The 220,856-nt window shown below is 40.6% G+C and overlaps 4 protein-coding genes across 17 annotated transcripts; 1 reads left to right on the forward strand and 3 right to left on the reverse strand.

Moving 5' to 3' along the window:
• Positions 1-5,115: 5,115 nt before the first annotated feature.
• On the reverse strand, positions 5,116-14,019 carry LOC138735827 (dynein light chain roadblock-type 2-like). 2 transcript variants are annotated; one of them, XM_069884309.1, is made up of 4 exons: positions 13,916-14,019; positions 11,604-11,679; positions 7,707-7,874; positions 5,116-5,863 (listed from the first exon to the last, which is right to left on the reverse strand). In XM_069884309.1, the coding sequence occupies exons 1-4, from the start codon at positions 13,916-13,918 to the stop codon at positions 5,820-5,822; spliced, it is 291 nt and encodes a 96-aa protein (XP_069740410.1). In that variant the 5' UTR covers positions 13,919-14,019; the 3' UTR covers positions 5,116-5,819. The 2 variants fall into 2 exon arrangements, with proteins under 2 accessions (XP_069740410.1, XP_069740408.1); XM_069884307.1 differs by lacking the exon at positions 13,916-14,019 and adding an exon at positions 13,478-13,501.
• Positions 14,020-24,055: 10,036 nt separating this feature from the next.
• Positions 24,056-134,145, reverse strand: LOC138735828 (E3 ubiquitin-protein ligase Itchy-like). 7 transcript variants are annotated; one of them, XM_069884311.1, is made up of 26 exons: positions 133,994-134,145; positions 132,613-132,786; positions 85,613-85,702; positions 84,131-84,272; positions 82,516-82,640; positions 75,988-76,122; positions 70,286-70,346; positions 69,454-69,611; positions 67,664-67,862; positions 66,748-66,843; positions 64,552-64,726; positions 62,180-62,240; positions 61,956-62,040; positions 59,526-59,654; positions 56,915-56,987; positions 55,914-55,985; positions 55,124-55,212; positions 53,799-53,958; positions 49,681-49,814; positions 47,219-47,359; positions 46,913-47,033; positions 45,244-45,348; positions 41,502-41,598; positions 34,540-34,612; positions 30,594-30,689; positions 24,056-28,343 (listed from the first exon to the last, which is right to left on the reverse strand). In XM_069884311.1, the coding sequence occupies exons 3-26, from the start codon at positions 85,680-85,682 to the stop codon at positions 28,313-28,315; spliced, it is 2,628 nt and encodes an 875-aa protein (XP_069740412.1). In that variant the 5' UTR covers positions 85,683-85,702; positions 132,613-132,786; positions 133,994-134,145; the 3' UTR covers positions 24,056-28,312. The 7 variants fall into 7 exon arrangements, 6 of the variants coding, with proteins under 6 accessions (XP_069740412.1, XP_069740413.1, XP_069740411.1 ...); XM_069884312.1 differs by lacking the exon at positions 132,613-132,786 and having other exon boundaries at positions 67,664-67,859; XM_069884310.1 differs by lacking the exon at positions 132,613-132,786.
• On the forward strand, positions 132,379-166,517 carry LOC138735831 (uncharacterized). 5 transcript variants are annotated; one of them, XM_069884320.1, is made up of 3 exons: positions 133,814-134,306; positions 138,843-138,992; positions 166,356-166,517. In XM_069884320.1, the coding sequence occupies exons 1-3, from the start codon at positions 134,002-134,004 to the stop codon at positions 166,507-166,509; spliced, it is 609 nt and encodes a 202-aa protein (XP_069740421.1). In that variant the 5' UTR covers positions 133,814-134,001; the 3' UTR covers positions 166,510-166,517. The 5 variants fall into 5 exon arrangements, 2 of the variants coding, with proteins under 2 accessions (XP_069740421.1, XP_069740422.1); XM_069884321.1 differs by lacking the exon at positions 166,356-166,517 and adding an exon at positions 164,604-164,671; XR_011339959.1 differs by lacking the exons at positions 133,814-134,306; positions 166,356-166,517 and adding an exon at positions 132,379-132,492 and having other exon boundaries at positions 138,843-139,092.
• gss (glutathione synthetase) lies at positions 140,836-200,358 on the reverse strand. Of its 3 annotated transcripts, none has more exons than XM_069884319.1 (14): positions 200,271-200,358; positions 194,107-194,241; positions 189,937-190,044; positions 186,768-186,913; positions 182,746-182,821; positions 180,430-180,569; positions 179,421-179,537; positions 177,347-177,427; positions 169,406-169,483; positions 164,105-164,174; positions 154,328-154,522; positions 149,458-149,539; positions 147,241-147,430; positions 140,836-143,525 (listed from the first exon to the last, which is right to left on the reverse strand). In XM_069884319.1, the coding sequence occupies exons 2-14, from the start codon at positions 194,137-194,139 to the stop codon at positions 143,402-143,404; spliced, it is 1,440 nt and encodes a 479-aa protein (XP_069740420.1). In that variant the 5' UTR covers positions 194,140-194,241; positions 200,271-200,358; the 3' UTR covers positions 140,836-143,401. The 3 variants fall into 3 exon arrangements, with proteins under 3 accessions (XP_069740420.1, XP_069740417.1, XP_069740418.1); XM_069884316.1 differs by lacking the exon at positions 200,271-200,358 and adding an exon at positions 196,731-196,856; XM_069884317.1 differs by lacking the exons at positions 189,937-190,044; positions 200,271-200,358 and adding an exon at positions 196,731-196,848.
• Positions 200,359-220,856: the final 20,498 nt, after the last annotated feature.

Below are 220,856 nucleotides of genomic sequence, written 5' to 3' on the forward strand. Positions count from 1 at the left end.
GTGGTCACAAAATTTGTTGTTTTGCAGCAGCAGGACTGTACAAAATTGCTATAAATTACATTTCCATAAATACTATATATTAAAAAATTTTGAGTGCAAAAGGAGAAAAAATGTGAGGTGGTGTCCATTCAGAAACCTGATGGCAGAAGAGAAGAAGCAGTTTTTGTGTCATTGGGTGTTCGTCTTCAGGCTCCTGTACCTCCTTTCTGATGGCACCAGTGAGAAAAGGGTATGGCCTGGGCAGTGAAGTTTCTTGAGGACAGAGGCTGCTTCCTTGAGATACCACCTCTTAAAGATGTCCTTAAAGGAATGGGAACAGAAAGATCTGGGAATACAGATACATAATTCCCTGAAAGTAGTGTCACTGGTGGATAAGGTTGTAAAGAGAGCTTTTGACACATTGGCCTTCATAAATGAAAACATTGAGTACAGGAGTTGGAATATTACGATGAAGTTGTACAAAACATTGGCAAGGTCAAATTTGGAGTATCGTGTGCAGTTTTGGTCACCAAACTAGAGGTATCAATAAGATTGAAAGAGTGCAGAGGGTGATGCCAGGACTTGAAGAACTGAGTTACGGGGAAAGATTAAACTTGATTTATTTGCTGGAGTGCAGAAGAATGAGGGCCGATTTGATAGACCCTACATGCAAGTAGGATTTTTCCACTGAGGTTAGATGAGATACAAACCAGAGGACAAGGGTTGAGGATAAAAGGGGAAAAGTTTATAGGGAACTTCTTCACACAGAGAGTGGTGGGAGTGTGGAATGAGCTGCCAGCTGAAATGGTAAATGACATTTATGACAAATTTGGACAAGTATGGATGGATGAGTATGGAGGGATATGGACTGAATGTGGGTTAGTGAGATTATGCAGAAAAAAATCATAAACAGGCCCTTCTGCCCTGTAGTTTTCTATGGTTCTATAAGGTTAGAAAGTATGCAAAATACATTCATAATTTGTTACTGAGACTGGAGGCCTCCAGTTGTTAGACTGGCAAGGCTTTGAATTTTTCCTTGGAGAGTCGGAGGCTGAGAGGTGATTTTGTAGAGGTATGCAAAATCATGAGGGGGTATAGATAGACCAGGTGAAAGGTCACAGTCTTGTGAAGGGAGGCACGGTTAGCATAGCGGTTCACACAAATCTATTACAGCGCCAGCAACCTGGGTTCGAATCCGCCACTGTCTGCAAGGAGTTTGCATGTTCTCCCCATGTAGGTTTCCACTGGGTGATCCAGTTTCCTCCCACCCTTCAAAAATGTTCAGGGTTTTTGAGCAGCATGGGCTCGTGAACCGGAAGGGCCTGACAGCTCGAAAATTAAAAGTAACATTTAAAAGATCTTTTCTCCGAGAGGTTTGAGTCTGAAACTGAAGGGCACAGAATTAAAGGCAGAGTTAAACATTTAAGAGACCTGATTTCCGCACAGAAGGTATGGAACAAGCTGTCAGAGAAAGTGGGAGAGATGGAGACATAATAGACATTCAGACAGGTACGTGGATAGGAAAGGTTTCGAGTAAAAACACAGAAGTGCTGCTGGAACTCATCAGGTCTTGCAGAATCCATAAGATGTAAAGATATACTGTAAAACCAACATTTCTGGCCTAAGTGATTTGGGCTAAATGCAGGAAAATGGGAATAGCTCAGTCATCTTGGCCAGCATGAATGAGTTGGGCAGAAGGCCCTGTGTCCATGCTGTAAAACACCACAAATAGAAGGGGCAGAGGGAGGACATGGAGAAGGCAGGCAGAGAAAGGATGAACTACCATCTAAATTCTAGATTTCTTCATTAATGTGTCTGTCCAGCACTAAAACCTCCAGTGTGGGGGGTGGGGGGGGGGGGGGAGTGAAGCACGGACAGACTGGACCATCAGGGGGTGGGGGGTAGATGAAGCCTTGCCTCTTACTGGTAACTGAAACCCTCCAGTCCTGGTAACATGATTACGCCGAGTCCATCTAGGACTGAAGCCACCGGTAATGGGAGGGAAGGGTGGGAGGACATCACTTTAGCTGGAAGTGTGGTTGATCCTGCCAGTTCTGCAATGCAGCCACTTTCAGCAAGTTGAAGGAGGGACCTCAAGACAACTCTCCCGACTTTACAGTAGGTTCCATGAGGACTGCCCTCATCTGACCCCCATTCCCACACCCCCCCCCCCCCCATGGGACCCTGAGTACTGCTTTAACACCTCCACTCACACAGAGACCCAAAGTACCGAAAATACCCGATAAAAAGATTCACTTCGTCACCGAAGACTCTTGAAAACTTGTACAGGTGTACCGTGGAGAGCTGGTTGCATCACTGTCTGGTGTTGAGATGCCAATGCTCTGGACAAGAATAAACTCCAGACAAAGTGTTTAATTGGGGAAGGGATAATTATGAAGGGATGAGGCAGTAACTAGCGAGAGTAAATTGGAAACGGATGGGGAAAGCACAGAACTAATGTGGAGGAAGTTTAGGGACCACTTGTGCTGGGTTCAGGATAGGTTTGTTCCACTGGGACAAGGAAAAGATGGTAGGAAAAGGGAACCATGGCTGAAAAACAGGTGAGGCAACTAGTCAAGAGGAAGAAGGAAGCAGACGTTAGATATAGGAAACAGGAAACAGGAAGGGCTCATGAGAAATATATGGTAGCCAGGAAGGAGCTTAAGAAAGGATTTAGAACTTGAAGGGGGCATTAGAAAGCTTTGACATGTAGGATTAAGGACAACCCCAAGGTGTTTTATGTGTATGTGAAGAACAGAAGGACAATGAGAATGAAGGTGGGGCAGCTAAAGGGTAAAGGAGGCAACATGTGCCTGGAGGCGGAAGAGGTTGGGGAAGTCATAAATGAATACTTTGCTTCAATATTCACAAGAGAAAAGAACCTTGATGAGGGTGAGGTCAGAATAGAACAGGCCTGTGTGCTGGAGATTAAGGAGGTGTTGAATCTTCTTAAAAACTTCAAGATTGATGTTTCCTGGGCCAGATGCAATATACCCCAGGTTGCTGTGGGAAGTGAAGGAAGAGATAGCTGGGACAGTACCTATGATTTTTTGAGTCCTCTTTGGCCACAGGCAAGGTGCCGGAGAATTGGAGAATGGCAAAAGTAGTCCCCTTGTTTAAAAAAGCTAACAAGGAGAATCCTGGGAATTATAGACTGGTGAGTCCTACATCAGTGATGTGTAAACTATTGGAGAGGATTCTTAAGAATAGGATCTATAATACAATCTACTCAAGGATAGTCAGCATGGCTTTGTGAAGGGAAGGTCATGCCTCAAGAACCTAATTGAGTTTTTCTGAGTAGGTAACAAAAATAATTGATGAGGGCAGGGTGGTAGATGCGGTCTACATGGAGTTTAGCAAGGCATTTGACAAGATGCTTCATGAGTGACTCGTTCAGAAAGTCATGAGCCATGGGATCAGTAGAACCTTGGCTGTGTGGAGAAAAAATTGGTTTGCAGGAAGAAAGCAGAGTGTAGTAGTGGAAGGAAGCTATTCTGTCTGGAGGTCAATGACTAGTGGAGTACTGTAAGGATCTGTTCTGAGACCCCTGCTCTTTGTGATTTTTATAAATGACCTGGATGAAGAGGCAGAAGAATGGGTCAATAAGTTTGCAAATGATACAAGGGTTGGAGGAGTTGTAGATGGAGCTGAAGGTTGTCGAAGGTTATAAGATATAGACAGGATGCAGAGTTGGGCAGAGAAGAGGCAGATGGAGTTCAATCCGGATAAGTGTGAGGCTATGCACTTGGAACAGCAAACCAGAAGGCTGAGTACAGGGATAATAGTTGGTTACTTAAGAGTGTGGATGAACAGAGGGACCTCGGGGTCCAAATTCATGCATCCCTCAAGGTCACCACACAAGTTGATAGGATAGTTAAGAAGGCCTGTGGGATGCTGCGCTTCATTAATAGTGGGAGGGGATTGAGTTCAAGAGAGGTCATGTTGCAACTCTACAAATCTCTGGTGAGACCACACTTAAGCCCCTTTTCTACTGGTGCCTTGTCCCATGAATTAACTGGGAAAGGGTCCAGTGGAAAAAAAAACTGTCAGCATGCCAACGCCAAATGATGTCATTTCATACCGGGGATTAACCACCTTGATCCCTATTCATATCCCTAGCTGATGGCAGCATGCTGATAAAACCAGTGGAAAAGGAACAGCAGAAAGTCACCTGTTTCCAGTTGAAGTATTGTGTTTAGTTCTGGTCACCTCATTACAGGAAGGATGTGGAAGCCACCACGGAAAGGGTGCAGAGGAGATTTACCAGATGTTTCCCGGATTGGAAAATAAGTCTTATGAGACAGGTTAGCAGAGCTGGGACTTTTTTCTTTTGCATGTAGAAGGATGAGAGGAGACTTAATAGAGGTCTACAAGATTATGAGAGGCATAGAGAGGGTGGATAGACAGCGCCTGTTTTTCAGGGCAGGTAAAGCAAACACCAAACGACACGAGTACAAAGTGAAGGGAGGGAAGTTTAGGGTAAATATCAGGGTTAAGTTATTTTGCACAGAGAGTTGTGGGAGCTTGGAATGCCTTGCTGGGGATTGGAGTGGAAGCTGAAACATTAGGGGCATTTAAGAGATTCTTAGGCAGACACATGGATGGAAGAAAAATTGGTTAGAGGTTAGGGTAGATTTAATACTCTGATTTTTAAAGAATACATCGGTTGGCACAATATTGAGAGCCAAAAAGCTTGTACTGTGCTGTAGTGTTCTATGATCTATGTTAACTCGGCCAGCGACATCATGGGCACCAGTCTTCACTCCATCGAGGACATCGACAAGAAAGCAACAGAGGACCCCCGCCACCCAGGCCATTCCCTCTTCACTCTGCTACTATTGGGAAAAAGGTACAGAAGCCTGACGACAAGCACCCAGCAGCACAAGGACAGCTTCTTCCCCTCTGGCATCAGATTCCCGAATGAACAATGAACCAAAGACACTGCTTCACTTTGTCCTTTTCTTTTCCCTGCACTATTTTAATTTATTTTGTAATGTGGTTCATATAAATGTTTGTACTGTGACGCTGCCACAAAGCAACAAATTTCGTGTCATGTTCATGACAATAAATTCTCATTCTGTCCATCACCAAACCCGGGTCAAGCAGAAAAGCTGAGAACAAAATACTCCATGATGCTTTTGTGGGGACAAGGTTTTATTTTAAAATAAAAACAAATTGATCTTTCATATTGATGTCCCTGTGTCTTCTTCACCTTTTCAAGCAGCTGACGTATTCAGTTAGCACTCTGCAACTGATCTAGTCCAGCCTATATGCGGTGAGTATCCTTTCTCCATTATTTGAGGAAGATTGAAGATGCAAACGGTTAGAGTAAATCCCCGGCACCACAGTTTACTCAAGTCAATTACGGGCTTTTGATAATTCAAAACTATCCCTGAATCGCACCTCTCTAATCTCCTTTCTGAATGTTGGTTGTGATATATCCCAACCCATGCAAGCATGAAATTAGCTATCCACATACAAAGTACTTTATTAAGATTGTTACTTGTTACATTTAAGCCAAGACTGCTTCCTAAGAGAATGCTGCTTTAATCTTTTTTCTTACATTACTATCTGGAAATGAAAATAGAGACAGACTTTCACTGAAGATCTAATTGGTTAATGGGTACCATTGATTGAATGGGTTACCAGGAGCAACTTGGAGGGGTTTATTCAGCTACCTGGGATAGACGTGAGTGCCATTCGAGAGTTTTTGGAGAGATGTCGCAAAAGCACAGGGGCCAGGCATCAATAGGTACAGTTGCGGTGGGAGCAGGCTGCCAAGTAAATGTCCGTCGGCTCAACACCGCTCGGGAGGTTTGCCAGAGATGATGACGTGGAGATCATTCACTGGGATTCTGGATGACAATCAATAAGTATTCTTTATCTGTTAGAGGGTTAGAAACGTACAGGTGTTAGCAAAAGACCAATGGACTCCAATAATTTAGCTTGCATTAATTGGTCTTACAGTGTAAGGAGATGCCTAATGGGCACATTTCAGGAGGGGGTCCCTAAAGCTTGGCACAGCTGCCATAAAGGGTTGGTGGGGAAGGAACACTGTCTGCCAGCACAGGACACTAAGGGGCTGGGTCCTCTGTAACAGCCTCTCAAACACCCCCACAGGTATATTGTTTTGAGGAGGAAGATGGCATTGTAGTAAAAACATCGAAATACTGAAGGAACTCAGCCGGCCTTGCAGCATCCATAGGAGATAAAGATTTTTACTGATGTTTCAGGCTTGAACCCCTCTTCAAGGTGTAAGCAAAAAGCAGGAGGTGTCTGAATAAAGACTGGGAGAGAAAGGGAGAAGAATGGGGAGGAGTTCGGACCAATATAGATGTTAATTAGATATGATAAGAGAATTGATTTTGACTCGTGAAAGGAGACAGAGGGAAAAGGGAAGGGGGGAGAACTAGAGGAAAGGGGTGGGGGGGGGGGGTTAATTAAATCCGGAGATGCTGATGTTAATGCTATCTGGTTGGAGGGTGCCCCATGGAAGACGAGGTGTTGTTCTTCCAATTTGCAGATGGTCTCAGTCTGGCAGTGCCTGAGACCATGGACAGACATGTCAGCAAGAAAACGGGATGGGGAATTGAAATGGGTGGCCACTATGAGATCCACGGTATTGCGGCGGACAGAGCTGAGGTGCTCAACAAAGGAACATGGCATTTACTTGTTTGGTGAATATAGGAAATTGATGGTACAATCAATGTATCCCATTGCATTTTCGATAATTTTAGAAACAAAACAACAAATTTCCTGATAGGTTCACGACAATAAATTCTGATTCCGATATATGTGTGTATAAAGTTCTTTTAAAAGACATTTAGCTTTCTGTTCCCAGTCTGTGGGGATAACCAGAGATCCTTCCCTTCCTTTGGGAGGCACTTATAAATTATTGGAACCATATTAAGAAATATCACCTCTACGCGGACCTAACTTCTCCATTTCTGTTGGCGGGATAGATGGCGAGAGGCTATCTGCTCCAGTTAGAGTCAAGAAACGGGGTCCATGTTCTGGATGAAGAGCAGGAGAAACATCTTCACTAGAGGGCTGCATGATTTTGGTCTTCTCTTCCCCACCCCAAAGGGGTGTTGAGGTTCAGCCAGTGAAAACCTAATGGGCAGATTTTTGGAAACCGAGGTTGAAGGGGATGGAATTCCTAGAATGGTGGTGTTCCATCCTTAGGCCAGGATGTCACATCAGTCCAAGGATTTCCTCCCCCCTCCAGATAATCTCAGATTTCAAGGACAAGAAAGGAATGGGGTTTATGGTAGAACTGAATTGAAATGCTGTCTGGCATAAACTATTGTGCAGGTGAGTCAACTTCTTAATTCTTAAGTACGCCAGGTTGTGTAGGGAAAAAAGGGCACACTGTAGCATTACAGAGTGAAGTCTGGTTAAAGCAAAGCAAGGGTCGTTGAAGTAGGGTTAATGAGATTGTGTTTTAGTAATGGCAAGTGCGTTCAGCAGTCTAACAACAGCAAGGAAAGAAACTGTCTTTGAATCTGGTGGTGCATCACTTTTTAAACACTTTTTCCCACTGGGAAGAAGTGGGGGGGTGGGGGGTGGTGGAGAGAGCAGGGAGAAGGGAGTGATTGGGCAGAGAAAGGCGGGGAGAGGGGCATGATGGGGTGGGGTGCTGTTGGCTTCTTTCCCATGGCAGTGTGGAGGCTCAGGAAGGACGCGCAAAATAAGCCTGGGAACAGATTGAAATAAAATGCATTTACCAGGTGCAACCATAATCTCGTTCTTCTTGGTCCGGATCCTGAGGAAGGTGAGGTCGTTCTGTGCATCGAGGTCCCGGATGGTACTCCTGGCCTTCACTGCCAACTGATGGATAAGACCTGCGTACTGAGTAGTGGTGGCATTGTCCATGGTTGATCGGATGGGAATACCTGGGTGGAGGGATACACATGCAAGGTTCAGATGGCAGGGTCATTATGACATACTATGCATGACATGGGTGAGACCATACTTGGGAGTATTGATGCAGCTCTTGTCACCCAGCTAAGGAAAATACATCACTAACATGAAAAGGGTGCACGGTGAGTGCAATGCTTTCACAGCGCCAGTGATTCAAGTTTGAATGCTGCTCTGTCTATGAGGAGGATTGCACATTCTAACCATGTCTTCATGCTCTGGTTTCCTCCGACCCTTCAAAAGATACGGGGTTGTTTTCTTTGGGTGTAATGATATTAAGTGGCTGCAATTGGCTTCCATGGTGCTGTAAATACCATTTACAATTTAAAAGATTCAAGATAAAGTTACCAGGATTGGCAGATTGAACTGCATGGAGAGACTCAACAGGCCATCTCCTTTCCTCCCCATTCCCTTCCCTTTCCATTAAGAGCTTCTCCCCTCACCCATTACTCCAGCTTTTCATTCTTCTGCCCTCTCACCTGTGACCTCTTGCTTGTGGCCCTGTGCTCCTCCCCCCCCCCCCCCCCCATTTTATTCAGGTGCCTGCCTGCTTTTGGCTCATACATTTTTGAAGAGCTCAGGCTCAGGCTTGAAGCATTGGTTTATGCATCTTTGGTTCCTATAGAGATTCTTCAACACTTTTGTGTATTGCGTATTGCACCACAATCACAGTGTCTGCAGACTTCCCTGTTTAACTCAAAAAAAAAACTTGGGCTGGGAATTTTCGTTATAATTATATCATCGTAGAGGTGGTGGGGTAAAGATAAGGTAAATCATCTTTTCACCATGCTCAAGGATTTATGGTGAGAGGATAATGATTTAAAAGAGACCTGAGGGCCACTCTTTTCACACAAAGGGTGGTAAGTGAGCAGAACAAGCTGCCAGAGGGAGTGGTAAAGACAGGCACCATTATGACCTTTAAAAGACATGTATGTGGATAGGAAAGGTTTCCTCTTCTTCTTTCTTTAGCTTGGCTTCGCGGATGAAGATTTATGGAGGGGTATGTCCACGTCTTCTGCAGGCTCGTTGGTGACTGACAAGTCCTGGAATAAATATTTTCAATACCGCTGGATGCTTTAGTATAAATTTATACCCTTTCTTCCATAAAATCGCCTTTGCTGTATTGAACTCCTTTCTCTTCTTCAGGAGTTCAAAACTTATATCTGGATAAATGAAGATTTTTTGCCCTTTGTACTCCAGTGGTTTATTGTCCTCTCTTACTTTTTCCATTGTTTTCTCCAGTACCTTTTCTCTTGTAGTATATCTTAGGAATTTTACTAAAACAAATCTTGGCTTTTGTTGTGATTGTGGTTTAAAGGCCAATGCCCTTTCTATTTCCATTTCTTGCTCTAGTTCTGGACATCCTAGGATCCTAGGGATCCAATCTTTTATAAACTCTCTCATATTCTTGCCTTCTTCATCTTCCTTAAGGCCCACTATCTTTATGTTATTTCTTCTGTTATAATTTTCCATTATATCTATTTTTTGAGCTAACAGTTCTTGTGTCTCTTTAACTTTTTTATTAGATTCCTCTAATTTCTTTTTTAAGTCCTCTACCTCCATTTCTACTGCTGCTTCTCGTTCTTGCACCTTGTCCATTCTTTTTCCCATTTCTGATAAGGTCATATCTATTTTATTCATTTTCTCTTCTGTATTGTTTATTCTTCTTCTTAAATCATTAAATTCTTGCGCTTGCCATTCTTTAAATGACTCCATGTATTCTTTAATAAGAGAAAGTATATCCTTTATCTTGCCTTTCCCTTCTTCTTCTATTTCACTGTACTCTTCCTCTTCCTCTTCTTCTTCCTCTGGGTTGGCCATCTGTTGTTTCTTTGTTGCCCTTTTCTTCTCTTCTTTCTTGGTGACTGACAAGTCCGATGCAGGACAGGCTGGCACGGTTGCAGTGGTTGCAAGGAAAAATTGGTTGGTTGGGGTTGGGTGTTGGGTTTTTCCTCCTTTGTCTTTTGTCAGTGAGGTGGGCTCTGCGGTCTTCTTCAAAGGAGGTTGCTGCCCACCGAACTGTGAGGCGCCAAGATGCACGGTTGGAGGCGATATCAGCCCACTGGCGGTGGTCAATGGGGCAGGCACCAAGAGATTTCTTTAAGCAGTCCTTGTACCTCTTCTTTGGTGCACCTCTGTCTTGGTGGCCAGTGGAGAGTTCGCCATAGAACACGATCTTGGGAAGGCGATGGTCCTCCATTCTGGAGACGTGACCCACCCAGCGCAGTTGGGTCTTCAGCAGCATGGATTCGATGCTTGCGGACTCTGCCAGCTCGAGTACTTCGATGTTGGTGATGAAGTCATTCCAATGAATGTTAAGGATGGAGCAGAGACAGTGCTGATGGAAGCGTTCTAGGAGCCATAGGTGATGCCGGTAGAGGACCCATGATTCGGAGACGAACAGGAGTGTGGGTATGACAACGGCTCTGTACACGCCGATCTTTGTGTGTTTCTTCAGGTGGTTGTTTTTCCAGACTCTTTTGTATAGTCTTCCAAAGGCACTATTTGCCTTGGCGAGTCTGTTGTCTATCTCTTTGTCGAACCTTGCATCAGATGAAATGGTATAGCCGAGGTAGGTAAACTGGTTTGGAGGCATAGTAAAACACACACAATGCTGGAGAAACTGAGCAGGTCAAACAGTGCCTTTTATGTACCTTGATGAAGGGCTCAAGCCCAAAATGTCGGTTATGTTTTTTTTACCTTTGCTATATAAAGGACACTGTTTGACCAGCTCAGTTTCTCCAGCACTGTGTGTTTTCACTTCAACCACAGTCTCTACAGATTTTTGTGTTTTACTTAAGGTTCAGAGGGATATGGGACAAGATTGAATAGACTATTTGGTTAGCAAAGGCAAGTTGGGCCAAAGGGGCTGTTTATGACTCCAAAATTACGATTCTTTGGCATGCCATTTTGATTTTGGGGAATACACCCCAAAACCTCTGTAAGATCACGCATTTCTACCTGGTCAAAAGTTTAAAGTTCAGATTTATTGCCAGAGTACATACATGATATCACATACAACCCTGAGATTCTTTTTCCTGGGGGTGAGACAGAATTTCTACTTATCTGTAGTGCAATAAATGGTACTCAAGATGCATATACAAAGGAGAGAAATTTAAACAAAAAAGTGCCAACAAAAAACTGTGTAATTCAGAAAATAAATATTCAATCATAAATAATGTGCGAAGAGTCCTTCAGTCCCTGATTGTTGTGGAGTCTGATGGTGGAGGGGTAGCAGCTGTTCCTGAACCTGGTGGTGTGAGTCTTGTGGCGCCTATACCTCTTTCCTGATGGCAGCAGCGAGAACAGGGCATGCACTGGGTGGTGTGGATTCTTGATAATTGGTGCTGCTCACTGAAGGCAGTGTTCCCTGCAGATGATCTCAATGATGGGGAGAGTTTTGCCTGTGATGTACTGGGCTGTGCCCACTACCTTTTTCAGGGCTTTCCGCTCAGGAGTATTGGTGTCCCCAAACCAGGCCGTGATGCAGCAAGTCAGCACACTATCGACGACACATCTGTAGAAATTTGCCATGGTTTTCAATGTCATACCAAACCTCAGCAAACTCCTCAGCAAGTCTTAATCAAACCACCTCATTACATTTTGGGACGGGATGCGAAGCCCAGCCTGATGTAATTTTTTTTGTAAAAGGAACTAGAACAATGATGAACCAGGAAAAATCTGAATCAAAATATATGGAATACCTTCTATGTTGACAATAACTATTCCCAGAACACCCTTCTGGTTCTGAATTCTCTTCAGAGTTTCTTCAACTTCAGCCTGAAAGGAGAGATATTAATTAACAAGGAAGAATGTATGTAGACGCTGTGATTGTAGTTTAATACACAAAACTGCTGGAGAAACTCAGCAGGTCCCACAGTGTTCTTTTTGGCAAAGATACATAACTATTGAACAGGCCCTCGACAAGATGTCATCGGTGGATTATGGGTGGGAAGGCAGAAGCGAAAAAAGCTGGGAAGTCATAGGGGGAAGGGGAATGGAAAAGAAATAGAGAGCTGGAGGAAAGGAGGCAGAGGGATGGAGAAAAAGAGGGAGACGGGAGAGGGGTTTAACAGAAACTGGAGAGGTTGAATGTTAATGTCATCCAGTTGGAAAGTGCCCAGACGGAATTTTAGACATTGTTCCTCCAGGTGGCCTTGGTTTGGTCATGCAAAAGGCCGTGGGCAGACATGTCGGCAAGGGAGTGGGGCACGGAATTGAAACAGTTCGCCACACTTAAATTTAATTCTGAAAGACTCAGGCAATGTCTTCAAATACTTCCTCAATGGCCCAGTCGATAAAGAGAATGGATACGTTACACTCAATCTTCAAATCTACCAAGGAAGTGGAAATGCAGGGAACGAAGGCAGAGTGTTCATGGGAGAGTTTCAAATTGAATTAGAATTTGTTTGTTATTTTTTGCATGGGTTAAGGGGAGCAGCAAAATATGAATGGCAGTAGGGAATTTGAGTTTGTGAGTGCCCAGAACTCTGGAATAGATGAGTAACTGATGCAAGTTTTAACAGGATCCGCAGGACAGGACGAAATGGGTAGAGTTGCCAAGACAGAATTAAGAGGTGCAGCTTGGTCGTGAGCTGTCTGTTCCATACCAGGGACGTGGCTGGCGAGGGGAGATAGGGAAAGAAGCAGACAGCCCACTGTTACAGATACTCTGAACGGAACCCCTTCTCCGGGGGGGTGGGGTGGAAGCTGGTTTTGACTCCTCACAAAGGCTTGGTATTCACACTTCCTGCAACTGACAGCACCCCTGCACCCACTCACCCCAATAGCAGAGCATTAAAATCAGCACTGGCATGCTGGGAAATAGCTGCTTACCACATGTTGCGGGCTTGATAAAGGATATCTGTAACCTTGGGTCTCTTATAAATGAAATAAGTAAACTATTCCAAAATATTTATGTATATTATATCTTTATATATACGTGATTATTATCTGCTGGCTGCTATATATGTGAAATGCTGGTTCGTCTGGTTGTATAAGTGGTAATACTGCCTAGCCCGCAAGAAAAAGAATCTTTGTGTATGTGATGTCACATATGTAATCTGACAATAAATAAAGCTGAAAATGTACAGTCAGACTTGAACTGAGAGGCACTTAAACAGGCAGGGAACAGAGGGATGTAGTCAGCAGAGAAATCGTGGGCCTTTTCCTGTGTTAACTGCAGAAAGACCATCACAAGCACCCAAAAACACCTCATCAACACTTTTGCAATGGAAAACAGGCACGCGCATTAAACATTGGCCTTGCAGAGATGCAGTCAAACTGCATTTGAATTTAAAAAAAATTCTGGGCTTTATCAATGGATATGAAGGGTGTACAAGCAGGGACGATACTACTGATCTGGCCTCCATAGAAGCATTGTGTTCAGTTCTAATCACAAGTAACAGGAACGATGGATAACTGGGAAGGGAAGAGAGGCTACATGGCTAGAGATTTGCACCTATTCTGTCAAATGAACAGTGTGGATAAAGGCTAACAGTTCCCTTAAACGGAAGGAGTGAGGAATAAAGAACACAGGCATAAAATCAACTGGCAATCAATCAGCAGACTAGATTACATTTAACATTTCTATTACTCCATTCCGTCATTAATATTCCTTTGCAATATGCTTGTGAAGCAGCCTGCTCGGTGTGGTTGTGCTCTGCTGCGCTGTCGAGGCCATGAAGGCTTTTAATTTTCCTGACATCCAAGGAGCTTCAAGCATCCTGAACCTCTGTTGTCTATCCTGATCCTCAGAGGAGCCTTTAAGCAGAATAAAGTCATTTAAACACATGCAGTGCTGCTCATCGATGCCATCATTTAGCCCCTGCATGCCTCTGGCCAGCTTCTGCTGATCTGATGGGTCTTTTGTGCATATTACAGCCCAAACAACGCAGCAGAAGGAAATGACCCGTTTCGGCTAATGCAATGTCTTGCTCTCCTCCCTCTGCACGGTGACTGCTGTCCCCAGCCAACCCCCGGACTCCGGCTGCCCCCCTGAACATTCAGGACTCACCATCTCCCCGGCCGCTTCTCCCCGGAGCGCCACTCCCGACCACTGCGCCTGCGCGCCGCTCCCCCGTCCCGAATTCCCGGGCCGACTGACAGCCCGACTGCACCAATCAGGAGAGGTCGTGACGTCACCCCGCCGCCCCTGTCTTTTGTGAATGGGCAGCGGCGACTGGGATTGATGTCCAGGGTCGGACTCGTGCAATAGCTTGTCATTGCTTTAATGCGGCGGAGGAACAAAATTACTGGAATAAAGTGCAGAAAAAGATGAGGACATTTTATACCACCTGATACCAAACCTTTTGTCCTCTTCTGCCCGACTTTTAAACAAGGGCTTAAACAGGAAAGTGCAGACGTTGTGATTGCAATAGACCAATGTACTGGAGAAACTCAGCAGGTCACGCAGCTCGACGCAGGACTCAGAACGAAGTGTTGGTGACCATTTGCTGCCTATAATCGGCCGAGTTTCTCCACCACTTTTGTGCATTGCAACTTAAATGGTTTTGGGTCTCTTGACCCAGCCCTTAAGGCAGGGGTTCCCAACCTTTTTGTTCCTCTGTACCCCTGGGGCATTTTTATAGGTTCCTTAAAAATTAAGGATTAAAAAACACGACATTGTGCAATCTGACTGCAGATTACAACACCAGTAGTGATTATTCTCTCAGACCCAATGTGCCCCCTGAAAAGTGCAAATGTACCACTGGGGGTACATGGACCCCAGGTTGGGAACCCCTGCCTTAAGGAATTGCCTTTGGCACAGTGGGCCCAGTTCCAACCTCGTTGCATGTTTTCCTCACTCCAGTTTCCTCCCACATTCCAATGAAGTGCAAGGTTGGTAACTGAACTGACCACTGTCAACACTTGCGGCGTGCATTTGAGGGGCAAGATCCGAGTGTGGCTGAGTATTTCCAGCATTTTGTTGTTTAACAGCAACCGTGGTACTGCACCTTGTTCAGGGTGCCAGACTTTCAAAAAGCACAATCAATCCATTGACAAAAAATTCCCAAGTGTAAGGAAGCTATTCCTGTTTCCAATCTAATCCCACTTTCCAACACAGGTCCCACGGCACTGTAGGTTACAGCTCAAGGTAAATTTCCAAACCCAATTTAAATGCAAGGATGATTTTCATCTCCACGTCTATCAGGTAGAAAATTGCTGACTTGTATGACACCCTCAAAGGAAAATGTTCCCTATTTTAGAGGGCAATTTGAGAAAAGATCACAATGGGAGTTGAAGTTCCACAAACTGCGATAAGACTGTACATTTCCATTCTTTACAGTTCAGATTTATTGTCAGAGTACATGCATGACATCACATACAACCCTGAGATTATTTTTCCTGTGGGCCAGGCAGTGCAAAAGAAAAGATACATAGACAAAAGAGAAATGTAAAGTGCAAACTGACTGTGCAATACAGAAATACAGCATTTAATTATGTGTAGAGTCCTTAAATGAGTCTCTGTGTGGTGGAACATAGTATTGCAGGCACGTTCCCCATTGAGTTGGCCTGTCTGCGGAACTGGTAGCTCCTCCCCTAAGTCTCCTAATAAAGGCCTCGCCCATACCTGCCCTTGTACTTGAGCCAGCAGCATGCTTAGGCATGATTGGATCTTTTGGTCAATAAAGCCTTTGGCCCTTACTTCCTTTCTGTGAGTGGTCATTGATCGTGCTGCACCCTGACTGAGATGGAGTCTTGTGGCACCTATACCTCTTCCCCAATGGTAGCAGCAAGAACAGAGGGTGTGCTGGGTGGTGAGGATCCTTGATGATTGCTGCTGCTCTCTGATGTCAGTGTTCCCTGTAGATGTTCTTGATGATGGGGAGTTTTGCCTGTGATGTAGGCCTTTCTGCTCAGTGGTATTGGTGCTATTCTTGAAATATTGCTGACACATATAAGATTGAGGGTCTATTTCAGAGGTGGAGCATTAGGTCAACTGCATAGTGGTGGTTCTGGAGTCACAAAGGCCTGAACAACACACAAGGTCACCAGGAATCCTTCTCCGAAAGTGCATTTGTGAAGCAGATGGGCTTTTAAAAACAACTGACAGTTTCATCAGTGATTGTAGTTTTTCCAGAAGTGCAGTTGTAGTGAATACTATCCATAAAAAAAAGCCACTCAGAGGTTAAGAGGGCTTTTTACTGTGACGCATTTGACCAAATTCATAACCAAGTCCAGGTGCGTTTTAAATTGTTTATTAGTGAACACAAAAGGACTCGTAATGTGGTAACATTCATGAACTTGGCAAGGATAACATCCTTGCTAATGAGACTAATGTCTGGGTAATGGTCAATCTCTTCGGTAATGGGCAGTAGAACATATCAAAGCCCTACTCACCCACTGTCTATCCTGTTATACCAGTCAACATGGGATAACAACTGCTCCAACTGCGCACACTCCCCCATGCATGCACCAACAGCCCAAGTCAATAGTGCATGCGCACTGGAAGATGCAGAACATGTGCAGCCTCCGGACCCTGGGACGTCACCGTGCCTGCAGCCAAACCAACAACGGTAAACAATGAGCCTTTGGCTCTTACACAGGCCCCTAATTATGTCTCAAATAATAATGACATGATTATAAATAAATCAATACAGTAAATTCCAATATTATCTAGACCTTCTTTCTTCATAAGACCAGAGGTTACCAGCACATAGCCTTAAAAAGTGATCTTTACCACGACTCTGTACCAAGTAGAGTCTGTCGTCTATGTAGTGGGCAAGGGACAAGGTCCAAAAAAGTCAGTTTTGGGCTTGTCAAAGCTTCGCCGTCTCCTGTAGAAGGCAGACTTTGTTGATGGATCTGTTCAGAAAGCTGGTCTTGGTCTTGATCAGAACGTGATGTACAAGTCCCTTTTTATCCAGAATGGACTCAACAATTTTTCCAGTTAGCCAGGAGTTTCAAGGTGCTGAATCAGCCATGATGATCATGAAGTCTCCTGGTTCTGCAGTTGGGGAATATACTCTTTAATCCATCCTTTCCAGAACAAGTCTAGCATATACTGAACTTGCCTCCATTTATGACAAGCATTTACGTTTTCCTTCTCATGCAATGGCTCAGTCTTAAGAAGCAGACAATGGTTTGGGGTAAGTGCTTCAAGCTCATTTGGATCAGTAGAGGTCTTGGTGATTGAGAATAGCAACAGCTTCATATAAAACTGCGTGAAGACCCACCTGTGTCAGGTGGAATTGAGAACATTTTGCACTGATCTAATTAGTCTTTGCCATCCACCTCCATGGTGTGAACCAGCAGGGGGATGGAAGATCTAATTAATTCCTTTCTGGAGCAGTGTATTATGAATTTGACCCTGATTCCAGCTTTCAATTGCCTCCCTCAACGCGCACAGAGCTCCCACAAAATTGGTAGATGGTAATTAGATGGTAGTTCCTTCACTTGACCACGTCTGGCTGTAAAATGTTGAAGGGCATTGAGAGTATGTGTCAAGTGATGATGCCATTTTGAAGTGAATTGCTCTTACAGCTAAATGTGAAAATAACACCATAGTACTTCACAACACTCCTTCCACGCTTCTTCAAAGAGTCCAAAATAATCAACACCAGCTTATGTGAAGGGAGGTTCACCAAGAGAGGCTCTATCCAGGGGCAAATCTGCCATCTGCTGTTGTCCAGGAGTAGCATTTATACGCCAACAAACAACACATTTTGACACAATTTTTTCTGATTGACAGTGGCACCAAGAATCCAGTATTTTTGGCGTAGTATGGATAACACATGGTTGCAACCACCTCTTCATGAACATGTCAAAAAATTAGATCAGAAATGTGAAAATCTTTGTCCAGCATGACAGGATGTTTAATTTCTCCTGGCATTGCTGCTCTGCTAAGTCACCACCAACTCTTAATACATCATTTTCCAGAATGGGGTTGAGTTTATGAATGTGACCAGTCCTCTTAACATTCATTCCCTTTCTCAGACTTGAGATTTAATCTGCAAATTTCTTCTTTTGGCAAAAAGCAGATAATCTCCATCTCAGCATTAGCCAGTTCTTCAACTGTGTGACCACTGTTTTCCAGAGTCTCAAGATTTATTTTTCTCCTTCCGTGGCAGATCTTTCTGATAGATGCTATTTGGATGAAGCTGAGCAAGGACACCACTTGCTTGTTTTCTCTTTTTGCTAGGATACAGAAGCAGTCCTTTAAGTTTGAATGTCCATGCTACTGGCCTTTTCAAATGAGACCAGGTTGAGAAGTAATAGATTAAGTGGGTTACTGGATCCTGATTTCAGTCCTTTGGTGAGATTTCTTCCAATCCATCAGGATTTTGAGGCCACTCTTCCTGAGGCCGAAGAAGAAACTGAGGCCTGGACGCCCATATTTCTTTCAGAAAGGCTTGGACTTGCAAACCTCATGAAGCCACGTCTGCTGGATTGTTAACTGTGTTAACGTATCTCCATTGTTGTGCATGTGAGACTGTCAATTTCAGCAACTCTGTTGGCCATGAAAGTTCGGAACCTTATTGTCTTTTTGTTGATGTATTTGACTACAGAGGGGCTATCAGTTCAAAATAAAGAGTCTGCTAGCTTCATCTACAGCTCTTTTCTCCACATTGTGTCTATTTTGCTCGCCATGTGGCAGCAGTCAACTCCTTTCAAGAGAGTGACTGGCTTTAATGGAGCCACTCTTGCTTTTCCCATTATAAACCCACAATGTACCTGACCATGGTTATTATGCAGTAGCAGGTAACTAACAGTTCTGTATCCGTCCTCACACGTATCAGCAAAATGATGCAGTTGAACAAATGTCACCGTCCCAAAGTTTGTGGGTTTGAAGCACATGTCAACCTTGAACTCTTCCAACTTTGAAGTCCAACACGTCCATTCATGTACAATGGAGTCTGGTATCATATCATCCCAACTAATCCTTTTCCTACACAAATCTTGCAGGATATTCTTGGCAGTCAGGACTACTGGTGCCATATTCCTAGATCATATATCGAACTGACTGTTGAAAGAATCCCACTTCTTGTGAGGGGTCAGTCTTTCAAGACGATTTTGAACAAAAATGTCAAACTATCAAAATGAACACACCATTGTACACCTAACATCCCCTCCTCAGGAAGGTTGTCATGGTCCAAGTCCAGATTCTTCACCTCTTTTGCTTTCTTTGTTTCAGGTATGGCAGCCAATTCATGGTGACTGTTACTTATCCACTTGATAAGTAGAAAGCCTTCCTTGAAACAAATCACTCTTAGCTCATGAGAAGGAGCTTCTGAAGCTGCTAAAGTGAGGGGGTCATCCACACAGAAGTTGTTCATGAAGTTGTACAGCTTGAGAGCGAAACGGTTTCATATTGTCCAAAAGGCAAAATTCGCACAAGTTGGAGATGAAGTTGCTCCAAATAGATGCCCTGTCATTCTGCATTCCACCACATTCTGACTGTAGTCTCCATCAAGCCACCAGAGGAACCATAATAAGTCACAGACTTTATAAGGTCAAAGGAGTTGTGTTGAGAGATTGGACTTGAGCCACAGCTCTGACTGTGGTTATTATTGGTGTTTGTGGATTGGTAACATCGTGCTTCAGGACGAATTTGTACATCTCTGGCAACTGTGGTTCAAAAGGAGCTGTCTTAACATTGTATTTTCATTTCCTGTTGTCCTTTCTCAAACTATAACTCCATACCATCAGACACTTCAGATAAGTTACTTCCAACACCGGATCCCTTTGAGGCTCCCAGTACCTTCACTTTGGTCCTACTAGCAGCAACGTTTGCTCCCAGCTCCCCTTCTTTACCTCTTTAGCCGCTCCTCCTTTCATATAACAAGAACAGCCACTTCAACTTTAGCTTTCACACGTGCAGACGTAGTTCTTGAGGCACTGGAAACTCTGGAGCCTGATCCTGAAGAACTTCATTTGCTTCCAACATTTGACACACTGTCAGCCATTTCCAAGTTGTTATCCTTAAATCCAGTTGATGTTTTCTGCAGTGGTTTTAATTGCGCCTCAGCGGTGAAGCTGACAGCAGTGGCAGCGGCAGTCATTTTGTGTCTCCATCCAACTGTCCGAGCTCAAGCACCAAGCCCAAAATCAACAATCCCCAATGAACAAGGGGCAGCACATCCAAACCGTGTCCAAACTAAAAAAGATAACACAGAAGGAATCCACAAATGCAATCCTACCACATCTGATGGCTGTGATGCGCTGCTGTCAACGAGCGAGATTCCACCACGACAACAGTCAATGATATTGCTGGGATTCTCAGCAAATGACTCTACCAGCATGTACATTGGACATTCTGCTCTGCCTGGACCCCTCTGTGGTCAATACTTAGACCAATAGAGACGGATTGCCGTCAGCGGCCTGCCCTCTAAATTTCCAACATGGCTGCCATGTTGCTTTCAGTATCACTCCAAACCAAAGTGGAAAACAGTCCAAATATTCCATCAATGTTCATTCAGTTGTATCGTAGATGTGGCTATTTTCTGTTGATTAAAATGTAGTGACTACTCTCCATTAAAAAAAAACTCGGAGGCTAAGAGGGCTCTTTTCTGTGATGAGTTTGAATAAATTCGTAACGAAGTCTAGATGCATTTTAAATTGTTTATTAGTGAACACAAAAGGACTCATAACGTGGTAACATCCATGAATTTGGTAACAATAATGTCAATCTCTTCAGTAACAGTCAATGGAAAATATCAGAGCCCCACTCACACACCATCTATCCAGTCAACATAGACTCCATGTGCAACCTCCCACACATGCCCCAACAACCCAAGTCAATCGTGCACGCACACAGGAAGATGTAGAACATGCACAGCCTCTGGACTCCGGGACATTGCCGACACCTGCAGCCAAACAGACAACGGTAAACAATGAGGCTTTGGCTCTTATGACAGAAGTGCATTTATTTCAATGCAAGGAGTATTATAGGAAAGGCAGATGAGCTTAGAGCATGGATTAGCATGTGGAATAATGACATTGTGGCCATTAGTGAAACTTGATTGCAGTTGAGGTAGGACTGGCAGCTCAACGTTCTGGGCCTCCGCTTTAGACGAATAGGGGGTGGGAGGTGGGGAGAATGAAAAGGGGAGGAGTGGCATTGCTCGCCAGAGAAATTGTCACAGCTGTGCTCAGGCGGGACAGGCCAGAGGGGGCACGTCTACTAAGGATATATGGGTGGAGCTGAGGAATGAGAAAGGTATGACCTCACTCATGGGGTTGTATTATACACCGCCCAATAGTCAATGTGAATTGGAAGAGCAAATCTGCAGAGCTGGAGGAAACACAAGGTTTTGATAGTAGGAGAATTTAATTTACACATATTGACCAAGCCATCCAGCCCTTTTACAGTATGGGAGTCCCTGCCAATAAGTGGAAAATTAAATTCTCCTACTATCAAAACCTCATGTTTCCTCCAGCTCCCTGCTATATCTCAGAGTTTGTGAAATGTGTTTAGGAAAGTTTTCTACATCAATATATAGAGGTACCGACTTGAGAGCGTACAATACTGGATCTCCATTTAGGGAATTTGACAGGACAGGTGCCAAAAGTATATGTTGGGGAACATTTTGGGACAAGTGATCAAAAAGCCACGAGAAGGATCAGTCTGGGCCTTGGGTTGAGATTCTAAATTGGAGCAAGGCTAATTTTGAGGAAATGAGAAAGGATCTAGAATGCGTGGATCGGGACAGGTTGTTTTCAGGCAAGGATGTGTGTGTTAACTGGAGGACCTTTAAAGGTGAATTTTTAAGTGTAAAGAGTTTGTATATTCCTGTCAGGATTAAAGGCAATGTTAGAAGGTACAGGGAACTTTGGTTTTCAAGGGATATTGTGGACCTTGTTCAGAAGAGGTGTGTAGCAGGTATAAGCAACATGGAGAAAACGAGATACTTAAGGAGTATAAAAAATGCAAGAAAAACCTTAAGAAAGAAATCAGCAAGGCAAAAAAAAAAGACAGTTGCTTTGGCAGACAATGTGAAGGAAAATCCTAAGAGTTTCTACAGGTATATTAAGAGCAAGAGGATAATAAGGGACAAAATTGATCCCCTTAAAGATCAGAGTGGTTGGCTTTGTATGAAGCCAAGGTAAGGAAGATCTTAAATGTTTCTCCCCTCCCTCCCCCCCCACCCCCCACCACATATCAGTATTCACTCAGGAAACAGGCACAGAGTTGTGGGAAGTAAGGAAAACAAGCAGTGAAATAATGGAACCTATACAGATTAGAGGATGTGGTCTTAAACCAAATAAGGGTGGATAAATCCCTACGGCCTGACAAGATATGACTTCAGATCTTGAGGGAGGCTAGTGTAGAAATGGCAGGGGCTCTGGCAGAAATATTTAAAATGTTCTTAGCCACAGGTGTGATGCCGGAGGATTGGGGCATAGCTCACATTGTTTGTTGTTTAAAAAAGGCTCCAAAAGTAACCTTAGAAATGATAGCCGGTGAGCATGACATCAGTAGTAGGTAAATTATTGGAAGGTGTTTCAAGAGATCAGATATACAATTAATTGTATAGCCATGAACTGAGTAGGGATAGTCAACATGGCTTTGCGTGCAGTAGGTCATGTTTAAAGAATCTTAAGTTTTTCAAGGAGGTTACCAGGAAAGTTGATGAAGGCTGTGAACGTTGTCTTGTGGACTTTAGGAAGGCCTTTGACAAGGTCCCGCATGGGAGATTTGTCAGGAAGGTCCAGATTGGAGGTATATATGAAGAAATAGTGAACTGGACTCAACAATATCTGAACGGGAGAAGTCAGAGAGCAGTGGCGGATGATTGTTTCTCAGACTGGAGGCCTGTGACTAGTGGTATGCCTCGAAATCAGTGCAGGGACCATTGTTGTTTGTCATCTATATCAATGATCTGGATGATAATGTGGTAAATTGGATCAACAGTTTGACACTAAGATTGGAGGTGTGGACAGTGAAGGTGGTTTTCAAAGCTTCCAGAGGGATCTGGACCAGCTGGAAAAATAAGCTGAAAAATGCCAGATGGAATTTAATGCAGACAAGTGGGAGGTATTGCATTTTGGAAGGACAAACCAAGAAAGAACATACATGATGAATGGTAGGGCACTGAGGAGTGAAAGTGACACAGACATACAGAAATCTTTTGGCATATTGGCCTTTATAAATGAAAGAATTGAGTATAGGAGCCAGGATGTTATGGTAAAGTTGTATAAGACATTGGTGAGGCCAAATTTGAAGTATTGTGTGCAGTTTTGGTCACCTCACTACAGAAAAGATATCAATAAGATAGAAAGAATGCAGAGGAGATTTTCTCAGATATTGCCTGGGCTTCAGGAACCGAGTTTCAGGGAAAGGTTAAACAGGTTAGGACTTTATTCCCTGGAGCGTAGAAGAATGAGGGAGACTTGATAGAGGTATTTAAAATTATGAGGGGGATAGACAGAGTAAACGTAGATAGGCTTTTTCCACTGAGGGTAGGTGAGATACAAACCAGAGGACAAGGGTTAAGAGTGAAAGGGGAAATTCTTTGCACAGAGTGGTGGGGGTGTGGAATGAATTGCCATCTGAGATGGTAAATGCAGGCTCAATGTTAACATTTAAGAAGAATTTTGGCAAGTACATGGATGGGAGGGGTATGGAGGGCTATGGACTAGGTACAGATCAGTGGGATAAGGAAAAAATGGCTCAGCGCAGACTAGAAGGGCCAAAAGGGCCTGTTTCTATGCTGTAAGTGTTCTATGGTTCCAAATCCAAAAATCTGGATTCCTGTAATCCGGACTACCTGAGAATCCTGACTTCTGGAAAACTCTCATTTAAAAAAATTCTTGTATGTGAGGTGCCACAGATGCACAGAAGTCATGGAAATTAACAAATAATTTTTTTTTGTACTTTGCATTTTATATGAAAAAATGTTTTGTTAATAAACTATCAAGAGTTACTTGTTCATCTCTTCATTATTCTCCTTAAATTTGAATTTTAAAAGTACTGCCTGAGAACCCGAACTTCTGGATCAACCCAATCCAATCCCTGAGCAGTCCGGATTTTAGGACTTTTATTATACCAGTAAGTACAATCCTATTATACGGAATTCAAGCAACCAGCCAAAACAAAAAGGGAAAATAAATAGTTAAAAATACAAAAGTTTAAAATTGGCAACCCCCCTCCCTTCCCCATCATCTCCAGTAAATCTAGCCAAACCCAAGAAGGAACACAAACAGCTGCATGTTATCTGTACAGTTGAGAAGATTTTAATCTTTTTTTTTTATACAATGTTAACTATTTTTACATGGGCAAACAGGAAAAGAAGCTTGTGCCAAGAGGTCAGAATTACCTTATTAGCCTTGACTTGTTTCTGGAACAATCAAATTCAACTTTACAAAAATGATTAAACACAGAAATATTAACATGATTTACAAACCTTGGATATCATACAGTGGAAATTAACACTATGTAGAATGCTCAAAGATCTGAATGACAATTCTCAGATTTCTTTAAATTATATTGCAGCTTCAGAAATAACATTCATTAAATTTCCTATAGAATTTACTTGTAAATACCTCTCAGCTAGTTACTTAAAAGAGCAGACACTGTATTTTAAATCAAATTAATCTGTGCTATTGATAGAACTGTGGGAAACTTACACTGAGGATATGAGGGAGAGACCATCACACAGTAATTATCCCATGGACATCAGAGTGGGTGATGTAAGGAAGGTTGAGCAGGTAAAATTCCAAAAAGAATTTGAATCCCTATGGACAGTGGTAAAGGAGATTTGAAATAGTTGCTGGGTAATAGTTTGCATGGTACTCAAATGTAGGGAGCTAACTGATTTGATTTCTGGCTTACAATGAGGAACTGGGGTCTCAGCAGATGAAGCAATGTGCAGGAAGACAAATACGAAGTCAATGAACTCTCCCTTGCCCCCCCCCCCCCCCCCCCACCCAAACCAACCCTGAATTGTTGACTGACCATTCCTCTCCTTGGATGTTGCCTGACCCACTGAGCTCCTCCAGGTTGTTATTTGCTAGAAATTCCAGCGCCAGCCGTTCTTGTGTTTCTCTGGTCTCTAGACTTAACTGGTCTCCCACACCAAACATATCTCATTTTGGGGGAGGGGGTGGGGTGGAATGCAGGGAGAAAAGCTGGTACTTGCCAATAAAAAGGGGGGCAGAAATAAGCCTCTCTTGTACCAACAGGAATCCTAAACAGTGAGACTGAAGGGGGAAAAACAGTGTAGGGAGAGCAAAATACAAACAGGGGAACAGGGGAAAGGCTGGGATGTGGTCCAGCTTTGAAAGGAGGTCAAACATCTAAAAAGAGCCCTGCCCAACTGTATTAATGCAAATTGTGTTTTTTTTAAAATTCCAACTTCAAAATCATTGCTCACACCATTAAAAAATTAAATAAAACATGTGCAACCGACATATATGCTGATTTGTTGTACATTTTGGATGGTGCATCAAAAGAAGCTGAGAAATTTTGATGGCAAGGAAGGGAACACATGCTAGAGAAAATGGACAAGTTTGGGGGAGGGAAGTGGGGGAGAAACTTCCAAGTTCCTTGACATGCCATTCTACATACACTTCCTGGTTTTAGCTAGCAGGTAGAGGAAGAGAGCTAGAAACAGACCTGTTGCCTTTTCCTCCTTTGCCATTCTGAATCAGGTAAACCAGTCACTTTAAATCTTTTTCTATTCACTCAAATGCCACCGTAAGTATTCCCAATGCGTAGGTGCTCTGTGATTAGTAAGGGAATACTTAAAGCGGTATGCAAGTGGAAAGAAAAAGTTTGAAAACCATTGTTTTAATCGCATCTCATTGACTCATTATGTGCACGGCTTCATAACTCCAAAGGAAATAGGCCAATTACAAATTTTATCAAGCAAAATATTTCAGTAACAACTGGGTCCAGAGCAGTGATTCTCAACCTTCCCACTCACATACCACCTTAAGTAATCCCTTACTAATCACAGAGCACCTATGACATAGGGATTTCTTAAGGTAGTATGTGAATGGAAAGAAAAAGTTTGAAAACCACCGAGATAAACAAATTAGGAGAGTGTGGAAGAAAAAAAGCTGCAATACACAAACACAAGTGAACATCCTAACACAATGGTTCTCAAACTTTTTCCACACTCACATAGCACCTTAAATAATGCATTGGATGCTATTGGTGCTCTGTGGTTACTAAGAGATTACTTAAGGTAGTAGACGAGTTGGGGGGGGAGGGAAGAGGGGGTTGAGGGGGAAAGAGGGGGTTGAGGGGGAAAGAGGGGGTTGAGAGCCACTATCCTAGCAGGAAGAAAGGCAAAGTGCTCCTTAAATGTTGAATTTTATCATATACACCTGCAGAGCAACTCATCAGAATGAGGAAATGATATATTCAGATGCCTAAGCCAAGGATAAGTTGTGATTTAATTAACTCAACTAGGATTTTATTTTTGCTGTGTGCCTGACGAAAGCACGAGTCTACAAGTCTGCCAGAAATCTGTATTCAATCTCCCCAGCACACACTGATGTCCACCGCCCACCACAGAATAAAACCATTTCCCCCGGAATATCCTTAGTCCCAGATGGTCTACAATGACCAGCAACATCACAGAAAAACTATTTATCTCTGTCTCCTGTAAAAATTAATTCACTGCCCTCATGGGCACATTTTAAATTTCTGCATTATTTTAATCTCTGTTTTGTTATTAAACACCATGCAGCGTGAATAGGTCAATGGATGCACTGCTTCCAATAATTAGGAATAAAACTTAAGCCAGTACAATTTAAACCTATCAATGAACAACATTTGCAAAATTTACTCTACTTCAAAACCAAGCAGAACTACAACAATGAATGGTAGCTTGCTTCATCTCCTGGTTAGGCCAAAGGAAAAAAAACCTTTCGATTTGTTAATTGGATCAGCCTTGTTTAACAGGTGGAGGAAATCCCTCACTGGGGTGGGGATTAAATCTTCCCCTGCAAGTCACTGTTTTTAAAGGTACGTGACACCACTGGAATTATCCACGACAACCAGGTGGCAACGTATGGAAGGATGGAGGAGGGGGGTCAGCAGAGGCTGGAGTGAAAGTGTTGTGTAGCACCCACAAGCAATCCAATGGTTCCAGCAATTTATTTACATGTAATGGGAGTCTACATTAGCTTGACGTGTTCTCAGCATCCTAGCTGTTGCAAAGTGTATCACACAAGAACAGAGAATGTTAAATTTTAATCAACATTATGGAGCAACAAAACTAGTCTGCAAGGAGGCAAAGTATCTAGTTGCCCCAAGAATTTACCCGTTAATATTCAATGCATTTGACTGGTAAACATCTAATCTATAATGCAGATCACTGGCATCTCAGAAGTAGACATACTGTTGAAGGAGTGTCAAAAGGAGACAAGAAACACAGCCAGAGTGTGTTCTAAGTTCAGATGGCAATCATTCACAGAAAACCCAAGATCAACAATGCCATAAAAACCAAAATAAGGAGATCCCCATTCGACAAAGGAGTATGCAGAACCCTAAAGCGAGCCATACACAAGTCATTAAAGTGTAGGCTAGCAAGAGACAGGACCCAAGAATGCTTGCTGTAAACCAACCTATCCATCTTGCACAGCTACAGACCAATAATAAACTATTTTACTTTGTTTCAACAGGGCATTAAGAGTTGGTATAGCTTAAAATGGTAACCCTAGGTGCTAACCAGCCAGGAATCAGGTCGATGAGGCTTCAGGTTTCTTAGCAGAGATTGATTATCATAAGGCAATAAACCAGGTATCAGCCAACGGAAAAGACTCCCTTATCCTGACCAGCAGGACCACAAAGTCCACACATGCACTGCACAGCCAAGGCTTGTATAAGCCAAATGCCAACAGAATCAACTTTTCCCTCTACAGCAGAGTCAGAGACCAACTAATGGACTTCAACATGGATCAATTCATATGGGGACTTTCTAATCACTGAACAAGCACTTATCAACAAGCTAATGTGCTGGTTTCAAGGTGGAGCCCCAAATACAAAATGCAAACTGAATTTAAGAACTCACTAAAGCTTTTGACAAAATACTTCTGATATTCTACATATAATTGATATACAATTTTAATAATATATTAAAAATACAAGTATAACCTAATTTAAGAATTGGTTTGTTAAAAATAAGACAAATGAATTTCTGTAACCCAGGGTTACTTTGTCCTTTCCTGAAAGCTCTGGCTGGCTCTTTTACCAAGGAATTACCATTACACGAGCTGATTTGGCCTAAACTATGGTACTCCACTGAAGTTTGGGCAACAGATGAAGAGACACCATTTTTAGTGCGGAATGCATCAAAGCCAAGTTCAGCCAGGTCTTCAAAAGATACATGGTGCATACATAGTCACAGATGAATCTCTCCTTACAGCCTCAATACAATTAGGCCAGTTGTTAGTTATAATGACTACATTCCCCTCACAAGAGTTATTGCACCCAGCAATACCTCATCGCTATTAATTGCTATCTTACCATTACACATAATCCTTGGAGGCTGGGTAAAGGAAAGGAAAAACAATGAATTGTAGAATATATCTTTTTTTTATATATACAGATCAATTATTAATTGAAACACAACCCTGAATGCAAAACAGATCCCTAATCCAAATCAGTGAAATTAATAACTGGTAGTAAACTTCTGTCAGACGCTATAGTTCCTAGTCTATTATTACCAGCTGCATGTTTTATTCAATTTCCCAATACTTTTATAAACTAGAAAACCCTTTCCAAATTAAACAACCGGAGCCTTAAACCATCACTGGTGCAAGTACTCCAATATGTGCTAAAGCCCTTGTAACGATCACTGAGATTTATTCAGCAGTAAAGGACTGATTACATGTGAACCTTCCTTCTCATTGATGCCATATGCATTTCAGCTCATTTCCATCTTTCCTTTAAACACCAATCTATATTAACTCAAGTTGTCAGCAATCCCCTTAGGCACCTTGACGAGCTGGTAAAGGATGTGCAAGCCTAATCAACAAGTCTTCAGGAGATTTAATGCAGGAAGGGATCATGTCTGAGCAGAAATCTGTCCTCACACTGAATTACAAACACATGTTAAAGTGGGACTGTACGAGATGGCAAATAAATGGTAACCTTGCTGTGGAAACTGCATACCATTATTGGCCTCAGTCAGTGATTTAACTCAATGCAGAGTAAAAAAGATAGGATTTTGATATTTAAAGAGCAAAGAGGTGATTTTGGGATAAATTTTATACCTATGAAGAAATGCTATTCTTTTACACTCTAAGACACTTTATGAAATCGCTCGAACGTTTTAGCCTGGGCACATGGGCAGACTGTACCTAGGGTGATTTTAATGTTTGCAATTAAGGAATGGAAAATTAAGGGTAATGTGGAGAATAAACTACTGGGACCACTAGAGACCTTCTTCTAAGGAATGAGGTAGAGCAGGCAGAGATGTTGTGACTCCAGAAAGTTCACAAAAAGCAAATGTTTCCAAACAAAAGTAAAAATGCAGTTTGTTTCAATTATTAAAATAACCCTTTGAGGACATGGTCTCTAAAAGGATAGCTTTGAATGCTACTGCAGAGAATATTTTCTTTCCACATCCCACCCTCCCTTCAGTTTAAACAGATTCCTCTTGTAAAGTGCTGTATGATGCCAAGAGCTTGAGTCTTCTAAAGGGGGAAAAAAGTAGAAAAGCTGCCTGATTTGATGCTACCTTGACTGGATTCACTAAAAAAACATTTTCAGTTACTTGCCCTTACATTGGCAAAATGTAAAAGAGTTAATGGGGGAATGGAGGAGGGAGAAGCTGAAGGGGAAGACAATGTTTTGCTCTGCAGACCTTGAATTAGAGAAGTCGGTGAACAAACATTCCTCATTCATGCTCTATAAAACTAGAGCTATATAACTCAACCATTTCTTTCCCCACATTGAATTTAAAATATATGGCTGAAACCTCTGCTTTCCAACTACCCTTCACAATGGAAATGGATTAGGTTCTGGAGAGAATCACGAGTGCAACTGGTGTAGGGTTCTGGACCAATTAATGACTTTTAAAAGAAAATAGAAGATACAAAATTACAGTAGACATCTGTTCATTGGCCAATACCCTGATTTCTAACCACCAATAACTACCAATTCATCACCAAGAGGGTAAATGTTTCAATGGGAATGCCTGAATTAGAATTGAGAACATTTCTTTCAACTTATTGATGAATAAATCATCCAATAAAGAGGGATTTTGGATGGGATACGGTGTGTAAAAAAAGGGGAAGGAATGACCCATTAATAGGCCATGTATTGAAATAAGAAAAAAGGGAAAGGGCGGACTTAATGCTTTGTTTCTCAATTCAGCCTGGCCAGTTTTCCTGCCCTGCTTCAGCGGGAAGCAATCAAATCCAGGAAAGTCTAACCAATCAGCTTACTAAATTACAAATAGTAGCCGATTATATTCCCGTTAGTACAGGGCCCGCCTAGTTGTTCCTTCATATACAGCACAAATGAGCCAACTGCAGCTTAAGCTGTTTGTCACAGAACATTAATTTCATTAATGTACAATTTCCTCATTATATCAAGTTTTGCGATAGAGAGAGAGACAAAGCTTTACAGCCATTTCCCATAGGGGTTCGGACACCAATAATCTGTCCTGACGTGTCTGGGTAGACAGATGACCACTGGAAAGAAAAACAATACATTCCTCATTTACAAAGCCCCTTAAAATTACAGACAGCATGTTAACTCTCTTCTGACAAGATCATTATATAGTAGTTACTCTTGTCCAAATCCTTCAGTTTCTTCTATTGCAAACAACAGCTTTTCTTTCAGTTGCTCAAAGCTCTTGTATGGTGGCAGATCCAAACGATTGAAACTAAGGGAAAAGATGCAACAGAAAATAAAAAATAAAATCAAGAGCCACAGTGACATACATCAAGGTGAAACTCAATGATACATCAAGATACAGATCTGTCAGTAACTCTAATCGGGTTTTGTAGTTTAATAAAGTGGTTGGCTTTGTTTTCTACAGTAGAGTTCTTTTCCCTTCTACCTTCATGGGTTTCCTGCCATGAGCATTACCAATATCCACTGCCCACCCCTCCAAACTTACCTGCAGACTTCTCTCTGCAAGAGAGGGGAGTATTTTCTGCTGTTCACTTAGCCTGAGTTACAGAGAACAATGGACAAGACAGGTGGCAAGTGTATGGACTCAAGAGGATTCCTCAAAATTCTTGGTCAGCACCCACACAACAATGCTGCACAGATGATCACCTTACGGAAGGTCAAGTAGCAGCCGCTGTTCTTTCCCTTAAATTTTCAGTTGTCGGTCTTTCAAGTTCATGTTTATTATCATCCGAATGCACAAGTACAACTCGAGTTGCACTTTCAATGAGGTAATAAAAATATAGAAAACAAATGATTTGGGAAGTTACTGGCCTCTGTGGTCCAACAGGGCACAACAATGTTGAACCAGAATTTCCACAATGCATACACTATAACTGAAGCAAAGATGTCCACACTATATGCCAAATGGTTTACAGCAGTGGTTCTCAACCTTCTCCTTTCCACTTTAAGTAATCCCTGCACCATGGGAGCTCTGTGATAAGCAAGGGATTGCTTAAGGTGGTATGTGAGTGGGAAGGGAAGGTTAAGAATCACTACTCGAGACCCAATTGCTACTGAAGCATTTTGCTTGAGAAAAATTGCTGTTGGCCCATTTCCTTTGGAGTTACAAAACTGTGCACATGACAAGTCAATGAGGTACGTTTAAAATAGTGGGTCTCAAACTTTTTCTTTCCACTCACATACCACCTTAAGCAATCCTTTACTAATCACAGAGCCCCTATGGAATAGGGATTACTTAAAGTGGGATGTGAGTGGAAAGAAGAAGTTTGAGACCCACTGACCTACAGGAAAAACAACCACTAACTCTAATGAATATCTGACATTTTCCTGATAGACTCTCTTCACAAGATATTGATCAAGTAAATGATACACATGCAACACCATTAGAGTGCCAGTGACCTGGGTTCAAACATGGCACTGTCTGTAAGTTTGTATGTTCTCCTAGTGCCTGTGTGGATTTCCTCTGGGTGCTCTGGTTTCCTTCCACCCTCCTAAATAGATTGAGGGTTGCAGGTTAATTAGGTGGCACGGGCTTGTGGGTCAGAAAGGCCCTGTTACTCTGTTGTATGTCAAAAAAAATTAATGTAAAACACTAAATATTGATGTTACAAGAATTAATAATCTTGACATCACTGAGATGGAAGATCAAACCAAACGGCTGAGTTTTAAATTTAGACATTCAGATATACCGCGTGGCAACAGGCCATTTCGGCCCACGAATCTGTGCCGCCCAATCTATGCCCCATTAAGCTATACTACCTGTATGTTTTGAACAGTGAGACAAAACCGGAGTCCCTGGGGAAAAAACCCACGCAGACACTGAGTTGTACACATCTCCAATTACTGCAAAAGACCAGAGTTGAGATGTTTAGTTAGCATGACTTGAATGAATAGAAGCCATGGGCTTACATTGGGAACCATCTAATTTAGATTTCTACAGATGAATCATTTTGCATTCCCTCCACTTACAAGAGACAAAACATCTACTAATTGTAAATGTTTCATTAGGAAACACTACATCTTTATTTAAGACCATAAGACATAGGAGCAGAAATAGACTACTCAGCCCACAAGTCTGCTCCACCATTTAATCATGAGCTGTACAATTTTCTCACTCAGCCCCAAATCCTAGCCTTCTTCCCATAACATTTGATACCTTAGCTAGTCACTTTGGTGCAAAGGACATCTGCCCTGTGAGTTACATACCTTGGAAGTAGGTGTCTGAGGGGCTGCACAATTTATAAAACAATGAACGGCATAGAGAAAGTCAATCCAAACCAAAATACCATGACAGGAAATGATAGACTCAGGGCAACTGTCCGCCACTTCTACCAGTGCAACATATTGGACACATGGATGGGAGTTCCTGAAAGAGTAGAGGAAGGAAAATCTCCTGGGGTCACCTAACATAGCTGGATGTTTCGGCAGTAGCTTCCTGAGAGGCATAAATTGCAATGAGTATCTTGGACTGGAAGGGATGAAAACTGAAACTCAGGGAGACTGAAGAGATACTGGTGTCAGAAGTGGAAGCGCTCACAGGTTTCTACTGAAATAGTTTGAGTGGATCCCAATATTGTAAGTAATTGCAGAGAAAGAAAGGAGGATTTTATTTTCCAACTCTGACCTCAAAAAAAGAGAGAAATGGTAAAGCATGAAAAAGAAATGTTCTCCTGGTTGAAGGAATTTGCAGCAAGCTCATCGTTAATCCCCATCTTTAAGCACACTTGAGAAAATGAACTGTTATTTTGATATAATGAATCCATTGCTAAGATAACACCACACTTTCTTCCCTTCAACCTTCCTCTGGCCATAATGAATCATTCCAGCCCAAAACAGAGTTATATGGCCAAGTCAGGATAGCATGACTTGGGCTGAAGCAGCGGGAGATTGCAAGTGACTAACATCCTTGTCCTTCTGGCTGGTGGTGCCATGAATTTAGGAAGTACGGAGCTTTTAGGTTGAGTTGTGTTAGGTCTGCTTTGTTCATGAATGAGTGAGACAAACACCAGGCTGAGTCGAAATCAGGGTTCTTTGTTCTTTATTACCGGATTGTAACACTTGCGACTAACAAAGTTAGTCGGAGAATGCATTCTGCCGTTATCAGCAAAATGGTGATTTTTTATACCCTTGGATATGTGCTTAGAACATCATCATATCATTACTTGTCCAATGACTAAAACTGTTGCTATCCTTTCCCTGCTAGCTTCCTGCCTCTCAATCCATCAATGTCTCTCTTATCTTGTAAGTACAAGGATGCATTCACATCTTGTTACTGCCCCGTACATTCCCTAACAGGAGTACAAGGACACCTCCCCTTCTTGTTACAGCCTTGTACAGGGTAACTCCCTACACATTCCCATCTCATGATGTTTTACCTTACAGTTGCTACGATATCGTTCAGAGATGGCACTCACTTGAAGCACTCATTCCTGGTGATGGTGGATAGTGAACAGGATGCCATTCAAGCAGACTGCTTTTTCTGGGAATGGCATGGACCTTCTTGAGGCAACTGCAGAGCCTTCTGCCGCACTGTAGAGAGTAGCACTGTAGAACCTTGCTAAAGAATCCCAGCTTCTGACCAGCTTTTTAGCCCTAGCATTTGCATGTCTGCTTCTGACAATGACCTTGTCAGTACAGACAGGGAGCAATCCAGCTCCAGTTAAACCACTGAATCTTAAGAGTTTAGATTTCTTCCCACAGGCAGTGAGAACGCTGAACAACCAAAGGAAATGCTCACTTTAACCATCCGAGTGTCTCCTACTTAAGAAACAATATTTATTTGTAAAGATGAAATACTTGTCCTGAATATGCATTGTGTGTCTGAATATGTGTAATGTCTGGTCGTGTGTTTTGCACTGAGGACTGGAGAACGCCGTTTCACTAGGTTGTACTTGTGCCATCAGATGACAATAAACTTGACTTACTTGGACTGCAAATGAGTGGAGTGAATATACTTGCCACATATTAGCAAGGGTCTGAATGTTGTTCAGGTATTAGTCAAGTCTCAAATTGCCTCAAAATTTGCAATGGAATTGAATGCTGCAAATCAGCAAATGCTCCCACTTCCAACATTAACCGAAAAAAAAATCTCAACTCACCAGGTGTGGCTTCGTGGTAACCAGTTTTCCTTCCCGACTTTTTCAATGCAGAATTTCTGAGGGCCGTTACTCCCTATATTAAAACACAGAAGGCAATTGCCAAAAGATACAGTAATTAAGTCATTAATATTCCATTAAATTTAGAATGATGGAGCACAAATTATTTTCACAGAAATAGGCCCTTTGGCTCAATGAGTTTGTGTCAACCGTCAAGTGTCAACTATTCACGTGGCTTGAAATCACTTCAGGGGATGCCTACCCTAAAGTTTCAAATTTATTGTCAGTGTACATACATGACATCACATACAATCCCTTTTCGTGTGGGCGAGGCAGAATTCTCCTTCTCTCTTCAAAGGGAGTTTTGTGAGAGTATCTCACTGCTCCCCATCTGCACTCACTGTTGCTCCCAAGCTCTATGACCATATTCTCACCCAGACTTGCTTCCTCAGCTATGTGTACATCGACTTCTCTGGTTCGTTAAACCTCTTCCCTACACCACCCCCCCCCCCCCCCCCCACCCGACCACTCTTTTCCCCAGCTAAAGGCATTTTCAAGCAGGGAAAACACCCATCTGTAAAGACAGAGGTTCTCTGCCCTTACAACTTACCTCTCAGAATGTGCCATGGCCAGCTCCAAGGCGCTGATTCCAACACTCCTTGGGGAAGGATAATCAGCGGAGCGCTGTGCTCCACCGCCTGACCTGAACGTACAGCCGCTGCAAGCAGTTGATTAGGGGCAGGCTGATGACGTTGTCAGCCCACAACCCATCTCTCCACTCACCCCTGCAGAGGCAGCAGGCGGTAGCCGTCAGGGCAGAGGGTGCTGGTGGGGGGGGGGCAGCCGGTGCAGGCTATGACAGCCTCACCAGGCTGCTTCAGGGCCAATCTCTGTGGCTCAAAATGCGGCAGAGCAATAGCTGTCTTCCCTACTCATAATCCCTCATGCAGCTGGAGCTTTTCTGGGAAATAAGAGTGATTCCAGCTGCTTGGGGGAATTATGGGTAGGGAAGACAGCCATTGCTCTGTCACGTTTTTATGATGGGTGGTGCTATAGCACCAGTCGGTCCAACTCCATTGGGACCGGAGGGCACTACAAGACGTCTCTCGATAAGACTGCGATGATGGAGCAGCCTTTTAGGGCTGCTGCCTGAAAGGTAAGTTTTAAGTTTTCATTTCTCTCTTGCAGCTGGCGTCAATGCGGAAGCCTGACGTGAAATGGCCTTCTGTCTTCTCTCCACCCACACCCCCCATCCCGTCTCCTTTCAGAGCCAAAAATCAATTCTCACTTCTCCTCTTATTAAATTTAGACATACAGCACGCATCTGTGCTGCCCAATTTACACCCAATTAACCTACACTCCGATACTTTTCAAATGGTGGGAAGAAACTGGAACACTCAGAGAAAACCCTCACTGACACACTGCGAACGTACAGACTCCTTACAGACAGCACAAGATTCAAACCCCGATCCTGATCGCTGGTGTTGTACAGTGTTGTGCTAACCGCTACGCTAAGCGTGCAGCCCAATCACATCCAATTGACACCTTTTTTGCGTCTGGACTCCTCCTCCTCCTCTCAGCACTGCCTTTATTCTGAGCATTCCTATTCTTTGCTAATTCCTTGAAGAAGGGCTCAGGCCCAAAACAATGGCTATATATCTTCATCTCCTATGGACGTTGCAAGTCCGGCTGAGTTTCTCCAGCATTTCTGCATGTTTTTACTTAAAGCCATCCTACATTAATCTTGTGTCATTTCCCCCCACATTCCCATCAAATGTCCCAGATTTCACCAGTCAAACACACACCAGTGGCAATCTAATCAGTTAACCAATTAGGTAAAGACGAAGCAACCAAGCTGCACATGTCTGGGATGTGGCAGGAAGCCAGAGCGCTCACAGGAAGGTGTGGAAACTCCAGACAGGCAGCACCAGGAGTCAGAACCGAATTCAGCTGTCTGGAAAGTGAGGCAGCAGCTCCATTGACAAAAAATGGCAAAAGAAATTCATGCCTTTAGAGGGAGGTCATGCAAGCTAGGTTGTCTGTGCCTTTTCCACTTTGCCCAGAGTTAAATTCCACTCAACTTCCATTCCACAAGATTTAGGAGCAGAATCAGGCCATTTGGCCTATCATGTCTGGTCTGCCATTCAAATCATGGCTGATCTATTTTTCCTCTCAACCCCATTTCCCTGCCTTCTCCCTGCAATATATCCAATGACTTGTCCTCCAGAACTGTCTCTGGGTGAAGAAACTCTTCTAAAGGGATGTCCTTTTATTCTGAAGCTGTGCCCTTGGGTCCGCGACTTCTCCCACTGCCGGAAACATCTTCTCTAATCCTTTCAATATTTGTTAGTTTTCAATGAGATTCCTCCCCCACCCATCCTTTTCTACTCTGGTAAATACAGGCCCTGAGCAATCAATGCTCCTCAAATCAAATCAACCCTCTCAACCCGGGATCATTGTTGTAAACATCCTCTGGACCCTCACCAACACAACTCTCCTCAGATACGGGGTCCAAAACTGCTCATAATACTCCAAATTATAAAACCTCACCATTACATCCTTGCTTTTATATTCTAGTTTTTTCGAAATGAATAGAAACATCGCATTCGCCTTCCTTACTACTGACTCAACCTTCAAGTTAACCCTTTGGACCTCCACTTTCTGAATTCTCTCCCATTTATAAAACAGTTTATGCCTTTATTCCTTCTACCAAAGCACATAACCAAACATTTTCCAATGCTGTATTCCATCTGCCACTGCTTTGTCCATTCTTCCAATCTAACCAAGACCTTCTGCACAGTCTCTGACTTCTCAACACTACCAGTCCCTCCACCTACTGTTTCTTCTGCAGATGGCCACAAAGCCACCAGTTCCGTCATCTAAATCATCCACAGACAGTGTGAAATGTACCGAACCCACAACCAATCAGAAAAGGCCTCCTTTATTCCTCCTCTTTGCCTTCTGCCAGTCAGCTAATCTTCAATCCACGCTGGTACCTTTCCTGTAATACTATGGCTCCCATCTTGTTTAACAGCCTCACAAATAGCACCCGTTATTCATCAAAAACCACCAAAGGAAACAATGCCACCAAAGTTTCCCTTCCTCTGTTTTTGGCTGGTCTGAGTAAGTGACAGACCAGCATATGAGTATTAATCCAGAGGCAGTTACAAAGTCATGAATAGACAGACATGCTAATGAGAAAGGGCATGAAGCCAGAACTTTATTTGTGTCTGTTTGGCACAATTTAAGAATAATTTGTGCTATTTAAAGAGCTAGCACGCTGTGAGTGAACATATTATTCTGCTGTGAGGCTCTTGAATGCTCTTCTCATGTGACAATTTTAATACTTTGTTCTCATGAGAGGAGGATGCAATATTGCCTCTACTCATGCTGGTAAAGGCCCTTCTTTGATAGAAATCTGTTCAAGTAGCAGAAATGGTTTAACATTAGTTACACACATCAATTTCAAAGCTCATAGACATTAATTTGCTTCTATTGCTCAATGATGCTCAATGATTCTTTGCCTAGGCTGATCAAAATGATAATGGCTGGAGAGTACCGATACAACCTAGATTTCGATTTATTGCCCGATAAATCACATAAAACCCTGAGATCCTTTTTCTTGCGCACGAGGCAGAATCACCACTTACTGGCAGTGCGCAAATAAAACCGACTCAACGTACACATGTAAGCAAATGAAGAAATTAAAACAAAATGTTAAAAAAATACCGAGAGAAAAAAAAAATCAATAAAATGCAAATGTAAGAGTCCTTCAGTGAGTTTCCAACTGAGTTGAGAAGTGTAATCGTGGCAGGTAGCAACTGTTCCTGAACCTGGTGGTGCGAGTCTTGTGGCAGCTATACCTCTTCCCTGATGCCAGCAGTGAGAACAGTGTGTGTGCTGGGTGGTGTGGAACCTACTCAATAGATGTTGATGACACCCTTTTCGTGTATATAAAAAAAAAGCCCTCAGTGGCCCTCCTGATCCACACAAATACCATAATTACAAATTGGGTTTCAAGATTCCTTTGCGTAGTAGTACATAATATTACACAAAATTGCCTACTATCTGCTGTAAGGCAGACTAAGAGTCACCATTAGTCGCCGATGCACCAGTAAGGGAAGCAAGAGATAATTCCAGAGTGTCCATGGATTCACCTCCAGCACTCCCTGCAGCATCTGAAGCCACACATCCATTGCCAACCTGAGCTCCAGATCCAAGCCTCTGACAAAATCAGGCCTTCATCACCTGAGGGTCTTCTTGTCCTTGAAACACTCTCGAATCCTGGTTCCGACACATGGTTCCCATGAGCCAGCCTCCAGAGCTTCTGTGGGTCCCCCGACTACCAGTTGTCCACAGCCTGCACGGGTCCTTCAGCCGCTGAGCCCCCCACCCCCTGACACTTGTTTCCTCTGCTTCTCCTTCTCAACTGGTGGGGGAGGAGGGATTCTCCCTGTTTTTGGTGCACTGCACCAGTCTGCTACTCACCATAATCTGCGACCCCTCATGGCTGCTGCTGAGCACAGATTGCACCATCTTGGGAACAGACCTCCGTGGCTCCTTTAATAAGTCGTTTAAAGTCTGTCCAGAGCCTTCAACATAAGGACTGGTCAGTTTAAGCCTTTGGAGTAGCAATGTGTTGCTGCTCCCTGCACACTCAGGTCTGCACCAGTGCTGCTGTTACAGCAAATAAAGCCACCATATGTTTTTTTTTTGTACTGGAGTGACAACTAGCAATTGATGCATTGCAATGAGTCACAATGAATATAAACAGTTTCATGGACTTGAATTCACAGTGAAGGGTACATAAAAAATTAAACTCTCGGATGACAAGTGTGGTGAACCTGAAGAGAAATAACATCGTGGTTTCCATCTCTCTCCCTACATCTCTCCTCCCTTTTTCTCTTGTCAGTCTTGAATATTTCCCATCTCTATCTTTCTCTTCCATTGTTGTTTAAATAGCTGCGCTACTGGATCTTGTCTGTATTCTAAACAAGCAATTTCAATATCTATTCCTGATTTGAAATCTATACAATCTCATGAGTTGTGTTGTCCTTGCTGTTTCCATACAATTCCACCAGGTGGCACTAGAGGGCAAGATGACTGTGGCTCTGCCAGTATTACCATTCTCTTTGTAGTATTTTGGCTTATCTCGACTTTCTCACTAGGAATTGTGGTTCCCCCAACATTTTATCCGGTTAACTACACACTTTATGCAGGAAGTATCAGAAAGTTCACTCAACTGTAAAAGTGGGGTGATGTTATGTTGTGATTTTTAATGTTCCATTTTTAAGCCATAACGTTTGTGTCCTGGCGTTTCTTTAATGACAGCAGTGTCCTGTTGCATTTCACAAAGTACTGTATATCCCAATTTTGCTAAATCACTGTATTCATAAAACAAAGCTTATGTTATACACGGAGTTCTACAAAGCCACATTTAAAAAAAATAACTTTTCATGCTCAAAATAACAGAGGTCAGTTTTTGGACAGACATGTATGGGACTGCACTGAGGAATGTGATTGGAACAGTTCAAGACAGCTGTTGTTAGCTTGTCTAGTGGACCTGCTTCTGCTTTACCCAAGCGCCATCAAGCTTCACACTCCAAAGGTGTGGCAGGGAGTGAGACAGGTGTGACATCAGAGCAGGGACAAGCACGTGGACAGAGAGAGACCTGGAACTGGGTCAGCTGTATAGACAGAGCGTGGACCAAAATTCAGGTGACATGCAATAGGAATGGGGCAATGTGTGCAGATGGTCCATGGCTGGGGTTGTTCCCTGGATTCTGTGGAAATCAGTCATTAATGCCTGACTGGGCCATAATGAAGAACGGGCCAGAATGGAATGACACACAAAGCAAAGTTGCGAAATAGGATTGGCCAATTTAAGTTTAAGAGGAAACAAATGCCTTTTTAGACTATAAGGAAAAGAAGTAGGCTATTCAGCCCATTGAGTCTGCCCCACCAGTCAATCATTAGTTGATCCATTTTACCACTCAGCCCCACTGCCCAGCCTTCTCATCATAACCTTTGATGCCCCGGCAAATCAGGAACAAATGAATGATTTTTGATGATTGGGATAATACGAAGCTAATAATCTCCCAACTAACATTTGATTGGATCAAAAATAAAGGTAACAATTTATGGAAGTGGTGCAATGTTTTTCAGGAGATGGATGGGGGAGATATTCAGATCTGGGAAAGGAAATTAATGTTGTGTCACTTGGCAGCACAGCTCCTGTTAAATGAGCCATTACAATAATGAAAACAATAGTCTCCTGATGTCACATTTAACTGTTTTGATGCTGTATTTTATTTTAGTCTTCACATCAAAGACCATATTCAGGTCTTACTGGCTACCAAACTCTCCATTTCTATTATGCAGTAATATTTTAAAAGCAGGCAGACGAACATCCTCTAAAATGGGCAGCTACAGACTAATAGAGAACCAGATCAAGCAGGTTTCAGTTATCCCTTCCTTCTTTAAGGTTTAAGATTCAGATTTATTGTCAGACTACATACATGGCATCGCACACAATCCTGAGATTTCTTGTTCCTGCAGGCCAGGCAGAATTACCACATATTGGTAGTGCAAAAGAAATGTACACAACATAAACATGCAAACTAATAAAGAACTGTTAGCAGATAACGAAAGTAAACAAACTGACTGTGCAATACAGAAAGAACAAAGATCAATAAAGGGCACAATGCTGCAGAAGGAAAGAGGTTAAAATTTGAGGTATAGTATAAGTTTTTTTTAATCTCTTTCAATTAGACATGTTGTAATTGTTTGTTACTTTTTTTCTGTTTGACTGTTATGATATTGGGTTTATTTTTCTTTTTCTTATATCACTGTTTTTTTCTGTATATTCCTTTTTATACATTACCTTTGATTAATGGCATTTACTTGTGTACTATTTCTGTAAAATCCAATAAAAATATTGAAAAAGAAAAAGTAACACGGCTTACCCATGAGATCAACAAAGCCTCCGACAGGTAAGCGACAGGTCCCAGTGACGAACTGCAGCAGACGCATTCGTTTCTCGTTGTCCATTTCTTTCACAACCTAAGGAAGGAGGGTGATATAAAAAATAAAGAATTTGGAATTGACTTGGAAGATGCACAAAAAAGATTTGTCAAGATAGCCCTAGCCGTAGCAAAAAAATGTATTATGTCAACCTGGAAATTGGAAGATAATTTGAAAATACAACAATGGTATATAGAAATGAATAAATGTATTCCATTAGAAAAAATAACATATAGTTTAAGAAATAATATTGAAATATTCGAACAAGTATGGGAGCCTTACATTAAATACAATAGCGAAAACCTACCGGGGACAAACATTACCTAAGTTGATGGAAGGAGAAGAAAAGAAAAGAATGGACTCAGTAGAATTTCTGGTGTATTTTTGTTGAATGACAACATTGTCTGACTGAATTAATGCAACCTAGATTGTATACCTAAAATGGATGAGAGGGGGGTGGGGGGGTGGCTTGGGAGGAGGGAGGGGGGAGGGAGAAAAAGTCACTGTAAATGTGTGGAAAAGAAAAAGTGTATATCATGGCTATTGTGATTTATGATGTGAAAAATAAAAAATTTAAAAAAAAAGGAAGGAGGGTGATGGAGTTGAGGCTGGTATTTACTTAATGGGAATACCTGCAGATCTGCCATGGTTAAATTCACTCAATCCTTCAAGTTTGTATTTTGCTGCTGCCATAAACAAGTGTGGCTCGGTGAGCGTAGTGGCCAGCGTAACGCTGTCACGGCCGCTTAGTGTTGCTGATGGCGTGACACTGTGGCTGCACTAGCAACCAGAGTTCAAATCCCGCGCTGAGAGGAGCTTGTACGTTCTCCCTGTACCTGTATGGGTTTCCTCCCACCTTCCAAAACGTACTGGGGTTGCAGGAGAATGGGGTGTAATTGTGGGCTGAAAGGGCCTGTTACTGTGCTTAATGTCTACATTTAAATTTAAAATGCACCAGGCTTTTTAGAATTTTATAGAAGTTGCTTTGATGACAATCATGTACAAATCAAAACCAAACTGTGAGGCAGGAAACCTGTTAAAGACACATTATTACTAAAGGACATATCTTAGATGGTCTAATCAGAAGGTGTTGATAAAGGTAGGCAATGAATATTGTATATCTGGCCTTCTAGAATTCATTTCATAATGCTGTTACTGCAGGCTTACTTGGAAAATAAAATCACATTGGATTAAAAGATGTTGGTTACTGAGGTACGCACATGACTTGGGGATAGGAAGCAGATTGGTTCTAACTGCTGAGAACTATGCAAAGGGTCAAGTTAAGACCCAAAGACTTACTGAATGAGCAAAGACAAAATAATATAGACATTTGGAGATTAAGCTTAGCAATCCAATTTAAAATAAGCAAAACTGCAGCAGAATTCAGGAGGACAAAGGTTGTTCATAAACAATTGCTAGACATACTGCAGTTGCAATTTACACAGCAGTGTGAAAAGAAGCATTTTGGGAAGACAGGATGATGAGACGGAATAACCATCTGGTGCAGTTTTGGAGGGTACACAGGGTGGACTAAGAGGCTCAGTGGCTGAAGGACCCACACAGGCAGTAGATGGTCATTAACTTGCAGTTGAAAAACTCATGGAATCAGGATTTGTGAGGGTGCTGAGGGCAAGAAGGGCCCTCCTGAAGGGCCTTGGGCATGATCTGGAGCTTGGGTTGCTGATGGATCAATCGCGGGTCTGTTGGTTGCAGAGGCAGCGGAAGTGCTGGTGGTGAATCTACGGATATTGTTTTTGAAGGGACTCTTGTTTATTACTCTTTCTCTCTGACCGTAAGAGGCATCAGACGATACTAATGGCAACTCTGTCTTACAGCAGGCAGAAGGAAATTTCTTGTAAAATTTTCTATATTATTACGTGACTTAAATCTTGAATAGAAGGACATAGGGGGTGTATATTTACAGGGTTACCTTAATAAGGAAAATGGTCCTGTGGAATACTGGCTTTGTGAACAAGGCAAAGAACAAAAGTGGGGAAGACATGCTAAACTACACTAGATCACTGGTTAGGCTGCAGTTCTGAGTTTGCACACATTTTTGCCACCACACCTTGGGATGGTTATTTAATTTCCAGAGAAGGTATTGAAAAATATGAGACCCTGCAGGTGCTGGAACCTTGAGCAAAAACTGCTGGAGGAACTTAGTGGGTTGAGTAGCTTCAGTGAGAGAAAAAAAAGGGGTCTTCGTTTCAGGATGGAACTTTTCATCGAGATCCTCCATCGACGTACAGAGAAAGTTTACCAGGATGAACAAGGCAAAAGGAAATTCAGTAAAGTGGAAATATTGGAGAAAGGATTGTTTTCTTGGAGCAGAACATAAAAGATATTCAAAATTATAAACACAGCAAGCTAGGAAAAAAATCTAATTTCAGATTTTGTCAGTAATTGGAGATCAAAAGTTTTACATAAAAGGGGAAAAAAGACAAAGTATTCCACCCCAAAGCTTGTGGGGGGGGGGGGGGGGGGAAGAGAATTGGAATACAGCAGGTAAATTCATTTTCATACAAGATATCAAAAGGCAAACAAACATATATAAGAAAGCTAACTTGAACATTGTGGCTGTGGGAATAATTTGTATTTTTCTTGAGTTCAGGCTTTTTGGCACTACCGTTAATTAGAAATTCTGCCTGGCAGGGAAAAGAATCTCAGGGTTGTACTTGATGTCATATATGAACTCTGACAGTAAATCTGAACTTTCAGAATCTTGTCAAGAGTGAGTGCAGGAAAAATGCCCCCCATCTTTTGAATTCCAGAACACTTATTGTGGCCTGAACAGGGTAACATTAGGGTTAGAAACTAACATCTAATCAGACAACACAGGTTGCATATGGTCCAAACCAGTAGTTTTGTAACAACTCTGTGAAAGGTGTCTCATGGGAAAAAAGCAATGATATCCTTTCTCTGCAGTAAGAGGGGCTAAGGGGAGACCTGATAGATGTTTATAAAATTAAGAGAGGCATTGATAGAGCAGAGAGTCAATCTTTTTCCCAGGGTAAAAAATGTCACATACCAGAAGACATGTATTTAAGGTGAGCAGGGCAAAATTTAAAGGAGATCTGAGAGACAAGTTTGTCCACAGAGAAGGTGGTGGGTATATGGAACAAGTTGCCAGAGGAAGTGGGGGCAAGTACATTTAAAAAAAAACATTTGGACATGAACACTTTATCGCAGGAAAACCTTGGTCAGCATGGACAAGCTGGGCTGAAGGGCGTACTGTATCTCCTTTGAAAATTTTTAATTTATCGATATAGCATGACAACAGGCCCTTCTGGCCCTCGAGCCCATGCCACCCAAATGTATCAATTAACCTATAAACCCCTTGATGTCATACATGTACACTGGTTAAGTATCTTTATCTTTGCCAAATAAAGAACTGTGTGCGACTTTGAGTATCTCCAGCATTTTTGTATAAACACAGTCATAGTGTTCGCAGATTTTTTTCTTTAACCTACGAGGCCTGTACACATTTGGAGAGTGGCAAGAAATCCATGCAGGTCATGGGGAGAGCGAACAAACTCCTTTCAGACAGCACCGGATTCGAACCCGTGTCACTGGCACCGTAATTATGTTACGCTAACTATGCCGTCTAATTATGAAGTAATCAGGAACTAGCAAGAGGTCACTATAATAAAAATGTTTTATTCAACATGGAGAATTCTTCCATACCTGCCAAAACCAGACAATTTGCTTGCTGTTTCTGTTATAATTCCGATAAATTGCATTTCTCTGCCAATCATTCAAGTCTATCTCTTGCATTCCACAAAGTAGTACCTGTAAAAATTCAGAGGGAATTAAGACCATAACTACATAGCAACAGATAAAGACTAAAGACCAGCTAAGTTCCTCCAACATTTTGGTTTACTACATTCACACTTCCTGCAGTCTTTCGTGTTTCACTCTATTCAGTCTGCCCCACCATTCAATCATGAGCTGATCCATTTTCCCACTCGGCCCCATTGCCCAACCTTCTCCCCATAACCTTTGATGCCTTGGCTAAACAAGAATCTATCAATCTCTGCCTTAAACACACCCAATGACTTGGCCTCCACAACAAATTCCACTGATTCACCACCCTCTGGCTAAAGAAATTCCTCACCATCTCTGATCAAAGCGGATGTCCTTTGATCCTGAAGTTGTATCCTCCTGTGCTAGTCTCTCCCACCATGAGAAACAAACTTTCTACATCTGCTCTGTCCATGCCTTGCAACATTTGAAATGTTTCAATGAGATCCCCCTTATTTTCCTAAATTCCCAGGAATACAGGCCAAGAATTAAACAATAAGTAATCTCAAGGCAAGACTGTCATAGAATACAAGCACCATCTAATTAGTCATTTCAGGGAAAAAAGGGGACCTAATTTGGGGGAAAATGACTAGAATATGAAATGCACTGCAAGAGGGAACAAAGACAAAAGTTCAATGAGGGTATTCAAAGGGCACCATAAAGGGAACACATTTGCAAGCTACAGGATAGGCACAAGATGATTGCTCTTGCATGGAACTAGCATAACCTCAAAGGGCCAAGGTATCTACTTCCATCCTGCAACTGTAATCCTGGCACCCAGCATTTCAGTATCCTGACATTGGTTTCTACATTGAGAAAAGGTTTTGAAAATGGTATGGAGAAAGGCAGTGAAGTTAAACTATGCAAGAGACTTTTAGCTGAGAATCACCAGTGGGCTAAAGAGCTTTCAGATGTGCTTTAAATGTCATTATCCAGGACACCACTTTGAGGTCCATCTCCTCTGAGCAAGAGCTAGAATTACTTTCTGGAGGCAAGGGACCGCGTTACCAAGCATGCAAAAAGAAAGCACCTCCTCGCACTTTCCCAGAAGTTTCTTTAAGCAATGACAGAAATAACTTAGCGATGACCCTCAAGGACCCTCAATGTCAACGTAAACCTTTTATCACCCCAAACAAAGCTGTGTCTAAACTGGCATCAAACTCAAAATTCAGAAACAAAGTCCAGATATATCTGGATCAGAGTGTTGGTCCAAACAAGTAGAGATAATTTTTGAATATAGATTTAATTCTTTGCTTGAAAAAGATGCTCAATGTGTTAAAATGTTGGAAAACAACAACAATGAGTTGGCTTCTTAACAAAAGGTAACACGTGTTCTTAACATGTGCAGTGGAATGAAAATGACATTGCCTATATAGTACATTGCCAGCCGAATACCCTCATTTATTTGAAGTTTTAACAAAGTGCTCCACTCCAAACCCAGAAGGGGGAAAATTATGGAATTAATTAAGCGGTACATCGCAACTATGCAATTAAACGGCATCATTCAGGAAGCATGCAAATTAAACTAAAAACACTTCACAAATTATAATACCTCCAATTCTTTGGCATCGAATGACTGAAGATAGTGTAAAGGAAGGACCTCATTAAAGCCCTCCAAGAACGCCTGTGTCTGCTCTTCAACGCCTCGTGATAGTCTCCACTCAGCTACAAGCCTATGTAGTTGAAACATCTCGTTTTAATGACCAGCAAATATACAACTCAGTGAGCACAAGGACATCATCCATTTAACCTACAATGTTAAATTGCTCCATGGAGCGTAACATGATAAAATTACTTAGGATATTAAATGCACAATCATAGCTGGTACACGAAATGGTATTCTTCCCCATCTCCTTACCCAATGTATTCCTCTTTGTTTTCCTCAGTCACCAGTATATTATTGCCATCAGGTTTCAGTTCATGAGTTTGTATTTCACCCAAAATTTCTTTGTCAACTGAGAAATACATTTCCAGACCACATTCTTCGAGGTTATTCTCCCTAGAAACAAAGCATTGTTTCCTCTATAAATCATTTCAAAACTAAATGCATGCCCAGTCCAATTTCAATATGAACAGCACAAAGTGAACCAGTCAAACATAGCAAGTCATCTATAGCAGCCATTCTCTTCGAGGGGCCCTGCAGACCCGCCCCCCGCCCCCGGGGGGCAGCACCACATTTAAGTAAAATCCTTGTTTTCTTTTCACCTCACATAACCTAAATGTTTTTAAATGGTTTTTTTATGTAGTCGGTAAAAGTATGGAAGAAACTATCTACACTTGACTGCTTCTAAGGGATGGGAGTCTATAAACTTTGAGCAGAGCCCTTAGGGAGTCATTAAAAAGTTGAGAATGGCTGAACTGGAAAAAGGTCAACACTGCTCATCTTAGTTCTGAGGGGGAAAATATTTTCATCAGATGAGGGATGAGAAAATACCTGGATAGAAACTTTGTGAAAATTAGGGATTTACAATGTAAACTTTCTGTTATTCTGCCAGGACTATTCAATTCTACTGCAATTAAAGTAGAAAATGTCAGAAGAACTCAACGGTCCGCCAACATCCGCAACAGAGAAACAGCTCATAACATTTCAGATTTCTCCATCATGCTCCATGGTCACTGGCTGACCTGCTGAGCAGTTCCCATCCTCATTTCAGATTTCTGCATCTGCCGTTTTGTTGATCAAATCATTTACTCTGCTATTTGTCTGCAGCCAAGTTAAAGCTAGTTGATTACTATATACAACAAGTAGTTAATTAGTGAGCTAAAGCACTGAAGATGGAGACCAGAAACAGAAAATGCTGGTAAAACAGCAAGTAAATAAGCATCCACACAGCAGGAAAAAAAGCAATGGCGAAATTAAATCAGTTGATGCAAGCTCACCCACCCACATTTTAATTCTGAATTTCTTTTCTTCGTTCAGGGTGTGTCGGTTCATGCAACAACCCAGGTTTGAATCCGGCTCGAAGGAGCTTGTACGCTCTCCCTGTCCCTGTGTGGGTTTCCTCCCACCATTCAAAAATGTATGGGGTAGGTTAAATTGGCGGCACAGAAGGGCCTGTTACTGTGCTCCATGTCTAAATTTTTTTAATTTAAATTATTCCTAGATGGTGTCTTATATGTTGAGCAATTCCTGACTTTATGCTTCTGTGGAAAATGAACGAGAATGAGCAAACATTGTGCACAGATTCCCTTTCATTTCCATGATAAAAAAGTTAATGACCATAAGCTTTATCTGTTGGTTTAAAAAGCTGCTCAATTGTCAGCAGTCAAGTACTAAAAAAACAGAAATGCTAAAAGGACCCAGCATCTATGGAAAGAGGAATCAGTCGATGTTTCAGGGCAGTGGCTCTTCCTTCCACAGATACTCGTCATGGACATGCAACACATTGAGAAATGTTTCATTATATTTTTAGACTGAAGCTTCAAACCAAAAGGTTTTTCAATAAGCAAACATCTTATTGACATTGCCTTTTGGAGTCCACAAGTAAAATCTAATACCTCGTCAGTGTTAGTCCTTGGATAACTTATGGGTCAGTGTCTGAGAAAAAGAAAACTAGAGCTTCCTCACATCTGAAATATTGAGGTTGGCAAAATTTATGCAGTTATTTATTCAAATAGGGAAAGGATAATGTTCTGTGCACAGTAATTGTGCCCAATTATCATGATCTTTTCTGCCTCAATAACTGTACAGGTCAAGTATCCCTTATCCAAAATGCATTGGACCAGAGGTTTTTTGGATTTTGGAACAATGGAACTAACCACCACATCAGTAGAATACCTGTATCAGCTGTTAAACAGCAACACAAACAAATGCAGGCTTTTTGAGAGCCAACATGATGCCACATGTGGAAAATTCACATGAAATAATGTTTAGTATTTACCAAAAAAAAAATTGATCTCTGCTTACAAAAGAAGACCACCACCACCAGTCCCCGACACCTCCCCACCACCGGTGCTGGACCCCAAATACAGTCCATGTTCCGGCCCAGGAGCCCAAGATGACTTCTTTGATGAGGACAGAACCACAGCCAGTGTTGAGCATGGAGTCACCGTTGTTGACTCTGGCTGAAGCCGATGCTGAAGTCTCAGAAGCATAAAGTCTTGGGCTCCATTTCTTTTTTAAGTCAGGTGTTGAATCTCCCCCCCCCCCCCCCCCACCCCCCACTTGTGACGTTATGTCGATGATAAAAAAAAAATTCAGTTTTTGGGTCTTTGGATAAGGGATATTTGACCTGCACTACATTGTTAAGGTATGTTTAGTTGGCTAGATAGACATAACCAAAGCAGCCAGTCAACACCATTGAAATATAAAGCACAAACCTTATCCAAATGAGGGAGTTGTAAAATTCTGGATCAATAGATTCCAAGTCTTTGGTTACTATTGGTTTGTTCAACATCCTTTTGTAAAATGGCAGTGAGAATCCAGTGTCAATGAACTTCCCATGAAACAATGCCTGCCATAAAAAAGCACAGAAACAAAACTTAGAATCAATTCCCAGAAATAATTGGACAGGAATTAGGCACTTTGCCAACGCAAAAACATGCAGGAACATTAATCAGCACGGTCAAGCCCTAGGGGAACTTACAATATGTGTTGACTTGGCAACAGTTAATATTCAAAAGATGACAAATCAAAGCAAGAACTGTTTATTCCAGCAAGAACCAAGAGCTTGCTTATCCTGACCGGTGCAAACCTGCAATGTGCTTAGCACCAAAATGACCAGGAAAATGATGTGCAAGTGCCTGACTACAACTGTACCAATTACTCAATTTTTGTCTTGCTCAAAAATAAATCTACAACATTGTACACATTTTAACTTTTGAAGATCATTTAGTATGATTTGATGAGTAAAGGGTATATCATATTTGACCATAGACCAAAGTAGATAATGGAAGTTCAATTATGTGTGCAACTGAAGGACATGACAGGTATAATTACAATTGAAACCAACAGACAACATCATTTGCATAGTTTACTGCTCTGAAATCATTTACAAATCTGAAAAATAAAATTGAAAACATAGGAAACTACACCAGTAAATTATAAAAAAAAATAGATGCAGGTTGATAGGATAGTTAAGGCGGCCTATGGGATGCTGGGTGGGCTTCATTAGTCGGGGATTGAGTTCGGGAGTCGTGAGGTAATGCTGCAGATCTATGAATCTCTGGTGAGACCAAGCTTAAAATATTGTGTTCAGTTCTACACGATTATGAGAGGCAGCCACCGCCTTTTCCCAGCGACAGGAGTAGCAAACACCAGAGGACATCTGAACAAAGTGAAGGGAGGAAAGTTTAGGGGAGACATCATGGATTTTTTTTTAAATAGAAAGTTGTGGATTCCTGGAATGCACTGCCAGAGGTGGTGGTGGAGGCTGGGATACATGGGGTGCTTAAGAAACTCTTAGACAGGCTCATGGATGAAAGAAAATAGAGGGTTATGAGGTAGGTAGCGTATAGTTTTTTTGGGGGTAATCATATATAGGTTGACACAACATCGTGGGCCAAAGGGCATGTACTGTGCTGTAATATTCTGTGTTCTATGCTCTAATATACAAAACTAAAACAATTAATTTGGCTCTGCTCTTCCACAGACGTCATCTCACAATCAAAATCTTTCATAACTTTTTACAAACAATAAAGCTACCTTAACTAAGAGAGAAAAAAATTCCCAGCATAATTCTTCTTCTTCTCAGAGTATAGCCGTACATTATATTTCCTGATGTATATCCTATGAATAGCCTATGTGTAATATAGTGTTCAGAATTCTATTTATATATTCATTGAATGTAGAAATCAACAGTACAGACCCTTTGGCCCACAGTATTGTATCAACTTAATAACTGACTCCAACAACAGCTTAGAATTTCCCTGTTGCATAACCCTCCATTTTTTTCAGATCAAGCTCACAGTTCAGATTTATTGTCAGAGTAGATATATATCACATGCTACCCTGAGAGTTTTTGGGTGCTTCATGTACCTATCCAAATAGGTATTAAAAGATCCTATTGTACCTGCTTCCACCCACCATTGTCAGCATTCATCCACCCACCTTTCTGTGTGTGGAAAAAACAGCTTTTTACCTCCACCCCCTACTTTGTCTCAAGCACCTTAAAGCACCTCAAGCCCCCTCGTGTCAGCCATTTCAGCCCTGGGAAAATGCCTCTGGCTATCCACACAGACAAATTTCACTCAGATTCTCCTGAAAGTATGCTCGCCATCCCAGGCAGCATCCGTGAATTCCTCCTTTGCATCCTCTCTAGCATCCACATCCTTCCATTAGTGAGGTGACTAGAACTGAACACAATATTCCGCATGGGCTCCAACTAAGGTCTGTTGTAGCTGCAACATTTTGTCCAAGGTTCTATATAGCCTTGACAAATAATTTTGTAATTACATTTATCTAGAAGTAAGTTCTGGTGGTTAATTTGTTTTATTAAAATATTTTCTTAAATTGTTTCACTATTTATAGTCTCCTACCCCTTTGCTCTACTACTCCTAACTTTCAGTGATTTGATTCTTATTTTTCTCACTAGAATGTAACACCATATGCTTGTGTTGATATTCATTTGCACATGCAGGCAGTCTATGCACACACCATAACTTGGTCAAAGTTGCCTGTCTACCATCTTTTCATTATCATGGTCAGCTGCAAACTTACATATTTGCGTTTTTGTTCCCCAGAGTCAACATCACCAAGACAGGATCTGGACAGTTACCAATTTTGAACATCTTTACTTTCTGTCTGGAAGACAACTAGTTGTGCATTCTGCGACTAATACTAACTCTGCATTGTTTGTTCTTTATAAGTAGAACATTGATTAAGGACTTGAAGAAACACTTCATTATTTTTGTCTACTCTTTATCACCTCAAATATTTCAAAGTTTGGTCAAGCAAAAATTTCCACACTGGGTATTCATTATAAACATTTATAACATTTTTAGATCTGTGATTTTTATTTGTATATTTACCATTTAGTGGTAATTCCAGTATGTTTTTTAAAAAATCACTAAATTAACTGGTCTGTTATTTGCTGGACATTTTCTGGGCACATTCTTAAAAGAACTATTTCGGCTATCACCTTGGCTCTTTTGACACTATTTCTCCTTAACAAATTCTTAAGTCTGTAACAGTGCTTCATCTATATGGTTGCCAGTCTCTTAAAATGTGCCGACACAACACATTTGCTCATAAAGTATTGAGCTTCCAGTTGGACGAATCTATTTTTTTTCCTCTCATCTTCACTGATTGATCCCAGATTGAGGTATAGATTCAACAGGTACTGGTATCACAAACAAACAACTTCATAATTGCTTAATACTGTATTAAAATACATTTGGCATAACTCTGCCCATACATTTAATTTCCACAATGCAGTCCAATGAAGTTAATAAAGGCAGAGAATCTAATGAGTACAAATTTTGCCTTCCATATTACCGTGAAATAGAATTGGTTACTCCCTTAAGCAGAGAAGAGGTGCAGGGGTTAAGAGGTAAAGGAGCAGGAGCTGGCTATCTGGCTCATTAAGTCCACATCGCCATTCAATAAAATACTGGCTGATCAGGCCATGGGGAATCAAGGAAAGTTATTTTCACCCAAAGGGTAGCTGAGTAGGTAGAGGAAGCAGGTTTTTTTTGTTATCTGGATCACTAATGCATGGAAAATTATGGACCAAATGTTAATTAATCAAGATGATCAAGATGGCGATGGTTCCAAGACCTGTCCTGGGGGGAAATGGTAATACCTATAAAACAACTAAAACTGAAAGATTACAATGCGAGTTCTATCGAGGTTGCACTTTATTTAATATCCTCCCATTCTGCTGCAGCCTATGGTGCTCAAGACTTCCAACTGATAAAGAGACCATTCTAAATATTGAGTCAGTATGAGCTCCACGTAACAACATTCTGGCTAGTCTCCATCCCTTGCCCTCGACCTTTGCTAAGCAAACACTTTCCTTCCAGATACTCATCAGTTCTCTATTGAATACTGCATTTAACCTGGCCGTCATTGATAGAACATTTCAGGATCTACTTGCTGGCTTTAAATAAAATAAAATCTCCCTCATATTGCTTTTGGTCCCTTTTTCCAATTCATTCTTGGTTCCCTAGTTCTTAGTGTCTCTGCTGATGGGAAGTTTCTCTTCAATTGGTCCTCCCCTTAAGATTGTCAGATCCCTTTGCAATTTCCATTGTTCTAAGGAGAATAACTCAGCTTTATTCTGTGCATCCCCAGAAACATTTTGGTAAATATCTTCCCAGCCTCCTTTCTGAAGCTTTTACATCTTAAAGTAAAATTATTACTTTTTCATGTGTCATGTTCTCACACATAAAAATAACAAGACACTTTCTAGCTAAATAGACAACAGTTTTAGTCCAATAAACAAAAGATTAGAATAAAAAGCAGAAGCATTTGGGTTTGAGTAACTCCTAGAACCTACCATGGCAATGAAACGACCTATGAACCGGAAGTACTTCAGATGATCTGGGTTGATGTAAGATGCTGGGTTTATTTGCAAGCAATAACTTTCCTTCCCAGCATACTCAAAGAGGCAATACATGGGGTTCAAAACTTCATGGGATAGTAGAAAGAACCATTCTCTATTTTAAAACAAAATGAATATTAGATACACTGTCAATAATTCTCAATGCACAAACTGCCTTGGTTTTTTTTTACAATCACTGTACATCAGATGTGGTGGACTAGTAGAATTCATGTATGATCAAGATAGATTCCTTCTGAAGTTCTTTAAAGGGACAACTATATAATCAGCAAACACTCAGCAAGTTCCCCCAAGCAATAATGGAAATTGAACATTGTTATCCTAACTTAAGATAACAATGTGGCAGAATGCTTCATCTTGAACTGGTGTCTGTTATCTATAAGCACATTGCATTTAAAAAAAATTGTGCCCAATTTTTGGTACAAAGTTCTCTTCATGCCTCACTAATCTTCCACTTTTACTTAAAAAATGGGAACATCATTCTGAGACGGGGCTTCATATTATGATATCCAGCAAAACTATTGCATCTGTGCAAAAATGAACAGCAAAAGTTGATAGGTATTTAGCTACCTCAATACCAATTTCTGTACAACACCATGTATCCAACATAGCTTGCTAAACAGCAAACGTGGGAAGACAAGCAGATTTCTTGGAAGGAGCTGCGAACAAAGAACAAACTAGACACTGAAGCTACAACTTATCTAGTCCAATTACTGATTACACAATTATCAATGAATCTGGCAATATAATATATTTTCATGCTTACTTGGGGCATTCCGGCCAGTGATTTACTAAAGGATATAAAGAATATGAGGCCTCAGACAAAGAATTTTGGATAATTGATGCTGACACTCAAAATTATGAGTGATTTTGACAGAGCGCAGAGAAACATTTTGCTGTGAAGAAAATTAGGTAGCCAAAGAGGGGTTTCTTTTAAAATATAATTGAGAGATGAACAGAAGATGAAAGATAAAAAGAAAAAAAGTCAGTGAGTTATGATGATCTGGATTGTTTTGGAAGTGAGGGTGGCAAAAGAAGATTGAACAGAAACTTCCTGGAGCAGATTAGGTAGACAGGTGAAGGGGAACTATCTGCAGGTATGCAGGAATAATTGCCCTCTTCTATTACAAACACATCAAAGACCGACTGACTTCTTCCTACCCTGCAAAATTCACCAGTGGTAGAGCTGGGAAATACTTCCTGCTCAAGAGCACCACGACTGTCACCTTGATACAGCTAGCTCCCACATTGTAGACACTTGCCTTGCCACACCTCCATAGTCCAAGCCTTCCTCTCCTGGAAAAATGATCCACAGTCTCCTTCGGAGATCTTGAGGGTTAAAGCTCATAATCTGAAACAAAGCAAGTTATCCTTAGAATATTATGAATTTTTTTTCATGGAAATCAGATAAGGGAGTTTAATAGTGTTGTCTATAAAGCTATCAACTTTTAAAATGAATAACTCGGGATTGCGCACCATGCATAAATGGTGAGCTTGGCCTTCTTAAACCACAGAAGCTCTTCTGCCATTGGTCTCAATGGATGGCTTTGGCAATGACCTCCTTTCTTGTCAAGAACAAGTGTTGGAAAGAAAAACATTCTGAACTAAATCCAAAATCTTCGTGCAGATGATTTGAAATAAAATGCTGGCGACATTCAGCAGGTCACGTGGGGAAAGGTCAACAACAAGAGACATTAGCTTTATTTCTCCCTCTCCACAGATGCTGTCTGATTTGGACCATTTCCACCAGCTTGCTTTTCTTAATCCTGAATTTCAATCTTAGAAGAGCATTTGAGAATCAGGATTCATCTTACCAAGTTTGACCTCCAGTCATTGCTTCATTTACTTCCAAATTGAAAATCTTGATTTTAACAATATTTATAATACCTCCCCTTCCCCCTCCTGTATTTAAAACTACCAAGTGTTCCAGAAAGGTAGCACAAATATGGTACTCGCATACCTTTGTAATGGGCTGCTTGAATCAGAAATACTTTCTGAGATCTAGTTTGTTCTCCACAGCCCACTCTTCACTCAAACTTAACTGAGAATTACCTGCTGAAATGAGTCCTCAAATAATGTTTTCCTGGTCACGGTGATTTTAATGTGCTGAGATGCTGCCAGTTGCTGGAACACAAAACAAATTTTACAAATTAGCTAAGACACTCATTCTAACCAAAATATTCTCCCATACTGCCGCTAGATCCAGGTAGGATTTGTCTATTTGAGTCCTCCTTGATGCAGGTGGGTGATGATATTAGTGAGCTGGGTCTCAAGATTACACATTATATCTCACCTCTTTGCACCAACTTTGAAGGTAATGTTCTTGAGTCTTAATTTACTTTGGGACTTCCATCCTCAAGTAACTGCAATCTGTTGAGACTGCTTAATGTTTATAAAGGTAAGTTTTAGTCGATAAGATTTTCAGAGATCCAAGTTGATGACCATGAGTCAGAAAGCAGGATGGAGATCAAGAATCTGGTTGTGTGGTGCCAGGACAACAATCTTGCTTTCAATTTCACTAAGATTCCACCTGCATTGAATTCGCCCATCGTTATTGAATGAAGATCTACCGGGACCAATGCCTGAAGAGGGCGCACAAAATCAGTGAACCGGTGCGGACTCGAAAGGCCAACATGGCCTGTTTCTGCTCCGTACATGATTATATGGTTAGAATTTCTGTCGGGTTTCCAAATCAGAACAGAATGGGATAAAGAGCTGGATGAACCATTCCTGCTACTTTCAGCTGGATATATGCTATTGTACTAGCTGAGTGACTGGCTCCGTTTGCTGGTGTGCCCTCCTTCCCTTATCTATCTCCTATCTGTGGGTCTGTGTTCCTCCTCCTGCCCTCCACATCCCCCTCCAAAGTTTGTTCAGGCCCTGAAGGGCTCAAACCTGAAATGTTAGTGATGTATGTTTACTATGTAAAGTACACTGTTTGACCTGCTGATGTTCTCTAACATTGTGCTTTTACTTTAAGCTACTGTATATAGGAGCTGTCTCTCAAAAACTCTTCGGCCTCTAGATTCAAATGAATGAAAAGCTGTTTTCACCTGACACCAGAACCTGAAATAGGAGACTTTGGATCTGAAATCACGGACATAAGCGATATTTGGACCATTTGATCTGAAAAACAAAAGAAAGAAGTACACTGAAGCTTATTTGTGTGTAAACGTCCATCCGCCAGTCCCTTCTGGCTATTCCACAATTGAACACACAAACAACACTGCTACTTGCAGAATTTCGACAATCCAGCCTAAAAGGAAACATCAATGCAAAAATATTTCAGTACATCTTTTGCAAAGTGAAGTGACATATTTGCCCGAGAAGCTTATTCTTGAAGTTACAATTAAATGAGTAAAGCAAGTGGTGCTAAATACAATTACAAAAGAAAGGGACACTGACTTTGTTCTGCACAAGAAAACTCAGAATTGTGGGCAACATGAGGATTTCAACTCAAAGTTACAGACTAGGTCCAGAATAGAAGTGGGACAAACCTTTAAAAAGTTTACTGTACATTAGATAAGAAATTAATTGCTCTATTGTCACGCGTTGTGAAATACAGTAAAAAGATTCATTCTGTGTACTATCCAACTTGCACAATAGAAAGCTGGATTCTTTCCAAATATGTGCCACTCTAATTTAAGAACACTTAACACAATATAGAAATGCTACAACTCCAAATACTAGTTATGAGACTACAACAGGCAAACACATCATCCAAGAGGAGAAAGAATGACATTCATTGCATTTAATTATATTGTCAGCAGTTGATGAGGGGCATTAAAGGGTTTAGAAAATACTTTGTGAAGGGAATGTGTGAAAAAAAAATGCCCAAAATTGAATCTTTACCACTTTTCATTCCATTAGCTAAAGGCAGGTGACAAGTCATGAGCTGTGAACTGCAATCAAGGCAAGAAATCAGAGTGAAGTCTCAGAACTGAAGGAAAGTAAAGGATTCAGTACCAAGAGAGCACAGTGCAACACCATTACTGCGACAGTGTCCTGGGTTTGAATCAGGTGCTGTCTGTAAGGAGTTTGTACGTTCTCCCCGTGTTTGTGCGGGTTTTTTCCCCAGGGGCTCTGGTTTCCTCCCATCATTCAAAATGTACAGTAGTGAGGGGTGTAGGTCAACTGGCTGAAAATTGGGTGTCATGGACTTGTAGGCCAAAATGGCCTGTTAGCATGCTGTATGTCTTAATAAAATAAATTAATATACATAGAAAATCTTTTCATTTTTGAAAAGGGAAAAATGATCATCTCTGAGCAAGGTCTACTCTCAGAAAAATACTAAATGGGTTTGATATGGGCCAAAACTCTGTCCATTCACATTCCGTATCACACTGCAGAGCTAGAAAATCTTTATAAAATACTCAACATGTCAAGCAACATCTGTTAAAGATGAGCTTTGCTAATTCTTTTGGGGTATTTTATTTGACTTTGCATTTCCTTTCAACTGCATTTTGAGGACATTTGTTCTGTGGGGTTCTGCGGACAGTAAAAGCATTGTATTCTGGCACTTCATCAAGTCAAGTATCCAGTCGGAGCCAACATCACTGATCTTGGGCTAACTGGTAGTATTAATGATTATCTCATGTATGCTGGATAAGAGAGCTTTTACAGCACTATGGAAAGCGTGTAAACAAACAAAATGTTTACCACAGGAGTAAAACACAAGTCTGCAGACACCATGATTGAAGTAAAAACATGATGATGGTGGAGAAACTCAGCAGGTCAAACAGCATAATTTAAAAGCAAAGGTGAAGATACCTTCATCAAGGTATGAGCAAATGGAGGCAGGCGCCTGAATGTTGTGGGTGGGGAGTAGCAGAGCCCTAATAGGTGGATAAGGGAGGAAGGCACTCCAGCAAGCAGGGGGAGGGGAATGGCTCTGTGAATGGAGAGGGAACGGGATGGAGATCTGGAGGAAAGGATACAGAGGGATGGGGAAAAGAGGGAGAATGGGGAGTGGGCTAGCAGAATCCAGAGAAGTCCATGTTAATGCCATCTGGTTGGAGAGGGCCCAGATGGAATATTAGGCATTGCTCCTCCAATTTACAGGTGGCCTTGTTTTGACAGTGCATGAGGCCATGGACAAACGTGTCAGTATGGGAGTGGGGCACAGAACTGAAATGGTTGGCTACTGGGAGATCCAGGTCACTGATGTGGGATCGCCCAGTCTGTGCCCATGGCGATAATTGGAAATAAAAAGATCCAGAGCAGGCAGCTGGCCAGGACGAGTTGTCCAAGAAGAGGAAGAAGGCTTAAAGTGGGAGGGGATGGTCTTTAAAACAATTTTTTTTTAATTGTTATTTTTATTTTAAAAAAACATTTACCACACTGAATTACCTTGCAGAAAACTCCTCTGGAGTTCAGTGGCCAATAGGTCTGGTTTTCTACATTAGCAGTAGATCAGCAAATGAAAGACCATTTATTTAGGATTATACCTGCTGCTCATCAGCCAGAGGTTTAGATTTTTAAATATTTATTTTTAAATATTACTATGGAGCCTTTAAGCATTCAATTAATGGTCAGCCAATGAGATCGCTGAAGATCCCATCTGAAATAGAACCATCCAGTGACCAGCTGCATTGGATTTAGCTTGATTATCCTACCTTGGCCCTCACTGTCAGTGAGTACGCACAAAATCTATTCACAACTTACAGTGCTGACTTTCCAGTGCGTGGATCAATGTACGTTGTTGTTCTCCTGTTATGGTCCACAAAATAAGGGACACCATCAACTGTAAAACGCATCTCCCATCCGTCTGGCAAGGGCTTTTCGTTGAGAATGCTGCAGGAACAAGCAAGTAGTAATGAACTAGATACTTTTGCACTGTGAACAGCATCAAAAGGCAGCCATTACGTGACGTGGTCCTTTCCTGCATCAAGGATTTGCTTTTTAACTGCCCGTGAGTTACACATAGCGATTCCACCCATCCCCACAAAACCAGATGTAACTCTAGTCAAGAACTCGTACAAGAAGACAGGTTAAAAAGTTCTCATTTGAAATTCTTGCTTTGGTTTTAATCAACTCTTGAATAACCACACACATATGGCTCAAATAGCAGATATAATGAGGATTTCAGGTTGTATCTTAAGCTCAGAAGTTTTTTTAATATAATATTAATTCATTATGGTTTAGTTCTGTATGTACGTTAATTCAATATCCCCAGCTTAAGTTACAACTTCATAGATGTGATACCTCTGATTTCAGTCCACAAAACAAAATTATCAGATTACTCTTCTCGAAAACCTCTGTGCTAGAAAGGTGTATGGAAATATGGGACTTGCAACTTTTTGCACACTCTAAGACCTCAAGACTTAAGTATAGAATTAGGCTATTCACCTCATTGAATCTGTTTCGTCATTCAAATCATGGCTGATGTATTTTCCCTTCAAGCCCATTCTCCTCATAACCTTTGACCCCTTAGTAATCAAGAACCTATTAACTGCTTTAAATATACTCAATGGCAGCCTCCACAGCCAGCTGTGCAACAAATTCACAACCTTCCAACTGAAAAAAACGTCATCTGTCCTATTATTCTGGGCCCAAACTCTCCCATTACTTGAAATGTCTTATCATCTCCTCTACCTAGCCCCTTCAAGACTTGATAGTGTTTCATGAGATCCCCCCTTCATCATTCGAAATGCCAGCAAGTACAGGCCCAGAGCCATTAAACGCTCCTTTTACATAACCATTTCATTCCTAAGATCATTCTCACAAACCTCCTTTGGACTGTCTCCAATCCCAACCCATCCTTCCTTAGATGTGGGGCACAAAACTGCTCGCAATACTCCAAAAGTGGTCTGACTAACACCTTATAAAGCCTCAACATTACATTTTTGCTTTTATATTTTAGACCTCTCGATGTGAATGCTAATGTTGCATTCGCCTTCTTGCTACTGACTCAATCTGGAAGTTAACCAATAGAGAATCCTGCACGAGGGCCTCTTGATGTGAATGCTAATATTGCATTCACCTTCTTGCTACCGACTCAACCTGGAAGTTAACCAATAGAGAATCCTGCACAAGGGCTCCCAAGTCCCTTTAGATCTCTGCTTTCTGAATTCTCTCCTCATTTACAAAATAGTCAACTTTTTTTATTCCTTCTACCAAAGAATATGCAAAAAAAACCTCAAATAATATTATTCCACATAAAGTACCCTGCAGCTGATAACACCCCATCTTTACCATGTCAAGACACCTAATTGTTAACATCCCAGGTGGAGACAGTATCAGCCCATAAACAGAGAAGACATGGCAAAGGTGTTTTCCATGGTAGGGGAGTCCAGGACAGAAGGCACAATTTCAGGATTGAAGGATATCCACTTAAAAGAGATAAAGGAATTTATTTACCCAGAGAGTGGTGAACATCTGTAATTTGCTGCTATGGGTGGCTGTGGAGGCCAGGTTCTTGGGTATATTTAAGGCAGAGATTGACAAGTATTTGAATAGCCAGGGTATCAAACATTATAGGGAGATGGCAGTGGAATGGGGCTGAGTGGGAGAATGGATCAGTTTATGATGGATTGGTGGAGCGGACTCGATGGCCCAAATAGCCAACTTCTGCTCCTGTTTCTTATGGTATAAACAAAATGTCTGAGTGGGAACAAACTATTAAAGAAGGCAAAGATACATTAACAGCCATCAAACCAAATGTTGACTCTTGCCATTTGCAATATTCTAATGAGGTTAAAGTAGCAAGATCCAAAGCCTTAGGTGATTGGCCTGAGATGCAAGTTTGGCACGGTTTCAGGTGAAGGAGGCATAATTATCAATTCCTAAACTGTTGTGTTCAAAATCAACATCAAAACACATTTTTTTTAAAGTAGCTCCATGGGAACCAAATTTCATCAACAGAATTCTTTAACTGTTGTGCCCAAGGAACAAGGGCAATTTTGCTCTGTTCATTTTAAATTTCAAGACAAAATAATAATAATTTCAATCAACTTTAGAAAACTGAAAATCGATAGCAAACTTCTCAAGTCATGAATGTATATAATGAGATGAGCTTTGCTGAAAGTTTTGGTATCCATCATCCTACACTTGCTTCAGAGCATGCAGCTATCTTATCATTCACACATTACTCACCCCTCTGTCCTTGGATCCTCCCATTGAGTGGTACGTGTTATATGATTCACAAAGTACATTCTGCCATTGCTGTCTGTTCTCTTTTCTAAAGAATGACAGAGTTTAATCAGTAACTTACATTTCATATGAACGTAAATCATCTGCAGTACAACTGAGTCGCAAGCACTACCAGAAATCATTAAAAAAAACTACGTATCATCTCCTAATTTTTTGATGTGACTTACCCCAACCAGTTGGCAATGGGCCAAGAGGATCAAATTGAGCAGGCACCACTGGCTCAGGATACTAGAAACAAATCAAAAATATATTTTTTAAAATAATGTTTCTAATATAGGCCAATAAACAAGTCAGAAACATGGAGTAACAATGAATAACAACCATGTCGGAACATATGCCTTCAAGGCCAATGGAAAGACTGAAGGAAGACCAGCCACACAAGACAATTTATGACACCTTTTCCATTTCAGTATAGTTAACTGATCAGTTACTCATTTAAGTAACCAGGACTTGAAGACAGTAAATTTAAGACTACAAACTTGAAAGGGATAGTGTATGCCTAGCCATCACAGATGACCTATCAGCAGATTATGTCTGATACACTGGCTGTTCAGCTTCTGATTGCATAATCTAAGTAGACCAGTCCAAATCCACATAAATACAGGCCTATTTTACCCACTAAAAAAAAGTTCAAAGAAAATCGTTGTGAGCTAACAATCGTGCAAAACAGCTAAAAATCAGCTATTTGTATTATAAATTTTATAAGAAACTAGACAATCAGAAAAAAATATACTTATTCAGGTGCCTCCAGAGCCTGTGGGGAAAATAACTGCAAGAAGTATCTGAAGTAGAATTAAATATTTTAAGTGGATGAAGCTGCTTTAAACTGTTTTAGATATGTTGTTGGTCGGATGAAGTGTATTTATTTTATTTATCATTTCCATTTAGTCTATTATTATGAATTAACAAGACGCTAAGTCAAGTAAACAAAATGTTATTTCACTTTATGGACTAAATTTAACACAATTTCCTAAGTTATATTTTAAACTTGAAAACCAAGGTCAATACATTAATTTCAACAGAGCCTGGTTGGAAGTTGGGAGAGAACAAGCACATTACATCTACCAAAAAGGCACTAATGATGCCTGGTATCTGAATCAAAGAAATTGGGAGCAAAAACTGGAAACAGAGGAACAAACTTGAAGGAGTTAAACAGGAAAGTCTGTAGATGCTGTGATTGTAGTGCAATGCACAAAAGTGCTAGAGAAATTCACCTGCTGAGTTCTCCAGCACTTTTGTAACCAACTTGAAGGAATTGAGGGCGGGGGGGGGGTGGGAGAATGAGCAATAGGTGGGAAAAAGTTAAAATTTTAAAAATACTTTAACTGAAGCATTAAAAAAACTGTAACAAGGTGCAAGTGTGTAGGTGCCTGCGTGTTGACCAGGTGTAGCTCAGCCTGTGAGAGCAGACAAGATGAGGAAGAGCTCAACCCGTAAAAGAAACAGGGCTATTAAAGAATCAGACATTCAATGAATTCTTGAGATTACAAGAGGTAAGATAGCACAATAAAGTTTGTTATCACAGACAAAAAGTGCACAACAGAATATGGTAATAGTGAGATCAAGGAAGAGATCCTGCAGTCAACAGGTCACTAGGAATAAAAGAGATCGTTCAAGTCACTTAGAGGGCAAACCAATTAGGTCAAGGAAGAGAATGTGACCACCGTCATCAAGTAATAATTCTTTGTTGTCTAATTATTAATTCTTTGTACTTATAATCAATAGATCTGTACTCAAGTGATTTTGCAAGTCCCTTCAACCGAATTACACATTTTTCACTAAATTAAAAGAAAGGTTCTGGGGCTGAGTGGGAGAATCGATCCACTCTTGATGGGATGGTGGAGCAGATGCAATGGGCCTACTTCTGCTCCTATATCTTATGGTCTAAAACATAGGATAACTGAAGTTCTAGACCTACTGTGTTGAATCATGCCAGATTCAACCTGTACCTCCACAGCACTGCCATTGTAACTCTTTTTTAAAGGCTCCCAACCACAGGGAGCTCTGGCAACTTGGCAAACAATCACTGCAAACCACTCATGAACGGTTCTGATAAAAGCTGTTGTCAGACAGGCTTTGAAATGTTTCCAAGGGTTTTATCAGCAACACTTTGGTTGTAAACAATAAACAAAAAATTAAAAATGCATCTACATGAACACAATTAACTGAAATTAATTCAAATGTTACATTTACATAAACAAAAATACCAATTTAATTATGAATGGTCTGAATGTGCCAGTTATTATCATAAAACCAAATCTAGCTCGCTGAAGCTCATGGAATGAATGGCAAGTCCAAGGACAGATGTGCTCAAGGAGTATGGAAAAGCAGCTCGACAGCACATTTTCATGAACTGTCAGCACGATCCACCTGCACATCTCTTGCGCACCCAAAATAAATGAAAATTATTCTGACTGGCTGGGAGGGCTTTGGAGCAAGGTAGACATACTTCTTTTCAGTAGATGCCAAAATCAGTGTTGATTTTCTGCAGATCACGGAATTATTTTCTACCTTTAAAGATTTCAGAACTGTAAATTACCGAATAAATAAATCTCTGGTTGAACTGCTGCATGGCTCCCTGAAGCTGATTTCTCTGCGATTGCCATTGCTCAAAGTTCCTGACAGACTCCACGGTGGGCCGCTGCCACGTGGTGGTCCTGGTAATATGGTCAACGTAGTAAATCCTGTGCCTCTCGTCGACCCTGCGCTCCCAGCTATCAAGCAAGAATCGCAGACGATATAGTTAATGACATTCATGCATTCCAGTTGCAGTTATGTGTTGATTTATAGATTTCATACTTCAAATTTCAATGGTTTTTGTGGTAATATTATAATTGCTAACAATGGTTTTATAAGGAGAAACACGGACATATGGGCAAGCAAGATTCGTTTACATTGGCACATCTTGTTTGTGCTGCATTATAGGAAATAGTTGTTAGTCTAGCAAAAGGCACCCATTTTCAAACAATCAGCAAAGATGGGAAAAGCCAAACTGGATTTAATTATAGATTATCGGTTTTTTTTTTAAAGTTCAGACTTAAGTCAGCCAATTAAAGTAAACATACAGAAAGATGGGTTTCACCTGAGGTTTCGTGGAAGGATGGTAAGCCTTGAAAGTTCAAAGCAATAAGGGAACATGCTTAGTACTTCCGCACTGCTTTTGCTTTGTTTAAAATAGAGTGACCTTGAAAGTTTGGACATCTAAGATGAGATTTATGCCAATATTGTTATAACTACTTCAATTTCTCCAGCAATTCAACAGCATCTCTTTAAAATACAATGGATATAAACCTGCTCTACTTGCCCTTTATTTTGTAATAAAATCAGTCAACAAATCAATGTTGTGTCGATCCATATATACCTACCAAAAAAACTCAACCCTTTCTACCTCTGAACCCTCTATTATGATAGGATTTTTAGTGTGATCACATATCTACCATAATATCTTCTACTTTTGGGTAGCAATTATGAAAAGCAGGAGACACAAGAGGATGCAAATACTGGAATCATTCAGGTCCGTATAACATGCGGGAGAAGAATGCCACATCATGAAGAAAGCCTCTACTTCCTCAGGAGTTTGCGGAGGAGCTAGTGGAGTTGTTCAAGTGAACCGGTACAGACTTGAAGGGCCGACATGGCCTGTTTCCGTGCTGTAAACTGTTATATGGTTAAAACAACCTGCTGGAGGAACTCAGTGAGTGAGTTGAGCAGTAAACTGAGCAGAGCCTTTGACTCGAAGAATTGACTGGAGTTCTTCTTCCACTATAGCTACTCAACCTGTTGATTCCTCCAGTGGATTGTTTTGTGAATTATGAAAAGCAACTTGTTGGTGAGATTTTGTTCATGAAAGCACATCTTTAAAATTAATACCAACAAAAATAATAATTCCAACTAGTCTAATGTCTCAGAAGACTTTGCTGTTAAGTAACACAGCCCAGAAATAAATAGATTTTTAGATGGTCAGGGAATTATGTGAGAATGGGTTAATGCAGAAGAGTAGGTAGATAAGTAAATATCAGCCATTATTCATTGAATAGAGTGTAATACAAAGGGTTGATTAATTTGTCCTACTTGCGTTTCTTATGTCCCAGGTTAAATTCCCAAATAAACACTCATCACCAGAGGTCACAACAATGACAAAGATTTTAATTGTGTCTGAGGTGGTTAAGAAAAACTTGCCAGGGGAGAAAAATAAACTCCAAATCACTATAGAGCAACCTCCTTTGTAGAATAGATTGACAGCAGTGACTGACATCAGCAGACAGCTTGCAGTTGCTCTCACCACCATTTAAGACATTATACTGGGATAGAGTTGAAACTATATCTTTTACAGCTGAGGGGCAGAAACGTGAAAAGCAGATGCATCTTTTTGAAAGAGCTTTCTGTGAAAGATTCTGCAAACCACTGACCAAAGTCTTAATAAAATTGACTTTGAAACGTCGAAAGTTTAGAATTCCTGACTAAATAATGATTTTAATTGGCACCATGCTTTGTTCAAAGTTCAGATTTATTGACAGAGTACATACATGACATCACATACAACCCTGAGATTCTTTTTCTTGGGCAAGGCAGAATTACCACTTATTGGTAGTGCAAAAAAAACTAACCTCAAGAAGATACATACATGTAAACAAATAAAGAACAAACTGACTGTTCAGAAGTAGTTTAGCAGTTGAAGAACATAAATGGATCTAATAGGTTAGACAACTCACTGATGAGCATTCGTTCTACTTACCCTGGAGGCAATGCTTGCGGTCTTTCCCATGTTGTTCGCTTCTCAATGTGATCTACAAAATACAATCTACCATGCTGATCCACCCTCTGCTCCCAGCTATAGAAAGAAAGTAAAAACCTGTTATGCTAACAGAGCCAAACTACGTATAAATAAATGTTAAATTTCTTTCCTTTTATACAGGATTATTCAGGAAATTATAGGCCAATGAGCATTACACAGTGGTAGGGAAATTATAGGAACATGTTCTTAGGAATAGAACTTGCATTTTGAAAAGCATGGACTTATTCTAGATAGTCGCATGGCTTTTTTTTTGCGGGGGGGGGGAAGGTTGTGTCTTTCAAATTAACATTTTTTCTGAGTATGTCATTATGAATGATGAACATAGGACAATGCATGCTGTCGACATGGGTTAAAGCATTTGACACGGTCCCTTGTAACAGGCTGGTCCAGAAAATTAAGTCACAGAGAATTTAAGGTGATTTGCTAAATTGGCTATTATAAAATTTCTACCCCCCCTCCCCCCCCGCCAGATCTAGAATTCAACCCACCCCTATTCCCACCACTTGATATGTTGAATTGTATTGTTAATGTGGTCCAGATCACAATCACTGTTTCCTCTTGTGATCTGGATTATTTTACACATCTCTATACAAATATGTGAATCAAATGATCAAGAACCTGTTCAAAGTCATCTTGATTTGTAACATTTCCAGTGTCTTGCTCCAGGGAATCTTAAGAATCATTTGCTACATTAAAACTCATTTGGCAGATTCAATAATCAAAATGTGCCAGGGAGACTATTTAAAATATAGTCTGGCTCCAATCAAAAGTAATTTCAATTGCAATGATTATACAATAAAAATAAGGAAATACTCTAATAAATGTAACTAAGTACTTCTTTCAAAAGTGATCTCACCCAGGTGGAAGTGGATCTTTGTTCACTGCGTTCAATGTACGATCACCAGGTGAAACAGATGCAGCCGGCGAAGCTATGTTGGGTGTTGGTTCTGATAAATTGGTTCCTACAGCTGAAGGCACGGTGTGGGTTGCGGTTGGGATGTTAGCAGAAGACGGTCCGTTCTCCACAGGAACGGAATAACCATTTTCACAGACTGCTGGATAACAGAGAATCAGAAAGATTTATATAAGTGACAAATACCTCAGGTCGCTCAGTATTAGTGCTTTATTTTATTGCTGGTCCTTTTAGAATTCCTGGCCATCATTCTTGAGCAACCTTCTATAACTTAATTGCCCAGTCAATGCCTTTGAACCCCCTCGGAACCTCTTCTTCTGTTCCAATACTAGTGCACCTTTCATTGATGCAAAATCCATTCGTGAATCTGAGCGTCTTCAAAATCTATTATTTTACATCAAACTTTCTATTGCAGTTCTGTATCTATTTCCTCTCTGTATTTACAAGCTGTTTAAATTTCATCAAATACCAGGAAAAAGTCAAATTTGGAATGAATTTGCAAAATTGGAAAGCAAACAAGTCAATCTGATCAAATGAATTTTAAAATGGGTGATTTTATAGGGTTTACACATCAATAATCCCAGGCAATATAAAAAGTATACGTTGGCTGCTAAATTTTATATAAATACAGCTCTCTTAATTGTTCAAGTTTATTTCTTTCAGGCACCTGAAGTTTATTTGTCCTCTAATTGTACCACTACAACCCAACTGCTCACCACCCCTCTTCAAAGTTTCTGCCTCAAACCTAACCTGTCCCAATAAAAAGTGAAATCAGAGCTAATATTTTGGACATATTTAGCCCCTTTTGTAAAATGCCATGGAATGGGTCCATGATTAAAAGCACAGCAGGAAAAAAAAATCAAAAGAGCATTATGGTAAATAAAGACCAGTTAATAATGCAATAAATTACTTTAATAGTGTGAAGACTGGTAAATGTGAACTTTGCAATGATGTATTACTTCAGTTCCTCTGCCAATCAATAACAAATAGCTAAACAATTAAAAAGCTGATTTTTTTTTTGACAAACTGATCAAGCTGAAATGCCAAGCTACATTGTTTGCTCCTGCACACAGATATAAATAAGCAGTTTACTCTGGCACAAGCTCAGTAACACAAAATCACATGCTATTACAGAAAAACAATGGCAGGAACTCAAATTGGAAAGAGTGACAGAAACTCAGCTCAGATTATTATGCTTGCCCAAAAAATAAGAAAACATTACAATTAGAGTAGCATTGTTTAATTGCTGATAACATTTGTTTAATTGCTAACAGTTAAAATCTGCACTTTAATGAAATTAACAGATTTCAAAGTAAACAATTATATGTATACTTTCAACAGTGAAAGTTCTCTCTGCTTGTCAAAGCAATGTTAGAATAAGAATCCTTGAGTTTATTAACACTCCAGTAAGTGAGAATATCTTTTTAAAGACAAATCCACGATATATTAAAAAGTCTTGGTTTGGAATGCTTTCTGGTTCCTCCTCCATTTCAACCCAATGGGAGGAGGATTACTGAATGAATTTCGGTGAAAGGCATCAGCCAGAAGCCAAAGTATCAAAACAATCTTATATATTAAATATTGCAACTACATCAGCCTTTGCCCCAGACCAAGGTGGCTCTGTCCGAGAAAGTTCTGCAAGCGTCAATCCAATTGGCAAGAATCAAAATTACATTGCAAATGAAAATGCACTTCAATGTACATCTGTGCTGTGATATTCTTCTGGAACTGACCTGGTATACTAACGGGTCTGGATGGAACTGGAGGTGGACGTCGCGAGGGTCTTGGAGGCCTTGCAGGCTTTGATTTTGGAGATGGTGATGGAGTACTCCTGCCATTCATATTATGTTCATCCACCGAACCTTCTTGTGAAATGGCATCACCATTTGCACTGGAAGAGATCACAGCCACTTGATCAAAACTCCTGGCACAAATGAACAGAAATCCAACTGACATCCCCAATGCCAAATCATCAACAATTAGATATTTTCAAAATGAACTGCAGTATAAGATACAATACCTCGAGATTCTCAGACAAAAATCAGCAGAGATTGTGAATGGATACATGTTTTATTGGGTGCATTAACATAGGAGAGCACTGACATTCAAAGATAATCACATCAGAAGTGCTGTTGGCTAAAATTCAAAAAGTGGTGATGGTAGGTTAATTAATTACAAATTAGCACAGATTTTAGATAGTTTTAGATCTTAATTGCAATTTGATCTGTACTGCAGATTCAAAATAAGCAGGGCAAGGGTGCTACCTTACGACTAAATGCCACATTAGAGTTTCAACCAGCACATGCCAATACGAAACTGGAGTCAAATCTATTGCAAGAAAACTGGATGCAATGGAACAAGGAAAATAACACTGCTTTCATTGGGGTAGAGTTCAAACCTTTATCAACTATCAGATTCCCTGGTAAGAAATGTTTTCTGCAGTTTGCTTCACTGGTCTACTGTGGAGGGGTATCACTGTGATCTGTATAACGGGAGGGATCTTTCTATTTGTTTTTGGAGTAGCTATGTTAGTTAAATAAGATCTCTAGTGCAGCTCACTCTTACCTTGAGGGATTTAGTATATATGCCTCACTCCCACATCGGGAACCTTCACTTGTCGAGGTGCCTGAAAGAAATCAAATAATCCAATATTTAGAGCTGGTTTGTTGTTCGAGTAATATCAGGTCAAAGGTAAATTTACTTCCCAAATAAAGGAAAACACCTTCCCCTTGAACACATAACAATGAATTCAAATTATATTCATTAAATTCAGGAACCGTCAGTTTTCTACCTGTGCGCCACATAATTACCGACAATCTACACAAAAATAATGTAAGTAGTAATCTGACCAATGTAAGGTAAAACATCATGAGATGGGAATGTGTAGGGAGTTACCCTGTACAGGGCAGTAACAAGAAGGGGAGGTGTCCTTGTACTCCTGTTAGGTAAAACATCATGAGATGGGAATGTACAGGGCTGTAACAAGATGTAAATGCATCCTTGTACTTACAAGATAAGAGAGACATTGATGGATTGAGAGGCAGGAAGCTAGCAGGGAAAGGATAGCAACAGTTTTAGTCATTGGACAAGTAATGATATGATGATGTTCTAAGCACATATCCAAGGGTATAAAAAATCACCATTTTGCTGATAACGGCAGAATGCATTCTCCGACTAACTTTGTTAGTCGCAAGTGTTACAATCCGGTAATAAAGAACAAATAACCCTGATTTCGACTCAGCCTGGTGTTTGTCTCACTCATTCATGAACAAAGCAGACCTAACAATTTGGTGACCCCGACGTGATGGGTGAGTGAACACTGGACGACGGTTTCTGTTTTTTCTGACAATCATCTCAGCCGGCTGATAAAAAGGTCCAGAGAAGCCTGTTTTAACAAAATTCTCTTTTTTTTTTTTAAATCTTTATGATTGTCAGTAAGAACTGGAGATCGGACAAATTAGACGACCACAATTGAAGGTCGCATGCCAGGATTGTAACACGTAAGTGATTACAGACAAGATAAAAGTCCTTAAGGTGTTTGAATGACATTTATTAAGTGCTTCGCAAGAAACTACTAGAGTTTAAAAGTCTTTATTGTGTCGTTGCAAAGTCCAATAGAGTGAGAAGGTGGTCTATAAACAATTGAGGACCTGAGTTTTCTGCCCTAAACTGGTTATTAAGAGGAGAAATCTCCCACGTGAAGGTTGGGCTTTGAAAGAAAACAAAGGTTCAGGCTTATTGGCCTCAATTGTATCTGAGAGACTGACTTATAAATGTCCGGTAGGTATGATAATGTCTGTACACTTGAGAAGTTAAGAATTTATTTCCCCAATTCGCCGTGGTTGAATACCACAGCAGACACTAGAGACCTTGAGACAACAAAAAAAGTACTCAGGGACGCCTGCCTGGTGAACAAGAACGACGACAGAAGGCTGCGACAGCTGTGTCCGGATCAGGTAGGAGATATTAATGAAAAAGTTGACAAACTCCTAAGAGACACCCAGTTTATTCGAAATACTTTTGATAAGTTAAATGAGGGTATTCCCAACATCACCAAGGAGATAAAGTTACGTAAATTCATAGATTGGTACAGGGAAACAGGACAAAAGTATAGCCCAAATATTTGGTTTTCTAGTTGTAATTTAACTTTCAGACCCCTTTGGGAAAACAGAGAGTGGAAAACGAGCAATCAGAGTATACAGGACAGTCTGAAGTCAATTGGAGGACAAGACTTAGAGACTGTTCTTTTAAAAGATATTAGTCATCCAGCTTGCAAGGAGACATTTTTTAAAAGCAATTTTCGTTGACATAGATCCCCTAAACGGACAAGAACCTAAATTAAAACAGGCATTAGAAAGCGGTCCCGCAGCTATGGCTGTACAGTTGCCTGCTAAGACTTTTGACCAAGTTATTAAGGAAATTAATCAGGAATTAGAGGAGCGAATTACCAGTAATGCGGCATTGGAAAAACAAAAAATGCTCCGAAAATGTGTAGACCGCTGGAGGAAGAGGGGTTGGTTACCCGGGGGCACTGAGATGTTCCTGACAGGTGAGAAAAAAAAAAATTTTTAAAACGTAGAGGCTTAGATAAGCTGGAAGAAACAAAACACAGAAGGGAAAGGAAAAGTGCCTGTTTCCAGTTTCCAGCCACGAAGTGTCCGGGTTTGCTCTCTCCCTCCCTCCTTTCACCCTCCCCTCTCTCTCTTCTCTCCCCCTCTCTCTCTTCTCCCCCCCCTCCTCTCTCACCCACTCCCCCTCCCAATCCCAATCTGTGGCGGTGCTGCCCTGAAATCCCCAGGTTGGGCAGGGCAGAGAAATACAATTTGGTTTTAATTTTGTGCCCACAATTCCAGCTCCGCATCAAATGGGATCCTGTTTTATCCTCTCTCCCTCCCTTTTTCCCGCACCCCCACCATTGCGGGATCAGGGCAGACATTGTGGGCTGACGTGTAGCTCACTCGAGGTGGGAGGGAAGGAAGGAGTGATAGTTCCCAGTGGTGGGAGACCCAATCTGATCCAGACCAGTGATCACAGGATGAGAACCTTTTAAAACCTTTGAAACGAAAGTGTTAATCTGAAGACTTTTCTCCCAGTGGGGCCAGTGCAAGGCATTTTCTCTCTCTATCTCTTGTGCTCTGTGTATCTGCCTCTCTATCTCTTTCTCTCGCTATGCTCTCTCTCTCTCTCTCTCTCTCTCATAGTCTCTGGATGAATGTGATGTCATGTATGTACTCTGACAATAAATCATTTATAAGTGAGTCTTATACAATTAAACAAAACGGGACACAGAAAACAAAATCTTTAATCGCGAGTCAGCAAAAAAGAGGGTGAGAGACAAGGAGATGCAGTACCGCGATGTCCTAGCTATATTCGAAGAATTTGGTCTCCCTGATAACCCACCTATTATGGCCCCTGTAGAAATAGCTTGTAGACCCCCGCCCTATGCATATGTGGAGTCACAAGGTGCCCCTGGCAACCCAGATGGGATACTGGAGTCACGTCCCTTATATCCAGATATTGAGACACTGGGGTGTGACAAGAACCACGGGAATAGGGATACATCAGACGAGGTACAGGCCCCTTTAATAAAAATAGAAGGGGGAGTAATAGATGTAGAGACCCCTCTGGAGTCCAAGAAAATAGAAAAGGAGTTAGAGATACAGAAATGGAACATGAAAAAGGTTCAGGATAACATTAAAAACTTAAACAGAGATATTAATGTGCTGGGGCAGATCAGTGAGGATCAAAAAGAATTAATGGTAGGTGTATTGAAGGAAGTGGAAAAGATAACTACAACACTGTAAGGAGAAATTAAAGCTGAAGGAATGGTAATAGGAGTAAAGGACGAAAAGTGTAGTACAGATGAGGAAACGAGATACGATCCACCATGGGAGGAAAGTAAAAGGAAAAGACTCGGGAGGGAGAAAAATAGACATGCCTACCTGGACATAGTTAGAACAAAAGAGAAAGATGTGAAACAACTAAACTATGGCCGAAAAGATTATCTTAGAGATGAACGTGACCAATATACCTTTGACCCTGAGACATTGGAAGCTGATAGGGACAGTGACAGTGACGAAGAAGAGTCAGAACAAGGTGGGATAAATAAATGCATGCCAAGAGTAAAGAAGGAGCAGAAATCCCCAAAATTGAGATATCAATGCCCATTACTGATCACGGGACGGGGAACTCAAAAATATGTACCCTGGTCACGAATGGACTTAGAGAGTTTAATGAAAAAACTACCTCCGTTGAGTAATGGGGCTAGTCCATGGATTTCTTGTTTTGAGCGAGAAACCTGCCAAGAACAATTAGCACTCGCAGATGTCAGAACTATCATGATAAAATTAAAGGCAGAAGGGGCCCTGAAGCAAATAGAGAGAATTGTAAGAAGCAGTAAATTGGGGGATGAAATAGAATTTAACCCACTTCAGAATAAATTTTGGGAAGCACTTAGAGAAACATTTCCTACACCCTATAGTTTGGATGCCTTGGTAACCCTTCAACTAAAGGAAGGAGAGACTGCACACGAGTATTTCACTCGAGCATGGGACTTATGGGAAACAGGGACTGGAGAAAGACCCGACCACAGCCCCTTAGGAAGGGCTCACTTTCGTAATGGGATAATAAACGGACTACCTGCTACGGTTCAAGCAAAATTAAGGGACATTGTGGGATTAGAGACAATGTCAGAGGATTTGTGGAAAAGACACCTGACACATGCAATCAAACGACATCGTCAATCAGAGCATGCTAAGTCAGAAAGTGCGTCCCAGAAGGAGGTGGACAAGACAACCGATAAATTGGTGAGAGCCATAGAACATATAGGGGTTAAATTAGCGGCCCAACAGATAGTCCCACAGGTCATGGGGCCAGTGATAAATCCGGGACCCCAAGTAAGAAATGGTTGGGAAAGACAGCTAGGTACAATGTATAGAGGGGAACATGCAGTATGCTGGTACTGCCAAAATCCTGGACACTACCAGCGGAACTGTCCGGAGGCTGGGAGAGCAAGGGGAAAAAGATTACCCTCTATTAGAGGCTATCGGGGAAGAGGAGGAAACTTAAGAGGACAAGCAAGGGGTAGGGGTGGACACATTGATGGGCCCCAGAGAATCAGGGGGTGGCAGAGTGATCAACAAGTCCAGGCACCTCAGTGTAATGACTATATTGAGGAAGGTGCTGAATTTGATTATTGAAGGTGCCCAGGAGAATCAAAAATCACGCCTCCCTGGGAGCCACCAAAAATTTGGGGGACGGTAAATGGAGAAAAAATTGAATTTATGGTTGACACAGGGGCAGCAGTTACGACAGTGATTAAAACACCCCCAGGGAGCACATTTTCGGGCAAAACATTATCTACAATAGGATTCTCCGGGATAAGGGAAACACAGCCCTATACAGATAACATCGACATGACATTTGGACGACAAAGGGTTAAAACGCCTGTCCTGGTTGTGCCAAGTTGCCCCATTAATTTATTAGCAAGGGACATTCTTACCAAACTAGGAATAACCATACAATGTTCTGAGAAGGGCCTTCGGTTAACATACCCAGGGGATACAATAAGAAGGGGAGGACAGTTTATAGTAATGACCCCATCTAACGCTTCAGAAGACTCTGTGGAGGTTAGTATTTTCTGGAGTCGGCTACTGTATGATGAACCAGGCCCAGGGCTGATTAAACAGTTTTTTGAGTGGAGGGCCAGTATTCCTCGGTATGGGGATGTAAATGCATCCTTGTACTTACAAGATAAGAGAGACATTGATGGATTGAGAGGCAGGAAGCTAGCAGGGAAAGGATAGCAACAGTTTTAGTCATTGGACAAGTAATGATATGATGATGTTCTAAGCACATATCCAAGGGTATAAAAAATCACCATTTTGCTGATAACGGCAGAATGCATTCTCCGACTAACTTTGTTAGTCGCAAGTGTTACAATCCGGTAATAAAGAACAAAGAACCCTGATTTCGACTCAGCCTGGTGTTTGTCTCACTCATTCATGAACAAAGCAGACCTAACACCAATGAGATGTAATAATTTATAGATGGCCTTTTCATGCAGACCGTTTGAAGAACGTCTTCTGCCTCGGCACCGAAGCGGAGTACGTTTACATCAGGATGACCGCAAGCACTTACCCAGCAACTTATCAAAGCTGCTCAATGTCTTACATTATATAGAGAAAATCATTTGAAAGATTCAACCTTTAATTGAGAACCTTTTCACAATACATGCTGGTAAAATGGGGTTTAATTTTATCACTCACCTGCAGCAGCTGCAGAGTGTCCATTGGTCAAGACTTCTGGGTCTACGGTTAACCCATCCAGGGACACAATTAGCTCACCCCCATCTATAACGTCGCGATCATTGCTGAGTGCTAACTTTATAACCACATTATCAACTGGGGAAAAATAAGAAATATCAAAAAACAATACAACTACTCCCAATGATTTATTACCTACAGAAAGGCTGGTTGATCAAAGCATGCCTGTTATACAAGGAAAACGATCAAAATAGTTCACACAATTAAATTTCTCACCATCAACAGCTATTGGTTTTACTTATCACCTACAGTTCAGATTAAAATAAGCCCCACAAAAAAATTAAACAAACTGATCATCAAAATGAAAGCTATATTTAAAAATATATAATAAAAATTAAAGTTTCAGTACAACCTGTCCATTTACTGAGACAATTCACAAGGGCAGAGTTTTTAAATGGGGAGACCCAGAATATTTCAGGGTTCATATCTTGGAATTTCTCAGGGCGTCATGTTGGGACATGACCCACAAGGAAGAACCTTTGGCTTCCTGTCAAATGGGGAGAATCTGAAACATATGACCAGGTAAAGGATGTGCCAAAGATACCTGGGAGAGACTACGCAGGTTTGGTAGCAGGAGTCAGCCAAACTATTTCTCAAAAACTTTCTTCCCTGGGTTCAAAAGTGGGGTTTCCTAGTCTGCCCCCCGGAAAAACAGAGCTTGCATATTTTCCCTGCCTTGGTTAGACCCTGCAAATAGGAAAACTGGAGTCATCTGGGCACCCGCAGAAATTTCCCTGAACCCAATCTCAAGTCCACACCAATGTAAAAAATTTCTTGTATTTCAGCTCACTGTTACCAAAATGGTTAAGCTTTAAAGCAATCTTGAAAGAGGAACAAAAGACTATTGAATCTCTACCTGTTGACCTCCACTTCCTTCTACTGTATAATTCTGTCATAGACAAAACCCAACATACCAGTGGCATGGACAGGAATGAACATTCCCAACCTAGCAACATGTCTGGATCTCAATTAAGAAATCTGTAGTTGAAGGTTGTTAACATGGAATCATGGAGTAAAATAAAGCCATGTTTCCTGTTGAAACTTAACCAATCTGGCAACAGTGAGCTGAAATACAAGAAATGTATTTTTATGTCAGTGTGAACTATAAGTGGGTTTGGATACAGAGAAAGTTCAAAATGTGTTTGAATGACTCCAGTTTTCCCATCATCAACATTATGCTGTGGCTGCATCGGTCAAATTCTGACAAATGACTCAAGCAGATTCAGTAAGAATTCTTTGCAAGTTAATTTCACCTCTAAAGTATTTGAGTCAAATGTTATTTTTTATATATATGATCCATTAATAGCAACTCTCAGAGTAAACAATACAGTCAATAAGTCTACACTGATATTGTCAAAATAAAACAAGCAAAAATAAACAGAGGTTATATTGAAACAAAATATTCAAGGCAATAAACATTTCTAGTCAGGCATCTGAGAACAGTAGTCTAGGGGCAATAAATCCAAGAATAATTGCAGTTGATTTGGCATCAAGACTCAAAAGGAGTCATGCTAACAGGCCCTTTGGACCAACTTGCCCACAACAGCCAAAATGTCCCAACTACCAGCATTTGGCCCATCTCTCTCTCTCACCCCCCCATCCTATCCACGTGTCTGTCCAATTATTTCTTAAATTTTCCAATAGCACTTGCCTCAGCTGCCTCCTCCTGCAGCCCATTTCATATATCCACCACCACTCAGGTCTCTGTTAAATCTCTGCTCATTCACCTTAAACTCATCTCCTCTGGTTACTGATTCCATTACACTGGCCAAAAGTCTTTCTGCATTCACCTGATCTATTCCTCTTTTAATTTTGTACATCTCTATGGGTACCAAACAAAAAAGCCTTAGCCTGCTCAACCTCTCCCTTTCGCTCAGGACCCCGATTCCTGGCCACATCCTCGGAAATCTTCTCTGAACCCTTCTCCAGCTTGACAACATCTTTCCGACAGCATGGTGACCAAACTGAGCACAATACTTCAAATGGGGCCTCACCAACATCTCATACAACTGCACTACCTCCCAGCATTTTTTTAAAAAACAACTTTTACATACAATTTCAGCCCACGAGTCCATGCTGCCCAATTACACCCTTGGTACATTTTGAACAGTGGGAGGAGCACCTGGGAAAAACCCACGCAGACATGGGGAGAACGTACCAACTCCTCACAGACAGCGCGGGATTCGAATCCAGGTCTCGATCGATGTAATACCATGCTCTGCTATGCTAACTGTACCACTGCCGATGAGTCAAACTGACATAACAATAATCTGAACTTATATTAGTCCTTTAATTTAGGAAAAATAAAATGTATTCAAGGATTATCTCTGGACTAGCATTTATTCCTTAACAAAGAGTATTTAGTCATGTCTACAGTATTGATTGAGAAGATTCACAAGCTTGAAAACACAAACATCCAGATTTAAAGTCTGTTTCTTTCATGCTGTGATCAGACTCTTAAATGGACAAGTCATTGTTAAAAGATGATGTCCTTGCACTGTTTTAATTGAACTTTTGGTTACAAGAACATAAGAACTAGGAGCAGGAGTCAGCCATTCGGCCCGTCGAGCCTGCTCCACCATTCAATACGATCATGGCTGATCTGATCATTGGTTCAACTCCGCCTCCCTGCCTTTTCCCCCATATCCCTTCATTCTTTTTTTTAAATGTAAAAATCTAACAACCTTAAATATGTTTAATGAAGTAGCCTCAACTGCTTCCCTGAGCAGAGAATTCCAGATTCACTACTCTCAAGAAAAAGTTTTTCCTCAACTCAGTCTTAAATCTACTACCCTAAATCTTGAGACTGTGTCATCTAGTTCTGGTCTCACCTAACAGTGAAAACAATTTTCCTGCCTCTATCTTATCTATCCCTTTCATAATTTTATGTTTCTATAAGACCTCCTCTCATTCTTCTGAATTCAACTGAGTACAACCCAGGGTGATTTAGTCTCTCCTTGTAGGTCAACCTCCTCATCTCCAGGATCAACCTGGTGAACTTGGACTGCCTCCTAGGCCAGTATATGCTTCCTCAAGTATGGAGAGCAGAACTGCACACAGTACTCCAGGTGCGGCCTCACCAGTACCTTGTACAGTTGAAGCATGACCTCCATGCTCTTGAATTCAATTCCTCTGGTAATGAAGGCCAACATTCCATTTGGTTTCTTAATAACCTGTTGTACCTGCAGCCCAATTTTTTGTGATTCATGCACAAGCACTCCCAAGTCCTTCTGCACTACAGCATGCTGCAATCTTTCACCATTTAAATAATAATATGCTCTACTATTTTTCCCACCAAGTGGATGACCTCACATTTACTAACGTTGTACTCCATCTGCCAGACCGTTGCCCACTCTCCTAACTTTACTATATCCTTCTGCAGCTTCACCACATCCTCTGTATAATTTGCTTTTCCACTCAATTTAGTATCATCTGCAAATTTGGCTACACGACACTCTGTCCCCTCTTCCAAATCATCAATGTTAATGGTGAAAAGCTGCGGGCCCAACACTGGCCCTTGCCACACCCCACTTACAACTCTCTGCCAATCAGAAAAATGCTCTTTTATCCTGATTCTGCCAGTTAACCAATCCTCAATCCATGTCAAATATACTTCCCTCCAACTCTATTCATCTGTATCTTTTTGATAAGTCCTTTGTGCGGCACCTTCTCAAACACCTTCTGGAAATGCAAATATACATCAACCTGTTCCCCTCTATCTACCGCACCCATTATATCCTCAAAGAACTCCAGCCAGTTTGTCAACAAGATCTACGCTTTCTGAATCCATGCTGTGTCTGCCTGATGGTACCCCTTTGTTCTAAATGCCTCGCAATTTCATCCTTAATTACAGCTTCAAAGCTAACTGGTCAATAGTTACTCGTCTTCTGCCTACATCGCTTTTTAAAAAGTGGTGACTGTCTTCCAATCTGCCAGGACCTGCTCAGAATCCAGAGAATTGTGGTAAATGATTACCAACTCATCGACTACAACTCCCACCATTTCCTTCAGTACCCTGGGATCCATTAGGACCAGGGGATTTGTCTGCCTTTAGTTTGCCCATCACTATCTCTTCTGTAACAATTATTATCGAGCCCCTCACTTCGCGTTCCTAACACAACTCTTTGGCATGCTGGACGTATCTTCCACCGTGGAGGCTGACACAAAATATCTGTTCAATGCCTCAGCCATTTCCTCATTACTCAATGTCAATTTTCCTTTCTCATCTTCCAAGGGACCTATGTTGACTCCAGCCACCCTCTTCCATTTTATATACAAAATTCGTTGCTACCTATTTTTAGACTTTGTGCTTTCCCTTCATAATCCTGCTTCCCTTTCCTTATTTCCTGTTTAGTTCTCCTTTGTTGCCTTTTAAAGTTTTTCCAATTCTTTAGTTTCCCACTACTCTTGGCCACTTTGTACTCATGAATTGTTAATTTTATACTTCCCTTTATTTCCTTAGTTAACCAAAGCTGGATCTTCCCTCTCTTACTTCCCATTATTCCCTCCACTCTGACATAATGCAACACTACACACTGCACTTTTGTTTTATTCTTGCACTAGCTGTTTAACGTGGGTGTTGCATGCAAGGCCTGTTGAGTTTATCCGCCACTTTTATGTACTTCTGAAGACTCCAGCATCTGTAGATTTTCTTGTTTACTTTACTTGTGTCGACTTGCTTGGATAGCATACAAAGCAAAGCTTTTCACTGTATGTTGCTATAAGCAACAAACAATTGAAGTTTGCTGCGTCTTTAATGGCTGCCACATATTCCTCATTACAACTTCAAAGTACTTCACATGCTGAAAAGCATTTTTGGGACCCTCTGAAAGGGATGTGAAAGGCACTATACAAGTGCAAATGCTTTCCCCCAGTAAAACTTTCAAGGCACTTGATAGGTGAATTGCGTCACAAAATTTGACACAATGGTATCAAATGAGAAATGTGGTCATGTGATCAAAATCTGGCTCAACCGGAGTTTTTTTTTAAAAAAGGAATATCTTAAGGACAAGAAAGGCAGCTTTTTAGAGAGGGAATTCTGGATCTTGGGCCTCAGGGACTTGAAGACAATTACCATCATTGGATGAAGGTACTACAACAGATCTCTCACGTGCCGGGGTGGGGTGAGACAACTAAAAATCTGAACACAAATCCTGGTCTGCAGCTTCTGCCAATGTACAAAAGTCAATGAGAGATTGACATATCTGCAGTACTACACAAATACATAAGTAGGTTGGTCACAACAGAAATTAACCAATACCTATCAGAAACTAGAAATCCATCAATTTATTTCAGGAAGGAATAACACAAAAAAAAACACGCAAAAATACTCCCAAGTTTAAGTTCGTGAGTAGAATATGATCATGCAATCAGTCCTCCACATGCTTAAATTTAAACCTACTTTAGAATTTGAGTTGGATTATTTCCAAGTGTGTGCAGTAACCCAGAAACTGCTGGAATAAAGTGAACTGTGTGAGAGCAAGCATGAAAATGACCAAAAATGGGGCAAGAAGAAACTATTCATTAAAATCACTTACATTTCAGAACAAACATGAATATTGCCATTTTAAGACAGTCTTTTAAAAGATACAATACATGCATGAATGTTCTCAGTTTCAAGAATAAAAGAGGTGAGACAAACTAATTTTCCACTCAAAAGATTGTGACTATATTCTTTTATTCTGGATGAAAGTACTTCTGTTAAGTATCTTGGGATATCTCAATGCTTTAAAAAAGTTATTGGCACTGAATTCAGTGCAAGGAGTGCCAATATTCTCTCTTTACAGAAAAAAAGTAAAAATACACCAAAATGCCAGAGGAACTCAGCCAGTCTTGCAGCATCCATAGGAGATAGATATATTACCGCCAGTTCGGGCCTGAGACCTTCAACAAGGAATAAGCAAAAATACAGGAAAGGTCAGAATAGAGACAGTGCTGGGTTGGGAAGGAGTCCAGACCAACAATATATTATACGAGAGGTGAGAATTATTTTGCCTGTGTGAAAGGAGAAAGAGGGAAAGGGAGAGAGACAGAGCCGGGTGAAGGCAATGTTTGGGGGGGGTGGGGGGGGGGTGCGGGGACAGCGGGGTAGTCTTGCTGCAAGACCGGCTGGGTTCCTCCAGCATTTTATTACAATCACTGCGTCTGCAGACTTGTGTGTTTCACACAGAAAAACAAAGTTTCAACTTTGGCTTCTGAAGAACTTGCATCTAATTTCCACTGTGGAAGTGTTTGAGAAATGTGTAACCCACTTGGGATTTGTTTCTTGGTGACACGCCTTGTCCAAAGTCCAAAAATTCCTCCCCATTGTTATATCATCACTGAATTGATGCTTCAGCCAGCAAAAGACTGGGCAAAGAGCAGCAGCCTGTGTCATGTTTATTGCTCATTGCATTAAATGACAAAGAAAGACAAGGAGCTATTCTCAACAGCTGGTCATGGCAACATGATCAAGAAAGAGAAGAAACTCACATTTCATGTTGTTCGATTTTAACGTCTCACAGACATCTAGAGTGGCACATCCTAGCAGGACATCCGATTTCAGCGTCTGATGGCTCCATACTCTAAAAGTGATCATGCTGAACGGTGTTACAATGCTGTGTAAATAAAAGACAACGAACAAGTTTTAAAATAAAACCCTTCCACCTTAAGTTTTATTTCCCCAATTCCTCAATTTAATGTGCGAATTCAACTCTTCACCGGCCTTTTCCAAAAGGCTCCCATCAGTAAGAATAACCCAACTGGTTAAGTAGCAATGGTTCCGATGGAACTGAATGCCGGTGAGATGCTAATATTTAACATATGGAAATTGAGGAAATTGGACAAAAAGAACAGCCATAATTTTTTTTTTTTTAAGAATCACAAAGCCTTCAGAGGTTTCCGAATGAACCCCAAATCACGAAGCGTCCCCCCATGTTTTGACAAGGCTTGCTTGAGAGTCACAACCTGGGAGGGATTAGACACAGATTGCTGGGCTCACTTTTGATCCTATGAACAACTACATAATACTAAAAGCATTGCAATAGTTTCCCTTCTGAGGCAGTCTCTTAGGATCAAGGACAATATTCTTCCTCACTGGATTTGTGGGTTCTAAGGTGGCTGATGAGGCCAATGTAGGAATGTCAAATTCTTCCAAAGATGGGCAGATGAGCAACTCTGTAATAGTGAGCTGCTATTTCACCATGGCAAATTTCCATGACTTGGTCATTTCTAGATTAGCACCAGCAAGAAATGAACTAGAACTGTGTTGCTGGGACTGGAAGGCTTGACTTTTAAGAAGAGGCTGGATAGGCTGAGACTTTTCTCCCTCCAACAAAGGAAATTGAGGATTTATCAAATCACAGGAGGCATAGATAAGGTCAACATGCATAGTCCTTTTCCCAGCATAAGGGAGTCCCAACTTGGACTCACAGGTTAAGGCGAGAGGGAAAGGATTTAGAAGGGAGCTAAGTGCCATCCTTTTCCACACTGGATAGAATGAGCTGCAAGAGGAATTGTTAGAGGTGGGTAAAATTGCAATGTTTACGTGCAAAGATGCTACAATTGTTTCTTTTTGACAGGTGCCAAGAAAGGGGAGCTTTAGGGGGACATGGGTCAAACAATGGGAACTGGAATTAGTTTACATGGACTACTTGAACAAATTAGGCTGAAGGACCTATTTCCACACAGTAACATTACAGCAGTAGTTCCTACTTGCATACCACCTTAAGTAATCCCTTACTAACCCCAGAGCACCTATGGCATCCTGAAACTGAACCAGTTTTCCAGCAACTTGCATCACAAATATACATAACAGCAAAATTATGTCTCATTTATTTAGTAAGAAGTATTTGTGAGGGAAAACTGATTCCAGCCACAAATACCATTTCAACAATCTTGCTAAATATGTCATATCAATGAAGTACGGCTGAGCTGGCAGTGGAAGGACCTACAGCATTTCTATTCAAATTGATGAATATTTTTGTGTTTTCTAAGAAGTAAAAACACCAATATTTTTGCCCTTACTTTCTGAACACCTGAGCAATAGCATGTGCAATACTAATAAAGTTTTATTTAAGGATAAAGGCATAAAAAATATCCAACATACACTGTGACATGCTGTTTCCATTTGGGGTTGTGCGTGTTGGTAATCTTCTCAGTTTTCTTTGACTGTCCATCAACTGACACTTCTACATAGGGACTGGGCCCAAACCAGTTCTTCTTATTTTCTTTAAGCTTTGCACAGATGACTGCAACAACGAATGGAGAAATTTTCTTGAACAAGGTGCAAAATTTCTCAACTTAAGTTTGACAACTGCAGGCATTGGTACAATTTATTGGTTCGGACTTGTTATTCTGCAGAAACACATGAAATCCTTCAAACTGCAGGTGAGAACAAGGTTAACCATCGAGCACCACCTGAATGTAGTGCCCTGGTCAGCATCGGCCATGGCAGCCAGCACTAGCAGAAAGAAAACATGGTAGAGAACATACACATGGGAGTGATGATAAAGTTACAGGTCTTGGGATGGAAGACTAGAATTCACATTGCATGTGAAGATGCCACTTTTACTGACAGAAGTATCCTCTCTCATACTCTGATTTATTTTCTCTATTCCAATTTTTAAGTAGACAGGTAGGGTGGGTGTGGTTAGTGTCAGCCACTGGAACCAGGGTTCGAATCCCGCGCTGAGTGCAAGGAGTTTGTACGTCCTCTCAGTGTCTGCATGGGTTTCCTCCCACCGTTCAAAACATACCAAGGGTTGTAGGTCAATTGGGTGGCAAGGGCTCATAGGCTGAAAGGGCCCATTACCATGCTGTATGTCTAAATTTTTTAAAATTTAAAATTACTTTTTGCTTGTCTAAGCAGAATGCTTTCCTGCCAACAAATTATCAACCTTGTTGCAATTGCTATGAGAGAGCAAGAAACTAAAATCCTCAGATTACAATTATCTCGAGGAACACATGATAAATGTGTTGTGACAAGATGGAAAAAAAAAGTATTTTCTTTTTTCAAAACGATTGTTGGGACAGATGACAGTCAACAGGTCAAAAAAAAGTTTTAAGAAATAGAGTTACTAAGTCACATTGGTAGATTACCCTTGGGGGGAGGGGGAAAAAAGGGGAGGTCTCTCCAGAGGATACCAACATTTAAAGAGAAGACAAAAGAAGAAAATTTCAGGCTCTTATGGCAAAGGGCACAGTAAAATGTGAAACGGCCAGAAAGAAGATACAATGCAATAAATTAAGAATGCCAGAAAGTCTCAATATAACTTCGAGAAAAAGGAAATATTTGTCTCCTATATAAAAGAATGGTGTAGGTTCCAGCCGAAACCAGGAGTGGCTGCGTGGATGGATTAAGTAACAAAGAATGGGTATATTGAAACTATGGCACCAATGTTCAAAACCTTCATTAGCTATGATCTTGATTTTTGGCCATGAGAAACTTCAACCAGCAATAGTTGGGAGGAAAAAAAAATTCAGACCCATGCACATCGCTACTAGCTGGCTGAGAGTGACACTGACACAGATGACCTTATCAGCTGCTGCATCCCCATTAGTGAACATATTAGTCCATCTCTGAACTCACCTTTTACTCCAAGTTGTGATTTTGTTGCATGGTTGCTTGTTGAAGCAGAATTTGTACCATTTGTGGCCATGGTTCAGACTATGTGTGAATCTGTAAAAGAAAATCAGTTAAATTATAAGGGGATTTTGATAAAGGGTACAATTATTGCACGAGTTTAGACTGAGCCTGTTTAATGTGATTAACAAGAGAACTGTTGGTGCCGCAAAACAGTGAAGCATCAAGACAAGCAGTGCAGAGGCAAAGATTCAAATTGCCTTTCTCAAAGGTGGGGGTACAAAACAATCAAATGGAGTGTTACAAAACTAGTAGCATTTAAAACAGGTGATTTACAATGTCCCAGCATCACTGATCACAAAGTGGTAAAAGTGTATACTTCATAAGGATGAAAATCAGCTCAGCAATTTTAAGTATTCAGTTATCATTAACCAGCTTTTCTGCTTCTTGCTTCCAACCCATTTCACCATATGGACTCAGTGATGCTTGTTCATCTTCTACAAAAGAGTCAATCAAGACCTTCCAGTTCCAAGCAGTGTTGCACCTTCAATTTGTCTATCGTTTAAACAGAACAATCTCATCGGCTACATGAAGCAGATCTACAATGCCCCTTCAGCAAATTCTGATGTTCAAATATCTGCTTTATGAACTAATTTCTAACTACATCTCAGGACAGACAAGGATCACAGTTGTCACAGTTTAATAAGCTCATCGTAAACTTCAAACAAGTGCATTAACATAAAGGAATGATAATCCCCTCTCATTATCATGTTTCTTCCTAAAGTTTCTGCAATTGATTATTGAACAGAAGCCGGATACAGACGTTTTAAAAATGTATCACCTAGCTGGCAAATACTGTTCCTAAAATTAGCAAAAAATCCAATAAAAAAAACTGTTTCCATGGAAGCAAAACAATCATTAATTGCTTTTGATCCGATCATTGGTCCATCCCATCAAAAACACATCATCTTTGGTCCACAACAAAATATAATTATCTTGATCAAGACAAAAACTTTTTTGAATTTGTAAAGTTATGCATTTTCCCCAGCGAACTGGGCAGCATAGTCTGCAAGATGCTATTACAGAGACATCGACCCCGGTTCGAATTTGGCACTGTCTGTAAGGTGTATGTACGTTCTCCCTGTGTCTTCGCTAGTTTCCTCTGGGTGCTATGCTTTCCTCTCACCCTCCAAAACATACAGATGTTATAGGTTAATTTGGGCAGTATATGTTTAAATCAGCTTCTACCACCTAGGAACACCAGGCACTGTAGGTTTCTGTGAGGGGTACTGGACAAAGAGGCAATTCTGTCTGCCCTATGGTAGACAAAAGTCAAAGAATTTCATGCATGTCATATTCTAAATGTAGTATTACGTGACAGTAATGGAACCTTTAATTTTTTTACCATATTGTAAATAAAAATAAATACCTTGTATTTCAGCGTACAAATTGACCGGTAGATAGGTCAACTTCCTCCTTTTTTAAGCCTCAGTTTAATGGTTTTATGATACATCCGGTGTATAAAAGTGGAACCCCATTTTTAAGTTGTCCGGGTCTCCCAGCAATAAGCCAAAAAAAATTTTAAACACCCCAAACATTAAGTAGCAAATCTGTAAACAGGAGCAGGAACTTCGGCTTATCGGGCAGGAATAACGAACTCATTCTCCCGTGTAGGAGCAGCAACATTATTCTCTCAATGGGAGCAGGAACCTCAGACCAACATGGCAGGAATGGCAACCTCATTCTCCAGAGTAGGAGTGGCAACCTCATTCTCCTGGCAGGAACAGCAACCTCGGCTCTATAAGTGTAGAATGTCTGGGTGGGTTATGGTGGCACCCGACAGTAAGGAGGTGTTGGGGAATTTTGGCTTCAGCGGTGGGGGGGGTCAACTAATACGCCCAATGGACGCTTCCAAGGTTGACTCATACACCAATCAGCGTGGATTGGATTTTGAGCTGAATTAAAGGTCTCAAAAGAATATCTGACATACAAGTCGACCCCCATTTTTTGAGTTATTTTTTTGAGGGTTTTACGACTTGACTTGTAGGCCAAAATAATCGTTAAATAAAAATCTGAATTTCCAGTTGTAGATTAACCCATTACATTGCACTGAAAGTTTGTCATGCCAAGACTCTGTTTTGTTTTAGACCATGGTTCTCAACCTTTTTCTTTCCACTCACATATCACTTTAAGCATTCTCTATGCTATCAATGCTTTGTGATTAGTAAGAGTTTGCTTACGGTGGTATGTGAGTGGGAAGGGAAGGTTGAAAAATCACTGCTCTAGACCCAATTGTTACCGAAATATTCTGCTTGAGAAAAATTGTCATTGGCCCATTTCCTTTGGAGTTATGAAACCGTGCATCTAACGAGTCAATGAACTACGATTAAAACAGTGGTTTTCAAACGTTTTCTTTCCACCCACATACCACCTTAAGCCATCCCGTATTAATCACAGAGCACCTATAGAATAGGGAACACTTAAAGTGGTATGTGAGTGGAAAGAAAAAGGTTGAGAACCACTGTTTTAGACATAGGTGAAAGAGGAATAGCACAAGTCCATTGACTGGAATTAATGATCTCACCTGGTCAAAACAAATTTTCCATTGAGATGCAGTAAACATCTTCCTTTGTGGCTTACAATAAACAGAGCTAAACTGCCTTTACTGGAAAAATACCAAGTAGCATTTTTGTACTAGGTTTATGCATATGCATAATGATAAATGACTTAATAAATGCTTAGTAACGACGAACCTAATTTTTCCAAAAGCAACAAATTAACATCCATTAAATTATACACAATTCAAGGTAGCATAACTATTCTAAATTATTCAAACTATTAATAAAACTAATTGTAATTACAATATAATTATGCACAAATTAATAAATGGTTCCCAGTGTGAAAGAATATGAAAAACAAGGGATTAATGAATTAGCTGAAAACATATTACTTTGTATTTTTACTTCTTTATGCTGTGTCATAGTGACCAAAACCACCAAGCATGATAACTTTAAGGGAAACACCCACAGTATGAACCCAAGAATAATGTATACCTAGCTTAAAAGTGAAGTGATTTACAGAGAAAAAGCATCCTGTGCTTGCCAACTCAGCACAAACGACTTTTTCCACAGATAAACAAATGGCTGTAATAACCAGTCTCAGAAGTTATGCAAAACTAGCAAAATTTTCTAGAAACATGCATGGATGGGTACAAAATGGGGTGAACACTTGTATGCTTTGAGAAAGCTCAATACAAGGAAAAAAATGACATGATCTACTCATTCTTTGTACCCCTTGATCCCAGTAGCGCAGGGGCCCCCAAACCTTTTAGTCCATCAACCCCTTCATGGAATCCTTGATCCCTCATCAACCCCACCCATGGCAACATACAAAGAACACACACCTCTTTCTTCTCTGCTCCATCCACCCTCCCTTGTCCTTCTGGCTGCTTGCTCTCTGCTTATGAAGAGGCTGAAGCCATGTACAACGTGGCAGCCACCAAGATTCGTTCTCGAGAGTTTGTCCACCCCTGCCATAAGTGCTATTTTTTGTTGAAACGCCCCCTTTTCCACCCCAAAAGGTCAATCAACCCCCCGCATTTATCAACCCCCTTTCGACACCCAGGCATTTATCGAGCCCTTGGATAGTCCCATCAATCCCCATGCTAGTGTAACGCAAAGAGTGATTGTATGTTCCTTGGTTCTGCTGCATAGTCGGCAGGATCTTGCTGGGACAATTGCCATGAAGTCAGAGACCACAAGGAAACTGGGACCTCATACACAGCTGAAGTGCACCTCAGGGACCCTTGAGCCCAACCTGCATAGCCTATTCCAGGGGACACTGACGTCCCTCATTTGACGCTGATCTGGCTCCCTGCCAAGATCCAGAAAAGAACCAGAGAGTGAAGAAAAGGTAAAAGGAAAAAAAAAATGAATTTCAGACTTGTTGTCACATAGCTCTGTTAGCCTAGGTAAAAGGTACTGTTACCAGAGTTGCAACTAATTCTAGGGAAATAGGGAAATAGAACAGACTATGGACAAAAGTGATTGGGTCCAACATGTGTTTAGAATAGAATTCTGCTTATTTTCGCATAGTTTGTTAGCCTGGTAAAATGTTTATTGTGAGAATCGTTTAGGAAAGGAAGCTAGGGAAATGGGATAAGCTATGGACAAAATCACGGTAAAGATTATCATTACTCGATGGCCATATTAACTAAGAGGTTAGGAAATGAAGCATGGGCCATAAGAGGGACAAGGAACATGAGCGCTACAGCAGAAATAGAGCAATTAATGTGGGGTAAAAGCTGCAGCTAAAAAGTGGAAAAGAGAATTAAGGAATGGAAAGAGGAGGCCCTCAAGAAGTGGGACAAAACAAAGAATAAGAGCTGGAGGGATTTAAAAAAAAAGCTGTGCAGGAGATGGTGGTTTGTACTTAGAATGGAAACCAAAAAACCTGGCAGTTATTTCAGTCAGAGTGCAACTGCCACAACAAACAAGAGAGAAAAGGGAACAGAAACAAAGGGAAAAACTTAGGATACAGAATGATGCAATCTCAGGGACAAATAAGTGTAGAAAAAGGATGCAACAAAGAAATGGAGAAAGCATTTACAAGAATAGCAAAAAAATGAAGCTGAAAATAAAATAAAATGCAAGTTGTAGAGGGATAGTGTTATGTACAAGGGGGGTGCACCCAAAGACTGGGAAGTCCTGCAGACTGTATGTGAAAGGGCTGACAATCAGGAGAAAAAGTGAAGAGAGAATGAGAACAGAGCAATTGCCAGATGGTTAACAAATAGAAGGTGATTTTTAAAAACCCCGGGGACCCGATGTCAGGCAGGGCGACCCTATTCTTGCAGAATGATGAGGAATCACAAGATTTCTTGAGAGCAAAACCACCCCCACATGTACCCCAGCAGCCACAGCCACCAATCCTGTGTCTCACTAGTTATGATAAAGGAGGCGGAGTAGCTAAATGAGGTTTCAGACTCTGCTTCGATGGAGAATTGTTGCTCATTTTGGAAAAAATTTGAAGTTTGTCTCCCACCTTCCAGGCTCCTCAAACACTTTTGATTGTGTCACAAGACACATGATGAGGAAGAAGTTTTTTTTTTAAAAACTGCATAATTGTCTCAGACTAATTTGAACTGGTCAGATAATACCAAAGAACAACCTAGAAGAGTGGTGGTGGCCTTCTGACCAAGTAACAAAGAGAGAGCTGAGGCACCACTTAAACCCAGAATGAAATATGAATTCCTCTTAAGCAGGGTTTCCCAACCAGGGGTGCGAGATAACATTTCAGTTTTGTTTTATAAATCCATACTCCTTCAATTTGGATAATATGTCAGATGAAGAGCTAAAGGAAGATCTTATTGAACTGCGCACAAATCGTGTTCTTGAAATGCAGTTTGAAAGCAAAACTTTGGAACCATATTGGTGTTCGGGAATGGACAGGTTTCCAAGACTTTGTGGAAAAAGCACTAACTGTGCTCATCCCATTAGCGACAACATACTTATGCGAGTCTGGATTTAGGGCCCTTTTGTCAATCAAGACAAAATCTCGAAATCGCTTAGGTGCACAGGCAGACGTGCAGGTTGGTATCAGCAACAAGATGCCACGTTTTGAAAAACTCAAGCAATAAACAGGAACAAAAGAGTCATTAAATTTAAATTGGCTTATGAACATTTGAACATTAGTTCTTTAATTTTTTTTAAAGAAATTTCATGCATGGATGAAAATTTAATTTTTTTGTTGGGTTTATGCAACTTTTAATTTGTTGTAATATTTTTTCTTTTCCATGTTTCATTTTTGTTTATATATTATTAAAAGTTGATTATACAAATTTGTTTTGGTCACCTTCACCTTCATTCTTAAATAAATTATTACTTTAAGGGGTGCGAGAACATATTAAAAATTTTTAGGGGTGCGGGGCATAAAAAAGGTTGCGAACCACTGTATTCAGAATAAAGATGGTGATAAAAGAGACAATTGGGTATATTTCAGCAAACCAACAATGATTCCTGTTTTGCGCTCTAACCCATCTCAGGAATGAGACAGATTCTAGACACCCTGCCCAGGCACCCAGAGTACACAAAAATTATCGTGGACCATCACCTCACTGACATGTCCATTTTAAGTGTGGTGGAGAAGGACATTGGTGCTGGGAGAGCCCCTCCTTTGGAGAGGACAAATGCCATCAGGCATCCTGTATTAAAAATCCCTTGTGTGAGTGATCCAATGAGGGGCTGGAAATTCTCACTGCCTCCCCTCTAGTAACACAAATAGAAAGTAAATTTCAATTTTCAAGGTATTCACTTTCTTGAAGTCACAAGATAAATCTTTTTTCTCTTTTTCTTTTGCAGTCAGTTTTGGAAAGAGTAGGACTCAAACAACATTGATTCATCAAATTTATCAACAGCCACTTTGACTTTCATTCTCTTTAGCTGTAATTTGATATTCAAATTTGCAAACTTCAATTCAGTCTCATTTCTTGATGATTTATCTTGAGGTTTTCTATCAGATTCTCTATCTGTATTTATCAACTGGGTCTTCAAGAATTAAATCCTTTACTTTTTTTTCTCTTTAACTGCCAGAGTTTGTTATGTATTCCTTTGAATGCAGCCTGTGTGGGACCAAAGTGTTTCTGTGTGGTTTCAATAAGACAGCCAGTTTCTAATTGTTCTTTATTCTTTATTCTGAGGAGATGTAGAGTCTACATTTTCGACCTGAAAACTCTATTGACCACATCAATCACCTTTTATGTATTAAGCATCATCTTTGTGTATCAAATTTGATAAGTAATAACCCTCATAAGGTATAATAAACTGTTGAAAAAAAATCGTCAATTTTGTCATTGATAATTTAAAAGAGTCCTAAAGAAATTCCAGAGTCTACAGGTGACAATAGTCACAACAACTTGGTCAATAGAATGTCTACTCATTCTTTTTACTCCTTGCTCCCTCTAGCGTAACACAATAAAGAAGAGATTGTATGTTCTTTGGTTCTGCTGTATTGTTTTATAACAGCTCGGGTCATCTTTAACATCAGATTCTTGTTTCCATCTCAAGACAAAAAAAAGCACTCAGCCCCTTAAGCATGCCCTGCTATTCCACAGCATTAGGACTGATCTGTCCTGGCCTTGTCTCCTCTTCCATGCCAGTCCTTTATTGCCCTCAACTCTGATATTTTACACAGATATCTGATTCCTCTTTAAATATTCCCAATAAGATAGCCTCCACTAACCTCCAAAGTAGAGAACTCCAGACCTATGCTGACATCGGAGATGTTCAAACACACCCGTTTAAATAACTTCCCACCTTCAATAGTCTGCTATCCCATTATTCAGAAATCCCAATGGTTTGGCACCCAGTTTATCATCCATAGCTGATGAAAGAAAGGAAAGAGGCAGATGGACAGGAGAACCCTTGATGGTCCATGATTCCTGGGGTCAGTTTGCCATACTTCCTATCTACTTGCTAGGGCATCAGTGTGGCTTCCCACACCCTCTTAAAATCAGCTGGTTCAGTTGGATGTGCTCCCTTGAAACTTAGCTGATTCTGTTTCCCATATTCCCTTTAAACTGTGAATATTTATCTTTTTTTTTTGACCTTGACATATTGTGGAAATTTTATGTTTACTATTGCAGCTGGTGTATCTTAATTACCTGCTTGGCTGCAACAAGTAATTTCCATGCATCTGGGCCCTATATTATGTATATGACAATAAACTCTCATTACTCAATAAACTTACTGGGGCATTGGTTCCCGCTCCCACACTTCCTTTGGGTGGACTGCAAAATTTATCGTGCAACATTTAAAGAGAAAAATAATTAAATACACAATGAAGCCTTTGTATCATATCCCATACCCCAAAAAATCTGCTTTTCTAATACCAAAAATCATGAATTGGATTAGAGATCTTCTCTCTTTTGAGAATCACCTACTGGTAGAAACAGTTCAACATCTATCCTTAGGGATTTGAAATACTTCATTAAGATAACTTCTTTTAAGATAACTCTGACAAATATAGATCCAATTTCTGAAACTGCTCGCGACAAGCCAACTCTCCCATCCAAATTATTATTTTGGCTGCCTCCAACGTCTGCATTTCCTTTCTTCAATGAGACCAAAACTGTGCAAAGTAGTCCTCCAGGGTTGGTGCATCAGTACAATTGCAATAATACTTGTCTATTTCTAAAACTTTTAAATTTGTGCAACAGAGGAACCTTGGGGTCCAAATCCATAGATCATTCCAGGATATCAAAGGTTAAGGGGAGAAGGTAAGAGAGGTGGGGCTGAGTGGGAGAATGGATCAGCTCATATTGTAATGGCCAGAGTGGACTCGATGGGCTGAATGGCCTACTTCTACTCCTAGATCTTATGGCTGCCTTGCAGGTTGATAGTTAAGAAGGCTTCATTAGTCGGGGACTGAGCTCAAGAGGCGAGAGGCAATACTGCAGCCCCTTCAAACTCTAGTTTGACCACACTTGGAATAGTGTTCAGTTCTGGATGCCTCATTACAGGAAGAATGTGGAAGCTTTGGAGTGGGTGCAGAGGAGATTTATCAGGATGCTGCCTGGATAGATCACGTCTTCTGAAGCAATGGTAACAGAGCTAGGGCTTTTCTCCCTAAAGCGAATAAGGATGAGATACAACTTAATAGAGAACAACAAGATTATGAGAGGCAATGGATAGGGTGTTCAGCCAGCACCTTTTTTCCAGGTCAACAGCAGCAAATACCAGTGGACATCTATTTAAGGTGAGCGGAGGAAGGTTTAGGGGAGATGCCAGGGGATGCTTCCCCTCCCCCCCCCCCCACCCCCCAGAGTGTAGTGGGTGCCTGAAATGCATTGCCAGGAGTGGTGGAGGAGGCTGAAAAAAAAAGAGACATTTATAACTCAGGCAGGCACAAGGATGCCAGAAAAAGAGCGTTATGGGTGTGAGGTAAGGAAGGTTTAGATCGTTGAGTATGTTTACATAGGTCGGCACAACATTGCACCGCTGCAATGTTTTATATTCTAAAATGTAATTTCTTTCTTTACCACTTGCTACATCTTCAAGCTGAATCTTCAATTCATTTTCTGAGTTTTAAAAAAAACACAATACCCAGATCACTTGTACTTCAGTAATCTCTCCCCTACTTTTGTGCAATGGGCTAACCCAAATACTTTATACTTTACTCTCAATTAGTTACTATGAACTGCAGGAGGGGGGCAGAGCTGAACCTTGAGACACTCCTCTAGTTACATCCTTCCAGCCTGAAGAATACCCATGCTGTCCCTTCAATATTTTGTTCACTATTTGATTTTAGAAATTAATCTTAAAATAACAAGCTTGCACATTTGTCTCCTGGTCCTATTCTTCAGCTTATCGCCCCACATTTTTAAATAAATGAATACCTCTCCAAACTTCTTAAAAAAAAAAAATCACTTTCTTCCCCCCCCCCCCCCCCCCCCCCCCCCAGTTCCTTCATAATTCACACAAGGGATGAGCTTCACTAGATTGGTTCCAGCTGTAATGCCTTGTTGTTTGAATGCACTGAACTGAGCAGAGTGCTTTAGGGAAACGCAAGCACCTGCAAATGTCAAAATATTAAGCAAATGGAGGGACTCAGTAGGTTCAACAGTGGGAAATGGAGAGTCAACATTTTCAGGTTCAGTCCCTTTATTTAAAATCTAGAACTTTTTCACAAATATGACGAGTATACCCAAGAAAGTTTGAACAAAATGTTACATAATAGAGAAAAAAACTTCTACAACTGCTAATGAGATTGCAGCTCTCACGAAGTAACATTCTGCACCCTTGTAGCTTCAGGGAGACTGGGCACAGACTGGGAGATTGTCTTGTTGAACATCTCAGCTCTATCTGCCACAAAAGTGTGGATCTCCCAGTGGCCACCTATTTCAATTCCTAGCTCCATTCCTTTGCTGCTATGCCTGTCCATGGTTCCATGAACTGCCAAACTGAGACCACCTGCAAAATGAAGGAACAACACCATCTTCTGTCTTGGCACCCTCCAACCTGATGGCATTAACAGAGACTGCTCCGGTTTCCATTACAAACTGCTTCCCCCCCCCCATTTCTTCCCATCTCCATTTCTCCAATTCTCTCTTCCCTTTTCCCACTGTCTCCTTTCAATCCTCACTTTCCTCATATCCTTTTGTCTGTTGGTCCGTACTCCTCTCCCTCCCATTTTTCCCCCTTTCTCTTCCCAGTCTTGAATTCAGACACCTACCTGCTTTTTGCTTGCACCTTGAAGAAGAGTTCAGGTATGAAACGTTAATAAGATATCTTTACCTGCTATGGCCAGCTGAGTTCCTTCAGCATTTCTACATTTTTATATCAATTACAGCATCTGCAGACTTTCAAAATGCTGCCGTGGTCCTTTCAGGAGAAATAAGCTGCAAACTCCAACTCGACCACAGATGGCAATCAGCACAAATGTGCCGATTAGCAAAACCTGAATACCAGTTTGGCCAACTATACTACTTTAATTAAAGTTGCCATTTATCAGGATTGCTTCTTCTATGATGTGATTTCTACAAATTTCTAATTTATAAAGGTATCTTCTATTTCAACATTATGTGCCAAATATGATCATGGAGTTTAGTCATAGACACTGTACAATATGATTTACAATGTATGTAAACAGAATCTTTTTAGTTTGAGTAACTGTCCATATCATCTTTGAATTGTACCTTTTTTGTACAAGTTTATTAAAATCAGTAATATTTCAAAAAGAAAATTCTGGCTTGCAACAGCTAAACAAGTACTTCATAAAAAACAGTATACATAAAATTAATTAAGAGACGATAAATACAAAAGACAGATTCACAATTATTGCATGGAAGAAAAAAAGAGTGACTTTGTAATAGTATCAAGAGTCCTTTTGTGGTGTTGGAGTCATACACAATTGTTGGAATTATAACTTTTACACATTGCATTTTAAAGTCCACGCTTGCTCTGCATTTCTTACAGAAGCGCAAGGGGCACAGTATCACATTGACTCGTCTGACTACTAAAGCTCAACATTTATGGACATTTGCTAAAGACATCCAAGTTATAAATCATGGACAAAATGTTTTAAAAAAAAAAGGCAACACATTTCTCAAATTTGTTTTCAGTGATTGCTCTTGGGATCTGGGTAACATCTGCAAAATAACACAGAGCATCCATTCTAGGAAGAATCAATGCTTCAGTATAGATTAGGAACCAATCTTGGGCCAAAATACGCACTTCCACTGTCATTTTTAATGATGTCAGCCAATTGCGTACAAATTTATTCAATTTGAACTTTCCAAAGTCCTCAAAATTACTGGTGCAGTAACTTTCTACATTACATTCTAGATAATGAATCACTTGAGTATAAATGACCAAATTTATTGAGACAGTAATTTTGTTACGTTTGAATGGTCATTGATGCTTTTTTTTTTAAATATTGAAAGAACCTGCAATTATATGACATTTTCCATATACTCAGTTCATTCATGACAGTAAATTATTTTGAGTCAAATGCTCTGGAAAATGTAGACCCACTGACAGCAATCTATTTTGGTTATGGAATAAGTGTTGGCCGGAAACAACACCCCCCCCCCCTTGCATATTTGTTTCAACAGAGATCTTTAACCTCCACAAGAACAGTTAAACTTCTTCACCTGAAATGGTATTTCATATTGATCTAAAACGCATGTTAAAGTCCCTGGCAAGCCAGTTACAGCAACAATTTGGCAATACATGGCACCAGCAGAGAACAAAATTTCTTCACCAAGAGCCATTAGATTTATAAATTACACCTTGAGAGAAAGAGGCAAGTTTGGTTTACAATTCATACCACAACTGTCAAGCCTTGTGGCTGACCATGTACACAAGGATGCAGAGTAGTATAGCACATTTTCAAAGGCATCTTTGTTTTAATTAATACAGGTTGTACCTCTCGGCATGCTTGAATCTACTGCCGTTAGTACAAATTCCTTACAGACAGTGGTGGACTCGAACCCCAGACCTGATCGCTGGCGCTGTAAAGGTATTGCGCTAACCGCTACGCTAATTGTGCCGCCCCACAGTGTTATTTCCTGTTTTAAGCTTTGTTCTACCTTTGAGATGTTTACATATGGGGTTCCCTTTGGAGTTAATTTCAGTTTTCTGTGGTCAGACAATGGCCAGGTCCCAATGTAGCCTGATTAAAAAGGTACAATCTGAAGTTATTTGCTTGAAAATGTACAGTGGTTTCCCTATTCCTTCCTTCTCAAAGTTGTAGTACATTTCTTCAAGGATTGGTAACCCTTATCTACCTACCCAAATTAGAAACAGATGAACAAGGCCACATAATGTCTGAAAGTTATTAAATTGTTTGGGCTGCAACAATTAAATTCATCCCCTCATCAACAGTTATTTCTATAGACGTTCTCTGCAATCTAGCAGGGGCATTTATCAATTTCGCTTGTGACCTTGAAGATTAAATTTGTTGTATTTGAAGGTTTTCCATTACTGCCTTTGGCAGGGTAAGAATCTGCTTCTTATTCATTTCCTTCCCCACCCCCCCCCCCGACTCCCTCAATTCAAAGAGAAAAACAATTCAAAGAAAGAAGCGTGTTTTACCTCACAGGATGGGCCATTTCACCAATTGGGTCCATGCCTGCTTTAAGGGCATTTCCATTCCTGCACTTATGACCTAGTAAACTATTTTCTCTCACACACACACTTCCTCCTGCCATCCATTTAAAGTAGGAACCATTTAGTGTCCCCAATTATCAGCACATTTTGGAAACTAGGAAGAACTCACACAGATCAGGAAAAATATGCAATCTCCACATTGACAGCCCCAAAGGTCAGTACGCAATCTATGAGAAAGTACCTCTACCTGCTGTCCCACTGTTGTCCTGAAAGAACTCTCAATTTCCAAAGTGACATTCAAAACTCATTGTAAAGCATACACAGACAAGGAGGCTTCTACAATCTGCTCTCATAATTGCAAAATAATTCAGTTATTCAGGAAGAAACTTCAACCAGTAAATCTTTAGAAATCTCTATCCATGACTACAAAGATGCAGTCACTCAATACATTGTATATTTAAGACAAAGACGTTGTTAGGGAATCAAGGATTACAGGGTTAATACAGAACTGTGGTACTGAGGTAAAAGTTAAACTGTGATTCTCCATGACTGAATGGTGGAAGAGGTATGAGGATTATTCTGTACACTCAGTACCATTAGTCCTGTGAATAGCAACTGCTCGAAGTATTTTGCTAGGTGTGTAATCCTCCAGGACTTTGAGAAATACAAAAATTGCTGTATATTTTCAGTTTCTCTTTCAAGATGAATCTTACGCTTTACAAATTAGCAGCAATATAAATATACACGAAATGCAAGGAACCAATTCTATCTAGCCAGGGTTATAACATTATCCCAGTCAAATAGAAGATAAATTTTATACCAAATATGAAGTACAATAATTCCTTTTGAAATTATATGCTCAGTCATGGTTGATATTTATTTAAATTTGCATGCAAATGAGTAGATGTTCACAAAAGATTATGATATTTCGAAGCTTGTCATTGCCTTGACAACTGGTAAATTCATGATCTTTCAATCTGATTCAAGTTCATAAATGTAGTCACGCATCATTGATCAATTGAAGAAGTTGGACTGCAATTAGTATATTGTTCATATCAAACTTAAACAGCCCCGTTACGCAAGAAGAATGCACAGTAAATATGACAATTGCAGATGTGCTGTTCTGTGTTGACGGACAATTGTTACAGCACCGAAGGCCAGTTAGCCCCTTGAATCTACTTGCAGAAGGATTGGATCCTATTCACCCAACTGTTACAAAAATATTTTGAAGATTTTTCTTGATCTTCCCTGATCCATTTGCAAACAAAGGTGGCACTACACAAGTGTTCAAGGTTAAAAAAAACTTCTTGTAATGATTTGAAGATCATTTAAAACTAGTTATCTTCTAAATAAAGTTACTTATCAACCACTATAATCCAATGCTACAGTAACCCCAAGGTGTACATAGCTTTCTCTGCCTTTTCTCTTTCTCTGCTGTGTCAGCACATCCTTGATACTGGTCAAAAATCAAGTACAAGGGGAGATTTCGATTTGCAGAGAAATTGCCCTTTTTATACCCTTCATAACCCCCAACAGCACTTTTTCATGATACCAGCTGTATCTTCTTATCCCTTGTTACCCTTATCCTATTCCTAATGCTGGTACCAGCTAGTACCTTATCTCGTAATCCTTGGCTTAAACACACATCTCAAAAACAGACATCTGTGCAGTAAAGAGTTGACCTTGAGGTTTTGTATATTCTCATAGCATTGACAGTCCAAGCTGACTGCATTTTGATCTGCAACCACCGTTTTATGTTAACATACAAGGAGGAATCAAATATGCCTATAGTAAAATTAATTTCTTTATTTATGCCATCTTTCTTTGCAATTTTGGATATTACTTTACTCAAGTGCCTCCCCAATTCTCTATTGTAAGCATAATTATTCCCACTTCCAAGTAGAAAGTTCTAATCAGCCATTCTCAACTTTTTTTTCACCCTGGCTGTGGCCTCCTAGGACTCTCCTCAAAGTTTACGGGTCCCCTTCCTTGTGAAGCAGTTAATTTTTGGCTTCTTCTGTAATTCTCTCATACCGAGGACATTAAAAAAATTTGTTAGACTGGTGAAAAGAAAGCAAGGCATTTACTGGAATTGTGCTGTGTGCCCCAGGGGAAAGCTGTAGGACCCCCGTTGACAGTGACTTTTTACTATTTTAAATGACAGCCTCATCACCACCATCTTCAGCTCTCCCAGACCTTGAGCTAATCGGAACAGCTTCTGTTTATCCTAATAAACCCATCATCACCTTTACACTGGTTTCCCAAAAAGTTCTCGGAACTATAATGAAGCAAAATGACTGATTCAATTATAGTGAACAAATGATGTTAGACTACCATCACAGGAATCAGGTGAAAGCACTGCAAAATAAGTTTTGACTTTGATTAATTGGAAGAGCTACTGTACGTGAGTCAAAATGTAAATGAACCCCCCCCCCCCCAACCCTGAGGCATATTAGTGCAGCAGTATTCAACTTCATCCAATAATGACATGATGGGGAGGGGGGGGGGGGGGGGAGTTCACATGGGCATTCCACCATTCATTAAATTTCCAATCTTGATTCTCATGTTCAGGCTTATTGCCATGAATAGCTCTGGTCTTGTAAGCCAGCAGTCACAATCTCATTCCTCGCTGGAGCCGCCTCATTTCTATGAGGGGCACTGGACAAAGTGGCGAGCAACTCTGGTCTTCCTTACAGTAGACAAAGTTAAAGAATTTCATGTATGTTACATTTAAATGTCGTGTTATGTGACAATAATGAAAATAACCTTTACCAAGATGCAGTGATAGAGTTTGCTTTAGCAGCAGATCAGTTAGAGGTCTCCTTCATCGTACAGAAGTGCAGAGTTACAGAGAGTACAGAAGGTATAGACCAGTGGTTTTCAGACTGCCCCCCCAAACTCACATTTCACCTTAAGCAATCTCTATGCCATCAGTGCTCTGTGATCGGTAAAGGTGGGAGGTGAATGGGAAGGGAAGGTTGAGAACCACTGCTCCAGACCCAATTGCTACTGAAATATTTTGCTTGAGAACAATTGTCACTGGCCCTTTTCCTTTGAGGTTATGAAACTGTGCACATAACGAGTCAATTCAGAACAATTAAAACAGTGGTTTTCAAACCTTTTCTTTCCCCTCACATACTACCTTAAGCAATCCCTTACTAATCACAGAGCACTGAGGGCAGAGGGATGCTTAAGGTGGAAGGTGAGTTCAGGGGGCAGTTTGAAAACCACAGGTTTTATTGCTATTATTAGGTTCATTCAAAACTAATAGAGGAGGAAAATTTGATTAGGCAGAATTCATTTCAAACAGAAACACTGCAAAGCAATTTAAATTGTCTTCTCTTGCACCAAGGATTACGTGAAACAGAGACACTGCTGTTGAACCGACAAAATCCTTCCAGTTTGTGAATGATGCATTTAAGTGAATTAAGGGCAATAATAAAGTGCTATCACAGTAAAAAAAAAGAAAACTTACACATGCAACTGTTCACAGCAATTTGTAAAATACTGGGTTTTTGCAGGCACAGAGCGCAATAAAAATTTGTCATCAAATTCTCCAAAAGATGTTACAACTACCCACTATGATCACTTGAACATCTTCCTGCATTTTAAACATTTATTTCAACCCTGCAATCCAGGTCCCTTGTCCTCAAATGCATCCACTGCTCTCAAGGGTGAAAAGCTTTTTTGAAAATTAATTAAAATAGTTAAGATTTGCACTAAATTTCAAAAACGTTGATAGTATGGACCACAAGCTATAGCATCTCCATTTTCTCAATTAACATGCTTAACAATTTTCACAAGGAACTTGACACTTTTAAAGGAATCACTTGCACAGGTTTTGGACGATTGCTCTGACTCCAAAAACATGTACAGTCACTAGCCAAGTTCTCTCTCTCTCAGACTTTCTTCCTCCAAAGTTTCATCCTCATTATAGAGATTAAATGAGACAGACTTGACCAAAACTGTAACTGTTTTGCCTATTTTTCTCCCAAGTCTCAGACACCTGATGACATCTCCATCAATTTCACCAAGGATCTCTAACTGCTAATCCTATGGAAGCTACAGATAAATTGTCCTAACTTTTTGTAGCATATTGCTGTCAAAACTCTCATCTTCACTTTAAAAGCTCAGATGCACCCTTTCCTTTTGACACTTTGACCCCGCTCTCTCTCTCTCATCCCTCTACACATCTCTTCATGTCCAACTCCAAGACTGCCTTTGATTTCTTTTCTGGCAGCAATACAGCATGCTGCACCTGGTGAACTCTTCATCCTTCCTGGTTTGTCTCCACTCAGTTGTTCCTTTTTATCCTATCACATTTACAATAATTTCCTCCTCCACCATTAGCATGCACAGGCTGCATAAACTCATTACCTCATTCCTCATGTGCTCATCCTGCACCCTGGTTTCCTCCCACATCCCAAACACACGAGTTTAAACACAAAAGTCTGCAAATGCTGTGAATGTAATTTAATACAAAAGTGCTGTGAGGAACTCGGCAGGTCATGCAGCATTCATGGGAGATAAAGATATAGAGCTAACATTTCGGGCCAGAGCCCTTCTTCAATCGATGGATTAGTTGGCCCTTTTTTGTAAGTGAGGAGGAGAACCTGGGTGGCTGGGAAGAGCTAATGGGAATGCAGATAATTTAAAGAATGGGATTAATGTAAATGGATGGTTGATGGTCAGTGCAAGATTGATGGGCTGAAGACCTCATCTCCATGCTGTACAATGACTGGGTTGGCAATTCCAACTGATTTTAAACCATCAGATCAATTATCTATCTGTTGCTTCCTTTCATTAATCATCTGATCCTTAGATATTTTTTGCACCACACAACAAATTCCTTTGCTTTAGAAAAGCATCTGCAAGCCTGTGGGTGTATGTTCAATTGAGCCAGATTTTACTACCAACTCACCTGGCAACAATCATAAACTAGATGTTCACTAGTCAAGATTGAATTTAACTCATCAAGTTTATTGCCATCTGATTGTAATAGTTCAACCAAATGAAACAGTATTCTCTGGTACTTGGTGCAAAGTATGCAGACACATACAGAAAAACAAACATATGCAGGACAAGTATTCCATCTATACAAATAATTTTGTTTCATAAATGCAAGAGTCATGGACGGTTAGTGTGAGCAGTTCCTTTGGTCATTCAGCACCATCATTGCTGTGGGAAGATGTCCTCATCTTGGTGGTGCTGGTTCTGATTCTCCTGTATCTCTTTCCTGATGGGAGCAGCTGAAAGATGCTGTGCGCAGGATGGAAGGGGTCCTCAATGATTTAACACATCCTCTTCAAACAATGATCCCTGTAGATCACATCAGTGGGGGAGGGGAGACTCCAGTGATCCTCTCTGACCTCTGATCCATTTCTCTGCAGCAACTGTACCACACTGAACTCACAAATAGTTGATCCAAAATCCTGGTACGGTTGTTTTATCCCATGATGATCATGATTAGAAACGAATGCCCTTCCTGTTTTAAGCTCTCCAATGCATATATTTTAAGAGCATTGCATAAAAATCTGCCTGCAGTCTCAATGCACAATCTTTTCCCTCAGCTCCAAAGAAAAAAAATCTTCAGCCACTATTTTTGCTCTTGTCACTTCTCCAGAACTAGTTCTACTTCCTTCCATTACTGCTCCCCAACCTTCTGTTGCAGTGGTCCACTCCACCTTCTCCTCTGCTGACATCTTTCATATTGCATAATTACAAATTAAAAGTAAAAAAATTTCAAAACCACTCAATTCTGCAACTTTTAAGTTATCACCACAAATATATAACAATGATTATCTCTGCAATCATGATCAAAATTTTTCTTTGGCATAAACAAAGAACTGGATGAAAATTCTAAGAGGCTCTATGATTCAACCTGAATCAAACTCGCCCACCAAACAGTTTTTATTTTCTACAATGGCCACACTACAACTAACTGAGCTTTATCTTATTTGCTAAGTGGAATTTTAGAATGTTCTGTGGTCAATCCACATTCTTAATTAGCAACAAACTGGGAAAAAGGAGAAAACATCCATGTTTAACCCATTTTTAAATATATAATGGAAATGTTAAAACGTGCAAATTATATATTTCACTACCTCAGGAAGTGCCAAGGAGCTCTACAGTAATGAAATACTTTTTGTGTCTATTCACTGTTGCAAAGTACCAATGATGTCAATTTGAATGCTTAAATCAAAAATATGTTAATGATCAGATAATCTGTTTAAATGGTTACTTGAGGGATAAATAATGGTCAAGGCCTTTTACCAAGGAATTACTTGTAGTTTTGAGGTAACGTGCATTCTTTGCGTTCCTTTCCCATTCCCACCAGTCCACACAAGATTTACCTCTTTTGTCCACTCTTCCCCCTTGAGTCGTCAATGGTCCTCCAGCTGGTTTCATTTTCCCATTTCCTTTACACCCTGGGTTTCCTTTCCCTTGGTTCACATTTCCCATCTCCTCCCATATCTGCCAATCATCCCTCCTTTATTTGATTGTGCCTATCAGCTGGTCTTACCCCTTTCTCTCAGTTCTATCTACTGGCTGGCTTCCCGCAACAATTTTCAGTCCTGATGCAGGGTCACGACCCAAAATGTCGCCCATCTTTTTGACTCCACGGATACTGCTTCATCTGCTGAGTTTGCTCAGCATTTGTTTTGCGTCAGGTTTCAGCATCTGCAATTTTGTGTCTCCAATTACTTCCAAGAGTCTGTTATTCAGCATTCTGAAAGTAATGTCATCAAAACAGATAATAAGACCGCTGTGTTTCATCTTCATGTCTCCAACAGGCATTCTCTGAAAGTGGCATCTCAGGTGGATAATGTGATGAAAAAGGTATCGAGCTTGCCTGCCTTCATTTGACAGGTTATTAACCACAAAGGTTGTGATCTCATGAGGCATTGGTGAGAGCGCACTTTAGATTTATTGCCAGAGTACATATATACAACCCTGAGATTCATTTTCCTGTGGGTGAAGCAGAATTACCACTTATTGGTCATGCAAAAAAAAAACTATGCAATGTACCATACAAACAAATAAAGAAATGTAGACAAATTAATTGCACGATACAGAGAGGAAAATCAATTAATTAATTAATTAAGTCTTTTCTGATTTTTAAAATTTTTTATTTTTCACACCATAAATCACATTAGCCATGATATACACTATTTCTTTTTCACACATATACAGTGACTTTTTCTCCCCCCCCCCTTTCCTCCCAAACCACTCCCCCACCCCCCCATCTCATCCATTTTAGGTATACAATCTAGGTTGCATTAAGCCAGTCAGACAATGTTGTCATTCAACAAAAATACACCAGAAATTCTACTGAGTCCATTCTTTTCTTTCCTTCTCCTTCCATCAACCTAGGTAATGTTTGTCCCCGGCAGGTTTTCGCTACTGTATTTAATGTAAGGCTCCCATACCTGTTCGAATATTTCAATATTATTTCTTAACCTATATGTTATTTTTTCTAATGGAATACATTTATTCATTTAAATTTAGTAGTTTCTTCCTTTTAATTTGGTTATGTATTCCATTAATATTTAAAGTCATATAGTTCAGCGTAGCCATTTTATATTTTGTTTATCTTCTCTTTCTGTTTTTCCATCATTACCTTTCCTCCTTTTCCATTTCTGTTTTCTTATTTTCAACTCTTTATAAGACAACATTCCTACCACATCCAACATTTTCCTTATTCTCCTATTTCTATCTTCTTTATCCCCAATCTCCCCTTCCCCTCCTGAGTTGTCCTTTATCCCTTGTCGGACAACCACATCTCCCCTCTCCATTTGGATTTGTGAATCCACTCGCAAGCGTCAACTGATTTTGCAGTGACTGCTATTTCCCCCCACACAGCCCCCCCCAGAAAATATTTCACTTTTCATATGTCACAAAGGTCACTCTTTTAATTCCCTCCTTATTCTCTCTATTCCATTACCTTCCCTTATTAATTCGTGTCTATACTATCTATATTTTCCTCTAAGTACAGATACATTCACGTATGTACATTGTCTCTATTCACTCTTATACCTCTTTACCCGCATACATATCAATCGTGATCATTTTTACTCTCATTACCCGTCTTCATCCCTCAGTCTATTTTTGTAATTGTTCTGCAAATTTTCGTGCTTCTTCTGGATCCAAGAATAGTCTGTTTTGTTGTCCTGGAATAAATATTTTCAATACCGCTGGATGCTTTAGTATAAATTTATACCCTTTCTTCCATAAAATCGCCTTTGCTGTATTGAACTCTTTTCTCTTCTTTAGGAGTTCAAAACTTATATCTGGATAAATGAAGATTTTTTGCCCTTTATACTCCAGTGATTTGTTGCCCTCTCTTACTTTTTCCATTGTCTTCTCCAGTACCTTTTCTCTTGTAGTATATCTTAGGAATTTTACTACATTAGATCTTGGTTTTTGTTGTGGTTGTGGTTTAGAGGCCAATACTCTATGTGCCCTTTCTATTTCCATTTCTTGCTGTAGTTCTGGACATCCTAGGGTCTTAGGGATCCACTCTTTTATAAACTCCCTCATATTCTTGCCTTCTTCATCTTCCTTAAGGCCCACTATCTTTATGTTATTTCTTCTGTATAATTTTCCATTGTATCTATTTTTTGAGCTAGTAGTTCTTGTGTCTCTTTAGTTTTTTTTATTAGATTCCTCCAATTTCTTTTTTAAGTCTTCTTCCTCCATTTCTGCTGCTACTGCCCGCTCTTCCATCTTGTCCATTTTCTTTCCCATTTCTGTTAAGGTCATCTCTATTTTATTCATTTTCTCTTCTGTGTTGTTTATTCTTTTTCTTAAATCATTAAATTCCTGTGTTTGCCATTCTTTAAATGACTCCATGTATCCCTTAATAAGAGAAAGTACCTCCTTTATCTTGCCTTTCTTTTCTTCTTCTATTTCACTTCCTCCTCTTCTTCCTCTGGGTTGGCCATCTGTTGTTTCTTTGTTGTCCTTTCCTTCTCTTCTTTCTTGTTTCTATTGTCTTCTGTGGTCTCTTCTTGCTGCAGGTGTTCTGTAGCTGTTGTTGCCGGCTGTGGAGATCGACTCCCCAGCTGGTCCCCCCTCCCGTCGGTGTGTTTTTTTGCATGCGCGGTTGCGCACTTTTACTCGGCTCAGCGAGCCATTTTTGTAGTCCATTATTTACCGACCTGAGGGAGCGGGTTTCTCTCTCCGCAGCGGGCCTCTTCGGACAGGTAAGGCCTTCACCTTTTTCCTCCGTTGTCTTCTCTTCCTCTCTTCTTACCGTTGATTTTGATTTTTCTTTTTTTGTCGCCATCTTCTTTCCACCTTTATACTCACTTTTCTGTAACTTTTATTTCTGTGCCTTTGTGTTTTCCTTTGTTTTTCCCGACTTTTCTGGAGAGGGCTGGAGTTCACTGTCCGGCCACTACTCCATCACGTGACTCCCCTCTGATTGTTTATTGTTGAGAAGTCTGATGGTGGAGGGGTAGCAGCTGTTCCTGAACCTGGTGGTGCGAGTCTTGTGGCACCTAGACCTCTTTCCTGATGGCAGCAGCGAGAACAGAGCATGCGCTAGGTGGTGTAGATCCTTGATGATTGTTACTGCTCTCGACAGCTGAGTTCTCCGTAGATGTTCTCAGTGGTATGGAGAGTTTCACCTGTGATGTCCTTGATTACGTCCACTACCTTTTGAAGGGCTTTACGCTCAGGGGTATTGGTGTCATAACAGACCATGATATAATTGGACAGTACGCTTTCCACCATGGATCTATAAAAATTTCCTCCAGGGTTTCCTATATCATGCTAAACCTCCACAAACTCCTGAGGAAGTCGAAGCACTGACGGTGCCATTCATGTGTTGAGTCCAGGAAAAATTCTCCGAGATGGTGACTCCCAAAAACTTAAATTTGCTCACCCTCTCCACCTCTGATCCCCAATGAACACTGGACTTGGAATACTGTATGGAATTCTTGATGCCTAGTTATGGGAAAGATATCAATAAATTTGAATGGATGCAGAGGAGATTCACCAGGATGTTTCTGGGACCAGAAGCCTCCTGTTAAAGGGAGAGGTTAGATAGGTTTGGACTTTATTTTCTAGGACATAGAAGGGTGAGGGGTGACCTTGTGCAGACTTATAAAATCATTAGGAACAAGGATGAAGTAAACAATCAGTCTTTTTCCCAGGGAAGAGTATTCAAACTAGCAGGCGTAGATTTAAAATGAGAGGGGAGAGGTTCAAGAGGGACCTGACAAGCAACTTTTTCACTCAGAGGGTGGTCGATATTTTAAATGTGCTGCCAAAGGATACTGCAGAAGGAGGCACACTTTTGATGTTCATAAGATAATTGGACACTTATGGATAGGATAGGATGGAATGAGAAGGGCAAAGACCAAATGCAGGATCTAGCCCAGAATGTCAATTTCTTTTGCACGGACAAGTTGCGCTGGTTCCTTATTCTAATTGATAGTCTTCTTGATTGGAGGATTTTGGCCTGCGTATAAAGACTATTCAGATACATCTTAGCTACGCTGACTTGCAGTTGGAATCAATTTTATCTTCATGTTTGAACTATTTATTTTCCAAAATATTTCCACAACAGCTGAACACTAAGATAAATTCCTTTGTAATCCAAAATCCAATGTTACACAAAACACCCGCCCTAACATCACCTTTGAAATCAAAGGGCAAGGTAACATTTTGTCAAGCTAACCATCTGAAGCATTTTAATAGGTTCCTATTTTCATTGCATATATTTGTATGCAGCACATCTCCGAATAGAAGACATTGCCTTTGTTTCTGGGGTTTTGGTGCCTGTACAAGTTTTCAGTGTGAAGATTCTGAGGTGTTACTACTGAACTTTGTCTACATGGTGACAATAAATCAGACAGAGCAATTCATTGTGTACTCTATGGAGCTAGCTACACTTTCACAATCTGTATTCTCTCTCAGCAATAAAGATCAAGATCATGTAGTCTACACAGTGAAGATAATTTACATGGAAAATTGCTTAAATATTTAATGAAAAGGAAATGGTGGACTTGGCAGTTTAAACAGAAGCGCGCACACAGGCAACACAAAGCTATATTGAAAGAGAATACAAGGAAACCCAGAAGTACGTAAACTCAACAGAAACAGAAAATAGTTGACGTTGAAAGTAAACTTCATTTGCAGGTACATTCTTGAACATATATTCTATGTATTTGGGTACAAATGCCAGAGAAAATATTTGTTATGGGTGTGGAAGAGGAAAGTAGGGGAGTGAAAAAATATTTTCCACATACAAAACTAAAGTTTCAGAGTTATACATCACAGAAACAGACCCTCTGGCCTATCATGCTCATGTAGGCTTTTGGTCCATCTGGACTATCCTACTTGCCAGCATTAGGTCTGTATCCTGCCAAGCCTTATTTATTTAACTGCCTGTCTAAATATTTCTCGAGATATTACTGCATTTAAATCAAGAGCTGTACCTATGTACCACCAGCAATCAGGACCAGAGTTCAAATCCCACGGTGTCTGCAAGGAGTTTGTACATTCTCCCCTTGTCTATGTGGATTTCATCTGGATGCTCTGGTTTCCTCCCACTGTTCCAAACGTACCTGGGGTTGTAGGTCAATTGTAATTGGGCTCATGAGCCAAGAGGGACTGTCACCATGCTGTCTATTTTTTTATACTGGTATGTCTTCAGGTTAACCCAAGTACCTATAAAATTGAGGAGTATTTCCATTTCTGTAATTGAACATGGCACAAATTCACACAGTGAAACCCCATGAGCAGTAATACAAATAATTGTTTAGAATGAAAAATAAATGCCCTGACACAAACTAATGTTAGAAATAGAAGTACCTTAACAGAAATTGCCCGAGACAAAAATTGAGAACAAAGAACATTTATTTTACAACAATGCAAAGTTGGGTGCTTCCCCTTACCCTGGGAATACACACATACACTGGGGCTCACCCAACTTTTATATAGTGAATTTCAGTATAGGAATACCCTCCCCCTTACTTTCTTCTGCCTCCTGGATGGGTTTGGCATTAGGCAATCCTTCCTGGGGAACTCCAGCCCTCTCCGGAAAAGTAAAAAAAAAGACAGTGAAAAAACAAAGGCACAAACACAAAAACCAAAATAAAGTGAAAGTAAAGGTGTGGAGAAAATGGCAGCGAAGAAAGAAAAGCCAAAAGCAACGGGAAGAAGAAGAAAAGACGTCAGAAGAAGAAGGTGAAGGCCTTACCTGTGCGAGGAGGCCCGCCGTGGAGAGAGAAGCCTGCTCCCTAAGGTCAGTCTAAGTCCCGAACTCGGGACTACAAAAATGGCTCACGGAGCCAAACAAAAGTGCGTAACCGTGCAAGACAAAAATAGCACTGACGGGAGGGGGGACCACCTGAGGAGTCGATCTCCACAGCTGAAATTGACAACCACAACAAAGCAGCAAGAGGAAAACATAGAAAATAATGAGAACAAGAAAGAGAGTAAAAAGAAATCAAAGAAACAACAGATGACCAACCCAGAGGAAGAAGACCAACATCAAGATACTTCTAGTAAAAATAAGAAGACCAAAAATATCCAACAAAATAAAACAAACAAACCAACAAGAAAATGAGAAGAGACAGAGGTAAAGGACACAGATCCTGGAGTGGACTCAGAAGAAGAGGAAGAACACAGAGAAATGGAAGATGAAGGGAAGGGCAAGTACATGGATATATTTTTTTTTAGTGAAAGAATGGCAATCACAAGAATTCAGTGAAAAAAAAAGAATAAAATGTACAGAAGAAAAAATGAATAGATTAGAGATGATCATGTCAGATATAGGAAAAAGAGTGGACAAGGTGGAAGAACGAGAAACAGCCATAGAAATGGAAGTAGATGACTTAAAAAATAAATTAGAAGAATCTGATAAAAAAAAGTTAAAGAGCCACAAGAGCTGTTAGCTCAGAAGATAGATATAATGGAATATTATAATAGAAGAAACAATATAAAGATAGTGGGCCTTAAGGAAGATGAAGAAGGCAAGAATATGAGAGAATTTATAAAAGAATGGATCCCCAGGGTCTTAGGAAGACCAGAATTACAGGAAGAAATGGAAATAGAAAGGACACACAGAACATTAGCCCCTAAACCACAACCACAACAAAAACCAAGATCCATTCTAGTAAAATTCCTAAGATAGACAACAAGAGAAAATATATTGGAGAAAGGAATGAGGAAAATAAAAGACAAAAACCACTGGAATACAAATGTCAAAAAAAAATTTTCTATCCAGATATAAGTTTTGAACTCCTGAAGAAAAGGAAGGAGTTTAATACAGCAAAAAAAATCCTATGGAAAAAAGGATATAAATTTATGCTAAAGTATCCAGCGGTACTTAAAATAGTTATTCCAGGGCAGCAAAACAGACTATTCTTGGATCCGGAAGAGGCACGAAAATTTGCAGAACAACTACAAAACAGACAGAGAGATGAAGACATGTAACGAGAACAAAAATGACCACAAATTATATGTATGTGTGCATGTATATAAAAAAAAATAGATTATAGGTAAGAACTAAGAAGGGAAAGAAAGGGAAGAAAGGAAGTATGGGGGGAATTAAGAGAGTGACCTTTGTTATATATGAAGATTAAAATCTGTTCTGGGGGGGGCTGGGTGGGGAAGAATTACGGTCACAGCGAAATCAGTTGACGCTTGCGAGTGAATTCGCAAATCCAAATGGAGAGGGGAGATGTGGTTGCCCGACAAGGGACAAAGGGCAACTCAGGAAGGGGAGGGGATAGTGGGGTTAAAGGAATTTTAGATAGGAGAATAATGGAAATATTTTATGTTTTAGAAATGTTGTCTTATAATGTGTTCAAAAAAAGAAAGCAGAAATGGATAAGAAGGAAAGGTGATGATGAGGAAACAGAAAGGAAAGATAAACAAAGTATGAAATGGCTATGTTGAACTATATGACTTTAAATATTAATGGAATACATAACCAAATCAAAAGGAAGAAACTGTTAAATTTACTGAAAGAAAAAATTGATATAGCATTCGTACAAGAAACACACTTAACTGAAGTGGAACACAAGAAATTAAAGAGAGATTGGATAGGACATGTAACAGCAGCATCATATAATTCAAAAGCTAGAGGAGTAGCTATATTAATCAGGAAAAATGTACCAATCAAAATAGAAGAGGAAATAATAGATCCAGCAGAGAGATATGTAATGATAAAATGTCAGATATATTTGGAGTTTTGGAATTTACTCAATGTATATTCACCTAATGAAGAAGATCAAAAATTTATGCAAGATATCTTTTTGAAGATAGCAGACACGCAAGGGAACATACTAATAGGAGGGGATTTCAACCTTAATTTGGATTCAAACATGGATAAAACTGGGGAAAAAAATTAACAGAAAGAACAAAGTAACCAAATTTATAATTAAATGGATGCAAGAAATGCAACTTTTGGAGGAAACAACACCCAAAGGAAAAGTAATATTCATATTATTCAGGTAGACATAAAACATACTCAAGAATAGACCTATTCCTGATATCAGCTTGCATGCAAGAGAGAGTTAGGAAAACGGAATATAAAGCTAGACTATTATCGGACCACTCGCCCTTGTTATTGACAATAAAGTTAGAGGACATCCCACCAAGAATGTATAGATGGAGATTAAACTCCATGCTACTTAAAAGGCAGGATTTTAGAGAATTCATTGAATGACAAATTAAAATGTACTTTGAAATAAATACGGAATCAGTGAAAGATAAGTTTATACTATGGGACGCAATGAAAGCGTTCATCAGAGGGCAAATAATAAGTTATGTAACTAAGATGAAGAAGGACTACAATCAGGAAAGAGCAGTTGGAAAGGGAAATAGCAAACATAGAAAAAGAATTAGCAATGAAGGAAGACAACTAAAAGAAGAGAATTGGCAGATAAAAATAAAATATGAAACACTACAAACATATAAGGTGGAGAAGAACATAATGAAGACAAAACAGAAATATTATGAACTAGGAGAAAAAACGCACAAAATTCTAGCGTGGCAGCTTAAGACAGAACAAACTAAGAGAATGGTATTGGCATTAAGGAAAAAAGACAAGCAAATCACATATAATCCAACGGAGATTAATGAAAACTTCAGAGAATTCTACGAACAATTATATCAAACTGAAATCGAAGGGAAAGAAGACAAAATAGATCAATTTTTAACTAAAATTGAACTACCGAAATTACAAAGAGAGGAACAAAATAAATTAACAAAACCATTTGAAATAGAAGAAATACAGGAGATAATAAAAAAAACTACCGAATAATAAAACACCAGGAGAGGATGGATTCCCAATAGAATTCTATAAAACATTTAAAGATTTATTAATTCCTCCCTTTCTGGAAGTAATCAACCAGATTGATAAAACACAAAGCTTACCAGATTCATGCAAAACAGCAATAATTACAGTAATACCAAAGAGAGGGAAAGATCCACTCGCACCAGCGTCATATAGACCAATATCTTTACTTAACACAGATTATAAGATAATAGCTAAACTATTAGCAAACAGATTAGCCGACTATGTACCAAAAATAGTAAATCTAGACCAAAATGGATTTATTAAAAAAAGATGAACAACAGACAATATTTGTAAATTTATTAACTTAATTCATGCAGTAGAAGGAAATAAAACTCCAACAGTAGCGGTTACTTTAGACGCAGAGAAGGCCTTTGACAGAGTAGAATGGAATTATTTATTCAAAGTACTACAAAAATTCAGCTTACCAGAGAAATATATTAATTGGATTAAAGCATTATATAAAGGGCCATTGGCGAAAGTGACAGTAAATGGATATATATCAAAACAATTTAACTTAAGCAGATCAACAAGGCAGGGATGCCCACTATCTCCCTTATTGTTCGCGTTAGCCATAGAACCACTAGCAGAACTGATAAGAACAGAAAATAAAATAAAAGGGATAAAAATAAAAGACATGGAATATAAAATCAGTCTATTTGCAGATGACGTTATAATATACTTAGCAGAACCAGAAATATCAATAAAAGAATTACATAGGAAATTGAAAGAATACGGAGAAGTGTCGGGGTACAAGATTAACGCAAATAAAAGTGAAGCAATGCCAATGAATAATGTGGATTTCTCAAAATTTAAGAAAGAATCACCATTCAGATGGCAAATGCAAGCAACACGATACCTAGGTATACAAATAAATAAAAACCTCGGCCATCTATATAAACTCAATTATTATCCACTAATGAAAAAATTACAAGACGACTTAGAGCATTGGAAAGACTTACCACTAACACTGATAGGAAGGATAAACTGTATTAAAATGAACATTTTCCCAAGGATAGATTACCTATTTCAGACATTACCAATACGCTTAACAGAGAAATTCTTCAAGGAGTTAAAGAAAATAATAAGGAAATTTTTATGGAAAGGGGGGAAACCGAGGATAGCACTAGATAAATTAACAGAATGGTATAAACAAGGAGGCTTACAACTACCAAACTTTAAAAATTATTATAGAGCTGCACAATTAAGATACCTATCAGATTTTTATCAAACAAGGGAAAAGCCAGATTGGACTAGATTAGAACTAGATAAAATAGGGGAGAAGATACCTGAACATATATTATATAAATGGGATGAAAAATTGGTACAACGTAGGAATTCTCCAGTATTGTATCATCTGCTCAGCATTTGGAAGAAGAATCATGTAGAAAGGAATAAAACAAATTACCAACTACCAAAACTAATACTGACGCAAAATCAGCTAATCCCTTTTACAATAGATAACCTTTCCTTTAGAGAATGGGAGAAAAAAGGGATCAAAAGAATAGAAAATTGTTTTTCGGGAAATAAATTATTATCCTTTGAACAAATGAAGGATAAATATAATATAACTCACGATACAATGTTGGCATACTACCAACTGAAATCCTACTTGAAGGACAAATTGGGAAACAGTCTGAGGTTACCAGAAGAAAGCAATTTTGAATATGTGATTACAGACACAATAATAATCAAAAAATTTGTAATAAACATGTTAAACTACAAGAAAAGGAGAACGAGGAAACAAATGGTAAAACTAAACAAAAATGGGAACAAGATCTAAACATAAAGATAAAGAATGAAACATGGGAGAAGTTATGCTCTGGAACTATGAGAAATACAATAAACATGAGGTTACGTATGATACAATATAACTGGATACACAGGCTATACATTACACCTCAAAAGTTAAATAAATGGGACCCAACAGTATCTGACAGATGTTTTCGCTGTAAAAAGGAAATGGGAACAACAATTCATGCAATTTGGACATGTGAGAAAGTGAAAAAATTTTGGGAAGATCTAAACCAGATATTAAATAAAATCACAAAAAGCAATATGCCAAAAAACCCAGAGATCTTCCTCCTAAGTAATATAAAAAACAAAGAATTTGGACTCGATTTGGATGGGGCACAAAAAAGATTTGTTATGATAGCCCTAGCTGTAGCAAAAAATATATTATGTCAACCTGGAAATTAGAAGATAACTTGAGAATACAACAATGGTATATAGAAATGAATAAATGTATTCCATTAGAAAAATAACATATAATTTAAGAAATAACATTACAATATTTGAACAAATATGGGAGCCATACATGAAACACAATAGAGAAAACCTACCGTGGACATCTACCACCTAAAATGACAGAAGGAGAAGATAATGAAAAGAACTGACTCAGTAGAATTTCTTGTTTATTTTTATTGAGTGACAACATTGTTTGACGGGTTTAATGTATCTTATATTCTGAACTTTAGATAAATGGGAGGGGAGGTGAGGGAGGGAGGGAGGGGGGAGGGAAGGGGGGAGAAAATGACACTGTATATATTTAAGAAGGAAAATGTATGTATCTTGATCAATGTGGTTTATAGTATGAAAAATAAAAAAAATTTAAAAAAACTATGATTTGAATGGTGGAGCAGACTTGATGGACTGAATGGTCCAATTCTGCTCCTGTCTTATGATCCAAATTGATAAAGATTGTGAACAGCAGGAGCTCCAACATTAATCACCGAAGCATCCGACTTGTGACAATCTAATTTTTTTAAAATATCCATTTATTCCTAGTCCAGTCCTGTCTTTCACCAATTCTTTTTTTTCTCAGTATATTACCCCCAATCTTATTTGTACTAATTTTATTTAAAAACCTCTTATACAGCACCTTATCAATGGTGTTCCAGAAGACCAAAAAAAAATTCATATTCACAAGGCCCTACCCCTATTTTAAAGAAATTATTTATCACAATTTTCAACATGGTAAAAATGCACAAAACAGATGGAGAAAAATGTGTTTGCTCCACAGATTAGCACTTTGCAAAAAAAGAGCCAGGCACCTTTGGAATGCAGTTATGAAACAAATATACAAACATTGCCCAAATTTGCAGCCCACTTCTCTCAAGAGAAATTGATGCTTGCTCAATTTGTTTTAAATCATGCATTTATTTATCACATCGTGTACCAGCTATGGAGACAATGCACACAGCAGCCATCATATCAATATTATAAATAATATGCCAAATAATAATTTCCACATTAAGATGATTGTGCTATTATTAACATTTGAAAATTGACAGCTCCTACAATGAATGCTGTGCTCCCTCAGTATGACACTTGTAACTTAGATTCTGGAAAGTTCTTGAAATATCAATCCTTGTAGAATTTTGAAAAAAATCATTATTTAATTTGATGAATATCTCATATTTAATTTTTTTTTTTAAAAAAGAGCAAAGATAAATCATTGATGAGTGTGAAATATAAAGGGTTCACAATCACCACTCTGGAGACAAAGTCTTGCAGGACAAGTTCAGCTTTATTTCGGGTCTACAGAGCTGGGTGTGTCTCAGTCCCAAGACACACCAGAGGTCCAGAATCATCACATTTATGTACAGTCCCGCATTCAACATCACCACACCTCCCTTTGGTCTCTTCCAATCGGAATTTCAATACCTTACAACCTTCCCTTTTTCCCTTCCATCCCTGCAGATACCACACGGTCCCTCCCTCATCATACATCGCATGTTATGTTAATTAAGACAGTCTCATCATTAGGGGCGTCTAAGTTAAATATTCATGTCTTTATTAAGCAAGTGCAATGGTTACTGTGGGGTACCGTAGGTCACTGTGCCAGTCCGAAACAGACTCCTTTATCCATATAACCATATAACCATATACGGAGCGGAAACAGGCCATGTTGGCCTTTCCTTGAGGCTTCTTGATAAGAAAGTGGCCCACTAGTTAGTACGGTCTATTCTCAAACTCTAATCTACAGATTTCCCATTCCATCACCTTCCACAGAATGGATTAATCATCTCCAGCTATTCTTCACAATGACCAAGGGATTGAAGAGCTTACATCAACAGATCACCATGCAGAATCGAGGTTACAATCAGCCCATGATCTTAGTACAAGGTGAAGCAGGCTTTTGAGCCATTTGGCCTATATCTGCTCATAATTAGTATTTTTCTACAAATGAAATAGAAAAATGCTATAAATAATCAGAGGGTGCAGGCTTTGGAGACAGTGACTAAGTAAATATGTTCCAAGTCAATGACCTCTTATCAGGGTTCTTTGCTGATTTCCAAAAACACAGAGCAGAAAGCAAATGCTGCTGTTAAACTCTGAATTTGCAGTTAACATTACTCATCACCCACAGTTTTTTGAAAATAGCATTCAATTATAAACTCCATTGAAAGTTAGCAAAAAAAATGTAGTCCACAAATTTCACATTCCTAACTTCTTTGCAGCTGAATTAAATTAAAAACAAACTCATCTCTTCTACAAAAAAACACTACTCCTGTCTTGTGTATGGTTTCACAAGCATGTTCTACGGTCAAGTGATTTTCAGATCTGAGGAGGCCTTGAAACTTCAAAGATTCTGTAAAATGATATCGTACACTTATAGTATTCCAATCCAGTCAAACACCAACTCTCCAGCGGTATTGTGCAATTCTAGCTCAAACTGTTCCTGTTGCACAATTTATTGTAAGTCTGAAATCTATAGGGAGAAGAGAGCAGAAGCAGCAGTCAGCATGAACAAATTTGAGTCAAATAAAACAAGAATAGTGAATGCACTCAATGACAAGGATGAGTAGATGATAACTTTTCCCACCATTTTTCTCACGTCTTCTGTTTAATTCCTCCCTTGTTCTTGGATCAAAGTCACATTTCAAGAGGAGATGATAGAGAAACTAACCGTGTATTCAAGTTGGCTTAAAGCTGGTCTCAAAGATTCAAGATTTCACCCCAAAACTTGGAGTCTGATACAGATTTGGGTATGGGTTGAACTTCGGAGTTGTATACCATTTGAGAAAATTACATAATTTAAAAGATACATATTATATATTCTGGAAGATATGGTGCCCATATTTACAAAGTGTGGGTGTGAATATTTAAATGAAGCTCTGACATTCCCTTTCTCTTTAAGGACTCAGTATATTAAAAGAAAATTTAAATAACAAGTGCTCCTGTTGAGGGTCTCTTGTCCTTTTTCTCTTTTTCTTTACTAAAGGGATGGGGGGGGGGAGAATTTCTTTATTTTTTATTTTCTTTTTATAAATGCCACAAGTATTTGGATTTGATTTGTATTATGTGAATTCTTTGTTTTAAATTTACGAATAAAATTTATTAAAAAGATTTCACCCCAAAATGTGCCGCTTGATAAAACTGGGAGAAATATTGGAAAATCTGAACAACTGTCTCCAATATGAACATGACAAAAACTTCTTTGCATCACCTATCTGATAACAGGCTGCACATATCCAGCCTGCTAATTATTTCAGCATTTTATGTTCGTTACACCACCAGAGGTGCACGGTGGACACTGAGATTGCTCTCAGTTGAGCAATCCACTCATTCCCATCCCTCTGCTCCATCCCTGCAGCTTTGCAGATCACCAGGCTATCCAACTACCTTTTGAAAGTATGATGGTACTCCCATCATCATTACCGGCTCTCCGTGCCAGATCATAATCAATCTCTAGCCCCTTTCACATTTGCGTCCCACTCAATTGGCCGTTTAGTGTCCTGGGATAGGAAAGTGGATTTGACTTTTCACACTTGACCACTCCTAACTGGGACACTTGCAAGGAGCCATCCCTGGTGTTAGGGTTGAACTACCAGTGACATCGTGACGCATCGAGCGATGCTGGACCTGCCCAAAATCCTAATCAATGTATTATGATCTTGTATTTGAACAAAATTAATCATGCCTAATTATAACATAATTAAGCTTTGTGTACAGCACAGTACAAGCCCTTCAGACCCTGTTGTCGTACCGACCTATATAAACCTTTATACGGGACCATGGAAAAGTGCTAGCAACAAATAGCAATAATGGACAATTTTTAAACAGGGTGGGGAAGTTGATAGTGCTATAGTGCACAATTTATACAATGTAGGAAAGTTTGTAGCACGTTAGAGCACAATTTATATAGCATGGGAAAGATAGTAGCACTATTGCATGCAATTTATAAATAACCGTGGGGAAAGTGAAGGCAGACCTTCCCTCCCAGAATGGCGTGCAGAAGAAAAAGGGCTATATGCAAGCATTCTGGGAAGTCAAGTTCACCACTGCTTTTTCCCACGGTCTTTATAAATTGCGCGCTATCAACTTTCCCACAATTTTTAAAAATTGTCTGCTATTGATCACTATTAATTTCCTCTCGCTCGCTGCAACTTTCCCACGGCAAGGTTTTGTACCTTCATTTTAATCTTTTCCTTCATGTTCCTGCACTCATGCAAAAACTTTCAATCCCACAATGCAATTGCCTGTTTCACACTTGAATGATTGCAACACCAGCATCTGCAGACATCAGAGACCGTACTAGGGGGTCAAGGCTGTCAATCCCCAACATGAGATGATGTCATCTGACACCAGCATTGATCTGATTTTGCTTTCACACTAGACACTTTAAAGGTCAATTGGCTATTAATTCCTGGGATCACTTGCCAGTATGAAAGGGGCTTCTGCTTCAAAAGAGCTCATACCTGTCCTTGTAAAACCTGCCCCCCCCCCCCACCCCAACCCAGTCCTTGAACTCTTTGTAAGCAGCTTCTCTCACTACCTTATCTGGAGCAACGATGATCAAACTTTCCTGTTACCTCACTGAAACATTTTTACTGGTTCAAAAGAATACATCTCACAAGGTGAAGGGCTCGTGGGATAGTGAAATACATTAGTATGAAGAGAGAGGAATCTTGTATATTAGAATAAACAATAAATAGATTTCTTTCAGATTGGTAAAATATAACTAGTAGAATGCCTTAAAATCAGCTTGAGCCGTGAATACTTAGACCTTATGGCACAAGAAACAGCCATTAGTCCACACTGAACAAGAATCAACCTCTTGGTCCTTAGCCCTGAGGGTTGTATCTTTTCTGTGAATGACGTAAATGTGAAAGGGATTTTGCCTCACCTCACTTTTCTGCAGAGTGTTCCAGATCACCACCACTCATTAATTAAATCCCTTTCTTAAAAACATTGTTAGAACACTTACTTTGGCTTGGCTTCGCGGACGAAGATTTATGGAGGGGGTAAAAAGTCCACGTCAGCTGCAGGCTCGTTTGTGGCTGACCAGTCCGATGCGGGACAGGCAGACACGATTGCAGCGGTTGCAAGGGAAAATTGGTTGGTTGGGGTTGGGTGTTGGGTTTTTCCTCCTTTGCCTTTTGTCAGTGAGGTGGGCTCTGCGGTCTTCTTCAAAGGAGGCTGCTGCCCGCCAAACTGTGAGGCGCCAAGATGCACGGTTTGAGGCGTTATCAGCCCACTGGCGGTGGTCAGTGGCAGGCACCAAGACACTAATCTTATATAATTTAGTTTAAGGGAGTATGACAAATGACTACCAACTCATTTGAAATGGGGTACTTCAGTACTTGAAGATATTGTACAACTGTGATCCCTCATAATGAGGGATCCTAGCCTCACAGGCTAGGAAAATTCATTTACCTGTCATCTACTAATGCCCATAGGTGCCAGATACCAGGGATTTTACTGTAATCAGCGAGGGGAAGGGACGAGGGCAGAGGAGTCTGCCTTACAGTAGGCAACTGTATTATTATGAGTTCTGTACTACTATATGAAAATAAAGGAATCTTGAATATAGCCATTGTCTTGTCGTCCTTCCAGCTTGAGGTCCATGAATGCAAATCGAGCTCATTTTCAGGCACTGGAATACATAACCTTTACTGTCAAAATAAATCGAAAAGATGTTTTAAGAACAAAGCACTGAAGAGTAATCAAGAGTAGAGTCTATTCGGCACTGTAAAGGTAACCTACATACCATGGACCCCATTGCTATCCTTGATGAACACTCGCTAGATGGCTTTAGAAAAGAAAGCGATGATTAAGGAGGAAGTGTAAAATACTGCATTGGAAAACACAAAAAAAGAGGGCATTGAGGGGTTAGGGTTACACTTTGGAAGTGGTAAATAATGGCTCCCCTTCCCACCAAAGTCACATGTTTTAACAGTGCCCCAAAATACAGGGGTTCTGGAGCAGAATCTTTAGCATATTTTCCAAAATATTTAAAGTTAATTTGCAACCCTGCCAGTTGACTTCAATATTTGGAATCTCTGACAACTCCTTAAATTCCCTGCAGAAAGACGCAATAGCATTTACGTCCCTATTAGTCAAGTGTCTAATCTTGTTACACTGGAAGACTGATAGAGGTCCTTTTAATACACAATGGAGAAAATAAACATACACATTATAAGGGTCCAATGGAAACTTTTTCCATATTTTTTTCTCCAAATTACAAGTGCTTACAGAGTAAAAGACCAACTGTGAGACGGTTGTACCAGTACAATCGTTAATATACCAATAATAATGTCAGCACCTGTGCCAAGGGAGTGGGGGCTCTGGGCGTGTAGCTGAGGATGTGTGTGAACGTTTGTGTATGTGTGTTGGTTTTTAAAAAAGAGAATAGGAGCATCTGTATAATGTGCACAAAGTTGTTTTTGATGCTCAATAAATATATTTTGGGGGAAAAAAAGTGGTGAATCACCAGTCATGGATGAGAAATGTTGGAGTCAGGGGAAAAAAGATATTCTGAATTTCATGCTTCAATCATGCTTCTATATCAGTAGTACCAGAAGAATAGAAAAATGCTGAATCTACATTTTAAAAATAAAAATAACAGCAACTAGTTTCATTTCAGTAACAAAGGACATACAGGAATTAATGTTGAGGAACAATATAAACCTTCCTTTAAAAAGACATGTTAATCAAAGACAGTCATCATGTATTTGTTAAGGAAAGGTCATATCTGACTAACTTGATTGGAATGTTGAGGAAGTAACAAAGTATGCTGATGAGGGCTGTGCATCTGATTAAAACCTACAGGGACCAGCAAGGCTTCTGAAGAAGTCCTGCGTGGCATGCTCATTATAAAATTAAGGGAGTGGCAAAATGGGACCAAAACGGTCTCGTGGGTGCTGATATGAACTTCTTTGGTGTCAGGAAAAATGTTATCAGTAGGCTCCACAAAGCTCAGCATTGATATCTGCTTTTTAATTAGGCAGTCATACAGCGTTGAAACAGGCCCATCGGCCCAACTTCCACACACAGATCAAAATGTCCCCCACCTACCAGCATTTGGCCAATATCACTCTAAACCCATCCTATCCATGTGTCTGTCCAATTTTTTTCTTAAACATTGCAATTGCACCTAATTCAACCTCTGGCAGCCCATTCCATACATCCACCACGCTCAGTATTAACCCTCAGGTTCCTGTTAAATCTCTCCCTTCACCTTTAACCTATCTCAACTGGTTACTCATTCCATTACTCTGGCCACCTGATCTATTCCTCTCATGATGTTGTACATCTCTATGCGGTCCAAGGAATAAAGCCCTCCCCCTCTCAACCTTTCCATCAAGCTCAGGTCCCCGATTCCTGGAACATCCACAGAAATCTTCTCTGCACCCTCTCCAGCTTGACAACATCTTTCCAATAGCATGGTGACCAAACTGATCACAATATTCCAAATACAACTGCACGTGACTTTCCAATGTCGGTACTCAGACCAATGAAGACCAATGTGGAGAAAGCCTTTTTGACCACTATCGATCTGTGATGGCATTTTCAAGGTACAGTAAAATCTCCATTATCCAGAATTCAATCAACTGAAAATTCAAAGAACCAGCAAATTTTTTGAGGAAAAAAAATTCAAATGAATAAGACTCAGCAGACGAACCCGCGAGGAGCACAGACTTAGTTGTACAGGTGCAGGTTTGCTCCTCTAAACTTGCAATGCTCCTCTATGTGCACACATTCGCTTTGCTGTCGGCACTTGCGTGGACATGAGAAGAGCCAGCCGATGCCACTGGGGAAACTCTCCCAAAGTGTCTCCCTATCCCTGCCTAGTAAGAGTCTTTATTTTTATTAGTATTAGGTATATTAGAAAGCTCTTATCTGTAAACTTGGGGGAGGTTAATTATGATGGCAATATCGTTAGCAGAGCAGCTAGCACCATGCTATTACAGTGACCAGGGTTCAAATTTAAATTTTGTAAGTTACGGGAATTACCTGATTAAAGTGAACTTTACATAATTAAAGACTACAATACTGATTTTTTTTTCCAAAGTACATTACATTTTACACTATCTCGTCTTTTAAGTGGTGTATTCTTAATGCAGTTGTATTAGTTACGTATTGGAAGAGTGAGTCTCGGTCAACGGGAAAATTCGCCTATTTGGCATTTGCGATCTCCATAGGTGCCAAGTAATGGGGATTTTACTGTACAATGTACCTGTACTTCAAGATTCCTTGACTCTAACACACTCCCCAGATCTGTGCCCCTATTAGGCCTCCCAAAATGCAACACCTCACATTTCTCTGTATTAAATTACATCAACCATTCCTCTGCACACCTGCCAACTGATCAAGATCCTGCTGCAATCTTTGGCATCCATCCTCACTTTCTACAATAGCACTTCAGTGACATCCGTAAACATGCTAATCATTCCATGTACTTTTTCATCAAAATCACTGAAATGGTTGACAGACAGTAATGGGCCCAGCGCAGTACCTTGGAGCATATTACTAGTCACAGGCTCCCAGTGTGAAAAATAACCTTCCATCACAACCTTCTTTCTTTTGTGAAACGAATTTTCTATCCAATCTGCTATCTCACCGTGGATTCTATGCGATCTAACTTTCCTGTGCAGCCTACTGTGCGGAAACATTGAAAACCTTGCTGAAATCTCTGCATATATCCCTAGTTTGGCCCTCTTGTTGGCCACATCTTCAAAAAAATTCAATTGGATATTGAGACATGACCTCTCCGTTACAAAACCATGCTCATTATCCCAAATCAGTCCTTTTCCATCCAAGTACATGTACATTTCTGCCTCAGAATGTGCACTAGTGATTTACTAACTACAGCTCATTGGCCTGCAGTTCGCAGAATACATGGAAGGAGAATCAGTAAACATATTTCTCATGAAAAAAAAGGATTGGCAGGCATGAGGAAAGTTTTTGAGTTCAGGAACCATCAGATGGTTTCATCAGTCGGATAGAAAAGTGGAACAGAGTGACAACGAGGCAAAGGAACATACAATAAATAGCAGAATCTAGGCAGAGTGCAAAAACAGATCACCTTGCATTTATGTCCACAGTTTGAACATTAATGGTAGCAGAACAACCGATGAGGTAGTTAAAGATGTAAAATGACATTTTCTTTGCTAGTCCAGGAACAGAATATATACTGCTAAAATTTTGTTAAAGCAAGATTAAGAATTGGGTTTTGTTCCGGTGGCCTTGTTACTGGAAAGATAGGATTGAACTAGCAAGAGCACCAAGAAGAATTACATCATTGGATAAGTGCAGCTTTGAAGCAGTGTAGACTAAGAGGTGACTTTATTGCATTATTAAAATTATGCACAGCCTAAGTACAAGTTGGAGGGTCCTAGTTTTCTGAGCATGAAGGTCAAAATCCAAGAGGCAGATATTTAAAGTCATTGACAAATGGACACAAAAAAATGTTTACTTCCACCCAGTGCATTTCACTGCTCGAAACCATCATCACAACTTAATAAATGGCTGGATGTGGTCACAAGGGGCAGGGATGAAATGAAAGAAGGGCTGTTTTTTCTAATATGTACAGGCACAATGAGCAAATAATTTCGTTCAGATTTATATATTTTCACTGGTCCTGCCCTGAACTTACAATGACCTCTTTGGAGTGCAGATCAGAGCCATTCGGTTTTTAACATGATGAGCAGTCTGCGTGGAATCAAGAGTAAAAGCTTAAAGCAAAACATACAGAGGTGGATCATAAAGTGGAATTCACTGCTTTTGAAGACAAACAAAGCTATCAGAAGTAAACTAGAATAAAAATAATTAGCATGAATATGAAAAAAGAGTGGGGGAATGGGACAACTCCAGAAGTAGATGACACAGACTCAACAGCCCAAATGGCCCTCACCTATACCTTGATAATACAATAAATTATGTATTAAATGAACATCAAAGCAGTGAAGTGTACCAATATACACTGAAGCACATTTCAAGGATACAATCCTTTCTGGAGTGAGAAAGTGCTCATAAACCCAGGTTGGATCTGTTTTGGTCATGTGACCAAAAGGTCACTTGATAGAGGTATTCAATTACTAGAGGCATAAATAGGAGAGCCAGATTTTTGAAGATACTGAAAAACTGGCATTTAGCTAATACAATTTATAAAAAATTTACGGACAAAGGGAAGTAGGGATAAGCTACAACAGGTCAGTGAGTCTTGCATCAGTGGTGGGAAAATAATGGAAGGGATTCAGAGAGGAAAGATCTACCTGAATTTAGAAAGACAATGGCTGATTAGGAATAGTCATGTCTCAGGAATTCAAATGAGTTTTTTGAAAAATAAACCAAGGGCAGCATGGTAGGCGTAGCTGTTAGCACACCTTTACAGCACCCAGCGATTGGGACCAGATCAGGGTCCTGCGCTGTTTGTATGTTCTCCCTGTGTCTCTGTCGGTTTTCCCTGAGGGCTCCAGTTTCCTCCCACCATTGAAAAACGTACCAGGGACGTAGGTTAGTGGGGTGTAAATTGGGCAGCACAGACTTGTGGGCCAAAATTGACCATGCTGTATATCTAATATTTTTTAAATTAAAAAAGATTTAGGAGGGAAAGATGGTAAATGCTGTCTCTGTAGACTTTAACAAGGATTTGGACAAGGGACCATATGTAGATTGTTCAGGAAGGTTAGATCACAAGAGATTTATGGTGAGCCAGTCTATTGGTTAGAAAATTGGCTTGCTGGATGTAATAGAAGTAGAGGGTTGGGTTTTTTCCCAGAATGAAGGTGTGTGATCAGTGTTGTGCTGCTTGGATCAGTGCTGACTGATCTATGGTTCGGTGTGTATATTAATAACTTTGGACAGAATGCAAGTGGAATGATTAGCAGGTTTGCAGATGGCACAAACATTGATGGTGCGGTGGAAAGTGAAGGAATTTGAACAAGGTTATAATTGAATAGTGTTACGAGCCCAGAGGGCCCCAAAACCCAGCAGCAATAGATATTCACCAAGACAAATTTAAACAAAAATTGCTTTTAATTATCTTTAAACATGAAAATAGAATCAAACTTTAACTTATCACTATTGACTTACTTAACCCCCTTCTAATTCTAACCGCATGTATCTAATGTGTGTGTAAGTTTAGAAAAGTTCTTGGTTCACAGTCCAATCTCACTTCTCATTCCTCCAAGTTCACTGGTTGCAGGCAATTCTTATGCTGTGCACAGAATTTAACATTTATAAAGTTCAACAGGCTTTGGTGCTTGACAGGTAAATGGTAACCACTCAGGAAGTTTCTTGTCGGTTTTCAGAGAGAGAGATTTGTTGTTCCAGGACATCCACAACTGATTCCTTTTTAATCAGCCACTCCAGTGACATGCTGATGAAACTTTCCCCTTCAGGGTTCTCAGATGATAACCTCTTTCTTTCAGGTCAACACTGAGTTCCTTTTTTGTTTTTCTTATTCCAAGTGAAATATTAGATAGCCAGTCCTCTCCTCTGGCATGAACCTCTGGGCTTTGACCAGGCATTCTTCAAAATGGGGCTTTCCACAAGCTTGCCAGCTTGTCCTGTCCCAGTCCAAGTTGCCTCTGATGGCTGTAACACTGTAGAATGATCTTTCTCTCTCTGAAAGATTGTTCGACTCTCTCTGCTGGAGCCGAAATGTCTAGCATTAGCAGAGCTCCAGTATTTCAAATAAAATCTGTTTTAAAGTGTTTGTATGTAACCTACTCTAAAATACTTTTCCCAATTTATCTCCCAAAAACCTATCTATCTACTCTGACACAATAGCAATCAACTATGAAAATGGACAATTGCAAGGGTACTTTATGTCTTAAATATGTTGTCGTACATTAAGTGTAATAAGAGAAAATTAAGAGATGAAAATGGGGAAATGGGGGATGGAGGTGGCGAAGAGGTGGAAAAGAGGTGTATGCAAGATATAAGATGGCCATGTTGAACAATATGACTATAAACATTAATGGAATATATAACCAAATTAAAAGAGGCTACTAAATTTATTGAAGGAGAAAAAAAATAGATATAGCATTTGTGCAGGAAATGCATCTAACTGAAGCGAACATAAACTAAAGAGAGACTGGGGAGGACACGTAATGGCAGCATCCGAGAATTCAAAAGCTAGAGGTGTAGACATACTAGTTAACAAAAATGTACCAATCAAAATAGAGAAGGAAATAATAGATCCGGCAGGGAGCAATGGAATGATAAAGTGTCAGATATACTCAGAATTTGCTCAATATATATGCACCTAATGAAGAGGATCAAAAGTTTTTGCAGGATTTTTTTTTGAAGATTGTAGACACACAAGGAAATATATTGATAGAAGGGGATTTTAACCTTGATTTGGACCGAATGTTGGATAAAATTGGACAAAAGACAATAGAATAAAGTAGCCAAATTTATGGTTAAATCAATGCAGGAAATGGAGGAGGCATCACCCAAGAGAGAAGGAATTTTCATATTATTCGAGTAGGCACAAAACTTACTCAAGGATTGATATGTTTTTGTTGTAGGCCCATATTCAAGGGAGAGTTAGGAAAACTGAGTATAAAGCTAGACTACTATCTGATCATTCACCCCTGTTATTAGCAATAGAACTAGAGGACATCCCACCAAGAACATATAGATGGAGGTTAAACTCCAAGCTACTTAAAAGACAGAAATTTAGGGAGTTTATTGAATGCCAAATTAAAACATATTTTGAAATAAACACAGGATCAGTGAAAGACAAATTTATATTATGGGATGTAATGAAAGCCTTCATTAGAGGGCAGATAATAAGTTATGTGACTAAGATGAAGAAGGATTACAATCGAGAAATAGAGCAGTTGGAAAGGGAGATAGTAAGTACAGAAAAGGAACTAGTAAAATGGGATGATATAACGAAAAGGAGAGAATTGGCGGACAAAAAAATTAAATACAAAACATTACAAACTTACAAGGTGGAGAAGAACATAATGAAAACAAAGCAAAAGTATTATGAACTGGGAGAAAAAAAACCCAAAATATTAGCCTGGCAACTTAAAACAGAACAAGCTAAAAGAACGATACTGGTGTCAAGGAAAAAGGGCAAACAAATTACATATAATTCAACAGAGATTAATGAAACTCACCAGTATTGCATCATTTACTTAATACATGAAAGAAGATCCACTTAGAAAGTAAAAAAAATGAATTATCAAATACCAAAATTATTATTGACGCAAAATCCACTAATCCCTTTTACAATAGACAACCTTTCCTTTAGAGAATGGGAGAGAAAAGGAATCAAAAGAATAGAAAACTGTTTTATGGGAAATAATTTATTAACATTTGAACAGTTGAAGTACAAATATGGAATAACTCATGGTACAATGTTTGCATATCATCAACTGAAAGCTTATTTAAAGGATAAATTGGGAAACAGCTTGAGATTACTTGAAGGAAGCAGCTTTGAATAAGTGACTACAGACACAATAATAATTAAAAGATTTATAACCAACATGTACATTAAGCTACAGGGAAAATGAAATAAACTATAAACCTAAGCAGAAGTGGGAAAACGATCTAAAAATAAAGATAAAAAATGAAAAATGGGAAAAGTTATGTTTTGGAACTAGGAAGAATACAATAAACACAAGGTTACGCATGATACAGTATAATTAGTTTCACAGGGTATATATTACTCCTCAAAAATTAAAAAAAATGGGATTCAACATTATCGGATAGATGTTTTTGCTGTAAGGAGGAAATGGGAACAACATTACATGCAACTCGGGCATGTACGAAAGTGAATACATTTTGGGAAGAATTAAATCAGATACTAAATAAAATTACAAAAAACAACATACCAAAAAAACCAGAGATATTTCTTTTAAGTAACACAAGTAGAGAATTAGGCCTCAAATTGCAAAAAAAAAAATCATTATGATAGCCTTAGCGATAGCAAAAATATGTATAATGTCAACTTGGAAAATGGAAGAGAGAATGAGAATACAGCAATGGTACATGGAAATGAATAAATGTATTCCATTGGAAAAAATAACATACAATTTAAAAGATAAAGTCACAATGTTTGAACAAACTTGGGAACCATACATGGAACATATCAGAGAGAACTTGCCTACAACCTCCATCCCCTAAAATGAGAATGAAAATGATAAGACGACAAAATGACTAGATTCAGTGTGTAATAAATAGATGATGCATTTTTCTTGTTTATTTTCCTTTGTGTGAAAATATTGTTTTATGGTTTTATTGTATTGTATATGTTGAATATTTATGGGTTTTGGAAGGGGGGGTAGAGGGGAGGGAGGGAAGGGAGGGGGGGGAAAGGGGAGAAAAGACCACTGTGTAAATTTAATGAGAAACATTTGTACATATTTTGGTTGATATGGTTCATAGTGTGAAAAATTAAAAAAAAATATAAATTAAAAAAACTATGAAAAAGGACAAAGGAACAGCAGATGGAATTTAACTCTGAATAAAATATTGCATTACGGGAATTTGAACCAGGGCAGGGAATGCACAGTGAATGTTGGAGTCCCAGGTAGAGTTTTTGAGGGGCCATACTTAGTTCTGTGAAATTGGTAACAGATAAAGACGGAAGTTGGCAGGCAGGTGTAATTCACGTCTGCATAAACATGATGGGTCAAAGGGCCTGTTTCTATGGTGATTTAAATTTAGACAAATAGGCTGTGATGCCAAATACACATAATTAACCCACTCCCAGCACTGGAAATATCTTCTCCATATCCACTCTATCCAACCCGATTAATATTCAGTTTTTTTTTAAAAAGATCCCTCATCCTTCTAAACTCCAGGGTCATCAAACACTCTTCATGCATTAACCATCTCATCCCAGGGTCATTCTGAACACCCTCCAATGCCAGCACATCCTTCCTTAGATATGGGGCCCAAAACTGGTCACAATACTCCAAATGTGGTCTGACCAACACCTTGTAAAAAGCCTCATGATATATTAAGCTTTGTAGTCTGGAGTTGGTGCTGTTACTTTATTATGACACCAGATAGTGAGGAAAAACAAAGGAAATGTATATTTTAAAATTCAATGAAGCTATGAGAAGATTAACAATCATGTGTTGATTGGTGTACTATTAACAACAAAACACAAGTAAAACCTGGCTGAACAAAATCTACTTCTTCCTGAGGACTGCTCTCCAATTTCATCAGATTTGGTTTGATGAAATGTAACATCAGGATAGGACAGTAATTCCAGAAAAAGATAGACCAGGGAAAACTTTAAGGCAGTTAATCATTATTACTGGTTAACAATTGTCAATGTGAAATTAATTTTACCAGAGGCAAAACAGTCTTTTGAGTAATGCAAACATCCTTACCTCAACTGCAAGAGAAATACTAGGATTCTAACAAGCTATAATTTATATTACTTAGTGTTTTACCTCATATGCAAACAGTGCAGATGTCTGCAAACAAATTATTAATTTTTCATATTGATTTTCATTTAGAAAATCTGGGCACATTACAGCCTCTAGACTTAATACGAAATTCTTCAATTTCCAATAGCTCACTTTAGTTGTTGGCCTATGATACTGATTGAGTTTCTTCCTCATCTCTGTTAATATATCCTAGGTGGACTTCAGGAGGTTGCCAGGAGAACAGGAACAAATCCTCATTGAGGGGTCAGCAGTGGAAAGGGTCAAAAAATTCTGAGTGTCAACATCTCCGATGATCTGTCCTGGGGCCTCTATCTCAATGCAATCATGAAAAAGGCTCGCCAGTGGCTATACATTGTGAGGAGTTTGAGTAGATTCGGTACATTACCAAAGACTTGAAAATTTCTACAGTGGCGAGCACACTGGCTAGTTGCATCACTGTCTGGTATGGAGTTGTTAATTCAGCTTGCAATATCACAGGTACCAGTCTTCACTGTATCGAGGACATTTAAAAGAGGTGGCACTTTGAGAAAATACCCTCCATCCTCAGGGACCCCCACCCTCTTCACTCTACTTCCATCAGAAAAAAGGTACAGAAGCCTGAAGATGAGCACTCAGTGGCACAAGGACAGCTTCTTCCCCGCTGCCATCAGATTCCTGAATGATCAATGAACCAAAGACTTTTTGTGTACTATTTTTATTTATTGTTGTATGGTGATTTATATAGTTTGCACTCTGACACTGCTACAAAACAATGAATTTTGTGACGTTCATGACAATAAATTCTGATTCTTATTTGCAGCACATTACAATTCTTCATCATCCTTTAACTGCTCGATTGACAACTCATCCCCACAATAACATATCCTTAACCCTTTGCAATATTCCCTTTGTCTGACCCATCCGTCTCACATCTCTGCAACTTTAGTCCAATTTCTCTTTTTCCCACTTCTGAAAGTCCTCACCCTGAAACTTAAGCACTTCTTTTCCCCCCCACAGATGTTGCTAAACCTGCTGAGTGCTTCTAGTATTTTCTGGTTTTGTTTCAGATCAGTATCTACATTTTTTTTTGATTTTCAGATGCACACTGATTAGTTTGTTGGTGGAAAAATGTTTAAGACAACTGTAAACACTCATCAGTACAAGAGCTATCATTTAAAAGACCTTAAAATGAACATTAATACAAAGGGTACTTTTTTACTTGCATGTACCGCACCGCTAACAATAGTCAATAGCTTGTTGAGGTTTCATGGATATTGAATTGTTACAGTTCAGGACAACATTTGAATCCACTGATCTACATGACAATTTAAGGTGAGAATATGGTTTCTACCAGAAATGAAAGTTTAAAATCTTTTTTATTTAATAATTTAAAAATACAACCTTGCTTCAGTAAAGAAATTTCAGCAAACAAGGATGATATAAACAATGTACCTCTGTTACATGTTCTGTCAAAACAGTTGGTAGTTTTCTGTGATTTATGCATGTTCTCTCAAAATGCAACCAAAACTGATCCTCTCATTTGTTATGGTGGAATCTTCCAACGGATGCATTTGCCTACAAACTGGACTCCTCAATTCAGAAGGCTTAAACACATTTTCAGATATTCTGAAAACGGAACAGGTTCTAATCAAATGCATATTTTCTGCTTCCTTATTGTAAAGCAAAACTAGTAATAAGACTAGGAACATAAATATTTATCCTTGTTATCCACAAGTAGAAATAGCTAATCTAACATGAACCAACTATTTTAAGGTCAGCACAGTTCTGTTCCATTTTAATGTGAAATACATTTTTTTTTAAATTTGTAGTGGCATAATGATAATTGTAACATAATGTCCAACAATATCTTAGAAGTATAATCAGATAAAATTTGACTTTCGACATGATAAGAATCCTTGTCTTAAATCACAAGCTTTCATACATGACACATTAAACATTTTCAAAATGAAATTATTTTCAAGATCTGTTTCAGGAATGAAACGATTGTAATTGCAAGGATTTATGCTAAAGAAACCAAGGTTATTTTTGTTAGAAGATAAAGTGTAGACAGGTTCATAAGGCGAACCATAAAAAGCTGTTCCAAAAGTGCATGGTTCAACTCGTGGGGAGAGGAGTTTTAATAGAGAAAAAAAACTTTAAGACAACTGTTTATGATCTGTAGTAAAAGCACAATGCTGGAAAATTCAGCAGGTCAAACAGTGTACTTAATATAACAAAGTTAAACAACGTTTCGGGCTTAGCCCTTCATCAAAGTTATGATCTGGAACTCTGCAGAAGTGATGAAAGAGTTTTCAAAAAAGTATCAGGATAGAAAACTATATGCGGGCAAAGGGGGACAAGTTTGCTTCCCTTGTGCCAAAACGAATCTGAGGCTGCGAAACCTCCAAAAGGCATGAAAACAATACATTAGATTGCTTTCACCAATGAGGGAGTGGGATGCGTGGAAAGAGAGCGACTGGTGCAGATCCTGCCCTTATTACTCGATTAAAGGGTTGGTAACCAGTGCCAAAAGTTGATCGGAAACTTGCCCACATTTCTCCATGAGCAATAAACAAGCCGGACGGGGGAAATGCCAGGCCGACAGCAACGTCACAGCAAGTTGCCCGGCCTGTGGGGAAACATTTGGCAGAGGGGAAAGGCCCAGGGCAGAGGACGAGACAGGAGAGGGAGAGCTGGTCGCCAACCAAGCCACTGCCCGTCGATGAACACCCCCCCCCTCCCACCCCGACCCGGCCGCCCGCCTCACCAACAGGTCCCGTTCCCCGCCGCGCACCGCGACGCAAACACAAGGGCGAACGACAGCGAAATTTACCCGGACCGATGGGGCGACTTTCCGCCGCCTTCCGAGGTCCACGGGGCGGTCGGCGTCCACCTCCTGCCGATGCTCTCGCGCTCCGTCACCGCTCACACCCACCAACTCCCACCCTCCGCCGCCGCCATCTTCCAGCACCAGCTCACGTGATCCGGCTTCCCCACCGAGTCCCGCCCCTGCCGCCGCGCCATTGGTCGGCCGACGTCACCGAAACTGGCCGGCCTTCTTGGTGTGCTGATTGGCCCCGCGCTCACGACACTCATACCTTGTTGCCATTTGGGAACCAACAACTTCTTCCGCATCAGGCGAGCAGGTGAATTGATTCTTTCTTTGCTGGTTAACTAGGGGAACCAACAAGGTCGGGTCAGATACAGCAATGAGCTCTCTGAACCCTTCTCCATTAACAATGGCGTGAAGCAAGGCTGTGTTCTGGCACCAACCCTCTTTTCAATCTTCTTCAGCACGATGCTGAAACAAACCATGAAAGACCTCAACAATGAAGACGCTGTTTACATCCGGTACCGCACGGATGGCAGTCTCTTCAATCTGAGGCGCCTGCAAGCTCACACCAAGACACAAGAGAAACTTGTCCGTGAACTACTCTTTGCAGAGGATGCCGCTTTAGTTGCCCATTCAGAGCCAGCTCTTCAGCGCGTGACGTCCTGTTTTGCGGAAACTGCCAAAATGTCTGGCCTGGAAGTCAGCCTGAAGAAAACTGAGGTCCTCCATCAGCCAGCTCCCCACCATGACTACCAGCCCCCCCACATCTCCATCGGGCACACAAAACTCAAAACGGTCAACCAGTTTACCTATCTCGGCTGCACCATTTCATCGGATGCAAGGATCGTCAACGAGATAGACAACAGACTTGCCAAGGCAAATAGCGCCTTTGGAAGACTACACAAAAGTCTGGAAAAACAACCAACTGAAAAACCTCGCAAAGATTAGCATATACAGAGCCGTTGTCATTCCTACATTCCTGTTCGGCTCCGAATCATGGGTCCTCTACCGGCATCACCTACAGCTCCTAGAACGCTTCCACCAGCGTTGTCTCCGCTCCATCCTCAACATTCATTGGAGCGACTTCATCACCAACATCGAAGTACTCGAAATGGCAGAAGCCGACAGCATCAAATCCACGCTGCTGAAGATCCAACTGCACTGGGTAGATCACATCTCTAGAATGGAGGACCATCGCCTTCCCAAGATCGTGTTATATGGCGAGCTCTCCACTGGCCACCGAGATAGAGGTGCACCAAAGAAGAGGTACAAGGACTGCCTAAAGAAAGCTTTTGGTGCCTGCCACATTGACCACCGCCAGTGGGCTGATATCGCCTCAAACCGTGCATCTTGGCGCATCACAGTTCGGCGGGCAGCAACCTCCTTTGAAGAAGACCGCAGAGCCCACCTCACTGACAAAAGACAAAGGAGGAAAAACCCAACACCCAACCCCAACCAACCAATTTTCCCTTGCAACCGCTGCAACCGTGTCTGCCTGTCCCACATCGGACTTGTCAGCCACAAACGAGCCTGCAGCTGACGTGGACATTACCCCTCCATTAATCTTCATCCGCGAAGCCAAGCCAAAGAAGAATGTGTGTTATGACAGGTTGTGCTTGTGGAACCAAGTGACAATAAACCTGACTTGATAGTGACAGATACTGTCTGGTTTGAACATTTGCAGCACTTTTTGGGTTTATTCCAGATCTATCCTTGTGATCCACTTTTATCTGTCTTTTGAGATGGCTTAGTAAATCACTTGGTTTCTGAGAAAATGGGAAATTGAGCAATAGTTACCCATACAGCCTTTGTTTCTCTAATCTTGTACTCAAGAGCTTGTTCCCCATGGCTCACTATTATCCCAAATATCCGTCTTACAATTGAATATAGTTAACTGGGCAAGAGAATGCTGAAGACTCGCGTTCTTAGAAGATCCTCTCATCTCTAATTGAGCAATGCCTTACTTTGAAACTATGCTCCCCGATTCTAAAAATATCCTCTATGGTTGAGAATATCCTTCCATTAACAGTCCCCTCAGATTATTACAGTTGAATAAGATCACCTCTCACGTATAAAAAGCCACAGCAACATAAACCCAACATAATTCACCCAGAAATCAATAGTGTCTTTCCACTGAAATTCACTGCCTGCTCAGGTGGTGGAGGGAGGCACCATCGGGAAAGAATTGGACAAACACATGGTGAAAAGAGATGTATGATGATGGAGAAAGGGCCAGAGGGTGGAATCAGTGTATTGTTCCAGTAGAGAGTGGGCACAGGCACTCTGCTTTCCTGTCCTGCAACCATCCTCCAATTTAATTATTTGTGAAGCACATGGGGAGACATATTTGAGAAACGAGACGAGGAAATATTTTCTTTTCTGAAGCTGTTTCTCAGCAGCAGCATCACTTGCTTTCTTGGCTGTAAGAATATAGAGGAAAGTGAGAAGAAGAGAGCTATTCCACCACTGATGCAGGGCTTCCATGTGCTTTTGATTCCATTACTTATTGTGGAGATCCCACCAAATGATTTTGTATGTTCATAAAGCCAAGACAAAAGCACGCCGTTTCAACAGTCCTCCTTCGACAATATCTTAGGAAAAAAAACAAGCATGATAAATGTCCTATACATTGCGATATGCTCCTTCCCCCAAAAGGTTGCCTTCCATAACATTATCTTTATCTGTTTCCTTAATCTAATGTAATGCTGTCAGGATTAAAACAGGAAAATGAAAAGGCAGAGATTAATCAAAGATTCGTTGGGATAGTTTATCTGTCTACTTCAAGTTTTTTTTTAAAAGAGATCATTCAATATATTGATGAGGTTCACCTCGATTTCAGTATGGGACCACAGGGGAAAATGGTCCAAAAGATTACAACTCATTGGGATCCAAAATTTGGTTGGTAATAAGAGACAGAAATTGATGGTGAAGAGTTGCTTTTCTGATTGGAAGCTTGTGATCAGCAATGTACCACAGCGATTGGTGTTGGGATACTTACCTTTTTAAAAACATTCACAGTTCTCAATGTAGGAAGAATGATTAGTAAATTGAAACACGAGTCAAAAATTGATGGTGTTGCTGATCTTTTGATCAGATTATAAAATAGAATTTAATCCAGTTGAGCCTGAAGCATTTGAGAGTCTAATAAGGGTAGGTTCAAGTTTATTATCATCTGGTTGTACAAGAAGCTACTGTTTCTCCACCTGTAGGTTCTGGCTCTGATACTCCTAGATCTCCTTCTGTATGGGAGCAGCTGAAAGATGCTGCATGCAGGTTGATAGGGGACCTCAATGATTTTCTAAGCCCTCTTCGAGCAAAAGACCCAGTAGATCACATTGCTGGAGGCGGGATATGACCATTAAAATCCTCAGGAATACTGAGGGACAGGGAGTTCAAGTCCAATGACCTCTGAAGGTGGTGGCACAGGTAGATCATGATGCTGGCCTTCATTAACAAGGAAAGCTGATTATAAAGAGCAAGGAGGTTTTGGTACAACTTTTTAAAAAAATTGGTTAGGCCATGGCTCAACTCTTGTATGTAGTTCGAATTGCTCTGCCATAGGATTGTAATAAAAACACAGAAATATTGGAGGAACTCTGCAGATCTTACAGCATCCATAGGAGGTGAAGGAGGACTCTGGTACAAAATATCAGTTACACATTTTTACCTCCTGTGGATGCTGTGAGGCCTGCTGAATTCCTCCAGCATTCTGTGTTTTCCTGTACTTGAAATTGCAGAATATACATGCCAGGATGTGCTAGGTTTGTTTTCTGTACACCGGAAGAGGCTGAAGGGGATTCTGGTAGGGTAGATAGTAAGAAAGACATTTTTCTCCCATGGCAGAAGTGTCTAAGACCAGATGAAGTCTAGAGGATTGGTGGATTTCTCCTTTTGCACAGGTGGCCTCAATCTGGAATGCAAAACATTTAAATAAGCACCAGGAAGAGAACTTCCATGCCAAAGCTTATAGCTTACAAAGTAAGTGTAGGTAAATGGAATTATTATGGATGGATACATCATGGTTAGCGTGGATTTGATGGTCCAAAGTGCCTGTTTCTGTTCAATGTGACTGTTAGCACTGAGCAGCATAGATGTTTCCTCTCCAGAGAGACCCAAGTATTTCCAGCATGTTGATTTATTTCAAGTTTCTTGCATTCACAATCTGGGATAATAGTGGTGAACTTTGTTGTGCTGCTATCAGGTTACAGGAGTTCAAACAAAAGATGCACAGAATATGCTGAAACAGGAATGAAGAAAGTATATTTAAGTGAAACACAAAAGTCTGCAGATGCTGTGATTGTAGGAAAAACAGATCATAGAAGAACTCAGTAGGTTCGCAGCGTCCATAGGAAGTAAAGTGGGCCAAGTGTTATTCAAATCAGGGTGAAAGTTGGCAGCAAAATGGATAAATAATTACAGTATGATTAAACCGACTTCAATGTTTTGGAAATGTCAGGGAAAGTAGCTAAAAAAGAAAATGCTGTTAAACTTGTTCATAAGGCAGCATCCATGAACTGAAAAATGAGTGCTGTTGGAATTCACTCTGATTTACTACTGACAGAAAAATCCCAATGCAGAATTACTTAAAACCTCATGACAAAAAGACAGAAAATATGAACAGTAAAATATACAGCCACATTCACAAATCTATTTCCACTCCTGCAACTCAGCAGGAAAAACTGTAGTCAAAACCAAGCTCTTTTGAAAATGTAACATCAAGAACCCGCTTTTCTTTATTTCAATTCCCAGGAAATTGCAAAGTGCATTCTAGCTAGCAAGTACTCTATGAAGTGTAGCTACCATTTCCAAGTATATTAAACTAAATTATGTTAATGTAATTATTCCACAGAATTGCATTCGGGTGGACCTTTGAAATCCCCTTATTGAAAATATATCTACAGGGAGCGGCGCTTAAAGACGGCACAGAGAAACAGAGAATCCTCGAGGACCCTTACCATCCAGCCCACAGCACCTTTGAGACACCATCCTCAAGAAAGAGGTACAGAAGCATAAAAACCAGATCGGTCAGGCAAGGTCTCCCACAGACCATTAGACTATTGAAGAATTCTAGAAATCCATAAATTATTTTTATATATTTATTTTGGATCGCTATGTCATTTTTGTGTAGGGTGTAATGTGTCTGAATGTTTGTGCAATATGGTCTGGAGATGCACTGTTTTGTCAGGTTATATGTACTATCAGATGACAATAGACGAACTTGAAATAAAATCCCTATCACAGTCCATCTGTGGTTAACATCAATTGCAATATTAACCCTTGATAACTATGGGGAACACACGACTGCAGCTAACTGTTCAAACCTATGCTTCTTAGATACATTCAAAGTCCCTTCACAAATAATTACTCAATGCAGTATCACTAAATGGGAAAATGCAAATCACACTAGACAATTTCAACCCCCCCCCCCCCAAAAGGTTTGCTTCCTGAAAACAAATTGGGCATTATGATAGACAACTTCAAGCCAAAATCAAAGATAATTTAAGATTTGCTGCATCACTTGGAAGCTGGAGAAGCATTAAAATAACTTTTATTAAATTTAGAATGTTTAATCACATAGTGTACCTCTGAGCCAAGCTTTCAGATTAACTGCACAACAAATATGAGGAGCCCTTTTATCTTGGCCACCAATTTGACAACTGAGGTCGAGCTCATAAGCTTTCTTACTTAATACGTGTTGTTACTTGCTGTGTCTTTGAGCCTTAAACTCACCACAAATGTAACAGAATGAATCGCAGCTGTTGTGACATTGATGAGACATTTCTGTTGCACTGAATCATCCTGAAGACAATAAATGCTATTGTTAATACACTCACAATGCTATTGCCTGAAGAACACATACATCAACATGCATTCAATCTATAATCAGTGTAATACACAGCGTCTATACATGTGAGCTGCTTTTATAGCCTGCTTGCATCTGTCCTAACTAAGCATGCCCAGGCCTAAGATATTTGCATAGTACCTGCACTGAGTGCATGCTCAGGCCTGCTAGGACTGCCCAAAACAGCTTGCGGGCAATGTACTAGTAGACAAAATATGACAGGCAATGTAAAAATAGGTTATATATAATAAATAGTGTGCTATGTGTTATATTTTCATGATCAGCAACCCAAAATTCATAAAATACACCCTAAATTGTTCAGGAAGAAAAATCTTCATTGACCAGCACTGGACTTTGATGTGCTGGCATGGTATCATTAAGTTCTAAAAGCAATATATCGACTGAATGGTGCATCATTGTCAAAGATTATGGGGAGAAGGCTTGTGAATGGGGTTGAAGGAAAAGTACATCTGCTCTGATTCGAATGGCAGAGCACACTCAATGGGCAAAATGGCCCAATTCCAAATATAAAGAAAATCAATGACCAAAGTGCTGGAGGGGTAGCATCATTGGGACTAAAGGAATGGTTGATGTGTTTGAGCCCTTCATCAAGACAATAAGGGGTCTAGCTCCAAACAGTGACCATTCTCAACTGCAAAAAAAAAATTAACCGATGTAGGTACCATGGAGATAATTCTGACTGATTGCTTCACTCTCTGGAATGAAGGTGCCAATGCACAGGACAGGAAGAAACTCCAGTGGGTTGTTAACCTCAGACAGCGACATCAGAGGTATCTACGAGAGGCAGGGGTCTTAAAAAAAAAAAGCAGCCTCTATCCTCCAGGACCACCATCATCCAGGCCATGTCCTCTTCACTCTGCTACCATCGGGAAAAAGGGGTACAGGAGCCTGAAGATGACCACTCAGCAGCACAAGGACAGCTTCTTCCCCTTGGCCGTCAGATTTATAAATGAACAATAAACCACAGACACTGCCTTACTTTATCCTTTTTTTCCCCACTATTTATTTATTTAGAAATATGATTTATAACATTTGCACTGTAATGTCACAAAACAATGAATTTCATAACATGTTTATGACAGTAAATTTGATTGATTCTGACAGAGTGAATAAAGATATCAATTTAGTCAACTATTGAGGCAAGAAAAGCAGCCCCCTACTCAAACGGACAATGTTCCAGTGGTGGCCAATGGGGGGTGCTAGACTATCTAGCAATGGAGAGCCTTCTCTCGGAAAAAAATCTCGACTGTGTTATAAGAGATAGGGTTAGATTTAATGCAAAATCCTATTATTGAACTTTGTCATGAGTGAGGTAACAGAAGGCTGTACCTTGCAGTAGAACAATCCATGCTGTTAATAACACAAAAAACATGGAGTTTAAAATATAAAGATGATAGAGAACTAAATGGGTAGATTGACCTTCTGGTCCATAATGATTCACAACAGAGCAACTCTATCGATACCATTTTTTCTCCCACCACCCACCCCTAACCAATTTCCCTTTAATCCTCCCTCCTCTAACTTATCCCTTTTCGATTTTACTGACACTGAAGGGCAATTTACAGCAGTCGGGTCTTTGGGATGTAGTGAAGAAACCTGAGCACTTGGGAAAAGTCTACACAGTCATGGGGGGGGGCAGGGAAGAGTGTGCAAACTCCACACAGACAACCCCAAGCTCAGGATTAAACCTGGGTCACTGGTGCTGTGGGGTGGTACTGCTAACTGCTGTACGATCATTTCTTAAAATCAGCACGGTCACACAGCATTGAGCAATAAACAAAAAGCAGATGGACACGGAATCCCAGGACTACTATGTTGATAGGTGAAGATCTTTTGTGCAAGTCTACGTTTTCTTTTTGTTGACCTCAATCACCATTTCACCAACTTAACTCCTCTGACCTATTGATGCAGTGCTCAATACAATGAAGATGGATAAAGCAGACTACAGATATTCAAGGCATATTACCATCCAGCACTCTGACATCACTGGCTAGACATAGAGCTAGTGGTTTCAATTCAGTGCTTTAAAAGTATGCATTAAGTTGTTAAATTCTGCTGATCTAATATTTAATTTTTAAGGAATGTACTTTACTGAGACCTTCCCCCAAATATATTGTTTCATACAAAAAACAAATGATCTAGAACCAGAGAACCTTACAGCGCAGAAAACAGGCACTTCTGCTCTGTGCCAAATATTATTCTGCCGAGTCCCACTGACCTGCACCCAATCCATAGCCCTCCTTACCCCTTGTATTCATGTACCTGTTCAAATATTTCAAAAATGTTAAAATTGAGCCCGCATTCACTTCAGCTGGCAGCTCGTTCCACACACCCACCACTCTGTGTGTAAAGAAGTTTCCCCCTAAATCTTTCCCCTTTCACTCATCCCATTTCCTCTGGTTTGTATCTCACCGATCCATAGTGGAAAAAATCTACTTGCATCTCTGAGATTATGATCGTCAGGCTGCAGACATGATGTGATTCAACAAGTCTTAGTGGGCATGAGAAGAGAATCAATTTCCTAAAACTGATCTGAGGGTTGGCCACGTAATGAGTAACGATTTGATGATGGTCATTCACTTTGTCATTGTACCAATAAAAAGCCAATGAAATACAACTAGCATCCAACCAGAAGTTAAAAAATAGCGCTATACACACTGTGTTGTCATTCCATACACACAATATCAACAACTTCCATGACAAAATATTCAGAACAGCAAGAGACAATGCAACTTCAAGAATATTAAAGATCAAGTCAGAGGTTGGCTCAGAGTGCTACCACATCAACAGAGAGTCCTTTCTCTCAGAAGGATGAAGTGGATAGAAGGAAAATGCATTGGTTTAAATCTAGCTTACACCAACAATCCTTTGCTTTGAGAAACCATAGAAATCCATTTATTCATCATGTCCTGAAGTGTTTAACCGTCAACAGATAGGTTCTGACGAGCTGAGACTGCTGGAATGTAAGAAACGAGTGAAACACAGAAATCTGCATATGGTGTGATTGCCAGTCATGCAGCGTACATAGGAGAGAAAATGCCGACGTTTCCGACACGAGCCGTAATTCAAGGAACAGGCAAGGAATTTGCCTATTCCTTGAAAGCCTCAGGTCTGAAACGTGGGCAATACACCTTTATCTCTAGCACGACCAGCTGACATTTTAGTGTAACAAACAATATGCTGGAACTCTGAGGGAGAAAAAGAACAGTAAATATTTCAAGTCAGAATCCATAGCTCAAATTCTGACCCAAAATGTTAACCATTCCTTTTCTCCAACTGATGTTTCTCAACCTATTGAGCTCCTCCTACAAACTGTTGCTTCAGATTCCAGCATCGGCAGTCTTCTGTATGTAACCAGAGACTTTGTGCTTCCTTTCTGAGTTGTGGATTGATTTGATTCACTCCATTTTATTCAAAAACTATAGTTTTGAATCTTTCCCTAAATTATAAGTCAAAATACATCACCATTGCTCCCACTCCCACCTCCACCACCCCAGGAACGAGGGAAAAATTTTTGCTGAATTTCCGTAGCATAACACTGTGGGTCAGATGAAATAGGGTGTGTCCAGAACTGCCACACCAGCAGATACACCTCCATCCGCAAACTCTGTGCTCTTTGTCCGAAGCAGGTGCCCAGCACATATGTTCATGACCAGTCTATTGCAACTCCTGCAAGAAAAAAAAATGCAAGAGTTACTGTCAACAAGAATATTCAAGTTCTCACTATGTCACACACTATCATTTCCCCCAACCAAGTTCACCAGTTAGGTAATTGAAACGAGAGCTGTTTCTCTTTCTTCAGATGTCTAGCCTGCTGGGTTCTCTGCCACGTGTACTGTGGCACAATGAAAAGTCTGTCTTGCAAACAATCCAGCTAGTCAACTCATACGTAGTACAGCAGTTAAAGAGAGTCCAGAGTGCCGTTACAGAGCAAAAGCTCCAGGTGAGAGCATCACCAAACCTGAGAGAAGAGTTAAAAGAACAGTAATCTTGAAAGTGTTACGGCGCAGGGAAGGGGGCAGGTGAGAAAAGCTGCTAGGAGCAGCTTGCAAATTGTCGAAAATGTGAAAACTCGAGGATTCCATTTTATTTCCTTCACTCTGCCACCATCTTCACAGAAAGCAAGAAAAACTGATGGCAATTCCAAGACAACATGCCTCTAGTCATTTTGTTTATTCACGAGAAGTGGATGTCATTTGCAATCCCCAGTATTTTCTGTCCATCCCTGTCCTGCCCTTGAACTGAGGAAGCTGTTCAGGATAATTGCCTCTAATCTCTTTCCCTGAAGGATATCAATGCACCAAATGGGTGTCCCTTGTAATTCCATTAGAAATCCAAATTAGTGAATGCTGCAGTTTCATGGTCCTTGTATTTGTTTATTTTAAGTCTTTCAATATATTTAGGACTTGAATTTTCTCACTTCTTTGGAATAACGACTCTAGGTCATCGAACAACTTGACCATGCCTACCTTGCACACTAGAACTGTCCTAATTTTACCACTGTCCCATTGCCAACAGCACCGTATGCCAGCACCTCAAAGATAAAGGCCCTTCTCAAGGGCAGTGGATTTGACTATAAACACTGATTTCGTCAGCAATCCCCAAATGCCACAACTGAATAAAAAGCATTTCTAGGTGTCTTGAGTCATTGTTAACACCCATTTACAATAGTAATCAACAGTAAGTTGTGACACATGCCTTAACCTCTAGGGTTGATCCAGGTCAGATCAGGACACTGGTTCCAGCTTCCACTGCATTCACTTTATAAAAAGAGCAACAAGTCTCGTCAGAAAATACTGCAGAGCTGTGGACGTGTCCGGCAGGGGCATGGGCATGTCCAACGGGGGGGCGGGGGTGCTTGGACACATCCGACAAAGACTGGGATGTGGATTCATCCGGTGGGGGGGAAGAGGGGGGGCGGCTTAAAGGAATCTGGCAGGGGCGGGGGTCACGTCCGACTTTTCTCTGTTTGGCGCCATCTCAAGCCGGACATTAATTTGCCCTCCATTCAAGGGTGTCGGCCCCCACACCCCCAGAGGACAAATTAAAGGGCAGAAAGGGCACTTGCCTGTTAAATGTGGCGTGCTTGGCCATGTTTCATCTCGCATACATGTGCAATGAGGGGGAAGTGTGGTGACAGCAGACCAAGGTTCATGACAGTTAAGCCTCCCACGCCGCTCCCCTCCCCCAGCTGAGAGAGTATTTGACGCTGACCCTGCATGTCCTTTATTTTGGCAAGTTGGAAATGGCCACAATGGTGGGCGTGGACATGTACTGAGGAAGGGGAAATGCCTCTGGATCTTGTCACATCTTTGCAATACTTACAGTTTAGGGCATTGATGTCATGTTACAACAGAGCAGAATATTAGTGTGATCCCATGGAGTATTGTGCACAGTTTGGCCATTTAGCTGTAGCAACAATGTCATTAAGCTGAAAAAGGTGCAGAAAGGATTCACAAGAATGTTGCTGGGACTGACAGGTGTGAATGACATGGAGAGGTTGGATAGGCTGGGACTTTTCTCCCTGAAGCACAGGAGGCCGATGGTGGACCTTTTAGAAGTAAAAAAATAATCATACAGTAGAGATAAAATTACTCTTATCCCCAGGGTAGGAAAGTCTAAATCAGAGGGAATAAGATCACAAAATATAGGAGCAAAAATAGGCCATTCGGCCAATCGAGTCTGTCCCACCATTCAATCATGAGCTGATTCATTCTCCCACTCGGCCCCTCTGCCCGGCCTTCTCCCTATAACCTTTGATGTTCTGGCTGATGAGGAACCTATCAATCTCTGCCTTAAATACACCCAATCACCTGGCCTCCACAACCACTTGTGGCAACAAATTCCACAGATTTACAACCCTGCTTCAAAAGAATTTCCACTGCATCTCTTTTCTAAGCAGACACCCTTCAATCCTGAAGTTGTGCTCTCTTGGTCTCGACTCAACAACCATGGTAAACAAGATTTAAGGTGTGAAGGGATAGATTTAAATGACCTTTATCACACAGAACTGCCATAGAAAGTGGTAGAAGTGAGCACAATTGTAACAGGTACATGAATAGGTTTACAGGGATAGGAACCAAACCCAGGAAAATGGGACTAAGCCTGTGCAGACAGTGGGTCAACATGGACGTGAGGGTGAAGGGCACATTTCCATCCTGTAAAACTCTACCACAATAAGCAATGGATGCTTGTGATGTCACCACCATTTTCCCTGTTCATTGTTAAGCTGACTACATATACTCAAGGATGACTGCTTCCAGAGGCATATTGAAACCAAGCCATAACCTAAGCCTGAGAAAGACTCTGTGCAATATTGTATCTGATCTCGTCTTGAGAAATGCTCGAGCATTTCACCTATAAAAGAATAATATTGAAAAACACCTGAAATGACACTGGAAAAACCCACCTGCTTCCTTCACGTGGTGTACTGATGACTAGATAGCAGTGACATACTGAGATCTCCCCCTCTTCAAACAAATGGCAGACCCACTGCAAAGCAGCACTTGGACTTGCACTAGGGCTTCAGTCTCCATGATACAGGAGCAGATGTTGGCCATTCATTGAGTCTGCTCCACAATTCCATCATGAGCTGATTCATTATCCCACTCAGCCCCACTCCATGCTTTCTCCCCATAATCTATGATACACTAACTATTCAGACATCTATCAATCTCTGCCTTAAATACTGCCAATGACCTGGCCTCCACAGCCACCCATGGTAGCAAATTCCAGAAGTTCACCAGCCTCTAACTAAATAAATTCCTCTGTATCTCTGTTATAAACAGACACCCATTAATCCTGCAATTGTCCCATCTTGACCTGGACTCTCCCATCATGGGATACAACTTTGCCACATCAACTCTGTCCAGGCCTTTCAACTTTCAAAATGCTTCTATGATGTTCTTCCCTCATTCTTCTGAACTCTGAGTACAGTCCAAGAGCTGTCCTATGGTAATCCCCTTCTTTCCAGGAAACATTCTTGTGAATCTAATCTGAACTCTCTCCAATGCTAGCACATCCTTCTGTAGATAAGGAGCACAAAACTGTACCCAGTCCTCCAAATGAGGCCTCATCAATGCCTTGTACAGCTTCAGCATCACATCTCTGCTCTTGTATCCTATTCCTCCAGATATGAACGCCAATAATGCATTCACTTTCTTCACCACCAACTCAACCTGGATCCTGCACGATGACTCACAAGTCCCTATGCACCTCTGAATTTTGCATTTTCTCATCATCCAATTTATAGTCTGCCCTTTGATTCCTTCTACCAAAGTGCATGACCATACATTTTCCAACACTATATTTCATTTACCACTTTGCCCATTCTCAGGTCAAGAAGGGATCAAATGGTCAGTGAGAAATGAAGGTCTCCCCTCACCTGATGTAGACGCCAAACATTCCCAACTCAGGAATGCACTCCGACAGTTTCAGAGCCGTTCCAGACTGCAACAGGTAGTTCTTCACCGCCTTGGGGTTGATGCGGTCCATCAGGATGTAGGCTGATCTCTTCGATCCATCTTTAATGCCTCCCAGAACCTGCCTGATCTCTTCACCAAAAATGTTGTTTCCTAACAACAACAGGGAAAGTAAACGCACACACAGAATCACAGGCAAATGGGACTAGAATGGAAATAAGACACATTGCCCATTGATCTGTGCTATCTACTTGCAGGGCAATTACATCAGTTCCATTCCTGACCACCCCATTGCTCTCTCAAAGTGATGATGGGAGTTTATTGTCATACACAAGTTCAATGTACAGATACAATGATACCAAGAAACTAAATTGAAGCAATGCACCAAGACAGATAAAAATCCACATGGATAATAGGCTAATATTCAGTGGCATAGTGGAATAAAAATGCAGAAGTAGCCTGGCTGTCATCCCTGCACATGGACTTGAACCATGAGTAAAAACAGAATGCTGGAGAAATTCTGCAGATCAAACAGTGAAGCAAAGATACATAACCAATGTTTCAGGCTTCAGCCCTTCAAAATATGAGCAAAATGTAGACAGGCACTGGAACAAAATGGGGGAGGGGGAGGGTCTGGGGGAAGGACTACAGTCCCATAGGCAGGAGGTAATAGGTGAATGAGAGGGAGGACACACCAGCAAGCAGGGGGAGAAGGTGAATGGCTCTATTAAAGGAGAGGGAAAGGGGTGAGGAGCTGGAGGAAAGAAGATACATACCCAATGTAAAGGTTAAAACCTTATATTTTTACTTCTTGGTTAATTTTATGACTATCCCTTTAAGAAAGAAGGTTGTTTGTAGTGTTACCATAGTTACTGTGATGTAATATCCAGGTGAACGGAGAGCTTAAATATGTCTTCAAAGAACCATGGAGGTGTCAGTTCTCAAAATACTTTTCTTTGAATTTGTCTTAATCATTTTATTTTGTTTTAATCATCAATTAGTCATATTATTGACTGATATTGTTATGTCTTTAAATATAATCGAACGCTTTGTTAATTCATTGTTACGAAAATCTTGATGCAAAGTTATGCAAAACAGTTATATCAACTAATTAAAGGCTACATAAAGCTGCAACTACAAAGTTTGGTTAATTGGAATGATAAGATTGTAATTCGGAATAGCGAAGCTTATGTTTCTGTGAAGATGACAGGTTTTGAAATTGGGAAATATGAGAGATTGGAAAGTGTCATCTGCACCCCAACGTTTCGGGCTTGAGCCCTTCATCAAGGTACAGTTTGACCGGCCGAGCTTCTCCAGCATTGTGTTTTTACTTCAACCACAATGTCTGCAGACTTTCATGTTTTACCTCTATTAAATCGAGGTCGGCTAAAGCTGACTTGTCATGTATCCTGACTTTGGCACTAAGTTGTCTTCATCCATCACTTTGCCAACCTAAACTGTGTCAATTCAAAAGTGTTTTGTTCTCAAAATCCTCCCAATTCCTTCTGTGGCCTCATTTCCACCCCTGTTACCGGTGTAATCACCTCTTGTCCTATATTCCTCGCAGATATCCACTCTCCTCCAATTCCCAAATATAACTGCTTTGCCACTGGAGCAGCTGAAACTAATTTCTGGAATGTCATTCTTTTGTTCTCTGCTTCCTTCAAGAGGCTCCTTAATTCCATCATTTCTCCCTTTATCTTTTTATGTGGCCCTGGGTAATCGTTTAATCAAATGAAGCCCCTCAGAATCTCTTAGTTATATTAAAAATGCTTCCCAAATGCAGTTTGTGGAAGAGACATCCTGGTGTTGCAATGGCACTCCACTGCTCTTGTTAAACTTTGCTGATATCCAGCAGTGAAAATCCTCGATCACCTGCCTACTGTAAAGCAATACAAAAATCTGGTCAAAGGCTTTAAATGCTAGTGACTCTCTGAACCAATACACTTTCTCTATGCTACACTGAAGTTCCAAGATCAAGAGGAAATCCTGTTTTCTGATTTAAAAGAGAAGGCATCATATCACAGCGCCAGTGACCCAGGTTCAAATCCAACACTGTTCTCCCTGCATCTGCATACATTCCAAAGACATACTGGGTTAGAAGGTTAACAGGTTACATGGGTGTGTTTGGGCAGTGCAGGTTGGAAGGACCTTTTACTCAAATATTAAATAGATCATACCTCCTCCTTCACGCTGTGGTTTCAGAACATAGGCTTCTGGGTTCTCCATTGCTTTTGCTATTATTTCATCACCCTCAGGACCCTGTCACAGAGAACGTGTTGGTTAAATTTATTTTAAAAGTATTGATATGAAAGGTTATCAATGATTCATCAGGCCCCACCATTAAACCCACTCACATCTCAAAAACCTTCTCTCTTCTGCTGGAAGCTACATTCGTAAACCTCCCCAAACCAATGTAACGACTCAATTTGTGGATCCATTACTTTCTTCTCGTACCTCAACTGTGAAGTCATTTACATAAGCGACCACACCACTATTTCTGCATTAACCTGAAACTGTCTAATGTACTCAACCAACTGCATTCGGGCAAATTTTCTACAGATGTGTGGTGGAAAGTGTGCTAACTGGTATGGGGACAGGGCAGAAAGCCCTGAGAAAGGAAGTGGACGCAGCCCAGGACATCACAGGCAAAACCCTCCCCACCATGAAAACATCAATGGGGAACTCTGCTGTCAGAGAGCAGCCGCAATCCACAACACTTGGCACGTGCTCTGCTCTCGCTGATGCCGTCAGGAAAGAGGTGTCGGTGCCACAAGACTCAAACCTCCAGGCTCAGAAACAGACGCTACCCCTCCGCCATCAGACTCCTCAACTCCGCCATCAGACTCCTCAACTCCGCCATCAGACTCCTCAACTCCGCCATCAGACTCCTCAACTCCGCCATCAGACTCCTCAACTCCGCCATCAGACTCCTCAACTCCGCCATCAGACTCCTCAACTCCGCCATCAGACTCCTCAACTCCGCCATCAGACTCCTCAACTCCGCCATCAGACTCCTCAACTCCGCCATCAGACTCCTCAACTCCGCCATCAGACTCCTCAACTCCGCCATCAGACTCCTCAACTCCGCCATCAGACTCCTCAACTCCGCCATCAGACTCCTCAACTCCGCCATCAGACTCCTCAACTCCGCCATCAGACTCCTCAACTCCGCCATCAGACTCCTCAACTCCGCCATCAGACTCCTCAACTCCGCCATCAGACTCCTCAACTCCGCCATCAGACTCCTCAACTCCGCCATCAGACTCCTCAACTCCGCCATCAGACTCCTCAACTCCGCCATCAGACTCCTCAACTCCGCCATCAGACTCCTCAACTCCGCCATCAGACTCCTCAACTCCGCCATCAGACTCCTCAACTCCGCCATCAGACTCCTCAACTCCGCCATCAGACTCCTCAACTCCGCCATCAGACTCCTCAACTCCGCCATCAGACTCCTCAACTCCGCCATCAGACTCCTCAACTCCGCCATCAGACTCCTCAACTCCGCCATCAGACTCCTCAACTCCGCCATCAGACTCCTCAACTCCGCCATCAGACTCCTCAACTCCGCCATCAGACTCCTCAACTCCGCCATCAGACTCCTCAACTCCGCCATCAGACTCCTCAACTCCGCCATCAGACTCCTCAACTCCGCCATCAGACTCCTCAACTCCGCCATCAGACTCCTCAACTCCGCCATCAGACTCCTCAACTCCGCCATCAGACTCCTCAACTCCGCCATCAGACTCCTCAACTCCGCCATCAGACTCCTCAACTCCGCCATCAGACTCCTCAACTCCGCCATCAGACTCCTCAACTCCGCCATCAGACTCCTCAACTCCGCCATCAGACTCCTCAACTCCGCCATCAGACTCCTCAACTCCGCCATCAGACTCCTCAACTCCGCCATCAGACTCCTCAACTCCGCCATCAGACTCCTCAACTCCGCCATCAGACTCCTCAACTCCGCCATCAGACTCCTCAACTCCGCCATCAGACTCCTCAACTCCGCCATCAGACTCCTCAACTCCGCCATCAGACTCCTCAACTCCGCCATCAGACTCCTCAACTCCGCCATCAGACTCCTCAACTCCGCCATCAGACTCCTCAACTCCGCCATCAGACTCCTCAACTCCGCCATCAGACTCCTCAACTCCGCCATCAGACTCCTCAACTCCGCCATCAGACTCCTCAACTCCGCCATCAGACTCCTCAACTCCGCCATCAGACTCCTCAACTCCGCCATCAGACTCCTCAACTCCGCCATCAGACTCCTCAACTCCGCCATCAGACTCCTCAACTCCGCCATCAGACTCCTCAACTCCGCCATCAGACTCCTCAACTCCGCCATCAGACTCCTCAACTCCGCCATCAGACTCCTCAACTCCGCCATCAGACTCCTCAACTCCGCCATCAGACTCCTCAACTCCGCCATCAGACTCCTCAACTCCGCCATCAGACTCCTCAACTCCGCCATCAGACTCCTCAACTCCGCCATCAGACTCCTCAACTCCGCCATCAGACTCCTCAACTCCGCCATCAGACTCCTCAACTCCGCCATCAGACTCCTCAACTCCGCCATCAGACTCCTCAACTCCGCCATCAGACTCCTCAACTCCGCCATCAGACTCCTCAACTCCGCCATCAGACTCCTCAACTCCGCCATCAGACTCCTCAACTCCGCCATCAGACTCCTCAACTCCGCCATCAGACTCCTCAACGACAAACTCAATCAGGGTCTCATTTAAGGATTCTTACTTTTGCACTTTTTTTTTGATTTTTCATCTCTCTGTATTGTACAGTTTGTTTACATTTTTTTGTTTACACCTGTATTTTCCCCCCACTGCCAATAAGTGGTGATTCTGCTTCACCTGTAGAAAAATCTCAAGTTTGTATGTATATTCTCTGGTGATAAATCTGAAATATGGAAAAGTGGAATTTATCTGGAATTAGTGGCTGCAGGCTATTATGAAGCTATACCACTTAATAGGATTCCTGAAGGGGCGATCGAACCAATTTGTTCAAGACAATGACAGGACTTGTAGCTAAAAAAAGAAAATGCTGTTAAACTTGTTCATAAGGCAGCATCCATGAAAAGTGAAATAGTTATGAATAAGAATCTCAGAGACAAAATGTTAACTGTTTCTCCCTCCACAGAGGCTGCATGAGCTCCAGTTTGTCCAGCATTTGCTGTTTGTTTCAGATTTCCAGAATCTGCAGTCTTTTGATTTTCCTAAAGGGAAATGTGGGATAGAGGGAGGGGGAGCGGGAACTCCATAAAACATAATCGAAGGCGGCACGGTTGGCATAGCAGTTAGCACAATGACTCTACAGAGCCAGCGATCGGGGCAGGGGTTCAAATCCCATGCTGTAAGGAGTTTGTACATTCTGCCCGTGTCTGTGTGGGTTTTCCCCCAGGGGTTTCAGTTTCCTCCCACCATTCAAAAACATATGGGGGGGGGGGTGGTGAAGGTTAATTCGGTGTAAATTGGGCGGCACAGACTTATGGGCCAAAATGGCCTGTTACCTGCTGTAGGTCTAAATTAAATATTTTTTTTTAAATTTAAATTATAAAAGGAAATATATCCTGTGGCAATGTCAGGAAGTATATCTTTCCCCACTTGAAAGACAGAAGTAATCTGGAAAACTCTCTGCATCACAAAAGCTGTTCAGCATGAATATCAATTGAAGCTTTCATGCTGGTTGGAGGCCCCCTTCAACTAGATGGCATTAACATCGACTTCTCCAGTTTGCTTTGAAAACCCATCTTCCCCTGTCTCCTCTAGCTCCATCTCACTCTTCCCTTTTCCCTCCTTCTCCTTTCACAGAGCCAACAATCAATTCTCACCTTTCCTCTTATCATACCCAATTTTCTGTGTTGGTCTGGACTCCTCTCCCTCCCGTTCTTCCCCCTTTCTTTCCCCAGCCTTTAATTCAGATGCTTGTCTTTTTTTAAATTCATATCTTGAAAAGGGACTCAGGCACAAAACATCAGTAATATATCTTTATACCTCCTTTGGAAACCAGAGGGCTTGGGTTAAGGTTGAAAGAACTTTTGGGGGAATTTTTTTTTCCACACAGAGAGTGGTGAGAGTATGGAACCAGCTGCCAGCTGAAGTGGTGAATACCGGCTTAATTTTAACAGTTAAGAAACATTTGGACAGGTGCATGGATTTTTTTGGGGGGGTGGGGTATTGGAGGGATTATGGACTGGGTGGAGGTCAGTGAGACTAGGCAGAATAATAGTTTGGCACAGACAAGAAGGGCCAAATGGCCTGTTTCTGTGCCTCAATGTTCAATGATTTGAACAGGCCATTTAGCCCATGATGTTGTGCTGACTTTGTAAAGTTAATCCACAATAGTCTAATTACTCCCTACCTCGCACCCATAACCCTCTATTTTTCTAACATCCATGTGCCCATCTATGATTTTTTTGAATATCCCCATTGTACCAACATCCAATACATTGAAGCAACCATCACTCTCTGTGTTAACAAAATCCTGACCTCTGACATCTCCCATAACATTTCCTCCACTTGTCTTAAACAGACGTCCTCTGGTATTTGCAATTGTCACCCCAGGAAAAAGGTGGTCTATCCACCCTATCCAAGGTCATGTAATTGTATGTACCTCTATTAGGTCAGCTCATCTTTCTATAGCCAGCTGTTCAAAATCTGAGGGAGATGCAAAATGCCACCACCCCACCCTGTATAGGCCACGTGAAGCAATTCCTGCAGGAATGGATACTTCCTGGTGACTGCATTCCTTGTTTTCTTTGATTATACACCATTTTTCTATATCGCTGTCTGCCACTCAATGCTCACTTCTGGAGAAAAAGAACAGTGAATGTTTTGAGTCAAAATTCTTATCAGGACTAAGGACACAACCCGGTACATCACAGCCAAAACACTCCCCACCATCGAGAACATCTACAGGGAATGCTGGCATCGAAGAGCAGCATCATCAAGGATCCACATCACCCAGTACACGCTCTGTTCTCGCTGTGCCATCAGGAAAGAGGTACAGGTACAAACAACATTTTTATACCTCATCAATACTGTACAGGCCTGCAAAAGTCGCTCGGATTCGTTCGACAGCCTTCGGGTACTCTGGGAGGTAGTTCTCAAGGACACCACTATGCACCAGTTCCTGTTGTACCTTCTTGGTTCCCACAAGGTGGGTACCAATATTTGGGCACTTTATGGCTAATGAACGTTCAATCAACAATCGTGCAGCCCAACACTAAGGAAAAATTAAAGGGATAGATTAGGTAATGTTAAATACATCAGTCTTGAACTCTATGTTCTCAATTACCATTTCCTACTAATCTTTTTAAACAATTAGACATTTCCATTTCAATTTTGCCACTGTCCACTGAAAATATTATGCAAATGCAGATCCTGGCCACTGGGGTGGGGGGGTGGGTGGGTTCTATTTTTCACAAGATCACAATTTTATACAATTCTCAGAGGTTCGAACAGGCGAGGCACCACGGCAATGTATCATTTCAAGCATCCTGGAATAAAAAGATTCCCCCTCAATCAAAATAAAATTAATGATAGAGGTGGTCTTTCGGCCCTCACTGGCCATGAGAGAGGTTGGCGGGTTAATCTCAGTTTCCCGGACTGGGTCTGCAGCCCTGCACATTACAGAAGTAGAGTTTAAATGTGGAAGGGGCTTTTGTTGACACCACCTTTGCCAGTAATTCCAGACCCTCATTACCCTCTGTATAACAAATCATTTCCTCTAATCCTTCTATGAAGGCTTTATCTTGTGACTTTAGCTTGAAGCCCTTCAGATTTTCATCCCTGTAACAGCAACAGGTCCCTCCGAATTAAGTAATTAATTTTAGATCAAATCACTGTCCACACTTTATTCGAGTCTCCCCTCAGCCTCCTCTTTTCAAAACAAAACCACAAAAATTGGCCTTTCCAGTCTGTCTTGAATTATTATTCTGCCAAATCCCACCAATCTGTTACCCAGTCATTAGCCCTTCACACCCCTCCCATCTAGGTACCAGTCCAAATTTTTCTGAAATGTTAACATTGAGCCTACATTTACCACTTCAGCTGGCAACTCGTTCCACACTTCCACTATTCTCAGTGTGAAATTCCCAATGTTTCCCTTGAACTTCTCCCCTTTCACCCTTCACCCATGACCTCTGATTTGAGTCTTGCGTAACCTCAGCAGGGAAAAAGCCTGCTTGCATTTACTCTATCTATACCCATCATAATTTTGTATACTTCTATCAAGTAGCCCCTCATTCTTCTATGCTCCAGGGAATAAAGTCTGAACCTGCCTAACATTTCCCTGTCACTCAGTTCAAGTCCCGGTGACACCCTTGTAATATTTATCTCATTACTATAATTTTCCGCCCTTGGATAATCTTCTAAAAAATATTCTCTATTGCAATCACAAGCCTGTTATGTACTAACCAGAACTCTTGAACTGTGTTCAAATTGCAGCTAAACTAATATTGCAAACATTGCCACCCTGATCTTACATTCTAAACCCAATCTTAATCTTATTGGCTTATGTATGCCATGTATCTTTTACATCCTACAGCAACACATTCTGTTGATTGCAAAGCACTTTGTGATGTCCATAAAGGTATGAGAATGGCGCTACAGAAATAAAAGTTGAGCTTTTCTCTCAGGAGGTGGGCCACTAGATCTGTTCCATCGTCCACAGATTTGATTTCATCAAATGATTCAAAGCTCCAGACCTGCAAAAAGTTTAACAGAACCTGCAAGCATTCCCATGATTCAAAGGAACCAAGGAGATTGTTTATGACAGTTTTCGCTCTTCAATCTCAAGTAGTTATCCAAACCCTTTTGGAAGGTAGCTTTAAATGATCTTCCACACTGGCAGGTTTTTAAAAGAAATCATCATCAATTATCTTAAAGGTGAAGGTAACAGGGACCTTCAAAGAAACAATTATATTTTGTGCAATAAAATGACTGCAGACACAATATCCGAGTGTTATTTATATTGGAAATGTTGACAGTATAATGGGAGAGGGTAAAAATACAAGCTTTGCAGAAACTACAGGTCCCAGCAGAGCCACCTGAAAAAGTTCTGCCTGCAGCTGAGAAAAAAACCCACACATATTTCAAAATTCATTCCTTGTTCTTTTCTGAACCAGCAGGAAAATGTATTTGCAATGAAAGGAGACACACTACATGTCTTAAAGATAAGAAAAGAACTGTTGAACAAGAAAGTCTGTAGACACAAAAAATGCTGGAGAAACTCAGTTGGTCCCTCATCATTTTTTAAATATTATAAAGATAAAAATACATAACCAAGTTTCGGGCCTGAGCCCCTTGTCAAGGTGTGAGCAAAAAGCAGGTGATGGGTGCCTGAATTAAATGTTTGGGGTGGGGGGGGGGGGGGGGGAAGCACAGTTACACAGGCAAGAGGTCATAGGTGGAAGAGGTGATGACTCTATCATCAAGGACCTTTATCACCCAGGGCATGCATTTTTCTCACTGCTACCAACAGGAAGGGACAGCTCAGTTGGCAAAGCAGTTAGTGCAACATCTTTACAATGCCTGCAATCGGGACCGGGGTTTGAATCCTGCACTGTCTGTAAGAAGTTTGTACATTCTCCCCGTTTCTGTGTGGGTTTTCCACAGGGATACCGTTCAAAATGTACCAGGGGTATAGGTTAATTGGGTATAAATTTGGCAGCATGGACTTGTGGGCTGAAATGGCATGCTGGATGTCTAAATTTAAAATTTTAAAAAAGGAAGTACAGGAGACTGAAGACACACACTCAATGGTACAAAAACAGCTTCTTCCCCTCCGCCATCAGATTTTTGAACGGACAATGAAACAATAGACACGAGCTCACTTTTCTATTTTATGCACTAATGGTTTTTTAAAAAATTTTGTATTTAGGAATTGCAACATATAGCGATTTTCCACCTGTAATGCACAATACTGCAGTAGCAAAAACAACACATTTCATGATGTATGATCATGAAAATAAACTGGATTCTGATATGGGTGTGAGGGCACAAGAGGGAAAAAAAAGCTGAGAAGTGATGGGGGGGGAGGGGATAACTGTCTAAATGGAGAAAGAAGGAGATGATGAGCTGGAGGAAAGGAGACAGAAGGATGAGGAAAGAGAGAGAGATGGAGATGTGGCAGAATAAAAACCGGAGAAGTCGATGTTAATGCCATCTGGTCGGAGAGTGCACAGATGGAAGATTAGGTGTTGCTTCAGGGAAAAATGAGAAAATCTGCAGATGCTGCGATTGTAGTAAAAACACATGGAAATGCTGGAGGAGCTCGGCCAGTCTCGCAGCTTCCATAGGAGGGAAAGACATGTAATCAACGTTTCGGGCCTGGGACCTTCTTCAACGTGTGAGTAAAGAACAGAATAAAGACTGAACAATGGTAGGGGGAGGAATCCAAACCAACAAAAGGTGTGAATTGTATATGATAGAGGAAAGGTGAGAATTGGGTGGCCTCGGTTTGGCCATGCAGAAGGCCATGGACAGTCATCAGCATGGGGGTGGGGCACAGATTTGAAATGTTTGGCCACTGGAGATCCCTGTCATTGAAGGAAAGACTGTGGATGTTGTCTACATGGACCTTTGTCAAGGCCCCACATGGGAGGTTAGTCAGGAAGGTTCAGGTGCTAGGTATTCATGGTGAAGTAGTAAACTGGAATGGACAATGTCTGGATGGGAGAAACCAGGGAGTAGTGGTGGATGATTGCTTCTCAGATTGGAGGCCTATGAGTAGCGTTATGCCTCCGGGATCAGTGCTGGGTCCATTGTTGTTTATCATCTATATCTGGATCAGAAAGTTTGCAGATGACACTAAGATTAGAGGCGTTGTGGACAGAAAAGGTTTACAAAGTTTGCGGAGGAATCTGGACCAGCTGGAAAAATGGCAGATGGAATTTAATACAGACAAGTGTGAAGTGTTGCATTTTGGAAGGACAAACCTAGAAAGGACAGTAAATGGTAGGGCACTGAGGAGTGCAGTAAAACAGAGGGATCTAGGAATACAGAGATATAATCCCCTGAAAGTGGTGTCACAGGTGAATAGGGTTGTCAAGAGAGCTTTTGGGATATTGGTCTTCATAAATCAAAGCATTGATTGAGTATAGGAGTTGGGATGTTATGGTGAGGATGTACAAGACATTGGTGACACCAAATTTGGAATATTGTGTACAGTTTTGGTCACCCAACTACAGGAAAGATATTAATATGAGAGAAAGAGTGCAGAGAAGATTTACTAGGATGTTGCCTGGATTTCAGGAGCTGAGTTACAGGGAAACATTAAATAGGTTAGGACTTCATTCCCTGGAGCTTAGAAGAATGAGGGGAGATTTGATAGAGGTATTTAAAATTATGAGGGGGATAGACAGAGTAAATGTAAATAGGCTTGTTCCACTGAGGGTAGGTGAAATACAAATCAAGAGGACATGGGTTAAGGGTGAAAGGGAAAAAGTTCAGGAGGAACTTGTGGGAGAACCTCTTCACAAGGAGATTGGTGGGAGTGTGGAATGAGCTGCCAGCTCAAGTGGTGAATGTGGGCTCAATTTTAACATTTAAGAAGAATTTGGACAGGTACATGGATGGGAGAGGTATGGAAGGCTATGGACTGGGTGCAGGTCAGTGAGACTATGCAGAAAAATAGTTCGGCCCACACTAGAAGGGCCGAAGGGATCTGTTTCTGTGCTGTAATGTTCTATGGTTCTAGTTTGATACAGGTGGGAGGGTTGAAGATAAAAAAGCTGAGAAGTGATGGGGGAGAGGGAAGAGTGTGAGGAGGTAGCGACAGAGGGATAGGGAAGGGAACAGGTTCGGGAGATGGATTCAACGGAAACTGGAGAAATCAATGTTGATGCCATCTGGTTGGAGAATCCCCAGGTGGAATACAAGGTGTTGTTCCTGTTTCATATTGGATGATTTCACAGCTGGTTCCCATGGTGGGGTGTCCAAGACAAGAGGATACAGGTTTAAGGTGAGGGGGGGTTTAACCAGGGGTCTGCTGCAGATTTATTTTTCCACACAGAATCACTGGTTTTCTGAAATTGTGCTGCTTGAGGAGGTGGTGCAGGCAGCCTGTGTCTAGTCAGGCGCTTGAATCACTAAAGGTCACAGGCTTAATGTGGCTTAATGGTGCAATGTTAATCATGAACCTGCCTGTTCAAAGGGCTGGCCTCTGTGCTGTAACAGCCTGTGATTCAGAATGCCACTATTCTGATGTCTTGACCTGAGATTAGACATTGAAACACAAAAGAGGAGCAGAAGTTGGCCATTTGACTTCAAACCTCCTGCGCCATTCCACACGATCAGATGCTCGGCCAATCTCAGCACCTTGATCTCTCTTTCTCCCCACTTCCACTGATGCCTCTCTCTCCTCAAACTTTTTTTTTTACAATACATAGTTTCATTCTCTAGTCGCTATTGCTGTGTGTGAGATCTTCCTGCACACACACCTTGGCCACTGCATTTCCTTCTTTACAACAGTGACCCCAGTTCAAAATCCTTCATTCATTGTAAAATATTTTGAGGTGAATCCAGGTTCTGAAGCTGATAAGGATCAGAATCACTCCTGTTGACAGTGGGCAGGTTCCAGTGAGAGATTAGAAGCCTGTAGAGCATGCAAGGCTTTGAAAGTGGCTGGAGTTGCCGAGCAACGTTTTGCATGTGCCCCTAGTTTAGCTAGTTTATAATACCCTGGGTTTGGTTCAAACATGAAGCTTACTAATGCACAGTCAGAACTATGGAGCAACATGCCTATGAATATATGAATGCAGATCTATATATTCATAAAACCTATACAGTGCTGTATTCAGTTAACTAGTTGAGTGCTCCTCATCTCTAGCCGCCCTCGAGAAGGTGGTGAATGAGCTTCTTTCTTGCAGTGAAGTCCTTCCCACAAAGGATAAGGATCTCTCATTCCTGGGCAATAAGGCATCCAGCCAAATAGACAGAACATTGTTAGGAAAGGTTCAGAGGGCCAAATGCAGGCATTTAGGATGACAACTGGTTCTAAGAGAATGACTTTATTCCCTGGACTGTAGAAGGATTTGATAGAGGCATACAAAAATATGAGGGGTATAGATAGAATATGTACATCTAGGCTTTTTTCCAGTGAGGTTAGGTGAGATATGAACCCGGTTGGGGGGGTGCATGGGTTAAGGATGAAAGGGGAAAGGTTTAAGGGAACATTAAGAAGAACTTCTTCCCATAGAGAGTAGTGGGAGTCTGGAACGAGCTGCCAGTTTAATTGGTGAATGTGGACTCAATTTTAATATACAAGAAAAATTTGAACAGCTACATGGATGGGAGGGTTCTAACTGGGTGCAAGTCAGTGGGACAAAGCAGAATAATAATTTGGCACAGACTAGGAGGCTTGTTTTCTGAGTTGTAATGTTTTATGGTTCTATTGTTGCGGACAGAGCCAAGGTGCTCAAAGAAACAATCTCCCAATCCACGTCCAGTCTCTCCGACGTAGAAAAGGCAACAACGGGAGCCCCGGATGCAGAAGATGACCCCTGCGGATTCACAATACACCTACTTTATTGTGATTACACAACGATTATGTAAAATTACTTATTAAATGCTTCACAAAGTACAGAAGGAAACTGCCTGTCAATGTTAAAGGAGCCTTATTCCTCCTGCCGCCTTCCTTCTCTCTCACGTGTCAGCCTGCCAGCACTGACTCTTATAACTTGTCTTACAAGTCCAGATCTATAATGAAGTCCCAAGTACATAAAGGAATAAATAGTCTCTTTTTTTGTTCCTTTCTTGATCAGATTCTCCAGCTGGGACCATTTGCTGGTGTTAATGATGAAACCTCATCCCAAATTACATAATCTATCGTATAATTTCTTCAGGCATCCTCTTGTGTGCTCAAGCTTCCTCTCTTTGTAGTTTTACATATCTTTGTTTATTCCTTAAAGAAAGGCTCAGGCCGGAAATCAGGGTAATATATCTTTACCTCCTACGAATGCTGTGAGACCGGTTGAGTTCCTCCAGCAGTTCTGCGTGTTTATTGCAATCTGAAGACTTTCTTGTTTCACTTTGAACTATCCACATTAGTTATTTGACTCTATGCTGTGATAATACTTGGCTACTTGCATGTCATACAATTAGGAAATATTGCAAATTTACATTTTCGTACTGTTCTATGGTGTCAGTTCATTGTGTCTCATCTCTTGTGAACCTTGGTCCAGACACCATCTTGAAAACAGAGACAGAAAGTCTGCAAAAAGGTCTTCTTCACGGTCATACTGTAATGACCATGTTGGTGTGATACACTTCACACATACTAAGGAGAAGTCACATAAATTCAGTCAGGACATTTTTATACTGCTAGTGGAGCAGAAACTTTCCGGAAATTTTCTGCTTCTTAGCAGCTATGTAAAAGTGCCTTTTAGAGTGGGGGTGGGGGTGGAAAGAAAGAGAGAGAGAGAATGAGAATACTGCTTTCATATCAGACGGGAACACGTGCAGCTCCGCAGGTTTCAAAATTGCTCAGGAAAAAAGTTGGAAATAAACGATATGCAGGAGACACAAGGAGGGCTCAGTTATTATTACACTCGTTGTTCCAGCAGCTCAGGTTTGAATCCGGCACTGTCTGTGAGGAGTTTGCATGTTCTCTTTGTCTTTCCTCCCATATTTCAAAGACGCGTGGGATTAGGAAGCTCCACAAACAACACATTGGGGGGGGGGGGGGGGGGGGGCGGGGTGATGGAGAAACTACAAGGGACCATAGTGTTGGCAATGGTGCCACATACTAATTAGAGAATGAATGTACAGTAATGAAATGTATGAATGTGTCACTAAGGATCCGATAGAATTTTGCACTATTTTCTTTCGTAATTAATTCTGTTGTGAATTTTATTGTGAATAAGGTTTATATTTTGAAAATAAATTGGTCACATGGGCAGTACAGGCTTGTGGGCAGAAAGTGCCTATTAACGAGCTGTATCTCTGCTTTAAAATTCACAGAGACAAGCCCCTCAGCCAACTAAGCGTATGCCTGCCATCAGCCACCAGTTCTACATTAATCCTGTTTTACTTTTTACTCTAAATGAAAGTATAGAAATGCTGAAGGAACCCAGCAGGTCTCATAGCATCCATAAGAAGTGAAGACATATAACCGAGGTTTTGGGCCCAAGGTACCTGAATTAAAAGGCTGTGAAATGGAAAGAGGGCAGGGGGCAAGCACAGACTAACAGGTAATTGGATATGATAAGAGGAAAGGTGAGAATTGATTGAGGGAGGGGCTGGCTCTGTGACAGATCTGAAGGAAGGTGGGGAAGAGAGAGAGAAAAAAAAGAGAAAATCCTTTTTATGGAGCAAGGCCACATTGAAGCCGACTCACTGAGGGGGAAAAAAGGTAGACTTCCATTTTATGGAGAAGGCCTATATGGATGATCCAGTGTTGATTTTATGAAAAGCAACATTGGGAGCCATCCTCCGGAGCTGAAGGAGGTGGGGCGAGTGGTGCATTAGCACCGTCCATTACCGGGAGGTCAAAAATACGCACTGAGCATTGGCCGTCTTCGTTACCCATAAATCTCTCATGTAGCTGGAACCACTCTGGGAAATGCAGCTGCATAAGGGATTATGGGTATCGAAGACAACCATCGATTCCGCATTAAAACAAAAGTGGCTCAACTGCGCCCTTGTCTGCCTTCTTCCAGCCTGGCTCAGTGAAGGAGCGAGGGGCAGAGGAGGAACGGGAAAAGGACATTTCCGTGTGGCAGGAGGGAGCCCCAACCCCAGCACCAATCACCCTGGTGGTGGCCTCTGGGTCGCGCGCTGACAGCGTCAACACCATGTCATCAGCCCACCCCTTTACAGCTGCTTACAGCGGCAGTGCCTTTATGGATGAGGTGGAGCAACTGAGCTTCACCTCTGACTGTGCTGGATCCACCCTTGGAGGTTTTAAGGAGGTAGATTTAGTGATATAAGGGCAGAAAATATCCACCTTTACACTCAATTATTTCTTCACTATAAAAAGACCAAGGGGGAGGCAAGGGACAGAGAGAGGGGGAGGCGAGGGACAGAGAGAGGGCGAGGCGAGGGACAGAGAGAGGGCGAGGCGAGGGACAGAGAGAGGGCGAGGCGAGGGACAGAGAGAGGGCGAGGCGAGGGACAGAGAGAGGGCGAGGCGAGGGACAGAGAGAGGGCGAGGCGAGGGACAGAGAGAGGGCGAGGCGAGGGACAGAGAGAGGGCGAGGCGAGGGACAGAGAGAGGGCGAGGCGAGGGACAGAGAGAGGGCGAGGCGAGGGACAGAGAGAGGGCGAGGCGAGGGACAGAGAGAGGGCGAGGCGAGGGACAGAGAGAGGGAGACACACAGGAAAGGATAAACTCTCCAACATTCTCCTCAGCTCTGCCAGAATCTACCACTCATCTATACATTGGGGGTAATTTTCAGCAGACATCACAGGTATGTGGGAGGAAACTTAGCATGTATAGGAAACCTGCATACTCCTCGCAAGACACGGCAGAGGTCAGGATTGGACCTGGATCTCCAGCTCTGCAAGGCAGCTGCTCTGATACTCCTTGGTCCTTGAATAAAGCTACCACCTCCCTCGACTAATGTTGGATGTGTCAGAATGACAGTGATGCATTTACCTAGGCAGCTGAGTAGACTCTGCTCTTGCCAAACATGTACAAGCAGCTGCCAACAGCTTGACATGTTTGGTGGACAAGTGCAAGAACTCAAGAGCAGGGGTCATCCAACTATGAATAAAAGAGGTCACTCACCAGTGACAACAAGTTTGCCCAGAGAGACAAATCAATCCAAATTGCAAGGAAATTTAAAAAAAACCCCACACTAACCTCCTCAGAATGGTAATCGTCAGGACTGTATCCAGAACGAAAGTAGGCAATTGCGACTTCATAACCATCTCTAAACATCAATGCAACATGGACAGATGTTAGAACAGTATAGTACAGCACAGGCCTTTTGGCCCTCGATGTTGTGCCGACCCACATATCCCTTAAAAAATACTACCCTGTAACCTCCCTACCCTGTAACCATCTATTTTTCTTTCATCCATGTGCCTGTCTAAGAGTCTTCTAAATGCTCCTAATGCTTTAGCCTCCACCACCACACCTGGCAAGGCATTCCAGGCACCTACAGCTCTATGTAAAAAAAAAACTTACCCCGATGTCTCCCCTAAACTTCCCTCCCATAACTTTGTACACATCCTATGGTATTTGCTATTCCTGCCCTGACTGTCCACCGTATTTATGCTTCCCTTGTAGTCATGATTAATTCAAGGTTCAAATTTATTGACAGGATACATGCATGACATCACATTTTTTTTTCCTGCAGGCCAGGCAGAATTTCTACTTATCAATAGTGCAAAAAAAATCAAGAAAAGATACGTTAACAAAAGAGAGAAATGTAACAAAGTGCAAACAAACTGACTGAGCAATACAGAAAACAAACATTCAGTAATGAATAATGTGCAAAGAAAGAGTTCTTCAATAAGTCTCTGAGTTTGTCATTGAAGAGTCTGATGGTGGAGAGGTAGCCACTATTCTTGAACCTGGTGGTGTGAGTCTTGTGACACCTAGACCTCTTTCCTGATGGCAGCAGCGAGAACAGAGCATGTGCTGGGTGGGGTGGATTCGTGACTTCAAAGTCAACAATCAACACTAAATTCAGCTTGTGAAGATCACCTTGGCAGTAGCCAATAAATGTATAGCGGTCACGTGGAAGACTGACTTCCAACCAAATATTACACATTGGAATAAGGAAATGCAGAGTTGCATTCCCCGGAGAAAATCATATACAATGTAAGGAGGAAATATGACACTTTTGTTAGAGTATGAAACACATAGGCACACAGATATAATTTCACCCCTTTGGAATAAAGGAAATGAAGCAGTCCATCCCAGCAGGGAAATGATTAGGATCTAAGTGGGACATGGCACAGATGATGAACTCTCATTTTCTTGTTCCTTCCCCCTCTTTTCATTCACGTTCCTGGGGCTTTTTCAGTTTTTTTTTCTTTAGTTTTTCGCAAAAGTAATTGACCTCACTGGTATTTGTGTTTTATCGTATTTGTATAATTTATATAACTTTATTCTTGGTTGGATTGGGGCAATGGGGTGGGGGGGGGGGTAGACGTAGCGAGGAGGAAAATAGACTGTATGTTATTACACAAGGATATTGTTGTCTGAATTTATGAGTCTTTAAAAATCAACACTAAAATATTTTTAAAAAACGAGACACTAAATATCTGAAATGAAAACAAAGTGCTGGAAAATTCCAGCAGGCCTGTCGGCATCTGTGGATAGACAAATTCTTCATTGTAACTCCAAATGAGAGAGTTTTGACAGCAATGGAAACAGGCCCTTCAGCCTAATGTGTCCATGCTGACCCAGTTGCTACCTCAGCTCGGCCAGATCCATCTCAACCTTTCTTGTCACCTGCCTAAATGTCTTTCAAATATAACATGCTGTAAAGACACTGGTATCTAGAATTCCAGCAACCGGCAGTCTCAAGCAACTGAAAAAAAAAGTTGAGGAAAATAAATAAAAATTAAAATAAATAAGAATAAAATAATAGGTAAAAATGCATAAGTTTAAAATTGGTGCGCCTCGCCGTTAGCTCGCCAATCCACCACTTGTGCGTCAGGTGACACCAGCAGCCACTTCCTGCCTTGTGACCAACATAAACAGAGATTCCATTTCGTAGGTCATTGTTTTGACAAATTTCACCCCACACCCCCACTGAACCATTAACATGCTGAAAGAACCAGGTAGGTGTAAACATGTAGTGCTTAACCCTCAAGCAGATGGAGATACACAAGGGATTAGAAAAAGATGACAGTCATTTAGTACTTATGGAGGAACTTAACATTGGCTCATCAATCAATCATCTATGACTTTAAGGCCCAATCTCTGAAAATTAAGCGGTTTTATATGAAGTCCGACATCACTAAAAGTGTTGAGCAATGTCACGCTCTTCATTCCTCTAAGATGGACTTACTGATCAGGCTCTTTTTGAATAGTTTAGATTCTGGATTTATGGACATACACGGCATCACATATAACTCTGAGATTCTTTTTCCTGCAGGCCAGGCAAAATTAGCAGAGGTCAGAACGTGGTTGCATATCAACACCCATGTTGCAAGGGAAAGGCAAAGAGGGAGGAGAAATCAGTCTTCAAGGCAGAGCAAGTCTCAAGCAACTGGAAAATATACTTATCAGGTCTCTACCAATTGTCATAGGCACCAGATATCAGGTGTTTTACTATTTAAAAGTACATTAAATACATACTTTAAATATACTTGCCTCTCTGGGAGCTCATTCTATATACCCACCCTCAGTAAAAATGTGCACCCAGGTCCTTTTTTTTTTTAAAGCTTTCCTCCCGTCAAGCTTATGTCCTCTAGTTTTAGACTCCTGACCCTAGTGAAAAGGCAGGACTTCACTTCTGCGTCGCTCGTGATTTTGTCCACCTTGAAAAGGCCTTCTTTCTCAGCCCCGGCAGCAGAGAACGCGAGAAGAACAAAGAGTGGAGCAAAGGGCATTTTTGTGACAGGGAGAAATAATGCATTCATTTCGTGGTAAACATGAGGCTGGAAATCTGGAGCACACCAAAATGCTGGAAGCACTCAGCAGATCAGGCAGCATCCGTGGAAGGGAATAGACAGTCAACGTTTCAGAACATAAACCTTCATTGGGAATAGCAAGATATGGGCAAAAGGGTGGGGAAGAAAGAGGGCGAGCAATATAGGGAAAAAAGTAATCTTGGAGGTAATTGGAGAAAGTGACTAGGAAGATGCACTCTGAAAGGAGGAAGGGAATGAGGTGGGGAGGCAGAGGAAGGAAGGTGTAGTTGGTGGGCCAGTAGAGAGGATGGGGAGGGGAAAGAGGAGGAGGAGGAGTGGGGCCAGAAAGGGTAGGGAAAATGAGGGGGAAGGGAGGGGTTGAGGAAATATTGATGTTGATGTTGGAGAGTGCCAAGACGGAATACAAGGCATTGTTTAGATGTGGCCTCAATGTGGCAATGCAGAGGGTCATGGACAGTATGGGAATGGGAAGAGGAATTGAAGTGGCTGCCCTCTGGGAGATCTCGGCTGATGCTACAATTGGAGCAAAGGTGCCGACCCATTAAATGGACGGTCAGCTCCCTTGTTTGTGCAATGTGTTGTCAAAATCGTTGGTGACTTTTTTTTTAATATAATCTGAGAAATGTCTATCAGTTGAGAATAGTCAATGGGAACTGCTGGTGACTGGCTTGAGAATGGCTAAAGGGGCACTACATCGGAACCAAGATGCGAGAGGTGCTAAGGGTTTCCTGATCGTGTCACATGTCTGGATCTGGAGCACGGATTTATAATGGTTCAGACTGAAGGCTGCGCGGTGCGAGGCTGTGGAGGCTGCAGGAGCGCTGGAGGCAAATCCACAGACACACAAAAGCTCGGGGTTGGGGTGGGGGGGGGGAAGAGAGACACTCTCTTTTGCTTCTCTTTCTCTAATTGTAAGGGGTGCCATGCAATTTCTGTTGATGGCTGATCTCTGCCTTATGGAAGACTCAAGAAGGTTTTGTGTAATTATTACATTTTCTGTTTTATTACACAGCAATAAAAGAATCTTAAACCTTGGAATGGCAGACAAAAGTGTCCAGCCCTGATGCAAACAGAAAGTTATCTGTTGGAAAATTCAACTGAATTAAATATTATTTATAGTCATGTGTGCAGTGAAAAAAAGCATATTTTGTGTGTTATATAGGCCAGACAACCTCCACATAGAACAGGAAGTAGTACAATAATAAAAAATAGTAAATAAAGAATTGAAGGGAAAAGTAGAATTAAACACTGTAAAGTATCATCTTTTACAGCCAACATTTCACAGGGTCAATTTAAAGAAAATGGAAAGTTCAGCAATTCTCAGTAAAAGCAGGGACAAGTGCAGTGGCTAGAGGATCAGTAGATATATGTGCATGTACAAAAACAATCTCAGCCATGTTAGGTCTGCTTTGTTCATGAATGAGTGAGACAAACACCAGACTGAGTCGAAATCAGGGTTCTTTGTTCTTTATTACCGGATTGTAACACTTGCGACTAACAATGTTAGTCGGAGAATGCATTCTGCCGTTATCAGCAAAATGGTGATTTTTTTATACCCTTGGATACGTGCTTAGAACATCATCATATCATTACTTGTCCAATGACTAAAACTGTTGCTATCCTTTCCCTGCTAGCTTCCTGCCTCTCAATCCATCAATGTCTCTCTTATCTTGTAAGTACAAGGATGCATTCACATCTTGTTACAGCCCTGTACAGGGTAACTCCTTACACATTCCCATCTCATGATGTTTTACCTTACAGCCATCAGAAATAGTGAAGTCATCAGGTTGTACTGATTGGGGAATTTATTGATCTTCATTCTTCCAGGGATTACCATTGTCACCACATACAACCTAAGAACAGCATAGAAAAACAGGCCCTTCGGCCCTTATTGTCTGTGCCAAACTATTATTCTGCCAAGTCCCACTGAACTGCACCCAGTCCATAACCTTCCATACCCCTCCCAAGCAAGTACCTGTCCAAATTTTTCTTAAATGTTAAAATTGAGCCCGCATTCACCGCTTCAGCTGGCGGCTCGTTCCACACTCCCACCAGTCTCTAGGTGAAGACGTTCCCCCTAATGTTCCCCTTGAACTTTTCCCCTTTCGCTCTTAACCCATAAGCTAAGTGGAAAAAAGCTTACTTGCATGTCTGTCTGTCTATACCCTCACAATTTTCTATACCTCTTATCAAATCTCCCTTCATTCTTCTTCGCTCCAAGGAATACAGTTGAAACTTGTTTATCCTTTCCCTGTAACTCAGTTCCCAAAGTCATGGCCACATCCAAGTAAATCTTCTCTGAAATCTTTCTATCTTATTGATATCTTGCCTGCAGTGAGGTGACCAAAACTACACACAATACTCCAAATTTGGCCTCACTAATGTCTTATACAACATTTCTAAAGGTGAGTGCTCATGGCACAAAGAATGCAATAAATGCAACAAAAAGGATTAAAATTGAAGGCAATTATCTTGCTAAGTTTGTTGGGGTAACTCATGCCAACTTGACAGAATCCTCCGTGTCTCAATCAGTGAAAGAACAACTACTCACACATGAAGTCTTTTGTTGTCATCCAAAGTCCCCCTCTCATATATTTCGATGAAATGCCTCCTTATTACACGAATATTTCTGTCCCAGAAAATAAATGAAATTATCAATTGCTCAGTAGTACATAAATGAAAAACCATAGCCACAAAAGCATTCAATGAATGGAAATGAGAAAAAGGTTGAATTTGCATTTAATTCTTCCCTTGTACTTCTTATTAAAATGATACATTTCCAGAGAGGGCCATCCATTTATCATGCCATTACTGAACCAGAAGTGCTTGGGAGTCCCTCAGCACCAATATGCATTCAGTGTGGTGAGGAAGTGTGTAACACACCATCGTTGCTACTGCAATTATGTCTTGTTAAAGTACAATAGTTAAGGGACCTGATTGAGGTATACAAAAATGAGAGGTGAGGAGAGGGTAGGGTGCAGAAAATCTTTCCTCAAATTAGATAAAATTGGAGGATGTACTTTAGGATTTGGGGAGGGGGGGTGGATAGAGATTTCGCAGCTATACTAGGGTGCTCATTTTTGTCCATCAACGGTTGAGTTACCTGGAATATATTGCCTGAGAGAAAGGTAGAAGCAGAGTCACTGACATGTCTCTAAGAAAGGACTAGAGCAGCCATTCCCAACGGGGGCCATGCTGCCCTCCTGGGGGCCACAGCACATTTTGCAGGGGGCCACGGACTAAAATCATAAAGTATTTTTATTTATGTAGTTGGTAGGAGAGAAGTGTGGAAGAAGCCTACTGAACTTGACTGCTTCATGGGGAAGGGGGCCCATAAACTTTGAGCAGAGTCCTAAGGAAGTCATCGCCAAAAATAGGTTGAGACTGGCTGGTCTGGGAGGGTGTGGGGTGATGGCGTAGGAGAGACACATGTTGGAACATCTCTCCCGGCAGATTTGCATAAAAGCCCATTTTGAAGTGACTTTAAGCTACATCAAAAGTATTAAACTGTGATTTAACAAGTAACTAAAGACAACTATGAAGAAAATTAGAGCTCAAACAACAAAGAAACCAACTTTAAGAACATCAGCAAGTTTAGAAGAAGTTCGGCCTAACTTAGAAGCGGAGCCTGCGACCTCAATATTCCTTCCCCTGGTGGGCAGCGTTGATTGCTGGTAGCGCTGTCGGTGGCGCCGGCACCTGGACTAGAGAGCCCCGGGAAAGATGGCGTCTGGAGCTCCCCTCCTGAAGCTGAATTACAGAGGGCACTATACTGAGCATTTTTAACCCCAAGGGGGTGGGGGGGGGGTCTACCGCTCATCAGTCCAGCGAGTCTGGGTCGACTGGGAGCAGGCCCCATATCTGAAGGGAGGGGGAAGAGGGGAGCTGAAGAGATTGAAAAGAAGCTTAAAGGGGCAGCAGAAGGGGGAGAAGACCAGCCACATGAGGAAGAGCGGATCAGCGAGCCTGAAGAAGAGGTGCCTGAAAAACTTAAATCTGGTCAGGGTAGGCCTTTTACTGAATCTAAAGAAAATTTTGATATACAGTTTCAGATAATGTTACAACAAATGTCAGTAGGTTTTACTTCTGTTTACAATCAACTGGCTAGTGTTAGGGATGATATTTATACTGTTAAGGCTGAGATGGTGTAACATGCAAAAGTGGTGGATAAAGCACAAGAAAAAGTGAAGATATATGACAAGTTGGAGGACTGTATTAAAACTAATCAAGAAAAATTTGATACGTATGATAATTCTTTTATGGGATGGAGAGTTGAGAAGGACGACTTATTGAAAAAAATTGATACCTTGGAGGCACTGAAATTGGAATACAATACATTACAAACCTACAATGACCTAATCAGAGAAATTATGAGTTAGGGGATAAAACACAAAGTATTGGCATGGCAGTTAAAATCTGAACAAATGTCAAGAAAGATAAAAGCAGTGAGGAAAAATTCAGGGGTCTCTTATAGGTTGCAAGATATTAATGATCAGTTTAAGGAGTTTTATAGAAAATTATATACCTCTGAAATAAGACAAGATGAGAACAAAATAGAGGAGTTTTTAAAAGGACTGCAGTTGCCAAGATTAAATGACTGGACTAGAGATCAGTTGGAGGAACCTATTGGTTTGAGAGAAATTAGATCGGCTTTGAATTCAATGCTAAATGGTAAATCTCCAGGGAGGATGGGTTTACGATGGAATTTTATAAAAAGTTTCAAAATTTAGTTCTCCCAGTATTTGAGGAAGTTTCTCAACAGGTATCAGATTTGCAATTGGTCCTGGAATCATTTTCTCAGGCAATAATCATGGTGATTCTTTAAAAAAGATAAAGATCCGTTAAACCCGGGGTCTTATAAGCCAATCTCGTTATTGAATGTTGATTTTGACTAAGGTTTTGGCAAAGAGATTAGCACAGTACTTACCGAATTTGATTCATATTGATAAAACTGGCTTTATTAAAGGTGGATATTCAGCAGACAATGTGGTCAAATCGATTAGACTGATAAATGTTTCCCACCTACCTTTGGTTTTATCGTTGAATGTTGGACAAATTAGATAAATTTCACATTTGGAGCCTATATTTGGATTATTCTAATTTGAAAATTTTATGTTGATCTCGAGTGCCGCTGGATCTCCTTATCAGATTGTAAATGAATGATAGGAGTTATTCTCCTTTTCTATTTCTTTCCTAGCTTTTCTTTCTATTTGGGGGGGGGGGGTTGTAGGTGGGTTAGAATTAGGTTAAGGGGAGGGGGAAGGGAGATTAGGGTTTTTTTTTAGAATTTCTTGTAGTTTCTCTTAGTTTTTTTTCCCTATGTAATCACGAATGATTGTGATAATTTCTTAATATTTTCATTATGTCATTGTGGTTATTAATTGTTTTTCTAATAAATAAAATATTTTAAAAAAGAGAATGGCTGGTCTAGACAAGCAGTTTGCCAAGACTATGGGACGTGCTATAAAATTAGATTAGTACAGATGGGTCCCCGCTGTTCAGCATTAACAAGGAGGACTGTGAATAGAGACAAGGTGCATACGTGAATGTATCTGTACTTAGAGGAAAATATAGATAGTATAGACAAGAATTAATAAGGGAAGGTAATGGAATAGAGAGAATAAGGAGGGAATTAAAAGAATTAAAAGAGTGACCTTTGTGACATATGTGACATATGAAAAGTGAAATCTTTTCTGGGGGGGGCTGGGTGGGGGAAAAGAGTGGTCACTGCAAAATCAGTTGACGCTTGCGAGTGGATTCGCAAATCCAAATGGAGAGGGGAGATGTGGTTGTCCGACAAGAGATAAAGGACAACTCAGGAGGGGAAGGGGAGATTGGGGATAAAGAAGATAGAAATAGGAGAATAAGGAAAATGTTGGATGTTGTAGGAATGTTGTCTTATAAAGAGTTGAAAATAAGAAAACAGAAATGGAAAAGGAGGAAAGGTAATGATGGAAAAACGGAAAGAGAAGATAAACAAAATATAAAATGGCTACGCTGAACTATATGACTTTAAATATTAATGGAATACATAACCAAATTAAAAGGAAGAAACTACTAAATTTACTGAAAAAGGAAAAAATAGATATAGCATTTGTCCAAGAAACACACTTAACTGAATTGGAGCACAAGAAATTAAAGAGAGATTGGGTAGGACATGTAACAGCAGCATCGTATAATTCAAAAGCAAGAGGAGTGGCTATATTAATTAGTAAAAATGTGCCATTTAAAATAGAAGAGGAAATAATAGATCCAGCAGGGAGATATGTTATGATAAAATGTCAGATATATTCGGAGCATTGGAATCTACTTAATATATATTCACCTAACGAAGAAGATCAAAAGTTTATGCAAGATATCTTTTTGAAGGTAGCTAATACGCAAGGGAACATACTAGTAGGAGGGGATTTCAATCTGAATTTGGATCCAAATATGGATAAAACGGGGAAAAAAATTAACAGGAAGAACAAAGTAACCAAATTTATAATTAAATCAATGCAAGAAATGAAACTTGTGGACATATGGAGGAAACAAAACCCAAAAGAAAAGGAATACTCATACTACTCGACTAGACATAAAACATACTCAAGAATAGACCTATTTTTGTTATCAGCTAGTATGCAGGATAGAGTAAGAAAAACAGAATATAAAGCGAGAATGCTATCGGACCATTCACCCTTAATACTGACAATAAAGCTAGAGGACATCCCTCCAAGAATATATAGATGGAGATTAAACCCCATGCTACTTAAAAGACAGGATTTTAGAGAATTTATTGAAAAACAATTAAAAATGTATTTTGAAGTAAATACGGAATCAGTGGAAGATAAGTTTATACTATGGGACGCAATGAAAGCATTCATTAGAGGGCAAATAATAAGTTATGTAACCAAGATGAAGAAGGACTACAATCAGGAAACAGAGCAGTTGGAAAGGGAAATAGTAAACATAGAAAAAAAATTAGCAATGAAGGAAGATACAACTAAAAGAAGAGAATTGGCAGATAAAAAAATAAAATATGAAACATTACAAACATATAAGGTGGAGAAGAATATAATGAAGACAAAACAGAAATATTATGAACTAGGTGAAAAAACACACAAAATCTTAGCATGGCAGCTTAAGACAGAGCAAACTAAGAAAATGGTTTTGGCAACAAGGAATAAAGACAAACAAGTTACATATAATCCGAAAGAAATTAAGGAAAACTTCAGAGAATTCTATGAACAATTATACCGAACTGAAAATGAAGGGAAAGAAGGGAAAATAGATGAATTTTTGACTAAAATTGAACTACCAAAACTACAAACAGAGGAACAAAATAAATTAACAGAACCATTTGGAACAGTAGAAATACAAGAGATAATAAAAAAATTACCAAATAATAAGACACCAGGAGAGGATGGACTCCCAATAGAATTCTACAAAACATTTAAAGACTTATTAATACCGCCCCTCCTGGATGTAATCAACCAGATTGATGAGACACAAAACTTACCAGATTCATGTAAAACAGTAATAATTACAGTGATACTAAAACAAGGGAAAGATCCACTCTCACCAGCGTCATATAGACCAATATCATTGCTAAACACAGATTATAAGATAATAGCTAAACTATTAGCAAACAGATTAGCAGAACAGGTACCGAAAATGGTAAATTTAGACCAAACTGGATTTATCAAAAAAAGACGCACAACAGACAATATTTGTAAATTTATTAACTTAATTCATGCAGTAGAAGGAAATAAAGCACCTGCAGTAGCAGTTGCTTTAGACGCAGAGAAGGCCTTCGACAGAGTAGAATGGAATTATTTGTTCAAAGTATTGCAAAAATTCAGTTTACCGGAGAAGTATATTAATTGGATTAAAGCATTATATAAGGGACCGTTAGCGAAAGTGACAGTAAATGGACATGTATCAAAGCAATTTAACTTAAGCAGGTCAACGCGGCAGGGATGCCCACTATCACCGTTATTGTTTGCGCTAGCTATAGAACCACTAGCAGAATTGATAAGAATAGATAATAATATAAAAGGAATAAAAATAAAAGACAGGGAATATAAAATCAGTCTATTTGCGGATGATGTGATAGTGTACTTAACAGAACCAGAACTATCAATAAAAGAATTATATAAGAAATTGAAGGAATATGGAGAAGTGTCGGGATACAAGATAAACGTAAATAAAAGTGAAGCAATGCCTATGAATAACGCGGATTTCTCAAAATTTAAGAAGGAATCCCCATTCAGATGGCAAATGCAGGCAATAAGATACCTAGGTGTACAAATAAACAAAAATCTAGGCCAATTATATAAACTCAATTACAATCCACTAATGAAAAAATTACAGGACGATTTAGAGCATTGGAAAGAGCTACCACTAACACTGATAGGAAGGATAAACTGTATTAAAATGAACATTTTTCCAAGGATACTATACTTATTTCAGGCATTGCCAATACAACTGACAGAAAAATTCTTCAAAGAGTTAAGGAAAATAATAAGGAGATTTTTATGGAGAGGGGGGGAAACCGAGGATAGCACTAGATAAATTAACAGAATGGTATAAACAAGGAGGCTTACAACTGCCAAACTTCAAAAATTATTATAGAGCCGCACAATTAAGATACCTATCAGATTTTTATCAAACAAGGGAAAAACCAGACTGGACGAGATTAGAATTAGATAAAATAGGGGAAAAGATACCTGAACACATATTATATAAATGGGACGAAAAATTGGTACAACATAGAACTTCCCCAGTATTACACCATCTCCTCAATATTTGGAAAAAGATTCATGTAGAAAGAAATAAAACAAATTATCAATTAACAAAACTAATATTGACGCAAAATAAGCTACTCCCTTTTACAATAGACAACCTTTCCTTTAGAAAATGGGAAAAAAAAGGGATTAAAAGAATAGAAAATTGTTTTTCAGGAAGTAGATTCTTATCCTTTGAACAAATGAGAGATAACTACAATATAACTGGAGATACAGCGCTGGCATATTACCAACTGACATCCTACTTGAAAGATAAATTAGGAAGCAACTTGAGTTTACCAGAGGGAAGTAACCTTGAATATGTGATTACAGATACAATGTTAATCAAAAGATTTATAACAAATATGTATATTAAACTGCAAGAAAAGGAGAATAAGGAAACAAATGGTAAAACTAAACAAAAATGGGAACAAGATTTAAATATAGAGATAAAAAAGGAAACATGGGAGAAATTATGTTCTGGAACGATGAGAAATACAATAAATACGAGGCTACGCATGATACAATATAATTGGTTACACAGACTATACATTACACCACAAAAGTTAAATAAATGGGACCCAACAGTATCTGATAGATGTTTTCGATGTAAAAAAAGAAAGGGGAACAACAGTTCATGCAATCTGGACATGTGAGAAAGTAGAAAAATTTTGGGATGATCTCAATCAGATATTAAATAAAATAACAGAAAACAATATACCAAAGAACCCAGAGATCTTTCTCCTAAGTAACATAAAAAATAAAGAATTTGGAATTGACTTGGAGGATGCACAAAAAAGATTTGTTAAGATAGCTCTAGCCGTAGCAAAAAAATGTATTATGTCAACCTGGAAATTGGAAGATAATTTGAAAATACAACAATGGTATATAGAAATGAATAAATGTATTCCATTAGAAAAAATAACATATAGTTTAAGAAATAATATTGAAATATTCGAACAAGTATGGGAGCCTTACATTAAATACAATAGCGAAAACCTACCGGGAACAAACATTACCTAAGTTGATGGAAGGAGAAGAGAAGAAAAGAATGGACTCAGTAGAATTTCTGGTGTATTTTTGTTGAATGACAACATTGTCTGACTGGCTTAATGCAACCTAGATTGTATACCTAAAATGGATGAGAGGGGGGGGTGGGGGGGTGGCTTGGGAGGAGGGGGGGGGGGAGAAAAAGTCACTGTATAAGTGTGAAAAAGAAAAAGTGTATATCATGGCTAACGTGATTTATGGTGTGAAAAAAAAAATTTTTTAAAAAAACCAAGGAGGACTGAATGGCCCGGTTCAGTGCAGAATGACAATATGGCTCCACGCTGCAAGCGTTTAATACTTTATAATGTACAGTACATAAAATCAACAACTTGCCTCAAATGGCATCTTATTACGTTCTTTGTGTACTCACTGCAGGGAAAGAGCACGGCTTAACTAGAATGATGCCTGGACTGCAAGGGGGATTATGTTACAAGGGAAAATTACACATTGATGAATTGGACTCTTATTTCTGAGCATTATGGACTGCTATAATTGGAGTCTTCAACGTCTGGGGAACTGATAAGGGTGGAGAGAGAAATTATTTCTACTGGTTGGGGAGTCCAAGACAAGATGGCCACCAATTAACAAATTAAGATGGAGGGACAAAAATGATCACAAAAGCAACAAAGAGAAATTAAATACAGATGAACTGATAACCTGACTTTATTGACACATACTTATCCCACAGCTCCATTTCCAAGCAGCGCTGGTCAAAGATATTCCTCGAGACTCTCTCGACCAGAAAGAGGACCACTGCCCTGAACACAAAACAATGCAAGTTAGTATAACTCAACTTGCTCCAGCAAATCCATAGGCTAAAGTTGGGATCTGCGGGGAAACGTGAAGTTATACCTATCTAGTTTATGGCGAGTGGTTTTAAATTCCAATATTCATTTATAGATCCGGAAATAAACATATTTAGTGCCCATCCACAGTATGCCCCTGTAGGCACATTGACGTTAAAATTAGCTGCATGTTTTAATGGTGCGTTTTAATCCCTCATTCCCAGTTTTGCTAAAGGATCCAAGGCATGATTTCCCTTTGTACAGATGCTGCCCGACTTACTCAGCATTTTTTACATCATAACTTGCAATTATCGTCACAAATTGTGATATTTAGCGCAACAACAAAAGCCAAGGCCTCAAATTGTGCTGGGGTTAAGAGTGAGGATTACCTCAACCTCAGCTTTAGGTAATCATTCAAAAGGGTGAACTCTTGCAAGGTGCCAGGCCCTGACGGCGTACCTGGCAGGGTACTAATCTGCGCCAACGAACTATCCAGAGTGTTTACAGACAATTTTCAACCTCTGTGACAGTCAGAGGTTCCCACCAGCTTCAAAAGGGCATCTATCATCCTGGTACCCAAGAAAAGTGGCGTGGGCTGCCTCAAGGATTAGCATCCAGTAGCACTAATTTTTACTGTGATGAAATGCTTTGAGAAGCTGGTTATGGCCAGAATTAACACGTACCCAAGTGAAGATCTGGACCTACTGCAATTCGCCTACCGTCACAATCGCTCCATAGCAGATGAAATATCACTGGTACTCCACTCAGCTCTGAATCACCTCAGAAATTCATACATACAGCTGCTCTTCATCAACTGCAGCTCAGCTTTCAATACCATTATTTCCTCAGTGCTGGTCAAGAAGCTACAAACTCTAGGCCTCTGTACCCGCCTCTGCAACTGGATCTTTGATTTTCTTCTTGGAAGACTACAGTCAGTATGAATTAGAAACAACGTCTCCTCCTCACTGATTATCAAAACAGGCGCACCCCAAGGATGCAGGCTTACCCCACTGCTCTACTCGTTATACACCATGACTCTGTGGCCAGGCACAATTCCAATGCCATCTACAAGTTTGCAGATGACACCATAGTTGTCGGCAGAATCACAAATGCAATGAAGAAGCGTACAGGAGGGATAGATAGATTGGTTTGTTGAGCGGTGTCAACACAACAACCTTGCGCTCAACATCAGCAAAACTAAGGGGATGATTGTGGACTTCATGAGGAAGTCAAGGGAACGTGACCCAGTCTTCATTGAGGGCTCATTAATGGAGAGGATAAAGAACTTCAAATTCCTGGGTGTCAACATCACTAAGAATCTGTCCTGGACCCTCCTCATCGATGCAATCACAAAGAAGGCTCTGTTAACTTTGACTGCGACATCACAGGCAACAGACTTCACTCCATTGAGGACATTTTCTTGAGGCAGTGTCTTTAAAAAGCAACCTCTATCTTCAAAGACCCCCACTACCCAGGCTGTGCCCTCTTCACTCTGCTACTATTGGGGAAAAAGTTACAGAACCCCAAAGACGAGTACTCAGCGGCACAAGGACAGTTTCTTCCCCACTGCCATCAGATTCCTGGATAATCAATGAACCAAAGACACTGCCTTACTTTTCGTGCACCATTATTGTAATTATTGCCTTATTTTATCTTTTATAGTAATGTCATAAGATGGTTATAATATGTGTTTGCTCTATGAGGCTGCCGCAAAACATCGAATTTCAGGACTTGTTCATGACAATAAATCCTGATTCTGAGAGCAAGAGGCTGTACGTAGGATTTGTGAGGTCACCAGTGAGTTCAAAGTTTAGATTTATTGTCAGAGAACATACATGACATCTCGTGCAATGCTGAGATTCTTTTTCCCTGCAGACCAGACCAAATTTCTACTTACCAGTTGTGCAAACAACTACATTCAAGGAAAGGATACATGTACAAAAGAGAGAAATGTAAACAAACTTACTCTGGTGATCCATACAATTCCCAGGCTTTTGCAATTCCTTTGCAAATTTCTTTTGCTGCACTGTTACTCTGGATCTTTGCTGCTTCTTCCGGCTTTCCCCAGACGTGCATTACATGCCTACAAGAAATTTTGAAGGATAAAAATCTCTTATAAGTCTTTAAAGTAATTTTAACAGTACTTTAAATTAGTTAATAAACAGCATTTAAGGAAGGCAAATATCTGCGACTTCACTTCCAAATGTTTGAAAGGCAACACAATTGCAATGAAACAAGGTCTTGGATCACAAAATCCATACTGACCATCAAGATCCCATTCACTTCAATTCCACATTCATCCCATTTTACTCTTCTGTCAACCCTATCAGGTTGATCTATTCACTAGTGTGCTTTGGCCAATGTACAGAGGTTAATTAACCATCTGCATACTTTTGGGATACAGGAGAGAATTGAAGCACCCAGAGAACACACGTTTACAGGGAGATCATGCAAACTCCACATAGACAGCACCAGTGGTCAGGTGGTGGCACGATTAACGTAGCGGTTAGTTTATGCAAAACTATTAAAGAGCCTGTGACCTAGGCTTGAATCCAACGCTGTCTGTGTGTGTTTACTCTGGATGTTCAGTTTCCTCTCACCATTCAAAAAATGTATGAGGGCTGTAGGTTAATTGGGTGGCACAGGGTCATGGGCCATAAGGGGTTGTTACTGTGCTGTATGTCTGTATGATAGGATTGAGCCCACGTTGTTACAACTGCGGGGTAGCTGCTCTACTAGTTGTACCACCACACCATTAAATGAGAAGCAAGCCTAGCAACACTATCTAGGCTGCCCACTACTCAGGTGGCATGGGATCTTTCTGAACCTAAATCAGGAGCCCTGCACTTGTACTCGCCAATGGAAAGATGAAGATATTGACGGAATGGATGTGGAGGAGGACACCATTTGATTGCACACTAAAGAAACGACCAGTATCAAATAAACGAATGAAAATCACCCGTGTAGAAACTTACCGATGTACTACTGGGACCTTTGCAGCCAGACCTGCAAAACTGGCAGCGATGGTGTTAATCTCAATCTGTTTCAGACAGGCACTCTGATCATGTTTTTTGTCAAACATGTAATCTGATCGGTTTATACCCAAAGTAATTGACTGGACATGGGGAATAAGAAAAAAAACAAGACCTTAATTTATGCAAGAATAACAGATTGGGCACCTCCCACACAACTTTACCATTCTACAGGTTTTTAAGTAAAAACACATAGAAATGCTGGAGGAACTCAACCAGTCTCACAGCACCCAGAGGAGCGACCAGATGTTTCCAGCCTGAGCCCATCAAGGTATATGTAAAAGAACAGGAAGACGTCAGAATAAAGACTGAAGATAGGGAGGGAGAGGAGTCCAGACCAAAAAACAAAAGGTGTTACAGCATAACTCCCGATTATCCAAAATTTTTGGACCCAGAAGTTAAGCTTTGATAATTTTTTTCAGATAATTGAGGATTTCAGAAAAATCAGAAATCCTCATTTATCAAAAAATTTTTAAATCCAAAATGACGTCATTTTGCCTCCAAAAATTTTCAGATAAGTGAGGATATCTGAAACAATCAGTAATCCTCAGTTATTGGAAATATTTTCGGAGCCGAACTGATTTCATAGGTTGAAAAAATTTCTGAGTAGAATTTCGAGTTTTTGGTGTTGAATTTATTCAGGTTGTTTTCAGGTGCAAATTAAACATTATTTAATGCTTAAGAAGCCTTCCCTTGTTGTTTGTTGTTATTTTAACACTGTTACAAGTAACTTACTGTTGCCATTGGGCTGGTTTTAAAAAAAAATGACCAGTTATCCGAATATATCGTTAATCCGAAATAGAACCGGTCCCAACCATTTCAGATAATCGGAGTTGTAGTTGTACTATAGTTGGATAGAATAAAAGGTAAGTTGAGAATTGATTTTGGCTCTGTGAAAGGAGGGAGAGAGAGGAGGGGCAGGTAACAGGGAGGAGTTTTAATGGAAACTGTAGAAGTCTATTTTAATGCCATCTGGTTGAAGATGCAAGATGAGGTGTTGTTCCTCCGATTTGCAGGTGCTCTCAGTCTGGCAGTGCAAAAGACCATGGACAGACATGTCAGCAAGGGAATGGGACGGGGAAGTGAAATGGGTGGCCACTGGGGTATCCACGTTACTGTGGTGGACAGAGCCAAGGTACGCCACAAAGAAATCTCCCAGATTGCACCCAAACTCTCCAATATAGAGGAGAGTACAATCAGACCACCGGATGCAGTCAATGACCTCTGCAGATTCACAAGTGAAGTGTTGCTCCACTTGGAAGGAAGGTTTTTAAGGAAGTGCTGACATTTTGAAGAAGCAGATGAAGTTCTACATATTGTTAAAAGTACAGAGGAGACCACCTCTTGAAACGTGAACTTTACTTCTCTCTCCAGAGATGCTGCCTCCCAACTGAGTATTATCAACAGTTTGCTTCATTGCAGATTCCCAGCATCTGGAATATTCTGTCAGCAATCCAGCTAAAGAAAGAAGCAATTTGATCCTCCAAAGGTGTGATCATTATTATGGAGCAGAAAGCTTAAACTTACCAAAAACAAACTCACTCAATGCAGACTGCTAGGAAATCTGCACAAAATTTGGATAAAGGCTTTAACCTAGACCTAGTAAACCAGCAAGTGGCTCAGACCATACATTCACTAACTGTTTGAATGAACAAGCAAAGGAACCTTCATTTATCATGTAAACGTTGATCTCATGTAGAAGTTGACCCCCTATATTTGGCCAAAAAATGTATATTTTCCATATATATTGTGTAAAGGTCAACCCTAGTCTCTCACCTCGGCCCCGACGCCCACAAACCAGAGCTCCTAACATCTCAGTCACAAATTCATGCCTCAGCCCTGGCCCTCCAACCATCCGAGCCCCCGACACCTCAAATATGGACTTGCCCCCCTGTCCCTGCTGATCTGCACTCCCAACACCTCCGACAAACGCAGATACTTACCGTGGTCAATAGTATCCATGTAATGGTTGACCCCATAAACTTAACGTTAAAAAATGGTCCACAACGTTCGACTTTTACGCAAGTATATACAGTAGGTAGTGCCTTTAACTAGGGTATTTATCAACAGAGCAAAAAGGAAACCAACTCAAGCACACAAGGCCAACACTGAAGGTTTTCTTTGCTTCACAGCATTTGGACATACTCTTGCCAACACTTACACCCCCATCTCCCCTCCTCAGAAAGAGTCTTAATTCTTGATGGAAATTTTTGATTCCAGGTGCCCCTTTCCTTAACAGCTTGAAAGATCATTCGTTACCTGGGTAATCCCTTCTTCAAGCACCTGATTGTAGATGTTGAAGAGGCGAGCTGTAAATTCATCTGCTTTTATGGTGCTGAAAGTGAGAGCAAGGAGAACGTAGTTGATAAGTTTGCAGGGTTTAAACGGTCAAAAACCTATCACTTCAGTGGTCTGTAAATTGAACAAGAGGAACTTGTACTGGATTCTTCCAACAGCTACTTTGCACCAATTCAACAATGGCTACAGGGCAGGAGATCTCCAAGTGGACACCTATTTCATTTCCCAATCCCATTCCCATGCCGACATGTCTGTCCATGCACTACCAGACTGAAACTACCTGCAAATCTGAGGAGGAACACCTCATCACCTACCCCCCCTCCCCCAACTATCTGTCCCTCTTTCTCCTTTCTTCCAGCTCTGCATTCACAGAGCTATCCCTCCCCCAGATCAATTACAACTTTCCTCTCCTGTCCTCCTATCCATATCCAATCAACACCTTTTGTCCGTTGGTTTGTGCTCCGCTCCCCACCCTTTCTTCCCTTCTCCCCAGCCTTTTAATTCAGGTTCCTGCCTGCTGTTTCACTCAAATGAAGAAGGGCAGGCCCAAAATGCAGGAGAGATGCATTTCTTGATCTCCTATGGCCCCTGCTGAATTCCTCCAGCATTTCTGTGCTTTTATAACAATAGGTTTTGAGGGCTATTGGGCAAATGTAGGCAGGTGGGACTAGTTGCTATCTGCTTGGTATTCCACTTCATCTGTAACCAAGTGGAGTTTTATTTTGTCACTTTATGGCTTGGACAATGAGAAAGGTTATCCCACTCTGCGATAAATACATTTGCTTGCTGCATCACAGCGTGGGATGAGATCAAGATCAGAAGAAGCCACAGAAGGTAAGGAATGCAGCTTCGAACATTACTCAAACTTCCCTCCCCTCCATCAACATCTCCTACTGCTTGGGCTATACGGATCCATCACACCCTGGACACAATGACTTCACCCTCCCATCAGTGAGAAGGGTTCAAAGTGTGAAAGCGTGCACCAATAGGCTTAAAGACAGGTCTTCCCTGCACCCATTAGGCTCCTGAATGAACCTGATAACAGTGCTATCACACTGTCCTTTCGTGGTGCTAAATGATCTTTCAAATTCAAGTTTAATTGTCATCTAACTACAAACACGACCAAACAAAACTGTGTTTCTCTGGACCTCGATGCAGAGAACCACACATGCTCACACAATGCACAGCAGAAACCTGGTAATAATCACATATATACATTAAGATAAAACATAAAACGTATCAATATTTTGGAATAATTTACTTGGTTACAGGATACCTGATTTTGATGCTCCTGTGACCCACTACCATCAGGAAGGAAGTAAAGATCTTGTGTGCTGGATGGAAAGAGTCCTCAATTATTCTTTGAGCCCAATTTATGCAACACTCCTCCTGAATGGAGACCCAGTTCTTTGAGGACTCTCAAGTCCCTTTACACCTCTGAATTTTGAATTTTCTCCCAATCCAAACAATAGTTTGACGTTCTATTCCTTCCACCAAAATGTATGACCATACACTTTCCAACATTTTTATTTCATTTGCATTTCTTTACCCATTCGCCTAATCTAAACAAGATTCTCTGCAGCCTCTCAGTTTCCTTTCCATTTCCCTGACCCTCCACCTATCTTTGTATTATCCCCTCAAAATTGATCAGCAAACTCCAAGCCCTGGGTCTCAAGGCCCCACTGTGTAATTGGATCCTGGATTTCCTCACCTCCAAACCACTATCAGCGAGGATTGGTAGGAACTTCTCCTCCACAATCCTCATCAGTACCAGTCCATCACAGGGCTGTGTTCCTAGCCCCTTGATCTACTCACGTTACACCTACGACTATGTAGCTCAGTATAACAATGACACCATCCTCAAATTTGCTGACGAACCCACAGTTGCATAAAGGGAAACCATACAGGATTGAGATTGAAAAATTGGCTGATCTATCTCCTTCCTCTATGCTTCCTTGTTGCTGTTTGTGATTCTGCCAACAATTGTGGTGTCATCAGCAAATTTGTCGATAGCATTGGAATTGTGCCTGACCACCACATGGGACATGGGTGTATGTAAGTAGACTAGTGGGCTAAGCATGCATCCTTGAGGTACATCTGTGTTGATAATCAGTGAGGAGGAGACGTTGCTTCTAATTCATACTGACTGTGGTCTTCCAATGAGGAAGTCAAGGATCCAGTTGCAGTGGGGGGGGCGCAGAGCCCAGGATTTGGAGCTTGTTGACTAGCACTGAGGGAACAATGATGTTGAAGGTTGAGCTGTAGTCGATAAAGAGCAGTCGTATGTACCAATTGCTGTTTTCGAGGTGATCCAGAGCTGAGTGGAGAGCTTGCGATATTGCATCTGCTGTGGAGCGATTGTAACGATGGGCGAATTGCAGGGGGTCCAAACCTTTGCTTAGGTACGTGTTAATTCTGGCCATGACCAATCTCTCAAAGCATTTAATCACAGTAGGTGTTAGTGCTACTGGGCGATAGTCGTTGAGGCAGCTCACACACCTCTTCTTGGGCACCGGACGATTGATGCCCTCTGAAGCAGATGGGAACCTTGGAGTGTAACTCTGACTCCCAAACAACACTCAGAGACTCATTTAAGGCCTCTTACATTCCACATTTGTTATGAACTGCACTTAACGACCAGCAATAGACAATGAACCAGCCAACGTTTAATTTTAAAACACTGATTTTATTTCTTACTCTTAAACTACAGTCTTAACTTTTAAACTATCCTTAATGCTAAATCTATTCCCAATTACGTGCAGGTGAACTAATGTAGGTGTGTGCGTATGATATACCCAAACCATTACAATCCAGGCCAAAATCTAGAAAGTCACTTCAAAGTTCAGTCTTTCAAATTCAGAGTTGAAGCATAGGCCTTTGAAATTTGATGCCCAAAATTAATGTTGAACTGATGGGAAGACGGAGTTGTAGCTGCTATAGACTCACGAACTCTTCTTGCATTGCCTTTGAAGAAATGTCCATCAACACGAGCTATGGTCATAACTGTCCTGCTCCTTGTGTAGGCAAGACTTGATGTGGACGGCCTCCATGAAACTTCCAAGACCCTGGCCCCAATCTCTCCAAGTGGCCTTCACTGTTCGTCACACTCAAAATGAAACGCTTTGCTTTCCAAAAGACCCTCCTGGCACAGGTCAATCCACCAAAAAGACCCAGTCACTCACAGATCATGCTTTGTTCTGAATTCCACAAAAATGGCTGGCCACAAGAGCTGCTTCAGAAAGTTGCTTTCTCTTCACCAGCCAGAATGGTTCTCCCTTTGCAAAATCAGAATGTCTTTGCAAATGTATTGCATTCTGCAACAGACTATGACAACCTTTCCCTCAGTTCTTCACAAACTATCACTGGGTTGTAACCTGTGTTGTGCTTGTGTGAGATGTTAAATGTTAACTGTGACCATGCAGTCCCTCTTGTCTATAATATCCCTTACAGTAATTTATTTACATTTCTTTAACATTTCTCAAGTAGAGTTTACACTACTGATAAATAGAAATTCTACTTGGTTTGCAGGAAAAAAAAACCTCAGGGTATTTTGTGATGCCTGTCCCGCATCAGACTTGTCAGCCACAAACGAGCCTGCAGCTGACGTGGACATTTACCCCCCTCCATAAATCTTCATCCGCGAAGCCAAGCCAAAGAAAACATGTCCTCGGACAATAAATTCAAACTTGAACCGTAGTGGGCTTCATACATTACATTGTGCAGCTGTCTGAATGTTGGAGAAAATCTGTTTATAGAAGAACCCTTCTCACTGCACAGGGAATTTTGTCACAAATAAGCAAAGTTTCTTCTCATAGAATTTTTGTGAAAAAAGTACATAAACATCTTTCTCCCCAAGTTTCTTAATACACAAAACCCAGCTTCGCATTCCAGAGAGGAGAGAGAGAAAAAATGGGATACAGACTGTTGTTCTTGAAATGCAATCCCCTTCCCCTCCCCTGCAGATGCCATGGTTGAAATCTTACCTTGCCAGAGCTTTCTTTAGAAATTCAGGATCCATGCTGATTCTATCAATCAGCACGTTGAAGTCTTGCTGAGCTTCACATGCCTGGTCGAACAGGTTCTTTGGCACCGGTGATGGGAACAGAGTGATAGGAGCAAAGCAGATGGTCTTCAGGGAAAAATAAAAGATTCACTCCACTCAGTTAGCAAGAGAGGTACATCATCAGCGATAGAGGCAAAAGCGAACAAGGAGTCCAACAAAAAGGTAGGTGACACGATTAGTGCAGTGGTTAGCAAAAGACTCCCTCAGTGGCAGCAACCAGTGTTTGAATCCACCGCTGTTAAGATTTTGTATGCTCTCCCCGTGTCCGTGTGGGTTTCCTCCCACATTACACACACAGGGCTTAGTGGGTTAATTGGTAACAGGTGTATCCTGCAAGGATCTGTTACTGTGCCTCATCTCTAAATTTAAAGAGAAATTGAAATAATTACAACTACTCAAAACCAAGAGTTGAAAGTGATGGAAGGCCTTGGCTCTTTTAGCATGCGTTTGGAGACGAGGTGATAATGCATTGGTTGCAGACCCAGTTTTGACCCAATTAAATTCGGACTCGCATTTAAATTGTGCTTTAAATGCAGACACACTCAACAGAAGGATGCAGATACAACTGAAGAGTAGGGAGTTTTGTTGGAATACAGGGGTTAATTAATCATAGAAAATATGTAGAATATATGCTTATGTACTATTCATCTTGTATACATGAATCCAGTACTATGTAACAATTTAATATTTACCTCATGGTGAAGGGAAAGTAAGTAAGGGGCAGCCACAGTATGTAGCAAAGTTGGCTGATTACAGTAGGCTTAGAATTGTCTGCTCCCAAAATACAAAAGAGAGAATATGTATGAGACAATTTAGTAGGAACAAAAGGAGGTGTTGATGAGCACAGGAGACGGTGGTCAGACAAGAACAAAGAGAATCCTGACAGAGACTGTCAGAAACAAAGAGAATGGAAACTCAGTAGAAGTAAGACAGAAGGAGGTGTTGAGTAGAACAGAATATGGCCAGATGAGAACAAAGAAATAATTAGAAATATCTGGGGTATGAATTGATTTCTGATCAAAACAACAGGATATTCTGGCCTTGAGGATTAAGATGGGAGCTCTACACCCCAATATCTGCAGAGCAGGAAATTACTTGTGATAAATCTTATGCAAGAAATCTAGCAAAGAAAGCCAACTTTTGTTCTGTATGATAATGAAATCTAGCAAAGGAAGCCAACTTTTGTTCTGAATGATAAGGTTGAGCTATATAAACTGTAGAGACTGGACAGTAGAGGTCAGTCTTGGGGAATAGCTCACAGTGCAGGTGACCTATGAACTAATGTTTGAACCAGAGCTCTGTTAAGCTTTATTCTTGTGCTGTGTAATAAACTGATTGTTGAACCGAATACCTTCTCCTATCACTTCATTTAACGAACACGCTGGACTCAAGACGACACATAGACTAAATTAAGGGTAGATTAAGGGTAGGGTAAAGCCAGAGTCTGACAGTTTACGTTGGAACATCCAAGAAAATACCCCCTGACTCTCATTCCTGCCCTGTCCACCTTATATAATTAAAGCTAACCAGCACTAGGCCTCATCTCCGCTCCAGTGTGGTAGAAATGTTCAGAACTGAAACAAGTCCTCCTGCCCCACCTTGTCCATGGCGACTATAATGCCCATCCATCACTTTGCCTTTCCCCAAGCCCCATGCACTTTTCACTGTACCCTTCACATCTCAATTTATTGCAACACTTCTCCCTCACTTGTTTATTTGTTACTATTGCACACTCTGATTGTCAAATTGATATGCCGGGATAGCACAATTTTACTTAAACTCAATACACATGGCAATAAACAGTTCCACTCAAAATTCAATTGCACCTCCTTTCTGGTTCATGGAACTGTCCGAGTTCCTTTTAAATATTCACCAGGATCTGCTCCTTCGTCTACCTCCAACAGCGCATTCCAGTTTTTCCACCATCCTCTTCAAATCTCCTTTAAATTTTTCTCATCTCAAATTCAAACCTGTGCCCTCTTGTTCCAGATGCACCTGCCCTGCTGTTGCTCTCTCCATTCTGATATTGCCACATCAGTGGTGCTGATCCAAATAATGGAGGACAGATAAGAACACAAGAAATAGGAACAGGAATAGGCCATTCAGCCCCTTGAGCCTGCTCTGCTAGACAATGAGATCATGGCAGATCTGATGACAGGCTCATTTTCACTTACTTGCCTTTCTCCCCCCCCCCCCCCCCATATCCTTTAATTCACATACTATGGAAAAATCTATGCAACCTTGCCTTAAATATATTTACAGAGGTAGCCTTCACTACTTCAATGGGCAAAGAATTCCATAGATGCATCACCCTTTGGGAAAAGCAGTTCTTCCCTACTCCATCTTCCATCTACAACCCTGAATTTTGAAACTAGTTCTAATCTCGCCCACCAATGGAAACAATTTCCCTCTATCTTACACATTTCTAGGATCCCCTCTCATTCTTCAATGCTGGATTGCAAGAAAAAGTTTTCTCCCTCTCAATCCAGTCTTCTTTCTTTTTAAAATATTTTTATTAATAGTTAAAATATCAACAATTTAACACAATTATACAATATGCAACATAATTGAAATAAAGGAATTATTTTTCCCAACTATGAACACAATTCAAAAATCCAGAGCACATTGGTAATAATAATCAAAGCATAACATCAAAAAAAACCAAACCAAAGGTGAAATTATAAATTATTTTCAAGAAAGTTATAAAATGTCTTCATATTAAAAAAGGTTTACGGTTCTCTTTTCATTTATTTTCTCCTCCTTCTCTAATAATGTTATCAATGTTTACATTATTCGCAGCTGAACAAATCAGAAATTAAAAAAAAAGAAAATTCTAAACCAAAAAAAAAACTTTTTCAACCTTGCTTAGTGGGGAGGAGTCACGTGATGGAGTAGTGGTCCGTCAGGAAAACCAGCCCTCTCCCGAAAAATAGGAAAAAAAAGTTAGGAAAAAGCAAAGCATAACAGAAATAGAATTCAAGAAATAGAAGATAAAGATACAGAGAAGAGAAAGAAGATGGCTTCCAAGAAGGAGAAAGTAAGAACAACTAGAAAAAAAAGTCATCGGAGAAGAAAGAAGAAGGCCTTACCTGCACAAAGGAACAGGATGCTGTGGTGACGAGGAGCGCCCGACCCTCGAGGTCAGTACCTGCCCTAAAGAGTTGCGACCCACCAGCCGGAACACTACAAAAATGGCTCTCAGAGCCAAACAAAAGTGCGCAATCAGAGGAGAAAGAGGACACCGCCAGGAGGGGGGCTCAGCAGAGGAACGGGCTGTCACAGACCGAGCAGCTGAGTGACACCCGACACCAGGGCTCTCAGCTGGAGGACAAGGAAGACAGCAGAAGAGGGTGCGACGAAACAGACGTGGAAAACAAACGGAGGGAAGATCGACAAGAAGACCAAGCACAACAGATTAGCACTCCAAGAGGGGAGGAACAGCAACAAGAGGCCCAACAAGAAGAGGCCCGACAAAGAGATACAAGCAGCTCATCAGGAAAAACAGAAGAGACACAGACATAAAAAGGAGAAGAAGACGACACAAACACAGATACAGACATAGAAGAAGAGGAAGAAGACCAAGATCTTCACAGAGAAATAGAAGGTAAAACTGATGGACAAAGAGAAATAAAAGGTAAAACTGATGAACAGAATATAGATAAAGTCTTTTTTGAAGAACAAATTAGATCACTAAAAGAATGGTTAGCATTAGAGTTTAATGCAATTAAAAGGAAAATGAAAAGAACAGAAGATAAAATGCAAATGTTAGAACTGGTAATGGCAGAAATAGGGAAAAGAGTAGAGAATGTGGAAGAGTGGGAAACGGCTGTAGAAATGGAAGTAAATGACTTAAGAGAAAAATTTGAAGAAAGTGACAAAAAAATTAGACACACAAGAGTTGTTATCTCAGAAAATTGATATGTTGGAAAATTATAGTAGGCAAAACAACACAAAAATAGTGGGCCTGATGGAGGGTGAAGAAGGCACAGACATGAAGGAATTTATAAAAGGATGGATCCCGAAGGTCCTGGGAACAACAGAAATGCAGGAAAAAATGAAAATAGAAAGGGCACACAGAACATTATCACTGAAACCACAGACACATCAAAAACCAAGATCCATCTTAGTAAAATTTTGAGATACACGACAAGAGAAAATATACTGGAACGGGCAAGGAATAAAATTAGAGAAGATAATTAAATTTTTTATACCCAGACATAAGTTTTGAACTCTTAAAGAGGAGGAAGGAATTTAACACAGCAAAATCAACTTTATGGAAAAAAGATTACAAATTCAGGTTAAGACATCCAGCCGTGCTTAAAATATTTATACCCGGGGAGCAAAACAGACTGTTCTTGGATCCAGAGAAAGCGCAAGAATTCGCAGAACGTTTGCAGGACAGAAGTGATGAAGAGATGTAACAAGAATGAAGAACGGCGATTAAGTATATATAAAGATGTAAAAAAAAATGTATATGTAAAGAACTAAAGAGGGAAAAGAGAAGGGAAGGAAGGGAATAAGGGGGGGAAAAAAAGAGAGAGCCTTGTTATATGTGTTTAAAAAAAAAGTGTTTTCTGGAGAGGGCTGGGTGGAGGGGGAATAACTGTCATTCCAAAATCAGTTGACGCTGTGAACAAGATCACAACCAAAATGAAAAGGGGAGTTGTGGTTGCCCAGCAAGGAATAAGGGGCAACTCAGAGAGGGGGGGGGGACTTTTGGGGGGGTTAAGGTATTAGTGGATGTGGGAACTGTGGGGGTACTTTAGGTGTTGTCTATATTAAGTGTAATAAGAGAAAACTAAGAGATGAAAATGGGGAAAAGGGGGATGGAGGTGACAAAGAAGTGAAAAAGAGATGTATGCAAGATACAAGATGGTCATGTTGAACTATATGACTATAAACATTAATGGAATATATAACCAAATTAAAAAGAAGCTACTGAATTTATTGAAGAAGGAAAAAATAGATATAGCATTTGTGCAGGAAAGGCATCTAACTGAAGCGGAACATAACAAACTAAAGAGACACTGGGTAGGACAAGTAACGGCAGCATCCTATACTTCAAAAGCTAGAGGTGTAGCCATACTAGTTAACAAAAATGTACCAATCAAAATAGAGGAGGAAATAATAGATCTGGCAGGGAGGTATGCAATGATAAAGTGTCAGATATACAAAGAATTTTGGAATTTGCTCAATATATATGCGCCTAATGAGGAGGATCAAAAGAATAGATGTGATAGTACAGATTCTATCACCAATGTGTATATGTACAGATGGTAGTGTAGCATGACTGTGATTGGCTGAGAGCGTAGCCACACCTACTGGCAGGTCTTAAAGGATTGCTCCTAGCCAGACCAGGTCGACCTACTTGTGATATGCTCCAGTCTTTTAGTTAATAAAAGCCTTGGTTTGGATCAACGTCTTTGATTCTTTTGACACAGATTACAATAGAAAACTGTTTTTTGGGAAATAATTTATTGACATTTGAACAGTTGAAGTACAAATATGGAATAACTCATGGTACAATGTTTGTATATCATCAATTATTTAAAGGATAAATTGGGAAACAGCTTGGGATTACCTGAAGGAAGCAGCTTTGAATATGTGACTACAGACACAATGATAATTAAAAGATTTATGACCAACATGTACATTAAGCTGCAAGATAAGGAAAATGAAATAAAGTATAAACTTAAGCAGAAGTGGGAAAATGATCTAAAAAAAAGATAAAAAATGAAAAATGGGAAAAGTTATGTTTTGGAACTAGGAAGAATACAATAAACACAAGGTTACGCACGATACAGTATAATTAGTTTCACAGGGTATATATTATTCCTCAAAAATTTTAAAAAATGGGATTCAACATTATCAGATAAATGTTTTTGCTGTAAGAAGGAAATGGGAACAACATTACATGCAACTTGGGCATGTACGAAAGTAAATACGTTTTGAGAAGAATTAAATCAGATACTAAATAAAATTACAAAAAATAACATACCAAAAAAACCAGAGATAATTCTTTTAAGTAACAAAAGAAGTAGAGAATTGGGCCTCAAATTGCAAAAAAAATTCATTATGATAGCCTTAGCGATAGCAAAAATATGTATAATGTCAACTTGGAAAATGGAAGAGAGCCTGAGAATACAGCAATGGTACATGGAAATTAATAAATGTATTCCATTGGAAAAAATAACATATAATTTAAAAATTAAAGTCACAATGTTTGAACAAATTTGGGAACCATACATGGAACATAACAGAGAGAGCTTGCCTACAACCATTATCCCCAAAAATGAGAATGAAAATGATAAGACAAAACGACTAAATTTAGTGTGTAATAAATAGATGACGCATTTTTCTTGTTTATTTTCCTTTGTGTGAAAATATTGTTTTGTGGTTTTATTGTATTGTACATGTTGAATATTTATGGATATTGGAGGGGGGGTGGGTAGAGGGGAGGGAGGGAAGTGGGGTGGAAAGGGGAGAAAAGACCACTGTGTAAATTTAATGAGAAACGTTTGTACATATTTTGGTTGATCTGGTTCACAGTGTGAAAAATAAAAAATTATAAATAAAAACCTTGCTTAGTGGTAGAGTTTTTGATTTGAAAGGTTTTATTTTGTTTAAATCCAGTCTGCTGACCACAACAGATTGTTGACTAATTGTCAGGAGACTCTTAATAAAACGGGGTTAACAGTGGTTAAGTAAATAATACATAACAGCAAAGACCAGAAACTACACTCAGGTCTTTCTTCCATGGGCTATTGACACTGTCCTAAAGTTTGCACTCTGCCATGTCTCATTGACCTGCATCGAATCCAGTTAATTAGGGAAATGTTAACTCTCTTAGTGTCCAGCTCAGCAGCTCATCCATAACAACTAATCAATGTTCATCCCCAACCACCTCAGGGAAGTGATACCAGTCACATTCTAGAACTCGCAATCCTTGTAAAAGTCGTCCAACATCACTGCCAAGTTGGGAACTACCAGGTGTGATCTTCTTGTGGGCAAAATTTAAAAAAAAAATGAAAGCAGCCTCTATCCTCAAAGACGCCCACCATCCAGGCCAAGCCCTCTTCACTCTGCTACCATTGGGGGAAAAGGTATAGCAGCCTGAAGAAGAGCTGGGTTAGTTGCTCAGATTCTTAACCAATGGGGATCTAGCCTTGTTTGAATTGCTCACTCTGTGTTGATTGGAAATGTGATTGAAACACAAAGCATGTCCTCCAAACTGAAAGCCCATGCTCACCAGTACTGACCTCACTGCTGGATGGTTCTTCCTTTGTCCTCATGAGAACTCCCTGAAGGAGGGCTGCATCTTTAGCAGCCAACGTCAGATGTTGGATGAGGCTATGGTTCTGCAGGACATCATCAGCTTCAAACGGGATCAAAAGCTGTGGGAACAACAGAGCAACTTTATAACCAATACGCACTGGGGCTCCTTCCAGTTTCCCACCAGTACCTCAGTCAAATGTACCCTGGAATATGATTGTGCAGGTACAGAAGTCTGACCCAGTAACTGGATGGTAGTCTGTATTGGAGACACAAATAGGGAGTCACCTGGCAAGAACAATCCTTATCCATTCTCCCTTGACCAGGAACATAACCAGAGCTTAAGGCCCATCATGGATCTGTTATATGGTACAGAACCAGCCCTGCACCAAACTCGCCTATGCCGACCAAGTTGGCATTCTGGATGAGACCCATTTGTCAGCATTTTGGTTAATCTCGTTCTAAATCACTTCTACCAACATCCGTGTCCAAACGCCTTTTGCTTCTCTTTCTCTCTTACTGACAAGGGTGCCAGCTGCTGGGCGACACTCGTGGCGACTTTTTGCCTTACAGCAGGAAGGCAATTTCGTGTAATAATGCATTTTCTGTCCATGCAAATATTACACAAAATTGTTACATGACAATAAAGGATTATGTCTTTTTGACAACTGGCAGTTGGTTCCAAATGTGGACAACTCTGAGTGGAAAAAGGTGCCTTTTCGGGCTCTCCCCTCTCATTCTGGAATCTTTTACCTTTCGGAAAAAGGCTGTGAGCATTCACTTTATCCAGGAACCTCATGATGTTATAAACTTGTTTTAGGTCACCTCTCAGCCTCCAACTCACCAAGGAATGATGACCCAGCCTATCCAACCTCTCCCTTTAAACTCAAGCCCTCCAGACCCAGAAACATCCTGGTGAATCTCTTCTTCACACCTTCCATCTTATTAAGATCCTTCTTGTAGCTGAGCACCCAGAACTACACACACAGTATGACAAGTGCGACATCATCAATGCCCTGAACATCTGTATCACGAGGTCCTGACCATTACATTTAATACTCAGGCAATGAAGGCGACCATCCCAGGCACCTTCTTCACCACCCTGACCTTTCGATCTCTGTTCTAGAACACTCCATGGCCCTGCTATTCATTGTGCTTGACAGCAAAGTGCAACATTTGCCATGTGTCGAGAGTTAAATTCCATTTGCTCAACTGAGAGATTCTGCATCATTATTGGTCATTAAAGTAACAAACCAAGCCCCTTATTTCTCAGAGACCACCTCTCAGAGACCTGTATACTGTGCTCATACGTGCCCTTGGGACAATACCAGAAGACCACTGAGTTATTGCTCGGTTATATGGGAGCCTTTGGGAGGAAGAAAAAATTGTAATGACATTTGCAAGCATATAGAGTGAAGAAGGAACAGTTAATAAGGCATATATTTTAACCCACGTTTCACTCTCTTCAATAAAATTGACCCATTCATTGAACTGAAACACCGATCGTGGATCACCCCCATCCTGAGTCATCTCCCCTAACTCCCATTTACAAGCCGCTGCTGAATACGAAACGGATCTCGCAATACTTGGATTCAATTAAAATCTGCGATTTGTAAATTTATGGAATTTATCGCAACGTTCAGATTGTTTTAGACAATCATTAAATTATACAAACTATTAAAACTGAAATAAAATATACAGTTCAACCCCACCAGTATTGTCTTCTGTAGGTTTGAGAATCTTTAAAATAAAATGATAAACCTTAAATACACACCCAGATATTATTAACAAGGTATTTGAATGGGGGAATAGCAGAGTTGGGGAGTGGGGAAATGTGAGAATTTATCAGATCTCAGTGAAGATGCATCAATAAAATTTTGAAAAAAAAACAATCTACCTGTTTTCCTTTTTTGAACACTACTGCGTTCTGATTTCTTGATGCATCAGTGAAATCAGGTGGGCAAAGTATTCGACAGATTAAATTTGTACTTCTTATTGCAGATATTTACCATCAGCCGGTCAAACCTTATTAAGTGTCACTGAACATAGTGACACAAGTTGGTTACTGATCTTTGCACAGAACGTGGCATGTATAATTAGCAAAGCAGTTGGGATTTACTTTCATCAAACTGATTTTGGTGAGCTCTTTTTGTACACAAAAAGGGGGATCTAAACAGTCAACTAAGATCATGATCTTGCATTCAAGAACAAAGTAAGGGGTCAAACAGGAGACACTCGGTTTTGATAAACTGCTTTATAATTTAAGTAATGTGGGTAATACTAATTGTTTTGTATCCGTACCCTTCCAAACCCAAGGACCAGAGAGAAAACTGGAAATGCCCGCCCCTCAAATAACTGGCAACTTTAACTCCTAACCATTTTGTTCCATGAACTTTTAGAAAGTTTTCTGTTTCTTCCAACTTTTGTTTATTTCTTTCAACGTCAGGCTCCTTATAAAACTGGGTAACATTCGTCGACGTTAGAACAATTCTTGAATATCAGAGGAATTCCCCATTTTACAGATAACATTCCAGCCGGTGATTTAACTCAATTGTAACATCATTCCCACTATTTAAAACTCCGCAGGCAGGGTGTAAATCAGCGTGGTTACCTCACTGTCCATCCTTCCCGGCCTAATGAGACCAGGTAACTTGCCGTGTATCATCCAGCCACTGACCGAGATCCGCTACTTCCTTTTCCCCTTAATTGACAGCTCCTCCAGCCACTCGCGCGGCCTCACACAAGACAGACGTCACTGTTGCCAGGGTAACGCTGTTGCAAAGTCGGGTCAAGGAGGCGAGGCGCACGGAATGAGGAAGTGGCTGGGCTGAGTGGGGAGAAACTTCTGCTCCCATCTCGGAGTCGACCACTCCTCCCTCCCTACCACTCGTCCCCTTGGCACGTGCATCTGTGACCGCAGGAGGGGGCTCTAATTGCTCCCACACCTCCTCCCTCACCACCATTCAGGGCCCCAAACACTCCTTCCAAATGAATGTGCAGGGGTCATGAGGACTTTTCACACCATGGTGAACAATGGGTAAACCGGGCAATTTGACACGTTACCCCCCCGGGCACCCTGCCATGTGTAAAGGTCAGTCCGGGCACAGCCGGTCAAAATCGACCGGGTTCCAAGACCTAAGCCGAGTTCACCCACCAATCATTTATGGCGGTGTGAATCGACAAACGACTTACCGGGCAGGTTTTGTGACCTCAGTGCCTGCATGTGCATCCCAGAGGTGATTAAAATAAAGACTTATACCGACACTGATATAATGAAAACAAGTTCAAATGGTTTTTCACTCATGGGAAGAAAGTCAGCTTTCTTTTTGCTTCGATGAAGCATATGCTGAAAGGCTAGAAAAACTGGACTTGTATCCATTGGAGTTTAGAAGGATGAGGGGGGACATGATTGAGGTATACAAAATCATCAGGGGGATAGACAAGGTGAAGTCTGATTACTTGTTCCCAATGATGGGGGAGACGAGGACTAGAGGGCATAGTTTAAGAATACAGGGTAGGCCCTTTAGGACGGAGATGAGAAAGCATTTTTTTACCCAGAGAAGTGTGAATCTGTGGAATGCTCTGCCACAGAGGGTGGTAGAGGCGGATTCGCTGACTATGTTCAAAAGAGAGTTAGATAAGACTCTTGTGGGTAATGGAGTTGAGGGTTATGGGGATAAGGCTGGAAAGGGGTACTGATGGTAATGATCAGCCATGATCTAAAATGGCAGTGCTGGCCCGACGGGCCAAATGGCCTACTCCAGCTCCTATTGTCTATTGTCTATTGAAACTTGAAGTGAAACAGCTGACAAGAATTTGAGAGATATTAACCAACACGCGAATATGCCAAGAGAGGGGGTGAGGATGGTTACATCTACTCTCCCAACGTGCTCTTGGTGCCTGTATTTTATGCGCCAATTATACCTTACACCGCAAAAATTGCATGGTTTAAAATCTGAAATTCTAGGCTCATGTTTCAGGTGTGGTCTGGAGGTTGGAACATTTATACCTTCAGCCTAGCTATGCATGAAATTAAGATCCTTTTAGTATGACTTGGCAGAAATTTGGACAAAAATTATATGTGGATTTTCCATTGGAACCAGAACTCTATTTATTAAGCAATTTTATGGTTATTGGCACAAAACTCTCAAAATATCAAATATATTCCATGAGGATGTACCAGCAGTAGCTGGGAAATATAAGACTGTTACACGGAAGTCTCATTCCTCCCTACTTATTATTCGCTGGAATATGGAAATGCAAGGTTGGGCTCCCAGAAAAGATAACTTATAATCTTAGGAAGAAATATGACAGTTTTTTTAAAAAATATGGCAACCTTATTTGAATCATACTGGCTTAAGGATATAGTTAACTTCCCCGAAAAGGTTTATATTATAGTTAGGTTAATAGTGTTGAATTCCTGAAGATGAAGATACGAACTAATTAATGAAGGCATGGTCAAACACCATTTTTTTAAATGTTAGTCGTGGGGGTGCGGGAGCATGAGATTTGGGCAACTATTTGAGACTGTCATTTTAAAATACTATTTATATGATGTAATATGATGTATGTTCTATATGAGTCTTGGAAATATTAAAATTAAAATTCAAAAAAGATAAATAACATTGTTTCTCCTACTCTACTGCTCCTTGTCCATCTATCATTTTGTCCATCTCCATATCTTTGCTTCTATCATACAGTTTTCCCTGACAACAGTGTGTCTATAAATATACTATATCATTAGAGCTATTATACACAAATGTCCTCAACTCAGCGGAGTGTCGCTCCGGCATCTCATCGGGCCACTCTGGCACCTGGTGGCAGCAGCTCAATGCGGGATCAATGGCCAAGGAAACAGAAAGTGCTTTCAGTTGTGTGGGGGATTTAAGATTCAAGATTCAATTTATTATCATAGTAATAAAACAGTGTTGTATTACATGAAATTTCTTTTTGCCTGCTGCAAGGCAGACAGATTCGCCACCATCAGGAATTGCCTAAGCACCTTTTGCAGTTCTAGAAGTCAGACTTACAATCAGAGAGACAGAGAAGCAAGAGAGTTCCCCCCATAATCAATGAGTGTCTGCAGATTCACCTCCAGGCGTCACCAGGCTGAGGAACAGCTTCTTCCCTCAGGCAGTGAGAATGCTGAATGACCAAAGGAACTGCTCACACTCACCCTCCAAGATGCTCATATTGCTCAAATGCTCATATGCTCAAATGGAGACAAGCTAGGGAGTGGGGAGGAGCAAATGGATCTGGGAGTACTTGTTCACCGGTCACTGAAGACTAGCATGCAGGTTCAGAAAGCTGTGAAGAAGGCTAATAGCATGTTGGCTTTCATAAAGAGGGGATTGGAGTATAGGAACAGAGATGCCCTTCTGCAGTTGTACAGGGCCCTGGTGAGACTCCACCTGGAGTATTGCGTCCAGTTCTGGTCTCCAATTTTGAGGAAGGACATACTAGCTATAGAGGGTGTGCAGCGCAGATTGACAAGGTTAGTTCCAGGGATGGCGGGGTTGACATATGCTGAAAGGCTAGAAAAACTGGACTTGTATCCGATGGAGTTTAGAAGGATGAGGGGGGACATGATTGAGGTATACAAAATCATCAGGGGGATAGACAGGGTGAAGTCGGATTACTTGTTCCCAATGATGGGGGAGACGAGGACTAGAGGGCATAGTTTAAGAATACAGGGTAGGCCCTTTAGGACGGAGATGAGAAAACATTTTTTTACCCAGAGAAGTGTGAATCTGTGGAATGCTCTGCCACAGAGGGTGGTAGAGACAGATTCGCTGATTATGTTCAAAAGAGAGTTAGATAAGACTCTAGTGGGCAAAGAAGTTAAGGGTTATGGGGATAAGGCTGGAAAGGGGTACTGATGGTAGTGATCAGCCATGATCTGTAAAATGGCGGTGCTGGCTCGACGGGCCGAAGGGCCTACTGCAGCTCCCATTGTCTATTTACGAACTATCTATTTATTTATTTGTATCTATGAATACTTGTCTTGCATGTGTATTGTGCGTCTCTATGTGTGTAATGTCTGAATGTCTGGTTGTGTGCCTGCACGTTTTGCACCGATGACCAGGGAACACTGGTTCATCAGGTTTACTTGCGTAATTGGATAATGATAAACTTGTATTATTGGTTCTACCTCTGCATTACTTATAGCTTCCACCTTGCTGCTGGATAATCCATCCCTTCCTTGTAGTGGGGAAAACAGATATGTGTGTTAGATACCCCTGAAAGGGCTGGCTACTCACTGCGTCGCTGGCTGCAGTCTGTGATATCTGAGCCGTAGCACAGGCAAAAGCTGGAGGTAGAGCCTGATGTTTGTGAGGATCAAGCTCCAAAGTGCCATTGGAACTCTCCCAGTATTAGATGGATAACATTCAAGATTTTTTTTTGTCATGTAATAAAACAGATGTCTTTGGCTTGGCTTCGCGGACGAAGATTTATGGAGGGGGTAAAAGTCCACGTCAGCTGCAGGCTCGTTTGTGGCTGACAAGTCCGATGCGGGACAGGCAGACACGGTTGCAGCGGTTGCAGGTGAAAATTGGTGGGTTGGGGTTGGGTGTTGGGTTTTTCCTCCTTTGTCTTTTGTCAGTGAGGTGGGCTCTGCGGTCTTCTTCAAAGGAGGTTGCTGCCCGCCAAACTGTGAGGCGCCAAGATGCACGGTTTGAGGCGTTATCAGCCCACTGGCGGTGGTCAATGTGGCAGGCACCAAGAGATTTCTTTAGGCAGTCCTTGTACCTTTTCTTTGGTGCACCTCTGTCACGGTGGCCAGTGGAGAGCTCGCCATATAACACGATCTTGGGAAGGCGATGGTCCTCCATTCTGGAGACGTGACCCATCCAGCGCAGCTGGATCTTCAGCAGCGTGGACTCGATGCTGTCGACCTCTGCCATCTCGAGTACTTCGACGTTGGAGATGAAGTCGCTCCAATGAATGTTGAGGATGGAGCGGAGACAACGCTGGTGGAAGCGTTCTAGGAGCCGTAGGTGGTGCCGGTAGAGGACCCATGATTCGGAGCCGAACAGGAGTGTGGGTATGACAACGGCTCTGTATACGCTTATCTTTGTGAGGTTTTTCAGTTGGTTGTTTTTCCAGACTCTTTTGTGTACTCTTCCAAAGGCGCTATTTGCCTTGGCGAGTCTGTTGTCAGATGTAATATTACACAAAATTAGATTTAGTCTGCCAGAAGGAAGAGAAAGATTCACCATCAGCAGAAATTTCCCAGTGCCCCTTACAGTCAGAGAAAGAGAAGGAAAAGAGAGTTCCCCCCAGAGACACTAGGACCTTTTAGAGAGAAAGAAAGGTGAATGTAAAGACAGAGATTCTCCGTCTTTACATCACTGCACTTACCTCCATAAAAGGTCCAAAGGCAGATGGATGGCTGAAATACGCTCCAGCTTCCATCGGCCTGCGGGGGTCGGGGTGGGGGTGGTCTTCTACCTCCTCCATAAAATGTACGCTGCTGAAAGTGACTGTAAAGGGGAGGTCTGATGATGTTGCAATGATTCTGTCAGACCGTGACTCAAGCACGATTTTTAAAGTGAAAACACACAATTCTGTACAACTCAGTAGATTAACAGTGTAAAAACACACAATGCTGAACCCATCTGCGAACTCGGCGCTTTCGCTTCCCTCTGCGTATATTTGACGCCACAATGGCGGGCAGCATTACTGCATCACACACCCTGCCTCATTCAGCTCTGGAAGCCGGCTCCCGACTCTGCTCTCCACAAAGGCAATGTGGGATCCTCATTGTAGGTAAAATCATCTTTTTTTTTAAATTTGAACCGGCTTTAATAAGGGATTTTAGCATAAAAAGGGTTACTGAGTGTCCATGGATTCGCCTCCATCACTCCTGCAGCCTCCATAGCCACTCAGCCTTCGATCCAAACCATCAGCAACCAGAGCTCCTGATCCAAACCTCCAACATTGTGATCCAAACCTCTGACACTGTGGCTAGAACATCCACTGTGATCTATAGGCCATTTCAGATAGCCCAAAAGTTGGGGTGTAAAGGCGGAGAAACTTTGCCAGAAAGCATAATGACCTACCTCTCTGAATGTGTGGAGGCAATCTCCAAGCCGCATAATCCAATTCCTCTGCGAGAGGGATAATCAGCTTTCCGCCGATCGACCTGAATTGGCAGCTGCGCTGGACGGCTGTTTGGGGGCAGGCTGATGATGCCGTCAGCCTGCGACTCATCTCCCCACTTGCCCCTCTCCCTCCAAGGCAGGGGCATCGAGGAGCCCTCGGGGCAGTCGGGGCAGCAGGAGCAGTCGGGGCAGCGGGGACCAGCAGGGCAGTGAAGACCGGCGGGGTAGAGGGAGCAGTTGAGGTGGCGGGGACTGTCAGGATGTGGCTGGTGTGGGCTGGGACAGCCACACCGGTCCTCTTCGGCCTTCGGGGCCGCTCTGTGGCTCAAAATGCAGCAGAGGAATGGCCAGCTTCCTTTCCGATAATCCCCCACGCAGATGGAATTGTTCTGGGAACCAAAGAGCGGTTTCAGCTGCGTGCAGGATTAGGGGTAGAGAAGATGCCCATTGCTCTGCCTTGTATTGATGATGGCCCACCTCCACAGGGATCCGGAGGGGACTATGAGGCACCTCTCTTTTGCATGGGATGCTGGAGCAGCCTTTTTGGGCTACAGCCTGAATGGTAAGTTCCAGATATTCAATCCGCCCCATAGTTGGTCTCCAAGCGGAGGCCCAAACTCAAATGGTCTTATGTTGCTTGACTTGTGTCTTGTAGACACCGACCAATTCTCCGATAGCGTCTGACCCAACCTCCACAGATGAGATAAAAATGAGGCAAAACAACAAAAAGGTTCTGAATGGCTGAGAGTGGACATCAATAGTAAGCAGACAGGTTTATGAATGGTGTGAACAAAGATAAGCTGGAGGAACAGGCAGCATCCACGGAGAGATTTTTTAAAACCATGAATATACTTTATTCACAATAAATGATTTAGAAATACGAAAACGATTCAAAGTCTTTTACACCCATAATGTCAGTCATATCTATACACCAGGTTCAGGAACAGTTGCTACCCCTCCACCGACAACAAACTCAATCAGGAGGGGTTTTTTACTGCAGGCATGTAACAGTACAATCAAGGAATTTTGCCGCTACATTGGCGAGTCTGTTGTCTATCTCGTTGTCGATCCTTGCATCCGATGAAATGGTGCACCGCGATTTATCCTGCAGGACTCCTACAACTTTTTGGAGGAAGACTGCAATGTAAATCGTATCAGAAATATTCATTGACAGTCATCCATTCTTCTGCACATCCATCCATCGGGACTGTTGTACTCAGGTATTTTCAGTCTAAAAAGGCGCCCAGTGTGAATGATCACACAGACAGTAATTATGTTAATTTTTTCAGTGATTTTCCTGACATTGCAGTCTAAAAAACACTAGGAACTCATTTAAGGACTCTTAATAGTCCATTTCATTGACTTTTAAAAATTCTCTGTGTATTGCACAGTGAGTCTGTTTACATATTTTTATTTGCTTACATATATATGCTGTGTACGGATTTTTTTTGCATTAAGTGGTAATTCTGCCTGGCTCAGGGTTTTATGTGATGTCATGTAATCTGAAATATGACATTTTCATCAATGTACATTGTTCTACATTGTTATTTCTCTTTGGCTTGGCTTCGCGGACGAAGATTAATGGGGGGGTAATGTCCACGTCAGCTGCAGGCTCGTTTGTAGCTGACAAGTCCGATGCGGGACAGGCAGACACGGTTGGAGCGGTTGCAAGGGAAAATTGGTTGGTTGGGGTTGGGTGTTGGGTTTTTCCTCCTTTGTCTTTTGTCAGTGAGGTGGGCTCTGTGGTCTTCTTCAAAGGAGGTTGCTGCCCGCCGAACTGTGAGGCACCAAGATGCACGGTTGGAGGCAATATCAGCCCACTAGTGGTGGTCAATGTGGCAGGCACCAAGATATTTCTTTAATCAGTCCTTGTACCTCTTCTTTGGTGCACCTCTGTCTCGGTGGCCAGTGGAGAGCTCGCCATAGAAAACGATCTTGGAAGGCGATGGTCCTCCATTCTGGAGACTGTTAGGTAAAAACATCATGAGCTGGGAATGTAGAGGGAGTCACCCAGTGCTGGGCCGTAACAAGATGCAGTTGTGACCTTGTACTCTCAAGATAAGAGTGGGGATGACAAATTGATGTGCAGGAGGCTAGCAGAGAGGGACAGCAACAGTTTATTCATTGGACAATGTCATGGTATGATAATTTACTAAGTACGTATCCTAAGGTATATAAAAAACACCACTTGCTGATAACGGCAGAATGCGCCTTCTCCAACTAACACTGTTAGTTGCAAGTGTTACAATCCGGCAATAAAGAACAAAGAACCTTGATTTCGACTCAGTCTGGTGTTTGACTCACTCATTCATGAACAAAGCAGACCTAACAAGACGTGACCTACCCAGCGCAGTTGGATCTTCAGCAGTGTGGATTCGAAGCTGTCGGCCTCTGCCATCTCGAGTACTTCGATGTTGGTGATGAAGTCGCTCCAGTGAATGTTGAGGATGGAGCGGAGACAACGCTGGTGGAAGCGTTCTAGGAGCCGTAGGTGATGCTGGTAGAGGACCCATGATTCGGAGCCGAACAGGAGTGTGGGTATGACAACGGCTCTGTATACGCTAATCTTTGTGAGATTTTTCAGTTGGTTGTTTTTCCAGACTCTTTTGTGTAGTCTTCTAAAGGCGCTATTTGCCTTGGCGAGTCTGTTGTCTATCTCGTTGTCGATCCTTGCATCCGATGAAATGGTGCAGCTGAGACTCTGTCCATCGCAATTTAAACTTTGCGGGAGGTGTAAACAGCAGACACTTGGTGCGTTTAAATATCATGGGAGATTTAAAGGGATATTGCACAGACTATTTAAGTACTGTGGGAACTACCAGCAGTGGAACCATGGGCCATGCAAAGAAGACCCGACCACGTGAACATGGGGGGTGGTGGGGTACAGGTTAAGCTGAGATGCCAGTCCCTGAGGCTTTTTCTGCTCCATACCATCCTTGGAGAACAAATTTGATGAACTCCAAGCCAGATTTCAGCATCAGAAGGGCATCAAGAACATGTGATGTTCTTTACAGAAACATGACTAACACGGACAAGCGCTGACCGGACACTGGCATTTGAGTCATCATCAAATCACTGTGTTGCATAGAAATGACAGTCACGTCCCAGTCCTGCTCTCCCAAATTGGAACAACTGGTGATCAAGTGCTGCCCATTCTTCCTGCCGAGGGAGTTTACCACCATCATCCTGGTCACAGTCTACATTCCACCCCAAGATAACGTCAGGCTAGCACTGGAGGGACTAAGCACTTTCTGATCCTAACACCTTCCTGATCATTGCAGGGGACTTCAATGAGGCCAACCTGAAGAAGACTCTAATGAACTACCACCAACATGTCACATGTGAGACTAGGAGAGCCAACACACTCGACCACTGTTCCACCACCATGAAAAACGTCTACCAAGCTATATCATGTCTGCACTTTGGCAAGTCTGATCACCTGGCTATACTTCTACTCACAACGTACAAGCAGAGACTGAGGGTCACAACACCAGTAGTGAAGATGGTAAAAGTATGGTCAAGTGAGGCAGAGGAGCATCTGCAGGACTTCAATGAATATGCCACAGGTGTCACCGACTTCATCAAGACTTGCGTGGACGGGGCGTGGCAAGATGGCGTAAGGAACAAACGTGCCTTCCAGTCCTCTCCTGACTCTGAGTTATTGTTTTGTTTATAAGTGCCCGTTAGAATTCTTTAAAAAGTTTATAAATAGTAAGAGGTGTTGAATTAATATCTAATGGTACATTTGCTAAAAAAAGTAAAAGAAAATGCCAACAGATCATTAAAAAATTACATTTCCCGAAATTATCTGAGCCTACCTGTTTACAAGAAGCCAGGACTCAGCGTGGAATGGATCCAGGAGAAGAAGTGCAGGATTCGGCATTGGAACTTCGTTCTGTACCGGTAGGGCTCTTTAAAGATGACGCCCGGCAGCCTTTGGAACAAAGGGCTGGCCGGGCGCGTGTATTTCAAACAACGCCCACTGTGAGCGCTGTTACTGAGAGTTTGACAGCTGAATCAGCTGGGACGCCACCAGCTGGAGAGTTAAAGAGTCGACTTCCGATTGATATAGCGGTGGCGCTGCGAAATGCACCACCAGTTATGACGGTTTCCCCAGGTTTAGATATAATGAAGGCTTTTGATGAGATATGGCTTAAAGATAACCTGATATTGCTGAGAGGGCTGTGGCAGGGGTTTCTACACGGAGCCATACTGCAAGAAAGGCTGCTAAACCAAGGGAAGGGACAGAAGATCCTTTGGTCTCTCAGAAACAGCAGGATCCTACTATGTCTGAATCTACCTTTGCTGATATTCTTATCAAGAATCTTGAATTTAAGTTATATTCTTCAATGAAACAGCTAGGTAATTCTATGACCCAGGTCTATTCCAAGCTTAATACATTGGTGGATATTAACACTCAACAGATGGCTGACTATGGATCTTTTAAACTTGAAACTAATGAAAGACTTGATATGTGTGATTAAGGTTTAGTTGACATACAAGATCAATTGCAAGATGTAAACAGAACAATTGAAACATTGCAGATTCAGAATAAAAATTTAGCAAAAAAGGTTGATTATTTGGAGAATCAATCTAGACGGAGCAACGTAAAAATTGTTGGTTTGCCAGAAGACATAGAAGGGCCAGATCCAAGAAAATGTTTTACTGAATGGATTCCACGAGTGTTAGGACAAGACAAGTTCCCCGAAGGTTTAATATTGGAACGTGCTCATAGAGCTTTGAGAAGGAAACCTTTTTCAGGACAGAATCCAAGACCTGTTCTGCTCCATTGTTTAAACTACTGTGATAGAGAGACAATTTTATGTGTGGCTATTAGAAACGCACAGCAAAATAGATCTCCTTTGATGGTTCAGAACAACCGTGTTTTTTTTTATCCAGATCTGAGTCAAGAAATTATGTTTCAACGACATGAATTTAATTCCGTGAAAGAGCTGTTGTGGAAAAAAGGATATAAGGCAACATTTAGGTATCCTGCGGTATTGAAGATTTTTCAGGATGGATATCAGCCAAAGTTTTTTGATAATCCAAAAGAAGCTATGGACTTTGCTCAATCTTTACCGATTACGCAATTTCAGGAACGACGTAGTTTTCCACGGTCTCCAAAGAGAGTGGAGATACAAGATGGGAATCAGATTTCAAGAAGAAATGGAAGCAATGGTGGTCGAAGTGGCAAAGTTGATTAAAAAATACAAATCTTTTACTTTTTTTTGAGAAGATTTCAGATAATGATGATAGTTTAATACGAAATGGGAGTTGGGAGAGGGAACTGGGTGGGCATTATTTTCCAGAAGTCATCAGCTACGTGTGAGTTATCTCACACCCAGTATTTTGTGGGAGTTACCGCATTGTGCGGTTTAAACAGGAGGAGATAGTTGACCTCTTGCCTGTTTTTTTTTCCTTAATTTTTGGATTAAGGAGTGAAGTTTTTTTTTATTAAAAAAATAAATATTTTTTTTTCTTTTCTTTTTTTGTTTTTGATTGTAGTTTTAAGAGAGAATAAGGGGAGGGGTTTTCCCTTTTTTTCTCTTTTTTTTGGGTTTTTTTTTCTCTTTTTCTTTTTTTTCTTTCATGGCAGTTAAAAAAGGAACAATTATCTAGGATTATACCAGCAATTAGAAAGAAATCGGGTATACTTTTAGCCAAAAGGAAATTAATGAGGAATTTTGTAATTTCTATAAAAAATTATATACTTCGGAATGTAAAGATGCAACTGAAGATGTTATAGATTCTTTTTGGAAAAATATTAAATTGCCACAATTGAATCAAGAAGACAGACAAGAGTTAGATAAATCCTTTACATAAAATGAAATAGAAATAGCGATAAGAGATATGCCAAATGGAAAGGCACCTGGTGAAGATGGGTTTTCTATAGAGTTTTATAAAACTTTTTATGCTGATATATCTCCTATTTATAAGGATGTATTACAACAAATTTATAATACTTTTCAATTACCTGAGTCTTGCTCTAATGCAATAATTACAGTTATACCAAAAAAAGATAAAGATCCTTTACAGGTTTCTTCTTTTAGACCAATATCGCTGTTAAATGTGGATTATAAAATTGTAGCTAAAGTTATGGCTAATCGATTAGCTCAATATTTGCCTAAAATAATACATAGTGACCAAACGGGATTTATAAAAAATAGATATGCGTCAGATAACATTTTGCGTTTAATAACTTTGATAAACAAATCTAAATCTCAGATGAATTATCCAATAGTGGTTTCACTGGATGCAGAGAAGGCTTTTGATAGAGTGGAATGGAAGTTTTTGTTTAAAGTACTTGAGAAATTTTGTTTTGGTTCTTCATTTATTGGATTGATAAAGGCTTTATATAATAGTCCGAAGGCTAGAATTGCTGTCAATGGGCGGATTTCAGAATCTTTTAATTTAACAAGGTCTACTAGACAAGGATGCCCATTGTCGCCTGCTTTATTCGCTATAGTTATTGAAACTTTGGCACAATTAATACGCCAAAACGAAAATGCTAAAGGTATGAGAGTTTTGAATGAGGAATATAAGATTAATTTATTTGCTGATGATGTTTTATTATATTTGGTGGATCCGGGTATTTCTTTACCAGCAATTCAAGAATGTTTAGAAAACTATGGTCAATTATCTGGTTATAAAGTAAATTGGGCCAAAAGTGAAATTCTATCAATTTGTAAAGATGATTATTCAATATGTAAAAGTATTACCAATTTGAAGTGGACTACACAAATTAAATATTTAGGAATTGATATTAATACGGAATTTCAAGATTTATATTCAATTAATTATCTTCCTTTAATAAAAAGGATTAAATTAGATTTGATTAGGTGGAAGGATTTACCTTTGGGTTCATTAGGGAGGATTAATACTATAAAAATGAATATCTTTCCTCAAATACAATATTTGTTTCAATCAATTCCTTATTTTTTAAACAAAAGTTTTTTTAAGGATTTATATAAAGCAATTAGAGACTTTTTATGGAAGGGAAAATTTCCAAGGGTAGTGATGAGAAAGTTGATGTGGGATTTCCAATTTGGAGGTTTAAGATTACCGAATTTTCAGCATTATTATGAAGCAGCTCAGTTTAAATTTCTTAGTGCATTAATGAATATGGATGATCCGCCCAGTTGGGCAAAGTTAGAAATGGCAGTTATTTTAGAGAAATTTCCTCATGAGTTTTTGTTTCGATGGAATAAAAATTTATTATGAACTTATGATGTACAAATATTGAAGCATTTATTGAATCTATGGACAAGTAAACTTAACAAATTGGGGCTCAAAAATAAATGGTCTGGACGATTGCCATTATATAATAATCAACTTGCTCCTTTTACAGTCTCCAATATCACCTTGAAACAATGGGAAAGGAAGGGAATAAAAAACTTATCTGATTGTTTTTCTGAGGGATGTTTTTGTTCCTTTGATGAATTACAAAGAAAATTTGGTATTAGTGAAAATTCTGTATTTGTGTATTATCAATTAAGATCTTTTGTAAAACAGATATGTGGTCATCATATGATATAACTGCCTGATTCTAATTTTGAGGAATATGTACTTTCAATACCAAAAAAGGGATATATATCTGATTTGTATTGTATTTTACAAGAAACTGAAAGTAAAAAAGATTGGGATAAAGATAAGTTGAAATGGGAAAAAGATTTAGGTTTTACAATAGCTGAAGAAGCCTGGATGGAAATTTGCCAGAATAGTATTCGGAAATTGATTAATGCTAGATTAGCGATGATTAATTATAATTTTATACATCAGTTATATTTAACACCGGAGAAACTAAAAAAGTTTGGCCTTAGTAAGTCGGATTGCTGTTTTCGTTGTGACCAGACGGCTAATACTTTTTTGCACACTGTCTGGCTTTGTGATCGATTGCAACACTTTTGGAAAGGTATTCAATCTATACTTAATAGTTTATATAATATCTGTCTTGTATTAGATCCTGATATATTTTTATTAGGGAATATGCAATCACTAATTGATTTAGGTTTAAAGGATTATCAGATTTCCTTTATCTATTTAGCTTTAGCTGTGGCCAAGAAATGTATAGCACTTACTTGGAAAGACAGAAATATATTAACTTTAGATAGGTGACATTTGGAGATGAAATCCTGTTTGACCATGGAAAGGATATCTTTTTCAGTTCAGGATAGGATGTCTTTTTATAGGTTAAAGTGGACTCCGTTTGTTAAATATATGCATTTAAGTTTGCTTTAAATATGTTTTTAAGTGTGATATTTTAGTATTGATAACTTTTTTTTTGTTAGTATCTTTACTTGTTATGTTTTATCTTTTTTTTGTAAGTAGGCTTTTTTTTTCTTTTTTTTTCTTATATATAATATTGTTCACTTTATTAACTCTTCACTCTTTATTTTGGGGGGGGGTTAGATTAATTTTAAGTTAGGTTATTAATGTTGTGTACTAATTATTGGGGGAGGTGTTAGTTTATTTAGTTTACCGATGTGGTACTGTAATTTTATTATCTTACTTTTATTATTTTTAAATGTAATCTTCTATTTTATTCATGTTATAAAATCTTAAATAAAGTTTAAAAAAAAAGACTTGCGTGGACGAGTGTGTGCCCATGTGCACAAACCGGGTGTTCCCCGACCAGATGCCTTGAAACCAAAAGATTTGAAGTGTGCTGAGGGTGAGAACAAGGGAGATGAAGGCCAGGGATCTAGATCTCTACAAGAAGTTCAGGTACAACCTGTGGAAGGCCATCTCTGAAGGAAAGTGGCATTCCTGGAGGAAGCTAAAGACAGAGAAAGACACACGCCAGCTATGGCAGGGAGAGCAGGCCATTACAGCCTACAAAGCCAGGGCGAACATCATAGATGACTGTGAAGCTTCATTACCACATGAGCTGTATATCTTCTCTGTCTATTTTGAGAAGAACCAAGCAGTGCCTATTAGATTCCCTGCAAAGGCTGAAGATCCTGTGATATCTGACTCTGAGGTCGATATCAAAAATTCATTCAAGAGGCATCAGGCCCTGATGGCATACCTGGGAGGGTACTGAAAACCTGCACCAATCTGCCAGAGTATTCATGGACATTTTCAACCTCTCATTGCTGCAGTCAAAGCTTCCCACCTGCTTCAAAAGGCATCAGTCACCCCGATGGCCAAGAAGAGAAGTGTGAGCTGCCTCAATGACATGCCCAGTAGCACTAACTTCTACTGTGATGAAATGCTTTGAGAGGCTGGTCATGGCCAGATTTAATATGTACCTAAGTAAAGATCTGAACCAACTGAAATTTGCCTATCGTCACAATCGCTTCACAGCAGATTCAATATTGCTGGCTCTTCACTCGGCTCTGAATCATCTCAAAAACAACAATTCATACATAGGGCTGCCCTTCATTGACTACAGCTCAACATTGAATACCATTATTCCCTCAGTGCTGGTCAAGAAGCTACAAATTCTGGGCCTCATACCTCCCTCTGCAACTGAATCCTTAACTTTCTAATTGTAAGACCACAGTCAGTATGAAGCATACAGGAGGGAGATAGATCAGCTCTTTGAGTGGGGTCACATCAACACATTTGCACTCAACATTAGCAAAACCAAAGAGATGATTGTGGACTTCATGAGGAAGCCAGGGGGGAAAATGACCCAGTCCTCATCAAGGGCTTAGTGGACAAGGTCAAGAACTTCAAATTCTTGGGGTGTCAACATCTCCAAGGATCTGTCCTGGAGCATCCATGTTGATGCAACCATGAAGAAGGCTCGCCATTGGCTATATCTTGTGAGATGTGTGAGGAGGTTCGGTATGTCACCAAAGATTCTCGTAAACTTCTACAGGTGCACTGCGGAGAATATTTTGACTGGTTGCATCACTGCCTGGTATGGAGGCGCCAACTCTCAAACTCTCAGGACAAGAATAAACTTCAGAAGATTGTGAATTTGGCCTGTGACATCACAGGCACCAGACTTCACTCCACTGAGGACATCTACAAAAGGCAGTGTCTAAAAAAAACAGCCTCTATCCTCAAAGACCCACCACCACCCAAGCCATGCTCTCTTTGCTCTGTACCATCAGGGAAAAGGTACAGGAGCCTAAAGGCGACCACTCAGTGGCCCAAGGACAGCTTCTTCCCCGCTGCCATCAGATTCCTGAATGATCAATGAACCAAAGACACTGCTTTACTTTTTGTGCATTATTTTTTAAAATTAGAGTAATGTTATAAGATGGTTATGAGTGTTCACTCTACGACACTGCTGCAAAACACTGAATTTTGTGACTTGTTCATGACAATAAATTCTGATGCTATTTCTGAATAGCAAGGGCCTTCCAGAGGCCACCCATTTCAAATCCCATTCCCACACTGGCATGTCTGTTCATGGTTTCATGGACTGAGACCACCCAGAAATTGGAGGAATAACACCTCATCTTCCATCTGGGCACCCTCCAACCAGATGGCATTAACATTGAGTTCCCTGGTTTCCACTAGCACCCCACTCCCATCTATCCTTATGTCTCATTTCCTCTACCTCTGTCTCTCTCATTTCTTTTCCCTCTGTCTCCTTTCCCCCAGCTCTGCATTCTCAGAGTAACCCCATCCCAATCTATTCTCCCCTTTCCTTTCACCGGTCCTCCTATCCATGTCCAATTAACATCGTCTGTTTGTTGGTCTGTGCTCCTCCCTCTGCCATTTCTTGCATCTCCCCAGCCTTTGAATTCAGACATCTGCCTGCTCTTTACTCATATCTTTTTTTTGCTAAACATAAAACTTTACATCATTGAGAATGAAATGTGTGACAACACTGCATGGCAGATTAAAGAATCTGAAATCCAACTTATTATAAATTACTAGTGAACATACCCTGATCATTATGGGTCAGTCAACTTCATTTGTGGTTTGAAATGTAAAAAAAGAGTTGCAAACAAAATTATCAAATAAATTTGCATGAGTGAATGTTATAATGCAAAATTTAAACCCAAAGCACATTATTTTACTAAATTAGCTGGTTGCAATTGGCAGATAATTTTGTTGGATTTTGCCATCCAGTAAATCTCTCAAACTTTCTTCTCCAGGAACCTGTCCAAATGTCTTCCAAACCTTCACCCCTACCTCTTGCCACTTGTTCCATGTACCTAACATTCTCAGTTACTTGTGAGATCATTAAGACACTCATGCCTGATGCTGGTTGATGACCCTTCACATAGAGTCTGTTTATATTCATAATTCTGACATGGAAATCACATCTTACCTAACAAGTCAAACTTTAACTCAGTACTCAATGTAAATTTATTGTCATATGCACATGTACAATGTATATATGCAGCAAAATTCTTACTTCGTGAAGCAAATCAAGTACACGATACTCCAACTACAATAGTAAACCAGAATGGATGGCCTAGCAGTTAACACAATGCCCTCACAGCACCAGCGATCGAAACTGGGGTTCTAATCCCGTGCCATCTGTAGGAAGCTTGTATGTTCCCCCAAGGGCTCCAGTTTCATCCCACCACTCAAAACATATCAGGGGTGTAGGTTAATTGGGTGTAAATTGGGTGACACGAACTTGTGGGCCGAAATGGCCCGCTGCCGCGCTGAACGTCCAAAAATATTGATCACAAATGAAAGACCGAAAAAGTAATAATAAATATTGAAGGAATGATAAATGATTGGTACACCGTTTCAATGGTGCCGCCGGATCTTTTGATCATCCTCGGTTAGGTTATGATTGTGGGAGTCCATCAGGAGGGAGGGGATGATTCAAGAGTTTAATACCAGTCATATAAAAATGATCCTTAAACTGGGAGGTGCTGGACTTCTGCATCCAGTAAGCCAAGTGATTTAAATTTCTTGTTTCCTGGTGCTTTTGAAAGAAAGAACAAACTCTGGAATTCCTTCCTCTGAGTTGTTTTTCCCCTTAAAGCTAAGAACCTCTTCCTTTAGTTTCAGTAATCCATCCTTCTGATATCCTTAACAGTCTTCAGCCTCATAACTTCAAGTTTTTGGGTATTGTGGGATGTAACATGGCATGAACATTTAATTTATTTTTCATTTTGACATGTAGCACATTAGCAGGCCCTTTCAGCCCATGCCACCCAATTAACCTGAAACCCTATATATTTACTGCTAATAATTGTTTTCAGAGTTTGATTTTCATTTCATCGGTAATTGGCAGAAACCTCATATAGTGGTGAAGTTATCAGCCAAGTTAAAATAACACCATTATTTGACATTTCTGTTGAGGAAGCAGTTTTCATCTTCTGCATGCTGAACTGGGGTGTATAGAACTGGCTTGTTGATTTTTTCCTTTACATCATAGTTTACATCATAAGGCAATTTTTTTTAAAGGTAGATAAAAGCTGTAAAATCTCACCTGTCTCCCTGCCTATCTATTATATTTTTTAAATTAAAAAAAAAATTTTTTGCACAATGAACCATATTGACCAAAATACACATAAACATTTCCCTCTTGAATATACACAGTGTCATTTTCTCCCCTTTTCTCTTTACTCATATCTTGATGAAAGGCTCAGGCCTGAAACATCGATTATGTACCTTTACCATCTATGGATGATACCTGTTGAGTTCCTCCAGCATTTCTGTGTTTCTAGTTCTTTTTTGATCTGTTTAAAAAAGATGGAGTGAATAGCCTGTTTCTGTATCAAACCATTTTCTATCATTAATATCAGAATACCTGTGTTATTCAAGGCATTGGGAGATCAGATGGCTGGGACCAGGTGGCAAGTCCATGGCTGGGGCGTCAGTAACTCGGATGGGCAGATGGTCGTGGCATTGGGAATTCAGATAGGTGGGTGGCTGGGGTATTCAGATAGGTGGGTGGCTGGGGTGAGGGTCTGCGGCTGGATTGTCAGGAGCTTGGATCGGCAGGGGACTGGAACCAAAAATAAGGTGGGGGTCCGACATTTACATGGTTCAACAAAAACACCAGATTTTTGGGTCCAACGGGGGGGGGGGGTTGACTATTAAACAGTATTGATGGTGACTTGTATTTTACAGTATGTTTTGTACATCTTACACAAGGCTGAGGAACAGCTTCTTCCCACTGGCAGTGAGAATGCTGACCAACTAAAGGGACGACTCACACTGACCCTCCGAGACTCTCATTTGTACAAAACAATATTTATTTATTTGTAAAGATTAAATACTTGTCCTGTGTATGTATTGTTTGTCTGTATGTATGTGATGTCTGGCCGTGCGTCTGCAGGTTTTGCACTGAGGACCAGAGAACGCTGTTTCGTCAGGTTGTACTTGTGCAATCAGATGACAATGTAAGGGATACTGGAATGTGAGGAGTCAAGTAAGTGCTAATTAAGAATGAAGTATGATGGGTTAAATCAGGGTGAAGGGATATTGGAATGTGAGGAGTCAAGTAAGTGCTAATTAAGAATGAAATATGATGGGTTAAATCAGGGTGAAGGGATCATGGAATGTGAGGAAGGTTTAAACAAGTATAATAAAATAGGGGTCTTCAAAACAGGATAGTAAGTAGATAGATTTAGCAAGTCTTGGGGGTTGATTAATGAGTAAAGAACAAAGACATGAGGAGTCACGTGATGGAGTAGTGGCCAGTCGAGGAACTCCAGCCCTCTCCGGAAAAGTTTAAAAAAAACAGAGAAAACGCAAAGGCACAAACACGAAAATTAAAATAAAGTGAAAGTAAAGGTGGGAAGAAAATGGCAACGAAGAAAGAAAAGTCGAAAGCAACGGGAAGAAGAGAAGAAGAAAAGACATCGGAAGAAGAAGGTGAAGGCCTTACCTGTCCGAGGAGGCCCGCTGTGGAGAGAGAAGCCCGCTCCCTCAGGTCAGTCGAAGTCCCGAGCTCGGGACTACAAAATTGGCTCGCGGAGCCAAGCAAAAGTGTGCAACCGCGCATGCGCGAGGAGTCGCGCATGTGCGATGCGCAAGACAAAAAAAACACTGACGGGAGGGGGGACCAGCTGAGGAGTCGATCTCCACAGCTGAGAATGACAGCCACAACACAACAACAAGAGGAAAACACAGAAAATAACGAGAGCAAGAAAGAAGAGAGTAAAAGGAAATCAAAGAAACAACAGATGACCAACCCAGAGGAAGAAGAAGAGGAAGAACACAGAGAAATGGAAGAAGAAGGGAAGGGCAAGTACATGGATATTTTTTTTTAAAGAATACATGGAATCAATAAAAGAATGGCAATCACAAGAATTCAGTGAAAAAAAAAAGAAGAATAAAATGTACAGAAGAAAAAATGAATAGATTAGAGATGGTCATGTCAGATATAGGAAAAAGAGTGGACAAGGTGGAAGAACGAGAAACAGCCATAGAAATGGAAGTAGATGATTTAAAAAAGAAATTAGAAGAATCTAATGAAAAAGTTAAAGAGACACAAGAGCTGTTAGCTCAGAAGATAGATATAATGGAAAATTATAATAGAAGAAATAATATAAAGATAGTGTGCCTTAAGGAAGATGAAGAAGGCAAGAATATGAGAGAATTTATAAAAGATTGGATCCCCAGGGTCCTAGGAAGACCAGAATTACAGGAAGAAATGGAAATAGAAAGGGCACACAGAACATTAGCCCCTAAACCACAACCACAACAAAAACCAAGATCCATTTTAGTAAAATTCCTAAGATATACAACAAGAGAAAATATATTGGAGAAAGCAATGAAGAAAATAAGAGAAGACAAAAAGCCACTGGAATACAAAGGTCAAAAATTTTTTTTCTATCCAGATATAAGGAGTTTAATACAGCAAAAGTGATCCTATGGAAAAAAGGATATAAATTTATGCTAAAGTACCCAGCGGTATTTAAAATAGTTATTCCAGGGCAGCAAAACAGACTATTCTCGGATCCGGAGGAGGCACGAAGATTTGCAGAACAACTACAAAACAGACAGAGAGATGAAGACATGTAACGAGAGCAAAAATTACCACGAACTATATGTATGTGTGTATATATACATTTATTTATATATATATATATATATATATATATATATATACATATGTGTGTATGTATATATGTGTGTATATGTGTGTATGTGTATTTAAAAGAAAATATATAGAGTATAGATAAGAATTAATAAGGGAAAGAAAGGGAAGAGAGGAAGTAAGGAGGGAATTAAGAGAGTGACCTTTGTTGTATATGAAAATTAAAATCTTTTCTGGGGGGGCTGGGTGGGGAGGAGTTACGGTCACTGCGAAATCAGTTGACGCTTGCGAGTGAATTTGCAAATCCAAATGGAGAGGGGAGATGTGGTTGCCCGACAAGGGATAAAGGGCAACTCAGGAAGGGGAGGGGATAGTGGGGTTAAAGAAATTTTAGATAGGAGAATAATGGAAATGTTTGATGTTCTAGAATTGTTGTCTTATAAAGTGTTCAAAAAAAGAAAGCAGAAATGGATAAGAAGGAAAGGCGATGATGAGGAAATGGAAAGGAAAGATAAACAAAGTATGAAATGGCTATGTTGAACTATATGACTTTAAATATTAACGGAATACATAACCAAATTAAAAGGAAGAAACTGCTAAATTTATTGAAAAATGAAAAAATTGATATAGCATTCGTGCAAGAAACACACTTAACTGAAGTGGAGCACAAGAAATTAAAGAGAGATTGGATAGGACATGTAACAGCAGCGTCATATATTTCAAAAGCTAGAGGAGTAGCTATATTAATCAGTAAAAATGTACCAATTAAAATAGAAGAGGAAATAATAGATCCAGCAGGGAGATATGTAATGATAAAATGTCAGATATATTCGGAGTTTTGGAATTTACTCAATGTATATTCACTTAACGAACAAGATCAAAAATTTATGCAAGATATTTTTTTGAAGATAGCAGACACGCAAGGGAACATACTAATATGAGGGGATTTCAACCTTAATTTGGATTCAAACATGGATAAAACTGGGAAAAAAATTAACAGAAAGAACAAAGTAACCAAATTTATAATTAAATCGATGCAAGAAATGCAACTTTTGGATATATGGAGGAAACAACACCCAAAGGAAAAGTAATATTCATCTTATTCGGGTAGACATAAAACATACTCAAGAATAGACCTATTCCTATTATCAGCTCGCATTCAAGACAGAGTTAGGAAAACAGAATATAAAGCTAGAATATTATCGGACCACTCACCCCTGATATTGACAATAGAGTTAGAGGACATCCCTCCAAGAATGTATAGATGGAGATTAAACTCCATGCTACTTAAAAGGCAGGATTTTAGAGAATTCATTGAACGACAAATTAAAATGTACTTTGAAATATATACGGAATCAGTGAAAGATAAGTTTATACTATGGGACGCAATGAAAGCGTTCATCAGAGGGCAAATAATAAGTTATGTAACCAAGATGAAGAAGGACTACAATCGGGAAACAGAGCAGTTGGAAAGGGAAATAGCAAATATAGTAAAAGAATTAGCAATGAAGGAAGAAACAACTAAAAGAAGAGAATTGGCAGATAAAAAAATAAAATATGAAACACTACAAACATATAAGGTGGAGAAGAATATAATGAAGACAAAACAGAAATATTATGAACTGGGAGAAAAAACACACAAAATTCTAGCGTGGCAGCTTAAGACAGAACAAACTAAGAGAATAGTATTGGCATCAAGGAAAAAAGACAAACAAATCACATATAATCCAATGGAGATTAATGAAAACTTCAGAGAATTCTACGAACAATTATACCAAACTGAAAACGAAGGGAAAGAAGACAAAATAGATGAATTTTTAACTAAAATTGAACTACCGAAATTACAAAGAGAGGAACAAAATAAATTAACAGAACCATTTGAAATAGTAGAAATACAAGAGATAATAAAAAAAACTACCGAATAATAAAACACCAGGAGAGGATGGATTCCCAATAGAATTCTATAAAACATTTAAAGATTTATTAATTCCTCCCCTCCTGGAAGTAATCAACCAGATTGATAAAATACAAAGCTTACCAGATTCATGCAAAACAGCAATAATTACAGTAATACCAAAGACAGGGAAAGATCCACTCGCACCAGCGTCATATAGACCAATATCTTTACTTAACACCGATTATAAGATAATAGCTAAACTATTAGCAAACAGATTAGCCGACTATGTACCAAAAATAGTAAATCTAGACCAAAATGGATTTATTAAAAAAAGATGAACAACAGACAATATTTGTAAATTTATTAACTTAATTCATGCAGTAGAAGGAAATAAAGCTCCAACAGTAGCGGTTGCTTTAGACGCAGAGAAGGTCTTTGACAGAGTAGAATGGAATTATTTATTCAAAGTACTACAAAAATTCAGCTTACCAGAGAAATATATTAATTGGATTAAAGCATTATATAAGGGGCCATTGGTGAAAGTGACAGTAAATGGATATATATGACAAAACAATTTAACTTAAGCAGATCAACAATGCAGGGATGCCCACTATCGCCCTTATTGTTCGTGTTAGCCATAGAACCACTAGCAGAACTGATAAGAACAGAAAATAAAATAAAAGGGATAAAAATAAAAGACAAGGAATATAAAATCAGTTTATTTGCAGATGACGTTATAGTATACTTAACAGAACCAGAAATATCAATACAAGAATTACATAAGAAATTAAAGGAATATGGAGAAGTGTCGGGATACAAGATTAACGTAAATAAAAGTGAAGCAATGCCAACGAATAATGCGGATTTCTCAAAATTTAAGAAAGAATCACCATTCAGATGGCAAATGCAAGCAATGCGATACCTAGGTATACAAAAAAATAAAAACCTCAGCCATCTATATAAACTCAATTATTATCCACTGATGAAAAAATTACAGGACGACTTTGAACATTGGAACGATTTACCACTAACACTAATAGGAAGGATAAACTGTATTAAAATGAACATTTTCCCAAAGATACAATACCTATTTCAGGCATTGCCAATACATTTGACAGAGAAATTCTTCAAGGAGTTAAAGAAAATAATAAGGAAATTTTTATGGAAAGGGGGGAAACCGAGGATAGCACTAGATAAATTAACAGAATGGTATAAACAAGGAGGCTTACAACTGCCAAACTTTAAAAATTATTATAGAGCCACGCGATTAAGATACCTATCAGATTTTTATCAAACAAGGGAAAAGCCAGATTGGACTAGATTAGAACTAGATAAAATAGGGGAGAAGATACCCGAACATATATTATATAAATGGGATGAAAAATTGTTACAACGTAGGAATTCTCCAGTATTACATCATCTGCTCAATATTTGGAAGAAGATTCATGTAGAAAGGAATAAAACAAATTACCAACTACCAAAACTACACGTAGGCAGAATTACCTAATGCTAAACCAATCCAGGAGGCAGAAGAATGTTAAGAGGAAGGTACCTCTATACTGAAATGAAACGTATAAAAAGTTGAGTAAGCCCCAGTATCTGTGTGTATTCCCAGGGTAAGGGGAAGAATAATAGTATAAATGTTCTTTGTTCTGCCTTGGTTTAAGCATCCGGAGTATGGGGAGAGATTGGACAGATTGGGTCTTTATTCTTTGGAGCGTAGAAGGTTGAGAGGGGATTTGATAGAAGTATTTAAGATTATGAAAGGGATAGACAGAGTGGATGTGGATAGACTATTTCCGTTAAGAGGAGGAAAGA

Source organism: Narcine bancroftii, chromosome 6, assembly GCF_036971445.1.
Source record: "Narcine bancroftii isolate sNarBan1 chromosome 6, sNarBan1.hap1, whole genome shotgun sequence".
Classification (NCBI taxonomy): domain Eukaryota; kingdom Metazoa; phylum Chordata; class Chondrichthyes; order Torpediniformes; family Narcinidae; genus Narcine; species Narcine bancroftii.

What these genes read in the sequence shown, in the direction of transcription:
- LOC138735828 (XM_069884310.1), bottom strand. Translation starts at nt 85,682, where the DNA reads ATGGCCACAAATGGTACAAATTCTGCTTCAACAAGCAACCATGCAACA. An exon ending in AACAAAGAGGAATACATTGG is followed by an intron (nt 47,034 to 47,218) that starts GTAAGGAGATGG and finishes TCAACTACATAG; the next exon opens with GCTTGTAGCTGAGTGGAGAC. An exon ending in TCGATGCCAAAGAATTGGAG is followed by an intron (nt 45,349 to 46,912) that starts GTATTATAATTT and finishes GAATTTTTACAG; the next exon opens with GTACTACTTTGTGGAATGCA.
- gss (XM_069884316.1), bottom strand. Translation starts at nt 196,784, where the DNA reads ATGATACACGGCAAGTTACCTGGTCTCATTAGGCCGGGAAGGATGGAC. An exon ending in GAATTGTATGGATCACCAGA is followed by an intron (nt 177,428 to 179,420) that starts GTAAGTTTGTTT and finishes TTTTGTGTTCAG; the next exon opens with GGCAGTGGTCCTCTTTCTGG. An exon ending in GAAATGGAGCTGTGGGATAA is followed by an intron (nt 169,484 to 177,346) that starts GTATGTGTCAAT and finishes TTTCTGGGACAG; the next exon opens with AAATATTCGTGTAATAAGGA.
- LOC138735831 (XM_069884320.1), top strand. Translation starts at nt 134,002, where the DNA reads ATGGGGCGACTTTCCGCCGCCTTCCGAGGTCCACGGGGCGGTCGGCGT. An exon ending in CTTCCGCATCAGGCGAGCAG is followed by an intron (nt 134,307 to 138,842) that starts GTGAATTGATTC and finishes ATTATTCCACAG; the next exon opens with AATTGCATTCGGGTGGACCT. An exon ending in ACACCATCCTCAAGAAAGAG is followed by an intron (nt 138,993 to 166,355) that starts GTACAGAAGCAT and finishes TTTTTCCTGCAG; the next exon opens with GCCAGGCAAAATTAGCAGAG.
- LOC138735827 (XM_069884307.1), bottom strand. An exon ending in AGTTATTGTCAACATAGAAG is followed by an intron (nt 7,875 to 11,603) that starts GTATTCCATATA and finishes CCCTCCACCCAG; the next exon opens with GTATTCCCATCCGATCAACC. An exon ending in CGAGATTATGGTTGCACCTG is followed by an intron (nt 5,864 to 7,706) that starts GTAAATGCATTT and finishes ACCCTCTAACAG; the next exon opens with ATAAAGAATACTTATTGATT.